The 259,782-nt window shown below is 48.5% G+C and overlaps 3 protein-coding genes and 1 pseudogene across 5 annotated transcripts; 2 read left to right on the top strand and 2 right to left on the bottom strand.

Moving 5' to 3' along the window:
- The first annotated feature begins 23,404 nt into the window (after window positions 1-23,404).
- Hrk (harakiri, BCL2 interacting protein) lies at window positions 23,405-43,978 on the top strand. Its single transcript, XM_076866928.1, has 2 exons — window positions 23,405-23,853; window positions 39,144-43,978. Exon 1 carries the CDS (start codon window positions 23,522-23,524, stop codon window positions 23,795-23,797), a length of 276 nt encoding a protein of 91 aa, XP_076723043.1. The 5' UTR covers window positions 23,405-23,521; the 3' UTR covers window positions 23,798-23,853; window positions 39,144-43,978.
- A 4,191-nt stretch (window positions 43,979-48,169) lies between these two features.
- On the bottom strand, window positions 48,170-108,407 carry Rnft2 (ring finger protein, transmembrane 2). The gene is made up of 10 exons (XM_076866929.1): window positions 108,384-108,407; window positions 107,830-107,888; window positions 100,956-101,425; window positions 98,284-98,360; window positions 94,858-94,958; window positions 87,108-87,261; window positions 57,974-58,123; window positions 56,723-56,788; window positions 56,466-56,567; window positions 48,170-48,304 (listed from the first exon to the last, which is right to left on the bottom strand). Exons 1-10 carry the CDS (start codon window positions 108,405-108,407, stop codon window positions 48,170-48,172), a joined length of 1,338 nt encoding a protein of 445 aa, XP_076723044.1.
- Window positions 108,408-110,421: 2,014 nt separating this feature from the next.
- Spring1 (SREBF pathway regulator in golgi 1) lies at window positions 110,422-135,093 on the top strand. 3 transcript variants are annotated; one of them, XM_076855266.1, is made up of 5 exons: window positions 110,422-110,634; window positions 121,931-122,087; window positions 125,494-125,645; window positions 125,966-126,079; window positions 134,029-135,093. In XM_076855266.1, the coding sequence occupies exons 1-5, from the start codon at window positions 110,521-110,523 to the stop codon at window positions 134,110-134,112; spliced, it is 621 nt and encodes a 206-aa protein (XP_076711381.1). In that variant the 5' UTR covers window positions 110,422-110,520; the 3' UTR covers window positions 134,113-135,093. The 3 variants fall into 3 exon arrangements, with proteins under 3 accessions (XP_076711381.1, XP_076711435.1, XP_076711398.1); XM_076855283.2 differs by having other exon boundaries at window positions 110,465-110,698; XM_076855320.1 differs by lacking the exon at window positions 121,931-122,087 and having other exon boundaries at window positions 110,422-110,698.
- Window positions 135,094-143,204: 8,111 nt separating this feature from the next.
- LOC143398895 (ribosome biogenesis protein BOP1 pseudogene) lies at window positions 143,205-249,498 on the bottom strand (annotated as a pseudogene).
- Window positions 249,499-259,782: the final 10,284 nt, after the last annotated feature.

The following is a 259,782-nucleotide window of genomic DNA, read 5'->3' as shown; positions in this document are numbered from 1 at the left end:
GGAATTTTCCTCCCCACCAGACAAGGCCTACACATCTTCCAGATTTACACGCACACCCCACTTGCTTTTGCAAACCTAGTAAAAATATAAAAATAAAAATAAAAACCTTCGGGCCCCTCCCTCGCATTCATTTTCATAGCATCCTGCATTTCTCATTATAAAACAAGTGCAATTTTATAATTTTATATTTGTGTGAGTATTAATAGGTCCTTTCCCTTCTAGATTGACAACTCCTAATTTGGAAGCTGGGATTAGTAGGCACTGAATAAACATGTAGGAATGACTAGCAGCCCTCCAAGATGAGAGCTATTGCTCTCAGTTTACAGGTGAGAAAACCGAAGTACAAAAGTTTGAGAAACTTGTCTGAAATCACATAGCTGGTAATTTGCAGACCCAGGATTTTAATCATTAAAAAAAAGAAGGAAAGAAGGAAGGAAGGAAGGAAGGAAGGAAGAAGGGGAGGGAGGGAGGGAGGGAGGAAGACTCTAGACCTAACTTGTTAATCATTAAATCACTCAGCCCACATCCCTAAGCCATCTAGGAACCAGGTACCAACCTCTGGTTACCATGACTTTTTTTACTGTAATGATATTAATAGCATGGATGTTAATAGCCTTGGCTCCAGGGCAGATAAACCAATCCCAGTCATTTACGTGGGTCCTATTCTTTCAGCATTTCCACTTTTAAGAATTTAAGAATTTGGCCCATCAGTGGCGCGTGTAGGCTGCTGGGGAGGCTGAGGCAGGAGGATTGTGAGTTCAAAGACAGCCTCAGCAATTTAGCCAGGCCCCAAGCAATTCAGTGAGACTTTCCTCTAAATAAAATACAAAAAGAAATGGGCTGGGGATGTGGCTCAGTGGTTAAGACCCTGGGTTCAATCTGGGTATCAAAAAAAAAAAAAAAAAAAAAAAAAAAGAATTTTTCCAGTCGGGCTCTGTGGATCACTCCTATAATACTAGCAGCTCAGGAGGCTGAGATAGGAGGATCACAAGTTCAAAGCCAGCCTCAGCAATGGCAAGGCACTTAGCAACTCAGTGAGACCCTGTGTCCTAATAAAATACAAAATATGAACAGAGATGTGACTCAGTGGTTGAGTGCCCCCCCCCCCAGTGGTTGAGTTCAGTCCCTGGTACAAAAAAAAAAAAAAAAAAATTGTATCCTAAAAGCAGAAAATTGAGAATAAGTGTAAAGAACACTTAAGTGAATGTTTATTGAATGTTTATAGTACTGAAAGCTAAATAGTCCACAATGGGATGTTGGGTAAATAATTATGCTCCATTAGAATGTAAGAAAGATCCTGACCATAAGGCCAGCTGCATAGGAGCAGAGGTCTGACCTAGTTTGTTCCTTTCTGTGTTTTTACTTTACAGATGAGGAAACCAAACTGCATTTGGGCTGTAGCCGCTGCTTACTATGTAATGAATAAGTACTGTAAATGAGATACTGTGAAGCTATGAAATCTCACACCGTTGAAGAAAATGTCATCCTCACAGGAAGATTTTCACAGTATAGCAAAAGTGCTAGTTGGTTTTCCATTGTTAATAACCTAATCCCCCAGACAGGGTAAGTTTTAAGAAAAAGAGGTTTATCTGGGCTCATGGTTCTGGAGGTACCCTGTCGGGGCTTCAACCCAGGGAACAGATTCGTGGTCCCAGCACACAGAAGAAGAGGAAGAGGCAGTTAGGAGAGTAGACATGCTTTATTCAGAAGTGGCCACAGGCTCAGGTTTCCAGCCAGTCCCATTTTGCCCCCATTGAGCCCCTGAGGCTTTTCCATGGCCCCTTTGCAGACCAAAAAGAAGGCACACTGCCAGCAGGCTACCTAAGGGGGCACGTGCTCACAAGTTAATGCTTACGACCTTGAGTCTGTACACTGAGTCACAGTTTGTCTGACCTTGACCAACCATATCAGAGCTGGTTCCCAGCCCTGGCTACACACTAAAAACCTAAGGTAGCCCACCAGAAGCCTCAGCCAGGCAGCCTAACCAGCCATTTTGGCCTGCCCCAACAGGAAGTCAAAGGTCTCAGGACCAACTCTGGTCTTACTCCTGACAGAAGGTAGCATCTCATAGCACCAGGCAGGGAACATGTAGTTCTATGAACGTCTCTTCTGATCTCTCTTTCTTTTTGTTTAGTTACCTAGATTCAGTTGTGGGGGCCTCCACCTTAATGACTGTAATCCTGATCACTTTTCAAAGGCCCCACCTCTGAACACCACAGTCGATTGGGTTTCTAGCTCTGAACACCTCACACTGCAGAATAAATATGAACCCTTAGGGACACAAACTATATCAAAGCCTCAGCAATACAGTATGATCCCCTTTGTGGGGTTTTTTTTTGTGTGTGTGTGTGTGCATTTTAAAAGGAAGAATATTCCTTTTCTAGAATTCCTAAATTCTAACAGAAGAGATCTCTAGAGAAAACAGGATGGTTCATGATTTTAGAGTTCTTTATCTACACCTTCTAATTTTCTACCATTCATGTTGTCCTAGCCAGAGTTCCCCCAGGAACCAAAAGTTGATCCCTGGGCTTGCAGGCAACTAGTTTATTTGGAAAAGTGATTCCAGGAAATGGAGTCAAAACCCAAGAAGAGAGAAAGAGGGACAGCTAATCCGAAGAACAGTCTTGTTCTATTTTTTTGGTACTGGGGATTGAACCCAGGGGTACCACTGAGCTATGCCCCCAGCCCTTTTTTATTTTTATTTTGAGATAGGGTCTCACTGAGTTGCCCAGGCTGTCCTCCAACCTGTCTATCCTCCTACCTCAACCTCCTGAGTCACTGGGATTACAGGTATGCTCCACCGCACCCAGCCCCCCAGAGTATTCTTGGGTTGATCCAGCTATGGGCTCCACCCCCACCCAGGATCTCCTAAGGAACTTTAAGAATACACTTTGGGAGTGTCCTCCCAAGAGACAAAGGGAACATTTATCCAATAATTCTCATACCTCGTTGGAGAAAAGTTGAAGCCAGGAGTATTTTTTAATATATTTTTTATTTGTTCTAATTAATTATACATGACAGTAGAATGCATTTTGACCCATCATACATAAATGGTTAAGGCAGGAGAAAAAAAAAATCTTTTTTTTTTTTTTTTTGGTACCAGGGATTCCAGGGATGCTTTCCATGAGCCACATACCCAGTCCCCCCATTTTTTAATTTTAAGACAGAGTTTCCCTAAATTACAGAGGGCCTTGCTAAATTGCTGAGGCTGGCTTTGAACTTGCAATCCTCCTGCCTCAGCCTCCCAAATTGCTGCGATTACAGGCATATGCCAATGAGTCCCCCTAAACCAGGAGTATTTTTTTTTTTAAAGAAAGAGAGAGAGAGAATTTTTTTAATATTTATTTTTTAGTTTTCGGCAGATACAATATCTTTATTTGCATGTGATGCTGAGGATCGAACCCAAGCCGCACCAAGCCCACTACTGCTTGAGCCACATCCCCAGCCCCCAGGAGTATTTTTAACAACTTCCACTTCCAAGCTGGATATAAGTAAATGAGTTCCCATTGATGTCCCTTACCAACACAATGGAAATGCTCTGAGGTAAAAAGCAATAGATACTCTGCAGATAACAGGAGGGGCTGTCAAGTTACTCATGCACCAAGTCAGTTGCTACAGATGTATAAAGTAAATAAATATGGATGATTTTCTTCCTCTGTAAAGGTTTTATCATGCACAGAAAGGGGAGGGGCTCAGACCTTGGCAGCTGCTTTCTTCCTGGGGTCAGACACGGTTCTCCTCTTTCTTCCTCTTGGTGTAGATGCATGTCCTCACCCTTTTCTTGATGAACTCGAAAACCCACTTGTCCTTGGAGAACTTGTGCAGCTCCAAGGCAAGCTGCTGGTGCAGCACAAAGGCACACACCTCTGGTCCCCATAAACTTTGTGTACGGTTGCTGCACCTGCGGCAGCAGCAATGCCTTATCTTGCTTACGTTCTTGGTCCCTTTGTGGCCCTTGTCAAGTCCCACAGCCATGACCCAGCACAGCACTATGGCTGCCAATCTGCAGTGTCTGCTGCCACTCACCTATCCTTTTTGTCATAAAAATAAAAACAATAAGCTATTTCTCCCCAAACATTCAGCTGACCTCCCGCCACATCCCACAGGCCCCAGGGTCCATAAAACATGCTTTATCTACTTGCGAGTCAAAAGCCAAATGTGGCTTTTCTGATATCCCTAGAATTTATAGTACACCTAACATTTAAAATACAAAGCAAACTAGGGAATTTCAAACACCAAATTACACACACACACACACACACACACACACACAAAATAGAAAGAAAAGGGAAAAAATTATACTGGTCAAGGTCAATGCTTCCTCTCACCCCTTTAAAAGGATTTTTATGGAGTCAGTGCAGGCAGGCTGAGAGAACCAATAGTCACTCAGCGAAAGTTAGTGGAAAACAGAGAAAGAAACATGCTCAGAGGAAGACAAATATTGTTCTTTTCTCCATGGTGCCTCCCAGGCCCTGATAATGTTTATGTAGATTTATTTTATGTCTTTCCAACAGTAAATCCCTGGACCTCCATTTCCTCAAATGAAAAGATCAAAGCATGTTCCCTTCAGAGTGCTGATAAAACGCCTGTAAAATTCCTAGCATCTTATAGGGACATAGTAGGTATTCCAGAAACAATGGCTCTGATTGGATGGGCACTAATGGAGTCTTGGCAGATGGACGTGTGTCAGACCTGTGCTCTGCAGGTCTGTTCCTCCACCAGCCCCACCTTTTTCCATATCAAAGGCATTCATTGCAAGCTCAGTCTGTTCAAGTTCTTTGATTGCAAGCAACAGACACCAAGATGTGCTGCTTAAGCAAAAAGGAATTGAATTTCAAGGGTGGCTCCCAAAGTTAAAGAGGCATGAGCAGACCTTTAGAATGCCAAGAACCAGGTCAGGTTCCTGGGTTTCCATCAGAGGAGCTCTGTAGGATCCACTCACTTGCCTTTCTACCTTCTGTGATTCACATTCCCAAAGCAGGAGATTCTCAGCAGATGGCACCTGGATGGGTGCTCATTTGTAGGGCAAAATCTCAGCTCCATTTACTAAGTCAAAACCTCTGTGGTGCAGCCCCAGCCAACTGTTTTAATAATCCCTCCGGGTGATTTGAATGTTCAAGCCAGTGTGGGAAATCACACCCTTCAAATGACCTGAGTCACATTCCCTGCTCTTGTTTGGAGGTTAGAGAGGGTCACAGCTACAGAAGAGCAAGAAACAGGGGACACAGAGTTCCCAAAGCTGAAGAAAGGGGGAAGGTTGAGAACCAAATTAAAACATCTGCAAGGCAGTCCCAGGAGGGGGACTGTGGGAATTCAGTCTTGGTATCTCCCATATTACCAGGTTCTTCTCTGCCAGTTATTGATAGGTGGTGTGTTCCCTTAGAAGTCCCACCCTCTGCTGGGATTGGGGCTCAGTGGTAGAGCACTTGTCTCCCATGTGTGAAGCCCTGGGGTTCAACCCTCAGCACCACATAAAAATAAACAAATAAAAATAAAGATATTGTGTCCATCTACAACTAAAAAAATCTTAAAAAAGAAAAAAAGAAGTTCCAGCTCAACTTCTGCTGGATCCCCAGAAAGATGGCTGATGCAACCTTTTCCCAAATTCCTCCTGTCCCGCCTGCATGTTCCTCAGAACAGCTACACCCTGAACTGCAAAGGTACAAAGCTTCTTTACTCCAGGGTCAGCTAGACTCCAAAAGGGATTGAGGATGGGAGACAAGATCGTAGATTGTTAATTTGTTTGTTTTCTTATAAGGTAAGAAGGTGTATTAGTCACCTGTTGCTGCTATAACAAATAAAGTAGCTTAAAGCAACCTGTAATTTTTCTCTTCCCAATTCTATGCATGGAAATTCCAAAAATCAGTTCTGCTGGACTGAAGTCACAGTGTTAAAAGGCCCATATTCCCTCCAGAGACTCTAGAAGGGAATCGCTTTCTTGTCTATTTCTATTTCTAGTGGGGTAGGGACTGCCACAGGGACAAAGGGCAAATGCATTTGTGGGCCTTGACTCATATCCTGACAGCTGGCCCCAGGAGGTTGGTGCACGCCACCCTCACCAGGGTCAGCTTTGCGACGTTGATGTCAGGGTGCGCTGCATGTGTTCTCTTGAACAGCTGCAGTATCATCTTTAGCAAAGGGCGAGATGCTTGAGTTGAGCACAACTAACACCCATTAACATTTCCACTCCTGCAAATAACCAAGAACATGAGCCCCCTTCTGTTCAGGGAGGCAGCCTGAGACCTTCCTATGGGAGCTGTGTTTCTCTTACTAAACGGAAGAGGCTTGCCTGCATGTTTGCTGGGATGGCTCAGTTTAATTGACACCATCATCAGGTCAGAAGATCCCAGTCACTAGTACCATGTTTCTCACCTTCTTGGGCTTCTGACCCCTTCCCCCCACCTTCAAAGCCAGCATCGAAGATTTTTTTTTTAAATTTTTTTTTTAGTTGTTGATGGGACTTTATTTTATTTACTTATATGCGGTACTGAGAATCGAACCCAGGCAAGTGCTCTGCTGCTGAGCCACCACCCCACCAGCCCCATCAAAATCTTCTTTTAGCTGTCACATTACCTTCTGTCTCTGTGTTCAAATCTTCCCCTCCCTCTTAGGAGACCAGTGATTGCACAGGGCCCACCTGATAATCCAGAATAATCTTCCCACCAGATCCTTCATTTAATCACTTCTGCAAGAACATGGGAATGTAACTCCCCAGCATGTGTGAGGCCCTGGAGTCCATCCCCAGCATAATCATAATAATAATATAATTAATAATTTTATAATCCATAATTATATTATTATGTGATCATATAATTATACGTGTAATTATATAATTAATAATCCTGTAATGATTTTTAACAATTGTATAATATGTAATAATTATTGTGATTATTATATGATTATTTAAATTTTATTATTATTATTATTATTAAAAAGTTCATCTAAGGTAGCATTTTCAGGTTCTAGGGATTAGGACCATGATGTCTTTGGGGGCCATAGTTTAGTCTAACACAGAAGGACAATGGTGACCACAAGTTAAAGTGCTTCTAGATGACTCCAGAACACAAAAGTGAAGCAAGATGGCCAAGTGTTGGGCCAGATGTTGGGCCACGCCAAGCTGCAGGAAGATGCCCGTCTAGAGTGGGAAACCGATAAATACTTTGCTCCACTCAACTGCTGAATTTTAGCCTGGACTTGCAAAAACAAAAACAAACAAACAAAAAAATCAATACCTTGACTTTAAGTGTTAACAACAAATCCCATTTTTTTAAAGGATAAAAATTTTTTATTAAGAAGCAGAAGTTGGATTAAAGAAGCCTTCAAAGCCCAACAGAAGTTTATTCTTGAACAATCCATGAATTGAATCCAAACTGCCGTTGTCTGACGTTGATTCCTTCTTGGCTGTTGTCAGAAAACTGGAGACGCACACCTCACTCTGGCATTGCTAACAGGTAAGGGACACCAGGAGATTAACTTGAGGACAAATTAGGAAATGTGATACACACTGTTTAGTCACCTGAGCAAAAGCATCAGGAGTGGTTACCCTTTTGATTGTCACCAAGACACTGGTGCTTATGCTAGGAGCAAAATATAAAATACTGTTGAAGAAAAAACTCAAAAAAAAATTACCTGTAGCAAGAAATGATATGCTTATTTTGGGGAATTTTCGCATCACTGGCTCCATTTAAAAAAATGCTACACAGATGAATTTCAGTGTGTCAGCTGCCACTTACAAGCTTAGTTACTTAAAAGAAGGTTGTTCCCTATAGACACGGCTCTTTCTTCCCCTCCCCGTTTCTCTCCAGCATCCTCTCTGGTGTTTGTACAGACGCCTCCTTGCTTTTAATCCTGCCAGGCTGGTTCAAAAGATCCCTCCTTCTGAAAGTGTTACCCTCCCCCATAACAGGAACAGTTTTGTCCTTGGGTCATTTTTGTTTGTCTTGAGATTCCAGCCTCTTCTCCAGGTTGCTTTGTTCAGCTACTGCTGGCACCAGAGGTGATGGCTTTGCTTGGAGGGAGGGTGCTTGTCCTCCTGCTCAGCCTGAGGACATCAAGAGCTGATTTCCTGGCCCGCCCTGCCTAGGAAGCAGCTCCAAAAGCTAGCATGAAGAGTCCTCCCAGTCTGGTCTCAGGTGGAAAAAAAGGTGTTTTTTTTTTTTTTTTTTTTTGATACTAGGGATTGAATTTAGGTACTCAACCACTGAGCCACATCCCCAGCCCTATTTTGTATTTTATTTAGAGACAGGGTCTCACTGAGTTGCTTAGCACTCACCATTGCTGAGGCTGGCTTTGAACTCTGGATCCTCCTGCCTTAGCCTCCTGAGCTTCTGGGATTACAAGCATGCACCACTGTGCCTAGTGGAAAAACAAGGTGTTCTTGTTAGCATGACTTTGACCCTGAATCCTATAAAACAGCAGCCCAAACATTGTTATTTTTTAATTCCAAATAATTTCTCCCAACATTTTTTTTTTTTAAAAATCCAAACCCTCTGTACTATCTTAGTTCTTTGCAGCCCCAACAAGGTCTTTCCATTTTGGCAAACGATGCCACCAGCCTGATGTTCTGGGCAGGACCCCAGCTCTTCCTCTCCCTCCCGTCTCACACGCCCAAGGCCTGACAATTCCACCTTTAAATATGTCTTGAATCTGTCCATTTCTTTCTTTCTCCTCCACTAACACCCTAGTCCAAATAGGATTGTCAGATAAAATGCAAGATAAATAATTTTAAAGATAGAAACATGTTCATGCACAATTTTTAAAAATTTTTTCTTAGTTGTAGATGGACACAATACTTTTATTTTTTTATTTATTTTTATGTGATGCTGAGGATTGAACCCAGGGCCTCACACATGCCAGGCAAGCGTTCTACCACTGAGCCACAACCCCAGCCCTCCATGCACAATTTCAATTTTGGATAAGCAAAGAATAAATCTTGTATAAGTATGTCTGGTGCAATTTTTAGGATCATACAGTCACCCCTTGGTATCTTCAGGACCTCCCTCCCGAGGATACCAAAATCCATGGATCCTCAAATCCCTTATATAAAATAGTGAATATTTGTATACAATCTATGCACATTCTCCTATATACTTTATCTCACCTCTGGAATATTCCTAATCTAGATTCCTAAAGTCTAATACAACGTAAATAGTTTCAATACTGTTAGGAGGACCAATGGAGGGGAAAGTCTGTTCAGAACAAATACAATTTTAAAAAAATAAAAATTTTCCATTCATGGTTGGTTGAATCCACAGATTATGGAACCGACCAATTCAAAGGGCTAACTCTACTAAAATGTTCTTTACTTATCTGAAATTCAAATTTAACTGAATGTCTCATGTTTTGATTCGCTAAATTTGGCAAGCCTACGTCCAAGGCACGGGTCGTCAAGCCGGGACCACGGCATAATTTCCTACTGGTCTCCCCGCCCTGGCTCTCACTCCTGCCGATGAATCCCACAGCTGCGGAGGAACTTTGGAAAAAGTGAATCTGTTCAGGACTCTGCCCTATCTAAAGCACCTTGAGATGCTTTTACTCTTCTGGAAATATTGCCATCTTTTTTTTTCTTTGTAGAGAGCAGCTTTATTGACATTAATACACATATTGTACAATTCAGCATTTTGAAGTACACAATCCATTGGTTTTTAGGATACAAATGGTCCCCCACTTGCGAAGGTTCTGCTTACAATTTTTTGACGTTATGAGGGCACAGAAGTAATGCAGGTTCAGCAGAAACTGTTCCCTGAATCCCCTCCATGTTGTAGCACATATCAGTTTTCCGTCCTTTTTATGGCTGAGTAATAATTCCATCATATAGACAGACCAAAATTTATTAATTCATCCATTGATGGACAGTTGTTTCCATCACTTGACTGTTCAGAATAATGCTTCCAAGAGAAGAGATCAGGGGCTGGGAAGGGGGATGAGAAGTGAATAGAGGTACCTGGATACAGGTACCAAAGTATAAGTAGGCAGAAGGAGCAAGTTCCAGTGTGCTACAGCACAGCAGGGTATCTGTCACTTATAATAACATATCTTTTGGTTAGTTGACTGAATTAATGAAAAAATGAATCAATGAATGATCGAGTGCAAAGAAGGCAGAAAGTGTTTCTGAGATCCACTTCCAAACACAGTAGGTGCTCAATAAATATTTGTGTTGCTGCTATGAGAACAGAGGAGTTTGTAAGCTTCGAATACAAAGGAATGACAGGTGGCTAAGGAGATGGAAATGTAACTACCACACAGGTCAGATCATTCACATTGTGTACCTGTACTGAATTATACCACAGCCCATAAGTATGTATTTTTCCTAGGTGTCCATTAGAAAAATTTTAAAGAATAATGCTTCTGTGAACGTTTATAGACAGGTTTTTGTGTAGATGTATGTTTTCATTTCTCTTAGGTATATATTTATGCATGGAATTGGTGGGTTAAATTTTTGGGGCGGTAGGGTACCAGGATTGAACCCAGGGGTCCTTAACCACTGAGCTACATCCCCAGCCCTTTTTAATTTTTCTTTTGAGACAGGGTCTGGCTAAGTTGCTTAGGGGTCTCACTAAGTGGCTGAGGCTGATCTTGAACTTGCAATCCTCCTGCCTCGGCCTCCCAAATTTCTGGGATTACAAGCATGTGCCACCAAGTCTGGCTGGCTTAGATCATTTTTGATTAAACAATTGAGAGATGGCCACATTGCTTTTTCTTTCTTTCTTTTTTTTTTTTTAAGAGAGAGAGAGAGAGAGAGAGAGAGAGAATTTTAATATTTATTTTTTAGTTTTCGGTGGACACCACATCTTTGTATGTGGTGCTGAGGATCAAACCCAGGCCGCACGCATGCCACGAGAGCGCGCTACCGCTTGAGCCACATCCCCAGCCCCACATTGCTTTTTCAAAGTGTGTGACCTGACATCCCCGAGAGCGTTGGACAAGGGTTCCGGCATGTACTTTGCATCTTCCTAAGCAAAACTGTCCATAGTCTGAAGAAGCGAGGCCTTTTCGGTCCTGCGAGCCTTTGTACATACTCCCCTTTCTAAACCACTCTTCCTGGGTCTCTCTTCTCAGTGAGGACCCATCCTTTACCCGCCAGCTCTCACCCCAAATGTCACCTGCTCAGGCCCTCCCTGACCACCCCATCTAAGGAATGCATCCACACACAACGGTATCCATCACTGAAATGGACTCTTAATGAGCAAATGGCTTTACTTGTATTTATTTATCTTTCTGTGCATCCCCAACTAGAATGTGCGCTTCCTGGGAAGGAGGAGGCCAGGCCTTCTCATTCATCTTGTATTCTCAGCCACTCACAGAGTCTGGTTCCTAGGATATGCTCAGTAAACCCCAGATGGTTGAATGAATTGATGAAAAGCATGAATCAATGAACAGTTCAGCACAGAGAGGGCAGAAGGTGTTTCTGAGAACCACTTCCAAACATAGTAGGTGCTCAATAAATAAATAAAAAAAGACACACACAACTACACACACACGCACACACACACACACACAGAGTAACAGAGAGAAAAATGAACTCACTCCTTCAAGAGAGAGGTGACAGGTGCCACAATAAGCCTCATAAATCCCGAAACAAATGCCCAGGCAAGAGACAGATGAGATGTTTGGCCTATTTCACTTGCAATCAGCTGAAGAGATGAGCCTTCTTTCTGGTTTAATAGAAAAATCGCTTTGAGCACTTTGGTGCACAGAGCACTTTGAAATTCTAATTACAGGTGACACACAAATGGAAAGAAAAATAGGAAATCAAACATGGGAGCCAATACCGTGGGATTTATATGGAAGCTCGATAGCAACAAATTACCTCTGACTGCTCAGAATTTTCTCAGAGCACTTTGCAGATGGAGTTCACCGGGGCTGGCATGAGGATGAGGTTGGGGACATCGGTAATGCATCCGAGTTCTCTGCAGACATGTCAATGTCCTGAATCTTTGGGACCATTTTTGCAAGATTTCCCCATGGCGGAAATCACAGAAGACCTGCCGTGGTCTGACACTAGCCACCGCCAGATGCTCCTCTCCCGACACATTCCCTCCTTCTCCAGCCTCCAATCATCTCAGCCTCCCAGCCTCCAATCATCTCAGCCTCAACTCAGAAAAATAAAATAAAATAAAATAAAAATAAATAAATAAGTAAAAAGCCTTGCTCTGAGAAGTCCAGGGATAGAGGTCAACTCAGGCTCCCAACAAGGCTTCCGATCTCTCTGGTTCCTTCTCTCTCCCTCTTTTATCTCCATCAGCCTCACTTTTTTTTTTTTTTTATTGCTGTTGGAAAAAAAAATTGCTCCAAGCTTATTATATCATTCCAGTTTAGCAATTCCAGAGAAAATACTTGCCACACCCAGCATCCATACCCAAATGGCTCAGGGAAGGGCTCTGATTGGCCTATCTTGGGTCACATGGTCACAATAGGATCCAAAGAGTGTGGCACTGCAATTGGCCAGGCCTGAGCTTCTGTGTGCCTGGTATGCATGTGTTCTATAATCACTAGCCCCAGCAGAACCCTCTGGATGAGAAATGGTCAGTTCTCTAAGAGGAACAGTAATGCTATTATCCAAAGAGGTGGAGGGAAATGTCAGGGTCCCAGCACTCAACAGTTAGTGTATATTAGGTGCTCAGTAAGGATCTATGGAACAAAGGCATGCCACCCGCTAAGGAAGAGTGTGGGTTCCACATTCTCTGCTCTTCTTCTTTGATTGGGTCTCTCTTCCTTCCTGCATCAAAGCCCATATTGTTAGTATAAGTTCATTGGGTGCATATATCATACTAGGCTGTGCAGAGATACGAAAATTCTTTTTTTTAATGTTTTTTTTTAGTTGTAGATGGACACAATACCTTTATTTTATTTATTTACTTTATGTGGTGCTGAGGATTGAACCCAGGGCGACACATAAGCTATGTGAGCACTCTACCACTGAGTCACAACCCCAGCCCACAAAAATTCTTTTTACTTAAGGAGTTCATGTCTAGATGGGAAGGTAGACATGAGTTCATGTCTAGATGCACTACAATAAAAATATCAGTTCAACCAGGCACGGTGGCGCACGCCCGTAATCCCAGTGGCTTGGGAGGCTGAGGCAGGAGGATCATCAGTTCAAACCAGCCTCAGCAACTTATGGAGGCACTTAGCAACTTAGCAAGTCCCTGTCTTAAAATACAAAGGACTGGGGATGTGACTCAGTCAGTGGTGAAACATCCTTGGGTTCAATCCCTCCAGTACCCCGCCCCCTCAAAAAAAAGAGCGGCTAAAGAAACAACCGCACTGTAAGGCCCTTGATTTTAATTTCCTTATCCACTACATGTCAGTCAGGGTTCAGCTGCACAGAAGGGGATCCCTTCTAAACAGAAAAGGAGGATCACACTAGGTTAAATCGCTTGCAGGCTTATTAAGAGATTTGAAGAAAGAGACCCCAGGCTGAGATTTCAGGAACAATTCCAAAGGCCACCTGTGAGAAGGGGACTCTCTTCTGCAGCAAGCAGGAAGCTGGCCACGTGTCCCTCTCCAAGCAGCCACTGAGGCCAGGCAAGGTGTGATGGCCCACAGTAGATCAGCTACCCACCTCAGTAGCCAAGGGAGCACAGAGGTCCCTCAGGACACTGGCCTCTGTCCAAATCACAAGTTCAGAGAAAGGGCAGCAATTCCCCAAAGGCAGGGCCTGGACTCTGGGCAGGCCCAGACAAGACGTGTGTGTTGTCCTCTGGACACTGTGACAACCATGAAACCGCAAGCTCTGTGGTCTCCTTACCTGAGGACTTTGCCTCCAAGTGAAGCAGGACAATGCAAAGATGATGCCCAAGGACCCAGCTGACCTTCACTGTCAAAAACCTCATCATCATGCATGGCTCGGTGGCACAGGCCCGTGATTCCAGCCACTGGGAAGGTTGAGACAGGAGGATTGCAAGTTCGAGGCCAGCCTCAGCAACTTAACAAAATCCTATCTCAAAATTAAAAAAAAAAAAAAAAAGAAAAAGAAAAGAAAAAGAAAGGGCTGGGGATGTGGCTCAGTGGTAGAGCAATGCTGAGTTCAATCCCCAATATCAAAATCAAAACCAACAAACAAAAAACCCTTGCCATCAAATTCCTGAAATTCAAATAGGTGGCAAAAGCACTTAATTCTTAATAAGTACATGGATGTCATTCCCAATTCCCCTTCATCAACTGTCCTGGTGTAGTTTCTACCCTCCAAATCTGAAGACAAATCCAAAACCACCTTTGTGAATTTCATGTGCATCTTCTAATCTTTATTAGAGGAATACGTGGGCGGGGGCGGGGCGGGGGAGTAGGGGAACTTGTAGTATTGCTTTCAATTTTACATAAAAAGTATCAAACAGTTACCTTACTCTACTAAACATGCTTTTCACATACATCTATGTATAAATCTAGCTTTTTTTCTTGCAATTCCTGACAGACAGTATGCCATATATGAATATACCTCGCTTTGTTTACTTTCTCTCTCCATGAATGCTATTATCCTTTCCAAATTTTATCTATTTCAAACAAGGCTTCAGGGAACATCTTTGAGGATCACTGGGAGAGTTTGTCTAGGGTAGCAGATCCCTCCGTTTCTTTTCTTCTTCCTTGCCAATAAAACCTGAATTTTGTTTGGACATTTTTGTATGCAGCCTCATACAAAAATAAATAATAAATTGCCGCAGTCTGGCTGGGCACAAATCACGAGCCACTGAAGCAGGAACAAACTTTATTTCTGAACTCCACCAGCACACTTCACACACGCTCCCCGGGAACTCTCTCCAACGCTACGCGGCTCCTCCAGGAACCACCAATTGGGAATCCCTCCTCCGGCACTTCCCCAACCAATGGGAACTCTCCGGGAATCCCAGAGAGAACTCAAAAGTAGCAGGCCGAGGTGGACAGCAGGGGTCTAATATACACAGCTTAACATAACCATTATCATCTCAATGGCCTGCTGGCGTCACCTCTCAACCACTCCATTCTGGCAAAAATGCCATTCGTCATTCAGACTCAGCTATGGCTCTCAGCAATAAATCATGACCTGTCCAAGATAGCAATTGGTGATATTTTTTTTTCTGTAAAAGGCAATATAATAAATCTTTTAGGTTTGCAGGCCAGACAGTCTCATTTTAAGTGCTCAATTCTGCTATTGTGGTGTGAAAGCAGACTGGGGTGATACATAAATGAATAGGGATGAATGTGTTGCAATAAAACTTTATTGAAAAAAATGGGATTCACCAAAAAGGATGCAGAGACAACAAATAAGCATAAGAAAAGATGGTCAGCATCATCTAAGACTAAAGCAAATGGCGATAAATAAAAAGTAGCCACAACACCAAATGCTGGAGAGGATGCAGAGAAACTGGATCCCGCTCACATTGCTATCGGAAATGTAAAGTGGTACAGCTAGTCAGAAAACAGTTTGGCACTTTTTCTTAGAGAGTGAAATATGCAACTACCATATGACCCAACAATTGCACTCCTAGGCATTTATCCCAGAAAAGTGAAAACTTATGTTCTCACAAAAACCTGTAAACAAATGTTCATAGTTTTATTTCTTGTAGCCTCAAATGGAAAATAACCCAGATATTCTTCAATGAGGGAATGGTTCAATAAGTGATGATACAGCCATGCCATGGAATCAATCTCTTTACTGCAGTAGTAGATCCATGAATCTACAAGCATGAACGCGCGCGCACACACACACACACACACACACACACACAAAGTATAGTTAAAACTGGGGAAATCTGAACAATATCAGTGGACTGTGTCCATCTCAATATCCTGGCTATGATATTATTGTACAGTTTTGCAAAATATTGCCCTTGGAGAAAATTGGGCAAAGTATAAAGGAATCTCCCTACATTATTTCTAATGCATGTAAGTTTACAATTTCTAAGTTAAAAAAAAAGATGGAAGGCTGAATTTAGCCTACAGAGTATATTTCTAAGGCAGTTGTGTTGAGATGGAGACCATGAGTTACCTGCTAATATCTATTCTTCCCTTCCCGGTTAGTACTCCCAGATGTATTAGATAGGCACATTGATGGGAAATGTAGAGACTACATTTCCCAGCCTTCCATGCAGTTAGGCATGGCCACATAATGAAGTTCTAGCCAATGGAATGTAGATGAACGTGATAAGTGGAATTCTGGGAATGTAGGAGCATGGAGGGAATTCAAGCAGCCATCTTGGACCATGAGGCAATGTGGAATGTTAGGGCTAGAGCAAGATCCAAGGAGCCCAAGACCCAGATTTCTGTGTAGCCAGACCCATATCACCTTCCTTGGGCTTCTCTATGAAAGGGGAATTCATATAGGAACTGGGGATTGAGCCCTTTACCACTGAGCTACATCCCCAGCCCTTTTTCATTTTTAAAATTTTGAAACAGGGTTTTTATAAGTTTCCAAGGCTGGCCTCAAACTTCTGATCCTTCTGCCTCAGCCTCCCCAGTACCTGGGATTACAGGTGTCCCCACTACACCCTGTGGGAAATAAAAATTTTCTCCTGTTAAGCCTCTTGTGTTTTGAAGTGTTTGGGGTTATTTATCACCTAACTACTCTTAATTTATAAAGCGGTATATTATTTTCCTAGGCTGTTGCTATAAATAACTATGGAATGCATGTCTGCAACAACAGAAATTTGTTTTTCCATGGTTCTGGAGGTAGAAGTCAGAACTTAGCATGTCACCAGGGCCGTACTTCTTCCAAAGCCTCTAAGGGAGAACCTTTCCTTGCATCTTGAGCGTCTGGGGATTGCTGGCGCTCCTTGGTGTCCCTGCACTCCCATCTCCATGGGGCCGTCCTGCCCTGTGTACCTGTGTCCCCATTTCCCTTCTCATTTACGGATATCAGTCTTTGGATTAGGACCTGCCCTCATCCAGCATGACCTCATCTGTAAAGATCATATATTTTTTAATATATATGTGCACACACACACGCACACACACACACACATATCTAGTTGTCAATGGACCTTTATTTTATTAATTTATATGTGGTGTTGAGGATCGAACCCAATGCTTCACACAAGCTAGGCAAGCACTCTACCTCTGAGCTACAACCCCAGCCTCATGTTTTCTTTTTTGCAGTTCTGGAGATTGAACTCAAGGGCCTTCTACACTGACCTACACCCTCAGCCTGTTTTACTTTTTTTTATTTTTTTATTTTGAGGAGGGTCTCATTAAATCATCCAGGCTGGCCTTGAACTTGTGATCCTCCTGCCTCTGCCTCCCAAGTAGCTGAGATTATAGGTGTGCACTGGCAGTAAAGACCCTATTTCCAAAGTTTCCAGATGGAAATCAACTTCTGAGGGACACTATTCAACTCAGTATAAAGGGCAGTTATATTATCTGTTGCCACCCATTGGTCTAACCAATAAGATAAAGGAAAGTCTGCTGGGAGACTTCTAAGAAAGGTTTTTCCTCTTACTGCTTTGGATACTTCATTGAAGGTGTAATAGCTGGACTGTGGCAGCCATCTTGAAGCTATGAGACAACAAGCACAAGGGCCAGAACTAATAATGCGAAGGCTGATGGAGTGCAAGCCTAGGTATAAAATGATTGTTGTTTAAATATTTATACCACAAACCCAACCAATCTTGGGCCTGTCTTTCTCTGGACCAGGACTTGGCACATCTTTTCTGTAAAGGATCAGATAGTAATTACTTTTATGAATCATATCATCTGACAAAAACCATTCAACTCTGCTGCTATAGCACAAAAGCATCCAGATATAAAATGCAAATGAATGACCATGACTGAATTGCCATAATGCTATTATAAAAGCAGGCTTTGGGCCAGACGGGCATACAGGTGTAGTTCGCCAACCCTTGCTCTAGACTTGTCAAGTAAATAATAAAAATCTGTATGATTCAAGTTGGATGGATTTTGTGTGACTTGCACTGTATGCATACTAATGGATAGATCTAAGGTGAGGTTTCTCACACTCAGCACCATTAACCTTTTGGGCTAGATAATCAATTCTTTGTCTGTGCCTTGTAGGATACTTAGTAGCATCTCATTCCACTCACCAGATGCAAATAACACCCTTCAGTTTTGACAACCGAAAATGTCTGTAGACATTGCCAAATGTCTCCTGGGGAGCAACACTGTGCCCGGTTGAGAATCACTGGTCTAGAGTAAATAGCTAGAAAGGGAATCACCAGGTCACAGGGCATATGCATCCTGTTTTTCCAGGTCTGCCAAATTGTTCTCCAGCATTTATCCTCATTTACATGCTCATCAGTATAATTTCAAGTCTAGTGATTTGCTTGTTTAAACCAAGCTCAGTTGCCTTCAATAAGGCGATCATTGCCTGAGCAAAGGACAATATGTCTGAATTTTCACAGCAGGGGTGCAAGTTTAATCAACCCTCTCTCTTGTGACTCCTAATCAAGGAATTAGGTTTTATTTAAGTGAGGTTTGCCCTTTATGCTTAAAGTATTGATGAGACTATAATTAGGGTCTGGTTATTTTTTTCCTTTCCTGCTGTGGACATTCATCTGCTCGTCTCTCTTTACTCACAACAACAAGATCCTTAGGGGGAGGTAGCAAATGAATCATTAAGAGGTCCCTGGAGAAGGGGCTACCCCTCTTTTCAGGTAAGAGAGGGTTAAATAGGATGAATGTGAGAGCCAAACGCTGTCTGGCTCCGGGTCTGTCGGATGGAGGGGACCTTCCTGGGAATTACTGCCATGTAATTGAATATTGGACTCAACTGAAACCTGAATCCTTTGGTTTTCCCGGTGGGTTTGGGTCCAGGTCCCGATTCTGCTTCTTAAGTGGATACTTAATAAGCCCCTGATAGCAACAAAGACCCTACCTAATATTTATTGAGTGCCAAGCACTTTACAAAACACTGGATATGCATTCTCTCTTTTGATCCTCACAACAACCCCAGGAAGTAGGCACTAGAATTATCATTCCCATTCTACAGATGGGAAAGCAGAGGCTTAGGAAGCCCCTTCACCAAAAAAAAAAAAAAAGTCTGCCCCAGGTACCAGTTATGGCATCCTGTGGCTGGGGTGCAAGCCCAGGTCTCGGCGGCTCATGGATGCAAACCACTCTGTTTTGACTGCGAGTTCAATTCAAGTACGCCGTGGTTCACCAAGCAGTCTCCTGGCACCGACCTGGCCTTGGCATTCATACATGGCTTCAGGAAGCACAGCTGTTTGGAGGAGGCACCAGCTGTTCATTCATTTACCACTTCACCAAGCCACATGAATTAAAACGCCACACGGTAAGGCTCACTTGGTCTCAAACACCAGGACAGGTAATTATTGTTTTAATTAAAGAAAAGAAATACCCAACCTCTTCCAGCTCAAAGCACGGAAGTATTTATTTCTGGAGGAGACAAGGGAATGATTCAGGGCAAGACATTTATATAGTTCTAATCAAATATATCTGTATATGCAAATCAATTACGTATGTATTAATTTATAGTTTTAATCAGTTATGTGTGCATAATTCTATGTATTATCATCTTCTACGTTTGAAAGAGAAAAAAGTCAAATTAGGATGGTTATTTTCTCTCTTTAAAAATTTTTAGTTGTAGATGGACACAATACCTTTTATCTATCTATCTATCCATCTATCTGCTTATTTTTATGTGGTGCTGAGGATCGAATCCAATACCTCACACGTGCCAAGCAAGCGCTCCACCACTGAGCTACAAATAACCAGCCCCGGATGGTTATTTTTCTCTTATTCATTCATTGAGTTCATATCTCAACAAATGAACGAAACTTCACGGAGTAGAAAAATCTGTCTGTATGTTTTTTCCCCCCTCTAAGCGAGAGTCTGTACTTCCTTGCAACTGGTAGGAAAATTTTCCCTGAATGAAATGATCAACTGGATTTCCACAAACTGTTTTCCAAAATAACCTCCTAAAACGCCTCCTTCCTTGAAGGTCTCCAACAAAAGATAGAATGGGAAGGAGGGGAATAGGCACACACCCCTTCTCAAAAACCCAGAACCAATGTCCCAGCGGCCACTGTTGGGGGACACGTCAGCTTCCAGCTGCCCACTTAGGGCAGTGCCCCCGCTCTGGATTGGTTTTCCAGGGTTGCCATAGCAACGCACCACAACCAGAGTGGCTTAAATAACAGGAACCGACTTTCTCACCGTTCTGGAGGCTGGAAGTTCAAGATCAAAGAGTCAGCAGGGTTGATTCCTTCTGAGGGTTGAGAGGGAAAGATCAACTCCACGCTTCTCCTGCTTGTAGACAGCTCTGTTCCCTCTGTGTCCCCACGTTGTCTTCCCTCTTTGTGTGTTGGTGTCCTTATTTCTTTTTTCTTTTTAAGTTGTAGATGAACACAATACCTTTATTTTATGTATTTATTTTATGTGGTGCTCAGGATTGAACTCAGTGCCTCACACATGCTAGGCAAGCTCTCTACCACTGAGCCACAACCCCAGGCCCCTTATTTCCTCTTTCTATAATCTGTCTTAATGGATTAGGGCCCACCCCAATGACCTCATTTGACCTGAATTACCTTTTAAAAGATTCTGTCATCAAATATAATATAGTCATCTTTTGAGATACCAGGGTCAGAATATCAATATATGAATTTGGGGGTACCGGGAGGGACACCTCGTAGCCCCAAACAGCCTCTGTCTCTCTTCTGGAGTCCCCAGTGGTGACAAATAATAAAGAGCACAACTTTGGGGCCAGAGAGCCGTGAAATCTTAGAAAACTTACTTAATAACTCAGTCTTGATTTGTTCAGTCTCCATGTTGGACTCCAGTTAGTCTCCATCTTACCAAGTTACAAGGAGGATGAAAGAGTTAATAAGTCCAAGGCATTCCTAATAATGCCTGGCACAGAATAAGCACTCTATAAGTGTTTATTAAATATTAAAATAAAATCTTTTTTTTTTTTTTTTTTTTTTGCAGTGCTGGGGATCAAACTCAGGGCCTTGTGCACACTAGCTAAAACTCATTTTGACTAAAGTTTTAGGATTGTTATCTAACTCTCCCAAAGAATTTCTTTCTGTGGGCAGTGTTTAACAGAGAGTCACCAATCCAGAACAGGGAAACCATGTAGATGTGAGGGTGCTGGTTCTCCAACATTCTTCAAAGTACGCCACTCACAGACTCCATGATCTACTTTAAGATGTGAACAGTAGCCAACATTTTATGAAATGTGAACAATATGCTAGGCATCATTCTCAGGAGTTAGCAGTATGATCTTATTTAACCCTGTTGAGTTAGGTATTCTTATTGTTCCCACTCTACAATTAAGGAAATGGAGTCTTCAAAAGGCCACATCTCCAGGCCAGGTTCCCCAGTGAGTAAGTGCTGGGGGAGGGCAGGGCAACTCTAGTGTGCTTTAGTGTGTCGGGGACACGGTCTTCCCTTGTCTTCCACTAATCCATAACTCCCTTCTCTTCTCCCTCTGGTGAATGATACATTCACATGTGTTCCCTCTGCTACAGAAAACATGCAAGCTGCTGGGACCGGACCCAGCGCCACCTTGTGAGCCCAGCATTTCAAGGGGCAGGCTTCCAAACAGGGTAATAATCGTCCCATTAAAATTAATGTCCATGAAGTGAGCCGTTAAAAGCGTGCAGATTAAAAAAAAGGGGGGGGGTGTTCAATTTAAATCCGAAGGGCTTTTTAAATAGACACTGTATCTTCATTCTTGGAACGCTACACTCGGGCAATGGATCAGGGCCCCTCTGCAAAGACAAGGGGAGGATTAAGGAGGTGAGTCCCAGGAGATGGAGAAGTGGTTCTGGCCAGAAGCAAAGGGAACCAAGGTTTATCCAGGGCCCACTGCATGCCAGGTGCTTGGCATAGATTTCTTTCATTTAGTCTCTGCCCCAGTCCTGGAGGGAGGTATTATTATTCCCAGATTACAGGGGGCAGTATAAAACCGCAGTTAAGAGCTTAGCGCCTGCAGCAGAGCGCCCTAGTGTTGATCCAGGCTTCACTTTTTACTAACTCTGCGAGCGTGAGTGAGAGGACATACCTACCTGTGCCTCAGTTTCTTCGTCTTTAAAATAGGAAAATATGAGTGCCCTTCCCCCAACAACACAGAGTCATTGGGAGACTCATGTAGACTCTTGCAGGCGAAGAGGCCAGGACCTGGATTCAACAAGGGTTGGCTGCTATTAGAGTCAGAGAATGGGACTCAGTGAAGGCCAAGGCCACGAAAATCAGATAGCCCAGGTGAATCTGAGTCCTGAATCTGTCATTGCACCATGCTGCAGGCCAAGGGGGAAATAATCTCTCCTGATGACAAACAGACCCAAAACTAAGTTCAGCATCTTAAAGAAGCTTTTCCAAGGCATCAAAGAATCCATCAGGCCGTGGCAGAACTGCCAGTGGGAAAGAGAGTACTGAAACTCCCCCCATCAGTTCCCAGATCCTGGCTGGGAACTACCTCTGGGCGTCTCTAGTTGTTTGACCCTCCAAGGATTTCACATTGTTTGACCCTGAAAGGATTTCACATTGCCCATCTGCACCTTCCCCATCAGGGACAACTCCAAACTTCCCAGAGACTGTCAGGACATTGAGCAGCCTCGGATTGGAAAGCAGGGGATGGGGAGGCTAAAGTTCCCCACGTCACAGCCCCCTCCCCCACCAGCGTCAATCAGCTTCACTGTTCATTAAACCTGGATGGCCATCATATGCTATAAACCCGGCAGGAGACTAATATTCACAAAGAAAGCAGGCAAAAAGAAGTTTCCATCTAGAAAGCGCTTTGTGAGGGTCTTTCGGGTGCCTACGCGTCGCACCCGGGCTCAGGACCGAACTTTCCACGCAGCCACCCAGCCACTTCGCCTCCATCAGGGGCTCTAGGCACGCGCCAGGGGCGCGTTAGGGTCAGGCTGCTAAGCTCAGCAGGGGGTGGGGACGTGTGTCGGGTGTCTTCAAGCCCTAACTGTACAGGTGACGAAGTCAGACCTGAAACGAAGCACACTGGGTAGAATATGGCCCTTTCACAAGATTTTTGCCTCCACCCACCTCCCCAAAACAAAACAACAGCTCCGGAATATTTTTTGAATAATGCAGACGAATTCGATGTCAGCTTCATCCCCAAACGGCAAACAAGCCCGCTTCCCTCGCCAAATCGGAACTGGAACTGAATTCAGGAAAAGGAAAAGGAGAAATTCTCCTCTCACGTGCCTCGCCGCGGCGGGGGTCCCCGAGACCCCCAAAGCCCCGGGCCCGCTCCTCAGGGCGCCTTCTCCTGTCCCAGCGCGCCGCGCTCCTCCTCGCGAATCGCGCGCCCTCTCGCTGCTGCCGGCGCGGCTAGGGTTAAAAGTTACCTCTCGGTTTCTTCTGCCTGCAGCCCCCCCCCCTGGGGGCCGGATGATGTAACCCCCTCCCCGCGCCCTCCCCGCCCCCCTCCACCATGTGACACTTTAATTAATAATAGCGCCGTCAGCACAACAAACGCACAACACAAGGAGAAACTTGGTGTCCAGGGGAGGCCCCCGGCTGCTGGAGCGCGGCGGCGGCGGCGGGCGCAGAGGCCGGAGGCAGAGGAGGCGAGGGGCGGCCCGAGCGCGGGGAGGGAGCCAGGCGAGCGGTCATGTGCCCGTGCCCCCTGCACCGCGGCCGCGGCCCCCCAGCCGTGTGCGCCTGCAGCGCGGGCCGCCTGGGTCTGCGCTCCTCCGCCGCGCAGCTCACCGCCGCCCGGCTCAAGGCGCTCGGCGACGAGCTGCACCAGCGCACCATGTGGCGGCGCCGCGCGCGGAGCCCGAGGGCGCCGGCGCCCGGCGCGCTCCCCACCTACTGGCCCTGGCTGTGCGCGGCCGCGCAGGTGGCGGCGCTGGCGGCCTGGCTGCTCGGCAGGCGGAACTTGTAGGAACGCGGGGCTTCTTGGTGGGGCCAGAGCCGAGACCCAGCCGGATCGAGCAACAGGTACGCTAGCGACCGAGCAAGCAGAGCCAGGGCGCGGCAACTGGGCACTGCATACGCGAGCCTGGCCCGGGAGCGGGAGAATGGCAAGTTGGGCTTTCTTCTCTTACCCTCTTTTTTCTTCCTCTGCTCTTTTCTCTCTCTTACAAGGATCTTCGTCACCCTCTCCTACCTAGTCCCCATCCGTCCATACAAGTAAGGTCCACCGTTTCTGTCCCTATCTCTTGGTCTTAAGTGCACCTTGCCACTCTTTCTAGCGCGGTGGCCTTAGGAGGACTTAAGCCTCCAGAATTCCCACCAGCCCCACAAGTATACACACGATGCAAGTATAAAGTGCACTTGCTGTAAGAACATGATTACAAGCCACGCCAAGTGTTATTATGTATTGGGGTTTCAAAACAGGTCTCCAGGCCCCTTCCAACATCTCTGCCCTCTTCGGAGCCCCCTGCCATTCCTAAGTCGCCCTGTCTCCATCACTTCTACTCTCAATCACCTTTCCAATGCCCGGAAAGTGTCACTTGTCCAGTGTCTGGATCTCTATTCACTCCAAGCTCATCTGGCCACTTCCTCCCCCTCCAGGTTTGGGGCTGGCTGGGTCTTTCTCTCCAAGGCCCGCGCACTTGGCAATTTTCCGTCACCCTGCTAATATGGTCGCTCCTTTTCTGGAGAGGTGTCCAATTTAAGGAGCTTGGCCACCTGTAACCAGACGGTTGTAGCTGCTATAAGGAGAGGCCCTGGAAGTCTGACGGAATATGAGGTTCTTAGGGAAACTCCAAGTAGCTTTAATAAGAAAGTATTTATTGAGCTTCTGGGTACTCTGCAGTTCAGGGTGGGGATGTTTTGAGAGCATCTAGGCTAGGCACTGGCCAGGGGTGGAAGTGGGTACTGAGTGTCCAGTGGGCTTGGTGTTAGAGAATTGTACCAGGCCCTTGGGGTGGGGGCAATTATTGAGCTCTAGCTGTGCGCCTGGCACTGTGCTAGGGCTTGGCGGGGTGGGGGGTGGGGGCAGAAGTGTTCAGGATCCATCTTTCCAGGCTCTGGAGTTGGGAGGAACGCTGCAGAGAATGGGGGTGGAGAGAATCAGACTGAGCCAGCCTAGTTGAGCCAAGGGGCAGAAGGTGAAGATTAAAGGTGAGATGGCCAGCAGCACCGGATGCCCGGCCCACGGATGCACAGCTCTGTGGTCTGGGCTGATCCCCATCGTGCACAGACACCTTAGGAAGCTGGCGGGGCGCCCGCAGGCGAGGCTCGGGCGTCTGCGCCCTCAGGGAGAGGCGGCAGCCGGAGCGTGGGGGGTGGCAACGCCCGGGGAGCTGCGGGGGTGCGCAGGGTGTGAGCCGGGAGCGCGGGCGACAGATGTCGCGTGGGCCCGCGCAGCCCGGGCGCTGGCGAAGAGAAGTGCGCGCTTTGGGGCGCTCTCCTCGCGGCTCCCGGGCGCCGAAGCTCCCATCCGCTCCCCCCCCCCCACCCCGCCTTCCTCCACTCAGGCCAGAAGGGCCAGACTGGGGCCGCGGAATCCCAGGGCTCAGACCAACATTTTGGATCCTATGCAGGGGGAACAGAAAAAGGGAACCGAGCGACAGATTTGAAGGCCAAATCGTGTAATTTTGCAAAAGAAAAAGCAACAGGCAAGGAGACCAGGAAAAGGAAGATTCGGAACCTGGAGAAAAGAAGACGTTGTCTGAAGAACAAGTCACAACTGGAAAAATGAGAAGGAAAGATGGGAGGGGAGGAGACTCTAACAGAAACGGGGAAGGGGCTTTGGTTCTTGGGTTACAGGTGGGATCGCAGAAGCGCTCACTTTCAGGGACCAGGTGGTGCTGGCAGTCGGGCGCCCCACCCAGGAGGCAGGGGACCCCGGCCAGGGCCTGACCGTGTGCCTACGCAGATGTTCATGAGTATTGGGGTGTGGATGTCACCCAAGAGAAGGCTGCGGGGCGAACCCCGTGCGCTCGCGTGCGCCCGGACGCGGTGGAGAAGTTGGAAAACTGTGGCCCACGCTGCAGGGGAGGGGTGACGAGGAGTTTCGCTAGTGAGTAGCGTTGTACGAGGGTCGGCAGGTAAGTGTAGCGGTGGAGTCTACTTGACCATCCTCACTCTGTTTCTGTGCCAGTTAGTTGCGTGCTGTTTCCTGACTCTGGGCCACGTCCTTCCCACACCCATCTCTGGATTGCCCTAGCACCTGCTGTGCCCAGCTGCAGCGTCTGCAGGAGCCACACCCTGCAGGGTTCTCCTGCCTATAGTGCGGTGACCCCACCCGGCTTTCCTCCAGCGCTGCCCTCTCCCGCTCTTCAGACACCAGTAGATTGTACAACATCCCCTGCCAGGGTGGAGTCCAGGAATCCACCATGTTTGGGTTCCAGGTCTCTCCCTTCCGCCTACATCCTGACCTCAGGCTGAGGGCAACTCTGGCCTTCCCGGTACTGAGGCTGAATTTTTTTCAGTCTTTCCCCAGGTCCAGTATATTAGGTAGAAGTGAAAAGAAATTCATGGAAGAAAGACCATTTGTTGACTTCTGTGCTCAATGTAGGGTGCTCTCTCCACTTTCCCCATACTGGTGGAGAAGTGGGGACGATCACACCTTACCTGGATGCCTCAGGGAGTCTTGTATCTGCCACAGAGGGCAGGAACCACTACTTCCAATTCTCTTGGGTTTAAGGTGAGTTTAGCTATTTGCAGAATCAGTAGGTCCCACATACCTGTTCTGGACTCTATTGTGAGCCGGAGACACTGTTCTCAGAAGTCATCATTAAAAACAACAACAAACAGAAACAAATCCCAGAGACTCAGTTTTCCCATTCATAAAATGGGGACAATAATAGCACCTGTACATTTTGCATTTCACATGTTCCTTTCCCAAAGTACGACATTTAACCACTGTCATTGCTGGGGATTCCACACCATTCCTCCTGTCCTGTATAGGTGCCAGACAGGTTAGGATGGTAAAATGGTTTAAAGCATGGGTTTAGGGACCAGAAGCAAATGGACTGAAGTGTCCAGCCAGGGCTGGGGGTGTCACTTAGTGGTAGAGCCCCTGCTGAGAGGCCCTGAGGTTGATCCCTAGTTTTGCTTTAAAAATAAATAAATAAAAATGAAAAAAAGGAATTGCCCAGTTGCTTGCCAGCAGTGTGGCCTTGGGAAAGAGCTATTGCTTCACTGAGTCTCTCTGTAAACTAGAGCTGTGCTCTTCCAGGTTTTTTTTTTTTTTTTTTTTTTTTTTGCCGATGCCAGAACATTCATTAAAAAGTGTCCACTACAGAGCCTGGTTCTTAGTTCACTGCTTGGCTTGAATTGAGGCTTGAAGTCTGACTGACTTTAAGCAGGAACCTGAGACAGAGAGTGTCCACCTGATTGAGAACTGGAATTGGGATTTCTGTCTTTGAGGACCGCAGGACCCCTTACCTGCCCCCTACCACAGGACTTGGGGGCTGCCAGGAAAGAGAAGATAGCTGGGAGTGGGGGGTGAATTCCTGCACTTGTGAGATTCCCTTTCTGAGAAGTGGGTGAATTCTGAGCATGGTGAATTCCTGCACTTGTGAGATTCCCTTTCTGAGGGTGCCGGGGAGTGTCCTCCCAGGCTGGGGAGGCCCAGGATGGGTATGATTTAACCAGTCACTGGTCAAAGATTGGGAGAAGAACAAAAGACGCTTTCTAGTGTGCTGGCCTGGGAGGGAGGCAGGGAGGGAGAAGCCCTGGAAGGGAGAGGGAATGGAGCCCAGGAATCTGCCTGGGAGAGGGGGCTGGAGTGGGCAGACCCTGCCTTGGGACCTGGGGAAAAGGAGAAAGGGGGACTCGGTGGCCCCAGAGGAGACGTGGTCAGTGGCAAGGAAGATAATGGCCCCGGCAGGAGTCTGCTTTAATGAATTAATGAAGGGCTGGCCCGCCAGCCAGACAAGCTAACCGGTGCTTGGCAGGTACTTTGGGGATTAAGTGGTTAAACCTGGAGGCGCGACCCGCAGGCTTCCCTCCCAGCCCGGCACCCCTGCCAGGATTACTTTTAGAGCTTGAAAGCTTGGGCTTCTGCTTGGCCAGGGGTGAGCGCCAGCCTGCAGGAGGACAGCTGTTGGGGAGGCACCCCCCGGGAAGGGGCCAGATGTGCAGGACCGTGGCAGCCTTTCTGCCACATGGCTGCTGTCTGGAATCATCCACTTGCCCACTGAGAGGCCTCAAGTGCACAAGTGACTGAGCTGTGGATGTAAAAACAGCCCCACTGAGGGACAATTAAATACGCCCTTAGATGTGGGCTGAGTGGATTTGGCCATGGCTCCTTCTAGGTTTTGAAACGTCAGCTTTTCAGATCTACTTTGGGAGGCGAGAAAGGGAACGACTTGTGCTTGTGTGATAGGGTTTCACGGGATCCTAGAGCTACCCCATAGTGTCCCTAGCCCCTGGTGACTTCCTTGTCACTGGTACACAACTATGTGCTGGAAAACAACAACAACAAAAAACACCAAATCACTCAGAAACTAGGCAAGACAGTTTTCTGTCCCTGCCCCCTGCATAGAATGGACACCCTCCAGCCCTGGGCCTTGTGCATGACAGACAAGCTCTACTACTGAGCCACATCCTTGGCCCTAAGATAATTCTTATTTTTCCCCCAATTCAGCTTCTTGCTCTTACTCAACTGTGAATAGTCAACTATTATTATTGCAGTGCTGGGGACCGAGCAATTCAGCATGCCACGCAAGGGCTCCATCACTGAGCTATACCCCAGCCCTCAACTATTAGTTAATGAATGCCTACTGTATGCAAGGCACTGTAGATACAGAAAGGACCAAGATATTGAAGCCCTGCTCTCATGACCCACTTAATTTAGTGGAAAGAGAAATAAATAGTACATAAAGCTTGTTCTGTTTACTATTATATAATGAATTACTCCAAAACTTAGGGGCTTCAAACAGTTATTTTATTATGCTCATACATGCTGTAGGCTGGGAATCTGGTCAGGACATATCATCAGGGGTTCCATAGTGTAACTCGTCCCGCTGCAAAATGACTGGGGGCTGCGCTTGAGACTGGGTAACAACTTTATTTTCATGTCTGGCTGTTGTTGCTGGGAGGCAGCTGGTGCTGTCAATCAGAGCCTCATAGAGTCTGGGCTTCCTCACAGAATGGTGGCCCTTAAGATTGGATTCTGAGATGGTGATTCAGAACTTCAAGAACAAGTGACCAGGGAGGGGAACCAGGTGAAAGCTGCTTTGCTTTCCTGAGACAGCTTTGGAAGTCACTTTAGTTAGAAGCAAGTCATAAGCCAGGCCAGATTCAAGGGGAAGGATTAGACTCTGGGCCTTGAAGAGTGGCAAGGTTCTAGAATAGTATGTGGTACAGGAAATACTGTTGTGGCCATCTTTGGATTATGCAATATAACACAGAGATAATTTCAAGAAATACTGAGGGTTGTAAAGGTGATCTGTGATGATAATGTAATAGAGTACCTGCTGAGGCGTGGGGGAGTGAGTACCGCCTTGGGGAGGAACCGGAGGAGTAGTGGTCTTGGGTGACAAGAAGGAGCTGGCCTTGACTAGAACTGGAAGAAAGATGTTCTAGAACAATAGCAAGTCCAGTAGCCTGGAGGTGAGCCTTCACATTGTGTATTTTTAAAAATATTTATTTATTTTTTCTGCCCTAAACTGGTGCCTCTGCTATTGAGTAGGGAGTAGGGGGAATCACTGTTTTGGCCTTTATCAGTAAAATGCCTCCTTAGATTACTACTGGATGACCAGAGAAGAAGGACACTCTTCAACCTTCCCGCGTGGAGAAAATGGGCTTCTCCAAGATGGCTGCCTCACAGCGCTCTGCTCCCATGATCCTTTGCTCCCTAAGTCAGAGACTTCCATTTCTCTGGAAAACTTCCTGTAATATTCTTTTTTAAAGGAACTTTTTTCTTGATGACCAAAAAAATTACAAGTTCATGGTCAACTATTTAGAAAATGTTGAAGAGAAGAAAACTGTGGTCTTGTCTCCAGAGAAAGGAGGTCTGGCTTTGAGCAGAGGGTCTGACAGCAAAAGATTCCCTGCCTTTGTGTAAAGACCAAAGAGCTTCTGAGCTTCCCATTGGACCCGACTTGACTCTTTCATGGTGCGATTTTCTGACTGCCACCTGATGGTGATACCAGGGACTGTCTACCCGGGACTCTTATTACCTTAAGCCTACACATGTTAAGCAAGTGCTCTACCCCCAGGCAATTTGGAATATGGTGCACCCTTTTCAGGCTGGGTGAGAACTGTGGGACCCTGGTTCCTCCACACACCTTCCTGGACGGCCATTGCTGAGAGAGGCTCCCTAAAAATCCCCATATCCCCGAAGCAGACGTTGGCAAGTTAACGAACCAAACGGGAAATCCGTTAGTCTGCAGCTTCACTGGGCTCGTTCTCTGAAGGTTGCAGTGTTAAGTGGGATAAATACTGTATTTTGTTTTATTTATTTGTTTATTTTGGTACTGGGCATTGAACCCAGGGGCACTCAACCACTGAGCCACATCCCCAGCCCTTCTTATTTTTTTATTTAGAGACAGAGTCTCTTTGAGTTGCTTAGGGCCTTGGTAAGTTGCTGAGGCTGGCTTTGAACTCACGATCCTCCTGCCTCAGCCTCCCGAGTTGCTGGGATTCCAGGTGTGTGCCAGGCACCCAGCTGTATTTTGCATTATTTAAATGGCATATGCTAGATAATTTGAAAATGTTTCATGAGAAAGCAGTTTCCTGGAAGCAGTTTGCCTCCGCTACCTTTTTATAATAACATTACCTTGGACTTGGGTGTAGCTCCATGGTACAAAAGGTGCTTACATGTACGAGTCCCTGAGTTCCATCCCCAGCACCAAAAACATACTTCTACTAATTAAAAAAAAAAAAAAAAAACACTTTCTTTTGAGAAACAATGTCTACTTTGAAATCATATCAATAAAAGATGTCTATGCACTTACGTCTCTTGTCTCTTTTTTTGTGGTGCTGGGACTGGAACCTGGGGCCATCCACATGTTAAGCAAGGGCTCTGCCCCCAGGCAATTTGGAATTCTTTTTTTTTTTTTTTTTTTTAAAAAGAGAGAGTGAGAGAGGGAGAGAGAGAGAGAATCTTAATATTTATTTTTTAGTTATCGGTGGACACAACATCTTTGTTGGTAGTGGTGCTGAGGATCGAACCCGGGCTGCACGCATGCTAGGCGAGCGCGCTACCGCTTGAGCCACATCCCCAGCCCCTGGAATTCTTTTAATAAAGATCTGCATTCAAATTGTAAAAGAAAATTGTAGCGATTGGTTTTATCTCACTCTCTACAGGTATATTTCTTTCTAATTTAAAACAATGGATAAGTACTTTAGCAAATAGATAAATATATTATCACATAAACTGACTTTACAGATTATAGGTGTGCACTGGACTTTTTCAGTACAGAGGGTCCCTCAGTATCCGCAGGGCATTGGATCTCCTTGGTGACCAGCATCTAGACGTGCTCAAGTCACTTATACAGAACGGTGTAGTCTTCATACATAACCTGTACATATCCTCCTGTGTCCTTTAAGTCATTCTAGATCACTCCTAATACCCAACACCATGTCCATGCTATGCAAATAGTTGTTAACTGTGCTGCTTAGGAATACTGATAAGAAAAACGTCTGTGTATGTTTAGCACAGATGCAGTTTTTTTTTTTCTGAATATTTTCAGAAATGTTTTATTTTCAGAAGGTTGGTTGGAGTCGCCAGAGCACGGGGTTCTGCCTGTTTTCTCTGGAAAACTTCCCGTAATATTCTTTTTTACAGGGACTTTTTTCTTGATTACAAAAAAAGTTAAAAGTTCATGGTCAACTATTTAGAAAAGGTTGAAGAGAAGAAAATTGTAGTCCTGTCTCCAGAGAAAGGAGGTCTGGCTTTGAGCAGAGGGTCTGACAGCAAATACTTTTTCTGGACACCCTTCTTAAGAGGTGACACTATTTGGGCCATTACAACATTTATGTCCACTGTTCTTGGGCATTTAGACTGGCGAAGGCCTTCCTTGTGGCTCACTGTACACGGCAAGAGTCATGTTGATGAGATATTCCCTGGATGATTTTTCTAAAAATGCTCACAAGTGCCACTTTGATAGAGAATGTTAATGTCCTTACATTACAAAGGTTGTCCAGAGAGTATAAGATAGTGGTAAAGATTCAGAAGCGCTTTCTAGACACACAGTGTCATTCATTCCGTCTCTTGTCCGTGGCTCGGGCCTGTTAGCTGGGCTCCTGAACTGGCTGTCACTCTCTCAACTGTGTCCGTGGGACGTTCTTTCAGGACTGCTCCTCAGCATGCGAGGTGGAGGACTCCTAGCACAGCTTTGGGGGAAGGCTCCAGGGTCACCATGGCTTGGAGAGATTCCCCGCCTTCTGCTCACCAGGGGAGCAAGAGTCATGTTTATGAGATATTCCCGAATCCAGCTCTTGGCACTTACTGAGTCCTGTAAGATGCCAACAGACGGATGATGGGGGCACTTGAGTGTCTTTGGGGGTGGATCACTGCGGTGGATTCAAGAGGAGGTTCTGTTTCCAAGGACCTCCTCCACTTAAAATACTATCCGTTGGCAGACCACAGAAAACTGAACCGCTGATAGCTGTTTATTTTGTTCACCCCAATTTTATGCTCCATCACATACAGCTGCCATCTGCCACTTACGAGTGGTGTGACCTTTAGCAAGTCCCTTTGCCTCCTGAGCCTCAGTTTCCTCCCCTGGGGACCGGGAATCCTGACAGTGCATTGGGAGGGTCTCGTCATAGAGGACCCAGAGCAGCTTCATGAGACCTGGCCCTTTCACTCCCATGACTGGGCGGTGAGCTCCCAGTGCACAGGAAGCGGGCTGCGGTGGAGTCAGTGCGGTGGGAGCTGTGTCACAGGGGTGTCTGAGGATGTCGAGGGTCAGCTCAGGATGTGTGTTGTCCCTTTGTGGTTTTAAGTGGCGCTCATGGGCCCGTGTTCATGGCATGGACAGGAGCTCCAGGGGCTTCTCTGAGCCTCTTGCTTCAAGCAGATGCTACTTCTGCCTCCCCCTGATTTGTGACCCTCCAGCAGCTGGGCGGATAGCTGCATGGTGTACCATGGCTTGAAGGGACCCAGTCTTCTTATTTGGTCATTACACCAGGTCAGGGGTCCCGTCCTGGGCAGCACAGGCCTGTAAGTCCTGTAAGGATGCAATCCATCATGTCTGTTTTGTCCCTCTCTGTGTCCCCGTGTCTGGGGGCATGGTGACTGGCCCAGAGCAGGCATTCCCTAACTACGGAACAAAGGAATGTGGGCAAGCCCATAAATGATATCAACAAAATTGACTGATGACATATTCCTCTTCTTCTGTCTATTAAAAACCATGGTTTGGGCTCAATTCTCAAAAGATCTGTGTCCCCAAAAGGTCACGGTTCTAGAAACATCGCTAGAGTTAGGTAAGACATTAGGGCCCATCTAACCCACCTCCCTCACCTTGCAGACAGGGAAACAGAGGCCCAGAGGTAGCTCCTGAGGCTTGTGCCAAGGAGGGCTTAAAAGCCAGCTGACCCTAAGGGCGTCCCAGTGTCGAAGGCTGAGGTTGAAACCAGTCCTTTCCCAGGTGACTGTGGTTTGAGTCGTATTCGACTTGCATGTTTTTCTTTTCTTTTCTTTTCGTTTCCTCCAATACTTAAAAATCAGACAGTCTCAAGTAGAAACCTGTATTTCCAGTTTTCCTCGAGTCTGCATTCCCCTGGCAGGCTGGTCATGAGTGGCCCCCTTAGATGAGACGAAGTCCTGGTCTCCTAGGTGCATTTTTCGGGGCTCAGTGCATTTCCTACATGACCCCTGACTTCAGGGGTCACCAGCAGACCTTCCTTGATACACACACCCACACGTGCATCCTATTTGAAGCACATGACTTCATCTGTTTCTCCTGCTGTTGCCTCCAGTAAAAGCAGGTTGTTGAGATGGTCCCATGTCAACACAGAAAGCTTTTCTTTATCCTTGTTCATGTTCATATATATATATATATATATATATATATTTGGTACTGAGGATTGAACCCAGGGGTGCTCAACCACTGAGCCACGTCCCCACCCCACCCCCCCTTTTAAAATATTTTACTTAGAGAAAGGGTCTTCCTGAGTTGCTAGGTGCCTTGCTAAGTTGCTGAGGCTGGCTTTGAACTCAAGATCCTCCTTCCTTAGCCTCCTGAGCCACTGGGATTATAGGTGTGCACCACGGAGCTTGGCCCATTTTCTAAATAGCATAAACCAGGTTGCAGGGAGCACTCTTGTTTGGATAACTTTGTGACCGAAAAGCGAGGTTTCTAGAGGCAGAACGCAGGACCCAGGCAGGCGCATGCTCAGGGGCTGCAGGTGGGCGGGAGAGCCTCTACAGACCTCTACAGAGCATCTGAAACCCAGTCCCCAGTCCATTCTGGGCTGAGCTACTTCTTCCCAACTCTGAAGGCTAATTCCTGTGAAAGTCAAGTTAGTCTGACACTCAAGGCCCATCTGCCATGATTTTGTAGTGAGTAGCAGCCAGGAGTCCTTGAGTCTCTCCCTGGACTTCAAGGAATCAATTCTGCTCACGGATAGCATTGAGAACTAGTTCCTGGTGGCAGGGGGCTGGGCAGGAGCAAATACTTCTTCCAGAGGCTGCTGAAGGGGCTCTTCCTTTCTCTACTGCCCAAAAGGTCATTTGCTTTTTTCAATCCCCTTACCACAGTCTCCTTGGCTTCCTAACTGGCCAGCATGAGTGTCCCTTACTAAAGTGACATCATGGACTAGCACAATTTGGACGGGCAGCTTGCCCCCCCAGTTCTTGGGCACTGGGATTGCTGGAACTGCCCCGTTGAGGTCAACCTGCTGGAACCAAAGATGGAAGAACTGGGGGCGGCCACCTGTGTTCCTTTGCGCACTCACTCACCGACACTCAGCAGATACTGAATTTAGCATCTACTGTGCCCTGGGCTCTGGGGACAGCAGGGTAGGAGACGGGAAAAGGACACCGTGTCTGTAAATGCACAGAAACACCTGCTGCCTCTGGGCGGGGTGGCGGGGTTTGGGAGGGTCTTTGGTATTCTTTTATGTTGCTTGAATGTGTAATTTACTACTTGGGCAAATAACAATAAGAGCAAAAAAGATATTTTTAAAAAATTTTAAGTGGGGTCACTCAGCAGGGAATCCAAGAGTCCCGAGTCTTCTTGGATGCAGGAGGGAGGGGTGCGCCTCCTGCCCGTCTGGGGCTGCCGGGGACCTCCCAGGTAACACAGCATCATTGCTGCAGCCCAGCGGGCAGGACTGGGGTGTGCACGGTGCTCCCTCCCCTACCACATGGTGGGTGAAGAGTGGAAACAGGAACATTTTCCCAAGACAATTCATGAATCTCTCCAGTGATGAGCTGTGCTTGTGAGTCAGCATCCGAGAAAGTTCTTTATGAGCCAAGATTGAGGGGACATATCCCAGGAGCAGAGCAGTGGCTCACAGGGATTGGCAGAGTCGATGTTTAACAGTTTCAGCCGAGATGCAGTGGTGCTCGCCTGTCATCCCAGCGGCTTGGGAGGCTGAGGCAAGAGGATCATGAGTCCAAAGCCAGCCTCAGCAATTTAGTGAGGCGCTAAGCAACTCAGTGAGACCCTGTCTCTAATAAGATACAGAATAGGGCTGGGGATGTGGGGATGTGGCTCAGTGGTCGAGGGCCCCTGAATTCAACCCCTGGCACACCCCACCACCAAAAAAAAAGAATGGGCCATCATCCTGTCTCAGCGCATTTGGGTGGGTCTGTGTCTTTCTGTGGCACTTGTTTAACTTGTGGATCTCGGCTGCTACTGATGACCTCATGGGCTGTTCCAAATTGCTGTGGTTGCAGATCAAGCTACAGGGATCCTCCTGTGCCCGTTCATGTGACTAGTATTGTGTGCTGGATCCCTGGCATAGGGTACGCAACTCGAGATCCCTCCAAAAGACCTTGGTGGGAATTTGTTATGTGGTGTCCACAGTGTGGGAACGCATGCTCCTACGCTGGGGTGTCTCCGAGGCTCACGTCTGACCTACAGTGAGTGGGTACTAGAGTCTGTCCATTTAGCAGCCCAGGACTGTTTTGGATAAATGTCCCCCATTGTGTTAAAGGCTTGATCCCCAGCCAGCAGTGCTGTTGGGATGTGTTGAAACCTCTAAGAAGTGAGGCCCAGTGAGAGGTTTTCTGGTCATCAGAGGTGTGCCCTTGAAAGGGACACTGGGACCCTAGCCCCTTCTTTATCTCTTCTGCTTCCTGACCACCATGAGGCAAGCAGGTTTGCTCTAAAACACATTACCCACCTTGCCACAGGCCCAAAGTGATGGGGCCAATCATCATGAACTAAACCTGTAAATCTGTAAGCCAAGATAAACCTTTCCTCTTTATGAGTTGGTTATCTCAGGTATTTTGTTATAGTAACAGAAAGGTGACTAACACACCCAGGAAGTACTTGGCCAGATTCACAGTAGGCTCAATGACAACCGCAGCAAATCAATTTCTGGTCTTATCTAGCTTTGTATGAAAACACCATTACTTTGGGGAATGTAGTAGATCATAGCCTTAAAAATAGTTTGTCTCCTCTGCTGAGGCCATTGTAATTTTCCTTTCATCATGTGTCTTCAATGAACATATCCAGCACAACTTCAGTTCCTCCAACTTTCTGATGCAGGTTCTTGCTCACCATGGCCCTCTGAGCCATGCTTCTCTCTGCCCACACCTTGCTTGGTCCCTTCCCCACCTGAACGACCCCTCCTTCTTCCAAATATGGAGAAAATACATATGTGTATCTTCAAATGTATGCAAATCCTGCATCCTCCCTGAACCTTCCCTGGTGAATGCAACCCCATCCTGACTTCTGGGCTGTCCATACACCTGCCAACTCTGGTCATTTATAGTACTGGCCTCTGGCTTGTCGTGTCTTCCCCGGTAAGACTGGAGGCAAACTGAGGGCAGACACCTGTCTTCTCCAGTGCAGAGAACAATGCTTAGCATCCAGCCACCATACTCAATGGCTCTTAGCAGTTGCTCAATAAACATTCCTTTGCTCCCTCCATCCCTCCTTTTTCTGTACCTGGGCTTCAGGCAGTATACTCCTCAGGGTTCCATTGACTTTCATTTTATAGATTTGTGGCTAGAAAACCAACTGAGAGTTTTAGGTGGCTGCAAAAGCTAGATTTTTAAAAATCATTTATTTATTTATTTTAGTTATAGTTGGACACAAATACCTTTATTTCACTTATTAATTTTTCTGTGGTGCTGAGGATCGAACCCAAAGTCTCACACATGCAAGGCGAGCTCTCTACTGCTGAGCCGCAACCCCCGCCCCCAAAGCTAGTTTTCATAAACTAAGTCAAAGGTGTCTCTCCATTGTGCTAATTGATGTCCCTGAGTGTTCGTTGAAAATAGAAGGTGGCTACCCAGGATGCAGGAGTCCTGTGGTGCTTATGTCCTCAAGGGGTTGAAGGGGAGTTGGAGAAGGGGCGGGTTGGGGGGACCTTTGCTTCCACCTGAGCAGGTCTGAGGTCTGAGGTCACCGGTCCTTGTGACTGTCAGCTAATGTCGGGGGTGGGAGCCACGTGTGTATGATTCGCCTCCTTCGTGCCGTCAGATGGACTAGTCAGTGTCCAAGTTAGAGGCAGGGGTGGCCCCGAATGGAGTCATCAGGGAGTCTAGCAAGGGGTCCAGGGGAAAGACGTACGCAGGACAATAGCAGAGATGACGCAGCACCCCGGGGTGGTGACAGAGGGGAGCTAGTACCTCTGCAGAACAGGACCTGGAGCTGGAAGGGGCTGTGGCCAATCTGTGACCCACCGAAGAGAGTCAGGGAACGAACAGCCAGGATCTCACCTCCCACTTGTGCCTCCTATTGGCCAAACCCAGTGGGAAGCCAGAGGCCAGAGGCACCTCTTGGGACAGAACTGTACAAGTCAACTAGGGGAATTTTTCTACCCTGGAAGTAATCAAGTGGCCGCTCTGTTTCTCTCCTGACCCACTCAGTCTGTGTTACTCACATGGAGCTTATTCCACCTGCTGCAGAGTAGTGTGGGGGACATTTTTAAATCTCCCCTGATAATTTGTAACCATAAAAATCTACTACTATATATATATTTTTTTGGCAGTGCTAGGGATTGAACCCAGGACTTCATGCATGTTAGGCGAATACTCTACCAATAAGCCACATCCCCAGCCCCCAAATCCACCGTTTTAAGGCATCCAAGTCAGTTTTTTGTGTATTCACAGAGTGGTGCCACCATCCCCACCATCAATTCCAGATATTTCCTATTCCATTAAAAGAAATCCCATACCCATCAGCATTCGCCCCAGCCCTAAGTAGCCACCATTCTAATGGCTGCCTGCAAAGATCTGTCTGTTGTGGACATTTCATACAAATAGAATCACACAATAATTATTCTCCTGTATCTGGCTTCTTTCACTCAGTAGGATGTTTTTAAGGTTCATATCCATCTTGGAGAAAGTATCAGTAATGCTTCATTCCTTTTTTTATGGCCAAGTAATATTCCTCTGCATGGATAGACCCCATTGCATTTTTCCATTCATTAGTTGATGGACTTTGGGGTTGTTTCCAGTTTTTTGGAGATGATGCTGCTATGAACACATGTGTGCAAGTTCTTGTGGACATGTATTTTCCCTGGTCTTGGATACGTGCTGGTTTTCCTGCCCTGCTGGGTGTGTTCATTTTCTTATCTGGATGAGTTCCCCGACACCCTTCAATTCTCAGCAGGGGCCTGCCTTTTTCTATGGGGGGATTTCTCTGACTCCCCTTCTCCCTCATGAGCTGCCTGCCCCCTGGTCTTTCATAGCTCATGTCTGCCCATATTGTCCCTGTCCTTTACACAAGATTGTATTATCAATTTCTCCCCCAGCTCCCCATCGGCCTCTGAGCCCCTCAAGACCTGGAATTAACGACATGGGGCAGGCATGATTTGGAAGGAATGAATGAGAGGGCAGAGACTGTCCCCAGCTCTGCTTTGAGAAGGAATCTATGTAGTGAAGAGATGAAGCAAGATATGGCATCGTGGCTCTTGATTTTTTTTTTTTTTTTAAATTTCAGAAGATGCCAATGTAAATACCCAGGTCTGTAAACAGAGCCGGATGTGGGCATGCAAACGTCTGTTTCCCTCAGGCTGCAACGTGGGCAGCGATTCTAGTGGGTGGAGTGGGGGGGGGGGACTTTCCTCCCAAATCCCAGCTTCCAAAGGAGCAGCTCCCCCTCTGACATCTGGGGCCCTTGGTGCAGAGGCCCACGGCGCTGACGTCACCCCCGGCAGCTGTCTGCACTGACGACATACGATTCTTCTGATTTCTGCAGGTTGGCGAAACCCTGCGTCCTTGGTGAGAGCTGCTTCCCGTTTTCCTGAGGGGGAGCCCAGAGCTTGACATGCCGCCGTCGGCGCTTGGAGAAGGAAGAGGAAGATAAAGAGTGCATCTGGAGCGCAGCGGGACACGGGACGGGACTGGGGACGCCCTTGGGAAGCCCAGCTGCAGAAACAGACACCCCAATGCTATTTATGATATAGCTCTATATATACAAAAAAAGAGAGAAAAAAATATGAATATTCCGTATCAGTGCATGCCTTGTCTAGGACGTGGTCCCCTCCCTTTCGACACCTCGGATGTGAACTCTGATACTTGGTCATGTTTGGGGCACCAGAAGACAGATGCCTGCTTCTGTGTATCTAGGAAATTTGCAAAGACTGGTGGGAATTGGCCTCTGCTTTCACCAGATATCCCGGGCGCAGATGCTGGTGGGGTTGGTTAGACAAAGCAAGGGAGGACCTGGGGCCAGTTTTGTAGGGACAGTCTGGGATACCTCCTTTTCTTGACACGTCCTAGCCTCTCTCTGTCCCTGTCTAGATAGGTCGCTAAGATCCCACTGTCACAACCAGAGAAATGGGATGTGTTTTCCCCCGGCTCCTTGCCAATCTGGTGTGTCTGGTGCTTTACTTCCATTTTGCCGGTGCTAAGTGTGTCCTTTCTGGTGTCCCCATGATCTTCTGTAGACAGACCTGGAAGGCCAGGGGATGAGAGAGATTTCTATTTTGCTGTTTGGATTCTTCTCCCCCCCCACCCCAAAGGCATGAGTTGTAAAAGTGCCATCTGAGAGTCTCTTTCTCCATGTGGGAGCCAATGCCCAGAGTTGCTTGAGGGCAAAGCCTGGGCTGCATTCATGACTGCCTGCTTGGGAGGACAGACAGCTGGCCTCAGGTGCCACTTGGTGGCTGTCTCTTCCACCCCCACCGAAGTCTCCTGGGAATTCAGTCCCTGGCCTCCCCCACTCTCTAGGGGGATTCCAGGGCTTAGATTTTATGGATTTAAGAGCCAAGAAATGGCGACACTTCTGGTTGGGGGTGATTTATAAGCGAGGGACATTGGGGGAGGGAGTGGGTCATTTAAATGACATGTACCAGCATCTCACTGACTGTCAGAGGCCTGATTTCCTTCCCCCCCCCCCGACTCCTGGATAAGCTAACTATTTTCAGAAGTTTCTAGAAGGGCTAAAAAAAGATGTGTGCTGGACTGAGACTTGGCTGCAAAGACTCTTTGGGGAGCCACAATTCCTTTTGGCTTTTATTTTTTAAAAAAACATCCAGCAAAAAAACAGGTATTATTCCTTGAGGCAGGCAGGGTCTCCCTGCCCCTCACCTGCCCTGTACTTGTCTTGGCTAATGATGAGGTGAAGGTTCCTGCCTGCAGACTCAGTCACTCTCCAAGGCTGGATTTGCAGGTCACCACCCAGTGCCTAGAGATGGGGCTCCCATGGGCTGACTGGCAGACACCCCTGCAGTTCTAAGAAGCCAGCTCTGGGATCCGTAGTCGTTAAGGTACATGGGACTGGAGTGACCCCCCCCCCCATATGCCTGGCTGAAGGTTATTACCGGGTCCTTTACACAGCAGGACCTGTCAGGGTTGCTGCAAGCAGAGAGCTGGGTTTTTTTCTTCTTCTGATTTTTTTTTAAAACCCATGCCTTATGCTTTTCTAAATAGCCCTTTAAAGAAAAATGTGGTTCAGAATGGCTGAAGGTGAGGGAAGCTCACACACACACACACACACACACACACACACACACTCAGCAATGCAAAGCAAGCAGGCTGGTTTCTGGAACCCTTGTTTCTCTCATCACTCCAGTCTCCCCCCAGCAGATGCTTGCAGGGGACCCTAGAGCAGGAAGGGCTGCAGAGGATAGAAGGGGACGTCCCCACCCAGCCGGGAACTTGGAGAGGGGCAGGTTCACTGGAATGGTAGGAAAGAGTTTCTGCTTGTATTTGCTGACTTTCCCAGCCAGAGACAAGAATCCCAGCACACCCATTTTTTTTTCTCTCCTTTTTTTCTGGGAATGGTTTCCATTCCTACAACTGTGTGCATCCGGTTCCCTGCTTCTTTGAGGCTGTACCTTCAAGGCTTCAGTAGGGGGACAGACTGACCCTGTAGATCCAGGAAAAGGGTGAAAGGTCAGAGGATCCTTTGTTTTTTTCTGACCCTGACTTGCCAGACTAGCCGACCACATTTCCCTTGGAGGACCCCAGACTCCAAACGCAGGGGCAGGCATTTGGGGCGATTTCCATTTCAATGAAGCCACATTGCTGAGAGAAGCGGGCACCCACCGCCCCTGTGGAGCTTTACAGCCAAGTCCCTTGTACATAGTCTCATGCATTATCAGAACCGGTGTCTTTATTGAATCCTGGCCTTTTCTTGCACATCATTAATTTGAGTGCACTTCTCGACTGCCCCGATTTTTGACAGGGGGTTGTTTTTAATGCTTGTTTTTATATGCGATTTGACTTCTTGATGGACCTTTGTATTAGGAAATTGAAGCATGATATATATATGTCTATAATGTCTCCACCGTCTCTCCTGTTGCATTACTTGGATTGCATGAGATAGTGGGATGGGATTTTGTTTTGTTTTGTTTTTTTTCCTACAAAAAAAAAAAAAAGAAAGAAATATTTCCACCGTGTGCGAAGGCTGGCACCAGCCTTCCCGTTCTCTCCCCCCCACCCCTTTCCTCCGGCTGCCAAGGAGCCATTGATTTTGATTAGCTTCACTGCAGAGGGTCTGTGAGGAGAGGGAAAGGGAGAGAGGGAGGGAGGCTTTGAAATAAATTTTAAAAAAGACCTCATATCGGGTTTCAGCAGACAGCAGTGTGTGAATGTGAGTGTGTGTGTGTGTGTGTGTGTCCGTGCAGAGCGGAGGGAGGCCTCTGAGATCATCGCTTAGGTAGCTCGCTGTATAATGAGCGGAGGGGCCGTACACCTCCTCCATCCTGGTCTCAGACGGCGGGGGTCCAGGGGCCATAAGGGCTGAAGCCCCATGGGACCTCAACCTTCCAGATTCTCTTGTCACCCCACCCTCTCCCAGGCTCGTTTCAAATCTGAGGTTCCATTTTCTGTTCCTTGAGCATTGGATTCTTTGGGAAGCCCCCCCCCCCATTGCTGACCCTGCTGGAAGCTGTCTGTGGTCCTAGGCTGGGGGCCCTCTCCTAAAGGCAAGGCCTGTCCCCACCTGGATCCCTTCATTAGCACATGGGGGACTTCTCCATTTCTCCCAGTGGTCTTGTTTTCTTTTCTATTTTGATGAAAGGGGGGGAAAAGGGTGGTTTAAACATTGCTGTCACAGAACAATGAAGCTGTGACTGGTTTTACAATTCATGTAGCTGATTTCATGTTCTTCTAACTCTATTGTCACATTTCTGACAGTGACAACATATCACTCTTCCTGCCCGTGAACTGGGGGGAGTCCCAGTGTACCCACCTCCCATGCAAATATCTTTTGGGGACACTGTAGCACCCCAGTGGACATTCTGAGTATCCACTTGGGAGTCAGAATCTGCAGGGACCAGCCCATAGGCTTTGTTCTTCTGTGGATAGCAATTTCCTTTCTGAAAGTTCCCTTAAGTGAACCTAAGGCAATGAGTCAGCACTCGGTCAGTAAGTTAAAGGTGACAGGCCAGACACTGTGGCCGAGTCCCACAGAAGTGATCAGAAGCTCCACAGAGGGAGCGAGTTGATGTCAGCGTGTCAATTTTAAAACTTAAGCCAAAAGTTTATTTTTAACATTTTAACTGAATCATTCAACGCATATTTATTGAGCATCTATAGTATGCTAGGTTGCAGAATTCCACCTCGGAAGACTGACTTACGGATCCTGCAAGGGCAGTCCTGCCTGGAACCAGGCCATGTGAAGCGCCCTTTCCAGTCTGGTTCACAATTTTTTTTTTAAACAGATTTGTCAGGTCACCGCTGTGACCCCAAGCTTTGCCGGCAGATTGTTCTATAGTATTTACTGTGCGCCATGTACCAGCTGAAGGTGGTCAAGTGAAGCGGGCGACCTTGACTCTTTTCCCAGCATGAAGACTGGTCCTGGCTGCTTTATATCCTAGTCAGAGCTCTCCTTTGCGAAGCTTTTGCCACTACCAGGCACTGTGTGAAGTGCTTCCTGCACCTTTCCTCTGCGATCCCTCGCACCCACCTCTAGCAGATTCTACACCCCAGGGAGCTGGAGCTCAGACAGGTGTGCAACTTAGCCTAAGGCCACCTGCATAGTGAATGGCTGAGTCCAGCTGGGACTCAAGTCTTGGCTTGGTCTGTGACCCCGAAGCCCATGAGCTACCTGCTCTGCTACTCTGGACCTCTTTGTGTGGTGCTGCAAGAATACATGTGGCCCTAGCTGGGAGCTGGGGATCTGACACAGGCCTGCTGTATAGTGTCCTGCCTGGGGACATCGGAGACTGGAGGGGTGAGTGTGGAATTTTGCTGACTCATTCCCCACCCTTTGTGTTCCTGTTTTCAGGGAGGCCCAGGGCCGGAGCATCTGACTCACAAATGGGGCCTGTCTGAGGTTGTGGGAAGCTTCTCTCACCTCCCTCCTGTCCTCTGCCCAGGTCCCCTGCTCCCCGCTGCCCCCACCCCATCTTTTGCACTATGAATGTCAAGGAGCCTGTGTGTGTGGCAGGGGTGGCTGTGAGGGTCTTTGGAACCCAGGTGGGGCTTCTGGCCCAGCTGGAGAGGCCATCAGCTTGGCGACATTCCGTTCTGGGTTCTGACGTTGTTGGTTTGTTGTGCTTTTTGTAAGAGGAATTTCATACCTTGGAGATGCTTTGTACATATTTGTAATGATTTTATTAAAAACTTGGTTGTGCACTTCTAGCCAAAGTCCTTTGTGTTTTCATTTCCTTTTGGAGGGTTCGGCTCTCAGTGTCCGTGGGACCATCTGGCTGCACTATTGATGGGGATCCCCTACCCCTGCACCCTGCACACTCTGACCTCCCCGCCCCATCCCCAGAGCAGAAAGCCACACACTTACCCACCTCTCGAATTCCTAAGTACCCCTCAGGGGAAGGAAGGGTTTGCTGAGATAGGACCCAGGCAACAGGTTTGAGAACTTGCCCAACAATTCACAGTCTCAGCTTTGGGCAAATAGGTTACACTGGGTTAAGAACTTTCACCTGCATTTGTGGGGTCTGAGACATACCAAGAGGCCAGGTTCTAGTATCTTCCTAAGAATGGTGAGTTGTGGCAGGATTTTTAGGGGGAGGTGTTTTTAGATAAGAGAGCTTCTCTTTTCCTTTGGAGTCTCACCCCTCCCCCACTCCCTTGTGACTTTCAGGGGCTGACTCCATCCTCCCATCCCCTCCACCATCACCTCCAGGGCTCCATACCTGACAGCACCCAGCTGGTACTCCACTTTCCACAGGCCAAAGTAATTGGTCTGAAGACAAATGGGATACTTTCTGGAACTCTGGGGAGGCAGAAGCTCTCTGTGCCGGGGGGTCGGGGTCGTTCAACTAGCGCAATATACGCATAGAGTTGAGGGGGAGGGTCATCTTACCACCAGTGGAACCCAACTGCCTGGGAGGAACACAGAACTGAGGAAGGAAAAGAGACATGGTCATTGCTCCAGCCCCTGAATCCAGCTGTACCTGAAGTCCATACTGTTACAGGAACCAAATAAAGTCCTTTTAAAATTCAAGCCATTTTTGCATTGGTTTTCTAACAGTGGCAACCAAAAAGTTCCTATGATGTTTTTCTGGCTGGTGTCATCATGCTATCCTGAGAGGCATAACCTGCCACCTAATGCCAGTGAGTTACATTTAGACACCCATTACTGGCTGACACCCGGGCAAGTCCTCTTGCATCAAACTGTCCGTTTGGGGTCCACACAACCGATAGCCCCCATGGTAGGCATTGCAGTTGCTTCGCGGTGGCCCCTCTGGTCCCTTTTACCAATTCTGTGTTCCCATCCTGCGCCTCAGTATGCTTTGCTGGGACCTGAGGTCTTCAGAGACTTCTCTTGACACAGGTACCTCCTCAGTGCAGAGCCTGAGGTGCCCCCATCAACCTAGAGCCAAGGACCCACTGGTATTTTTATGAACACAAAAACCACAAGGTAGGACCAGCTCTGAGATGCAACTTAGACTCAGGGCTCCATGTGGGATCGGGCTAAGGCTGCGACCTCCCCAGAAGTCGCCCCTAGCTTGGCTCCTCCCCCTGGCTCATTCTGTCCCACCCAGTCCCTTACCAGCTCCTCCTGGGAGCACATCCCCAATAGACCACATGCTCCTCCATAGGCTCTGCTTTGGGAGCAACCAGGAGAAGATAAGGACCCGCCCCATGAAGCCCTGCCTCTCATCTGACCTGAAATGGTTTCTCCTGTCTTCAAGAGGTGACAGGATCATAAGCCAGGAACCCAAGCTGCATCAACAAATGAGATTTATTGGCAGAAGGGTACTTAAGAAGACACAAAGACACCAAAGGCAGCAGTTTGTCCTACAACAAAAGGTGACTCTGGGACTAGATTCACAGTTCTTCCTTAGCAGCCAGGCTGTCCCCGGGGCTCGGTACCTGCTTCTCTTTTGAAGGCAAAGAACCTGTTATATCCGGGTCCAAAGTCTCTCCTTTTTCAGTCCTGTATATTTAGGACTCTAAGTTCCTTTTACATGAACAGGACCATTCCTGAGAACTTCATGGAACTTAAGTCAGTGAATCATCAAATATTAAGAGCAGGACCCTGGGAACTGGATTGACCCTGTATATAACAAATGAGCTGCACGTCAGCCCGGGAGCAGGAGAAGGGCTTGTTCTTTTCACGAGGACTCATGGCTGCATTTACATAGGTGTTGGAGAACTCAGGTAGCCTGGTATTTGGAAAATTCTGCCTTAACCAGGGTAGCCATCCAGAGCCGTGAAACGCTCCGACCCGAAAGAAAACCTCCAGATGGGATGTTCCCCCAGAGGGTAGGGAATGAGTAAATAAAATCCTAAATGAAACCATCCCACCTGCCCTGGAGGGTCCCCCACAAGGGACATTCTATAATGTCAGAGTCATGGCTCATTATTTGTAGAAGGTTAGAAAATTTGTGTGTGTGTGTGGGGAGCGGGCGGGGAGGTATAACTGGCAAAATACCATTAGTGTGAATACCTATGCAGTAATCTATAGTTAGTATCTGTGGTTCTGGAGGATAACACACTAGATTTTGTCACCCTTGCCATGGCTACGGGGGGTAAAGTGACTTCTCAAAGTCATGTCGAATCTACCGTCAGGGTTCCAGGTCTGACCCCCCCCCACAGGCTGTGCACTCCCTTGGCTCCATGCCGTGCTGACACTTTAATAAATCTTCCCTGGCTCCGAATTCTGGAGCTTCTGACAGCTTCTGCAGGCAGGGTGATCTTTCTGATGAAAACCACTTGCCGACGATCCCATGGCTTCCCTTGGGTTCTCCCTCCAGGCACAGAGAACAGAGCCGCGGCAGCCTCTCAGCCCGCTTCCCCTTCCCACTGGATTCTGCAGGCAAGTGGGATTGTTAGCAGCCTGGCCATTGCCATAGTAACAGGGCTTGAAAGATGCCACGCTGGCCTGCCAGGGATGTCTTGCTGGGAGCCCGAGATGTCAAGCAAAGGAGGACATCCTGGTGTGGTGGCACCCAGGGGCAAATGTCCTGAATCTAATGGGTGAGATGGCCGTGAGCCTCCCCATCCCCTCGGGCCTTGCACGGTCCTCTGCTCAATCACTACACAGTCCGCCTTCCTAATAATGCTGCCGGCGCCAGCCTGTTGTGCTGAGGTTGACAATGAGACAAGAAAACAGGGAGATGGGCAGGGCGGACAAAAATCCCAGTGGCTTCTACGTGGTCACCTGTGCCATCTCATCCCGGATTTCAAGGCAGGAGAGTTTCATAGATAGACAAGCAGCTCTCATTGGGATTCTGGAACGGGGATGGCTGCTGGGCTCCGTGCAGCTCATGGAAAAGTCCATACTGTGCATTGTTCCTTCTGCTCGGAGGGTTTCCAGGGGAGGGAACGATGTCCATAGGAGCCGTGGAGGCCTGAGACTTAAGGAAGGGAGAGGACAGACGAGGAGGAGGAGGAGAGAAACCATGACGGGAGACCCAGTGGTACCCACATCAGGGCCACAGTTGACTCTTTCTGAAGTGGGACTGGGCAGCCCACACAGAGTCCAGGAAAAGAGCAATTTTAAGGGCCATGTCTTGCCATGGACTCAGCCGTAGGATTTCCAGAGCTGGTGCTCACCATTTGCATGATCAGCAAGGTCTGAGGCTAACATCCTGTCCACCTGGCCGCTGATTCTTCACCAGGGAGGGGCATCAAAGTCACCTCTTGTGCTTTTAACACACCAGGTCTGGTGGCCCACACCTGCAGCGTCAGCATGCTGGCTGCGGGGCAGGCTCTGAAGCCACACGGGGCCTGTGTGGGACACTGGGTTCACCCGGTCAGCTGGACGACCCTGGGAAAGTTACCACACCAAGCTCTCTGCCTCGGTTTCCTCACCTGTCAAAGGCAGGGACCAAGAGCACCTCCATCCCGGGGCTGTGGAGAGGATGATAGGAAGTCACCCCAGCAGGATGTGTGACACTGGGGGAACACAGAGGTGCTTGGTGCATGAAGCTATCCAGGTAGATAGTGGGGCTCGGCATTTGCATTGTGAAAATACTTCACTGTGACCCATCTGCAGCCTGGGCCGGGGGAGCAGGGACCTCCAGGCTGCTCCCCGGCTGGCAGCATCTTGTACTAGCAACGAGGTACCAGGTGAGAGCTTCAGGTAGCACCGCCTCCTTGACTTGGAGGGGGCTGGATGACCTGCCTGGGTGGAGGCGGAGTCTGAGTCAGGAGGCGCTCCTTCCAGAGGGGAAGGCCACACATACCACCAGATACAAGATGGAGGTGGAGGAGAGGAGGCCAGGAGCCCGGCTCCGGGGCTGCAGGTGGTGGAAGGCAGAGGCAGGAGGTAAGTGCTGGAGGCTGTTTCTCAGGAAGCCCCCAGCGCTGGACCCAGGAGCGCTGACCCTCTGGCACCCGCCTGGACGCCCTCCGCGTTGGGCCCTAGTACACCTGGAAGTGCGCCGAGGTGGCCCCGTCCTTCCAGCAGCGCAGCGTATCCACGGTGACCGAGCGGCAGAGGGGACAGGTGCGCTCCCGATCCAGCCACAGGCAGAGGCACTCCTCACAGAACACGTGCTGTGGGGACAGCAATTGGCAGGACTGAGAAGCCAGGGGCAGCAGTGAGCAAAACAGCCCCTGATGCCCTGCCGGAGCTCGCTCCAGAGGGGGAGACCATGGCGCCTGAACGTCAGCCAATCAGTGGGGGTGGAAAGGGAGGGAAGGGGGCCAGGGGAAGCTTCACCAACACATTGGTATTTGGGTAAATCGGTTTTTTTAATTTAATTTTTGGTGCTTGGGATGGGACCCAGGACTTCATGCATGCTCAGCAAGTGCTCTACCACTGGGTTACATCTAGAAGGAAAATGAGGAGTGAACCCTGGTAACATACAGGGGAAGAACACTCCTGGCCAAGGAGATAGTGTGGGCAAAGGTCCTGAGGTCAGAATGTGCCTCCCGTGCTGGAGGAATTGCAAGGACAGTGTGGTGAAGCCAGAGGGGCCCGGGAATGGGAGAGGGAGATGAGGTCAAAGGGCTCATGGGGACTGCAGGCTCTGCAGGGCCCTGTGGACCATTCTAAGGACCCTGTATGATGGCACCCTCTCCTTTTCAGACTCATCAACCCTCGGTACCCAAGGTCAGTGACAGGCCATGTGGCCTTCAATACAAGGCTAATTCACAGCCTTTGCACAAGCAGCGGACCTGTTTATTCTGGAAGGTTCTGTCAATCACACTCCCCTGTTCCGTTGTGTCTCTCCAACCCCAACCCTCCACTCTTGCACCACATTCTGGAATGATCTGCAAATACACTTCTGAAATTATCTGCAAACACGTCTGTCTTGTCACTAGATTGGGGTTTTCTGGGGTCCAGAAGCAGTTTTACTCTGAGAGCAGACTGCTCGGATGCTCAGTAAACATCTATTAAATGAAGGGACACATGTGCTCCCCTGGAAAGAGGTACTGATGTGGGAGGCTGCTATACATCCCTGTTCATACGAGGTTCTCAGTTGGATTAGGGAACAGGGACTAGTCATCAGAGTGGGCAGTCCCTCTACCCATTCATTCAACACATGTTCAGTGAGGCTTGCAATTTTTTTTTTTTTTTTTTTTTTTGGTACTTGGTATTGAACACAGGAGCGCTTTACCACTGAGCCACATCCCCAGCCCTTTTTATTTTCTATTTTGAGACAGGGTCTTACTAAGTTGCTTAGGGCCTAAATTGCTGAGGCTGGCCTGGAACTTGCAAACCTCCTGCCTCAGCTTCCTGAGCCACTGGGATTACAGGTATACTCCACCCATGCTCAGCAATTTTTTTTTTAAACGGGGTCTTGTTGTGTTGTCTAGGCTGCCCTCAAACTCCTGGGCTCCAGGGATCCTCCAGCCTCAGAATCCTAGTAGCTGAGTCAAAAGGGGCATGTCCCAGCAACTGGCTTTACACACTTCTAATCTTTACATACTAAAATACTTGGATCATAAGGCCAAACATTCTGCATCTCACCACATGATTGTTGCAGATTTTATGCAATTTTTTTTTTTTTGCAAAAATGTGGTGTGCGACCAATATGTGAAGCTTTTTTAAAAAAATATTGTGTATTACTGAACAATCACTTATTACTAAACTGTCTTTGGTGCATGCTCAGGGTGCATGGAATACTCATAATGTGGTGGTAATGATTATGTGGTGAAATATGGTTATTAAAGATCACTGATGGTCTCAAGGAACTTTTGTCCATGTGAGCTAAATCTGTCTATATTTACTGTATTAAAAATAGAAAATGAGCTGAGCACGATGATGCACACCTCTAATCCCAGTGTCTTGGGAGGCTGAGGCAGCAAGATTGCAAGTTTGAGGCCAACAGCAGCTTATTGAGATCTTGTCTCAAAATAAACAAATAACAAGGACTGGGGATATAGCTCAGTGGTAAAGCATCCCCAGTAGCAAAAAAAAAAAAAAGAAAAGAAAAAAAGAAACCGAGACATATTTAAAACCTATGAATACAGACATAAGTACAGATTCTACCAGAGCAACGACATCATCACAGGTCATCACAACCTCTGGGAAACCCCACTGTATGCTCTAGAGAGATGAAAGTAAATGATATCTTAATATTATTATAAAACTAATTTTTACCTTGTAGACTCCCTGAAAGGGACTCTTGGAGGTACCCCTGTGACACTTTGAAAACACATTCTAATTGCTTTTCATCGGCATCTGCCCCACCCTCTCCAGGAGAGTGGCACAGCTGTAACTGTCTTCCTCCTGTCCACCCCCAAACCTGGGCAGAGCAGGGACTCCACTGATATTGCTGAGAACTGAATTCAGATCAGGAGACAGACCCACGGGACACTAGGCTGGAGAAGACCCAGTCCCTGCCCCCAGGGACTCAAGATCTCTACTCCTCAGAGCATCGGGCAGGGCAGAATCTGCTGCTGAGGAAGTTCCAATAGCCAGGACTGCCCAGGACCTGGGTGACCTTGAGTTCCTCCTGCATCCGAGAGAGATGAGCCCTACAGACGGAGGGAGGGGCTCCTTCCCAGTTGGGGTATGTGGAATGGAGGGGTCAGTGGGGAAGGCAGGCAGCGCTGGATGGTCATGTGTCCCCTGCCTGTGTCTCCCGGGTCAAGAGTAGCAGGAGGGGCCTGGGCTTGGACCAGCACCCCGTCCTCACCCACACTGTGTTTTGCCCAAAGACTCAGGGTAGGCAGGAAAAGGGGGCGGGGCTGAGGACAAGACCGCCCCCCCCCCCAACCACAGAAGCTAGGCCCTACGTGAGAAAAGAGATGTTGAGTCGGAACAGAGGGCCATCTCTTGACCTGGCACTTGACTGTGGGTGTGTGCTGAGAAAGAAAGAAGCAGCCAGGCCTGGGTGCAGGGGGATGGGTGCAGGTGAGGAGTACAGGTCATAATTGTGACACCGTGCAAAACACTGCTAGTGACCTCCTGTGCACTTCACAGCCCCGTCACGCAACCAACAGGTCACAAAGACCCAGGGAAGCCACGTTGTTCCCAAGGGCACAACTGTGGCACGGTGGGCACACATTCCAGCACAGTGGGCTGGAATGTGACTTCAGACAGGTGGCAGTCTGATTTCTATGGCATTCACTGCCTTAGGGGCAGCCCTCTTCCCTGAGTAAGGGCTGCGCCTCGTGACTCTCTTCTAAGTGGGAGAATACAGCAAAGTCCACGGGATGTCACTTGCGACACTAGCGCACTCTCTGCTGCATCTCTCATGCTTGCTCCGAGGCAGCTAGCTTAGCGAGGAACTTGGGGTGGCTTCCAGCCTCCACAGCCTGAGAGGAATGGAGACCTCCAGTCCCATGGCCCGCGAGGAGCGGAGTCCTGCCAATAACCGCAGGATGGAGCTGGAAGCAGCCGCTCCCCCCTGAGCCAGAAAATGACCATGGCCCTGGCTGAGACCGAGACCCATGGCAGCCCCTGAGAGACCCCGACAGAGAGGAGAGGAGGCAGTGAAGCCGTGCCTGGATTTGGATCCTGGGAAACTGTGTGATGATACATGTTTGCAGCTTTAAGCCACTAAGTTTTGGAGTCATCGGTTATGCAGAAATCAGTAAGTGACGAAAGAAATGTCCCACTCCCGATCAAAAATTCTTGCCTATACGTTCTATCCCGCAGAGTATGCATACAGGGAAGGGGAGGGAGAAAGGTTTAAAGAGCTTGATTATGAAAAACGGCATTACTGAATATGTGGCCACTCCCATAAGGGGACACACACACACACACACACACACACACACACACCTGTAACCACAGATCCCCTTTAAGCACACAAATCAGGCCTGCTGTGTTCAGACTCAGTCTTCAACACTAATACTGAATATTGGTACAACATGCTCTGCTTTTCAAAACCCGTATGTAATTACGTATTCCGTCGCGGATAACTAGAAACACCTACAAGTTACCTGGGGCAAGCATTTTTATTCTCCGGTGACAGATGACATGGACAGTTAGTGTCACCGTGAAATGTGTTGCTCAGGGCTATCCAATCATGCTTGGGATACTGTTGGCACTCAAAAGCCCCAGATGCAGAAGTGAATGGGTGGAGGAGTGGTTGCCAACCCCAGCTCAGCCATTCATTTTCTGAGGAGGCCACGTGCAGGTTGGCCTGGGCAGAGCTCAGCATTCTTGAGGATTTCCAGAAAAAGCACTCTGGTTCTTCAATGCAGCCCTCAGGACATCTCAAAGCCAGAGGCCCAGCCTCAAGGAAATGGTCTAGCTGGTGGCTTTAGGGGTTCTGGATTGGAATCTGGGTTCTGCCACAGAGAGCAATGAGATCTCAGGCAAGGGCAGCCCTTGGCCTTTCTGAGCCTGAGTTTCCCCCTCTGTCACACAGCAGAACTCTTTCCCTCCAGGGCATCCGTGAGGACTGAGACAGCTACGGCCTCTGGGTGTCATATGGGAGCACCTTTTAAGCCCAAAACTAATAGGATCCACCCTTCTCTTGTTGAATGTTTATAACATACAACACTCAAAAAAGTCAAAAGTGACCAAGAGTTGGAAAGCAGTTTCTTCTCAAACGCATGCTCAGCTCACTCTTCTCTTTGCCAAAGGAGTCCTTTAAACAAACCAAGTTTCTGACTTTGTGTTCAAAATGCCTAGCCCCTGCTCCCTGGTAGCCTGGTGAGAGGCTATATGCCATAAACACCGTAGAATCAAACTAAAACACGTCTGAGCAGAGGTCCAACCTCTGGATGAGTTGGTGTCTGCCTGACTAGTTCAGTGGGCAACCTATTTCCCGGGCCCTAGCTCAGGGGATGGGGTGGCGGCTGAGGAAGTGACACACTGAGTTTCACTAATGACTCTCTGAAGGACAGACAGGGTGCTACTGTAGCTAAGGGGGTTTTTCATCCACCCACTCATTTATTTGCCCCTCCATCCATCCACCCGTCCACCCATCTACACATCTGATCACTTATCCAATCACCCATCTGTCCATCTGTCTATCCATACAGGCAGTCACCCACCCTCTTATACCTCTATCCAGCTGCCTTTGACCCTCTCATCCACCCATTTACACATCGGATACTTATCTATTTACCCATCTGTTCATGTTTTTATCCATACATGGAGCTACCTACCCACTTATACCTCTACCCACTTACCTGTGCACTCATCCATCCACTTGTTCACCTGGTCACCGTCCTATACAGCTGTGTGTCCACCCATCCATCCAATTCCATCTGTCTGTCCAACCAATCCATCCATCTACCTGCCTATCCATCTCATCCCATAATCCGTCCGTCCATCCATCCATCCATCCATCCAATATTTACTGATCCATACTGTGGCTCTGTTGCTAAGCAAGACAGCCATGGTTTCCACTTGCAAGCTGCTTGAAGTTTGGCAACAGAGAGACAGACCTTACACAACCAGTCATCCACTGGATTATCTAGCTCGCCACTGGAAAAAAGTGCTATGAAGGAAATGTACCAGACATATAGCTGAGAATGTGACTCATCTGGGAAAGCAGAGTCAGGAACACTTTATGGATGAAGTGACACTCAAGCAGTGTCATTCATTCCTTTGTTTGTACATCCAGTGCATTTACAGGTCAGCAAATCCCTCTGACCCATGCACGTCATCTCTGCCCTTCCAGGCTCAGCTCCTAGTGACAGGGTGACACTGAGAGGTGTGTTCGGCCTGATGATGTTTGTGGTCTTCAACCACCACTAGGTATAGCTGTCACTCCTAGTCTGGGACAATGGGGTCTTGTCTGAACCCCTCCAAGAATTTTCTAATCCAGCTGTGGGAAGAGTGTGGTGGTACCAGGAGAGGAATGAGAAGGAGACAAACAGATTGATGCTTAGAGAGATTGCCAGAAAAGAAGAAAGACTTTCACCTTGACATCATGTTCAAATAAACCCGGCGACTGAGAAGAAAGTACAGATGGTGCCGAAGCATATGAAAAGATGCTCAACCACGCTCGTAATTAGGGAGATGCAAATTAAATCATCGCTGAGATAGAGTTTGTCACCTGTCAGATTGGCAAAGCTCACAAGAGGCTTGATAATGCTGTATTTTGAGGCGGGAGGGAACAAGAGGCCATGTCACACTTTGCACTGGAGGTGTAAGCGGATACTCTCTTTATGGAGGGCAATTGAGCAATACCTGTCAAAACTGTGTACCTGCGACCTGGGAATTCCACCGCGAGGAATTTATCCTACCAAGAGCTCATGCACTTGTAAAACGGAATGTGTGTCCCTAAGAACTGTATGCATTCAACCATGACCATGTGCCAGGCACGGTTTTAGATATTTCACTTGAATTAACTCATTGAGTCACCCTGATGCGGTGAGGTAGCTAGAACTGATCTCCCCATTTCAGAATCTTTGAGCTAGCCATATCTGCAATAATAGAAGATAAAAGCTACTAAATGCCTATCGATAAAATAATGGTTAAATAAATTTAGGTTTATTCATAAAATGGCATGTTATATAGTTATAACACGGAGTAAGGAGAGATCCTAAGACAGAATTGCAAGGTAAAAAGACAAGTGGGTAGAAAACACTTTAACATATTTTTTTTTTTTTAAAAGATACATTCATGTGTGTATCTGAGTTTGGGTATGCATATGTGTGTGTGTGTGTGTGTGTGTGTGTGTGAATATGTATATATCTAACACTTATACTGTGTTGGTAACAGTAACAGTAGTAGTAGAATTCGGTAACAGTAGTTGCTTGTGTAGGTTGACAGAGGATTAGAGAGATGGGGGGGCAGGGGAGGGGGCCTATTACCATCCTTTGTATATATTGCAAAAATTTTTTTTTAAATAAACTCTTAATTTTTGGATAAATTTAGGCTTACAAAAAAGTTGCAAAGACAGAATAGAAAATGTCTGTATCCCCCTCACCTAGTTTGTCCAAACATTATCTCTTGCATCGATGTGGTACATTCGTCAAAGCTAAGAAATCCACACTGGCACATTACTATCAACTAAATCCCCAGCTCGATTCAGATTTTATAAAGCTAGCTTTTCCAATGTCCTCTCTCTGATCTGGGATCCAAACCAGGTCCCAGATTGCATTTAGCTGTCACGTCTCTTTAGGTCTTCTTTTTTGAATTTCGATTCATGCGAACACATTATTGAGTTACACGGAAACAAAATCAAAAGTTAAATTAAAAACAAATTCCTTTACAATCCCCAAACAGCAAACAACAAAAACATTTTCGCTGGTGCTAAAAGAAGACCCCGTCTCCTGTCCCACCTTGAGGGAAAGATGGCGGGCCATCTGCTTTCCCAGTCCGTCTGGTCTCCAGGCTTCATGACTCCTCTGAAAAGCCCCCCAGCCTGGAACTCATCGCTCTGCCCGGGTCCCCTGGGACGCTGCATGAATCTCTCTTACACAGCACTTATCACCGCCTGCCTTGTTTCATAGTTATTTATGTATGTGTCTCTCTCCCCAGGGAGACCATGAGCTTCCAGAGAAGGGGACAGAATCTGCATGCCCTTCGCCTCTCCTTCTGATAGGACACTTTGACCCAATACACTTTGGCTGAATTGATACCTGGCTCCTGATGTCAGGGAAGGGAGGACGGACACATCTTGAGAGTTGAAAGGGGCTAACCAGATTTACCACCATGGTTTGGTGATGCTCAACTAATAGTGAAAACAAACGCTGATAATTACCAACAATCAGAAGTATAATGTTACCAACTTCTATGGTTAAAAGATCAAAACTTAGTCCTTTCCATAGATAATCTCATTGAATCATAAAAGCATGATGGAGTAGTCATTATTAGTAGTATAATATTATTTTTTTGAAGCTGGGAATTGAACCCAGGACCTTGCACATGCTAGATAAGCACTGTACCAGTGTACTAGATGCCAGCTCCCTGAAGGAGGTATTATAATTAACATTATGCTCATTTCATACATGGCTGGGGGAGAGGCAGATGGAGACGGGAATAGTGCTAGGATTCACACTCGGACTGTTCTTACATGACACCACACTGAATTTGGCATTTCTACATTTTACTAACGAGGCTCAGAGAGGTGAAGTCACCTGCCCAAGGCCAGTCAGCTAAACAGGAAAAGCTGAGATTCAAACCTGGATCTGACTGGCCTTGGGCAGTTAGGGTACAAGCCACAGGTCTTGACAAGGTTGCTCCCAAAGACCCAAGCCAGAGCCCTGAGATTTGGTCATGGGGCAGTTTTTCCAGGGACAGGACCTTGCTGTGCCCTAGCCCCAGTCCCCTAGGCCCAACCTGAACCCCTCTCACCTGGCACAGGAGGATCAGAGGTTCTCGGAACTCAGCCTGGCAGATGGCACATATGTCACCGGCTTCTGTGCACTGCTGCCCCGTGGCTCGGACCCCATAATTCTGTTTAGGAAAGAGAGAAAGAAAAACAGTTATGGTCCCTTGTGGGAGTGAGGCCCTCAGGAGCACTGTGAGAGCTGGGGGGTAAGAAGGGGCTGCTTTCGTTTTCAGCTCCTAGTTCCCATGACCTTAGTCAGGACCACCTGAGACCAACTCACCTGGGAGGTGCAGAGAAGCTTCAGGGCTTTCCTAACTCCACCCACGCGGCCGCAGATATCAAATGACTAAAAAGGAGAGAAGAATGACAGCTGAAAAGTGTCCAAGACTTGCTTGGCCTTTGTCTTGCTTCCTGAGACCCACTGTCTCCCCTGCTACCTAAGCCACCACAGAAAATAAATGGCACACATACAGCTTTCTTCCCCTCCCAAGTCCAGGGCAGACATCACTAATCAATCACAGCACACTTCTTTTGAACCCAGGCAAAGCCTGATGGATGATCTTTTCCCATCTGGCACTCCACTCAGCCACTACCAGTCAATCCACGAGCAAGCAAGCAGAATAGACCCCCTTGACTGACACTGCGCAGTTGGGTGGCTAGTCCCCTGGGAAGAAGGAAATAGAAGGCATGCATTCTCCCAGGATCTGCTAAAGCCGTAAAAAGAGAATGCTTCACAAGAACAAGAGAATGTATTTGTTTTTAGGGGAGGGGGAAAATCCTGATTTGTACTAATAATGAAAAGTACTGTGTTCTGATTTGAGGAGTTAGGGCATGCAAGATGAAAGGGATAATGTTTTTGAGATAAGGAGTTAAAGGAAATTCGGTGACAAGGAGGTGAAGTGCTCTGGGCTTCGGAAACAGCCTGCCTGGATTTGATGCTTGCTCTGAGTGACTGTGGGCAAGAAACTGCATCTCCCTAAAGCCTCAGTTTCCTCACCTATAATATGGGAGTCCAAAGAGTATGCAGGCTGGTGGTTGTGAAGATGACTGTGTGAAAAGGCAGCATATGGTGAGCTTCCCAGGCAAGAAATTAGGCTGGACTCAGCCATTATAGGGAGTGACATGTGCTCTCCTGTGGGTGTACCTCAGACGTGGTAAGCTTAGTGAGGGAAGCCAAACAGGAAAGGTGGTAGTGCATGGAAAGATTCCATGCATACGAAGCATCCAGAATAGAGAGATTCAGAGACACAGATCCGGGGGTGTGAGGGCCTGTGGGAGGGATGGCTGTTTAAAAGGTACAGGATATCTTTTTGGGGTGAAGAAAATATCTTAGAGAACTAGGTAGAACCATGGCTGGCTCGCCACCGTGAATCTGCTGGATGCCACAGTCGCACACTGGGATCCTCAGAGGGTAATTTGATGTTGTGAATTTTACCTTAATTTAAAAATGAAAGAAATGACTCTGTCATTCCAGGCTCACCAACAGGCCCCCCGGGTCTGGCTAGGGAATGCAGCCCTGGGGCCACCTCACCTTGCAGACACTGTAGAGAACGATCAGGACCCCTCCCAGGAAGTAGCTGTTGGAGGAGTCGTCCCCCATGATGTATTTGTACCACAGCTGGATGGGGACCAGCGATCGGAACAGCTGGCTCAGCTCCTCGATAACCAGATAGAACTTTCCCTGCAGCCACACAAAGAGCATCAATTATTATTAGCAATAAAGACCCAGAGGACCAAGCTGGGGGGGGGGGAACTGGCCCAGCAGTAATGACATTCCAGGTCACAGGCAGGCCATTAATCAGCTTTGGAAAGCACTCAGGCCAGCTCTAATGGGGCCCGATATGGCCAGGGAGACTTGGCCCCTGCCCGATGCCCTCGCCCAACACCCACCAGAAGATCAGAGCACCGAGGATCAGGTTTCAGGGAGGGAGAAACCCTAGGCTTTTCTGGTTGAGGGCTGGAGTGGGGTCACTCTTGGGTTCTTGCTGAGGCTTGGAGGGCTGAGCACTTGATGTGGGGAGATGGTCACTCCCTTACCGCCCCCTGCAGACCACCCTAGAGGGCTGGTGGAGGAGAGGCATTGCAGGTGACTGTCCCAAGGGAGCAGGTGAGTCCAGGAGGAGGCTGGGGACAAGGAGATGCATGTCCCTGTCACTGCCAGCTGAGGAGGCAGGATGGATGGCGTGGGGCCTCCACCAGGCTGGGTGTGACTCTCATCCTCCCGCACGCTCCTGAGCCTGCGTCCTCACCTACAGGACGGGAATCCCATGGCCCACCTTATGGAATTTCTCCAAGGATCGAAGCAGATGAATGGACAAGCACCTGGCACGGGGACTGGCCTCCAGTTCTAGCCCCTTTCTTCCCTTTGCTCACTGATAAGTCCCTGGGGCTTTCTGTGGCCTGTGCTAGAAAGTGGAGGTGAAAAGAACCCCGCCCTGTTGTGTCTAATGAAGGTGAATGTACACCTGTCCTGCTGGCCCTTCGATTCTACCCTGAGGTATCAGCTGCCCAAGGGGAATGGAAACTAAGCCCCAATGTACACAAATGTTCTCAGCAGCTCTGTCCGTAAAAATCCCCAAACTGGAAACAGCCCAAACGACCATCAGCAGAAGGACAGATAAACAAATTCTGGCGATGTTTATACAATAGGGTCCTGCTCGGCAGTAACAATCAACAAATGGCTGATATCTGCCACACTGTGGATGGATCTCATAGACGTTATGCTGAATTAAAGAAGACAGCTATTAATGACTATATTGTAATTCTGGTTTGTATAAAGTCCAAGAAGAGGTAACACTCACCTGGGGTGAGAGAAGTCAGACCTATGGCTTCCTGGAGGGAGGGTTGGGAGGATGCCCAGCAGGCACCAAGGAATTTTGGAAAGTAGAAATATCCTATGTGTTGATTGGAATGGTGGTGATGCCGGTGTGTGCATTTGCTACAACTCACAGAAACATATGCCTGAAATCTATGCATCTTGTTGTATATATTTAAGTTATACTTTAATACAGTTGATAACAACAACAACAACAACAAAAAAAAAAAAAAAACATAAAAATAAGCATGTAACCCTACCCCAGGCATCCACAGTCTTAAAAATGTAAGTAACTTTTTTGGGGGGGAGGTACTAGGGTTTGAACTCAGGGGCCCTCAACCACTGAGCCACATCCCCAGCTCTATTTTACATTTTATTTAGAGACAGGGTCTCACTGAGTTGCTTAGCACCTTGCTTTTTGCTGAACCTGGCTTTGAACTTGTGAATCCTCCTGTCTCAGCCTCTTGAGCCACTGGGATGACAGGTATGTGCCACTGTGCCTGGTATAAGTAACTTATAAAAACAACAACTTTTTTTGTACTTGTAGATGGATAGCATGCCTTTATTTTGTTTATTTTTATGTGGTGCTAAGGATCAAACCCAGAGCCACACACGTGCTAGCCAAATGCTCTGCCACTGAGCTACAGCCCCAGCCCCCAAAATGTGAGTCATTTTTTGCTCCAGCAATTATATGGATAAAATAATTAAGGAAACACGGAAAGACGTACCCTGGGGAATGGTTGCCACAGCATTCTTTGTAACAACGGCAAAAAAGTCACAAACAAAAATGCTTAAAAAGACGGTCGGTCTGATTATATTAGAGAGCTATAATGGAAAACCAGACAGTCATTAAAAAAATTATCCTGAAAAATAGCAGCTTTATAGTAAAGAAAGCAAACACATACCACTCTCACCGCACACCACATTAACCAAGGAGTCAAGGTTAATATCCCCGGTAACAGTCCTAGTGACGTCCTGAAGTCTCTGATAGGATGCGCAGGCAAGACAAGGTGCACTTCTGTGGGACTCACATCCAAAATATGTAACCTCCATCTAATCATCAGAGAACAAGGGACAAGTTCAAATGAGGCACAGTCCACAGAGGAACTGCACGACCGTCTCCACACTCATCTCTGATCAAAGACAAAGGAAAGACCAAAAAATGGTCAGATAGGAGACTAAGAAATGCACATGGGATCTTGGACTCAATCCTGGACTAGGAAAAAAGGCGTTCGCGAGGCAACTGACAGCATCTCGATAGGTTGTGTAGGTTGGTGAACAGTAACAGGACTGGTGCCAATTTTCTGGCTTGGTTAACTGTTCTATGGTCACGTCGGACGTTAACACTCGAGAAAGCTGGACGAAGGACACTTGGACTCAGCACAGCTTTTAGAACTTTTCTAAATCTAAAGTTATTTCAAATTACAAGTTAAAAAAAGAAACCATCCTGCTGGGTGTGGTGGTGGCACGCCCATCATCCCAGTGGCTCAGGAGGCTGAGGCAGGAGGATCTCAAGTTCAAAGCTGCCTCAGCAACTTAGTGAGGCCCTAAGCAACTCAGTGAGACCCTGTCTCTAAATAAAATGTCAAATAGGGCTGGGGATGGGGCTCAGTGGTTGAGTGTCCCTGAGTTCAATTCCCAGTACCAAAAAGAAAAGAAAAGAAGCCATCCTGATAACTGTTATCTATTGACCTGGGGAAATGCTTATTTTATAGTTCCAAGTGGAAAAATGGTGAACATAAAAAAATACTCATCTTTCTGTTTTTCTGCTTTTTTCCATTTGTTTAAATTAAAGGAGGAAAGATTATAAAAACATGTTGCTTTATATCTACCTCTTTAGATCCATCTTGATGGCTGGGCACAGGCCACTCAGGAGGGGACCCCTGGAAGAGGTATCACACATGCCAAGGACCAAGAAAGGGATCCACTCGTCTTTATCTTTACAACCGGTTGCTTCTCTGTTGGAAAGTCAGAGTTTCCCAAAGCGCCTTTCTTTCCCACCTCCTGACTCCCACCAGCCCCTTTCCCCTAGAAACATTCCTGAAGGGATGTTGTGGGAGGCGGAGATGGGAGAACAGGTGTGGGTGGCCGCCATGTTTGTTTTACACGGACAGTGGCACAGCAGCTCCAACGATGGCGATGTCGGCCTGACCCTTCCACAGCCTGAGAGTTGGTCCCAAGTTCTCACCTTGAACTTTGTTTTCCTGTTTTGATCTTTCTTTTCCTGAATTCCCAACTTCAGCTGCCCTAGGCATTCTCCATGTCTCCCAAATTGCTCTTTTCTAAGATCTCTCACCTCCTGATTGTTCCATCTGATCCTGGACCGGCAACCCAGTCTCATCTAACTTCCAACATTAACCTGTTGGCCACTCCACCCTGAATTCAGTGCACCTCTGGGGAATTCTTTCTTTTCTCTTCTTTTCCTCCCTCCTCTTTTTCATTGTATACTTGCATCCACCTAATCATCTGTCTGTTCATCCATTTATCCATCCATCCATCCATCCATCCATCCATTTATCTAACCATCCATCCATCCACTCATTTGTCCATCCACCTATCCATTCATCCAACCAACCACCCATCCATCCATCCATCCATTTACACGGACAGTGGCACAGCAGTTCCAACGTCCGTCCATCCATCCATCCATCCATCCATCCATTCATCCATCCACCCAACCACTCATCCTCCCAATAACCCATCTGTCCATACATTTATCCTTTTTTTCTTCCTTTCCTCCCCTCTCTCCTTCCCAACCAATGAAGCTCCCTTCCTCCCCTCTCCTCAGAACAGGAAAGGATTTTGGGCTCTGGATATATCCACAGCATCTATTCCCATAATAGGTGCTCATTTAATAACCAGGGTCCTCCAAAGCTAAAGATTCCACCCCCATTACTTATGCCAGCTTCCTATAGTTTGCCGACAGTGAAGGAAAGCTGAAACACTGGCAAAGGAGAGTTTGGAACATCAAAGAGAGAATGCCACTTTATAAGCAAGCACCAATGTCACAGAAAATAAAATTAAGGGAGTGAGTGCCTATGTGACACCATGTTAAAAGTAGCAATTAGCTGCTGGTGGGATGGGGTGGGCCACTTTGAGAGAGAGAGAGATCAAACCACCAGGGAAAACTGGGCATATCCCAGTGAAACCATCTCTCCATAATTAAGCAGTTTTATAATTCCAGGTTTCTTAAGCGTGTTATTTCTGACGACCATCAGACGGAACGTGTGGTTTCTCTGGGGTGTCAGAGAACAAGGGAAGCAATCCGAGCGTGAGCCGTCTGGCCTGCCTGTCACCCGTGTGTGCGGGAGGAACAGTGGGAATTGTTGCAAGCCTGGCTGGGGCGCAGAGGTTCTGGGCTCGGATTCCAACAGGGGGGCAGCAACAGTTGAGTGGGAAAGGCGGATTCTATTTTGACTTCCTCGCTGCCAGGCTGGGGGCGGGACAGAAGTGAAATGGGAAACTCGGAAACAACAGAGGCTGGCACAGAAGGCAGTGGTAATGAGGGAGAGTGGGATGCCGGGAGACAGAGACAGGAACAGAGGAGGGGGCTCTGAGAATAATGCACCTAGATGGGAAAAATGATGAGAAAAATTATGGGGGTGGAGAGGAAGAGAGAAGAGACCTAATCAGATCCTTGTTAGCTGCTTTCACAGGGAGGAATTCACGGAGAGTAATGAAAGCCTTGAGCCTTTTGTCCCTCTCTGTATCAGGTTCAGTAATGAATATTTATAAAGTTTTGCCTGTTGACGAATCTTTTTGGTACACAGGACTGCACAGTGGTTAGTGGCCCAGGATGTGGGATTCCAAGCTCAGATCTGCCACCTGCTAAACTGGTTGATTTGGGACAATAATTGAACTTCTCTGAACCTCAGTTTCTCCATCTATCCATGGGGTTAAATACATATATATACATGCACACACACATGTCTACCATGGTGTGCTGGCTACCCAGCTCTCTGGGGAGGGGGAAAGGCCCTGATCTGTGTGTTTGCTGATCTGTGGTGTGAATACTCCCACAAGGCCAATTTTAAGGTGCTAAGAGTTTAACAACTGCACGCAGATTTCCTGAAAATTTAACCATGAGCTCTCATGAGCCCTTGCAACCTGGATCCCACTCACCAGGGTGATCATAGGATTAAATAAGGGAGCAGATCTAAACGTGAGTTCACAGGGAGGGCACCATGCATGACACGGCTGGAGCTGAGCCTCGTGGTGATCCAGGCGCGTGAGTATTCTGTTGTCACCACCTTATTTTAGAGATGAGACAAAACAGGTCCAAAATAAATAAGGTGCAGGCTGTAGAGCACATTTCCCACATCTGTCAGACACCCCCCCACTCTGCATGCTGGTCTCATTTCCTATTGCATCCGTCCCTGAACAGTGTCTGTGTTTCACTGTTATATCCCAAAATGTGTGGGGGCTCAGTGTCCTTTGGCAGTGCCATTTCTGTCAGCAGAATCTGGAAGAGGGCTTGGCATCAAAAAGGGTGCTCACTGCACATATGCTGAATGCACTGGTGTGGCTCTGTGCCTACATCTGTAAGCTGGAGCTAATACCATGGAGGGCTGGTCCCCCAGCAGGTGTTAATACAAGCACTGTGTATCAACTCATTTAATCCTCACAAGGACTTATAAGATCGGAGTGATCACTCTGTTATCTCCATTTTACTGAAGGGCATAAGACACAGAGAAGTTAAGTCCCTTGTTAAGGACACAAACCTAGGTAAACAATACCTTGGGAAGGATGTGAAGTGTAGCAGGAAGGAAGGACTGTGGTATTGGGTGTGGGTGCGAGTCTCCACTCTGCCTTTCCAAGCAGGGAGAGGGGCGTGAACTTTGGAATCAGATGGCTTGGGTTTGAAGCTGGATTCTGCCTCTCACTGAGTTCCCTGGGGCGAGTTACTTCATCCGTGTATGCCTCCTTTTCCTCATTGGTTATATGGGGCTGATGGTGGCCCCGGCCCCTGGGGGTCATGGGAGGATAAATGAGCTCATGCCTGTGAAACGTTGAGTTCAGCACCTGGCACGTGGTAAGGGCTCAGTGAGCGCTGGCTGTAGCACCACTAGCAGTCTGGCAAGTATAAAATATCCTTCAGATGAACTGAATTAAGCCTGCTTAAAGGGAATGGCAGAGGCCCAAGAAGGCAGAATGGGAAAGAATTGATTTTTCTATGTTATTGCTGATAATGTAAAAACAGTGTTAAAAGTACCGTTTGGAGTCAGAGAGTGAGGGGTGCATTCTCAGCGGCTCTGTGACCCTGGGCAAATTGTTCTCTCCTCCCTGGGTCTCAGTGTTCTTCTGTTCTGGATGATGTGGTGTGGACTCAGCTCTGACACTGTGGGCTTCCATACACTCTTAACACAACTACTCGGGTCGATTTTGGTTGTGACAGAACGCTAACTTGAAGTTAGCTTCCTTCAAAGAAGGAAATGCATTAGGTCAAAAACTGGGGAGGCAGGGATGGATCTGGTTTCAGGTACCCAGGAGATGACACAATGTACACATGTCTGGTGATATGGATCCGTCACTCCTTCTCTTTCTCCCAGGACCCAGCTCTCTGTAGGTGATGACGATGAAGATGACTGAACTCTGATGTGTCGGGCACCAACGATGACTGGCGGGCAATCATGATCACTGGTGGGCACACATGATCAAGTAGGTGCTATTGATACTCCCAGTTTACAGATGAGAAGATGGAAGCCCAGAGTGGTTAGGTAACCTGCTCCAGCTGACACAGCTAAAAGGGCAGGATGCACCTGTATCTGTCATGAAAATGGCAGCCCCTTAGAAAGAGGGAATTTTCTGTGTTTTCCTTGGGCCCATTTGTCAAACTGAACGGCAAGCTTGGATGGCCCTTGGAGTCACGCCTCTGCTTTGGAACCCAACTCTGAGCCAAATTTGGTCATGAGGTTCTCTGATTGGCCGGTCCTGGTCACATACCCCATGCAGTGGGCGGGACCGGTGACTGACAGTCCCACCAGGCCTACCAGGAAGGATGGGGCGGGTCCCCGAGGTCAGGGGTGTCCGGCAAAGGAGGATGGACAGCTCCGCTGGACCCGGCTGGCGCGCGGCCGTGGCCGACCTGCCTTGAATGTGGGGAAAACAAGGCTTCCAGCCTCCCGGGCCAGAGGGGTCCCTCGGAAGTGTCCCTGGGTCTTTCCCTCGTTGCTGTCCTTCCCTTGGACGGCTCCTTTAGCTCCCGCTGGGGACCCGCCACGCTTCCTGCCCCGAAGTCGGCGGGCTGGGTTGGGCTGGGCTGGGCTGGGCTGGGCTGGGCTGGCGCGAGGGGCTCAAAACAAAGGCTTGCTTTCCGGGAATGCTTTCCTGGGAAGGCGGCCTGCGGGCCTGTTGGAATTGTGGGGCTGCGCTTGGGGGGCGCGGGGGCATCGCTGAAAGCGTCCCTCTGGACAAAACAGCCCCAGCGCGACCTCCGAGAGGCTGATCCCACCAGCAGGGGCCAGCGGGCACCGGCAGGTCTTCTCCATTCGGAGAAGGCTGGGGCGGGGACTGGGAACTCAGAACCACTTCTGAGCAGTGTGACCAAGAGTGGCACGGGGTGTGTGTGGGGGAAGGTGTTGATGGAAAGAACTGTTGATGAGAAAGGTTGCTAGGGAGGAGCGCAGGAAGGGAGCGAGAAACAGAAGGGGAAACGGGCTGTGGCAGAAGAAAAGCATAGAGAAATGACACGCGTCACAGGCCTCCACACAATGGCACCCAGGAATGCAGACCAGGAGAGAAGGAAGGGTGCAGGGTACAGGGTACAGGATGCAGGGTGCAGGGTGTAGGGGAATGGCAAGAAGGCAACTATTAAGCACATACCATGGGCCATTTGCAATCAGATGGCTCTTGTGGGAGTTAGGATCAATTTCCATTTCTCAGATGAGAAGCTCAAACACAGAGGCAGGGGAGGGAAGAATAGAGAGGCAGAGGCTAGACCAATGACAGCCCTCCAGGAAGAAGAGAGAAATGAACAGAACAAGAGGGCTTGGCTGGCTCACAGTCTGGCATTGAGAGTTTCTCTGTAGAACTTAATGGCTGCATCCTGGCCCCAAACTCAGAGCACCGGAAGAGATGGACGCTGTTATTATTGGCACCAGTTAACAGGCGAGCAAACAGGCTCAAAGAGGTGAGGTATGTGGTCTCAAGTTGCTAGACAGCAGTAGAGCCAGGATTTAAGTCCTGTCTGATTTCCCATCCGAGGCTTTAAGCCCTGTGAAAAACAGGGAAGTGAAGGCCCTAGTAGATCAGTAAGATGCAGGGAGCCAGAGAGAAAAGATACAAGGTTTGGAAAGAGAGAGATGGAGAACTGAAGAGGGTGGATAAGATCCAGAACCATGGGTGCCCTCGGTGAGGGGAAGCTGGAACAAAGAGCCTGGTGAGTGCTGGAAATGTTCTACATCTGCAGAGTCCAATACAGTGTCCACTCATCACATGCGGTCATTGAGCACTCGTAGTGTGGCTACTCGGAACTGAGATGTACTGATAATCTCCACTACCCAGGGAATTCCAACGTGTTAGAAAAGCAGCAACACAAAGGTAAAATACCTCGTTACATTTTTAAATAGATTACACGGTGAAGCTACTTTGAACCTATTAGGGTTAGTTAAAAAAAAAAAAATCAAAATGAATGTCACCTGTTACTTTTTTGCTTAATGTGTCTCCTGGAACGTTTCAAGTGACCTGTGTGGCTTGCCTTAAATTTCTATTTACTATTGGACAGCGGAGTGGACACCTTTATCTGGGAGGCTGCATACACATGTAATCAGAGCGCTTTACAGCACATACTTCACTGCAAAACGAGGGGGGAAAGAAGAAAGGAAAAAGAAAAACGAGTCTGGAGCCTGGCGGGGGGCGGGGCCAGCGAGGGGCGGGGCCGGCGGCGCGCGTTGCCCGGCAACGGGCGCTGTGGGTGACGTCACCGGGCAGCGGCGGCCATCAATCCCCCTCTGGGCGGCGCAGGCGGGCCGGGCCGCCTGCCTCCTCCCCCCGGGCCCGGATGAGATCACCCTGGCGGGCGGCCGGCTGTCCCCGCGCTCCTAGCAAATCGACTCCTCGGCGAGCGCCGGCATCTCATGATCTCATGGCCCCGCGGGACGGCGCCGGCCGATGAGGTCACAGCCCCGCGCCCGGGCCGCTGGGCTGTGCGCGCTGCCGACTGCGGCCCGGCTCCCGGCGCCGGGTCCCGAGCCGCGGCTCTTGGCCACGGCGGACAGCGCCCACCGCGAGGCTCAGGGGGCGAAGGGATCTGCTCCGTTACCCGGCCAGGGCCGCGTGGCACAGGGCTGGCGTTCTTCTCGCTCGCTGTGCCCCAGGCCCCTGCCCCTTTGCCCCCGTTCCTCCTGGCCCTGGTGGGAGCAGTGATGATGGCCGTGCTGGCCCAGGGCACTTTCTGTTCAAAGTGACTGTCGCGAGACACCGTATTATATGGAGAGAAGGCTCAGGGAGGGGACGGGATCACTTTCACTTGACCCTACAGAACCTTCCTACTCCACTATACCTACTCCACAATGGCCCTTTCCCAGTGACGGGGGACTAACATCCTCCCTTCCGCCCTCCTTCCCCCAGGCTCAGTCATCAAACCCAGTCACAGGAGGTCGGGTGACACGCTATTAGAGGGCCTCACGATTCGATTCACTTGCTGGCAGATCTCCCCTCATTTAACTGCTCACCCCAACACACTGCCAGGAGTGCCGGGGACATCAGGGAAGCGGGGAAAGAGCACTGAGTGGCTGTGCTGAGAACATTCCTGGCCTGACAAGAACAGCAAAGCTAGGACTATTACCAACCGCATTTTGCAGATGAGAAAAATACATTTATTTTCACCCAAGTCAGATGACGAGGGAGTCCTGGTTTCAGCTCAAATATTATTTCCACAGAGAAAGTCCTTCCAGTTGACCTAAATGCATTGTCTGTGAGTTATTTTATTTTATTCCTAGCACTTATTGTAATTTCATGATTTGTGCTTGTGTTTCATGGTGATCAGCCCAATCAAATGAGAGCAGAGACCTCTTTGGCTTCAGTTGGTCTGGTTCACTCACCATCTTTCCCCCACGTCTCTGCAGTGCCTGTCATCCAGTATATTTTTGGAGCAAAAGCAGAGAACTGTTGGCTCAGACTGATGGGCAGTGTGACATCCAAACCCTGTTTTGTTTGAGTGTAAAGTGTGGGCCTATTCCATACTTTCTAGGAAGTGCAAGCCCCGTGGCACAGGTACTTGACTCACAGTAAAGTCCCCCTGGTGCTTGCTCAGAGCCTATTAATTGTAAGTCTGCTACAGCACTTGACAAGCTTATGCTCTGGTTTCCCAACTAGCAGTGTGCCTGCTTGGTAGCAGAGAGGAGAGGCTGAGAGGAGGAACTTGAAGGGAACCAGGTGTAGAAGGGAGAAGGTTTTCCTTGCCTGTGCCTGCTACACTCACGACTGACAGCTCAGCAAGGAGGGAGATATAAAAACTACACAAAAGCAGACACAAGGGAAACAAGGGGACGGCAACCCCCAAACTCTTGTAGGGTAGAGGGAGGGAAGGAGATGGATGGAACCTAAGAGTCGTGCTCGGGATTGCCAAGGCCTTCGTATGTTGCGCTGGGGACATGGCTGTTTGTTATTGTTTTTTACAACTGTTATTTTTAAAAAGCCACAAGGTGAAAATTTGCTTGCTCACTTTAAAAATTGACTGTAATTGCCTGGTGAGGCAGGGGGAAAATTATGAACCCAATTTGTAAGTGAGGGAAACAGGCTCAGTTTCAGAGAAGTTTGTGGGACCCGAATCCATGTCTCTCTGATGTCAGTGTGGATCTTCTCATGTACAAGCACGTCAGCCTCAGCAGCAAAGCCTACAGCTGTGAAAAAATGTGGAAAAAAAAAAAAACTTTCCTACAAAAGTTCTTTCTCTGCTCTTCTGGCTCCCATGCCCACGATGAGGAGGCCAGAAAGCATCCCAGTGGCGGTGATGTCTCCTGGTGCTTGACCCTGGGGACCAGCTGACATCTGTCCCTGGGGCTGGAGTGAGGCTCCCCAGGAGTTGCCAGGCTGTGAGTAGAGTTCTGCTCAGCAGCAGCAGCAGCAGCAGGTGAGGCCCAGTTTCATTGGCCACAGTTCCCTTGATCTGAGTGCCTCTGCCCCATGAACAGAAGGGCCCAGGCCACGTGCCCCAGCAACTGTGTTCCAGGAGCCTCCTTGCCACAGGGCCCTGCTCCCAGGACCCTGGAGAGGCCCAATTATAAGATGTTGATGATTAAGCCCCAAGTGGCCTGGGACCCTGTTAGCTGTGGAAAGGCAGCCTCTTCCCTCTGTCCTAGTCCCAGGTGGATGGATGTGCTTACATGTCCCCATGTCAGCTACAGTCGTAGGCACAAATGCTCTGCGCTGCAACTGCCCAGCACTGGCAGGTCTTCTCCAGAGGAGAAGAGGCTGGCGGCCTCGTCAAGCACTAGGCAACAGGTGCAGGGAAGGACAGAGGGATACAGAGGGCAGGGAGTGCCTCTGTTCCTGGTGGTCTAGATCCCAGCACTGTGAACCACATAGACAAGGGCACTACTGTGGATGAATGTCACCAACCCAATGACCTTCCTTGACCACTATTGAAAAAGGAGCCTCAACCTCAGCATTTCCTGTTTTATTTTTTACCACCGGACATGGTGCTTATTTATTTCAGTATCTTGTATGTGTAAGTCCCTTGAGAGCAAATAATCTGCTCATTCACTACTAGATTCCAGGTCATAGTCCTGAGCCTGGCACAGAGTAGGGAGTCAAAAAAAAAAAAAAAAAAAAAAAACAACAAGAAAAAACACTGGTTGAATGAATCAGCAGCTAGATGGATGAATTAAAGAGCCCAGGACAGTGCCAGCATGGAGCAGGTGCAGAGTGACTGGCTTCTGTAATATAGCAGTAACAATTACTATCCTCTACTCCTAGGGAATGATGGGAAGGGTGGCAACTTCCTCCCAGTTCTCCTTCCTCTGCTTACCTTGTTATTTTCACTAAATAATGGACTCTGGCTGCTACTTACTGAGCTGCAGTGATCAAAAGGCTCTGACTGACATGATCTTGCCGAATCCTGACAATGGTGTAGTTAGTATCCCCATCACACAGATGAAAAAACTGAGGTTCACCCAAGGCCCATGGCTAATTCGCAGAGCAGCTGAGACGAAACCTGCTTGACTGAGCCTAGCAGCCCTTCCCAAACACCACCACACTGCCTGCCTCAGAAAACGTGCCTTCGCAAGGTTCTCATGACTCCCGGTGCTGTGGGCTATGCCAGGGATGAAATGAAACGCAAGAGACTGGATTCCTCTTGAGTGGGTGTGAAGTCTAGTGGGGGAGAGAAACCAGCCATCACAACACCCTGTGATGCATTCAGAACCGAAGCAGCCCAGGAGCTACGGGAGCACACTGGTGAGCCACCCAGCCCCACCTGGGGCCAGGGAAAGGTCGAGGCTTCCCAGTGGAAGTGGTGTCTAAACAGGGACCTGAGAGAGACCAGACGGGGTTGGGGTTGGGGAGATGGTGTTCTTGGTAAGGGGAGCAAAGCCTGGGGGCGACAGAACAAGAGCACAATCTCGGGTTGGAGAGGGGCTGAGAAAAACTCTAAATGAGTGTTGAGTGACCGATGGAGGTCAGGCTGGAAGGAGAGGCCAGGGCCAGGGCAGGTGGGCAGGTGCAGAAGACTGCAGGCTGTCACAGTCCTGAAACTCTCAGGATGTTGCCTTCTTCCTCTTACGTTAGGAACAGCCCTAGATCCAGGGCACCTACCCCTGCCTCAGCCAGAGCAGGACAACTCTTCTCTCCATGCTTGATAATTCCAAGCCCCAGGGGATTGCAGTGACCTGGTCAAGCCCATAAGAGAACAGACAGCACCTCCTCCTTTCCTTAGCATCCCTACCTCTGCATCTGTCCCCGTCATTCAGCATGTATTTTTTGAAGAAACCAAGAGTGAGGACACAGAAGGGAACAAGTCTCTGTCCTAGGGGTGAACTCCCTGGGTCCTAGATCTTTCATTCCCTCTCCCCACCTCTCTCTGCCCCTTGAAGTTAGAGCAAGGTCACACCCTAAGTGAAGATTCAGCAGGAACTGAAATCTCTAATATCAAATCACTGATAGATTGAGCATCCCTAATCTGAAAATCTGAAACCCAAAGTGCTCTAAAATCTGAAACTTTTTGAACTGTATAGATTTTGGAGAATTTAGGGTTTTGGATTTTTCTGATGAGGGATGTTCAACTGATTAAATCTCTGTGGATATTGCAAAATCTAAAAAACCCTGAAATTAGAAACACTTCTGGACCCAGGTATTTCCTCAACCTGCATCAATAACCACGTCTTCAGAGGAGGCAAGGGAGCTGGATGCCATGAACTGTGCACCCAAGGGTGTGCAATTATGGGGACAAGTCTGCCCGGGGCTGGGCACTTAGTAAGCAAAACATGTTTTTCTTTCTTTGACTCATTCAAAATTCCAAACATGGTACTTCTGGACCCTGAGAAGAATGAGAAGCTGGCCAGGCCTCAGCAGGTGGCTCATGGGGTGGGGCAGGAGCAAGGCCTGGCTTTGCCTGGGAGGGCCGTGCAGAAAGCACAGGAGGAAGAAACATACATGAGTGTCTACATGTGCCCAGAATGGCCGAGAGCTCCTCTACCTCTGCTGCCCGAACATATGTTTTAGTTCACCTCAAAATCTTCCCCCAAATCCTGAGGGGAGACAAGGATTAGTTAGTTCTCTTCTGACACAGGAGGTGAGACACAGAGTGATGGGGGTATCTGGCCAGAGGGAATCCTCATGGAAATGGCAGAACTCAAACAGAGCTACCTGACTCCAGACCTGGAGCCCTTTTCAATCCATAATGGATGGAATCTTTTTAGATAGGCTTCAAGGCTCCCTGGGACCAGTCTCAATGCTGACTCCCTTTCCTCCCCGACCTCTGCCCCCAAGGGGAGGAGGAACATTGGAAAACATGGCAGCAGGGCCGTCCCGCCCACCCAAGCAGCAGAAGCCAACAAGAGGCCACCACAGAGCGCCAGCCAGGCACGACTCCAAGGCTGCCCAGGACAGGGGGTGGAGTGGACATCCCTGGGGCTGCCCTGTGGAGCAGCACTTAAGCTGGGTAACAAATCCCTGCAGTGTCCAGGGTAGAGTGCTGGTGGCCACCACACACCCACAATGTGGCTGGAAATGTAGGACCTGGGAGCCAAAGACCTGTCCTGCCCAGGACACAGGTTCACATCAACTCCTGACATCCACTCACCCTGCGGTCACTGCACAGCGGCTGTGTCCCTGTGTGTAGCAGACACACGACAGACATCATTTTTGCCCGCATGGGGCTTGTCTCGAGGGAATGTGATGTTCTAGAGTTCTCTGGAGAAACGACACGCCAAGCTGCTGCCACCTCCATGCCACGGCTCTGGCTGACCCTCTCCCTGGTGTCCCTTTCTGGCCTTGCGTGGCCTGGATCACCTCTGTGATGCTTCAACATTCATTTTGGATGTCACCTTCACTAGAGAGGCCTAGCTGGGGTCTGGCATAGGGGTCCCTCTGTTTTCCCAAAAGGCCCTGGGTTACTGCTTCCCTATGTGCCCCCCAGTGAGTGCTTTGGGCTGAGTCCTGGGTCTGGGCAGTGCCCTCTGGCACAGTGCCTGGCACTCTGCTAGGATCCAGTAAACATCTCAAGTACAGAAGAGGATGTACCACGTGACCTGGAAGCAGTCACTGCAGGGCCTCGGCTTCCTCATTGCTGGAGCAGGTCTTTCTGGGTCTAAGAGGCTGCAAACATGAGGGTGGGGGTGTATCCTGGTCTTTGAGGAACGGGCCAGGTCTCCAGGGTGTCCAAGTTGGGTGTTCATCATCTTGGCTTGGCCCCCACCAAAGCCACAGGTGGGCCAAGGCCTGCAGCAGCCTTTCCCGGGGCCAGCTCCTCTTTCAAGTTCCCTTTACCCACAAGAACGGCACCAGACGACGCCCACCTACTTCAGCAAAAGGGGCCTTTGGAACATTCTGGATTATCTGAGGCCTCAAAGAAGCACCGCACCTCTCGGCCACAGGAAGAGAATTCCAGACTCCTCAGAGCAGAAGTGCAAAACCTTGCCTCTGCGCTCTGCTTCCCCAGCTTTCCTGAGCACCTGGTCCCCTGGGGATGGAGTTAAAATGTGGATTCTGGTGAAGCAAGACTCGGGCCCTGGCCTGTGCGCTTCCCGAGCAGAAGGAATGGAGGCGCTTGGTTCTCAGTGTACCCAGCTCTGTGCTCTCCCATTCCTGGGAGAGGGCACTGGATGGGTCCTGCCTGGGCTGGGTGCTTCTCCAGAAGGAGCCACAGCGCCCGTTCCCAGGTACTCAGGCACTCCCAGGGAAGGCGGGTCTCGGGCCACATGGGAAGGTTCCTGGAGGTGAGGGCAGCTGGGGTGGAGCCAGGCCCTTCTCTGGACAGTGACCATCCGAGCTGGTAAAAGTTATCATCTTTCAACCTGGAAATGGATTTCCAGAGGCCCCGCAATGGGGACAGGAGTGGGGTGGAGGTTGGGGGGCAGGAGGGGGAGTGCAATAGCAGCTGTGTTCCTAATTTCCCCAGGAGGAGGCCTGGCCGCCCCTCCTCCACGCTGAGTGTTTGCCATTAAAAACAAACAGTATCATTTGGTTCAATATAAAATGAATTAAAGGAAATTAAACTGCGGGGGCCATGTGGCGTGCCTTGTCTCCCATTGTCTGGGGCCGTTTTTCATCTTCCCCAGCGGGGAACAACAGCTTGGGGGGTGTGGAGCTGGGCAGGACGAGCTCAATAAATAAGGAACGCGGCCTCCCACACACCCGTGGAGGCTGGGGTTCAGGGAATCCCAGGTGCCCATGGGGTCCCTTGGTGGTAGAATGTGGCCTTTGAGAGTCTTCCAGGAAACGGAGTGAAGGAAAGAAAACAAAACAAGAACAACAAAAAAATGTGTTGTCCCCAGAGACAGAGAAGGGGGTGCTGGGTGGCTGAAGGAGGAGGCTGTGGGTCAGAGGGGCCAAGTCAGAGCGGGCGGTGCCTGGTTGGCAGGGCGTGGTTCTGATGTGTGGAGCAGTCGCTGCTGTCAATGCAGTTGTGGCAGCTGGGCAGCAGCATGCAGGTGGGGAGAGGCAGCAGCTAGGCAGTGGTTAAGGATGTCCATTCTGGCAGGGCACAGGGGCCCACGCCTGTAACCTTAGCAACCCTGGAGGCTGAGGCAGGAGGATTGCAAGTTTGAGGACAGCCTCAGCAACTCAGCAAGACCCTGTCTCAAAACTTAAAAAATAAAGAAAAAGGGTCTGGGGACATCACTCAGTGGTAGAGCACTCTCCTAGCATGCATGAAGCCCTGCCCCTGCCCCAGAAAGAATGTGGGTTCTGGAAATAGAAGCCAGAATTCAAGTCCCAGCCCTGCCACTTATTTACTAAATTTGGCAAGTCACCTACCTTCTCTGTGCCTCAGTTTCTTCATCTGGCAAACTGGTGGTAAATATGAGTTATCTACCTTGTAGGGCGCTACGAGGATGAACTAAGTCAATAGAGACAGGACAGGGCTAGGTGCATTAGCTACCTGTCATTACGTTCTGTCTTACACATAACGTTTATTATTCTATTTTTGCTGTAGGCTCCGGGGGGCATCTCCTGTGGCATCTGGAAGACCTGGCCTTTCAATTCATTGCTCCAACACAGACTTGCTGTGTGACCCTAGGTAAGGTAACATGCCTTGCTGAGCCTAGGTCTTTCATCTATAAATGAGGGATAAACAAACATCTGGGGACAGAGACCGCTGGTGCCTCTTAACATCCCTTCTTCCCTTCCTCTTTCAAAGTAAGAATTCTGACTTTTGCTTAGGTCCCTTGACACCAGCTGCAAGAGGTCAGTCTGGTCTGCTAGGCAGCTAGGGTGACTGAGCGGTAGCCAAGGAAATGAGTGGAAGCAACGAGAGCAATTCTGGGGACGTCACCTCCAGAGATGGAGGAACACGCATTCCGACGAACGCAAAAATCTTAATAGGATAGAAGCATGCAGAATCCAGAAGCCTGGTCAAAGGAAAATACAACCTGCTCCAGGGGAGTTCGTTCCAGGACACAAAGGCTAACGGGAAATCTGCTAATGCTGCTCCACACAGCAGTAGCTTTAGGAGGAGGAAGATCAAGTGGTTTTTGCTCTAACTCAACAACCACTTTAGATTTTTAAGATGTTGATAACTGGACTGGATATGTTCTCGACATTGTAAAACACTGGCCTTGACCTCAAAGATGGCACCTGGTTGGATGAGGGACTGAGAGGGTTAGGTTTCTGAGCCAATTCAGCTTGCCAGGCCCAACACTAATCTAAGTCTGGCCAGAAGGGTGTCTTGTGGGTGTGGTGAACATCTATAGTCAGGTACCTTAAGTAACAGAGTTTGTCCTCTATCATCTGGGTGGGCCTCTTCTAATCCACTGAAAAACCTTAAGAGCAAGACTGAGATTTTTTTCCTTGGAAGAGAAAATTCTGCTTCAGCAGCAGCACCCTGAGATCCCAGCCGGCCCTGTGATTTAGACTGGATAGTCCCTGCAATCACACAAGCCAACTCCTTGAAATAAACTTCTTAGGTACACGTGTTCTACTGGTTCCGCTTCTCTGGAGGAGCTGCCTGGTGCAGGGAGGTGAGAGGCATTCCCAGGGAGGTCGGCTGCCTCGGCCAGGCAAGCACACATCAAACAGCAAGGGACCTCCCCAGGGCTGAGGATTCTGGGTAAAGCTGAAAGCAGTCCATCCTAAAATCTAGCAGTTCCATTTCTAGATGGTTATTAGAGAAACTTCTGTGCATGTGCGCAGAGATGTTCATTATTGTACTGTTCATAATAAATAGTAAAACACTAAAGGAAGAGTCTAACAGCTCATAGTAGGGACTAGGGGACTGGATGGCTAGACCTTGGGAAATATGACACTTAAAAAAAGAATAAGTGGAGAATTAGAGCTACCCATGTGGGTAATGATCACTGGAATGCATCAGATCACCCAGAGTGTTTGTTAAAGCCCAGGGCCAGGCCTCAGCCCTTGACTCGCTGACTCAGGTCATCTGGGGCAGAGTCTGAGGATGTGCATTTCTAACAAGTTGCCCGATGATCTGATGCTGAGATCGCCAGTCCAGGGGGCACACTTGGAGTGGCACAGACGAACACAAACTTCAAAAATACAATGTAATGTTGCAAAATGATGTGCACACAGTATCACTGGTGTTAATCTGTTATGTCAGAAAACATACTGTATCTTGTTTATGGATATACATGTGTAGCAAATAAACTAAAGTGGTTACTAGGGTGGGAGAGAGAATGAGTACATTTCAGAGGATGTGGCAGAGATACTGCCACTAAGTTCCTCAGATCCCAAGGAGTTTCCCCAGGCCTCAGGAGGGCAAGAGTCTCCCAGATTCCCATGTTGTTAGGTGGGGCCTCCTGAGTCCTGGGCAACAGGGGATCAAGGGTGCAGTGGATCTGCCTTTCTTCCTGGTGCCTAAAACTTTCCAGGCACTCCTCCGAGATCCCCTTCCTTATTGCCCTCCTTGGTGCGAAGTTTCCTATGCCCCTTTTGACTCAAAGTGTGGCCCATGCACCAGTTGTATCAGCATCACCAGGGAGTTTGTTAGAAATCAGAATTGCAGAGGGAAGCCCAGGAATCAGTGTGAACAGCTCACCAGATGATTTTTATGTACATTTAAATTTGAAAAACAGGGTCCCAGGGGAGTCCTAGGGGATGGGGGTTTCACTCCCTGGGGGAAGCCTGGATCCCTAAATGACTGCATGGAGCAGACGGAGCATCTTAGCTGACCTGCACTAGACTGTGGTGACAAGGCAGTAAAGCACTGGCCTCTGCCATTGAGACTCTGATGTTCTTGGGCAACAGTATGTGGTTTACCCTAATTAATACCAAAGGGAAACAATTAATACAGGGGGTATTAACTGTATTAATTAACAATTAATACAGTGAGGCCAGCTGGGTGGGGTTTAAGCTCTTAAGAGGAAATGTGGGTAAGAAAACAAGAGTTATAGGTACAGAGATCTATTATATATCCTTTTCAGCACGTTTGTAAAATTTTATAACTTAAAAATATTACAAAGTAATCTAGAAATGAAAAATCTCAGATTTATACAGGTGACCGACCAGGGACAAATGGAACAAGGAGGGTGTTATGGTTTGCATGTGAGGTGTCCCCCAGAAGCTCACATGTAAGACCATGCAGGAAGGTTCAGGGGAGAAATAACTGGGTTGTAAGACTCTAGACCCAACCAGTGATTTAATCCCCTGATAGGAATTCAGTGAGTGTCACTGAAGAGATGGGTGTGGCTGGAGGAGGCGGAGGGATTGGGGCGTGGCTTTGGGGGTCTATATTTGTACCTGGCCAGTGGAGACCTCTCTCTGCTTCCTGATCACCATGGTGGGAGCCCCGTCCTCTGCCACAAGCTCCGCCATGATGTTCAGCTTCAGCTCTAGGCTGGAGAAATGGAGCCGGCCTTCTCTGGACTGAGACCTCTGAAACCGTGAGCCTCCAATAAGCTCTTCCTCCTCTGTAGTTGTTCTGGTGAGACCCTTTAGTCACAGCAGTGAAAAAGCCGACTAAAAGCCGGGGAATGAGGATAAAGCACTACCCAAGAGACAGGTGGTGACAGCGCACCCCAGGGTGTCACTGTCTACTGGGGCACATACGGCCAGATGACTCCTCTGCTGCTGTGGGTGTCGCTGGCAAGAGATGGACAAGTTCCTTCTCTGACACCTACAGTGGCATAATCACCTGTTATCAGTTTTTTGTGACTGCTGTTAACAAATCACCACAAACTATGTGACAACACAAGAGACATTCACTCTCTCTCAGCTGGGAGGCCAGAGTTCTGAGATCAGTTTCAAAATCAAGGTGTTGAGGGGCTGGGGTTGTGGCTCAGTGGTAGAATGCTCGCCTCGCACACGCAGGGTCCTGGATTCGATCCTCAGCACCACATAAAAATAAACGAAATAGAGGCATTATGTTCAACTACAACTAAAAAATAAATAAATATTAAAAAAAAAATCAAGGTGTTGACTGAGTCTCCCTCTGGAGACTCAGCCCCTTCCAGCTCCCTCCGGGCAGCCCCCAGCATCCTCTGGCTTGTGGCCACACCACATGATCTCCCTCTTCACACTAACTTCAAAGTCAGCAAACTATTCCTTAAAGGACCAGACGATAAATATTTTGGATTTCTTTCAATTTTTCAATCTCTGTCACCTCTCCTCAACTCTGCCATGGTAGCTCAACAGCAGCCACAGACAATACATTAGTGAATGGGCGCTGAGTGTGTCCCAACAAAACTTTATTTACAAAAACAAGTAGCGGGCCACTGAGTGTAGTTTGCAGATCCCTGAACTAGATTCTGGAGCACAGTGTGTCCTGTGCCACTCAGGAAAAGGGTTCCCTGGTTGGGAAGCTGGGAAAATGTCAGGGAGAACTAAGGGCATGATGGATTGCAGGACTTCTTGAAGCCTTCCCTATGGTAATGTGAGACGGGGGGATGAGGTACAGAGCGTCTCTCCGTTATGTGACCACAGAATACCTTCTTGTAAAATGGCTCGGAACATCTCCCGACAGCCCCAGAATTACAGGTCAGTGAATTATCTTTCACTCCACTCTGATTCTGGTTAGATTAGGACTTTCTTGCTTGATTTAATCTACACACAGATGACTAGTGCTTTCCGACTTCCCTAGAACAACCATAATTACCTAACCTCCAGCACTTGACCCGAAGTAGTTAATCCCCATGACGGTGTGCAGAGGTCAGTCCTGCTAGGCCCACTCTAAACGTGGGAACACTGAGGCTCAGTGAGGTTAACCAAGATCCCAGAGGCAGAACGGGGTGGATGAAGAATCTGAACCTAAGTTTAATTTCAGAATGTGTGTCCTTTCTGGGACTCCACCGCGCCACCAGAAGCAATCTCTTATCTCTCTCTCCTGCTTACACACTCTAGATTCTTGGCAACGACACAGAGGGAGGTAAGTTTTCTAAAAGCGTAACGCCCACCAAACATCAGGTAATGTCAGTATTGCTAACAATAGTGTCCCTGTCTCTGACTTTCTGTTCTGTTCAGCTGAAATCCAATCACAGGAAGATGAACACCTCCAATAACACTGCAGGCAGACATTGTACCCTCGGGCTCGGCCCCTGGCTGGCTGCTTACAGCCCGGTGCCTTTCCTCGGGATGCTCAGTTTCCTCATCTGTACAATGGGACCGATAGCAGTACCTACCTCAGAGTGCTGCTGTGAAGATCAGTCGCATATGCAACTGGCATATTTCAGATGGTAGGTAAATACACAAATAGGAAGAAAAGCCATGTGACATTAGCTGCTCTTTGGGGTTTGAATCCTACTTTGCCATCTGCAGGCCTGGGGACCCCTGACAATCTAGTTGGCCTCCCTGAGCCTCAGTGTTATCTGTCCCATGGACTGCAGTAAACTTGGCCAGCCTCCTGAGAGTCACGGTAAAGACTTTTTAAAGGGGTGGGCTATCTCAGTGAGTAAGACAGACCTGTGAATGCCCCTGGGACTCCTGGTCCAGTGGGGGAGAGCCTGACCACATAATTACAGAGCAGCGTGGTAAGTGCTGGGAGAGAGGAGGAGCTCATAGGAACTTACATGAATGGGACCCACATTATCTTAAAGGGATCCAGGGGGACGTGACATCCAAGCTGAGTCCTGGAGAGACACAGTCAATGGGTCAAAGAGGGCTATGAAATCCAAAATAATACAAGTGTCCACAAAGGAATCCCTGAAAATATCCTCGCTGAGTGTAGTGGCACCCACCTGTAAACCCAGCTACTCAGGAGCTGAGGCAGGAGGATCGCAAGTTCGAGGCCAGCCTGGGCAACTTAGCGAGACCTTGTCTCAAAGTGAAATGAAAAGGGCTGGGGATGCAACCCAGTGATAGAGCGCTTGCCTAGCACCTGAGGTCTCGGGTTCAATCCCTAGGACTGAAGAAAAAATCCACAATAAGGCCACACGGCTTCCAGGACATACAAAGCCAGCTGTTTTAAAAAGGGCTGTTCTGTAAACCAGGAGCACTGATGGCCACCTCACCATGCTGTCTGAGATCCTGTGACGGGCACCTCCTCAACCCCCCATCTTAATGCCCAGGACTGTGACCATAGGAAAAAGCCCACCTGGATGATGTCACAGGCCATATGACAAAAGGGACTTTACAGATGGCAATAAGGTTACTCGTCAGTTGAGTCTGAGCTCATGAAAAGGGAGGTCGTCTAGGTGGGTCTGACCCAATCACTCGAGCCCTTTAAAAGCACAGTTTTCTCTGGCTGGTGGCAGAAGGGCAAACCAGGGGGACCACAGGCAGGATTTGATGTGCTACTTCTGGCTTGAAGGTAGGACCGTCATGTGTCAAGATCAGAGAGGAGCTTCCAGAAGCTGCGGATGACCCCGGGAATCGCACCAAATTCTGCCAACAACCTGAACAGCCTGGGAATGGATTCGAGTCTAGAACCTCCGGATAGGAGCACTCCCTGGCCGAGGCTCTGACTTGGCTCTTCAGAGACTCAAGTTGTTAAGTTAGTGGTCACTGAAAAGTTGATACAGGGACGTGTGTGTGTGTGTGTGTGTGTGTGTGTGTGTGTGTGAGTGATTACTATTATCCCAAATTATAGGTGAGAAAATCAAAGCAAAAAGAGGAGAGATGATCTCACTTAGGTCACAGAGCTGGTGAATGGAAAAGGGATTCCCAGACAGGATCTGGACCCAAGCAGCCGGTTCCAGGGCCCAGGCTTTCCACCATGACACCAGGTTAGGGGAACACTCTCCAGGACAGGGGAAATGGGTCACTGGAACCAGCAAGCTGGGGCTGTGTGTGGACAGCTCCTATTGGAAGACTGTGTGGTGAGCAGGAAGCACACACAGGTGTGACACAGCTAGGAAAGATTCAGGGGTAGCGTTTCATCCTCTAGAAGGGGAAGTGGGCCTCTGGGGGCAGGAAAGAAGACTTCTGACTGTATAACATGTCCTTTTTTGATGTTCTGAACTTTGAACCCTAGGATTATGTTTCCTATTTACAAAATAAATAATGATGAAAAATTTGACAGTGATAAAAAGACTTCTGAACCGATACAGAATGCTTTCAAAACAGCAGAGAACTAACTATAGGTGAACTGGTCTGGGGTGTATTAGCCTGTTAGGTGTCCTAACGAGGTAACTAAGTGCCAGAGGCCGGAAGCCCAAGGTCAAGGTGTCCTTCCTTCTGAGGCCTCTCCCCCTGGCTGGAGGATGGCCGCCTTCTCACGGTGTCTTCATATCATCTTCATCAATGCAAGTCTGGGTCCAAATGTCCTCTTGGCATAAGAGGAATATTCAATGAGGGTCCACCCTAGTAACTGCCTTTTCACATAATTACCTGCTTAATGTCCCTATTTCTAAATATAGCCATAATTAGCCAGACAAAGTGGCCCAGACCTGTAATCCCTGTGAGTTGGGAGGCTAAGGCTAGAGGATCACTAGTTTGAGGCCAGCCTCAGCTACTTAGTGTTACCCTGCCTCAAAATTAATTAATTAATTAAAAAAAAAAGAGCTGGGGATGTAGCTCAGTGGTAAAGCATCTCTGGGTTCAAACCCCATTAACAACAACAGAAATGCAGGCACTTTGGGTCCAGACTATAACATAAATTTTGAGGGACACAATTCAGCTCCTATTAGGGGAGCTGTCCCAGAGTCCTCAGCAACCTTTGACCCAGTTTCTCCACTTCAACACCATGGAAATTTGGGGCCACATCATTCTCAATCATGCAACCGTCCTGTGCATGGTAGGACATGTAGTGATGTCCCTGACCTTTATCCAATAAATACCGGATGCACTTCCCCACCAACTGTGACACCAAAAACACATCTCCCGAAATTGCATTCACCTCCCAGCAGGGTGAGGGAGACAGGAAATAAATAAAGACAGAGCAATCGGAGACCCATCAGGGGCTGGCACACACAAGGAAGGACGAGAAGTGACAGTGAATAATGCAGGGTGGGAAAGCCACTTTCAACAGGAGGGGCTCTCAGAGGAGGTGACATTGGAGTCAGGCTCTGAGTGATGTGACAGGGACAGCCCAGCAAACAGCAAGAGGAAGACTGCCCAGGCAGAGGCCACGGAAGTGCCGAGGCCTGAGAAGGAAGATGCTGGGGGCAGGAGTAGGGGACGTCCCCAGGTCACCAGGGTTGCAGGTCCAGCATGAACAAGGTACAGGGGGAGGTGTGGGGCAGAAGGCAGACCCAACAAGCCCAAGATGTACGAGTTACAGAAAAGTCATTTCAATCTGAAATGACAAGTGGCAGCTCAAGACACCTGGCCAGCCAGGTGAGGGTTGAGACCGAGGATGAAGATCAGCGGCCGCCATCGCTAACCCATCTTGGCCTTCCAAAGAGCCTGGCTCTCCTAGGAGGCCCAGGTGGGAGGCTCCCACAGCCCCCTTCATGCTGGGAAGCATGTGGGAATTGGCGTCTTTGGCAGAGGGAGGATTAAGCAAAGGAGGAAAATGAAGAGATTCCCAGAGTCCCCAAGCAAGGTGGCTCGGCCAGCCTCACACGCCAGGGCCATCCAGCAGACCCCAATACCAAACCCTTCCACGGTCATAATTATAATATCAAAAACCAGCCCACCCTCTCAGCGGACAGCACAGAGGCCGGGAAGCGCAGCTGTGCTGTGAACTATTAGGGGGTCCCTGACAGATGTGCCTCCCCGCAGCCCCAGCCCAGCTGCAGATGAAGACCTGTCCCTTTCTTTCTCCTGGACAAGGATTGATGAGGACTCTCCAGAGCACTCAGACAGGCGAGGAAAGGCTGCGGACCTTCTCCCAGCCTGCAATTTATCTTGGGGGGTCTATTCACATCGTTTCTTCCAGGCTGGACCGTGCTCTGACCCAGCACATTAATCTCTCCGAATAAAGTAATAATAATCAAAATCATGGAGCTGGACGGTTGCCAGGGAGGCATTAATAACTGTCACCCACACCTCGGCGGTGCAGGGAAGGGGTGTTGGGGCCCATCCCCGCCCCCTCGGCCCCCTTGATGTAGCACTATTGGAAAGGGAAAAAAGTAGGGTGGCTCTGGCCTGGATTTGGGGGAGTTTTATACAGATGGTGTGTGGGGATGCATCTGAGGAGCTCCCCACACAAATCTGGGAAACACACATGGGAAGAAGTAGGGTCGAATGACAGAGCAGGTATTCTGGAATTGGACTGCCCGAGTTCAAACCCCAGCTTAGCCACTGACAAGCTGTGTGACCTTGGGTTACTTCCTTAACCTCTCACTGCTTGGTTCTCTCCCGGTGAGAAGGTAAAGCATTTCACCTTCTGTGGGCAACAGTTAAGTAGAACTACCACACGACCCGCGAAGTCCACCCTTAGGTGTCTTCCCAGAAAAACTGTGTTCCCCATAGATGCTTGGACGAGAAGCCCTCCTGGCCACACCGTTCACAGTAGCTCAAGAGTGGAAATAGCCCCAATGTCAATGAGGGGGAAATGGCTACATAAATGGTCTCTGCCGACAGGGAACACGATTCAACCACAGCAGGAAAGAAGTGCTGATCCCGCCCCAGCCTGGACGGGCCTGAGACGGGACTCAGTGAAGGTCTCACAGGTATCTCCACATCTAGGGACTATCTAGAGCGGGCAAGTCCATCAAGACCCAGGGGTGGCCTGGGGCTCGTGGGAGGGGCCGTGGCCTGCGAGTTTGAGGGCTCCTTTGGGGTGATGACAATAACCTGAAACCAGATAGGGGTGTTGGCTGCAAAACACTGTCACCACACTAAGTGCCACCAGCAGTGTTCTTTGAATGGAAAAACTCACACGGACATTGTGTGAGTTTTTCTTTAATTAAAACAAAAACAACAACGGCCCGTGCCTCACAAGCCTGATGCGAGAAGGAAGCAAGCCAGGAGGAGCTGGGCCCCCACGAGGCTGACCCCACGCTGGCCGCTCCCGTGGCTGCTGCACGGTCTCCCTGGGGTTGATGACCTTTGCCAAGTTACTAACTCGGTTTTCTCTCTGGAAAGAGATATCGTCAGCATCTACTCTCTGCAGATTGATCGGATTAAACGAGGCCACGGCTCAGGAGGTTCTAAATGAAGACGGGGATTTTGGCCACCTGGTTCCCTAGAGAACCATCCATGCCTTCATCCGAGCCCAGCCCATACCTGGGATCCGCAAATATTTCTAGAACAAATGGCATTGCCATCTGACTTCTGATGATTGCTTCGCAATAGTTAGCTGTGGTGATCACTCTTCGTTTGGCCACCAGATTTCTTTGAGAGGCCCTTCATGGCCTTTTCTAGAAGAGAGGGGTGTGTAGCGCTCTGCTGGTAGATTTCTGAGTTCATGACAGACTTGTTTGGAAACCTACCGCACATAAGAGGCTTGAGCTGAGCTGGGAATGGAATCCAAACTCTCACTGGGTAGCTGGCCAGCCTAGTCTCCATCCACCTACCCATCCATCCATCCATCCACCCACCCAACCACCCACCCAACCAACCATCTGTCCATCCATCTATCCATCCATCATCCATCCACCCACCCACCCAACCATCCATCCACCCATCCACCCCCTACCAAACTATCCATCCATCCATCCATCCATCCATCCACCCACCCAACAAACCATCTGTCCATCCTCTCCAGGTCAGAACCTGACCTGGGTTTCGCCAGGCTCCAGTCAGGGTGGCAGGTGGTGCCTGGGCTCTTTCCTTTCCCATGGGGCCAGGGTGGCAGGTGGGGTCCTTCTCGCATCTTCTCTGACCTCCCTTCCCTGGTCACCTCTCCCTCTCTGTCTCTGGCCTCCCTGCCTTCCCCTTACAAGGCTTTAAGCCACCAAATTTGTAAGAGTTTGTCACAGCAGTTCTTGTTGGGCCTACCACTGACTGAAGCCACCTGGAGGACGCTGGACACAGGAGCCCAGCGTTAAAATATACACAGGACACCTGTGGTCTCAGTGATTCAGGAGGCTGAGGCAGGAGGATTGCAAGCGTGAGGCCAGTCTCAGCAGTTTAGGGAGGCCCTAAGCAACTTGGTGAGACCCTGACTCAAAAGAAAAGGGGCTGAGGATGTGGGTCAGTAGTAAAGCGCCCTGGGTTCAATCCCCAGGACTTTGTCACACACACACAAAATACACACAGGTCTGGGCAGAGAGCAGGGTGAAGAAGACAGACAGGTTAACTGCAAGATACCAGCTGTAAAATGATTATCCCCATATTATAGATGAGGCGACTGAGGCACAGAGAGGTTAGGAAACTCATTCAAGGCCACATAGCTAGTCAATGCAGAGCTAGCAGTCACAAAGGGTCAATGATATCAGCAAAGGCCCAGCACCCCGACCCAATAATCTGAAATTTGAAAAAAGTTCCAAATGCAAAACATTTTGAGCTCAGGTACAATGACACAAGTAGAGAATCCCACCCGTGACCTTGTATGATGATCCTGGTCAAAACATAGGTTCACTAAAAATATCGTTCAAGTTACCTTCAGGCTCTGTGTGTCAGGAGTATAGGAAACAAAAATGCATCCCGTGTTCAGACGAGGGCATAATCCCCGAGTTGACTCATTATGTATATAAATATTCCCAAGTCTGGAGAGCCCTGGTCCCAGCACAAGCTGTCCTGTGAATCGAGCAATTTACTCCCCCCTGGATTTGAGGCAAAGCACTTGGTGTGTCCCATACCAATCGTTCTCATGAAATGAGTACCTTAAAGGAAGACGGACGAGGAGACTAGGACTCACACAGCCAGGGAGGAGTCTAGGTGGCCCAGAGTGCAGCTGGGTCTGAGGTCAGATTCCACCAGCGTGAACCTGGGCCGGGCTGCTTCCTACAGTCAAGGGCACGGGGCCAGCGGCCACTGGCAGGAGCTCAACAGGCAAATGGTAGTGGTCATGAGGGTCTTGGGGAAGCCAGGGGGCACCTCAGGGCTTCTTCAGGCCACTGTTTGTCTCCTGACTCTCCTTCCCATGGGTCTTTTAGTCTTTAAGTGTCTTAAGCTTCCCGTCACTGGCTTTGGCCTCCGAGCTGAGGCCTCTGAGCTTCATCTCAGAAAACCTCAGTGGCTTGGGGTTTGGCTCACCTAGATCGATACCCAGCGGGGAGCGGAGACACGGGCTCGAAGCTGACCCCGGCTAATGGGCTGGGTCCACTGTCACTCAGACGGATGGTCAAGTCTGACCTGCTCTCTGCCAAGCAATGTCTGGGACAAATTCTGAGCTTTCTGAACTTGAAAGATGGCTATTTTTTTTTTTTTTTTTTTTTTAATGGAAAGGGAAGCCGGGCACTGGAGAGATGTTTAGTCTGCCTGCCTCTGTCCAGGGTCCCTTTGGGTCATCTTAGAGTCACTGGGAATCACGATATCCCACGGTGGCATTTTGCCTAGGCCTTCTCAGTCCTCAGAACTTCAATGGCTTTGCCAAGACCTCTCTGCCCAGTGCCCGCCTGCAGCCCAGGCCCGTGGCAAAGCCTCATGGCTGCCTCCACCCCTCCTGGGTCCACGGCAGACATCACCAATCGAGCACAGAGCCCTTCCTTTTGAGCCTCAGCCCCCTTTACAAAATGAGCCCCTGGAAGACAGAGAGTCAAAGCCCACCAGGCCACCCTTCCCTGGGAGGAGCAGGACCCAGATCACAGCAACATCCCCCCACCCCAAGATGCATTTAGCATCAGAGAAGCTTCAACTAGAGTAACTAGGAAACGTCTTCACAGGGTGCGTGAGAAGGCGCTGGCCAAAGCCACGCTCAGCTTCCAGGATGGCCCCGGCCGGTGACAGAGCTGCCAGCTCAGGCTCTGTGCACTTGACAAGCTGACCTCGGCTCTGCTCTTGGCCGAGGCGGCGGGTGGCCGCAGCCAGGACCTACCTTGGACTTGACCGCCAGGATGATCTTGGGCAGGGCCACGACGAGGCACTTGAGGGCGATGGTGATGTACTTCAGCACAAAGTCTGCGATCCCCACGATCCACAGCAGGTCGAAGAAGTCCAGCGTCTCCAGGTTGGGCTTCAGGAAGATGAGGCTGGGGAGAATTCACAGAGCCAAGATGTTTACCAGGGCCTGGCCCGCAGTAGTTCTGCCTGCTCACCCGGGAGCCTTGTAAATATTACCCACAGAAACAGCACTGACCTCTGTGTCCCATTCCTGAGTCTGCTACAAACCTGCTGTGTGACCTCAGGTGGGTCTCTTAACTTCTCTGAGCCTCAGTTCCCTTGAAGGTTACAAGGAGAGATGGGCTTGGAGCCTCGTTAAGGTCCCCTCCATTTTTATGGGTCCACAAGAATCTTGACAAAAGTGGGCAAAGGAAGGAAGGAGGGGAGATGAAGTCATGCTAAGGGTGCAGAGGACGCAGGGGGACTGCAGGCTGGGTACTGGGCTACACCCTACACTCAGTGTATCTCATTAAATCTCCCTCTCCAGCAGGCACGGCTAACCTCCATAAAAAGGACTGAAGCTTGGAGACACAAGTCTCCCAAGGTCACATTATAATAACATAAGGACGTTAGTATCCGACAGACTTGAGTTTGAACTCTGGCTTCTCCATTTGCTGGATCCTGGGTAAGTAGTTTTCTCCGTAAGCCCGAGTGTCTGCATCAATCCAATGGGAATCACACCCTCCCTGATGGTGTTCCTGACAGGCCTTGGGGATCACAGACACACTGCAGACCCTGCCAGGCTGCGGTGGCAATGGTAACAGCAATTCCAGGAGGCAGGTACGTTTATCCAACCCCCTTTGCAGATGAGAAAACTGGGGCACAGAATGGCAAATCAGCACAAGGTGGTACAGGTACTAAGGGACGGAGGCAGATGAGGTGCAGGCTTCCTGGGTTAACGCTCTCCCAATCCTTAGTACGCACAGGGCAAACCCATTTTATCTATCTGCAGCCAGCCACGTCAGGCCTCATGCTCTACATCTGTTCTCAACTCTTGGAGACATACAACAAGCAGGGTTCAAGTGGGCAGCTGTCCACGGACCACACTCTGAGTAGCACCGCTCTCATCACCCCTGAGGATGAAGGTGCTATTCATGATCATGCGAACAGTAGTCGTAAAACACCTTGGCTTCTCACTTCATGCCGGCCCTGCTCTGCGGACTCTCTGTGTCTCAGCTCATTTCACCTTCCCAAGACTCTGTGAAGTGGGAACTGAGATGCTCCCACCCTGAGCGGAGGGCACTGGCATGAGTCACCTGCTCATGGGGGCTCAGCTAGAATGTGGCCCTAGGGTTGGAATCTGTACCTCTCCTTCCTTCCCACTGGATCAGAGGCTCTGAGCCAAGACCAGGATGGGTCCTGTCTGTCTCCCAAATGCTTCGGAAATACCTTGCTGGCCTGGCAGACAAGGGTGGGGAACGAAACCTCTTTTTTCAAGCATCCTAGGAACAGATCCACCTGGTTTTCCCCATTCTGTTTAAGCAGCTAGAGTAGGGAAAATCCAAGAGGACCCTCTATGGTGGCAACCGCTCCCCACACCTGCAGTGTTGTCCACATCCCAGTCTGTCTCCCTGGGACCCCTCGTCTCCAAGTTCAAGTGGACACCCACGTCGTAGCACAGGAAGAGGACTGGGGCCTGCCCTCCCCTCTCTGGCTCCACTTGGCTCCTTCCTGGGGATCCCAAACTGAGTGGCTGATTGCTGCACTCGGCAAATTTTTTATGTGAATCTGATTGTAATACAACAAGGTTAGGCCTCAAGCTTTCCATTTCATCTCAAAGACACCAGTTGGCGTCTGACTCACTCGCCTGGGTTTTACCCCATCATCTTGGTGCTTTTCCTGTTTTTTTTTCCTTTTGGTGGGGGTGGGGGAGGGGGAAGTGGCGCATTTTCCCAAGAGAGTTCACTTGTTTCTAAAATGCTCCATGAACTTTTAACAGGCTGACAGACTGATGGTCAGTTTTGCTCATTAGACGCCATCATCCATAATTATAGTAATTAACCCTAAAATAATATGGTATGACTATATGTCAACTACTTTATAGTTCACCCAGTTCCTTCATGTATTTTCTGACACCTGGCCTTGCTACGGAGCCTGCTCAGGTGGATCAGGAAGAAGTAACTCGATCCTGGTTTCTCAGGACTTGCCAAGGGGCAGAATGCAGGCAAGGGGTAGAATTAAGGTTCCCAGAGGTTGGTCATCAGAGTTCAAATCCTGGGAGGATTCAAGGTCACTGCTAAACACGGTCTCTGGGGCTGAGGCTCCTTAGGAAGGTGCTGTGATCTGAATGTGGTTTGTGCCCCAAAGGTTTATGGTGGAGGGCTTGGTGCTCAGCGGGTGATGAGACAGGTGGTGGGCCTTTAAAAGGCAGGAGCTAGGGGAAGCCAATATTGGTCCTTCTTCTTTTTAGCTTCTGGTCTCCAAGTTCATCTGGCCCCTCCAAGTTCAGAGGCATGCCAATATCAGTGCCTTGGCCTTGAACTTCTAGAACTGTGAGTTAGATAAACCTCATTTCCTCATAAAGCACCCAATCTTGGGTGTTTTCTTATAGTAACAGATAGCCTTTCTCATCCTTCTGGATCTAAAGCCTTAGTTTCCTCACTTGTGAAGGGAGGATATGGCGTTACCCTGCTGGGTCACTGGGAGGGCTAAATAAGATAATGGCTGTTGGCAGCATTTATGTGCACACTGTAGATAGGTGGCATCTGAAAGGACAAGGACTGAGCTCTGTTGCTTTTCTCTTAAGCCACTCTCTCTCTTGCTCCTTCTGGGCTGCCAGTTTGACTCAGCCCTGGTTTGATGGGGCCACCGAGGTCTGAGCCTGGGAATATGATCATGCCTAGAAAATGGCATGAGTGGGAAATTCCTCCAAGCTTCTGGGAAACTCCACCCCCTCTACCCTCCACCAGGACTGGAGATTCTGGACCACGTGACCAAGGCCGTGGGTGACATGTGTGTTGATGTCTTGGGATGAACTCCAAGGGTTGCTCTTGCGGGGCGGCCTCAGGAAGTGTCCAAACTACTGACTCCTCAAAGTCCATTTTCAGAACAGGGGGACGTGATCTGTGAGTTTGACTTGTTTCAACCTGTGCAGAGGCCCTTCCCCACCCTCTACGAGACAGCCTTCCCTCCGTCCTGGCAGCCCTCAGTTCCGCACAGAGCGGGAACATTCTGGTAACATACTCTTAACACTGTTTCAAACACTTTTTCTAAAATGAAGGGGAGTGTTCCATTGACAGGGTTGTTCCTTTCTTTGGGGGGTTGGGTACTGGTATTTGAACTCAGGGGCACTCAGCCACTGATCCACATCTCCAGCCTTAGTTTGTATTTGATTTAGAGACAGGGTCTCACTGAGTTGCTTGGCACCTCGCTTTTGCTGAGGCTGGCTTTGAACTCGCGATCCTCCTGCCTCAGCCTCCTGAGCTGCTGGGATGACAGGTATGCGCCACTGCGCCTGGCTCAGGGTTGTTCTTTATTCTTAATTAATTCTTTGTTGTTAAAATAACTCATCTTATGAAATGATGCAAGTGGTAGATGATCTTTTTTTCTCCTAACTGGTAAAACACACATCATAAAATTTGCCTCTTGACCATCGTTATGAATACAAGATGCTCACACGGTTGACAACTCACTCCCACCCAGTGCCAAGCTCCGCATCCTGCAGAACTTGAACCCACACCCATCAGACAACAGCTTCCACTCCCCATCCCTTGGAAACCACCCTGCGACTTTCTGCCAGTATGAATTTAACTATTATAAGTACCTTGCATCAGTAGAATCGTGCAGTGTGTTGATGTGTGTGTGTGTGTGTGTGTGTGTGTGAGAGAGAGAGAGAGAGTGTGTGTGTGTGTGTGTGTGTGTGTGTGTGTGTGTTTGTGACTGGCTTATTCCAATTTAGGAAATATCCCCAAGGTTCATCCATGCTGTCACCTGTGTCTGAATTTCCACCCTTTTTCTTTTTTCGAGGCTGGGTTCCTTCTACCTTTTGGTTCCTATAGGATGATCATTTTGAAATGTCTTTTTAATTGCAAAAAGCAAGCTGCTGTCTACATGGTGGACTTCTGAATTTTGGCTGAGGGATGCTTCACTGGTTTGGGAAATCTCCAGGTCTGAGATTTATAAAATCTTATGGGTGGTGTAGGTCTGTGGTTCGGCTCCCCCCTCAGATCCTCCCACAAACAGTTCTCAGATTCTGCAAAGTTGCATCTGTGGCATCTGAGCATGTGACCCTCCATTCTGAGATGCAGTCACCATTGCCATCCTCAAGGAAGCCATCTGGTCCTTGGTGACCTGGCCCTTCTGACCACAGGCGCTTGGGCAGGGCTGGACCCCTAGCCCATGAAAAGCCAGTCAGGCACTCTCCTCTTTCTTGAATTTTAAGGGAGCCAGTGAGAGGCTTAATCATGCCAAGAGCTGACATCAAAACCAATGTCCACAATTTCTGGCTGACGGGTTCCAGGAATTTCTCTGGCTCCTGCAGTCTAAGGCCTGGTTGTTCAGCTTTCCTAGGATTGAGCGAGCCCCTCGTTGGAGCAAAGCCTGACATGACAGCATCCCAAAGGGCTGGAGTTGATAACTTTTCTCAGTTCAGGCCGAGCATCCCTGATCTCCAAACTTGAAGTGGGTAATGCTCTAAAATCTGAAGCTGTTTGAGCATTGTGATTTTGGAGCATTTTGGACTTAGGATGATTTTCAGATTGGGAATGCTCTGTGGGTAAAGTCTACACAAGTGTTCCAAAATCTGAAAAACTCCCAAGTCTGAAACACTTCTGGTCCCAAGGTTTGTGGATAAGGGATCCTCTGCATAGTCCTGAGAACTGGCACTGGAAGTAACAATGAAGGCGACTTGTGGATTTAAAGTGAAAAGGTGGTAAATGAAAGAGAAAGTGTCACGAAGTGGCAAGCTCTGCATGTCACCTCCTCTAACAGGTACACACACACCTGCAGAGAAACATGTTAACCTGGTGGCAGTTTGGTGACAAGAGTAGAGGCAATTTTGGCCTTTTTAAAAATGTGTCTTCTTTCTAACATTTCACCATTTAAAATAAATTACCTTTAAAGTCAGAAAAATAAATTACTTTTAAAAGGCTGAGCTGGGTGTGGTGGTGCACATCTGTAATCCCAGGTATGTGGCAGGCTGGGGCAGGAGGACCACCAGTTTGAGGCCAGCCTGGGCAATTCAGTGAGACCCTGTCTTAATAGGGCTGGGGGTGTGGCTCAGTGGTTAAGTGCCCCTGGGTTCAATTCCTGGCACCAATAAATAAATAAATAAATAAATAAACGGACAGGGGTCGGGGTGCAGATCAGTGATAGAACACTTGTCTAGCATGTGCAAAGTCCTGGGTTCAATCCCTAGTCATGCAAAAAATAAAAATTAAAATAAATAAATAAAAATTTAAAAAAAGAGTTACTCATTTATTTATTTGAAAAAAATAATGAAACAACTATGGACATTGTACAGGTACCTGGGAAGGTGCCTCACTACCAGGAAACAGGAGGTGGCTGGCAGCCCCAAAACACTCAGGAGCAAGTTCTGACAGTGTGGCGGGCTCTGGGAGTGGGGTGCTGCCCGCCTGGACCTGTTGGAGGTCTGGCGAAGCTCACTGGCTTCAGAGCACTTCCAGGGGCTTGGTTGCCAAGGTGATGGGATATTTTAAGGCAGCTGATGACCAATCAGGGCCAAGCAGTCCATTCTGTGTCTGTGGCTCAGCCTCCCACCTGCCACTGGGTTGCCCAGGACTCTGAGTCAAAAAGTCACATGAGAACAGAGTTCCCAGGTCACGTGATGTGTGTCTAGGGTAGGGGACCCTTGTTCCTGCCCAGATGAAAAACAGAGAGGATAGTTATTTTATCTCTTAATAATTACAAAAGCACTGCTATCATTATGAAAAAGTCTGTCCCTGACAAAAACATTACAAAATACAGACAGTACAATAAAGCATTACCATTACCCACACATTTAACCCCTGGAGGGCCATGGCTAATATTTTAGGTCGGGCGCACAATCTTCCTATGAAAGAACCATGACCTGTCATCCCAGCTACTCAGGAGGCTGAGGCAAGAGGATCTCAAGTTCAAGGTCAGCTTGGGCAACTTAGAGAGACCCTGATTTAAAATAAAATATAAGGGAGTAGGGGCATAGCCTAGCATGTGCGAAGCCCTGGTTTCAATACCCAGTACTGGAAAAAAATATTTTAAATATTTTCAGCTTTGTCTGTTATATGGTCTTTGTTCGACTCTGTCAGCCAAAAGCTCTCATACCTCACAGTACATGCATGAATGGATGGGGTGCAGCTGGGTTCCAATTAAATGTCATTAATTAAAAATATATGGATGGCTGGAGTTTGCCAACTCCACTTTAGCATTTATCTCTAGATTTTTAAAAAATGTACAAATAGGGGCTGGGGTTGTGGCTCAGTGGTAGAGCGCTCACCTAGCATGTGCAAGACCCTGGGTTCGATCCGTGGCACCACATAAAAGTAAATAAAATAAAGATATTATATTCAACTATAACTAAAAAATAAAATATTTTAAAAAAATGTACATATAAGTACAATAAAATACCTTTAAAAAAGTTGCTACATTCACAGAGCAGAAAAAAAAATCAAATAATACAAACAGCTAAACAGTTCCAACCAAGTTTCTGATTTCTAGTGCCCACCCCAGAGGCCATGTTGCATCTAGTATCTCGTGTCTTTCTGGAAATATGCGGACCTGCACTGTCCACACACTGACCATTCTGAACACTAGAAATGTGGTCAGTTGGTAGGAACATGAGCTGTATGTGTAAGATGCCAAGTTACCAATAATGCGGAAAAAATGAATGTATAAGATCTCAAAGAGTCTTTATCTTGAGTGCACGTTGAAATGATAGCATTTCCAATACTGAGTTGTCCCTGAGTTGTCCCTGAGGAATTGATTCCAGGATCTTCTACGGACACCAAAATCCAAAACGCTCAGGTCTCACAGTGAAAATGGCACCGTGTTTGCATGTAACTTATCACATCCTCCTGTATGCTTGAAACCAACTCTAGATGACTTCTAATATCCAATAGTACAATGTCAATGCTGCGTGAACAGTGCTCCACTCTATTGGTAAGGGAATAATACAGGAAGCAAAGTCTGCGCATGGTTAGTGCCGATGCAATCATCATCATCATCATCATCATCATTATTGGTAACAGGGATTAAACTCTGGGGCACTAAACCATGGAGCCACATTTCCAGCCCAATTTTGAATTTTATTAGAGACAGGGTCTCACTGAGTTGTTGGTGCCTCGCTTTGAACTTGCCATCCTCCTGCCTCAGCCTCCTGAGCCGTTGGGATTATAGGCAGGTGCACCACCACACTCAGCATCAGATACAATTCTTTTTTTTTCTGACAATTTCCCACCTGAGGGTGGCTGAATCCTCAGATGTGGAGGCCTACTGTACTGGGTCAAATAAAATCTATTAGTAAAATTAATTGTCTTTTTTCTTTCTTCTTATTTTTCTTCATATAACAATAGGAAAATGTAAAGTTGTGTGTGGGGCTTTTCTGCTAGGGTACCTAGGTGGCAACAGACTGGAGTCCAAGAGCTGAGACGTGACACAGAGCTGGTGTGTCCTTCTCAAGTGCAGGGGTATGGGCCCCAAACCCAGCCAAGCCCCCCTACTCTTCCACTAGAAGGGTCCCCCCCGCTCACCTGTTGTACAGCTGCTGGGAGCTGAATGTGTACAGCACACACAGGGTGTTCCCCGCCAGGAAGGCCAAGATCCACAGGATGACCAGTACTGACCTCTTCTCCTGGAGACAAAGCAAGAGATCTGTGGGGATGTTGCAATGACAAAGGCACACCTAGTGGAACATTCTGGAATGTTCCCCCACGACTGGAAACCTCACCGTCTCACAGTTTTGGAGGAAGCAGGGCTGATGGGAAAGGGAAAGGGTACCAGCATCTTTCCATCTCACTGGGACCCAAGGAGTAGGCACAGAGAAGGTGACACAGTAGTGCCCACCCGACTGGAGAACCAGCTTGCGGCAGAGACCCTAGAGCTAGATGTTCGAATCTGGGGTGGGCTCCCTGGGAGCTGGCGGTCACGGTTTGGATATGAAGTGTCCCCCAAGACCTCACGCACTATAGCAGGAGAGACAGTGCAGGAATGTTCAGGGGTGAAATGATTCGCCTATGAGGGCCCAAACCTAATCAGTGGGTCACTTGGTCACGGCGGGATTCGAAATTGGGATGGATGACTGGGTGGTGGGGCGTGGCTGGAGGAAGAGGTCACTGGAACGGAGGCCCTTGGAGGTTACATTCTCTCCCTCTGCTTTCCTGGCGGCCACGCCCTGACAGCTTGCCCTGTCCACCTCTCAGCCGTGATGTTCTTATCTCGGGCCCAGAGCACGGCGCTGGCCGAGCATGGACTGAACCCGTGAAACCAGGGGTCCAAAATCAACGTCTCCTGGTCTTGTAATCTGGTCACAGCAAAGCAAAGCTGACTAACACGCCGTCGGACCCTGGGCCAGCTGCTGACCTCTGCACCTTCCTTTCCTCATCCATTCTGGGAGTGCTTGTTAGGAACTTGCGGAGTCACAGAGGCTTAGGGAACTGCTGCTCAAGGGCACCCGTGTCACCATTTGAAGAGGGTCTGCCATTAGGGATGAAGTCACACTTAACATGTAAACGGTCATCCTGGTTTGGACTTGTGTCTGGCTCGCTAAGGGGCAGGGCCTCTGACAGAAGCCCCACAACTCGGGAGTGGATTCAGAGCCAGGTGGTGGAGACTTGTGCTCCCACTTTTTCTCGCACAGACCTCTGGGCTCTCTCCTGGCCAGCGGTTCAAAGTGGGGCCAAACTCCTAGGACGAGGTTCACCCTCATAAACACGGCTGTCACAGCCTTTCACGGTCCCTGTGAAAAACTGAAAACCTTCTCAGTTTTCTGTTTCCTGGCAGCTTTAGGGCCCAAGGGCAAGACGCAATCCTGCGAGATGCCCCTCAGAGGAGGCACGGAGACCCGGGAGACGCCAGCAGGCCCCTCTGCTCGGATTCCCAAAAGCTGCTCTTCTTCCTGGCCGGGGCGGCTCCGTTGCTGGAACAGGATGAGGTCATAACTTTCCCAGTGTGACCGTCCCTGTGGTTTCGGTAAATGCTCAAGACACGCAGTCTGCAGCCGGCCCACACCCGCTCCCTGCAGCAGCACACGTTTCCAGAGAGTGGACCCAACAAATGCATCTCCATCCACCCATTATTCTGGGAGCGGTCAAGGTTAACGACCACAGAAACCACCTCCAACCGGCCGACTCCTGGCTGTGGGATGGATCCACTCAGCAGCCCCCGTTTTCCTCAATAAATAATAGATCCTGGTTTAATTCTCTGTAAATCTAAACCAGCGATGGAACAGAAGGAGGACTCGGCAAGGCCCTGGGAAAACAGTGCACAGGACAGGGATGGTCCCTAGTAATGAGCTGGGATTTGTAAATGTACTGAGTGTCGTGCACACCGGCAAAACATCACTTGTGTCTTCACGGGGCTCAGGGACCCTGGAGGTTTATCTATGAATCCAGACCTCCTCTCAGTCCCGAAAATTCAAGTCAAGGCACCACTAGGATGTTATGTGACAGGACCCAGTCCCCAGTCCTCCTTCTGTGGGGTTAAGTCAACCAGCTGTTCTAACAGCAGCAGAAAGGGGCTTACATGAAGATGAGACAGAAGGTCAAGAAGGACCTCTGGTTACCCCTAACTCTGGACTTCAACGTGTTCATGTACAAATGGAGACAGAGCTGCCCTCCAGGCTGCAAGGATCTCCAAGTGCTTTGGTGAAAGCAAAAGACGCTGTGGAAGGGTCAGAGAAGATGGCTTCGGTTACGGGACTGCCTGTGCCACAGAAAGCACACGTTTTACAAAAGAGCTCAATTGAAGGCTTCCTGTGTGTGGGTGCTGTGCTGAACTACTTCTCAGCAGTATCTCATTGAATCCTCTAAATGCACAATCTCATTTAGCCTTCTTGATGGATCTGTGAATTGGTGTGAATACAGGTAGGTGCTCCTTGACTTACGATGGTGCTCTGTCCCCGTAGACCCACTCTAAGTTGAAAACAGCATTAAGTCCAAAACGCCCTGACTACACCCAACTTGCCCAATACCACGCTCAGCAGCACAGCGTGGCACCTAGACAGCCGATGCTTCCCCTGGAGATTGCCAGCCGATTGGGAGCTGTGGCTTGTGGAGCTGCCCTTAATCACAGAAGGATCACACCAAGTATCACTCGCTCAGGAAAAGACCCAGAGTGAAAATCTGGAGTGGGTTTCTAATGAAAGCATATTGCTTTCTCACTTTTGTAAAGATGAAAAACAATGAAGTCAGACTATCATAAGTCGGGGACCATCTATAAGCCTTATCCAGAGGTGAAGGCTGAGGCTGAGATCGCTGGGAACATCTGGCTGAGGGGCTGCAGGTGGTGAAGGAGTTGGATTTGAACTCAGAATAAGCACAGGCTCTGGGCTGAACTGCCTGGGTTCAAATCCCAGTTCCCACTTGCCCTTGCTGTGTGACCTCGGGGTTAGTGTCTCTGAGCCACGTTTCCTCACTGGGAAAATGAGTAAGAATGATTTTTTTTCCCCTCTCCTTATCAGGTCACAGGGAAAAGGTTGGCAGGGCGAAGGCCGGCACAAGTGGGATCTGCCCGGTGGTGGCAGGCAGCATACCCTCCCGAGGAGGGCCACTGACCCCTGGCAGCTGTGAATAAGTTAGGGGACAGGTGGGGGAATTCAGGCTGCAGGTGGAGTTGAGGTTGTCAGCTGGGCCTCAGGTGGGAACAGTCACCTGGATTATCCAGGTGGGTCCCGTGTAACCACAAGGGACCTCACAAGTGGAGAGGATGACCCAGAGGGGGGCTGGAGGGAGGTGCCACACTGCTTGAAGGGCCACAGGTGACTGTGGAGCTGTAAAAGGTGAGGAGGTGCCCCAGGGACTGCAGACGGAGCGCGGCCTGGGGGCAGCGGGACTGTCACTGAGAGCCCATGGTGGACTTCGCGTGCAGAGGTGTAAGGCCATGCAACATCCTGCTCTAAGCCACTCAGGCTGTGGGCAGCGTGACGCGGCCACAGGAGGCTCCCCCGCCGGGTGACTCACCTTCAGAGAGACCTGTTCCCGCAGCGTGGAGTTGGCGTAGGCAAAGGTGCTGGCCATCCCGATGCACACGGCGATGCCTGCGGTAGAGGGTCCCGCACCCACTTAGTCTCACTGGGCCCAGCAATGTTAGAAAAAGACCTGCCCCCGAGCCAGCAGGTGAACCACAGAAAGGGGTGGGATGTGACTCACGGGGAGCCTCGAGCCACCGTGACAGAGACAGCGTTAGGCCACGGGAAGGGGAATATTTGGCACTAGATCAGGAGCATGGGCTGCGCCATCTAGCAAGACTAGAGACACAATCCTTGCTTTGCCATCTCTGCTGTGTGAGCCTGGGCAAGTCACTGCACCTCTCTGAGCCCCAGTTCCATCATCTGCAAACTGGACAGAATAATAACAGTGCTCACCTCCCAGAGGGATGGGCTTATGGAAGATCACCTCCAGCCCTTAGGAAGTAGCACCCATTATTCTTTCTACTGTCAAAACCAATCTGTGGATGTATGCTTTTATTTCAAGCACACATGAAATAAAAGCATACATCCACAGACAAAGCCCAGGAAATCACAGGAATTAAAAGAACACTAAAGGGGGGAAATTCTCAGCTAAGAGGCAACCATGACCCAGGTGGATGGGAGAACGGTTGAATTGGATTCCACAACTCACTGAGCTGCCGCTGTGCCCTGCCAGCACCTCAGGACGCCCCGTGCGTGATGACTTCGTCCTACCTACTGTAGGAGAACTGCCCTTCGCACTGGGCTTGGGGGCCACCTGCTTTGTCGATAGTGTGTGGACGCCAGGCCTTCTCCCACAGCCATTCTGGAAAAGGGGTTTATCGTTTTTCACTGAAAATATACAAGAACTAGTAACCCTATTGTTCTTTTTTCCAATTTCCTTTTTGATGAAAAACAAAGCACAAACAAAACCAAAATACACTTATTGAAAAATAAACATACTCAAGAAGAAAACTTAGCCGTGAGTCTGCCAGAATTCAGGGTGACTTGTTTTGTTTTTTGTTGTTGTTGTTTGTTTTTGTACCAGGGATTGAACCCAGGGTGCTTAACCACTCAGCCACATCCCCAGCCTAGAGACAGGGTCTGACGGAGTCACTTAGGGCCTCATGAGTGGCTGAGGCTGGCTCTGACTGGCGATCCTCCTGCCTCAGCCTCCCAAGCCTCTGGGATGACAGGCATGTGCCACTGCGCCCGGCTTCAGGGTAAGTTTTGGGGAACATGCTGGCTCCTGGGAACCGAAAGAGAAGGACTCACAGGGAGGTACTCTAGTGAGGAAGGAGAAGCCATGGGAGCAGGTCAGAACTCACCCAAGAGGGGAAAACAGGAAACTAAAGATGGCCTAGACAACTTATTTTCATGTGTGGGAAGAGAGCGATTCTTACCACCGTTTTTATGACAGGATTAAATAATAGTCCACAAATGCTGTAAGGCCGAGCCACACCACAATCTAATAGAAATAAGTACAAATAACAACCGTCCTGTGCCAGACACCACTTACTGACTGCTCAGGGCGTGTCAGCAGCAGGCTAAGCCCTTTGTGAATCGTCCTCTTACTTCCTAACACAACAGGAAGTGTTGATGGAGCACTTTCTATGTGCTAGGCTCTATGCTAAGTGTTTTCATGTGCGTTAATAAGGAATATGATTAAGATGGTGATGCCAGGCACAGTCCTAAGTACTTTCTACACATTGACTTGATTTAATCTCACTTTTCCTCTGAAGTTCAGTGGCCCCCATGTCATCTGGGATTGGTTCTAGGACTCTGTGGATACCAGAATCCACAGATGCTCAAGTCCCTCATATAAAATGCACAGTATTTGCATGTAACCTACACACACTTTCAGCATCTTTAAATCACCTCTAGATTCCTTAGAATACCTAAAACAGTGTAAATGTCATGGAAATAATTGTTAGAGTGTGTTTTTGAGAATGACATGGAAAAAGTCTTACGTTTAGTATATATGCAAATTTTTCTCTGAATAGGTTGCATCTGTGGTTGGTTGACTTCATGGATGCAGAGCCTGGAGCTATGGAGGGCTGACTGCACATGCTATCTTTTTTTTTTTTTTTTTGGTACTGGGGAGCCATATCCCCAGCCCTTTTTATTTTTTCTTTGGAGACAGGGTCTTCTAAGTTGCTGAGGCTGGCTTTGAACTCACATTCCTCCTGCCTCAGCCTCCTGACTACACCCAACTTGCCCAATACCACGCTTAGAACACAGCATGGCACCCAGATAGTCGGTGCTTCTCCTGGGGTTACAGCCACTGCAACAGGCTGTATATGCTGTCTTAACCCCTGGTTTACAGATGAGGAAACTGTGGCCCTGAGATTTAAACAATGCATGGTTAGGAAGGGGGCAGAGTGGGGTTCAGATCTCAGAAGTCTGAACTCCTAGTTACACCCTTTCCACCAACTGGCCAGCTGGGAAGTTTCTCCGACAACCCCCACCCGTGGCAACTAAGGGTCAGAGAAGCCAAGCGACCTGCCCACAGTCACACAGCTGGTCAGAGAACCTGAACCTGGGTGGAGGGCAATCCCATGCCCTCAGGCACTCTGCAGGTCACAGCCTCTCTGCCTTCCTCTGACACAGGCCGCAGAACCCCCACCCGTGAGCTGCAGGAGCCCTCTGGGAGGCCAGGCTGACACAGTGTCCCCAGGGACTCACCTAGCTTATGCTGGAAGCACACCTTGGCCAGGAGGATCAGGATGAAGGGCAGCCCTTTCTGCAGCCAGCAGATGACGGCCTTCAGCTCGGACAGGGCAGGGGCGGGTGTCCCGGGCTGCTCATCGCCACCTTCCTCTGGGTGCCCGCGGTGGTCGCCCCCCACGTGCTGCAGCAGGGAGCCTCCGCGGTGGCCTCCGTGGTGGAAGTGGTGGTGCGGCGGGCGGTGGTGGTAGGTGCCCGCCTCGCCGCCCCGGCTGCCGCCTTCCTCCCTGGGCGCGGGCATCTGGATGAAGACGTCGCCGCCGCCGGCCGCGGGCCCGAGCACCAGGCTGGCGGGGAAGGGGCTGGCGGGGAGGCCGCTGGCCAGGCCCGAGAAGAGCGCGGGCGGCGAGGCCGGCTCGGCCTTCAGGCTCTCGAACACGCCGCCCTCATCCACGCTGGCCTCGGGGCTGAGCGCCTGGCTGCGGCTTCTGCGCGACAAGGTGCTGCGGTCTGACCGTGGCCAGCAGGTCCCCCAGGTCCTGCTGGAGCCGGTCCCCTGGGGAGCTACTAAGAGGGTGGAGCTAGCCCCACCCCGGGGTGCAGAAGGGAGGCCCTGGGAGGCGAGCAGGGCCATGTGAAGTCAGCAGGGAGAAGTCCCTACGATGGGATCCTGCTGGCTTTATAAGAGGGGCCGGGACCACAGGACACATGCCAATAACGTTATGGACCCAACGGTGTCCTCCCCTGGAGTTAAAATGAGGTCATTAGGGTGGACCCTCATCCAGCAGGACTGGTGTCCTTTTAAGAAGAGGCACTTAGGACACAGTCACCCACAGGTGGGGACACAGCAAGAAGGCAGCCAAGGAAAGACTTGGGAAGAAATGAACCCTGAGCGCCCTTGACCTTGACCTTCCAGTCAGCGCTGTGAGAAACCTCCACCGTTGAAGCCACTGTGGTCCCTGCGCAAGCTTACCCAAATAAATACTAATAGTGACAACAACAGGGTCAGGACCTTTACTGCAAACTCTATGTGTTGGACAGGTTTTTTTTTAAAAAACAACAATACCTTTATTTTAATTATTTTATAAGTGGTGCCGAGGATTGAACCCAGGGCCTCCAATGTGCTAGGCGAGAGCTCTACCGCTGAGCTACAACCCCAGCCCTGGACAGTTTTTTTAATGTGTTACATTGATCAACTCATTAAATCTCCCTCTCCACCCTGAATTGGTGCTGATAACATCCCCATTTCACAGATAAGGAAACTGAGACACATGGATTATTTGTCCAGAGTCACATGGCTGGTAAGGGGTCGGTCTGACAGGGGGATTTGGACCCAGGCAGACTAACTCCAAAGCTGGTTTTCTTAACTTTTCTGCTTCACTGAAAAGCAAGCACAGAATTGCATAAACTCCAGGCCCTAGCTCTGGAGCTTCCCAAAGGGTCAGCCTTGGCCAGAGCTGGTATTTGGTGGGCAGCCGAGAGTCATGGGAAGACAACTCAATAGACAGACCCACATTGGAACCCAGACTCCATCTCTCCCAGGGGCATTATGATTCTGTACTCAGTTTCCGTGCTAGAAAAATGGGCACAAGTTCCATTCATGTCCAGCATTCCTGGGGGGGGGTATCAAGTTTAAAACATCCATTACAATGAACTTGGACTGCATTCAGTGCTCAGCGCAGGGAAACTGTTCTCTCTAGGCCTCTGGAGATCTCCAGGGCCAAATTTCGTTTTTTAGTTCCAAACACAGGCTTCTGGGGTTGGAATGAGGCAAAGGATTTGGGTCTTTTTCAGAGCCATTGCCGAGGAACAGAGAGCCCAGAGTGACCCCTCCAGGAACGGGGAGCCCAGAAGTGACAGCAGGTTCCCACGAACACTGTGCCCTGGAGTTTTGGAGGCCCCCATCCTTCTCTCAGGCTATGTGGACTCGAGTCACACCACAGACACGAGGGGAGGACAGGCTCAACGTGTATGTGCGGGGGAGGAAGGGGTGGGCACAGAGCCTCCCCGCTTCCCTCCCCTGTATGTCCCCGAAGTAGGTGTGGCAGGCTCCTCCTCAGAACCCCAAGGGTCTCCAGATACATCAGGAGCCGCTTAAGGGAAAAGCCGAATTGCATCCATCCTCTGGACCTCGTGACCCAGGGCATACAGTAGGTGCTTAACACACACACCCAGGTATCATCCAGTCATGCCACAGCCATACAACGGAGGCTATGGGGGAATTGAAAGCTGATCTCACTTTGACCTCTATGGAGTCTCCGCTCATTCCACATATATTTGATTATTTCACTATCCCATAAAAAACTACCTAAAGGCTTCTCAGTTTACACTTCAAATTCTCAGATAAATCCTAAAGGTAGTACTTACAGCATTCCCATTTTACAGATAAAGAAACTAAGGCTCAGAGAGATGAACTTGCCAATGCCCTGAACTACCTGGCTTAAGATTCCAAGGTCATGACACCCTTCTTCCTCGATACTCAGGGGCTTCCCGCCTATGCCGTCACCCCACCCCATCCCATACCGGCTGCCTACGCTCATCCATGAGATTCCAGCTGAAATCTCTCTTCCTTGGTGGGGTCTCCCTGCCTCCCCAAAAATGCCTGCACCTGCTTCTGGTTCTCAGGTACCCTAACCTCCCCTGCCCGGGACCCGTCAATCATCAATGTATTGGGTATCTTTCCTGGAGACCTGTGGCCCTCAATCCTGGCTGCCCCTTATAATCTCTTGGGAGAGCTTTTGATAAATAAAGGTGCCCCAGCCCCCCTGCAGACTAATTCAATCAAAATCTTGGGGGTAGGCCCCAGCACCTCAAGTTCTGGAGACCCCCAGTGAATTCTAGCATGCAATCAATACTTTAGACTGGGCATGCTCCATAGGGTCAAGGGCCATGACTGTTTCTCTACCACACATCACAAGTGCACTAGCACATAGAATATGCTCAATAAATGCTGCTTGAAAAAAAATGAATAGCTGCATGCTAAGGCGCATGCCTGTAATTCCAGCAACTCCAAAGGCTGAGGCAAGAGGATCGGAAGTTCAAGAGCAGCTTCAACAACTTAGCAAGACCCTGCTTTAAAATAAAAAAATATAAAAAGGGCTGGGGATATAGCTCAGTGGTAGAGTACCCCAGGTTCAATCTCTAACGAAAAATAAAGATAGAAAAAAAAAAAAGAAATGCATGATCCCACTAAGATCTCTGAAAAGGCCTGCAATTGAAAAAAGAATTGACTTTATTTAAGCCTGCTGGTTTCCACAGAATTCCTTCTGTGCTTTTGAGACAAGGTCTTGCTCAGTTTCTCAGGTTGGCCCTGAGCTCCCAATTCCCTTGCCTCAGCCTCCCAGTAACCAGTAAACAACTGTTTGTGCCCCACGCCCAGCTCACAGAATTCTTTTTATCCATGGAAAACCTATGAATGTCTTGCAGAAAGTTTGTTAAACACAGCAGGGGACATGCTGGTCTGGAGAAACTCAGGGTTGGTCTCTTTGGCTTTACAAACTGAACCTGAGGAGGTACATTCTCAGCAGCCTGGCATAACCTCCCCCTTCCCCCCCATGCTCCTTCTCCATCAACTCCCAAAGCCTGGGAAATGTGTGTCCTCCTCCCCGGGGCTCTGGGTAATAATCATGATAATATTAATAATGACAACAATAACAGACACCATGGCTATGAGTCTCGAGGGTCAAGAGCTTTTTCTGAACTCTAAGAAGCTGAGCTCAGAAAGCACAAGTCCTAAAAAAAGAAAGCACAAATCCTGGCAGCGGCCACACTGGCCCATGTGGATACCTGCACTGCCCCACGGGGCTCTAGAAAGCCCTCCTGCTCCTCCAAGCCCTGAGTCCATGGCGCTCTGGCACAACCAGCAAGACTCAATCCACCAAGAGCTTTTTATAGTTGGTCCCCCTTCCCTGAGCCTCTCCGGGATGGCCAGGTGGGATTTCATCCTAAATGGGAAAGACTATTCCTTGGGGAGACACAGAGGCTGCACTTCCAACTTAACCACTTAAGGTCTGGACCTGTGGCATCCCAGAACAAGTAGAGCTGCTCAGACAAGAAGCACCCAAAATGTGGTGTCTCAAAGCACAGAATTTGGAAGACAAATAGGCTGAGACCCAAATCTCAGCCCTGCCACTTCCTGGTCATTGACTTCAGGTGACTGACTTCCCCTCGATATACCTGTTTCCTCATCTGTAAAATGGAGACAGAAATAGCCCTGACCTCAATAGGCTAACAAGAGGGTAGTTGGGACAGTCACTACATGGTGGCCATTATTTTTCTGCTATGGTCTCTGCCCTAAAAGATCTCATGGTCCACTTGGGAGCAGAAGGCAAAGCTGTCTTCAGGGAGTGGAAGGCTCCAACGGACTTGCTTCTTACAAGCTAGAAATATCTGTGCATTTTCACACTCATCCCTTCATTTATAAGCAACTCTGAGTTTTATCATATGCCATCTACAGATGCAAAGTTTGAGACCTAGGGGTGAGGTCACTTGCCAGAGGCACCATGGGAGATGTCCTTGTCTGTTTTCTGTTGCTATAACAAAATGCCTGAGACTGGGTAATTTATAAAAAATAGAGGTTTACCTGGCATACAGTTCTGGAGGCTGGAAGTCCACAAGCACAGGGTTGCTTCTGGTAAGGGCCCTCATACTGCATCATCACAAGGGGGAGGGCATCCCATGGAAGCAAGTGCATGGGCCCAGCTCTCTCTTCCTCTTGTTATAAAGCCACCAATGCCACCATGAGAGCCCCACCCTGAGGACTTTAATCCTAATGACCTCCCAAAGCCCCCACCACCAAATGCTATCAACATCTGACTCTGGGATGATGTTTTCAACTCGTGGATTCTGGGGACACACAACCTGGAACCACAGCAGGTGGGAAGTGATTGAGCTGGGGTTTTGGCCAAGGGTTGATTGCCTGGTAGCCAGCGAGCGACCTTCCTGCAGAGCAGGCAGCTTCATCCCAACCTTGGTCCCGGAGCTAGGCCTGGACGGATGGTTACGACTTGTGATTCTGGAATCCACCTGAGTCACAGGGGACTGACAGTGGGATGTGAGGGCAGAAAAGCCTGGCTGTCTGCTCCACAGACAGGGAGGTCTGGGGCTGGGATGTCACTGCCCCCTGAAAACAGGTCCCCACGGGGCACACTCTCTTGGATTTAAACAGATAGCCGTTCTAGGTGACGAGCACTGTGTGCATGGGTCCCCTCTGTCGTGATCTACTTGGCATCTGTGAATCATAGCCACACGAGGGACCAGAGTTGTTCACATCTCGCCTGCAACCTGGGGCTACCCCGCCTCCGACTTCTTAACCCTCACGCGTACAAGCCAGTGTTTTCTCTGCCCTAAGTGACCCAGGGTCAGACAGCAAACAACTAGAGACCGCTTACAGCCCAGAGCCCACGGACACCACTCAAACCACCGACTGGCAAGCTGTTTCCCTGCCCTGCTGGATTTTCCTGCAGAAAGCAGAGTAAAGACAATGGCCAGTGCCCCCCTCTGCATGTGACCCACTCAGGGCTTCCCCCCATGGCCCTGCCTGGTGTGGGGTGCCCTCCTGTCAGGAAACCTAAGTGATGAAGAGCCTCCTTCACGGTTGTTGGCCTCTCCGTGTGGGTTCTCAGTGTGCCCACTGAATGTTTCTGTCTCCTCCAGACTCAAGGGTGGAAATCCCGACCCACTGAGTGATGGTACTAGGCTGTGGGGCCTGTGAAGATGAGTGTGCCATGATGATGGGGTCCTTGAGAATGGTATTCATGCTCCAGGACAAAGGCTACAGAGAGATCCCTGCTCCTCCCACTCTATGGACATCCCCCCACCACGCCCCCCAAAAAGCCCATCTCTCCAGCAGGAAGCAAGCTCTTGCCAGAATCTGCTGTCACCTTGATCTTGGATTCCCTGCTTCCAGAACTGTGAAACATAAATGCTTGCTGTGTAAGCTCCCCCGCCTGTGGTATTTTTGTTACAGCAGCCTGAATAGACTAAGACAATCTCTATGAATTAAAACTCCATGGGCTGGCACAGTGGTGCAGACCTGTAATTCCAGGGGCTCAGGAGCCTGAGGCAGGAGGATGGTGAGTTCAAAGCCAGCCTCAGCAGTTTAGCAAGGCCCTAAGTAACTCAGCGAAACCCTGTCTCTGAACAAAATACAATAACGGGCTGGGGACGTGGCTCCATGGTTAAGTGCTCCGGTTCAATCCCCAGGACCCCTCCCCAAAGAAAATAAACAAACACACTCCCTGGGTACAATCATTGCTAAAATGAGTCAAGTAGTTCATCTAACACACAGGGTTTGAAAATAACCATAAAAGCGAGAGCAAGCTATTATGTGATGGGTATTTAGCATAAAGCCATCACTGTGTGCTATGGTTTAGGTATAAAATGAGTGTTCCTCTAAAGTCCATTTGTAAAGACTTGGTCCCAGTGGTGGTGGTACTGGGAGGTGCTGTGGACCTTTAAGAGGTGGGGCCTGATCAGAGGTCCTGAGGTGCTTGGGGGTGTGCCATTGAAGGGGACCATGGGAACCCAATCCTTTTTTCTCAGGTGTTTTCAGACGAACTCACTTGTTCCCACACATGGAGCCGCCATTGCCAGCCATGCCATAAGGTGATGAGGCCAAGGGGTGGTGCTGAGCCTGGGCTGTGCCATTGAGATTCTCAGCCTCCAAATCTGTGACCTAAATGAACCTTTTCTCTTTGTAAAGTTAGCTGCCTCAAGTATTTTGTCATAGGAATGCAAAGGTGACACTCTTCAGACCAGGTTCCAACTGGGTTTCCTTTGTGACTCTAACAATTACCTCCAAGAGGCAGGTCTTTTCAATCCAGTTTTGGGCTGTCCTTCATTACTCAAAGCCGGGAGCCTTTGGGTGCAATAAAACCCGGGGGCCGCCTACCTCTCAGGTGGGATGGTGTCTGTGTTGCTGCTGTGCCGCCTCTGCATCTTCCTTAACACCTGGAAGCCAACACAGGAGTGAGCCAAGCCTCCCACATGCCTCTCACCTTTCAGGTCACCACGGCAACCCTCAGCCAGCCCCACCTGTATCCTGCATCCCTAGAGCCCTGTGACCTTTTTCACACTGTGTTTCTTTTTGTGGCCACTTGATCCTCAGTTCAACATTTATCTCTGCAGGAAGAATGATCACGTTTTGCAGATGAAGATGTCGGGACATAGAGGTGGAGGAGGTTCTCAGGGGAAGGAGACGGGAAGGAAGAGAGGTGCCGGATGTGGTGAAGGGAGCAGTGGAAAGGTAGTCAGGGGATGGGGATTCTGGACCCATGCTGTCCCTAAGTGGCTGTGTGACCTTAGGCAAATCAGTAACCTCTCTCTGGCTCCAGATTCCCCATCGGTTCCACGGGTGGAGTGGAGTGGCCGAACACCAAGCTTCCTGCCATCCCTCACATTTACTGAAGCAGTAATGAAGGTTGGATTCTAATGGAGACACGTCACCTGGTTCACCGTGAGGAACCACATGGACTTCAGACCTCCATGGTGACGATGGCTCAGGTGGATATTCAGGGCTCCTGGTGGGGATGCGACCACTGGATCCGAGAGAAAGCAGGCCTTCTCTTCCTTTTCCTCTCCAGAGAGACACACAGGTCAGGGAACTAATCAGACTCCAAACCCTGGAGGCACAGAACGCTTGGGTAAACAATTCACATATAGTCCAGTAGATGATAATTCTCGTGACATCAGGGCTAACTGTACCCATCTGCTTATTATCTCTGGGTGGCTCCTTATGGATCTCTCCTTGAGTCTCTCTAGGACAATTATGATCTGAATATATTTTGTCCTGTTGACAAAAGAGGAGCCCTTCTGATTGGAGAATTCAGAAAATATGGCTTCCCACTGAATCCAGAATAAAACCCAAAGCCCTGCTCACAGCCTACAGGTTCTGGCTGACATAGCATCACACACTTCTAACCTCATTTTCTTCCATGCTCCCTTCTATGATGCGCCTCCAGCCTCACTGGTCTAGCTATTCCTCCAACTGCTGGTCCCTGCCTCAGGGCCTTTGAACTGGCTGTTCCCTTTCCCTGGAATGCTTTTCCCTCTGTATGTTGAAAAGCTAGCTCCCTCAGGTCAAGGGTCACCTGGGGGCATCTCTGTTCACCCCTGATTCCTCCCACCATTGCACTGTTTTATTTTCTCCACAGCACTTACCAGCTATTTACATGTACATTAATTAATTTGTGATCTCTCCCCCATTAGAATGTAAATTCCACAAAAACAGGAATCCTGTGCACCTGGTTTATCCCTTTACCTCTGCATCTAGAGTGCTGCTGGTCACAGAGAGCACTCTGCAAATATTTATTCAATAGATAAAACACCCATGAGTCTCCCACTTACCTTTTTCTAGATCCCTTGCTCACTGTCTCACCTCTCACATAACAGAAGAAAACACTGTGGTACACGTTCCATGAATAGGTTTGGCCTTTTGGAATATTTTCCTGTCCAGGACCACAGATGGTCCCAACTCTTAGTTCAGGGCTCCATAACTGGCTGTTGAATGACTTCCTACTCCTGACCAGGCTTCCTAGGGCCATAGAATAGACAACCCTTTTCCTTTCCCTTTCAGAACACTAGTTAAGAAATGGGTCAGCAGCACCATCTTTATGTATAAAGGAAAGATCATTACATATTTATTTTCCTCAGAACTTGCAATCTTGCTTAATAACTTAGCCTCAACCTTCTATCTGCCATCACTTGCAAATAAATCCTTGGAGAAAATAAAATACAGCATCCCAAGGTTTCTAATCACAAATTTGGCACAACCTCCTAAAGTAGTGCCCAACACTACTTTCAGATGCTTGCTTTTGAAGGGTCTTCAGATTCTGTGTTGGATGCAGGCCATACATAATTATTTCAACATTGAATTCTGGAATAAATTTTTGCACCTAAATAATTGAATGAAACGCCTTTTAACCTTCTGCTCCATGCACAGGTCTAGCTCCCTATGAAGGACCACATCGAGACTTTTCCGGCCGTTACTAGGCTGCCCCGAAGTGCCCGCAAGGGAGCATCTCCTGCATCCCTTGCACTGGAAGAGGGCAGGTGCACTTTGGATACAATGTCGCCATCGCTTCTCATTCCAACAAACCCATGCACAGCGGAAAACACTCTTAAGGCTCCAAGGGCTTCACAGACCACGCGGGGGGCGGGGGGAAGCCGCGTACTCTTTTTTACCTGCCCAGACAATTCAGCAATCACAGCCGCATCATTCACATCCAGCCAAGCCAATCACTCGCCGGTCCTGTGCGTCACGTGACTTCCGAGTACTTCCGGCCTCTGGTTGGGTTCTGTCTCACGTTCCCAAAGCCGGACGCTAGGATCCCCGCACAGTTTCACAGTCGCACGCGATTGCCCGCCCCCTTCTCCTAGCTTCAGCCAATAGGAGGCCGTCTCTTCTCAGGAACCAATGATGAGGCGTCCTTGAGGGGCCGACCGGTGACGCAAGCGGAGCGGAGGCGGGGCGTGGGCCGGGGTCACGTGGTGTGACGCGCGCCGGCTGCCGGGAGCTGGCTGGGCCGCGGACCGCGGGGCCGGGGTTGCGGCTAGGGGTCTGGCCGCCCGGTGTGTAGGGGCCATGCCGCCCGGTCCCCGGGCCTGCTTTGCTCCGCTCCCCGGCCGCCGCGCCCCGCGTCCCCGCCGGGATGGTGAACCTGGCGGCCATGGTGTGGCGCCGGCTCCTGCGGAAGAGGTGGGTGCTGGCCCTGGTCTTCGGGCTCTCGCTGGTCTACTTCCTCAGCAGCACCCTCAAGCAGGTCAGTGCCCGCCCGCCCGCCCGCGCGTCCTCGCTCCCGGCCGCCGGGTTCCTGCGTCTCGGGGTCGCGAGAGGTGGGTGTCCCTGCCCCGGCTCTCCGGGCGGGCCAAGGGTCCTGCCGGTTCCGCTGGTGCGTGGGGCGGAAAGGCGGTGCTGGGCCGGGGCCGAGCGGGGACTCGCACCCACCGCGGTGGGCCCTCCGGGGCGCCTGTGCCCTTGATTGGCACCTGGATGCTCCTCACCTGGCCGTCCAGGCCTGCGGGGGGCGTGCCTTTCCTCACCGGATTCCCAGCGGTCCAGGGAGAGGTGGGCGTCCCCGCTTTACAGCCAGGGAAACCGAGACACGAAGGGTTGGTGGTGGCCGGGCCGGGCAGTGGTCAGGTGCGAGGCCAGCGCTGGCGTGCCTGTTCTCGATTTAATCATGCGGCTGGGGGTTGCGTGCTGAGGCCACCTGGGTGACTGGACGGAACTCCTTTCTGAGCACGACTTGGTTAGGTGGAGTTTTCTTTTCATTCCCCCTTTCGGTTTTTCTTCCACATGAGACTTTCTGGGGAGCAGTGGCAGCGAGCATTAGTGGGAAATGTTACTCGGAGTTTGTTTAGAAGTCCAACTTGAGCGCTTGAGTTTCAAGGAAGGGTGAGCATATCCCAGGATGTGCCAGGGACATTCTTTTGGTGATGCGGTTGTCCTGATGTAAAGAGCCTGTCTTTCCACTTTCAAAGGTCAAATTCATAAATTAGTACATAAATGCAAACTATGTTGCCCTAGTTTTAGTGGATGGGCAGGGAAGCCAGGAAAAGGGAAGATAGGGAATTGTATCCTGCCTCCCCCTTTAGAGAACAAAAATGTTGCAAGTCTCTTGTTGGCCGTGATGTGTGGTGACCGTGAACGGCTGGGCTTCTGTGACTTATGCTTTCTGGTAACTCTGGACACTTTCCAATCATGTGTTGCTTCTTCTCAGAACGGTTTGGACTTGTGAGTGTTGTGTGCCAGGACTTAGTCCTCTGGCTTCCCCTCTGTCTGACCCAGGTGATCTCTAGCACCATTGTTTACCAGCTGTATGCTGATTTCCCAATTGATAACTCCAGTCTAGACCTGCCCAGAAAATCCCAGATTCTTCTGTGTAATGGCCTACTTTATTTTTTTTTCCAAAAATTTTTGTGGTAATCATAAATTTCACTTTTTAAGCCACTATTAAGTGTACAGGTCAGAGATAATAAGTGTATTTGTCATGTGTAATCTTTGCCACCATCCATTCCCATAATTTTCTTCATCATGTGAAAAAACAAATGACACCTGTAACAATAACATCTCAGTCCCTCTTTTTTTCTAGCCCCTGGCAGCCGCCATTCTACTTGACAGCTCTTCCTGATGGTAGTGTAGGCTTCTCACACTTGGCCAAAACAGAACTCTGATTCTCTTCTGCCAGTGCTTGTTCCTCCCCAGTCTTCCCAGTCTCACAGAAAGGCATTACTATGCACCAGGTGGTCCAAGCTCAGACGATTCTTTTCTGACATTTCCTACATCCAGGATAGTGGCTCTGCCTCTGCCATGTGACCTGAACCTGTTCATTTCTCCTAGTTGTCACTCTAAGTCAAGCATCTGTCATCTTTTGCCTGGACTATTGCAGTGGTCCACCAGGTCTCGGCTTCCTTTCTTGTCTCAAGATCTGTTCTCTACTCAGCAGCAGGGTTGATAATCTTTTTTTTTTTTTTTTTTAAAGAGAGAGAGAGAATTTTAATATTTATTTTTTAGTTTTCAGCGGACACAACATTTTTGTTTGTATGTGGTGCTGAGGATGGAACCCGGGCTGCACGCATGCCAGGCAAGCGCACACATCCCCAGCCCTGGTGGTATCTTTAAGAAGATCAGATCATGTTACGCTCCCATGTGTAATTCTGTGTGCTCCTGTTAACAGGCAGATAAAACTCCAGATTCCATTCTGGGGTTGTGTCATTGAATCTTTTCTGTCGTTTCAAGTCAGGCTAACTCTTCATACTTGATTACTTTGGCCATAGGTGGTGACCCAGTAATCCCTGCCCATAAGCTTTATTTATTTATTTTTTTGGTAGGAATCACCAATGGAACATTTCTTGTTCATTTACTTGTTTATCTGTCTTGCCTCACTCACTGTTTTCAAATGTAATTTTCTTTGAGAATAAGGACCTCACGTGTCTTGTTCGGAGACCTTCCAGCCCCTGGAATACTGCCACGCACTTGGTGAGAACCCAAATACTGGTTGAGCAAACAAGTGTCTTTATACTTGGGATGGCGTTTGCTTTCTTCTCAGGCTTGCATACTCCTGATTTTTCATGTCCTGTCTCAGGTGCTGTTTCTTCCCTATAAACCTAAGTATCTCAGGGCACCATCTTCTTTATTATTATTTTTTATTACAGTGTCTTTGTTTCTTACTTGTGATCTGTGACCATAAGTGGGTTTTGGGGGGTGGGAACAAAGGCATGACTGAAGGCTTTGTAACTCTTGGTAGAATTTTTGCCTTGTAAATTTCTTTGGGTCTAATTTTTCAAAACATAAGAAGCCCTGATCTGTTGTCTGCCTCTGTTGAATCATTGCTGTGATCCGTCCTTTCTCCCGTTAGGTGGCTGAACTCTGTAAAGAGGGTATTGAACCAAAGGCAGGGCTCGTTACCACATGATGGGGGCTCAGAGGACTTGTGAGTCTTGCTTCAGGCTGTGGCAGCAGAGTACCATGGACAGGGTGGCTTGAACAACGCATCCTTGTCCTGGAGGCTGGGAAGTCCATGGCTTCCACCTGTGCTGATGTAGTCTGTGTCTGGTGGGGATCTCGTGTTGTGGAGAGCTCTGGCCCCTTCCTCTCCCAACAAGGCCATCAATCCCATCACAGCTGCTTCACCCTTGTGACCTCCCAGAGACCCTCCTCTAAATACGGATGTCACTTCCCCTGCTATTACATTGAGGACGAATACGTTAGCATAGGGCTTTGGGGGGAAGCATCCAGTTCCTAGTATGGGGTGACTGCATGGGTCAGCTGTTCATAAGCTGGCCCTGGTGACCTGTCAGATGCTGCTCCATCTTGCTTCCCCCTCAGTAACACAGGCCTTGGAAGGGAGTGCATATGGCCATCCTGTCCGGTTATATGGATATCGTAATGAGGTGGAGCGCACCTCCCCTGCAGTTTGATGCGTGAGAGATGGTGCTCACGTTTTCATTTTATGTTGATAGGAGCAACACGTTGTATACACTCAGGCCACGGGGACTGCCTTTCTAGGAGCAACTAGTTGATGTCTTTTATCTGCACCATTTTTCATGTTTAAATCTTTGTTTTGGAATTTATTTTTGGATAGAATGTTATTTTGCCTTAAGTTCCCCTTACTACTGGAAAAGTTAAACATCATACTGGTGATTCTACAGCTCCCCTCCCTATTGTGCCTTATATTCTTTGACCATTTTACTCGTGGGTGTCTTTCTTTCTACTTTGTAGGAATTCTGTGTGGCTGGGATTATTCCTTTGTGCAGGTGCAGGAATCTCATGCAGGGCTGCCTGGTTTTAAAGTTCACATTCTTAACTGATAACATTGTGACAGAACAGCTAACGTGCAGTATTTGCACAGTAGAGTTTAAAAATATATGAAATTTCAAATAAATCTCTTCTCTGGCTTCTTTTGAAAAATCAGGAGATTTGTTAGCACTAGATCTACTGGCAACAATCAGTCTGGAGAAATCAGAGCAGATCTGCACCCACAGATTGTGGGCTGTATCCTTTCCTCTAGGCCACTCACCGGCATGTCATTTCCTGGCCTCCTGTGGCAGACATCAGCATCAGACAGCTGCTTTACCCTTGTGACCTCCCAGAGGCCCTCCTCTAAATACGGATGTCACTTCCCCTGCTATCACATTGAGGATGAATACATTAGCATGGGGCTTTGGAGGGAAGCATCCAGTTCCTAATACGGGGTGACTGCATGGATCAGCTGTTCATAAGCTGGCCCTGGTGGCCTGTCAGATGCTGCTCCATCTTGCTTCCCCCTCAGTAACACAGGCCTTGGAAGGGAGTGCACTGTTCATCCTGTCTGGTTATGTGGATGTACGTAATGAGGTGGAGCGCACCTCCCCTGCATCAGGGGTGTTCACTAGCTGTAGCTCGGTCTTCACCTGGGCGCGGGTGGGATTGCCTTTCCTGCCCTCTTTGAAGGTAGCAGTGGCCACATGGCTGGCTTTTATTCCTCCAGTGTTAACTGTCCTTTCCAGGTGACGTTTGGTTACTGCTCCCCCCACCCCCCTGCTGCAGTAAGCCAGGAGTCTGCATGTTGAGGGGGCCCTGCTGCCTGAGAAACAGGATGAGTAGAGCCCCTAACTCACCTGTGTGAGAGTTGTACCATGAGCAAGAGGTGATCCTTCCTGTTGAGCCACTAAGGTTTAGACTTTAGAGAAACCTGGTCTAGCAGTTTCCAGAATGTGGTCTGTGAACGCTGGAGGGTTCCTGAGACGCTTTCAGGGGGCCTATAAGGTCAGAATCATTTTCAAAATAGCCCTAACATGCTTTTTTCACAGTGCTGACCCTTGAACTGATGGAGCAAAAGGAATGGTGGGTAAAACTGGTATCTGAGCCCGACCACAGCGGTGGCGCCATATTGTCCTAGTAGCCATGGCATTCCTCACTGTCACGCCTGTGGTTGAGAGCCTTATTTCCCCTAAGACTGCACAGTGAGCATGATGAGTTTTGCTGATCGTTGATCAGTCTTGCTCTTCAGTACCTGTCGTTCTGCCTGACAAGAAGGGAGATCCCTCACCCAGCTGTCCTCATGCGGCTAAAGTGTGGCTGTTTAAAGGAGGGTACTTGGCGACCGAGTTGTGAGCTGAACTAGTTATTGTTTTCAGGGAACACCATTTTCACCTGAAACAATGAGCGGTGCACCATAGTTATTCAGATTGGGGTATTTGATAGACAGTTTCTTGAAAACCAGTAAAGCGAGCCTGTTACTTCACAGAAAACATCTGACGTTATTTGTTGCCAAAGATAAAATTCAAACTTTAAAGTGAAAATTAAAATTTTGGGAAACATGTTTGTGCCATCCTGAGCTTGATGACTTTCTAACACTTAAGGAACTATTCCATTTGGTCACTGGTGATATTAACAAATGTGACCTTTTTGATATGTATACGAAAATGTTGTCAGCATTTGGAAGATCTGCATAAGATCTGTTCGAGTGCAAGAGAGACTCGTGGATTTTAACAGTGCATGAGAAGTTCACAGGCACGGTTTCAAAGTCCATATTATACAGAACTGTTTTTTGGCGACGGTCTTACTGAGATATAATTCACGTTTATATGATTATATAACCCATTTTTAAAGTGTACAGCTCAGTGTATTTAGTGAATTCACAGTTGGGAAGCTGCCATAGTCATATTTTAGAAACTTTCATCATTTTTCTGTCCTTCCCTCTCAGCTTTAAACAATCACTGACCTGCTTTCTACTTCTATAGATTTGCCTATTCTGGATTTTTCTTATAAATGGGATCTTAACATGGTCATTTGTGACTGGCTTCTTGCAGTTGACCTTCATCTGTGTTGTGGCATGGATCAGAACTTCATTTTTATGCCTGACTAGTCCATTGTAAGCATCTGTTGAATTTTATCCATTCATTGCTGGTGGCATTTTGGGCTGTTATGAACAGTGCTCCTATGAGCATCCATTGACAAGTTCTTGTGGGGCATGTTTTTGTTTCTGTAGGGTACACAGCTGGGAGTGGAACTGTTGGTCAGATGGTAACCCAGTGTTTAACTTTTTGGGGAACTGCATGGCTGTTCTCCAGCTAACCGGATAAAACTTCAGGTTTTGGTGCCAAGCATGGCATAGGATCATCCACAGTCATCTGTAAAAGCTGCCAGGCTCCCCGCCCTTCCAGCCACACCACAGGTAGTTTTTCTGCCTGCGCTTCAGCCCCGACTGCAGATTGCAGCACATTGACTGCAGAGGCAGAGGAGAGACTCCAGCATCTCGCTTACACCAGGCGTTAGTCACAGTGTGTAAAAACATTGCTCCCCTTGTCATTTGTGTTTCTTGAAAAACTTTTTTCCTCCCCAAATGTGTTAACGTGCTATGAGTTATTTTTATTTTTAAATGAATTAACAGTTGGCTTAATGTAAATATGTTAGAAAGTTTAATTTTTGGTATGATCAAACACCAGGAGCCACAACTCACAGAAGCCCACATATTGGGATCCTGGGTAATTATTCCAAGCATATTAAGGGCCAGGACCAGAACTTTGAGCAGTTCTGCCCTAGGCCACCTTGGCTGCTGCTCTCCTGCCTGCCTTGGCCTGTGCGCCCTGGTGCTGCGACCAACTTCAACTGGCGTCTGCCAGTCTGCGGGGATGTCCCTGGAAGCCAGTATGCTCCCCTCACCTGGCCGCCCTCTCCAGGTTCTCCATCTGCAAAATGGGGCTGGAGAGCTGGAGTTCGGGGCTGGGGAGGAAGGTGTTTGCCATTAATTGAGAAGAAGCCTAGAGACTGGGAGCTCTGCGGGATCCTCTGCTTTGCTTGGGGAGATGGGAGACGGCAGATGCAGCAGGGCGGTGCTTGGTCCAGAGGTAGTCATTAGCTTCTGCTTCTTGGATCCCTCTTTTCTTTGGTTTTCATGTTAATTAATGCTTTGGGGGATAATTTAAGTTTTTACAGATGGGAACACAGGAGAAACTAGTGAGGGTGGTGTGGATGCCATTGGGGCACAGGGTTGCGGGTGGCAAGTGGTGCCAGATAACTTGGCATGTTCTTTAACAAAGTTTTCTTGAGCATCTCTGTGCCCCTCTGGGCATGTGCTGCGGTGTGTTGGAGATGGCGCACATTGGAGAAGGTGCATGGGCAGACAGATGTCACGTGCTGGGAGGAGGAAAGACAGGAAGTCAAAGGGTGAGAGATGATGACTCCAGGGCTTTGGGCCTGAGGTCAGGGAATCCCAGTGCTGGCCAGACGTCCTTAGGTCCTCTCAGGCAGTGTTCTCTGCTCGCTCCATACCACAGCTCCTACAGTTCAAGGGGCCATTTGCCTAGCTCCTTGAAAACACATTAATGTCTTTGGCTTTAAAGCAGTTAGGTCTGTGAATTGGAGCCATCTTAGATGCTATCTGAAGTGAAGTGCAGTAAATCCTAAGATTGTGTTGGTTATCTGGCTTTTGTTTTGCATTTTCACTGATCACCAAGATACACATGTCTTCTAGAAAGTTTGTAAAGGCCCTCACAGGCCAGCAGAGGGAACAGTTACCCGTAATCTCACCAACCAGAGGGGTCCCCTGTTTATTTTCTTCCTGTCATTTTTCATACTTTCTCTGTGTGTAATTGAAGCCTACTGTTTCTTCACAGCATATAAGCATTTTCTTCATCTTGAAAAGCTCTTTTAAATTTTTTATAACTTTGATTTTTCATTATTGGCTGCAACTCCCAAATATTAGGCATTTGGGAAGTTCTTCGGCTTTCCTCCTTCCTAGTTTCCAGACACTCAGGCAGATCTCTTAATGGCAACAGTGCCTTGTGTTTAAGTGCTTTCTCACCCCCGTGGGACACTATTTTATTTGACCTTTATAACAACCCTGAAACATGCCCAGCACAGTTATTAATACACTTTTTGAAAATCCAAGGCAAAGTGACACTCATTAGCAATGAAGACATTTCTGCACTCCTTACAATTCTAAAAGAAAGTACTCATGTGTCTTTGTTCTTTTTTGTTCCTGCTCTTTCCTTGGTGCCCTGGTGTACCACGGGACATCTTCATCCTGTGTGCAGTGGTCTGTTGCTCTGATTTGGGTGCGGACCTCCTTGCCAGCAGCTTCAAGAAGGTTTTGGAGACTGGAGCACCTGGTCACCTTTGTCCCTGTAGCCTTTGTACTTTGTAGAAGTTCCATACCTCTGACTGAATCTTGAATGAAAAAAATACACATATTTGGTGAAGAGCTTCAAGCTGAGACCACCCATAGGGTTGGGGAACAGTTTGAGAAAAGTTTAAACTCCCATCTGAAGGAAGAAAGTCCTCAGTGCTCCTTCCCCCTGCCCTTTGCAAGACTGTGCCGTCAGAAAAGGAACTGGGGCCAGGTCATTACCTTATGCCATCTCTGCCCTCCCCCACAATTCTTTGGCACATTCTTGAATATTCATGTTTGAAAACAAGTTCAAGCGCTGGGAGAACTGCTTTCCTGTTTACCAGGAATATTGTTCTGTGGCAGAGAGCCTTCTGAGATCACTTGGCCATGAACTCTTGTTTCTTTCAAGACAAATAACAGGATAGCTTGGGAATAATGTTAAGGACACTTTTAACCTTGTCGTAACAGCCAGTTTACTGCACTCTGACTGGCCCCTTAATAGTCTTTATAGCTATTAATTTATCCAGGGTGGCATTTGCAGCTCAGGTTAATGTGCACACAGCTTGATGATGCAGTTAGCTCGTGTGTCCCAGTAGAGCAGCGGGGTGTGAATTCACAGGTAGTTAAGCAGGATGCACCTAAATGATTTGTCCCAGTTCCCAAGACTCCTGCACTTTGCTCCTCATCTCCCACTGACCAGCAAATACACCTGTTCTTGTACAACCTGCCATGTGCAGACTGGTGCCACTTTTTCCTTTTAAAACAAAAAAGCCACCTTGAAAGACCATTTACATAGTAAATTAAAGAACAAAACTGGTCCTGGTGGAGTTGTGGCCAAATCATAATTAGTGGCATATAAATGCTGGTGGTATTACACACGGTAGATAGAATTTTTGAGGAGTTATTCAGCATCACATGGCATTTACTACTAAAGATTATTCAACAGTTTTTTAAATCCTCACATTTTATTGAGAGCCATCTAGGATAGCAAAATCCCTGGGTGTTCTCATGTTAGTCTACGAGGATGTGTTTACTCAGTCAGGGCACATCAGCATGTGGCGTTATGTAGACTTGAAAATGAGATGATCAGAGATCCTGTAGGTGCTTGGAAATGTTTTACTATCCAATTAGTGTCAAGAAGAGCTGAATGCAAAGCACCCTAATTTGTGACATCAAGTGGGTTTAGAGGCCATGTACAAATACAGATGGGGTTTTATTTGTGTGATGGGATCGTGGGTAATTTCTGTCTTTAATGTTGATAATTATTTTTTAAAACACCTTTTAGGGCTGGGGATGTGGCTTAAGCAGTAGCGCGCTTGCCTGGGATGTGCGGGGCGCTGGGTTCCATCCTCAGCACCACGTACAAATAAAATAAAGATATTGTGTCCACCGAAAACTAAAAAATAAATATTAAAAAAATTCTCTCTCTCTCTCTCTCTCTTTCTCTCAAACAAAAACACCCACCTTTTAGCCTGAAATAATTGCAGCTGTACAGAAAAGTCACCAGGACAGTGTAGTTCCTGCAGGCCCTTCCCTTCATTTCTCCTATTATTCACAAGCACATCTTAAATTAAAAATAAGATTATTCCAAAAATGGTTAAAGAATCACAATCTCCTTCCATGGCAATATTGGGAGTAGACTTTCTAAGATTTTCTCAGTTCTTACCAACCTATATGTACATGTTGTAGTTGTTATCAGAATATAATGTCTGACACGGTGCACACTATTTTCAACTTGCTTTCTCGCTTAATATACTGTACACACTCAGTGCTTTGCACCCTGTTAAAATCATCTGGGACTTTTAAGAACACTGATACCCAGTTCTCATCCACAGAGGTGTTTTCCTCATCTATTGGTAGACTCAAGAGTCAGAATTCATCTTAAGCTATACAAAATTAAATGTGGGAGTCCAGGTGAAGACCTACTCTAGACAGCTGTCAGTCCATTGCAGCCTGTTGTAAGACCACATCTGTACTAATACTCAATTATTCTCTGTTGAGCTTCTAGGTTTTTCTACCTTTTAAACAATGCTGTAGTAAGTACCCCAGTACATCCTTACACATTGGCATTGTCTATAGGGTGGCCTTCAAAAAAGGGTTTGCTGAGCCAAGTTGTTAATATATATTTGTTTTAAATGTTAATGGCTCTTCCCAGATTAGTTTTTCTAAATAAATTTTAGTAATGACAAAGGTGTTTCTCATTTTTAAAAAACTATGTAAGTTTTGCCGTCAGATTTTTTAAAATATTTTTTTCAGATGTTGATGGACCTTTATTTTTTTACAGCTGTGCTGAGAATCAAACCCAGTGCCTCAGACATGCTAGGCTAGGCAAGTGCGCTACCGCTGAGCCCCAGCCCTTGCCATCAGATTTTCAAAGTTAATCCTTTTTGCTTAAAAAGTGACAAAAGACAGGTCTATTTTCTTTGGTGATGTGGAGATTGAACTGGGGCTTCTCACATGCTAGGTCAGCACTCTAACACTGACCACATCCCCAGCAGACCCCTTCCTTTTTAAAGAAAAGATCGAGAAGCTCCTCCTGTCTCCGCTTCTCACACAGCTGGGCTCACCAGCGGGCGCCCTGCCACAACAGATCAATCTCAGTGGTTCAAGCCACCGAACTCTGTTTGAACAGTGAATGTTTAAAGAACATAAAAACCTTCAGGAGAGAGTCTTTTGCAGTGGTTTGTCCCCTGGTTGGCAGGCTTTCTGGCACTTGAGCACCTTCCTCCTCAATCTCTTTAATGACACAGAAAAGGTGATTTAGAAAACTCCCTTAGGAGACAGGGTCAACTCTAGCTCAGGCAGCTCCTCCTCTGGTCTGCCATAGAGGTGCTGTGGGTTACATTCTCAGGATTCCCACACAGTCAACTCCTGAGATGACCGCTTCATCTTACCCTCTGTCGGCCCCAACTCAGTTTCCCATACTGTGTCTCTGAAATACCCTCCCTGCAAATGAAAGCGACCTGTGCTCCAGATGTGTCTGCTATGCCCGAGGTGACAGTCACAAAAATGTTTCCTTTTCTGTTTACACTGAAGTATTCAAATTTCGCATTCTATCCCACATGTTTTTTTTAATACGAAAAAATTCAAAATGACAGCCATCAGAAAGAAAAAGTTCAAAGCTTTTTCCCTGCAAATGAACACTTCTGCACATTTGTCATGTGCATGTCATTCTGGGACCTTGCAGGTAAACCTGCCAGGTACAGGCACAGTACTACCTTACGATTTTTTTCCTACGATTCTATTTTATGACCCTTCTCGGATGTTTTTTCTACCTGCAGAGTACAGGTTCCTGGGGGGCAAGCTTCTTATGATGTCCTCTTGCTGCAGTTTCTATGAAAAATTGGTGAGATCACAAGAAAAGATACTTTAACCTTTCCATTGATGGTCTCTTTGCAGGAGGAGAGGGCAGTGAGAGATCGGAATCTCCTCCAGGTTCAGGACCACGACCAACCCATTCCATGGAAGGTACAATTCAACTTGGGCAATAGCAGCCGGCCAAGCAATCAGTGCCGGAACTCCATTCAAGGGAAGCACCTCATCACGGACGACCTGGGTAAGGCCGGCTCCCCTCCCTCTCTTGGCAGCCAGGAGGCAACGTGCTGGTGGGGCCCTTGGTGGGGTTGATCTCAGCAGCCGTTCCTCTGCAGCGCATCTCCCTGCGTGCTCATTTCTTCTCTGTCATGCCTCCTCCCCATTTCTGTTCAGTGTCAGAGAAGCCTGCCTTGGTGGTTCTCCCTCCTCCTAACAGTTGCTGTGTCTGCAGCCTCCAGTGTCAGCACTTAATTGTCCATCAGTCCCTGGGCCACTTCTGCCAGTCTGTCTCCAGCTCACGTATTTTCAGCTCTTGACAACATTTTCTTTCCATCTTGATGGTGAACTCTGTAGGGTGAGAGTTCAGTTTAAAAAATCCTTGGTTGCCTGAGTGAATCCACCTACTGTTGACGCTCAGGAAATGTGGTTGTTGATAGACTGACTGGTCAGTTTCAAATGAATCATACTTAAAATGTGTTCCTCTTAGAAATTGAGGGATATTTTCTCACTTCTTTTTAAGCTATAAGAAAAGAGATTTCTTTGGGGCAAGGCAGCCAGACCAGACACCTGCTAGAGCTCATCCCCCTTGAAGCCTGCTTGCCCTTCCCAGAGGCCTGCTGTTGCTCAGCCTGCACTGACTGAGCTCCTCCAAGTGCTGGGCACTAGGCATCAAGTGTGGATGTCTTGCATTTTTTTGTTTTTGTTTTTGTAGCAGACCTGTGAAGGCAGGTATTGCCAGCCTCATTTTGTAGGTGAAGAGAGAGGCACCAGGGCTTAAGTGCTTGCCCAGGATTGCTAAGGACCTTCATAAACCATAAGTGCAGTGCTATTATCACATCAGAAAAAGTGCTAACTTATCCTAAATGTTAGGTATCCAGACAGTGCTCAAAGTTCTCTGATGCTTTGTAGGTTTTTTTTTTTTTTTCTTCTTCTTCTTAATTAGTGGTTTGTAAATAACATGGTTTCCTTGTTTGTTTGCAAACAAATTTTACCATTTAAAAGAGTCTCAGGATAGATGGTTTGTGAACGGGACAGTATTGGAATTGTGACAGATGAACCTTTAGTAGAGTCTTCATCTACACATGATGAGGCCAAAGTAAATGAAGACGTTATTGCTTTAAAAAACATTTAGAGACCCTGCAAAATAAAAATAAATAAATAAAACTTTCTCAAAAAGATCCCAAAGTCATGAAACCAGAGATGAGATTATTTGGAAATGAGGGGGGTCAGAGGAAAACTGCCTACCTAAAATAAGAGAGCTGAAAATTTTTGAACAAAAATATACTTGCAAATCAGCAGTGGTACCAGTGACAAGCTCTTCTTAAGGTCACATTGAAAAAGCAAATATTGCAAAAGTCTTTTTTTTTTTTTAATAGTAAAGTTGAGCAAAGGAAGTTAGTTAACTGACAGAGATAGTGCAGCTGGTTAGGACTGGGGTCAGATGCCTTGACATAGTGGAGTTCAGGGCTTACTTCAAATTTAGAAGACCTGACATCTTATGTGTTGACTTTCGAATTTAGCATTGAGTTATAAATACAATTGTCATTTTCTTTGATTGTAGCTAGCAAAAGAATACTTTTTTTTTTTTTCTGATTAATGTACGTGAGACAGAGACTCACAGACTCTTTAAAAAGTTCCAAGAATCAACTCATCAATCAGTTAAAATCCAAGAGTCATAGGTTTTATTTCACTTCTGTGAATGTGGGAGAAGTGATTTAAGAAATAAAGAAAGCTCACAGCACTCACGCCTTTCAGCAAGCAGATGGCACTACAAATATTGCCTGGGTAACATGTTATTAAATAAGACAACCAATTAGAATTGCAGACTTATCAAAGGTTGGAAGTTAATTTCCCAGGCAGTGCAACGCATTTCGAGGTTGTGATCTCACCAGTCTCCTTGTTGGAAATAACATTTGCATGAGTAGCCCATGGTACAGAGCAAGAGGTCTTGAGAACTTGATGAACTTTCCAGAAATGAGACCTGCAGATTCCAGGCTTAATGCTGGACAGTGGCACTGGAAACAAAAAGAAGGCCTGAAATACTGACCCAGTGTGGAAAAGGAAAGGGCAGAAAGCTAACTAGACAAATAGCATTTCGGTCACATAATATTTAGATCTTCCTGGCACAGAGTTGTTTATAGTTATCACTTGGGGCAGAATTTTAAGAAAAGTGCTGACTTACTTGGATTGTTTGTTTGAATTCCTTATAAAGAAAATAAGTAGGAATAGTTGGGGGAAACTCCCAGAAACATTTACTATGCCATTAGAATCATCCTCTCCTAACCTAGGAGATGGAATAACAGTTACACAACAGCAAAGGGTACCAGTTTCCCAGGTAACTAGGTCTGTTCTCCTGAGGCCTCAGTTTCCCAGGTGTTGAGCAAGGGCCCCCTTGGTCCCTTCTGTTGTCCTTATTCCACAGGTGCCTCCTGCTTCTGCCTAGGCTTTGTTTTCCAGTGTAGCTTCTGAAAACAACCTGCACTACAACGAGTCTCATTCTCTGAGGACCAAGGAGCTGGGGCATTTGAGTGGAGTGATGCTGGGAGCAGCTGCTCTGCACCTGTGGGCCTGAACATGCACCTGGGAGTATCTTAAGAGCCCAGTGGTGGCCCTCATGGAAGCCTTCTGACATTTTTCTGTCCCTCTCCTAGAAGGATGTGGAGAAATGTCTGTGTCAAAGCTCTGAACAAGAAATCAGTTTCTATGGGGAGGTGGCATTAGGCATGAGGCCACTGGGCTGGAGGAGATGGCTGCATATAGTTGAGTGGAGAGACTCAGGAGGAGGTTTTCTCTTCCTTGGGCATCAGGGGGCAGTGTCCCCTAACTCCAGGGTTAGCTGAGTCCCCAGTATTTCACGTGCAAAGAGCCTGAATCACTTTACAAAGGTGAAGTATGACTATTTCTACTTGGGAAATTCTCCAAATTACTAAATAAACAGCAAGCACTTAAAAGATGTTGTAGAGAGTGTTTTGTTGTTATTTAAGTCTAGAAAGAACTTTTGTGAGTGAATGCCTTGGGTTTTCCTATTTTCAGATTTTTATTTGTAAAAGAGTATTCCCTGCACTGCAATAGAGGGAAAAAGGAAGGAAGAAAAGGGGACATTTTTCTTGAGGCAGATGAAAGACAGGTTGGCTTGCAGAGGTTAGAACAGCAAGTCGTGGGCGGTCTCCTGGTGTTGACAAGGTGCCCAGATGAAACACCTGGCTGTGGGCTGACAGGTATCGAAGTGTGGAACCAGCCCTGGTGGAGGAGCCCTACTTCCTGTTCACTCCCCCTCTGAGGAAGATGGCCCTAGTCACACGCCCGCATCTGGCTCCCCCATGCTGAGGCTGCCCCTTCGCCAGCTTCTGTCCTTGTGTCCGTGTCCGTCCTCACACTGCACCGTGCTCACTGCTGGCTCCATGCTCAGACTCCTCTCTGACTTGCAGGGTATGTCTGTGAACGGAAGGATCTACTGACCAACGGCTGCTGCGATGTTAGCGTCCCCAGCACAAAGCAGTACTGCTGTGATGGCTGCCTGGCCAACGGCTGCTGCAGCGCCTACGAGCACTGTGTGTCCTGCTGCCTGCAGCCCAACAAGGTAGAGTAGCTGCGGCTCCAGGCCTCCCTGTCTGTCATCCTTTATTTCAGGGTGATCATGAGGCTCTTCTGAGGTTCTGCTGATTATAGAACGGAGCTTTGTGGGATCAGAAATCACTGCTGTGCAGTAGGCTTTGCCTGCAGAGAGAGGAGCTGGTTCCCAGGGACTGAAGGCTCCCCTGCAGAAAGGCCCACTGTGTTGCTAATCAGAGGCCTAGTGAGTAAGGGACTGGGCCCCCTCTGTCTCTGTGTCAGCGTCTCTTATTAACCTGTGCTTGCTCGATGTGGAATTATTACAGGTACTGACTTTTGTTTCTGTAGCAACTTCTCCTGGAGCGCTTCCTCAACCGGGCAGCGGTGGCATTCCAGAACCTCTTCATGGCAGTGGAAGATCACTTTGAACTGTGCTTGGCTAAGTGCAGGACCTCTTCCCAGGTCAGGAGCCACCATCTGTCCCTGGGGGTGGGGGGGGGGCGGGTGAGAGTCTGCAGCTGGAGAAAACTACAAATGTATATGGGGCGGAGTGATGGTGGAGAAGGTTCATAGGAAGCCTTCCACACCGCGCTCTGTCTGGTGTAATGACAGTGTTTACAGTGTCAGCACCAGATGGACCCAAGTTGGGAAAAGTGAAGCCTTTATATTAGCTCAAGGCCCAATCACCTTACACATCTCCTGTCTGCTGGGCATGTTTGCACTTTTTTTAAAAATATATCTTTTATTGATTTTATTTTATTTTTTAAATACACGACACAAGTGGAATGCATTACATTCCTTATTACACATATAGCACAATTTTTTGTGTCTTGGTATATAAAATATGTTCATGCCAATTTATGCCTTTTCACATGTGCTTTGTGTTTTTTTGCATTATAATTTTTAATACACATATATACCACAATTTTTCATATCTTTGTATATAAAGTATATTGACATCCAATTTAAGTCTTCATACATGTACTTTGGATAATGATGTCCATCACATTCCACCATTCTTGCTAATCTCCTGCCCCCCCACCCCGTTCCCTCCCACCCCTCTTCCCTATCTAGAATTCATCTAATCCTCCCATGCTCTCCCTCCCTACCCACTATGAGTCAACCTCCTTGTATCAGAGAAAACATTTGGCATTTGTTTTTTAGAATTGGCTGACTTCACTTAGCATTATCTTCTCAAACGCCATCCATTTATGTTTGCACTTTAAATGGAAGCATAAAATTGGTTTTTAAAGTCTGGGTGCAGTCTTCTTAGTCCAACTATTAAGAGAGATTTTTCTTCTTGTCTTTGAATGAAATTCAACTCCGGTTTTCCAGCAGTCCTTCCACATTAGAGTGAGCAGTGATTTGTACTGCGACAGAGTTGTGGTTTGTTTTAGGTTTCAAGGGGCCAGGGCAGGTAAGTGTTTGATACAGGAACACACCAGTCAGTTGTCAGGCTCTCAATGTGTATTGGTGTGCTTTGTTCTTTGGCTGTTAAATAGTGTGAGAAGCACACTCACCTGTCCAAGAGTCACAGGAACAGCAAAGAGCAAGGCTTTACTTTAATGATGGTGTTACAAGAGCCAGTGCCTGGTGCTCAGGGACCCCCAGGTTGAGTACAACGGGTGTTTTATCCCCTCTCCCAGCTCCTCATTGGCTGAGTACTCTGGGGTGCACAGTCTTCCCCAAGTCACCTAGGTTTTTCCCGCTCCTATTGGGTTATTTAAAGGATTGTGTCTGTTAGTTGTCCCACCTCTCTCTGTTCTCTTGTAGTGGGACATTCCCCTTGGCTGAGTGCCTTTTGGCAATTTCACAGTTTATCTCTGTTGGTCAGGGCCAGGTGGGCCCCTTCCTTCTCACCTCCTGTTTGTCAGGGGCTGTGAGTTTTGACACTTTGGTGTTAACTGCTTGTAACTTTCCATCCTGCTCCCCTGCCAGCTGCCTTTCCTGCATCCCAAGTCACTTTACATTTGAAGCTGAACATGTTCTGAAAATGGACAGCCAGACTTTCTATTTCTCACCAATCCCCCCTTTTTCTTTTTTCATCTTTTGGTCTCGTTTTCATTTTTGTTCCTGTACCCTTTGGTATTATCACCTATCTTAGTCATATTTACTTTTTGAGGTGGAAACCACCCATGGAAATAGGTTCACCCCTTTTAGTAGTTCGGACAGCTGTCTCAGGCATCAGGAGCACTGGTAAGTTCCTTTACAGATGGGTGGAAACTTGTCTTCTTTCTTGGTCGTGGCTAAAACCAAGTCATAAGGCTGGAAGTGGAAGTGATAACTTTTGAATCCTGGAGGAGGAGTCTGAGCAAGGAGTCCCTTTAACTTGAGTGATGATTAAGTATAGGCTATGGCCAGCATATATTTTCTTAGAAATTGGCCTTTAGTTTCCATGGTAGAGAATTCTGTAGCTTTTTCCCAAGTAGGGGAGCTCATTAAGCAGCTCATAATAAATATTAGGGCTAGATAATCATACTACCACCACCAACAAACACAGATTAAGTCACCTGTGTAGGAGGTTATAAAGACTTGTCCATCTTAAATTGACTCAGAACAGACTTATGACTCAGGTAGAGCTGTTTGTGATATTCATCAGGCACTGTTGTATAAAAACTCTTCCTTTATAACCTCTCAATTTTACTTAATTTTGGAAGGACTGACACAAATGTACATCTCTAGTTAACCATTGTCTTTTCTTTAAAATGTCCAAGCATGGCTGTGCTGGCAGGTATTTAAGACCAGTTGGTCAAAATTGACCTTGTTCTTATCTACTTTTAGAATCAGTTGAAATTCCAGAGGCCATTCTTGGGAACATATGAAAAACCTCTTGGCTTCTTTGGTTTTCCTCTCCCAGTTGTATTATCTTCCAGGATGGCTCAGGATCTTGCTGACCACAGTTGGCTTCCCTTGGTAACATCAGGGCATTTCCCTTTCGAGCGACCTTTCTCTTGGCAGAGTGTGCACTAAATGGCTTCCTGTTCTCCAGGGTCCTCTTGATCCCTCTGATCGGGAGAGCAGGTGATCTTAGAGGGTTCTCATCATTCCTGGGTCTTGCTCATCTTAGACAGCAAGGGCCAAAATATTGATTGCCTTTTTCTGGGTCCTTTTACTTTCTTGACTTTGGTGTCCATGTTTTTGGTTTTAAAAATTCATCAGGCTAGTTTCGCCAGTCTTCAAGTGGGAGTGGTGGGTTTTAACTTTACATGTCAGTATTAATACTGGAAGTTAGCCTTATAGCCTGTCTGTCCTGTAGGTAATGGTTTATTGTTTCAGATTAACTCAGGCTGTTCTAATAGAAGAAGTAACTGCAAATACCAACAGACAACAAGCACAAAAGGAAAATTTTTAAAAAAGCACAAAAACATTCGGTTAGCGTAATAGCTTTGAACCAATAAATATCATTTCTAAAATAACACTAATATCTTTTGTATCTGTTTGCCTCCAGAAAGATCCATAAATTTATCAAATCAATCATACATGAGATCCTTTACAATTTTACTTTAAAACTTTTAAGACATTGTATACCTTTTATAATTCACCCAAACCTTTACTTAGTTTTGAATTATGCCTCTTGTTTATTTTGAGATTATGGTAATCTTTACAACAAAAATATGTTTTTTGATCTCAACTATTTTTTAATTATTTTTATTGATTCTTTTTAGTTATATATGACAGAATCCATTTTGATGTAATTATACAAGCATGGAGCATATCTTGTTCTAATTCAGATCCCAGTACCTCTCCTTTCCCTTCCCTCTCCCCACCCCTGCTACCTTTCCTCTTATTGATTTCTGTCATTTACCCACATTTATTTTTAATTATTATTATTTTTTTTGTGGTGCTGGGGATTGAACCCAAGGTCTTGTGCATGTGAGGAAAGCACTCTGCCAACTAAGCTATGTCCCCATCCCATGGTTATGTTTTTTTTAATGAGTCTTTAAAGCTAGCCTTCTTGGAGTCATCCTAACATGAAGTAAGGTGAGATGCAGAACCTTCTCTCAGGTGAGGCAGGGTTCTTGACTAATCTTAGGTAAAGTGTTTTATTTATGAAATTGATCTTGCCTGTTCCTTAAATATAATTTTACAGAGTTCTCATATGTTGTTTCCTGAGTCTATATGAGCATCAGTCAGTGCACTATAATGTGACATCTAAAATATGGATCAAAGCAGAAGCTAAGAGAGCTTTTGACTTTCTTTTTGAGGAAAAAGTGGTAAACTGCATCCATATTCACATTGTCAGCCTTTAAACAAGTTTAGACTCCCCTAATTGTCTTCCAAAAGTACATTTAAATTTCTATCTTATTCTAAAAGGTAAGAGAAAATTCTGTATATAACTTATTGATAATGGGTTACCCATATCCAGTTCCAGAATACTAAATGACATAAATCTGAAGGAGACTATTGCTACAGACAATTTTAGTTTGGAGGACATAAGCTTGGTAAAGTGCTTCTCTAAGCTAGACTTAAATCTCTTTTACATTTAGGAAATACTGTTAATGATTAGAAATAGACTTCACCAAAGCAAACAGATATAAGTCAGGTTTTTAAATGGGAGTGTGACCCTTTTATATCAAATATAGTGTATAAAAGAGAACAGTTGTTTATTTAACCAGTTACGAAGTAATCATTTAAAAGACTTTAAAACAGGTACAAATTCTAATTCCTTTCAGACTTGCTTTCCTTTAGTAATAAAACCTAACAGACACAAATTCTCTTGATGGATAAGAACAACTCAATGTTTTAAACTTTGTTTCATATCTGTGCCTTTAAATCGACCTTAGAAAAGCCTTTAAATAATTTTTTCTGACTGGACTACTCATAGTCAACTTAATCACGTGCATAAACTTTTTGAGACTTACCTTCCACAAACCTTTTGCAACTTAGACATTCTACAGCTTGTTTGCATCCTTAGCTTTGTCCTTGCTTTCACATAGACTTCAGCACAAAAATACTACTTTATCATACAAAATGCTTCTTGTTCAAAAACATACATTTCCATACCGGTAACTTTTTATATCCCTTCTTCCAGTTGTTGACTCTTAAATTTACATTCTGAAATTAGACAGATTTTTGAGATTTCTGAATTCAGACAAATTAGTCCTTTTTTAATAAGATTAAATACTTTATTTACAATACTTTAATGAAAACATAGCTGAAACTTTTTGTATTCCCAACATATAGAATTACACCTATTAGAATCTTTACTCGTAGCAACCTTGCTAGGCCCAGAAGCAAAGCAACTTTAAGACTGTTTTTCCATTTCCCAACTTATAAAGACATTTAACAGACCCAAATACATGTCAACTTCTGGAATTCAAGAAGTCACCAACACTTAAATTTAAACTTAGCAGTCGATGTTTTTAACTTTGCAAATTAATCAGGCGTCTCCTCTAACAAACACATTCATAAATGTTGTCTCACTTAGATTGAATCTAATTTACCCATTTTTAACTTAGGTTACCCATAAAAAACAAGGTATCAGACAAGTCCAGTTAACACTTTAAATCAATTATTCCTGCCAAATAAAAATCCTTAAAGTAATGAACATTGCACTTTAAACATTTTATAGAAACTAATGTTTTCTTGATTGCCTGGCCAACTAGAAAAACGTTCAGGTTAGTAATTTCAAAGACCCTTCATTCTTACCAATGTGAATTGACCTTTAGAAATTAAAGTAGAGCCTGTCACAGATTTCTTAGTATGACCCCCGACATGGAAAGGGCATGTGCCATTGGGGACATGAGGAATGGACTCTGACAGCCATGGTGGACGCTGACGTGAGCGGTCCAGCTGGCCACTCGTCCTCTACAGGACAGATTCACTCCCACCATTGCCACTGTATATTTTCCTTGCCTAGGACTTTTTAAGAATATTATTTTAGTTGTCAACGGACCTTTATTTTATTTTTATGTGGTGCTAGAGATCAAACCCAGGGCCTCACACATGCTAGGCAAGCGCTCTACCACGGAGCCCCAGCCCCAGCCCCCATGCCTAGGACTTTTTAAGGAAGAAGATTTCTTTCCTTTTCTAGTGAACTTGAGAGTTAACTCTTGAATAAGTACCTGGCGTCCATATAAAAATAGCACAAAAGAAAGGCAGAGCTGGAAACTCTGTGAGACAGAACAAGACTGGTCAGAACAGAACAGTAAAGAATGCGGGGTCCATGAGTGCTTAAAGGTTCTTAAAGAAGATGGGTGCAGGTGGGATCTTTCCACTTGCCTTCCCTTTCCCTGGGCCTAGAGTTTTTATTCCCTATTCTTATTAGGTTCCTGTAACCGAGTTTCACCTCATGGACTCAACCTCCCAGTGCCCGTGTGCTCAGTCCCCCTCACTGGGGATTCCTTGCGCTCCCTGGGCCACACACGTGCTCAGCCCCCTCAATGGAGTTTCCTGCATGAACTGAGCTCAGTCTCCAGCCGTCCGGAACCACGAGTGGGGCTCTGCAAAGTGCCCAGGGTGTGTCTCAGTCACACATATTCAACCTCCGAAAATTCCCAACCACTGGAGCAGCACTCCTGGTCCAATTTCCTGCCTCAGCCAAGGAAACCAAGTGTTGCTCCCGCTGGTGGGGAACAGGACATCTGGGCAGAGCAGGCCACCCAAAGTTGGATAAGATGCATCTCCTCCAGGACAAGCTCCCGGGTTGTAAGACACATGCTCACCTGTATAAGAGACACAGGAACAGGAAAGAGTGAGGCTTTAATGATGGTCTTGCAAGATTCAGTGCCCACTCGGTGCTCAGGGACCCCCAGGTTGGGTAGGACCAGTGTTTTATCCCCTCTCCCAGCTCCTCATTGGCTGTGCTATCTTCCCCAAGTCACCTAGGTCTTACCCGCTCCTATTGGGTTATTTAAAGGAATGTGGTGAAGTCCCCTGAGCTGAGTGGCTTTTGGCAATTTCACAGTTTATCTCTGTTGCCCAGGGCCAGGTGGGCCCCTTCCTTCTCACCTCCTGTTTGTCAGGGGCTGTGAGTTTTGACACTCTGGTGTTGACTGCTTGTAACTTTCCACCCTGCTCCCCTGGCCTGCTGCCTTTCCTGCATCCCAAGTCACTTTACATTTGAAGCTGAGTACTGTTCTGAAAGTGGACCACCGGGATTGTCTGTTCCTCACACAGAGTGCACCTGTCACCGAGAGGTCTGAAGGCCCTTGGCTGTCCACCCTCTGCCCTCAGTTTTGAAATTGCCAGGTGTGTACATTACACGCACACCCCTGCCTTCCATCATGTGCCACCAAGATTTCACTGGCTTCCCCGAGGTAGCAGCTCATTCGCCATGATCTGGAACTTTTGTGCCCTTCGCCAGGCTTCTGTGGCCCACCTTTTGATTTTATGCCCCTTCTGATGTCTCTGGTCTGCTCTGAGAGCACGGCAGGTGTTCCAGGGTGGAAGGAGCATTTGAGAGCATTAAGAAGTTCCTGGTGGCCTTGTTTTGCCTGAGGAACTTTCCGCTTGAGTGGACTTTAAAGAGGAAGGCTGGATGCAGGACTTTGATTCACATCGCTCTCATTCTGAGAAATGCAAGAAGAGGCCAAGCATTTTCTTTCCATAACTGATAAAACCCAGAAGTATTTCCAATCTTAAGTGAAGCTGTTACTGAAAGCTCAGTCCTTGTCCCTGATGTCAATTTAATAAGGAGGACACAGTTTTAGAAAAAGGGAAAGGAAGGTTCATATGCTAGCAAAGAAGAAGCACAAGGGACCCCTCTCCTAGAGGCTGTGGTTCTGCACGTCAGGGGAGCAGAGGGTGTTTTAAAGAGTTTTCAAAGCCTACATTCCAGTGTGCCCAGTGTGTTGGGTCCTAGGCACCCTGATGATGTGGAGATTCACTCGTTAATTTGGGAGATAGTCACTTCCTGGATCTTCCTGTGGTGGGTGTGTGCTCAAGGACAGACAGCTAGGCCTAAGGTGCAGAAGAAAAGATAACCCTGTCTCCCCAATCCTGTTAGGGAGGGGAGAGGGAAAAGGGGGGGGGGAATGTCCCTTTTAAAATGAACTTCAGAGCAAGGAGGGCTGTATTCATAAGGTGAAGTGGACCACTGCTACAAAGCTACTCTGCTTTTTGAGTTTCATTTTATTATAAATGGAGATTTCCCAAATGCCTTTCAGTTCATTTTGATAACAACATCCCAACAAAGAGGAGGTTTGGCTATATGGCTGTCAAGTTGGATTGATACCTACTTAAATTGGATTAATACTTCAGTCGCTTCGGTCATGGGCTACTTAATGAACCTGCCTAAAACTCAAGTTGCTTGTATGAAAACAAAGTGCTGAAAACTCAGTGCTGAGTTCCTTCCTTGTTCAGAGGGTCCTGGGAGCCTCCAGTCAGTCACCCTGGAGATGGTCTGGGCCGGCCGCCTGCTCCTGCCCACTCTGCCTCTCACCGTGTGCCTGTCCCCCTTTTGCCCACAGAGTGTGCAGCACGAGAACACCTACCGGGACCCCGTGGCCAAGTACTGCTATGGAGAGAGCCCGCCCGAGCTCTTCCCTGCGTGATGGCCGCTGCAGCCTGGGCCCTGAGACACTGCTGGAGGACGCACCACCCAGGGCCAGACTTAAATGTCCCAGCCAGTCCAGGGCAAGGAGACAAGGTGGCATGGGGACACTTTGACTGTGACCACTTCCTGTGCTGTCCACGGGCGCTGCCCACCATCGGGCTGCACTTGGCAGAGCTCTTCTGTGAAGCGGACTGGAATCTTGGGCTGGGCCCAGGCAGGAAAGAGCCGCGGGCTGAGCTGGGGGTGGTGTCGGCCTCCCTGGAGACTCAGCTCGGCACCCACACAGGGGCCTGTGGCTTGTGTCCATCAGGCTCCGGGTGTTCACTTCCATTTTGATCTGGGCTCTTCTCTGTACAATTATTTATTAGATTCCTTTGGAATACTGGGAAAACCATAGTGTTTTATGGAGGAAAATGCCTTACCATTCTATTGAATATATTCAAAGAAATTATTTTTGTTGTTGTCCTCGGGTCCTAGAGTGTCACGAGTTAAATTGTCCCTTCACCCAGATAAGATGGCTTGTCCCTTGGAATGTGGATCTTCTCTCTAGGGAGTTATTTTTGGTTTTGACAATGTCTTCGAGAGTGGGTCTCAGATACAACGGAGGAACCATATCCTGGCTTTTAAAATCATCTGAACACTCCGAACTGCTGCGTTCTAACCTCATGCAGCGCTGTCAGCAGTGGCCCTGAGTACCCCTGGCCCTGTTCTGGGTTTCCATGTGCCATCTGCCTTAGTCCTGTTCCAGCCACGGTGGTGACGTGTCCAGAGGCGGTCCTTCTCCCTTCCTGCACCACTGTCGAAGGACTGGGATCTGCTCAGTGTGGCACAAAGGGGCCTCCTCCCCTCTCCTGTTACAGAAGCCCTGTGCTGAGGCCATTCCTGGGCACACAGCCTGTCTACTGCTTCAGCGTTTTTGTAGCAGGTATAAATGTTCAGTTTTCCTATGATTTTTGGAGAAGAAAACCCAACTTTCTGAGAGTGTTGTGAGAGTTTCTTTTTTTTTATTTGTTCTTTTTAGTTAAACATGACTGTAGAAAGCAGTTGAGAGTTTCTTACATTTCTCCTCAGTGAGAGATGCGTTTGGTTCTCACAGATGAGAGTGCCACACACGCAGGTGGCTGGTGTGTCCTGGAGCTGTGTGCTTAAAGTCAGTGTCTCTGACTCAAGGCCTGGAGTATTTGGTCTTATGGTAAAAGCATCACGCTCCTTGAACATCCTGCCTGAGAGTTCAGGAGGCCTGTTAGCACACACCTCTTCCCGGCTGCTTCACTCACCCCAGCTTGGTCAAGGTCTTTTTGCCTTTTTTTTTTTTTTTTTTTTTTTGGCTGTTTGGGTTCATCTGGGAGCAGGTGCTAATGACCTGCTTCCAACAGTTTTTTTCCCAGTGGAGTGTTTTTTTTGGGCCATCTCCTTCTAGATGTTTCTGCAGCATGTAGTGGTCATTTCTTTTAGCCCCCCATTGTATCTCTTACATTTACCTTCCTTAGGGTATCTTTGCTCCTCAGTGAGTTTTCCTGCAGGGTAAACTGCCAGCAGTTGTTTTCAGTGTTAGATCCTAACAAATGGGTTCTGTTTGCGTTGGACTTTTCCGATTCTCTGGGTTTCCCATGGTGCTGAAGCAAGCTCTGAGAGAACCGAGGCACACCTGAGCATCTCACCCTGCACCTTATGGCAGCTCCAAGTGGAGTCTGAGGGCTAGTCTTCCCTTGGTTGCCGCTGGTGGCCGCCTGTCCTTCGTGCTCAGCGTGCTGTGGAGCAGTGGACAGCTGCATCAGAGGCAGTGTCCACCTGCCGGTCCCCCCGACTTTGCACTAAACAGCACCTCTTCGTGTTACTGCTGTCACGCAGATGCTGCAGCCATCAGTAGGACTTGTGCTTCCGCCTCGTGGATGAGGAAATAAGGTGAAACGACCTGAGTCCCCACTGAGACTTCATGCTGACTCACACCGGAGCTCCTCTCTGGGTCTGGTCCTGTGTGCTTCCCAGCTCGCCTGCCAGCTCCAGGGCTGACCAAGCTCGCCATCTGCCCCCAGAGCCTATGGCTTTCAGTTGTCCAGGCCAGAGGAGGAAGTGGTGGCTCCCATGTCCACATTAGGTTGATAGCTCAAAGGTCATTTTCATTTAGATGAGGAGTATGATTTTTTGTGCTTAAAAATCAGTTGGGGGGTGTGCACTGTTTTGGAGATTGACAGCAGGGTGATCCGCAGCGGAGCACCTGGCGTGGCCCAGGCTCCTGGCCCAGCCCGCACTGCTCCTCTGCTTTGCTTATGGTTTCTTGGATCAAGGCTTCTCACACAGGGACCTTGTCTTAGCTGCATGTGTCCGGAGCCTACCAGAGCACATGATACGTGTTGGCAGTTTAGGAAAAGATCCCAGAAAGGAGAAAACACCTTTAGTTGAGAAAAAATATTATCGAATATTGAGATCTTTAGGCAAAGGTGATTGGGCAGTACCAGGTTTTTCCCTCAGTGCTAAGTCTTCTGTTTGCCATGCTTGTTGCTAGAGCTGTACAGATGTGTGAGAAGCTCTCGGTGGGGTAGAGAGGCTCTGAGACAGAAATGTCAGAGGAAGGCCTGGCCACCTCTGAGCTCCCGAGTTCTTGGGAAAGCAGAGGCTTTCGGAGCACTGATTGCGCCCCTCCGCATCTTTCAAAGGCTGACTCGGGAGCTTCCTCCTGGAAGTGCCTCGGTTGGTGTCTGTTCCCAGGGAACTGAGGGGAACAGTGGCTCAGTTTGTGAGATGTCTGAGCAGATTTTCCCAGGGTTTGCAGACTCTTTGTCAGCTGGAAAGATCGGTGCCTTGCAGTCAGTAACTACTGCTTATTAATGGTGCAGCCTTGGACAGTCTTCTGTCCTCTTCTGAGTCTCAGGCCGCCATCTGTTACATGGAATGATGTCTGCCTCTCCCAAGCCAGCGGTGAGGTGTCTGAGCAGGGACCCACTGCTTGGCAAGAAGTTCAGGCCTGCAGCACATGTGAAAGGCAGGACTAGGAACAGACAGGCTCCTGGGGTTGGGAGGGCAGTGAGTACAGAGTGCTCGTGATTTATTTATTTATTTTTATGAGTAGAAACTCCTGCTACAGACACAAAGCTTCAGATAATTCAGACAAACCAAAGGCAGAAAGAAGAACCTGAAGTCCTATAACCTAGAGATAAGCACCAGCCATTTTTCTCTTCCAGGACCTTTCTAGACAATATGGAGGGTGTTTTTGTGTTGCATACGTGCCTATGTGATTCTTATCTGCGGCCACATGCCTTTTTCATGGATCTAAAGTACTGTTCTTCATTCCCTACTAATGAGCACATTAGCTAACATGTCCCAGGTCTGTTGTCGCTTTTGCTACTACGGATAGTGCATTGGTGACGACCCTTGTTTAGACATGGGTATCAAACCCTTTCCACAATTTACTTTACCCAGAGTGCCAGGGGTACCCATTGCCATGCCTCTGACAACCCTGTATTACCATTTTTAAACTCTTTAATCTCAGTGTTCTCGTTTGTATTTTAAATTTTTTTAATCATGATATTTGTCCTTCTATATAAGGATCAAAACTCATATACTGAAAAATGAGTTGCAAAGATTTACTTTTTGCTTCTGTCTTTGTTGAGTTAAAAACACACAAGTGCTATTTATTTGTATTTAATTTCTAGTGAGGTAAACTCCATCCCATGTTTGATTGGTCATTTATCGTTCACATGTGGTGAATTGTATATTTCTGACAACTTTTCCCTCTTTTCTTCCTGATTACTACAGAGCATTGCGGGTGGAGGAGCTTCAACCCCTTATCTTTTTCAGTCCCTGACTCTCAGAAGCAAGTGGCTCACATATTCAAAACTCAGTTTTCCAGTAGATCTAGGGCAGATCAACCGGACAATTTTTCTCAACCCGGCAATTTTTCTCCCAGGGGACATTTGGCAACGTCCAGAGACATTTCTGACACAACTGAAGAGGGGCGGTGCCACTGGCCTCTAGGGGGCGCAAGCCAGGCATGCTGCTCGCATGCCATGCTGCCCAGGACTCCTGTAGCACAGGGCGCTCCGGCTGCCACTGCCACCGCAGTGCTGTGGGCGAGAAGCCAGCCCCCCGGGTCGTGTCTACCCCTCAGGCTGCATAGAGGAGCCCCGGGATGCACTGACTTCATTATTTCCCTGCCCTCGCCTTCTGCGGTGCAGAAGCGCTGCTGATTAAATTACCCTGCCATCCCCACGGGATGTGTTACTTTCTCACAGGTCTCTGGCAGCCCAGCGCTGCCGCAAGGCACCATGTTATTGCCCTGCCACGGTGTCCTTAACACGCTCGGAGAGCCACCGAGTGCAGATACCGTCCTGTCTGCAGAATGAGCTGTGGTCTAGAAACCCCTCTCTTCCCCTCCCCTCTGCGAAGGACTGGCTCCCCCAGCACAAAGGGAGTTCCAAATGGAGTGACTTTGTGGGTAGCGGGGGAAGAGGTGTGGACCTATCATTATGGATTTTATTTAGAATTCTAGCTTTTCTGCTAAAAAAGGTATAAAATACAATCAAATTTAAAAGGTAATTATATTCTGAGGGTTTTCTTTCTAACAAGATTTCCCTGCGTCTCTGACATGTCAGGCTGTCACCTTCTTGGCGGGTTCTTCCCAGCTCTGCATGTTTGCAGTTTATCACGATGTGGCTGCGGGTTTGCATCCCTGTACCTGTTTGCATTCCGTTGTGTGTCTGCAAATTTCCCATCCAGTCTGCTTTCACACATGAAGAGGAGCAAGTAGCCAATGGCGTCTGACCTGAGCCCAGGACCAGAGTGGCTGTGTTCAAGGGTCTCAGGAGAACCTCAATGATCATCCTGTGTACAGCTCGCAAGCTTCTGATGTTAGAATTGAACTTCACACTTCACATATATACAATGAAAGTACAGCTTCGAACACCGTAAAGGAACGAGTCCAGTTATGTCATTTGTTGGGCTTGCACTTTCTGAGGGATCAGATCATCACGCCTAGAAATGTGTTGTTTGTAAGTGGACAAACAGAAGGGCAAACAGTTCCTTCCATCTTGGAATTTTTTTTATTCATAAATTCTAATGCAGTGTTGAAGGTAAGTTTCTGGCCACCACACATCCGTGTTATTCCCAAATCAAAAGTAGTGGTGGCTGAGTGAGAAATCACTGTTGACAGTGATTCAAAATCCTAGACCATGTTGGTTAATGGCGGTACTGAGGATTGAGCCCAGGCATGCACTACCACTGAGCTACATCCCTAGATTTTTAATTTTTGAGTCAGGGTCTTACTAATTTGCCAGAGCTGGCCTTGAACTTGAACTTGCTATCTTTCTGCCTCAGTCTCTTGAGTCTCTGCGATTACAGATGTGGACCTCCATACCCAGTTTCATATCTCATATTACTAAGGTGGTGTGTTGTGTGTGATTTTTTGGGTTCTGTTCAGATGGGACATTTTCTTAAGCTGTATTAGGAGGTATCAAGACAGAAATGTTGAAGAAAATACTTCTTATTATAGACATTTGATTGGATGCTGATTTGGATGGTGAGTATGACATGCTTCTCTGGTACGACCCTCACACCCTGGCCGTGTGTGTATGCATACGTGCGAACACGTAGGTAAAAATAGCTGTATGAGGTATGTGAGTAGCATCCTGATTAAACTGACAAGAGCCCAGGCATCAATGACCTTGAGTACATTGACCTTGTTGGCTTTGGTTTCTTCATTTGTCAGTAATTGCTAAGAGATTTTGCAGATCCAAAATTCTGACTTTCTGTTTCTCCAAAGGTACCACCTCTGATTAAAAACCCAAGCCCCTGTCACCTAGTTGTGGGCTATGATTTTCACATGGTGAGTGAAATTGAGTTGTTTGGACCCCTTCATCTTAAACCAGGGTTTTCCTGCTTCTCTTTTGGAGATTTAAACTGGGGCCAACCACTTTCTCCTCTTCCCTGATTTCAAATAAACATCTTTCTCTGCTGGGACCAGCCCATTATGTGTTGCTACCCTGCACCTGTGAAGACAGCTGCAGCATGTTCGCTCATGAAAACATTTGTCTTTCGGCAGGAAGCACGGAGCTGCCGACCCTTAGGTCACCTGAACACACTGCTGAGTTATTTGAACACACTGCTTAACTCAGGTACCCAGAGCATCTTGGAGTTTGCAGCAGGGCTTCTGTAGGCAGACCCTCTTCCTGGATATGTAGTGCTCAACAAAAGGTGGCCGTTTTTCTTTTGCATCACATGGCACAAACCTTAAAGTGTACAAACCTACCAAAAATTAAATTAGGTCAAATCAGATTCCTAGCTCCCCAAAGATAAACACTGATGAAAGTTCTGATGATAAGTTTTGCCCATATTTTGCACATTAGTGTGTATTTTGTATTTGTATGTAAATAAAGATAGAATCCTGCTGTGTTATTTTAAAGGAATTGGTTCTTGGTAGATTGATTTAATCCAATTATAGCTAATTCATTACTGAGCAGGAAAGTGCACTTTCTACTTATATCATCCTGCCTTGAAAATTGAAGCCCAGTTAGAGGTTAAAACCCTTTATAATTGCACTTGAGTTTGGCTTTGCATTTTTGCATTCTTTTTCCTTGCCTGATTTAACACAGTGGGGAAAGAAGTCTTTTTGTTCTTCACAAGTAGAGGCATTTTCTGCAGCCAGAGCTGAGCTGCATGAAGCATGCTGAAGATCAAACCCACCAAGGCAGGCTCCTTGGGGTTCCACCTCTGTTCTCCTGAGAAAGCTAAAGAAAGGTAGCTCAGGAAAACTCCACTCCAAATCTCCTAGGTCCTCCATTAATCTAGTGAATCATCGTATGCAGAAGTCTGAAGAATGAAAAGTTCAGGGAAGGATCTGTCGACCCTCTCCCTGGACATGTAGTGCTGTAAAGGTGAGCTGAGCTCAAGCCCAGCTTTCCCCCAGCGCTGGGTCTCAACAGTGGTGCTTAGGGGTAGAGAACTTCCGTTTTTTAGGTGTTCCTGAGTACTTGGTGTTCCTACAGGCACTGTTTGGAGCTGGGATCTGCGTTCTCCTCCTGGCGCCCAGAGGCACGGGAGTCTCCCTCAAGTGTGGACTCAGTTTCCCCTGGGGGTGTGCATCGGAACAGGCTTTCAGCACGAGCCCCCTGGGCTCCCTTGGTGAACTCCATACCTGCCTGCAGCCTACTAAATGCCAACTCGGAAGCCCAAGATAAATACTCCTGCGGCAGCTTAGCAGTTGGTCGGGCTAATTTATTTGACACAAATAAGCTCGTTGACCTGATTTAGCACTGGGAAGGACTAGGAGCGAGACCGCCCCGATCTCAAAGCGCACGCTCTCACTGCAGCCTGTTCAGAGCTGAAGGACAACATCGCGAACGACACTTGTGGGTGCTATTTCAAGGAAGGGGGAGGGGGGAGACGTGGAGAGATGGAAAGGGGCCAGGAGGCACAGCGCCTCTGGTGGTGCACACACCAACAATTGCTCTCTGTGCCACTTGGTGGCACCAATTCCATAGGTTTTCCATCTTCTCCGTGATCCTGTGTGGAAGCTGGGGCCTTGTGCTGCATGGAGCTCCCTCTCCTGAAGACAATGAAGCTATTTCTATAGATGGAGAACCATCTGGTGCGGTGACAGATCAGGACCCTCTCCTGGGGCCTGGCAACGTGAGGACAGGGACTCAAGAAGGGAGCCCATGTAGAAAACAGGCCCGCTCTGGTGCTCCAGGAGTGCCCCCGGCCACCCCCGGCCACCCCCGGCCACCCCTTTCCTCTGCCGCCATCCACCAAGACACAAAGTAGGTGAGGCTTTGGGGCTGTCCTAACCCAGTAGAAGTAAAGTGGCCCTAGAGCCCCTCCCCGGCACTGCTATGCGCATGTACAGCACCGCTATGCCACCCCCTCCCAGGCACGTGCTTCTCTCTTCATGGGATGGAGGAGGACACCGATGCTCAGGTTCGCTTCTGCTTAAGGCTGCTCCATTGGTTGAAGGAGCAAATGGCCATCCCAGTGTGGCCGGCCCTGCAGGCAGGGACTGCTAAAAAGTCTGCTTGTTGAATAGCCCCAACAAGTGGGCTGAGTGCATGGCTCAGAGGTGGACACTTGCCTCAATCGCACAAAGCCCTGGGTTTCACCCCTAGCACACCCCAAAACACGACCTAATCAAACCCTTATGTGATAGGTAGATCTTACCCCCCCCCCCTTTAAAGAAACAAGCTCAGAGGCAGAGGCACACAGGGGGTCCTCCTGGCTGAAACCAGGGTAGTGATTTGAACACTCCTGACCCCTGCCAAATAGTTAGGGTGGGGTCCGTGGAGGACGATGGTTGTGGCATTTGCCATGAAATCTGCTGCTGGCCCTGGGATCAGGTCATCCTTGATTTAAGCCAAGTGTCGTGCCTGCTTGCTGTTGTCCCTGCAGGGAGGGCTTGGGAAGGATGTGTGCAGCAGGATTTGAGCACTTTAGGATGGCCCTGGTGAGAAAGCTGTATCTGAGTGTCCTTTTTTTTTTGCCTCTGAGCATAGTCCTTAGGAGCTGAATTGTGTCCCCCCAAAACTCTCATCTTGAAGTCTGAACCCCTAGTACTTCAGAATGTACATGTGTTTGGAAACTATGTCTCTAAAGAGGTGATTAAGTAAGAAGGAGGCCATTAGGGTGGGCCTCAATCCCATATAACTGGTGTCCCTGGAAGAAGACGAATTATCACCAGCAATGTGCACAGAGGGATGACCACGTGGACACAGCCAGAACGTGACCACCTGCAAGCCCAGGGGAGAGGCCTCGGGGTAAATCAACCCTGCCCACACCTTGGTCTTGGGCTCGAGCTGTACCAAAATAAGTGTCTGGTTGGAAGAACCCGTCTGTGGTGTCCTGGGCATCCCTGGCTCCCTGGCACAGCCCTCAATGGCGCTGAGTTCAGAGTCGCTGTACAAACCTGAGGGCAGCACTCTGGGAGGCACCAAGTTGTGCTGCTGGGTTTCTCCCGGCTTCTGTGCCTCTTCTGGGTCCACGTGCCCACCTGTGAAGGGCGTAAACAGGACCATGCACAGGGACCTAGGCCTAGGTGACCACATCCAGCACACCCAGGTCTCAGGCGGGCTCCTGCCCCTTCAGAGCCTGTGATGCCTCGACATTTTATATGGAAAGGTCCAGGCCAAACCTCACCAGCTTGCTGTCATAGCTGCCATAGATGTTGTTGTCACCTGCAGGGTGCACAGCCAGGCTGGACACACTCACAATTGGGCATCAGCTTTTTGGTGAGCTCCTGGTGCAGGAGGGGCTGGGTCGGGTGGAAGCAGCTGCTGCACCTGTCCCTGGCTCAGAAGTCGGACCCCCAAGATGGATTCACCAGCAGCACCACATCTTTTACCCTGCAGCCCCCAGGCTGGGGGAGGGTTCCAGGCCTCACTCCTCACCCCACCCCCACAACACAGTTTCATGCAGCAGGCATTGGCACCTTCCAGAGCCACCCTGATCCATCTGAGAAACCAGCCACCAGCCCCCTGGGAAGACACTGAGGCAGCAGACAAGGTTGCAGTGGCCCCTGTAGACCAGGGCCTGGTCCCTGGGGAAAGGCTGCAGGTCTCTCAGCTGAGACAGTTAGGGGACGAGGTCTTCAGGATCTCGTTCATCCTTATTCAGTGCTCAAAACGCTTCTGGATAAAGTGGCGGTGCCCAAGAGTGGCCCACCGGCTCTGGAACTTCCGGGGCAGGAAATTGAGGGTTCTCTCTCCGATTCCTGCTGGTCCAGGCCAAGCGCTCCCCCTTGCTGGGCAGGCATCGGGGAGGGGGACTGCATGACTCGGCATGGCCAGGCAGGGCCAGCTTGGGCGGGCGCACATGCATCTTGTGGCACCCCAGCACAGCATTGTAGCGTCGGGGTCCTCTGCCACCCACAAGTCCTAGAATCTGGGGGTGGGGTCTCCAGCCAGTGAGGCTGAATCCAACTCATCTGATGGCATGTGTGATGTGAGGCACCTTTCCTTCTCCACCAGCGACAGGACAGAAGCTGTTTGTCAGCAGGGCAATTGGTCACCCAGTGGATCATGATGTCCCCCTGAAGAAGTCCACAGTCGGCTTGTAAGAGTGGAAGCTCATGACCTGGCTGTAGCCACTGCACTGGGGTCACCTGCTTATCAGCAGCCTCACCGTGCCCATGTCCTGTCCTTCATTGTGCCCAGAAATCAAGATCGTCCAACTTATCCAGAAACTGGTCCGGCCCGTCCCTGGTCCACAGAGGCTTGTGGATGTGCCTGCCATGCAGGTCACAGCCCACGGGCGGAAGTCCTGGTACCACTCCAGAGGCACGATGCCCACTGATCCTCCGGATGTCCTCATCAGAGCTGCCTCCTCCTCCCTGTCTCCAGGCAAGGGGGTGAGCCTGTGCCCACTCCCCAGAGGTCTCCTGCGCGCTACCATTGCCTTGTCATAGCTGCTCTGACCCCTTCCTCCTCATTGTCCTCGCTACTGTCCCTGCCAAGATCTTCCAGATCTGAGAATAAGCTCGCCCCGCCTGAGAAAAGCCGGAATCGCTGCCATCACTGTGGTCGGGAGCGCGGTTGCGAAGGAAGGGAGGGCTCCAGCCCAGGAACCCTGCTTGGTGACTCTGCAGCTCCAGCTCCCCACTGACAGCCACTTACCATGCCCCCGCCGCCTTTTAGGGGGAACCGGGGATTGAACCCAGGGGCTATCGACCGGTAAGCCGCATCCCCAGATCTCGCTGAGTTGCTTAAGACCTCTAGAAGTTACTGAGGCTGACTTTAATCTTGCAACCTTCCTGCCTCAGCCTCCCAAGCCACAGAAGAATATATGTATAAGAATATATAGAGAAATAGATATAGGAATAGATATAGGAATTACATCCAGTGCTTCCGCTCAGAATGGGGAAAGGATCACCTTGCCCACAGCTAGAGGAGGTGAAGAGCTCCACCCGTCTTGTGAGAGGTGTGAGAGGTGTAGGTCCACGTGGGGGGAATAGACCCACCTGTCTTTCACCCCCTGAGGGCAGCAGAGCCTCATGCCCTCCACCTGTGAGGGGAGGAGAAAGAAGTATCCTTGACCTGATCAGAGGAGTGAATCCCTGGACCCTCCATCTGATGAGTTTCCATTCCAGAACATGCCAGTTCAACCCCAGAAACACCAAACCGGAGAAGTCAGAATCTATGGAGATGAATCTATAGATAAGTGATATACATATTCATATATACATGTATTCATATGTGTGTTAATATATGTATGTTCATAACATTAATATATTTACATATATTCACATATATATGCATATGTATTAATATATATAAATTAATATATAGGTGAATATATGTACACACATGCATATGTATAATATTAATTATATAATAATACACACATATAGTCATATACATATATTAATATATAAATTGGAATATATGCATATAAATGAATAAATATATAGGAATGAATATGTATGTTCATACAAATGAATATATATAGGAATACATAAAAATATATGCAAAAATGTATATGCACACATATGAATATTTATGGATATATGTATGTGTATATAATAAATACATATTCATACATATTCATGTTCATATTTATATAATACATGCCTATATAATTCTATACAGGTATATATAGGCATATATGAATCTATGGGAATCCTATATAGGCATATATAGTAGTATATATTTATATGTCTATATATTCCTATATATTCATATGTGTACATCTGTATATATTCACATAGATATTCATATAGGCATCATATATATTCTTGTTGATATATATGTATTCATATATATATTTATGTAATGGTCTTTAGTTTCTTATTTTGGGGGTTGAACTAGAATGTGCTGGAATCGTAACTCATTAGATCAAGGGCACAGGGACTGACTCTCCTCATCCAAAGGAGGACACACGGTTCTATTCCCCTCACCATGTGGAGGGCATGGGGATGGATTCCCCTGTTGGGAACCGACTCCCCTCATGGGGTGGAGGACATGCAGAGCTATGCCTCTCATCTAGTGGAGGGCAAGGTGGTCCCTTCCCACACTGAGAGAGGGTACTGGTATCTAATTTCACACACGTATCTATATGTGTGTTCATATATGTGTTCCCTTATGTGTTCATTCATGTATCCACTTGTATATTAATATATACATTCATATGTTTAGTATATGTACTTACACATATTCTTATATTCATACATATATCACATACACTCATTTCTATACTCATATTCATATATATGTTCATATAAACTCATATATTCAATCATATATTCTCATATATAAAGTTTTCTCCAGTTTTGTATTTTAGGGGTTGAACTGGAATGTTCTGGAATGGGATCTCATCAAATGGATGGTACAGAAATTATCTCACATGATCAGGTGGATGATACATGAGTCTACTCCCCTCATCAGTGGAAGGCAGGGGATGTAATCTCCTGAGAGCACAAAGAACTCAGGGACCTACTCCCATTGCAGGCTGGAGGGCATCGTGCTGTGCTGCCCGCATCCAGCAGCGCCTGGTGATACGTTTCTGATACTGGGGGGAAGGCACTGGAACTGTGTACTTACATATATATTCAAACTTAGATTCATACATATATTCACACATATGTTCACAAAAATATCCACATATATATCATATATCTGTCTTCTACACTTTCATACTTCAGGGGTTGGACTGAAATATTCTGGAGTGGGATCTCATCAGATGGAGGGTATAGGAATTAAGTCCCCCGTTCAGGTCAAGGATACATGATTCCAACCCACTCACCCGGTGGAGAGCATGGGGACCTATTCCCCTGAAGGTGGCCAAAGCCTTCAAGGTGTGGAGGGTGCAGAGATCTACTCACCTCATGTGGCAGAGGACACGGTGATCCATTCCCCATGTGAGCAGAGGGCATAGGATCTAATTCATATATGTGTGTGTGTGTGTATTTATACCTACCTCTTACATATTCACATACATATTCATATACATGTTCATCTGTAAGTTCATATAATAATCACATACATATAATATACATATTCATGTTCATGTACAAATTCACATATTCAAATTCATTAATATTCATACACACATTCATGTGTACATTCATTTCATAAGTACATTTTCATGTATGTTTGCCTAATCATTTCATATCCATGTGCATGTACTCATTCATAGTCATAGTCGGGAACGTGTACATATTTATATTCATGTACAAGTACATGTACATACCCATATTTATGCACATATTTGTATTGATATTCATGTTCATGGGTTCACATACATGTTTATATTTGTATCAGTATTTATGTACATGTTAATATACATATTCCTATTTGTATGTACTCACATTCATATTCATATTTACACTAATGTACATATTCTTGTGTATAAACATTCACATTCATCCACACATTCATATAGATTCATGCCTTCTCCAATTCATACTGTGAGGGCAGAACTGGAATAATCTGGAAGGGCAAATCACCATCAGGACTGTACCGAGATGGACTCCCGTGATCAGGTGATGACACGTGGTTCTACACCCCTCACCAGGTGGAGGGCATGGGGACCTTTGCCCCTCGGGTCATGGGAACTACCCCTGTCACTTGCTGGAGTGCGTGGAGGTCTACTTCCCCATCTAGGGGCGGGCACAGCCACCAATAACATCTCCAGTTTCCACTCTGGGGCTTGACCTGGCGTGTTCTGAAATAGGAACTGATCACATGGAGGGTACAGGCATCAACCCCCTGCTCAGGTGGAGGATGCTCGTTCTCCTCCCCTCACCAGGTGGAGGGCGTGAGGTGTGACACTCTCAGAGGGTGAGGGACGTGGACCTTCACCTCTCACGTGGCAGAGGTGGGGATGTGCTCCCCTCATCTAGGGGAGGGCAGTGATGGGAGTCGGTCCTTTACTCCGCGAGGGGCATAGATTCCCATGCCCTCTGCCTTATGAGGGGGTAGAATCCTGTATTCCCACCTGAGCAGGGGAGGTGACCCCTGGTCCCTCCATCAGATGGGTTCCCATTCCAGAACATTCTAGTTCAACCCCCAAAGTATGAAACTGAAGAAGAGCTATATATATCTTCATGTATGAATATATGTATGAATATATATATGAAGCCATATGAAATATACATATGAATATAAATGTGAACAGAGTGGTTTTGAATTGCATATCTTTGATGGCTAATTATTTTTAAGCTCTTTTCTCATGCTTGTTGGCCATTTGTATGTATTTTTTGGAAAGATCTATTTAAATCCTTGGCCTATTTTAAATTATTTATTTTTCTTTTCATTTTGGAGTTATTAGAGTTCTTTATGCGTCCTGGACCCTATTTGTAAACATTTTCTTTCTTTCTATGGGTCATCTTTTCACTTTTGGGGCAGGGTTCTGGGAAGCATGAAAGTTTAATTTTGATGAAGTTTAAGCTGCCTGATATTTCTCTTGTTGCTTGTTTTTTTGTGTGTGTCAGACCTAATACCCCTTGAATTTTCCCATTTTTGATTGGTGCATTATATAATGTTGGGATTCCTTGTACCTGTTTGTGTGTGCACATGATAGGACGACCTAATTTGGTCAGTGTTGGGACCCCTACTTCCCTTTCCCTCTCCTTCTCCTGGTCCCTTTCCTCCTCCCTGTTGGCCTCCCTCCAATTTTTATAGACATCCCCCCTCCCCACTTTCTTGTTTTCCTCTCTAGCTTCCACATATGAGAGAAAAATATGACTCTTAATTTTCTAAGTTTAACAAAACTGCTTGGTTTTCAATGAATGATAGTATTCCTTGGAAAGGAAGTGCCGTAAGTGGACCATTGCTCAATTAGGCACTTGTAGCCGGGTGGGGTGGCGCACGCCTGTAATCCCAGCGGCTCGGGAGGCTGAGGCAGGAGGATCGCGAGTTCAAAGCCAGCCTCAGCAATGGCGAGGCACTAAGCAACTCAGTGGGACCCCATCTCTAAATGAAACACTAACTAGGGCTAGGGATGTGGCTCAGTGGTCGGGTGCCCCTGTGTTCAATTCCCGCTACCTCACACCCCTAAAAATTAAGCTACTTGTGAAACAATCTGTTTTCTGTAAGGGGAGGACACTTAATGTACTTCTTGCTCCATGAACAACTCTCCATACTTGAAAAGTTTCATCACTGAGTCGGAAGCAGTACTTTGTCTCAGGGGACAGAGGACAGTGGGTACAGCTTATATATTGAATCATAACAGCATGTTATCATGATTCTATTTGATGCATGTCTGGTTTGGTAGAGTCCAGAATGCACGCCAGTGTCTTGTCCCCAAGGCTTTTCCCAACCTTCCCAGTGCACAGTCCCCACTTTCCTGATGAGGAGGATGAGGTCCTGAAGAGAGAGATGATTGACATTGGCGACAAGTTTATTTTTTAATGAATGACAGTCTATTCAGGTCTGAAATGACTAGTACCTAGTGTAGCATGTTACACTTTGGAGGTATTTTAACAAGGATTGAATGACCAAAAATGATCATTTTTATGTCCTGACCCAAAAGTCCTCACTTTTTGCCCACCACCCTCATCTGCTCCTCCTGTCTTCACCATTTCAATAAATATTTGTAATATTATTCAATGAGAAGCATGTGTGCATAGCTTTTCTTTTGGTCTTTAATAAAAGGGATGAAATATGATATTAAAAAGCGTATAGAATATGCTCATGGCAACACTAGTCACAGTAGCCAAAAAGTAGAAACTGCCCAAGTGCCCATCAACTGATGAATGAGCAAACAGAATGTGGTCTAACCACATAATGGAATATTGGTTGGCCGTAAAAAAGGAATGAAGTGCAGACACAGGCTGCAACATGGATGGATGATCCTTGAAAATATCCTGCTAGGTCATAGACAGGAAGCCAGGCTGTGTTTGGGCACATGTTGTATAATTCCAGTTCTAAAGCTGTCTGTGAGGTTGGTTGTGCACCTTGATATACTAAGAAGGTATATGAAGAATACATAAACCAGTCTGAATCTTATAGTATGTCGATTTCATCTCAATGAACCTGTTTAAGATCTGCACAGTGCAGCTTTGCGAGGGTTGGTCTATGTGTTGTGTGGAGAGAGCAAGGCTCAGCCAGGTTGGCCTGGGTGTGCTAAATTGCTCAGAAGCTTTGATTCTGTATTTGTAAACTAAGCGTGAGAATATCCTCCACACAGGCTTTTTGTGGATTAAGGAATCCTTGCCTGCTGGAGGCGTCTGCAGCTCCCCCATTTGGATGCCCTCTGTAAGATAGGAGTTCAACTTGGGACCCTCTGAGCAACACTGCCGGGTCCTGACTATGGATGGTGGTTTGTGTGAGCTGTGGGACCCAGGCATTCCTCCTGCCCATCCACAGAGTGTGCCCGGCCTCTGCAGGAAGGCTGCCTCCTCTGCCTCAGCCCCAGCCTGCCTTCTCCCAACTCCTGCTCTTCTGGGGGCTCTTTGGCAGAGTAGCCTGATTGCAAGGAGAGTGGCCTCTAGAAGTTTTTCTTGACCCCTGAAAGCAATTTGTCCTATATGAACAGGGACCCTGAACTATTCCACATAAGTGGTACATTAAAGGAAAATCAGGATGTCCTTAGGAAGCTGGAAGAAATGTAAATGGATATGTAGAAATGTCTCTGCTGTCCCCCAAGCAGACAAGTCCCATCAGTCTTGCCTTCAGACACCTCAGAACCAGATGAAATTGGTTCATCCCTGAACTCTGAACTACTCTGACCTCTTCTGCTTAAGTCTAGGCATCCAGGGGGTCATGAACTCACCCACCAAGAACCAAGGCTTGGCTTTCACTGAGAAGGGTGCCCCCAGTGGCTAGCGCTCAAAAGAGGGGACTCCATTCCCCAACATGGAGTCTGGGGATTGGGTGGATTGAGTGGGTGGGAGCCATGAGAGACAAATGTTTTGGATAAGCAGAAGGATAGGGTACAACATGTGATTCTAACAAAAATGAAATAAGTAGGGAGAACTATTTTATTGAGTTTTTTTTTTTTTTTGTATAGGGATTGAACCGAGGGGCATTCAACCACTGAGTCACATCCCAGCACTTTTTTGTACTTTATTTAGAGACAGGATATCGCTGAATTATTTAGGGCCTCGCTAAGTTGCTGAGGCTGGCTTTGAACTCACGATCCTCCTGCCTCAGCCTCTTGAGCTGCTGGGATGACAGGTGTGCACCACTGCACCTGGTTTCTGAGTTTTGACAAAGCCAAATTCTTGTGCTTTCACTGAGTGAGTAAATTCAGATTCCTTTTCCTCGGATAACTTCCTACTGATCAGAGACACTCATTGGGGGCCTTCATTTGGGGTCTAGTGCTAATAACAGTAATCAAACTGTGGGAGAAAGAGAGAGTTCAAGAACCAGGAGTGGAGTTTCCTTCTGATACAGGGATGCCAGGAAACAGGGTCAGTCTTCTTCTCTGGGGCGGGGAGACGGGGGGAGGCGGGGGGGGGAGGCGGAGGGGAGGCAGGGGGGCTTGAAGGACTCAGACCCAGCCCCTACCTTTTCTACTCTGCCTCATGGCCTCTCCTATGAGGTGTGGTAGCATTAGGCATGGCAGGACTTCAGAGAAGTCCTCTCTTACCTTCTGCCAACAGCATCAACAAGTCACAGTGCAACACCTCCCTGTCAGGCAGATGCAGAGACAGCTTAGTGCAGAGGTCAGCAAACTTGCCCTGCAAGGGGGCAAACAGTCAATTCCTTTCAGGTTTGCAACCAGGACAACATGTCAACAAATGGGCATGGCAGTGTGCCAATAAAACTTTATTCACACAGACAGGCTGGGGGCCAGATTCAGCACTCAGGCTGTGGGTTGCCAATCCCCAGCCTAGTGGGCTAGCCTTAATTGCTGGGGCTCTTTTCCCATGTTGTTCCTTATTTTAGATCTTAAGTGCTAAAAAGGTCAGTCTTTTTCCAAATGCTCCCAGGAAGGTTGCTAAAAACTACAAAGAGCAGGGGTTGACCAAGTAGAAGCAGCAAGAATTGGATTTTTCATCCTGTGCCAGATGCCCGGATATGACGATTCGGCTCTTTCCCCACTGTCCTCAAATGAAAGGCTGGGTGTTTTAATTAGTTAATGTTGGCAAATTGCTTTGTAGAAAATTGTAAAATGTTGCGTGTTACAAGTGCCAAGAGTCCTAATGAGCTCTCCTTAAAGATCCCACCTGGAAGTGTGATATTTCTTTGCTTAAGGTCCAAGTGTGCAAGAAAAATCTGCAGATGAAAAACCAGTTTTTCAGCCAATGTAACAGGAAAAAAAAAAAGAAAAAGGATCTCTGCATTGAATGTCACATTCTCTTCCTTCTGTCCCACCTGTGTGCCTAGCACCTGGAATGTCAAGCCCCACAAGCAGAGGTAGTGGTTGTCAGTGTGTGTGTGTGGGGGGGGGGCGCACACACGCCTGTGTACCTGGTAGCAATGAAACAAATGAAGCCACACATTCATTGTGGCTGACACTGGCGGCTGGATTCTCAGCCTGTGCACGGGAAGCCCTGCTCTGGTATGTCAAGGTCACAGGGAGAAGGGGGCTGGCAGCCACTCAATCATACCAGGGCTGCTCCCAGGTACCCGAGTCGGGGAGCGGTGTCGGCAAGCCTCGTGTCTCCTAACAGCTGGATAATGAATTTCCTCTCCAACACTCTTGTTTCACGGGGTGACAGTGGGGACAGCAGCAGCTGATCGGCGTCACTGTCAGAGCAAGTGAGATGTAGTTAATACAGACTAGAGCCACCAAGATGCATCCACTGGGAATCTCCAGCCTCGATGAAGTCCCTGCTAAATTGTCAGGGCTGGGCCTGTTGTGAGAGGGGGTGGCAGGGGTTAGGGATAGGACTGGGGCAGGAATCCCGAGCTGACATTTGGGGCTAGGTGGTTTGGCTGCTTCTCTGTGCACCCCAGCGTCTGGAGCAGCACCCTGACCCCCACCCACCAGATGCCAGGAGCAGCCCTTATGTCTAGTTGTGACAATCAGAAAAGTCCCCAGGCATTGCCAAGGGGGAAGGGGCACAATCACCCCTAGTTGAGAATCGCCAGGTTAGGGTTAGGGGGAGCCTTAGGATCAGTTTTGCTCAGGGACACACTTGGACCAGGGGTCCAGGAGAAAGTCAGCTCCCAGGGTCCCTCTTGACTCTTCTCTGTCTCCATCCATTCAAAACACCAAAGACCAGAGCCCGGGGGACAAGTTCTGAACGGAATCACTCCTTACCAGCCAGCCCCTGCTCTCCTTCCAGCCTCACCTCTGCCCCTACGGCCCCCCACCCTCCGCCCACAGACGTCCTCCACTCCTGGGTCTCTGCTCCCCGGAGCCCTTCCCCGCGCCTGCCTTGAAGAGCACAGTGCTGGCTTCTCCTGCCGTTGATGACATCTGGGGCCGGGTGATTCCTTGTGTGTGCGTGTTGGGGCGGGGGGAACCTGTCCTATGCATTGTGGGCTGTTGGAACAGCATTCCTGTCCCCTGCTCGGCAGATGTCAGCAGCACCCCCTCCCTCAGTGCAACACCAAATGTCCCCAGGGGCGTGGGATGGGACACGCTGCCCTCCTGCTGTGTCTCTCACTCTTCCCCTTTGTCTTTCCCACTGGAAGGCAGCTTGTGTAGAGGCAGGGACTCAGATTTGTCCCTTGCTGTATCTCCAGGCTTCATATCTCGTCGGCGCTCAGCCCATGTGCTGGGTGCGTGAGCTTGATTTTTCTGCACAAGGAGTGGGGCGATGGCAGCATGGATTCAGGGCAGGACTGGCCTGCAGAGCGCATTTTGCTGATTCTAGGCATCTGAGTCTTGTGGCGCACAGTGGCTTGGTGGCCCTGCCGTGCACAGCCATTTAATCCTACTTTTTGTTGGTTTTCTTGCTTGCTGTCTCTCTACGTGTTTACGGGGAGAGTGGAATGCTGTCAACGGTAGCGATTAGGAGAAACCCGACTTCCAACTGAGGTTCTTCCACTAGCTGTGCATCTTTGGGCCAGTTACTTAGGTTCTCTGACTCGGTTTGCCCCTCTGTGCAATGGAATGACTCCCAGCTCTTGGTTTTGCCATGAGGAGTAAGGTGCGTTAGCAGAGTCCCTGCCCGGGTCTGGCCACTCTGAGTGCCCTCTCTCGGGGAGCCCATGGACCCCTTCCTCTTGCTGGAGCTCAGCCCTGCCAGGGTTCACCTGCTTTTCCTGTTCCCCATTTCTGCTGCCTCCTCTGTGTCATCCAGCTCCAGGGCTAGCTGCACCCCCTCGGGGCTCTCCTCCCGCCCCCTCCCAGCATGCGGATCTCATCACTGTGATTACGCTGTATTAGCCACAGCGACTGTTCCATGCCTTGGCACCTCATTACTGAAATAAAGTCAACATTAATGGGAGTCCTGCCGCTATCCCTCTGCTCACCTCTCCTGAAGTGCATTCCGGTGATTAGCGGGAGAGACACATGCATATATTCATGTTAAAACCCTTCCCCTTCTCCCGCCCTCCCTTCCCCTCTAGAGGTGGAGGCCAGGGGGGCCTTTTAGCTGCCAAGGGGCAGAGGTCAAGGCACTGAGACCCGTCTGGACCTGGGCTGGGCTGGCGTTGGGGGGCAGAATACGTCCCCCCCAGAAACAGAAACCTGTTCCTCTGGGTGCAAGAAAAACAGACAACCAACAAAACACACAGGACTCGGAGTGGGACAAACCCTCTGGGTGTCCTGGGCCTGCCCTGACTGGACACTGGGACACATGGGTGGTGTTCACCTCCTGAGCCTCAGTTTCCCCTTCCTTTGAAGTGGGCTGCACAAGGAGGATCAGGTCAGGCCAGATGAGCACAGCCCACACCTCCAGCCCTGGGACAGTTTGTCTGGCTCCAGGCCCATGGATCCAGGGGTCCCAAGGGTCCATGGGGGCTCCCCGGGCCCCTCCCACTCCCAGTGCTCCACTCCAGGACCCAACCCACCCATCCCAGGCAGAACACAATGAGGACCAATGTGGGGGTGAGTTGTCATTTATAAGAACTGCCGCCCGCGCCCCTCCCCCCAGGGCACATTCTTAGGACCCAGGAGCCTGACTCCCAGGTCCACCCAGGTAACCGTGGACCTTTGGAGCATTTTCTCTGGGCGGATTAGCAGTGGGACTGTACTGAGATTGGCAGGCACCGCTCCTCCCCCTCCGCGTCCAGGAGGCGTTCTCAAAAAGGACTGAGAGGGCAGCCAGGCAGATCCCTCTGCCAAAACCCCAGGTGGAGGCCCCTGGAGTGCTGAAGCCGGCCTCTGTGAACAGAGCAGTCCGTGTGCACAGGAGAAGCCCGGCTCCCGCCCGGCGGGCAGCTGTTCCCACCAAGGGGGACAATGGCCTGGCCCCATCCCTCGCCCTGGCCGTCGAGGCCGCTGCCAGGGCTTTGATCAGTTCTCACTGGGGACCTGGAGGGCACGTTCCAAAGTGTTGGCCGTCTGCCAACAGGCACCTCAGCAGAACGTGACAAGGGCCCGAAGTGTCACTGTCGGAGGGCGGCCGTTCACGGGGTGCCTTTAAAAAAAATAATTGTATTAGAATTTTAAAAGCCATCTCCCTATATGTAAGTGGATTCATTGATATGGAAAACCAGGCTGGTCCCTCTCCCTTTTAATATTTGATGCCTCTGCAGCCTTCTTGCAGGGGACTCAGGGTCTGCGGGACTTTGCAGGCGCCCAGGGGGAGGAGGGCCTAGGCTGGGCGCGTTCTCTCTCTCCCCCAGTCCCCGTGGCCCATGCTTCTGTCCCTCAACCAGACCCTTCGTGGCTACAATGGTTGCAGAAGATTTGAAGGGACGGGGTGAGGAATGAGATGCCTGAAAATAATTTTTTGGTGGGGGTTCCTTATCAATAATAATAGCATTTATTTTTATTTTTTTACTGGGGCAAACTATACATCATATTCACCACTCCTACCATTTCTAGGTGTCCCGTGCAGGGATGTCCAGCACATGTGCACTGTGGGGCACCCGTCCCCCCCCATCTGTCTCCAGAACCTTCTCCCCTCCCTCCCTCCCTCCAATTCATTTGGCCACCACGCCACCTTCTGTCTCCATGTCTTTGGCTACAGCAGGGGCCTGGTGCAGGTGGAAGTGTTCTCTATTCTGCATCTGGCTTCTTTCACTTAACACAAGAGCTGCAAGGTTCATTCATGTCCACATGGTCCTTCCTTCTGACAGGATGCCCTTGTACTGTGGCACACTGCATCTCTGTTTATCCATGTCCGTCTGTGGACAGCTGGGTTGTCTGGCGTTGGCTAGAAAGTGGCTGACCCGCCCAGCTAGGTATTTTAGTTACTTGGGGACACCTCATTCAGTTCTCACCAAAGCCATTGTGCAGTTGAGAAATGAAGGCCTGTGGGTGGAGGATGAGCCTGCTGGGGTTGGGGAAGCTGATGTTTGGTTTTAGGGCTCTCCCACTCTGAGACTCTGGCTATCAAATGTTGGTACCTTCCCAGAGGCACATAGGAAAATCAGTTTAAAAGGAAGATTCTTGGGCCCTGTCTTGACCTATTCTGATTAGAAGGTTAGGAACAGGACTCAAATTGAGAAGCTCCGTGGCGCACACCTGTAATCCCAGCGGGTCAGGAGGCTGAGGCAGGAGGATTGGGAGTTCAAAGTCAGCCTCAGCAAATTACAAGGCCCTAGGCGACTCAGTGAGACTCTGCCTCTAAGTCTCTAAATAAGATACAAAAAAGGGTTGGGGGTGTGGCTTGGTGTCCAGTGTCTCTGAGTTCAATCCCAAGTACCAAAAAGAAAAAGAAAAAAAGAAATTGACAAGCTCCCTGTTCCAGTGTAGGTCGTCAGAGACCCAGAGTTTGCTAAATGTTCTCTCCACTCGGGTTGTGACCTTTGACTCCCATGACCTCGTCCCTAGTGGAGGCAGCTTCCTGGAAAACAATTAAGAGAAGACACACAAACACTTCCTAGGTCAAGGCAGGATTGGGAGAGACTTATTCACGGGATCCATAAACAGCTTATGTGTAGGAACCTGTGTGAAGGGCTGCAGTTTGGGCTGCACCTGGGACTGTGAGCTTCTTAGTGGCCCAAGCAAAGAGTGAAATAAGATCAATCCCAAGATCTACACCACTCCTGACGTGAGGAATACCTCACAAAATGGATGGCATTGGAGGGCATTATATTAACTGAAATCAACCAGGCATGGAAAGACAGATACCCACCGCATGTTCTTTCTCATGTAAAAGCTGAAGAAAAGATTTCAAAGTAGAGAAGAGGGAAGGGCAGGGGGCTGGATATTGATGTCCAAACACAGGAGGAAGAGGTTCCAGGGTTCTGTAGCACAATGGGGTGTCTATAGTTCACAATAACCTGTTTTAATAGTTCTACTTTAGTATTTAAAAATTTTTATTGTAGTTGTGGATGGACAGAATGCCTTTATTTTATTGGTTTATTTTTATGTGATGCTGAGGATCGAGCTCAGTGCCTCACACGTGCTAGGCACGCGCTCTACCACTGGGCCACAACCCAGCTCCTAATTCTATTTGATTTTAATAATTCTATTTGATGAAGAGCTACGAGACTCCAAGTCTCCAAATACAAAGAAACGTTAAGGAGATGGAAATGCTTGTTACCCTGATTGGATCACGACATGTTGTGTGCCCGTATTGAAATATCCCACGAATATGTACAATTACTATGTGTTAATTAAAAAAGAAAACGAGTAAACGGACTTCCCTGCATCCTGACCCGAGAGCTCCTCAGGGAGACTGATGCTCGAATGGAATGGTCACAAGGGCCCTAAGTCAACAGGTGAGGGATCTTCAGGGTGAGCCAAAGCACGGACCCACAGAACCCCGAGCTGAGCCATGGGACCAGCTTTCCCACAGGGACATGATGGAATTCTGTGCCTGGCCTGCCGCGGTCTCTCCTCTCGGGTTCCTGTCCCGCGTGGGCCCCCCTACCCCAGAGACGAGATCCCAGTGGGGGCCTCTGCCTTTGGGACAAGGGTGCTTGTCTGTAAAGTTTGCAAAGCCCTTGGTCTCCAACCGCTGGCCGCTTTGGCCCCTCTTCCGCCGGCATGCAAGAAAAGGCGCTGTCTGCTCGAGTGAGCTCTGCTATAAATCAAAGTGTCACCACTTAGCCAGTAGAAGTGATTTAATTAATCCGCTGTGCTGTCCCTTGAGCATCACTCCACCTGACTGCTAATCAACTTCCATCAGCGGGAGGAACACAGGCCCCCTTTTTCTGAACCGCATTGCCTGAGATGAAGGAGGAGAGGGAGGGAGGGGAAAGTTAATTGTGGCAGGAGAGCTCAAACTGTCACAGGAAAAAAGTCTCTTGTCTGGCATCTGTGGGCTGCCTCATTCTATGCTGGCGGCCCGTCTCGGGTGAGCGGCAGGAGGGGAGCACTTTGGGGTGATATTAATACAGACATTATCTATTGTCCATATCTATTTATCAGAAATAATATCTCGCCTGGAAACACATGGTAGCTGGCATATTCCAGAAAAGTGACTGTCCTTTGATCAAGCACCGCATATTTAGACCTTTAAACACACACACACACACACACACACACACACACACACACACACACCCTCCACTGCTAATCAAATAAGACTGAGGGTATGGATGACCACACCAAAATTGACAGATGACCACCCCAAATTTCTGTCGCATTCAGGCAAAATAAATGCGAGCCCTTTCCTTGGAATGTAATTAGGCAGGTCTAGTTAAGGCTATATAGTGCTTTGAAGGTGCAAAGAGCTACCACCATGAGAATTCCAAATCCAGGGTGCTTAGAAGCTTCCAGCGCCTTGAGTTTCCTTGAATCTCTTCACAGATGGTAAATTGCCTGGCTCCATTTTACAGATGGAAGAAACAGAGGCAGGCAAGGCGGAGGGAAACTTGCAGAGCCAGAATGGCCTTCTGAGAAGGGGATCCATTGCTTGTGAAGGAAGAGGTGTTACCTCTAATTCTCCTTGAAAGCACGGACTTATCTGGAAATTTTTTCCTTTTTTCCTGATCATCAAGAACTTGCAATGTAAAAAGCAACTTGTAGAAAATCTCTTTGGTCAAAGGAAGACCAGAAAATCTTTTATCTGATCCAAAATACAACATCTTGCATCAATTATAGGAAAAGTTTGGTTCTCCCCAGCCTGCCCCCACCTCCACCCCCATCCCAAGTAAACTTGGAGTTCCTGCCCTGCTGACGGTGGGAGGGCCTTACATCTGTCAAGGGCGGGGACAGTGTCAGCTGCCCTGGAACACTGTCTCAGCACAGATGTGCTTGGGCTCAGAGCCTCGGCTGTGCTTGCTGATGGATGTGCTTGCTAAAGGAGGGAGAGCCCTGGGATCCATTTCTACCGGCTTTGAGCATTCTGTGGCATGCCAAGGACCTTGCAGGCACATCCACACATGACCTGGTTCTGTGCATCTTGACTGCTAGGCCAGGGCCTCACACCTACTGTGGAGCTGCAGATCTGTGTGCAGCCTGTCCAACACTAGGGGGCAGTGCAGTGCCTCCCCTGCTTGACCCTGGGGCTTCTCTAGGAACAGGTTCTCCCCGCCTGGGCAGAGAAGAGAGGGTGCATCTCTTGGGCGACTGGGGGAAACTCTCCCCTTGCAGAGAGGAAATCCTGACCCTGTGCATTGCTGTTCCAGGGGCCTGGTATGGAAAGGGCTGAGACTGGAGCTTAGAGCAGGGTGGAATTCGGACTGTACCACTGACTGCCTGTGTGTGTACCTCCAATGTCCGTCTTCCAGAACAGTCCCCGCATTCACCCTATAATCTGTGCTCTCACACGCTTGATTGGACAGCAGGTACTCAGATCCCAAATGCCGCCACGCCTGCTTTCCTTGCAGGCCACTCATCTGCTGGCACCAAGGGTCCTGGACCCGCCCCCCCTGTCTCCCACCCACCCAACAGGCTGTCTCAGATACAGCTGTGTCCATGCGGGCCTCTCACTCAGAGGGTTGCCACTGGCCTGCAACTGATGCCAGGCCTGCAGAGACCAGCCAGGGAGCCTGTCTCTAAATAAAATACAAAATAGGGCTGGGGATGGGCTCAGGGGTCGACTCCACGTTTATTCCTTTGTTTATTTTTACCCACAGTTTAGAAACATCTGTTCTGACATTTTCTGGTTGCAGACAGGTGGAGAACAAGGCTGCTATTTCTCTGATGCCAGGGCCTTGGTGCTTCTGGGGTTGAAAAGCAAAACAGTTCTCCTGTCCGACACGTTTCATCTGAAGGAGGTGGTGGAGTCCCTGTGGCTGGGGTTATGTCAGAGGTGAGCAGGTACTCACAGCGTGCGAGTCAGAAATGGCTCAACGTGGTGGATACCCATGGGCAAAGGCTGTCTTTCAGACAAAAGATGGCCACTGGGCGTCTACCTTTTCTACGCTCTGGGATGGTGGGAAGCACGTTTGCTTTTTGTCAGTGAATCCCCTTCTTGCAACGAAGATGATACAATTCACTGAGGGCAGGTAAGCAAATGGGTCTGTTCAGAAAAAGTGTTTGCTGAGCACCTACTCTGCCTGCATCTGGGCGAGGTGATGCCTATGACATGGCTTTTGCCCTTGGGAATGTTACAGACCATGGGAAGCAGATTGACATGTGACCCAATTATCATCAAAGTGGTGGAAATCCCGGTGGGCAAATGAGTTCACCATATGGGACTGTAAAAGCGGTGGCCGGGGGAGGGCTTTTGCTTGCGAGGTTGAAAAGGGGGAGGGGGCCCTGAAGTAGAAGGAAGAGCATCTCTGAAGAGAGGAGGAATGAAAGAAAGCCAGAGACACCGATGGCATCCTTTCATTAATTATTATGTCACATTAAATACCAAGCAGTTGAATCCCGGAACCCACATCGTCTGCTGTATCCTCCACGAAGGAGCAGGTGGGCTTATCCCTGTTTTATGGATGGGGATGCTCAGGTGACATTGGGGGAGGTGGAAATGCTTGCCCAAGGTTGGGCCCCCCTAGTCTCCTGCTCCTAAGAGCCCTGGAGGGGAGTAGGGGACACACTGCCGAGGACTCTTCATGCTGTGCTGCAGAGTTCGGACTTCTTCCTGTAGACAGTTGGGGAGCCAGCAGAAGTTTTTAAGTGGACATTGATTCTGTTACCGATGGGATATGGATGGGAAAGGTACCCTGTGTCGAACTGAAGCCTGGAGCTTCGACCACGTTCAGATTCAAGGTGCTGTCTGCCCAGCTGCCCCCTATGGCCAGCTGTCCACTCCGATGATAGGACCAACCTCCTGCCCCTGAGCAAAGGAAGTCATTTTCTTCCTTCCTTCCTTTTTTTCTCTTCTTTATCTTTTGGCTCATGTAAGCTCTTTAACATTTTGCTATAAAAAAACCACAATTGGTGGTATGAGATTCCCTGATGCAGTACCATTAATAATAACTTCTTCTATAGCTTTCCTTTACTCACATGTGAGGATGTGTGAACATATAGGCTTCTTTGGACTTTTTCAATTGTGTTGACTTTTGACCAGTTAATACGTGCCATGCTTTGACATTCCAAAGGGTTTACAGTGAAAAATCTCACTCCTGTGGCTGTCCCCAGCCAGTCTCTTCCCCTTCAATGTCATCATTTTCTCACATTTTGGTAGATTATTCATGCATATGCAAACTCATATTTGCATGTGTTATTTCTCTTTTTCCTTTAAGTGCAAAAGTTACAGAGCATTCTCCATACACTCTTCTACTTCATGATCGTAATTTTTGAAATTCCAGTATTTAGATGGTACCTACTAGGTACCCTCAATGTATTAATTGGTCAGAAGTGGTGCAATTGAATGGTACTTACTTACTAGGTACCCTTTGCAAGTATTTCTTGCACATTATCCCATTTAATCCTTTGATGCGGGCACTGTTTTGTCCCCCCTTAAATGGATGAGGAAACTGAGGCACAGAAAAATTGAGCGACCTATCCAAGGTCATTCAGTTAGTAAGTTAGCCCTGACCCCATACCAGAGCTGAACAAAGGCAGGGGAGGGGACGCCCAAGTGTCTCAGGACTCTCGGAGGATGCCCAGATACTATTAATCACCACCATCATCATCATCATTACAGATCAGCTCATCTTGCTGAGCTCTCTGAATCAGCACAAAGGTTTCCTAGTTCTTTTTCCATGGCTGGATACCTATTGCCTCCTGATGGATATTCTGGTTTTTGCTTACAGTCCTCCTACCAATTCTGCTTCAGCTGAAATGTCTTCCACGAGTGTCTCAGAGCATCTAACACGGGTAGAATAAATCTCTAGTAGTGGACTATGAGCCCTGGGCTCTGTACACTTTGAATTCAGGTCCGTGTTGCTAAATCACACTTCTAACAGCTGCGCCAATACGTGCCTCTCTAAGAATGAATGCAAGCGTTGGCTCGGCACCCTCTCCCGCCCTGGGCATTACCAACCTGTTTCATCTTTGCCAATCTGACTGCTGAAAAATTAGCTCATTTTCATTCGCCTGCGTTAGGAGAGCATTTTTTTCCCACGCGTTTATTGGCCATTTATATTGCTTTTATGAACTTTTTTTCGTGTCCTTTGTACATTTTGTATTTGGGCTTTGTCTTTTTCATAGAGATCTATAAGAGCTCTCTGAATACTAAAGAAATGTGTTACAGATATTTTTTCCCGTTTATTGTTTGGACCTGTAATTTTTCCTCGCCCTATGCAGAGCTTTAATTTTCATGTAGTTAGATCTATTCATCTTCTCTTTATGGTTTCTGGGTCTTCTGCCTGCCTTTTCCACAATTATATATATTTTTAATGATCAATTTTTTTCTTCTCAGTCTTTTTATGGCTTTAATTTTTAAATTTAGCTCGAATCTATTTGGAACTTGCTTTGGGGTGAGAAGTGATATAGGGGTTCAGCTTTACCTAGGGGCTTGGGGGAACCTCCCTAGCTTCCCTGGTACTCTGGCTTTCCCTATTGGGTGGACACTGGAAGGAGGCTGCAGATTGGGGGCAGGGGAGGAAGAGTTCCAGCCTCTGGCTGGCCCCCAGAGGCTGCCGGCCCTTCTGGCTGATTCTATGGTGACATGGGGCAGCCCTGGGGTGCGTGTCTGGGCCAATCCTCCCTAAGCCAACCAACGAACCCGTATCTCCATATTCCTAGTGCTTCTTGCTGATCTGGGCACACGGTGGGTGCTTGGTAATTGTTGCCCTGTATGAAATGCACTAATTCTGACCCCAGCAGTGCCACTGACCTGATACAGGGGACTTGGGGACCTTCAGTAGGTCCCTTCATCTCTCTGAGCCATGCTTCCCTCAACACAATACCTACTTCCAGGAGTTATTTCAAGAAGTTCCAAGAATAAAGGGAATAATGGGGGGCGGCCCTGGGTGACACCCAATGAGCGCTGCCTCTTTGCTTCTCTTAAGATGTGTCTGCCCCTCACCATCTTGGTGGTTTTAAAACAGTATAGTCATCTTTTAGGAAAATTCTTCTCTTCAGTAAAGCAATCAATTTAAGTTGCAAGAATTACCCTTTATCTCCTTGTGGGACGTAGCAGCGCTTTTAATTTTTAATGAGAAAAGGCAACTTGTAAACATTTCTTTTCTTTTTCTGAATGGATTCTTGTTCAGTCATGTTGCTCCATACCATCTCCAAATCCCCTCTTCCTGACATTTGAGGAAGTGGATGGGCGTGGGGTGGGACGGGGGTTCAGGGAGAAGCAGGTGACCACGTGGGTGGAGCGGGGTACTCACCGACTATCTACTCCTAAGGAAGTTTTGGGCACTCCAGTGTCATCTGATTCAGGTGAGATTTGGGTCCCCTGTGTGCCTCAGTTTCTTCCACTCGGTGAACGAAGAGGCCCCCCCACTACAGGAAAATGGATCTAGAATCACCATCTAGACCAGGGGTTGAGAGAAGAGGTGCCAGGATCTCCCCCACCAAGTTCAAATCCAGTGCCACCTTTTCCTGTGTAGCCTTGGGCAACCCACTGACCTTGGTCCTACTTCCTGGGGACGGTGGGGCCCCCTTCATGGGGCTGGCGGGATGACATCCGTCTGGAGCCGCAGCAGAGCTGGGCATGCGGAAAGTGCTCAACAAATGTCCCTGTTACATCTGAAAAGGTTTTATTGGCATCAAAAAGTCTGTTTATGGAGCAAGGCAACTTTGGTGCACAATGTCACAGCAGGGCACTCTGGGAAGCCAGGGGTCGTGAATACTAGGTGAGGGACGGTCCTCCAGAGCATAGGCTCCCATGGAAGAGATGCTGCAAACACACGGGAAAAGCCAGAGGCTGAGGACTTGACACCTTCAGGGAACGCCAGGCACCAGACAGGACAGATGCATCTTCTCTCCTCTCTCTCTCTCTCTCTCTCTCTCTCTCTCTCTCTTGTTCTCTCTCCCTCTCTCTCTCCCTCTCTCTCTTTACCTACTGAATCACAGAGGTAGAGCCCTTTTCTCTGCCAAAAAATCTGCCTTCTTCCTTTACCTTGAGGCAAGCTTAACGAGGTGTTCTCATGCTTGGTGGAGGCCCCGCTATGGGTAAGTGGTTCTTACCTATAAGAAAAACAACAGGGCTGGATGCCATGGTGCAGGCCTGCCATCCCAGCAGCTTGGGAGGCTGAGGCAGGAGGATCAGGAGCTCAAGGCCAGCCTCAGCAAAAGCGAGGTGCTAAGCAACTCAGAGACACGCTGTCTCTAAATAAAATGCAAAATAGGTCTGGGATGTGGCTCAGTGGTTGAGTGCCCCTGGGTTCAATCCCTGGTACCCCCCACCAGGACCTCAGCACACTCGGCATGTAAGCCATCTTGAGTCTTCAGTGCCAATCAGCATGCTTTGCAACATGGTCACATGAAAGGCAACTGTATTTTTCCAAATCACTGAAGCGTTGTACTGTTACACATTCTCCTACTCCAGGTCATAGGCTGCATGATCCCTCCACACAAAGCTGCCTCTTAAGAAAAGATCAGATGGCAAGTGGAGTGTTTTCGTACAGTGTGAGTTTACAAGAAAGATCTGCAGGATTCACTGCAGCCCAGGATGGACTCTTAATGCCAATTGATTTTTCTTTTTTTTTTTGCAAAGCACTTTATTGAAGGAGGATCGACGTACAAAAGCTATACATATTTAATGTATATAACTTGATGAGTTTGGAGATAAGTATACCTGCATGGAGCCATGGCCACGGTCAGTAACTTAAATGTGTCTGTCGTCTCCAAAAATTTCTTCTTGCCCTCTTTATCATTATATTATTGTTAATTATTTTACAATAAGAACATTTAACATAGGATCTATGGATTTGTCAGCTTCCCATTACTGTGACAAATAGCTGAGGTAGGTCAACTTATAAAAAAAAAAGGTTTATTTGGGCTCAGAGTTTGGAGGTGTCAGCCCATGGTGCATTGGCCCTATTGCTTTTAGACCCGTGATAATAAGCACATCCTGGCAGAAGTGTGTCAGAGTAATGCTGCTCATCTCACAGCTGGGACATGGAGAGAGGAGAAGGAGGACAGGGGTCACACTGTCCCCTTCAAGGGCAGATCCTTGACGACCAGAACTCCCACAAGACCTTGCCTTCTTAAGTTTCCAGAACTTGTGGGGGACAGTTAAGATCCAAACTGTGGAGTCTACCCTTTTAGCAAAGTATAAGACACAATATTATTAACTACAGGCCGTACGCTGTATGGTCGTAGCTCTCTAGAACTCCCTCAGTTTGTCTGACTGCAGCTTTGCAATTCCCCCGCCCCCCAGTACTGGGGATAGCACCCAGGCCCGTGTGCATGCTTGGCAAGCACTCGACCACTAAGCTATACCCCCAGCTCTTTAAAAATATTTTTATTTTGAGAAAGGGCCTTGCTACATTTTTTGAGGCTGGCCTCAAACTTGTGATCCTTCTGCCTCAGCCTCCTGAGTTGCTGGGACTACAGGCATGCACTACTATGCCCGGCTTGAAGCTTTGTATATATATATATTTTTAATCAACATCTCCCCTTTCCCCCACCTCAACCCCTGGCATCTACTCATCTACTCTTTGCTTCTATGAGTTTGACTATTTAAAATTCCTGATGTAAAGGAATCCTGTAGCTTTTGTCCTTCTGTGTCTGGCTTGTTTTAATTAGCGTAAGGTCCTCCAGGTTCATCTCTGCTGTCTCAAGGGACAGGATGTCCTTCTTTTTCTTTTTAACATGCCATTGTACATACGGGCCACATTTTCTTCCTCATCCCCACGGATGTGCACCAGTGGCCTCTGTGTCCTGGCTACGGAGAAGAATGTGTCAACGCACCTGGGCGGGCAGGTGTCTCTTTGAGATCCTGATTTTCATTTCCTTTGAATATATACCTGGAAATGGGATATCACCTTACGCTAACAGGGACGGCTCTGTTATTTAAAAAACAAAAGATACCAAGTATTGATGAAGGTGTAGAGAAGAGGGTATGCTTTTTTGTTTCTGGTGAGATTGTAACAGTGTAGCAATCGTGGCAAATACTTTGGAGGCTCCTGAAAAAATTACTAATAGAACTAACATATGATATCAATTAATTTTTTTGACAGGGATTCCAATAGAATTCAATGGAGGGGAAATAGTTGGTTTTTTTTTTTTTTTTTAACAAATGGTACTAGGACAATTTGCTGGCTACTTGTAGAAGAATGAATTTGGACTCCTTCCTGCCTCACACCATTCACAGAATGGGTTGAAGATCTAAATGTAAGAGCTCAAATTACAAAAATTCCTGGAGAAGACAGAGGAGGCAGTCTTTGTGCCCTTGAGCAGGGAGATGGCTTCTTGGATATGACACCACAAACAAATGACAAAGATTTTTTTTTTACTAAATGGAAATAAAACTCTGTTGTTGCATATTATACCATCAAGAAAGTGAAAGGCAATTTTTAGAAAATATTTGTGAACATCATATCTGATTGTATATCCAGAATATATAAAGAATGCTTACAACTTAATAATTAAAAGACAACCCAATCAGAGTATTAGGGAAAGATTTAAGCAGACACTTCTCAGAAGAAGACAGACAAATGGCCAAATCACAGGAGAAGATGCTCAACATCCTTAGCTGCTAGGAAAATGGAAATGAAGTCCACGGGGGAACATTCTATGTCCAAAGGGAGAGATGTAATTTCAAAAACATAGAACATATTATAATAAAAAAGGCAGAATGTAACAAATGTTGGCAAGGATGTAGAGAAACTGGAACCCTGAAGATTGGAATATGAATAGTGCAGACACTTTGGATGGCATTCTGGTGATTTCTTAGAAAGTGAAAGCCGTGGATGGATAAACAAAAGGTGGTATATCCATACAATGGAATAATACTTGACCAGGAAGATGAATGAGGTATGTGGTCCTGCTAGCTGCTAGGACGTGGATGAATCTGGTGGTAACTGAAAGAAGCTGTCCCCAAAGACCATATATCATCTGATCCAATTTATATGAAATATATACAAGAAGCAAAGGCAGAGAGGCAGAAAGTTGTGTTGGGATGAGGAGGGAGTCTTGGCACAGAGTTTCTCTCAGGGAACACAAAAATGCTCTCCAGTTAGATTGTGGTGACGGTTTCACAGCCCTGTGAATACGCCAACAACCACTGGCTCGTGGGAATCGCATGCTGTGTGAATTGTCTCTGAAAAAGCTGTACAAATAAAGAGGTCACTTGGCACATGCATTGGTGATCTTTGCCACATAGACAGTATCAGTCAGTGTCATCCTTGAACGCAAAGGATGGTGACCTAATTGCTGGCAGTTACCACCCACTCATGCATTAACAATCAGCAGCCATTGGCAAATGAACCGGGTTCAGACTCCCAGGACGAATCTCAGTGTGTCTGCTCCATTCTTTGCTGACATGATTTTGCAGGTTCACGTAAACAGCACCGTACGCAGCTGTATCAATTTCAGGTCTGCAAGGACAGGGGAATTTGAAGACATGCCGGTGGCTCTTCCCATAATCTGCCCAGTTCCAACGAAGGGAAGTCCCAGCCCCATCCCACCAGGCCACAGTCAAATGGGAGCCCAGCAGATCTTGGAACGAGGCCACTCCCCATCCTGTTTGCTCCCATTCACAGTTTAGTGGGTGTGTCACGAAGCTTTCCTCCTGGTGTCACCCGGACTTCCCCTTTATAGCCTTTACCCTCTGACCCCACCCCTCCCAGGGCCCGGGAACCCCAGCCATGAGAGTGACTGGACAGTGACCTGGCCAAATGAATGAGGACCTCAGACTGGCCAGAAGCAGGTGGCCCGTCTGCCAGCGGCCTCCTGCCTCCTCCCCGTGACCTCCGTGAGCCCGTGTCTTCCTGGCTTGACCCACCTTCTGTCCATGGAGAGAGCAAGTGTCTGACGTGGACGGGGGCCTCTCTCCACGGCTATCCCCTGCTCCCCTCCCTGAGCAGAAAGGACAATGGTGTCCTTGCCTCTCCCCAGAGCACCTTGCCCAGGGCTTCCTCATGTCCACCCAAGTTCACCGTTTGATTTGTCCCCACCTCTTCTCTGAGCTCTGGGGTCAGCCCCCGGCCCCCTTCCTCTGGCCTTTGCTGGCTCTGTTTTTTCACGTTGGACGGTCACTTAGGAACTTCCTGCTCGGATGGGGAAAGCCCTCCTAATGAAAGCCCCCCCCCGCCCAGGCCTCGAGCTGCCATGGCCTCTGCCAACAGAGACCCTGGGACTTCCAAGCTCTGAAGCACTTGACCTGCCTGTAATCACAGTGTGACCTGCCAGACAAGGAAATGTTTGTTTATGTGAAATCTCTGCCACCCCTCCCCCGCCTGTCCCCAAGGGGGACCTTGGGGACCACCAGTCCTCCCACATCCATTGTGTGGCTTTCCTCTATGTTTCCGTCCTGTCCCCTCCCTCTGGTTCTGCAGGCCAGGCAGCAGTTAAAAGGGATGGAGGGTGTGTTCCCGTGGGACCTCAGGTGCAGGACGATTGTCTTCACTTGGTCAAGTTCAAGGCAAACATTAATTGAGCAAATACTCTGTGCCAGGCCCTGTGTTGGAAGGGACAGTGGACATAGGTCAGTCTGGTGGGGCCCCTGCTTTCATTAGGGGACAAATGTGAAATAACAACTGTGGGGAGGACTTAGGCAGAGGCAGAGGGTACAAAGGAAGCCCTTAGCAGGAAGCCTGCCCTGGTAGCCTACGGGGCCAGGCAGATGTCAGAAAAGTCCCCAGGGACTCTTGCCTTCGTGGGTCCCTCTCTCATTAAGAAAAAGGGTTTCCAGTTTACAACTTCATTGATATAAATCCAGGTTGTTTTCATCATTATATACTCATTACTATAGCCACTTTTTTTCCTTTAGATTTTAAAAGAAATTAAACACCCCCTGCCCACCACAGGCCCCTAAAGGCATCTATCAATCCTTGGCACCGTGCCTAATGGAGAAGTTGGCCCTAGAACAGGCTGCCCTGAGGAAAAGAGAACTGAATTGAAAACTGCAGAATAAACAGGAGTTAATTCAATGAACCAGGTGTGGGGTGAGATCTAGGCAAGAGAAAAGCAGGAGTAAAGGCCCTGTGGCAGAGGGAACTAAAGGTTTAAAAGAGTCTCAGTGAGATATGGTTCAGGGAGCAAGTGGAGCTGGATCAGGTGAGGCTCAAGAGTGGAACCATGAGCAGCAGAAATCATTGACTGGTCTCAAGGCAGGGGGTACAATGACATCAGAGGGTGTCCCCAGGCAAAGCTGACCAGAGGGACAGAACACCCCCAGACTTCCCTACTAAGTCTAATCAATGGGGCGGGATCCAGTCTGGAAATGGTCAGGCGTGAGTGATTAAGAGGTTAAGAGATTGAGGTGGTATTTTCCCCAGACTTTTTTCTGTCTCCATCCTAGGTCAGGTCCTGAGGCAGGGCCCAGCGTGCAGGGTCGCAGGTGAGCTGGTGTGACTTACGGTCCACATGACTTTACTGACGGACACTGAGATTTAAATTTCATATAATTTCCATGTTTCATCACGTCTTTTTTTTCCTTTTACTTTTGTCCTCCAACCATCCAAAAATGTCAGAACCACCCTTGGCTCGTGGGCAGCAGGGGTCCAGTTGGACTCTGCCCCCCTTGCCCCCCCCTTGCCCCCCCTCCGTCCAGAGGGACAAGAAGTTCCAGTGTTGACATCCCTGGTGTTGGAGTTGTCCCCTGTGGCCTGGTGACAGCTCCCTCCTACCTTGAGCCTGCTCACTAGGAAGATGGCAGAGAGTCTTTCTAGAACCCAGGTCCCTGACACGGGGTGTGCGGAGGAGTGGGAGGGGCGGCGTCTGTTCAGTGGCCACGGGTGACATTTCAGAATGTGACATGTCCCAGGTGCTTCTCACCACCTGCTCGTCTCTCAGGCCAGAGCCGTGCACGGGTCCAATGGTGGCAGTTGACATGGAACCAGGTGCCACCCTAGAAGGACAAGAGAAGGACATGGGGTCACGGTTGGGTCGGGATATTCGGGAATTTTCCTCAGTGTGAAAGTCACTTGAGACCAAGAGTAAAGCCAAGCTGTCCCTTTCCTGTCTTCCTTTATGGAGAGACCAGCGATGCACTCGTGCACCAGGCTCTCCTCGCCCTACTTCATTTGCGCGTGCTATGAAGTGACCCGTGCTGGTGGCTCCCTTGCTGTGTCCCCTGAGGGGACACCACAGCTGCCAGAAGGACCTTCTCTGCTCCAAAGGACAGGACTCCTCTCTCCAGCCTCCTCCGCCCCATCCCCACACCAGCGCTGGGGACGACCACAAGGCCCGGGACGTCCTTCAGCACCAGGGCTGGAGTCACGCCAGTTACCTCGGGAGAAACATGCCTGCTTCTTCAGCCCGTCACCCTGGTTGCCTGTGCCCAGGAAGGCCGCAGGTCTGGTGACTGGGGGACCCAAGAAGCCGCTGGACCTTCCTGTTCCCTCTTGCATTCTAGGCACCTGGTCTGAGTGTCACTTTGTCCCTTGATTCCTGGGGGGCGCTCCTCAGTGTTGCTCAGGTGGGCAGTGGGTGGGAGCCTGCTGGGACGCCTCCTGGGAGCTGGGCCACTCCTTCTTCCTGAGCCACCGGGGTCCTCACTGTCTGTCATCAGTTCTCATTTTCTTCTCTCTTCCCCTCTTGGACTTTCCAGATGTCTGAGCCCCTAACTTCTGCGCCAGTGACATGGGGCTCCTGACATTGCAGCAGGGAGCCCCGATCCTCTGACTTCCCTGAACTGTGAGCTCGAGGGAGCCCCTCATTCCTTACCCATCTTCGTATGGACAGGGTCATTCACAAGGCCGGGCCCTTAAAGGTCCCTCAACAGTGTGCAGACTCCTGGCTGGGTGCAGTCTGTTTAGCATTGTGTACATTTACTGTAAAGTCCTCTCTAAAGGAGGGTCTAGCAGAGTCCCAAGATCACTGAGTTTGTTAAGTGAAGTGTGTTCTTTCCGTATTTAGAGAGTAACCAGCACTTTGGCTTTTTTTTTTTTTTTTTTTTTCTTTTCCATTTTGGTACCAGGGACTGAACTCAGGGGCATTCGATCCCTGAGCCACATCCCAGCCCTATTTTGTATTTTATTTAGAGACAGGGTCTCACTGAGTTGCTTAGGGCCTCGCTTTTGTGGAGGCTGGCTTTGAACTCTCCCTCCTCCTGCCTCAGCCTCCCGAGCCCCTGGGGTGACAGTAGAATGCCACCTCAAGGGCCACTTTGGCATTTAAAGTATCCGAGTCAATCTGCATGTAGAGGCCTGGTTAGTTCCGTTTAATTCCAAATTTCCCAAACTCATGTGAAGATGGAAACTTTTGTTTCTCCCAGAACTAGTCTTCCAGGATTGGAGACTTAACACAGACACTTTGTGTCCTTATTTATAAAACACAGTAACCGCATGCCCAGGGCTTCCATAGAAAGCTCTTAACCCGAGCACTCGGACGTAGAGCTAAGTCATCGCCAAGAACACGCGGTCGGTCTGTAAAAACGTGCATTGGTAATGCTGATGTGCACAGATGTGGAAGTGTTTGAAGGACGCGGATGCTCATGTCAACGTGTTCCCCCAGGTCCCCCATGCAGCGCCCACGCGGAGGGGCTCACGTGATCATTTTTCCTTCCTCGAAGACTCGCGGTCCTGGGAACCTGGAACACAGCAGTGAGCAGAGCAGACGTGGTCCCCGAGCAAAGAACCTTCTCTGTGTGGATGTCAACCAATAAACTAATAGAATCTTGAACACCCCCACCCCCCCCACACACACACAGGGAGAAGCAGGTCAACCCCCAAGATGAGGAGGCTACTAGGATCCTTAAAGGTGACTTCCTGCTCACAAATGGATTGTTCATGAAATAAAATTATCCGGGCAGAGGCAGGGGGTCCTTTTATGGAGACATTTTATAGGGGGCGGAAAATGTGTCCTGGACAGAGTTTGTATAAATTTCAAAACTGTAAATAGAATCCTATTATCTGATAAATGCATATATCAACTTCTCGAGTGTTTGAACCACTTCTCATTAATCTTTCATTCACAGGGAACAGACACAGAGAGCCTTACAGCGCCCCTTCCCTGGGTTGGTAATTACTGATCCTAAAGTTAAAGCTGAGCCTCACCGTGGGGGTGGAGGTAGAGGAAGGAGCACCCCCTGGCAACTGATTCTTCCTCCCAAATCGGTTCTGTCTGCAGGTGGGGGATGTGAGAACTGTCCAGGTGAATGTTGGGAGAGCCCCCAGGTGACACGGAACACCTGCCCTCTTCTCCCTGAGGACCTGGGGCAGACAGCTGTCCACAAGAGCACCTTGCAAATAAGAGAGCTGTACCTCAGAATCCTTCTTAACCCAGCTCCCAGGAAACTGCCTCTGGTCAGTCAGGATTGGCCCTGAAGAGGAGGAGGGGCTTATGGGACATTGGCCTGGTTCTTTGTGCCCTCTGTGCCTCCAGAGGGGTCCTTCCCTGCTTAGAGCCTCGGTGACCCCAACTGGGAGAAGCAGAGCACCCACCTCATCCTAGACATGGAGTCTCCCTTCCTGTCGACTGAACGTTGAAGGGGCCACAGAGAAGCCCCAGAACCTGCGCGGCCAGGGTCTTTCCCAGCCTTGGTGCAGAGCCTGGGAAATGTGGGAGGACTGCTGACCCCGAATTGAAAGTGAAGGTGCAGGGTGGGGGAGGGGCAGCCCGACATCCCCAGGGACCCAGAGTGACTGGTGATGACCAAAGCCAGCCCCCTACAGGGCGCTCACCCAGCCAGTCCCATCTGAGCACTGAGTAGGAGTCAGCGATCGTGCCCAGCCACCAGCCCAGAGAGACCACTGTGGTCATCTGTAGCTTTACAGCCCCAAAGGGAGCCAGGCTCTCTTGTCTACACTGCTGCTACTACTACTGTCACAGGGCCAGGATTGGGCCCCAGGCAACCTGGACTCAAAGTCCACGCTCCAAACCGCTGCACTGCTGGACAAAACGAAGCCATTTTCCACCCACCAGACTAACAAGCCATAGGTTTGATGCTATCAGGTGCTGGTGAGGCATTGGAACCTAATTACCTGGGGAGCCCGCAGGGCTGGGATGGGGTGGAGGCTGCGGGCTCTTTCATCTTATCTGTGTTTGTTTTGTCCTGCCAAAAAAGAGTCTGGCCATCCTTGGGTGCATAACTCATACCGAGCAACTGCAGGAGGTCTGATTAAGAGAACCCAGGACAAGGGAAAGGGAGGCTGCCCGGAGGGAGTCCAGAACTCCTCTGAACACGGCCTCCTCTGGGTTGCAGAAGCTGCCAGCTTCAAGTCTGCTGTGCGGTTTTATTCAGTGTGTTTTCTGAGAACCCCTCTGTCCCAGACTCAGTGCCCGCTTCCTGGCTGTTTCCCAGTGAAACCAGGGTGTGTCCTCCCCGTCTACTCTCTGGGTGCCTTTGTGGCAATAAGGTCACAGCTGCAGGGAGAGGCCAGTGCTGCCCTCCGCCCTGATTGGCTGTGGGCTGTTCCCCCAGAGCAGCTGCAGCAACAACATTTACTTTGTACAGTGGCCAAGAGAGAAGGAGAGAGAGGGAGCGAGCGCACGCACCCGCGCACACACACACACACACACATACAGCCTACCCCATCCAAAATGTTTCCGACAAAAATCTGGCACTCCTGGTTCTAATCAAAATACTGAACTTTGGAACAAATTAACATTCCGCAGCCTGCAGGGAAGGGGGAACTCAGCCGAGACAACTTCGGCTCACAACCATAACAAAAATAGCTCCTCCTGGGGAAGACACATTCTGCTAACAAGGTCACTTTTGTTTGGCTTCTCCTGCCATCTGGCTGAGTGGCACCAGGGGCTGGCTCTGGGACCAGCTAAATTCTGCAGCGTGGATGGGAGCCGGGTGGCACCGCAGAAGGCTTCTCAGCCTCCTGGCAAGAAAAGTCGGTGCAAAGTTACCTTCAGACATCTCCAGAAAGTGCACAGGCAGATGGAGCCCTGGTTTCACCCAGCCCTGCTCTGCTCGGCTCTGCACTCAAGCTTGCGGGAGGTGTCACTCCAGAGACAGCAACAAGCAGGTGGGGACTGGAGAAGGAGGCGGCAGGATGGAAGAGCTATCTTTACCTCACAGAACATTCCAGAACCCAGTGCTGGCTCCCGGGGGCTGGGAGTCTGAGTTACAGGAGGAGGGGGACAAGCGGAGCTTTAGTTTTCTTCTCCTCCTCTCCTTCCTCCCACTCCTCCTCCTCCTGGGACCACGGGGACATTCAACAACCTGCCTCTCCCCCATGTCCTCATCCGTAGAATGGAAATCACTTGCCCAGACCCTGAGCAGCTATGGGGAAAGGGGACAAGGAGGGCGAATGTCATTGCTCAGAGCACCTGGCTGAGGTCCTCTGGAGAGAACGCTCTGGAATTCTGAGCTCTGTGTTCGTTCCAAGAGGGCTTTCATGCCCAGGAAGCTTCTGCAGCACTTGACGTGACCCAGATGGTCTGGCTGGAACTCTCTGTGTGTGAGGTGCAGGGCTGGGTCTTGAGCATTGGTACTTTTCCTTTTCCCCTCAAAGATGATGCTTCTTTGATGCCAGTAATTTTGTCTTTTACAGTAGCTCGAAAAACAATGAATGCAGACACAAAATATTGCTTGCAACTATAAGGAGTTTGTGACATACTGAAGCCATCTATCTCCTAGGAGGAATCCAAGAGGTCCCAGAATATCTCCTGGGGACCAAAGGAGGGGAACAAAAATCTTCAATCCCATAGAGGAAGGGACTTCAAATGGCCTACTCTCAAGGAAAATAGGTTTATTTATTACACATACTTTTCAGGATTTAATATTGAAAAAAAAAAAAAGACAAATGAAGGGACTTTGACTTCCAGGTGAGCTGAATCCAGTCTCCAGGGGGTTTGGAGCAAGGTGGTTTAGGGGCCTGGGGTTCTACAGCTGGGGTGGGGGATGACAAGGGAGTCGTAGGGTTTCCCCCAAAGCGGATTGGAAACTTTACCTCCTGTGTGACAGAGTTGGAAGGCGGGGCTTAATGGGAGGTATGTAGGTCATGAGGGCTCCAGGACCCTTGCAAACAGATCAATGCCCATTGTAAAAGGGCCTGGGCTACCTGTTCCATCTCTTGCTGGCTCTCTGTCACTTTATCTTGCCCTATTACCGTCTGCCACAGGAGCATGCAGCACCAAGTCCCCCAGCAGATGCAGGGCCCTCGCCCGGGACTTCCTGGCCTCCAGAACTGTAAGAACAAATTTTTATGCTTCTAATTATCCAGTCTGTGGTGTTCTGTGATAGCAATGCAAGGCAGAACACCTCTAAAGATTACCCACCACTTCAAGTACACGCAGCAAGTATATATGGAGCCTTAGTTATGCCAGGCAGTGTGCTCAGGTCTTGGTACACGGCAGAGCAGGAGAGAGCTTGAAGGCTCCTTCAGTGTGGATAGAAGAAGGGAGCTAGACATCTATCACATAGACACTCAGAGAATGGAGCGGGGTGGGCTGAGGGCAGAAATTGACATCCTAGGTAGGGAAACACAGGCCATTGTAATATCTCGACATAGAAAAGGATAGCAGTGGCCCCAGGATGTTCTTATTTAATGAATATAGGTTTTTGCCAGAGGATCAGAAATTCCTCCCCTGCCCACCCCCCTCACTTTCTCTCTCTCTCTCTCTCTCCCTCTCCCTCTGTCTTTCTGTGCAGAGGACTGAACCCAGCACCTTGCACCTGCTAAACAAGGATTGTATCCCTGAGCTACATTCACAACTCGGCTCCTGAGTCTCCTCTAGAAAAGGTAGATATTAGGCTGGAGTGTAGCTCAGTGGTAGAGCACTCGCCTAGCATGTGTGAGGCCCTGGGTTCGATCCTCAGCACCACATAAAAATAAATTAATAAAAAAATAGGTATTGTGTCCAACCACAACAAAAAAAAAATAAAATATTTTAAAAAAAGAAAAAGAAAAGATAGATATTGATAACTTGTCTTGCAGCTCAGGGTAAAGTAGCACTTTATAGGATGTTGAGGAAACGAGAATCGCCTACATCAGGGAATGAGGAGGGAGAGGAACTGAAGATCCAGATGGTGGCTGCAGCCTGTGCCAGGCCTCTGGACCCTGCAGTTGGGAAAGCCCTGGCTACACCTGGAAGAAAGGAGACCCCTGCGATAAGGGATCCTGGACAGAGGAGAGTTCAGGGCACCGGATGACAGGAGAGGCATCGGGGGCTGATGCGGAAGTCCTGGAGGACAGGATTTCCACAGCGGGAATCTGGGTCACCCCGGGGATTATTTTATGCATGGGAACTCATGGTTCGCAGTAGGCTCTGGACTTCATCCTACAGGCAAAGGGAGGCCATGGAAGGGTCTGGAAGGGAGGACATGGTGTGTTTTGCAGATGTTCTGCCTCTGGGGCTGGGGTTGAGTGGAGGGGGATGATGGGGAAGCCAGGGCGGAAGCCACGCTGGGCAGACCTGCTCCTTACTCCAGTCATATGAGCCCCCAGGGTCTGGCTGCACCCCAGAGAGACAGGCACATGGACCCTGGCTCTCAGGTCGTCCACATCTTGGGCCTCAGATTGCTGGTCGCCTTTTAATGTCCTTGTCACTCACGGTCAGCGTAGCGGTTGGAGGTCCAAGGATTCACCTCCTCCGCCGGCTGCGCAGGATGGTCCAGGAGGTGAGAGATCCTCTGTGCTTCTCCAGGTTGTCTGGCCCCATGAGTTTGTGATCTGAGCTCTGCTGGGGGTGGGAGTCTGATTCCCAGGCTGGGGTCAAGTGCACCCCCAAGGGCTCCTGCTGTGGGCCTGGGCGGAGGGGAGCCCAGCGACTCAGCTCTTCCCAGTCAGAGGCTGGGCTCAGCGACTCCCGTCTCAGGCTGGTGCTATCCCAACTGGCCTCCATCTTTCAGGTAAATGACACATTTTTTCAGTCTCTCTGTGTTTTGAACGAGAGGCCGACAGAGAGAGGAGGCTGTGAATTACAATCAGAGTTTCCTGCCGCAGAGCACACAGATGAGCATTGATCTCAGACTCTCTTACTGTCATCATTTGCTGAGTGCTGGAAAGACTTGCACATAATTCAGCAGAGGAAAACAGAATTCTGGTCGCCAGCCGCATGTCAACAAAACACCCGGATGATATGGGCGGCTGAAACAGAGAGAAGCAAGCCTCCACCCAGCCCAGCCTCCTCAGGCTCCACAAATACCAAGCTCTTTGCTGAGGCTTGCATTAGTCTCCAGATCAACATTATCAGGATGTGATTTACATGCAAAAAACTGCAAAAAAATTATGATTTGATGCTTTAACAAATGTGCATCTCCAAGTAACTATCACCTTGATGGAGGTATGGAATATTTCTGGCACCCGCGGAGAGTCCTGCCAGCCCCTAGAAGCCAGTCTCTCATTCACGAGTGACTTGCTAGCTGTCATTGTAGCTTTGCATTTTTATAATTTCATATCATGGAATCATATCGGTGATATCTCTGTGTCTAACTGCTATTACTGATATTTGAGATCCACCCACATTGTTCTGTTTACCCTTTTACTGTTAAGGTCTATGTCACAGTTTGTTTATCCACTAGCCTGTGGATGGACATTTGTTTCCAAGGTTTTGCATGTGATGACTTGAGCTGTTATACATATTAGCGTACAAGTCTTTGTGTGGAGTTATGTTTTCCTTTCTCTTGGGTAAATATCTAAGAGTAGCTGGGTTGTCTGGTAGGCATTTTTTTTTTTTTTTTTGGTTAGAAACTGCCAGATGTTTTTCTGGAGTGGATGCACTATGTTTTCATTCCCACCAATAACATGCAAGAGTTCCAGTTGCTCCACATCCAGGATGGTACGTGGGATCGTGAGTCTTTCTGATTTTAGCTATTCAAATGGGCTTGCGGTGGTACCTCGTATGGTTATTACTTGCATTTCCTTGATAACTGGTATAGTTTGGGTCTCGAACTGAAGGCCCATGTGCTGTGGCTTGGTCCCCATGCCCGGGTTCTATGGGAAGGCGGTAGAATCTTTAAGAGGTGGGTCCTAGTCAGAGATAGGTCATTGGAGGTCATTAGAGGTGTGCCTTCAAATGGAATCATGGGACCCTGGTCTCTTTCTGCCAACTGATCAGGGATTGGAACTTCTAAAACTATGAGAATAAACCTTTCCTCTTTTTTAAGTTGATTATTTCAACTATTTTGTTGCAGTAACAGGAAACTGGCTAACACAATGGCTATTTTTTTGGCATACTTTCATGTGCTTTTAAGAATTCATATGTTTTCTTTTAGGAGTGTCTTTTATATTTTTTAACCATTAAAATTAGGTTGTTTGACTTATGATTCAGGTGTAGAAGTTATTTAAGATTTTGCTATAAACACTTAGGCACATGTATTTTTTCCAAATCGTGTTTTTGTTTTATTTTTTTAACTATGTCATTCATGAAACCAAGTTTTATGTTATGATAAAGTCCTACTTATCAACTTTTTATTTTATGATCCATGACTTTTAAGTCTTATTCTAGAAATTTTTGCCTACCCAATATCAGAAATTTTCTCCTATGTTTTCTTCCAGAAGTGTTATAGTTTTAGCTTTCATGTGTAAGTCTATGATCCACTTCAGGGTAATTTTGTGCATGGTATATGGCAAGATTTAATGTTTACTTTTTTCCACATAGATACTCAGTTATACCACCACTCTTTGTTAAGAAATTTTATTTCCTCATTGAATTACCTCAATGCTTTTGACAAAAATAAATTGGCCATATGCCTGAGGGTATATTTCTGAACTCTTTTTCATATCCCATGGATCTTTCTTTGAACCAATTTTTGGGGTCTATTTAATTTTTTTCTATCTATCTTTTCAACCACTATCACACTGTCAGGTAAGTTCTCCAACTTTGTCCTTTTTTAAAAAAAATTGTCTTGTCAATCTAGGCATTGCCTTTTCACATAAATTTTAGAATCAGCTTTTCAATGTCTACAAAACACCCTGCTGGGATTTTGGTTGGGGTCCTGTGGAACATATTCTATGGATATATTTGGGGAGAATCAACATCTTAACTACTGTGTAAGTCAGCTTTTATTTACTGTGACCAAATACTTGACCAGAACAACTTACTACAGGAAAAGTTTATTTTGGCTCATGGTTTCAGGTAACTCCAGTTCTCTGGGAGCTCAGTGAGGCAGAACATCATGGAGGAAGGGAGTGGCAAAGGAAAGCATCTCACCTCAGGGTATCTGGAAAGCACAGTGAGAAAGTGGAAGGAACCAGAGACAAACCATGTAACCCTCAAGGCATGTCCCCAGTGACTCACTTCCTCCAGTCACACCCCACCTGCCTATAGTCCTCACCCAATGATCCATTCAAATGGATGAATCCAATGATTAAGTTACAGCTCTCATAATCCGATTATTCACCTCCAGCATTAACACAGAAGCTTTGGGGGGATACCTCATATTCAAGCCATAACAATTTAATTCCTCCCATCCATGAACATGGTATACCATATCATTCATTTTGTTTAGGTTGGCAATATCTTGGTTGAGTTTTTGTTTTGATGACTTGTCTATTGGTGGCAAGGGTGTATTGAAATCTCCCAGGATTATCGTGTTAGGGTTATGTTGAATTTAAGGTTGTGAAGTATTTTTTTCCATGTAATTGGGTGTGTTGACATTTGAGGCCTCAATGTTTACTATACATTCTTGTTGGATTTTTTTCCCCTGACTAGTATGTAATGTCCTTCTTTTTCTCTTCTAATTAATATTTGCTTGAAATCTACTTTGCCAGATATGAGAATAGCTAGTCCTATTTGTTTTCTTGGACCATATCCATGGAATATTTTTTGCAACCCTTTTATATTCAGCCTGCCCATAAGATGGGTAACTTGTAAACAGCATATAGTTGGGTTTAATTTTTTGATCCATTCTGCTAATCTGTGTCTTTTAATTGGGGACTTGAGACCATGAACATTCAGCATTAGCATGGATATGTGTTTGTGGTTTCCTGCCATTTTGTTTTTTTGCTGTATTTTACCCTGTCTTAGTTCTCATTTAGTGGCTTATTCTTTATTGAATGTCCTCTGTTTGTGAGCTTTGGGCATTGTTTTTTATTCCTCTGTGTAAAGTTTATCTTTGAGTATTCTTTGTTGTGCTGGTTTGTTGCTCATAATTCTTTTAGTTTCTTCTTGTTGTGGAATATTTTTGTCTCCCCTCAAATTTGAAGCTGAATTTTGCTGGATATAGTGACCTTGGCTGACAGTTGTCTTCTTTAAGGGTTTGGAATATCTCATTCCAAGTATCCCTTGATTTTAGGATATGAGCAGAGAACTTACATGTGAGCCTTGTTGTTTTGCCTCTAAATGTGACCTATTGCTTCTCTTTTGTGGCTTTTAATATTCTTTCCTTGTTTTCTGTATTAGGCATTTTGATTATGACAGATCTTGGCAAGCTTCTCCTTTGGCTGGGTCTATTTGGGTTTCTGTAAGACTCTTGTATGTGGATGTCTACCTCATTTCTGATATGTGAGAAGTTTTCTATAACTATTTCATTGAGAATATTTTTTATGCCTTTAGTTTGTATCTCCATGTTCTCTTCTATTCTGGTGATTCTCAGGTTTGATCTTTTAAAGTTGTCCCAGAGTTCTTGTAATGTTTTATACTTTCCCTTTACTTCCTTCTGTGTATTTAAGATCATATAACCTGTCTTCTGTGCCTAAAGTTCTGTCTTCAAGGGATGAGCTTCTATTTTCTACACCATCTAGTCTGTTATTGATGCCTTCAAGTGTAATTTGATTGATCTTGTCTTTCAAGATCAGTTGAAGTGGATTCCTCTACCCATTTTCCTTAGAGCATAGTTTTCAGTTGCTAAAATGTCCTAGATTGATCTTGATTGAGACCCCTTATAGGTGTGGTGTCCACAGCCTTTGTGTTATTTCTCTCTGTTTCTGCTCTACAAATGAATGTTCCTAGGTGGGACTTGAGGGTCCATCTCCAGCTGTTTCTTCTTGGAGCCTGGACATTAGTTTGGATTATTATGCCTTTATTCTTTGTATTAAGGTATAGCTGAAGATTGAATGTTATTGATTTGTGTGGGGGGCGAGGAGTGCTGTCTTTTGGCTGAGTTTAGTTCAGCAGCAGAGTTTCTACCCTGTGAATTTGTAGCATCCCTGTGGGTCTCCAGTATCTCACAGAGTAGGGGGAAACAAGCAATAGCAACAACCAATGCAAACAATATATAGCATTAAATAAACTAAATACATGGTTCCTTCTATGACATCCACACTGTCAGTTATCACAAAACTCCAGAAATGCTATAGTCAGCAATTGTCATCAGCACAAAAAATAAGGGACCATGAACCATGTCTGGTATTAAGTCAAACAACAGGTGTCAACCGTGGCATCCACAGCAGTAATAATCACAATAGCATTAATGATGGGGGCAGGCATTATATAAACCAATTAGTGCTAAAATATTGTGAGAAATATATAATTAATTAAGAGAAAAGAAAATGTGATAGGGATGGAGGAAAAAAGGGTACAGAGAATGCAGAAGAGATGTAGGATGTGATGGTTATAAGGAAGGAGGAGAAAAAATAGAAGTAAGGAAATAAAGGGAAAGTGAGAGAGAGAACAATGGAATTTGGTTGCTACGAGAATAGACAGAAAGAGAATCAAGAGACATAGAAAAATGAAAAAAAAAATTAAAAACCAAACCAAAGTATACTAATCAAAACCCTATCCCTCAAAAGGCAGGAAAAGTAGCTACATTTTTAAAAATGCTACAAATGAGAAAAAAAGAAACAAATATATATGTGTAGATGTTCATGAACCAATCAGCACACACACACAAAAAAGAAAAAAAGAAAAAAAGAAAAAAAAAGGGAAGAAAAATAACAAGAAAAAAGCCAGATTTTTAATTGAAAATTAAGCACTCATTCCCCCTGAGGTGGCCAAAATACTCAATGCGATGGTATTTTCACTGTCTGTGTGTCTTTCCTGCCATTTCTTCTTGAGCCCTGTCCTGAGCGTGAGAGTAAGGGCAGAGGGTTGTTGAACTCGTCCTCTTTCTGTGTGGCTCACCAAGTTTTCAATTGGAGTTTAAAACTTCTCGGCTTCCCTTCTCCCCAGCGCGAGGTAGGATGGCATGGGAAGTACTGTCGGCTGGAATTCTGTCCAGGCCTGTGCCCTCCAGGGGTGGGGCCCCTGCGGGGTTCTGTGAGGGGAGCTCCTGGAGGTGGGGCCTGGTCTAATCAGGCCTGGGGGGGGGAGCTGCTCTGGAGAAATTAGGTCAACACACCCCTAGGGGCTGGCAATCGCCGATCCTGGCCGAGAGTCTGGATCTCGGGAGTCTCCCTAGGATTCTGCTCAATAACACGAAGGCTGTGGACACCACACCTATAAGGGGTCTCAGCCCTGTCTGTTGCTCATGAACACAGGCTGTCCAGGATTCCTGGGCTCAGTCCCTGAGGGTATTCACTCCCACCTGCTCACATTCCCACCAGCTTCAGCTGGTCACGTGAGCCCCCAGACTCAAAGGGGGAAACCAGCAGGGCTCCCCATCCCGTCTCTGATTTGACTCCCCCTGGGTAGAATACTCTCTATGCCCACTGTGCTCTTGTTTTTCTAGGAACACCCAGGTCACGCTTGCCAGGACAGTGTAGCAGTATCTGCTCAGATCTCCCGGCTCTGCAGTAGCCGCTGCAGCATGGCCACCCCAAGATGGCTCCACCTCAGCTCTCCGTGGCCAGTTGGGAAACACGGAGTGCTTTTTATGCACCAGTGCACTCTGCAGCTCTGGATGCGCTAAGGTGGGCTGCTTTTCTGATCTCGGGATGTCTGCACTGTCCCTCTCTCTGTGCCCAACCCCTGCTGCTGCTGCTGCTGCTACCAGCTTGGCTCCAATGTTGTCTTTCTTCTTGGTTTAATGTACCCAAATGTCTGAGTCTCTAAGACACTCTGACTGTCCCATATTGAGTTTCAGTGAAATCCCTCTCTCACCCACTCCGCAGAGAAGCAGTATTCCCACTCCTTGAATCCTGGGTCAGGGAGCCACAGGGAACGTAGCCCCCCTCTAACCCACCATCTGGAATCTCCATCTTAGTTTTCCACTTTGGGAACTTTTTCCTTAGGAGCTCCTTTGAATGAATAAGCATTTGGGGTCATATTTAAATGTCTTCCTATGTGGAATTCTCTTTTTTGATTGACAGCACTATGGGTAACGTGTGAAATAAGAATAGTGTTTTAATGTCAATGCAGTATAACTCGGTTTCCTTTTTCTGTCTTTGAGGGGCTGCTGGGGTTGAAGTGCCTGGGCTTTCTACCCTTGGCACTGTTGACCCTCTAGGCTGGATTAGTCTTCATTGCGGTGGCCGGGGTTGGGGGTGGGTGGGGGGGTGGTGATCTGTGCATTGCAAGGTGTCAAAGAGCATCCCAACCTAATGGGCGCCAGTAGCACCCACCTGCCCCATTGTGACAACACAAAATGTTTCCATACATTGCCTCAAAGGGGTCAAGTCACCCCAGTTGAGAACAACTATAGAATAACCTAAATGGGTTGGAAATCTAAAATTGTAAAAATCACCTACATTTTCTCTTTATTTCACTAACCTCCCAATTCTTCCCATGTCTTATCAGGCTGCCCTGCACTGAGACCCCCGGCACTATGCGCCCATTACGCGACTTGGCTTTTCTCGGCTCCCTGTGCACCTGAGACCTGAGGGTGGTCTTGCTGATGAAGAGGGGAAATATTAAGGTCCCCGTTTGTTATAAAGACTTGCACATCTGAGGAACCAGACCAGTGCTTTGACGTGCACAGCCACGTGAACTTCACCCTCGGCCCCAGAAGTTGCTAAAGCCCTTGCTGATCTCCTTCCTTGCCCTGAAGGAATGTGTTGAGGTTTTGGAAGAAAGATCTAAAAACCTGGGCTGCGTGTCATCGAGGGGAAAGTTCAAATCAGCACCGCAGAAGGGCAGATGGGAAGGGACTCAGGCAGTCCCCAGAGTTGTTTAGAAGATGTGGTTTCTGCAGGGGTCTCCAGGCTGGGCCTGGGCAGAGGGAAGGGGCTGTCATTTACAGACAGGTCATGTCGTCGTTTCTGTTCTGTGGCTGGGACAGCGGGAGGCAGAGCCCGCTGTCCGGCAGTGGCCTTGGCTGTGCCTGCTTCCCACAACTCTTTGGTTTCAGCCTGAAAACTTCAGTGTTGGCTGGCATGGGAAGCTCCCCTCGGGCGGCTAGCCAAAGTCCCCGAGGGATTGGGAGACCTGGGTCTGAGTGGAGACCGACCTTGGGGCTTGGGATATTTACTGAACCAGGATGCTGTTCCTCTTGTGCTTTTTAAAATTTTGAGATCAAATTCACCTAACATAGAAGTATCCTTTTGAAAGTATAGTATTCAGTGGCATTTAATACATTCCCAATGTGGCACAACTGTCACCCCAACTAGTTCCAAAAAGTTTTTATACCCCAAACAGGGAGCCCATGCCCACAAGCATCAGTCCTGCTTCCCTCTCTGTGACTCCCTGGCCTCCACCCACCTGTGCTCTGTCTCTGTGAACTTTCCTATTCTGGACATTTCCTGCAGGTGGAGTCATATAATATGGGATTTTGTGACTGGCTTCTTTCATTCAGCACAGTCCCTTCCAGGTTCATCCACATCATGTCATGTCTCAGCATTGGTCCTTCTCATGGCAGGGTAATGTTCCAGTGTATGGACAGATTACATTTGGTTTATCAATTCATCCGTTGGTGAACATTTGGGTTGTTTCTGTCTTTTGGTTATTGAGAATATTGCCTTTTGGTGGGGGTGCGGTAATGGAGATTAAACTTAGAGGTGTTCTACTACTGAGCTACAACCCTAGCCCTTTTTATTTTTATTTATTTTTTTTTTTTTTTGAGACAGGGTCTTACTAAGTTACCCAGGCTGGGCTTGAACATGCAATCCTCCTGCCTCAGCCTCCTGAGTGAGTAGCTACGATTACTGTCATGCACCCCTATACCTGGCTTCCCGAAAGCTCTTGCAGTCTGTAGCCCTCAGCATAATATCCTAACTCCTTAGCATGTTGCTCATTGTGAGGCCCCTTCTGTGTCCTTCACCTGGCACATACACGTCTTAATGGCCTCACCACTCAGAACAACCCACAGTACCTGGAATTCAACTAAATGTGCTCCAGCTCGTGTCTTTGTGCAGGTGAGTCCTGGCTTGGAATGCTTTCTTTGTCCTTCCTTTACCTTGTGTCCTGGTCTGTTTTCTGCTGCTATAACACAACACCACAGACCAAGCAGTTTCAAAAGAAAAAAAAAAAGAAATAAAGAAAAAAGAAAAGAAAGAAAAAGAAATCTATTTCCCACAGTTCTGGAGGCCAGAAAGTCCAATACCGAGGGGCTAGTGCCTGGTAAAGACCTTCTTTCTGGTCACTCCATGGGAGCAGGGGAGCTTGTGTCAGCTCTGGTCTCTCCTAATTAACCCTTTCATGCCATCCTGGGGGCCCCATTCTTATGATCCCATCTGGTCTTAATTGCCACCCAACAGCCTCGTCTCCAAATACCATCGGGCACATAAATTTAGGGAGGAGTTTCCAGCACATGATCTTTGGGGGACAGGGTCCACCATAGCACCTGGCTACCTTTTACTTGTCCTTGAAGATGGGGATGGAGTATCAGACCTACCTGCGGGTCTGGAACACAAAACAGCTCACTTCTGATAAGAAAAAAAAGAACCCCAGTGAACAAAGAGGCTGGATTATATTTCTAGGGGGCATGAAATTGGTTATAATTATTATTTGCCTTGCTTATTCAATTACTAGAAGTTATTTATGTTAAATAACTGTAGGGCCTTTTGGGTTCCCAAGAATAGAAAATGCATGCAAGCAGGTATATTGCCTAAGGAAACCAGACCCATTCTTTTTTCTTGAGCCTATTAGACTGAGCCTTTAAAAAAAAGTTTATTGAGATATTATTCACATACCATATAATTAGCCATTAAAGTATCCAGTTCCGTGGTTTTTAGTATATCCGTGAAGGGGTGCGACTATGACCCAAAGAATCCCATATCTGTTGCCAGAAACTTCCTTTCCCATCCCTCCTCCCCACCCCTGCCTGTGTATCCAGTTCTCTGCTTTCCTGGACTGAATCTTGAGACACTGAGCCTGAGGCGCCCGCCCTCCCCACCCTCTCTCCTTGGACGTGGGCTTTGGACATCTGTGTCAATGAGGAGATTTTTCCAGGCAGAGTTTGAGAGTGTATTAGTCTGTTTTCTGTTGCTAATAACAATACCACAGGCTGAGTGAGTTATAATGAAAAGAGGTTTATTTTGGCTCATGATTCTGGTCTCAGACTGTGGGGCTGCATCTGGAGATGACCTTCCTGCTGGCCCAGTGCCCAGAGAGCACAGGGCGTCTTTTGGCACAAGGACGGATGTGTGTGTGCTTGTGGGCAGTCCTGTGTGTGTCTTTTGGTCTCTCTCTCTTCTTATAAAGCCATCAGCAACCCACCCAGTGGACCCATCCCATCCTAATCACCTCTAAACTCCACAGTGAATTTAATTTCTCACCTCCTTCCTTCCTTCCTTCCTTCCTTCCTTCCTTCCTTCCTTCCTTCCTTCCTTCCTTCCTTCCTCTCTCTCTCTCTCTCTCTCTCTTTCTCTCTCTCTCTCTCTCTCTCTTTCTACCAGGGATTGAGCTCAGAGGCACTCAACCACTGAGCCACATCCCCAGCCCTACTTTGTTTTTTATTAGAGACAGGGTCTCACTGAGTTGCTTAGCACCCCGCTTTTGCTGAGGCTGGCTTTGAACTTGTGATCCTCCTGCCTCAGCCTCCTGAGCTGCTGGGATCACAGGCATGTGCCACTGCGCCCTGCAAATTCCCACCCTCTTAATACCTCACAATGAGGATTAAACTCCCCCATAGGTTTTTTTTTGGGGGGGGCGGGGATATGTCCTATTTAAGCAAAGGGGTGAGGCAGAGGGGAGGCAGATACATATAGGAAACTGGGACTGCAAGGCTAAAATGTGCTTTAGAAGAAAAGAAAGAAGATGCAGACAGAGGGATGAACCTGCAAGGCAGCCCCTGGGCAAGTGTTCAGGGTTCATTTCCACCAACAGAAGCATTGATGTCATGAGCGCTTGCTGGATGGAGTTGGGAACATGATTGGAGTGCGTGTTCCATTGATTATATGAGCTGCTGACCAACGGAAGCAACATCGGAGCTGGGTGATCTCTCCCAGACCCCCCCACATCTGCGAGAAAGTGAAGAGCGTCACCCCGAGCCCCCTTATAACCCGCACCATTGCACGTATGGGGTCAGCGATCTTCCTGCTGGATGCCAAGTGTCCCCATTTAATAGGCTCCAAAACACTCAAAATATCTACCGGGTCTAAATGCCACATACAATGCAGGTGTCCATCTTTTTTTTTTTTTTTTCTTGCTTTGTTTAATTAAAAATAAACAAATCAAGCAGTCCACTTAGAGGACGTTTCTTCCCTCTGGTGGATGAGGCAGGGCCTTAAGGGTCTCTGGTAGGGAGATGATGACTTGGCAGAGATGTCCACGTCCTAATCCCTGGACTTCGGATTCAAGGCTCTGTGTAATCACATCAGCAAAAGGGACTTATCAGTTAAAGGTCTTGAGATGGGGAGGTGACCCTCCTAGGAGGAAGGGGGGAGGGTCAGAGAGGGAGAGGGATGATAAAGGGCAACTTCAGAGCAGGCAGGACCGCAGCCCAGGAGTAGAGCTGGCCTCTGGGTGCTGGAGAAGGGAAGGAAATGGAAATGGACCACCACCCCCACTCCAGAGTGTCCGGGGAGCACTCTACACTTGTGACCTGCAGAACAGTGAGGAAATACATGGCTTGCTATAGGCCCCTCCCTTTGTGATCGCTTGGTCCAGCAGCCCAAGGAAGCGCGTGGAGGTTTTGACGTAAAGTTTGAGTCTTCCTTGGAGACAGTGGCCCGTCCAATTGTAGCAACAGCTCACAATCACCGAGGGTCAGAACATGCTAGAAACTGCTCCCGATGCCCAGCTGATCCCATCTGAGAAAGAGGTCACTAGCATCGACCTTATTTTGTAGACCACAAACTAAAGCTTAGAGCAGTCTCTTTTAACCAGAGTCAGTTTTGACCTCCAGGGGACACTTGGCAATGTCTGGAGACTTTTTTGGTTGTTACAACAGGGGGTCACTTTGCTCCTGGCCTTGACAGGGGAGAGGCCAGCGATGGATTTCTAGGGAGCTCCTGGAGGGTAGCCTGCTCTCAGTTTTCTTCTGAGTACCGCATTTGGTGGGGTGCACCAAGTTATTGGTAAATGAATGTGCACTGTGTGTGAACTTGGGTGTGTTTGAGCTACGTGTGCACATGGGATGACAAGGGGCGCATGCAGGATGCATGTGTTATGTGCCCGTGTGTGTGTGTGTGTGTGTGTGCATGCCTGTGTGCTGGTCGGGGAGGTGGGAGGGAGAGAGTGCCCCTACCTCAGCCAGAAGCCAGGGTGACCAGCGTTCTCCAAATACATTCTGCATTTTCTCACAACTGTGCCCCCTATTTTGTGCCCCCATAACCGACTAGTACCTTCTTTCTGCTCTCCTGGCACCACCCTCTGTAACTGCCTCAAAGCTTTTGTCTCTGCCAGGATTGTGCCCTTTACACCTGGCTCAGGCACCAACACAGGTCTCACAAGAATCCAGGTAAAGCGTGTGACATCCACAGGTACGTCCATTTTCATCTCTTTTTCTTTAGGGAAAAATAAAATAAAATTCATGTTTAATTTCCTCATGAGTGACAAAATATTTTGGTGTTATTTATGAAGGATTTTAAAAGCACGGGTGTTTTTTATTATTATTATTATTTTCTATTGCTGGGTAACAGTCTGTTCCCCAATGAGCGACTGAAGCCAATCTATTATCATAGAATTTCTGGCTGTTCTGTGGGTTGACTGGGAGCTAGGGACCACTCTTGGAACCTCTGTGGCATTGCAGCCCGGGGGCAGCCGAGCTGGAGTCCCCTGAGGTTCCCTCCCTCCCTTGTCTGCGGCCTCGGTTCAGATGGCTGTCACAGCTGGAGGTGGCTGGCATCTCCCCCCATGGGGCCTCTTCTCTTGGCTTACGTGGGCTCCCTCCCAGCAAGGATGTCTCAGGGAAGTCGGACTCTGACATGGGGACAGAGTTCTCCCCCAGCCAGAATCCGAGAGCCAGGCTTCTCGGGAACTAGCTTGGAAGTCAGGCAGGATCACACCTGCCATATTCTGTTGGTTACCCTGCCCAGGCCAAATCCACAGACTAGAGCTTGGGCACCTCCCTTTCTGTTGTTCCCCAGGGCAGAGACTGGCTACTGCTTTGCAGAGTTGTATAAAAAAAAAGAAATAACATTCTCCATTAGATGCATCTAATTACAAGTGACAGAAAATGTCTTGTGTTGAGAGCAAGGTACTAAACACGTAAGATTTGTGGACTATACAATCTTTGCTGACTACTGAACTCTGCTTCCATAGTGTGAAAACAACCCCAGACAATATGTAAATGAATGGACATGGCTTTGTTCCAATAAACCTTTATTGACAAAATGGGTAGTGAGTGGGATTTGCCCTACAGGACAGAGTTTGCCAACCCTTTGGCCTATTAGATGATGTAGACCTTAACAGCAACAATTTATTAGGTACTTAGCCAATGGGTGCATTCATTTCCTATGGCTGCTGTAAGAAATCACCCCAAACCTGGTGGCTTAAAAAACAAAAACTTGCTCTGGAGGTCAGAAGTCTAAGGGCAGTTTCACTGGCCCCAAAGCAAAGTGCTTGCTGGGCCTCTCTCTCTCTCTCCCCGGGTTCTGGAGACTCTGTTCCTTGTGTTTCTGGAGACGAGTGAGGCATGGCACATTTGTTCCCGGCTTCTGAGGACATCTGGGGCTCCTGGTCTTGTGGTTGCATCATTCCTGTCTCTGTCTCCATCTCACACGCACTTCTCCCCCGTCTCCCTCTGTCTGTGCACACAGAATCTGCTTCTGATTCTCTCCCATAAAGATACAAGTTGCACTTGGGATGTGCCTGGATAATCCCACCTCAAGATCCTCAGGTTAATCATCTTTCTCATGCCATTGAAGGTAACACTCACAGGATCCTGCATTTAGGAAACAGATATATCTTTGAAGGGCTACTTTTCAGCCTACCACAAGGGAGCAAGTACTTTATACATCTTTACTTTTCCTACAGAGCCTAAGAGGTAGCCATTAGTTTTGCTATTTCACAGATTATTATTATTATTATTATTATTATTATTATTATTATTATTATTTCACACAGGAAATTGAGAGCCAGAGATACTTCCTAACTAACCTGCACTTCTCATGAAGCTGCTAAGTGGCTCAGACGCTCTCCATTTTCCCCCAAGGAATATTCCTGGGAGGGAGGCCGACCGCTACACCATCCTGTGCAACTTTTTAAGGAATTCACTTAGTTTCTCCAACCCTTCAGTATTTCCAGCTGTAAAATGAGAATCGTACCCTTCCTGACCTCAATCAGATGAAATTAGATGATTTTCATGACAATCCCTGGAAAACGATTATGCCTTCTATAGATGCAGGGGGTTATTTTTATCTAGAGTGGGTTCATCAGAAAGTCTTAGAGGAAAGAGACCTGAGCATTATGAATAAAATGCCAAAATATTTCTAGAAATTTTTGGCGGCTTCAAGTGCTGGGACTTCACTTAAAAGATAGTGAAATTCTGATGTAGATAGATTTAAAAAGTTTCCCTGTTTGAGGAATTACACCTGGAAGCCACTTCCTACAGAAAGACAGCAAGAAATGCTGAATTATTTCAAGATGGAAGGGGGAAGGAAGGTGAGGTGAGTTTTTTGTTTTTGTTTTTTTGTTTTTTTTTTTGGAGTTGTAGATGAACAGCTACCTTTGTTTTATTTATTTTTATGAGGTGCTGAGGATCGAACCCATGCATGTTAGGCAAGGGCTTTGCAACTGAGCCACAGCCCCAGCCCTCCAAAACATTCACACGAAACGAGTTCTCTTCTTTGTAAAGATCATCTCCTCCCCTTCCTGGCCCTTCATAACCAGCATGTTAGGTGGATAGCAGTCGTTCCAGGTGCTGTTTGGGTCTGTTGACTTTCTGCAGTGTGTCTGTCCCCTGGCACTGGAGAGAGAATGGGAGAACAGAGCACCTGGAGGTTGCATAGGTGAGCAGGAAAATGAAGAAAGGGGGGAAAAAGGGCAGGCACCGTGGAAAAACACTTAGGAGGAACCTAGACGTCTTTATCAAAATTGATTTTAACTGGACAGGCCTCTCCTCTGCATCCATGCCATATTTATAAATCTAGATGAGATTGCAGAAAACACAGGCACTTAGAACACCGCGCAGCCGGCAACACAGCAGACATCACCAATCAATCACAGCGACCCAGCACTCCAGGCAGTCACTACCAGTCAATGAATTCTATCCATCACCTCCGGCGCTACTTGATAAGCCTAGAACATAAATTTCACTGCATTAATTAACTGACTTAATTCAAAAGGCTTTTTCACCTGCTGTTTGTACCCAAGCCGAAGCTGCTCCTTTACTATTTTCGTAACTGCCTGGTGTATTTGCAACACAACAATATCAGCTATTGATGGCTTGCTGTGCACTGAATTCACTGCATCGAATTCTCACAAATGTTAGTTTTCTAGGTAACCAGAGCTCATCTGAATAAGATGCCAATCTAAGGGAAGGGTTCCCCTTACTATGTGTTTGAAGACTGCTGCTCCAGCCAGTCTCATTTCTGTAGAGGAGTGAACCATTCATTGCACGACCTTCTTCTCCAGTTCATTGCTGTGTTTATTATTAGATGATTTGGGGAATGCAAAAGAAGTTATTACCCTCCACAAAACAGTGGGGGCAAGACTGGAAAAAGACACCTTGTACTGTGTCTGCGCTTGTGTAGAGAGAAAGTGAGGACATCCAAGCAAACCAATAAAATGTAACAATTGTTGACTGTGGGTGGAGGGAGCCCAGGGATTCATTCTATCAACTTTGCTGTGTGTTTGAAACTTTTTACAATGATAAGCTGGGGGCAAGAGAGTGGATTGAAATGCAGAGAATAGATACAGTTAAAAAGCAAAAGTAACTTCAGCTAAAAAAACCCCTTCATCCATGGGCTCTCTGCCACTTCTGTTTTTATTTATTTTTTTCAATTTTTACTGAAATACAATTTGCATGGCATTAAATTCTCCCCTTTAAGGTAAACACATCAGTGCTCATTTTTGTTGGGCGACTCACACTTCTGTCTAATTCTGGAACATTCCCCATCACCCCTAGAGGAACCCCAGCCTGGTCTGCAATTTGTCTCAGTTTTCCCTCCCAGCAACCTCTGATCCACTCTCTGCCTGAGAATTTGCCTGTTCTAGATATTTCATTTAAATGTGTTCACACAACATGAGACCCTCTCTGACTGGCATATTTTGCCAGTGTGTTTTCAAAGTTCTTCTATGTTGGAACTTGTATGAGAACTTCATTCCTGCTGATGGTTGGATAGTCACAATATGTCACATTTGATTTACTCACTCATCCCTTGACGGATGTGTGGGTTGCCTCTCTGTTTTGGCGATGGCAAACACCCCTGCCGTGAATCTTGGTGTTTTCCTGGATGTGTCTCCAGTTGTCCTGGATCTAGACCTAGGAGTGCAATTACTAGGTCATTGAGAAACTATGTGCTTGAACTTCAAAGGTCCTGCCAGAGTGTTTTCCCACCTGGTGGCTACATTTTGCACACCCACCAGCAACATTTGATGGCTCTGATTTCCCCACACCCTCGCCGACAGTCCTTATTGTCCTTTTGCCTTAAAAAAAAATAGCCATCCAAGTGGGTGTGGAGTGATAACTCAGTGTGGTTTGACTTACTTTTCCCTCATTTCAGTTTTTATTTTAGTTCTGGTGGATTTAGGGGAAACTGTCTGCTGAGATACTGAACCTACAAACGCAACAGGGGACCTTAGGAGCACCTCCTCCTGAGCCTCCTGCAATTGATTCTCTTCTTTCTCCCCCCACTCCCACCTGCCCCCGTGCTGAAAGGCAAATGCTCCGCCCTGAGCTACACCCCCAGCCCCACTTCTACTGATCCTTAGGCTTCATCCTGCATTTCTCCATGTTGTGCCCCAATTGGTGTTTCCCTAATCTGAAAATCCGAGAGGCTCCAAACCCCAAAACTCTTAGAGTCCTGACATGATGTCACAAGAGGAAAAGTCTACACCTGACCTCACGGGATGGGTCGCAGTCAAAACCCAGATCCAATGAAGATATTATATTCGGGCTGGGTATATAAGGTATGCCCGAAACATAAATAAGTTTGGTGTTTAGGCTTGGGTCCCGTCCTTGATGTAGCTCATTATGTACGTGCAAATATTCCCAAATCCAAAATGCTTCTGATCCATGCATTTCACATAAGGAATGCTCAACCGCTACTCGTTTTCTTCTACTGTCTAACAAATGACCACAATCCTTGTGGCTTCAAACCTTTATTGGTTCACAGTGCTGTCGGTCCGAGGTCTAGCTGGGGTCTCAGCGTGTGGCATCAGGTGGAAACCAAGGTGGTGTCCAAGCTGAGCTCTCCTCTGGAGGCTCTGGGGGAAATTCCACGGAACTGAGATGCTCAGCTCCAGGAGACCACCCACATTCTTGGCCTCATGGTCCCCTCCAGTTGGCCATGGCGGGCGAAACCCTTCTTGTGCTTTGAAGCTGACTTTTTCTTATGAGTTTTAAAGTGCTCTTGTGACTAGGTCAATCCTGACCAGATCATCTCTGTAATTTAAAGTCAACTCACCTGAGACCTTGTGATTCAGATTCAAACTGCTGAATCCCATCACAGAAATACCTCGGTCAGTGAGTAAGTAACAGGAAAAGGTGTGTGTAAGTAGTGCCTGGGAATCTTGCTGTACAGTTGAGAGCTTTGTTTCTGGGGAGATCTTTGACATATACATTATTTTATAAGTCTTTTGCTAGCCACGGCTTCAAAAACAAACAACAAAAAAATTATTTAGTACTAGACATTTTAACCCAGGAGTGCTCTACCACTGAACTACACCCCCAGCCCTTTTTGTTTTTCATTTGCAGAAGGAGACACTTGTGATCCTCCTGCCCCAGCCTCCTGAGCTGCTGGGATTACAGGCATCTGTCACCGCTCCCAGTTAGACATTTTTAAGATTAATGATCGAGTTTGTTTCTCTTTTGGCGGTGCTGGGGGTCAAACCTAGGGCCTCATGCATGCTAGGCAAGCACTCTACCACTAAGCCCCAGCCCCAGCCCTTCAAAATGTCTTCACACGGGACTCTACAAGGACCTCCAGTCTGAAGGCTGATGTTGGGTAGCAACTGTTTAACGTATGACAAAGACCTGCCAATTCACTAGTATCATCTGTCCCCTGTCTGTTGTTGTTGATTGCTGAGCCATTGCTCCTGCTGGCTTTGGGGGCTCTTAGCGTGTTGATCAGGACCTTGCTGAACCTCGACAGAGTGATAAATTGCACACTTTTTTCCCTCTCCTGATTCTGTGGCTCCTTTGAAAAGACGATCCCTCTGATGTGCCCAAGAAAATTCTCTTTGATGTTGCAAGTCGGGACACTTGAGCTTTTAAGGAATTTTAAGTAGAGAAAATTAGTCTCTGCCCATTTTGAGGCAAGCACGGTCTTGCTCCTCACCGCGGACCTTGGCTTCAAGGGACGCTTTGTTCTCTGCCGTGTCATTTCCGACTCCTGTCAACGAGTCTAGCTCCCATATTCTGAAACAGGAATAAATTGTCCCTTGTTATGTTAAGTAGAAGAAACTAAAGGGTGAACATGTGTGAGAGGTAAAGTGATTTGGGAAGAGAAAGCCGATCAGAGAGTGTTCCCATTGCCAAGGTCAGGTCAGAAGTAGCTAGAGATTTCTTTCTTTGATGCTGTCAAAATATAGTAGGTTTTGACTGGTCCAAAAGCGGCACTTCCCAGTGTGTTTCCCTGGGACACCCATTTCATAAGATGAGTGACAGGTGGGAAAAATTCTATGGTCAAACAGGTTAGCCATTATGGCTCATTATGAATCTCCCCAGGGGAGATAGAGCTGCTGTGATTTCCAAGTTTACCCAGAGCTTGGATGCTAGTTTCCGGCTAAGGAAATACTTGTGATATCAGAGCCGAAAGGAGCACAGTTTGGGAAGGATTTGTGTTGAATTCATTCTTTGGCTTGAGATAATAGAAACATGTCAACCGGTTGGCATGTTTGTGATACCAGTCAAGGAAGAGACACATCTCTCCGTTTAGGACACAAGTACATATTTGGGTCATAGATACACATATAAGTATAGATAGTCACTTTTTTTTATATCTTCAACATTTCCCATTTATAGATGATTAATATTCTCCAGTTGAGGTCTTTGAAGCAACCTTGGAAGTCTCAGTAACAATTTTATTTCCAGTGAATGGAGAAGAGAAATAGTTCTTGGCCATCTCCAATGGCAGGGATGCTTGGGTACATCATTCTATTTAAACTTTGTGATGACTTGACTGATGGAAGTGTCAATACCTTCAGTTTGAAAATGAAGACAGGGAAAATCAGAGAGGTGAAGTTTGCCTGAGGCCACATAGTTTGCAAGAGCCAGGGGGGTGTCTGGATCCCGTGCAGTCTGACTTGACAGCCCGTTCCCTTTCCTTCAGAGCATCGGGTTCTCTGCCTTTCTCACTGGTCTACTTTAATTTGTGCCATAATTGAGTACGCTAATAATTGAATGTAGACGGAATGTTTTGAACTGAGTTGTATTTCCCCACAGATCAGCATTAGGATTTCAGAGAAAATCATCTTCAACGATGAACAGTGGGTTTGGGTAAGTGTGTTCTCAGTTACCCCATTCCTCCTCTGTTCTGAATGATCAGGGCGGGGGAGGATTACATAATGCACCAGGAAACTAACTCTGATTTCACTTATTTCCCGATTTTTCTCTTCGTAAAGGGAACACTAGCTTTTCATTTATTGGTGAAATAATACCGGCTCAAACGTCTTGAACCTGGGGAAGGCTACTTTATTTCTGTGCCTGTTTCCCCCTCTGTAAGATGGGAGCCGTGATGTTCCGGGAGCAGAGAGAGGATCCAGCAAGGTCGTGAAATGGGACAATGACTCTCAAGTCCTTCCGTAAGAGTGCTTGGTGACCGCTAACTTCTCGTCTGCCTTCTCATTGGGCCTGACTTAATTTGAGCAATCAAGAGAAAATCCAAGAAGTTAGAGGATCAGGGCCGCCCCGCAGGGCTGGAGACTAGTTACAGAGAAGCTAGACCTATCTTCTCCCTGCCCTTAATTGGCTTTGCAGTGACTTAAGGGATGGCCGGTCAGTCCCCGACTCAGAGCAGACTTGAAAACTCAAGTCAACATGAACATACATTAATATTAACCAGAGAACAAATATTTGTGAAACTCCCTAGCCCCTTCATGTTTACCTTCGCTCTGGGAGACTAGTTAGCAGAGGTAACATCAAACAAAAAGAGTATTCCCCTCTTCGGGGAAAGTTACACTCCTGGCTCTGGCCACGGGCCTTAGCCACTCCCTGTTCCTATGGGCAAGAGAGCTGGCATGTTACCCAAACACGTGTCATTTCACAATGCCCCCACGGTGTCTGCAGGGCGGACACAGTGCCCTGCCCTTGATTAGGCCGTCTTACTGAATTAACGAAAATTTACTGAAACACGCTCCATTCCAGTATTTTCTCACATTTAACTCCAAACAAGATGAACAGGTTTTGAGTCCGAAAATAGTTTAGCTCCTGGAAAATTATTTTCCCCAAGGAACCTACAGGGTGGAAGACGAAAGAGTTGGACTTTTTGCTCAGAATCAAGCGAGGCCAATATTTGGCAAGTATTTGTGATCAGATTCCCCAGCCCTGACCTTCGGCTGTTTGAGACAGACTCCGCAGGACCTCTTGCTTCTGCCTGAAATCTTAACACACACGCACACACGCACACATGCGCACCATGCACACACACGCACACATGCACACGCACACATGCACACGCACACACTCACACACGCACACACATGCACACATACACATGCACACACGCACACGCACACACACGCACACATGCACACGCACACACACACACATGCACACACACGCACACATGCACACGCACACACATGCACATGCACCTTCAGAATCGTCAGCAGCCCTGTTCATGCGTCCCTCCTTCCCTAGGGTGACTAAAAGTGCCACAGCGATCTGGAAAGCTCCACGCCTTTCCTCCCTGCTGATGGATCCTGTCCTCCTCGTGTTCCCACTTCATGACCCTGTGGGCTTCGCCCCTCAGGCGGCCTCAGCGCACCTCCTCATCTGTGGCCAGGGCCCGCTTGGCTGGGCGCACAGGGGGCGGAAGGTTTTCCCATCCTGCGGCCTCTTGCTCTTATGAGCCCTCTGGCCCTCGTCCTCCGCCCCCTGTAGATTAACCCCATTACAGTGAGTCCATGCGGAGCCCTGGTGAGGCCGGGCCCACCACTGAACTGCACGGCCTCGGAGGGAGCGCTTTGCACAAAGCCCGTTAAGGAGGTGACAGCTGAGCCTCCCTCTAGTAACTCACAGTGGCAAATCGGAACAAACTGTTCTTGTTTTTTTTTTGTATTTGGAGGACTTAATGGGTTGGGCTGGGCAGAGGGGGGAGGCTGCCTGTGGTGGAGGACGCAGCCTCCCCTTTTACTTAGAGGGGATTTAAAAATAGTGTCTCAAGAAAATCGTTGCAAACCAGAGATGGCAGAGACCAGTGTAGCTATCTGTTAGCTGCACGGTGGGGGGGGGGGGGGGCGGGGATGGGCCGGGCCAGCAGCAGGTTTTGTCTTCCAAGGCCGAAGTCCAGTGTTCCCCAAACCCAGCTCAGCGCAGCGCCCTTCGCAGGACAAGGGCGACAGACCCACGGTCCTCCTTCTGTGCTGGGCAGGACCAAGCAACAGGACAGAGATCCAGACAGCCTGTGACAGCCTTTCCTTGTGGGACACAGCTCCAGTCCTCCCTTTCTTTTGAATAATTTATTATTTTTTTTATGGAGGTAAAATATACATACATAAAAGCTACCTTTGAATTTTTGTTTTTGTTTTAGTTTCATACCAGGGGTTGAACCCAGGGGCGCTTAACCACAGAGCCACATCCCAGCCCCCCCCCCCTTTTTTTAGAGCCTTGCTAAGTTGCTGAGAAAGGCTGGCCTCCAACTTTCAATCCTCCTATCTCAGCCTCCTGAGCTGCCTGATTACAGTTGTGTGCCATCACTCCTGGGCCTTTGAATTGTTTTTAAGTGTGGCATTAAGGATATTCACGTCATTGTGCAACTATCACTACCATCAGGCCATGGAACTCTTCCTTTTGCAAAACTGAAGCCCTGTCCCCACGAAACACTAAGTCCCATTTCCTGCTCCCTCCAGTCTGCTCCTTCACCCTACTTTCTGTATCTGTGAATTAAGTTCATAGAGGGACTTGACCTCTGATGAATGGAATCTTGCAGTATTCGTCCTCTTGTGATGGACCCTTGTCACTTATAGTGTTTCAAACTTTATCCTTGTAGTAGCAGATGTCAGGATGCCCTTCCTTTTCACAGCTGAGTGATATTCCATTGTGTGGAGAGATCCATTTCGTTTATACATTTACCTATCAGTGGACACTGGATAACTGCATTTTTAAAAATTTTGTTTTGTTTTTTGATACCAGGGATTGAACTCAGGGGCACTTGACCACTGAGTCCCATCCCCAGCCCTATTTTGTATTTTATTTAGAGACAGGGTCTCACTACTTTGCTTAGGGCCTCCCCATTGCTGAGGCTGGCTTTGAACTTGAGATCCTCCTGCCTCAGCCTCCTGAGCTGCTGGGATGACAGGAGTGCTGCCTTTTTGCAGTTGCCAATCATGCAGCAACGAACACGGGTGAATTCCAGTTCTTTTATAAAAATTCTCGTCTTCTTCTATTTCCTCCCCCACCCTTGGTAAGTTATTTTTCAGAAAATAACTGGTGACCACAAAGCAGGGGTGCAAAGCTTGCAAGTGATATGGGGAAGTCCCTCCGTCAGACTTCAGACTCACAAACATCCCGTCTGCCTCTTCTCAGAAGAGGCTTGTGTCTGGTAGCCTCATGTCCCTGTTTGCCCAGGATGGTCTCGGGTCACACCTGTTGTCCCCGTGTAAATATTCATGGTTCAACTTTGCACTCTCAGGAGGATCCTGAAATTCTACGTCCCCACTGTTTGGGGCACTTTCAGGGTGAATTAGGGTCAAAGACAGTGGTTCTTCATGGGGGGGGGGTTGCCTCTTAGGGGACAGGTGGCAACGTGTAGAGTCATTTTCAATGTCAGCATGAGCAGGTAGAGACCAGGGGTGCTGCTGAGCACCCTACAGAGTACAGCCCCCCACCCCCCAAAGAAGTACCTGGCCCGAGGTCCACCGTGTAAGGAAGAAGGGAGAGAAGGAGAGGAAATGGACGTTCGCCAGATGACCGGAGGACAGAGAAAAAGAGACGAGCTGGCCGGCAAGAACCACAGGACTGCAGGCTCGGGATGAACTTGGCCTCCCTCCCGCCTCTGCTTGGAGCGTGGCCCCTTTTGAAATCCCTCAGTCCATCTCCATCTCCCCCTGGGTAGAGCCGCTAACGCAAGCCCCTGGTCTCACGGAGAGCAAGCTCCTGGCGTGCAGAACCCTGAGCTCTGAGGCCACCTGCCAGCATAGGTTGTCACCCCCACCCAGACCCCAGAGGTGGGAGGCGCAGGGTGGGGGAGAGCGCCGCCATGGTGAACCCACTCCACTGGCTCTAGAGTCACTGCCCGAACGCCTCCATTGATATTCCCAGAACACCCAAATGACGTGTGGCCGTTCCAGGTCCTGTGCGGTGCATTTAACAGCGTCTGGGTCACTGATGGAATGCAGAGGAGACTGTCCTCTTCTGTCCCATGCGGGCACGTTCCAGCACCAGATTACGTAATGGTCCTGATGGTGAGTGAGCACTCACCCGTCTGGTCTGAGCTCAATTTGTAAATGCCACCCCCCGCCCCCCACCACTGTGGGCTCCTGTAAATATTCATCGAAGATGAGGTCAGATGAAGCAGCGGACTTCAGCTAAGGATCATTATTAACACAAACCGCAGCCTTGTCCCCACCTGGGGGGGATGACAGTACGGTCAAGGGAGGGCCAAGAATCACATTTCAAGAGCTTAAGTGAAATCAGGCAGCGCTTAAGTGAAATCAGGCTGCAGGAAGGGGCACAAGATGTTAATGGCGGGGGGGGACCCTGTGCCCAGTGACTGATGGCGCTCTTCCTTAGGAACCTCACTGCCCCCACCGACTCCATCATGGTCATTTCCCTAAGTACAGTGGAGACAGTTGAGAAATCTTTATGTCAATAAACAATATTTGCCAACCACATTTTCTTCATCGTGTTAATTTGGTCAGCCCACCTAGAAGGCTGGCTTACCTACTGATGAACTGGAAAATCAAAATGACCACAGAACTCACCTCCCGTCAGGGGAAAAGGGACTGCGGAAATACCGAGCATTATTTTCATTAGTCCGTAGGTCACACATGAGCAGCTTCTACCGTCCGGGGTTTATGGGCCCTGGCGGGGATCTTGGGACTCTGGGGAGGGGGAGGGGGAGCCGCCTCAGTTACAGAGAAAATAGATGACTAGCCTGGTGCTAATTAACCTCCCTTTAATTGATAATTAATTTTAAAACCTATTTACTCTCCCTGGAACAGCTGAGACTTTAAAGAGACCACTGTGAAAACAAATGGTGGATAAAGTCTTCTCTCAGGAAATGAGTGGGACCTCCAGGGAGTGGGGAGATCCGGCCCCTTGGACCAGTCATCTTATTAAAGGATGCTGGATGCTCATGGAGGGGACAGACCAAAGTCACAGGGCAGTGACAGCCTTTCCAATTCACTCTCTTTGAGGACACTATCCTCACCTCACTCCCTAGTAGGGTGACCAACTTGTCCCCAAATGCCTGAGACCAAGGAGTTCCCAGGACATGGGGTTTTGGATGCTAGAGATGGGATATCTTCAGCCTCACTTCCAGAGCCCCAAATCCCTTGGGTGAATTCCTTCCAAGATTCGCCTCCCTGTCTCCAGGCATTTGCCTCAGTTTCACCTTGATGCTGTCTGGTGACATTCTCTGATTTAAACCTCCCAGTGGATTACCCTCCTCCCTGACCCTTGTTGCTTTGAATCTTTTTTTTTTTTTTTGATACCAGGGATTGAACCCAGAGGCTCTTCACCACTGAACCACATTTCCAGCCCCTTTTTATATTTTATTTAGAGACAGGGTCTCGCTGAGTTGCTTAGGGTCTCACTAAGTTGCTGAGGCTGGCTCTGAACTCGAGATCCTCCTGCCTCAGCCTCCCGAGCTGCTGAGATTACAGGTGTGTGCCACCGCACCCAGCTAATGCTTTGGATCTTAAGATGCCACCAAAGAGCAAGATTGCAATGCATTAGGTACTGAACCTTAATGGGTAGGTTTATTATAATTTTTTTTTCTGACTGCAGCATGGTTACTGATAAAGAATACAAACAAAAAAATATGGAGAGAATATAAACGTCAGTGAATCTAAACACAGAGAGCAGAGTGGCTCACGGAGTCTCAGCTCCTGTGGACGACGCTGTCAGCATGTTTGTGTAGACCCTTTATTCATCTTGAAGACATTGAAGTCACGTGTCTTTGGGTCGGTGTAGCACTTCCTCCCTTCCTTCCCTCACTCTTTACTGGACCGTGGTCCTCACCGTTCCCATCCTGATTACGCCAGCTGCTTGGCCGGCCCTCGGAAGTGGAGATTTTGCTATTCCTAACATGCTCTCGTGATGTTTTGATATTTCCTACTGTAGTTCATGAAAAATGCATGGGGGCTTGTCAGGAATCCAGCTCAGAAAGGGTTCGGGAGCTAAGAGAGTTATTAGCTGAACGCAGGAGACGTGGGATGCGTGGAGGGCTCTCCTCGGCTGTGGTCCGGACCCCTCCACCTGCCCGGGGGCTGCTGGGGAGTTCAGATTTGGAAGCTAGAACTTCCTCCCCCCGGGGACCCTCCTTTGCAGGAGGGTCTGTGGCTCAGCATGCAGTAAAATATCCACGGCTCTGAGTTTGGAACTCTGATGAAATGTGGATGCACAAATATTTGCCAGGGGGATGGGTAAAATACCCACGTGAGGACACAGGCCCATTGTGTGTGACAGCTCCAGACACCTTCAACCCAACCGAGTAAGAGGACCCAGGCTTTGAGGGAGTTTCAAGCTAAATTATCTGAGACATTGAAACTGCTACCCAGGGTCAGCCATGGCCAGGACTGAAGGGAACATTCTCCAGGCAGAGGCAGGAGCAGGGACCACTTGAGCTAGACCCAGGGGTCCTGCAGGGACCAGGGGAGGTGGGAGGAGGTCGGGGAGCCCCACTACAGGGCCTTCAGGGGGTTCAGGAGGCCAGAGATGACCTTGATTTCAGGTTTCGAAAGATCATTTTGACGCCGACCAGGGCTCAAATGCAAAAGGGGTCTGTTAGTCCACTCTCAGGGTCAAGGACAGATTGGAGTCCGGCTCACATAAGCAGAAGGGAGATTTTATTCATTCAAGGATAAGTCGCTCACGAAACCTTCAGGAGAAACGGACAGACCCAGACTTGAAATGAAGCTTCCAAGTTCAGCCCCCCCTCCCAAAAACGATGCCTGGGTCAAATGCCAGATGCCATCAGCTGGCTCCGCTGGGCACCAATGTCATACTTAGGCCTGGCCTGGACTTGGAGGAGACGGACAGAAGAACCAGGGGTGACCTCTCCGGTCTGGCCTCTAGGCTACAGGTGTCCCCACCATAGTTTTCTACCTAAGTGTCTAAAGCTGAAGATTCTTTGCCCGGTGACAAGATGGAATATTGAAATAAAACAAGCCTTGGGGAGCCGAGTCCCTGTGGGATCCACCGCCGGTTCCTTGGTGAGCTTCTCAGTCATTCAGAATATTCCTCTGCACCCGCTTTTCTAGCGCAGATTAATTATTCCCAGACATGTCAGCAAGGAACCCCTAGGGGAACCCCTGGTGACACCCTGATCCCTGCCTCCCTCCTCCTGATTCTCTTAACAGGCTCCCAGGTGGCAGATCCCTGGGTGCCTGCGGAGGAGGCCCCCAGGCTGTCCCAGCTCTCTGTACTGGTGACGTTCTTTGTATCAAGGAATCTTGACGGGGACTAGACGGATGGGACAGATGCAAAGTCAGCAGCTCCAGTGCTCCGGGGTCTGCCGCAGTCCAAAAAATGACTAAAGTCCTCGGGCCTGGCCCCAGGGGCTGCGTGGCGTGTAGGAGGGTGAAGTCGGAGAAGGATCGGGAAATGAGCTAGAAGTAGGTGACGGCCGGAGACCCCCAGACCCTGGTTGCACCTTGGTGACATCCCTTCCCAAGGGATCTGCATTCTTGAAAGCGGGGCAGTCACTGCCATCGCCCAGTCCTGGGGCTCCATGCTGGCTCTAGAAAACCCTTTCCTACCACGCTTAGCCCACCCCATGGGGAGCAGCGGCCTCCCCAGCTTCCACTGCCACCCTGCGATTGGCTTTGCTTTGAGGTCAGCATCTCCCTGCTCCCCGGTGCCCCCGGTGGCTCTTATCCTGCATCACTTTGGTTAGGCTCACCCACGTTTCCCAACATCCCTGCCCTGAATGTTTCCCGGTGAGGATTGGCCCAAGTGCCCTTGGTGGAGGTTTTGTAGGGTGGAGGAGAAGCAGCCGCCATTTTGTAGCCCCCCCGCCTTTACGTGAGGCCTATCTGCCGGCTCCCCTTGGCCTGAAGCAGGATCCAGGTCTGCAGACCCTCCATGTTCCCCTGGACTCCCTCCAGCTCCTCTGACTCCTGGGCCAGGTGTGTGTTCAGCTCCGCGCAGAGCCCCTTGAATTCCTCCAGACACCCACGCCACTCATTACCAGAGGCAGCAGCAACGGTGCCGTCACCAATGACCACAGACAAGGTGGCTTAAATAATAGAAATTCCCTTCTCACAGTTCCGGAGGCTGAGATCAGGGTGCTGGGATGGTAGGGCTCTGGTGAGGACCCTCTTCCAGCTTTGCAGATGGCTGAGTCCTCACCGGGTGGAGATCAGAGAGAGGAAACAAGCTCTTTTAAAAATAAAGTCACTAGCTGGGCACGATGGTGCACGACTTCAGTCCCAGTGACTCGGGAGGCTGAGGTGGGAGGATTGAGAGTTCAAATCCAGCCTCACCAAAAGAGAGGCACTAAGCCACTCAGTGAGACCCTGTCTCTAAATAAAATACAAAATAGGGCTGGGGATGGGGCTCAGGGGTCGAGTGCCCTGAGTTCAATCCCTGGTACCAAAATTTAAAGTGAATAAATAAATAAATAGAGTCACTAGTCCCATCACGAGGGCTCCACCCTATGACGTAATCCCCTCCCTGATGAGTCATCTTCTCCAGGCACCTTCCCACTGGGGTCTACGGTTTCAACCTGGAAGTCAAATATCCTTTATCCCGAAGGGTTTCCGATTTGAGATTTTTTTAAATTTTAATTTGGGGATGGGACCCAAGTTAAACCCCCAATTCACTAATGTTCTCTCTACACTTTGTACACAGGCTTGAAGACAACTTCATATATTTTAAAAAACTTTATGCACACAACAAAGGTTTATGGTGTGGAATTTCCCACTTGGCATCCTGTTGGTGCTAAAAAAAATAAATCTCTGATTTTGGAGCATTTTGGATTATGAATTTGGTGGGGGGCAGGGGACACCCACACTCAGTCTAGAGCAAATGGCCGCAGGTTCCCGTCCGTCCCTGGGTTCCAGCATGTCCTGGGGTCTGTCCTTCATTTCACATGGATTGAATGATAAAGAATTTCATTGGCCTTCCCTCGGGCACCTGGGGGGAGACCTTGGAGCTGCCCTGGTATCCGTGAGCCCCCCGTAGAAACGGAAGGTTATGCTAAGGAAGGCTCAGGACAGGACTGGTCACCAGAAGGGCTGGAGCCCTGAGCCAGCCTGGCCTCCAGGAGGGCGTGGGACTACAGACCAAGTTCAGTCCCATGACCAATAATACAATCAATGCCTAAGTGGGGGGACCCGATCAAAACCGCACCAAAGCTGGGGGTAGCTTCCTGGTTGGTGAATCCCAGGGGGTGACCTGCTCTGATTGCCACAGAAGCCCTAGGTCGGGGACCCCTGTGGACCTCCCCCTGTGAGTCTCTTTGTGCCTCTGGCCCTGGCCTACAGCTTGATGATAAAATCCCATCAGAGTGTGTTCCTGAGTCCACCACTTACTCTGGTGCATTATGAAACACACAGGGGCCAGGGGAACCTCCCCCTCAGGTGGGTGGCCAGCTGGTCAGACGTGCACAGGCCCTGAGGACTGCACTTGTGCCTGAAGACTGAAGCGGGGTCAGTCTTATTGGGAACCTGGCCCTTCCTTTGTGGACTCTGGTGCTCACTCCAAGCAGTTAGCGGCCAAATTGAATTGCACTCCGTGTCCGGGAAGCCTCCCCGTGTCTTTCCAAACGTCTGCCCTGTGGACTTTAAGGTCAGCATCAGAAGCAGAGACACAGCTTTGTGGAGACGGCTGACCAGCTCCCACAATTGCACGAGGTCTGGTCTCTGTAACGCGTGTACACACACATGTGTGCGCGGATGTCCGTGCCCAGCCACATCTAGAGGTCCTGCCTCAGGGTCTGAACGGGTCGGTGCACAGACCGCAGCCACAGCCCCTCGGCCTCCTCCACTTGGTGCCTTCTGCACTCCCTGGTCCTTTACCCCACACCAGCCATTCGAGCTACCTGGTGAAGAGGGAGCTGTGCCGTTCAGTTCCATCAACACCCGGCAGGTGTACGTTGCACTGCGTGGCAAAGGAAGGACACACCGCTGGAGATCTGGGCAGACTGCGAGGAAATCAGGCATTTACCTGGCATCAGAAGCCTGGGGGAGACCGCCGTGGGCTGGGAGTGGGGTGAGGACTTGGCAGGAACCTTTCCATTCTGAGAGTTTTTCTGACCCTGTCCAAACCACACAACCCCGGGATGGTATACGATTTTCCTCGCTGTTTGATTTTCCTTTTCCCACCCGACTGTCATAGCCGTGATAATTGCTGCCCTTGGTAAAGGGTCCCAACAGCAGCAGGCACCTGCTGTATATATCATCTTTAAAGCTTCCAGTGTGCACACTTGGGGGATCCATTTCACAGATAGGAAAACTAAGGCTTATGAAGTCACACACTGTGGGTGTCCATAGGGCCAAGTTAAGCCGGAGCTGGACTCGGAACCCAGGTCTTCTTGATCTGAAGTCCAGACCACGTTCTTCTTTCTGCCTAAGCTCCGTCAGCCCCAGGGAAACGCTTCTGGGCCCCTGACACCCAGGGACGCATCTGCCAAGAGCTGCTACACCTGGTGTCACCTGGATTCACCCCTCCCCCATCACCCCCACCCTGAGCTGGTTTGTCTCCTACAGGTGACGAGGAGACGGAGGGAAGAAAGGCTTCCCTGGCTTGCCCCTGATCCAGCGGCTCGCTGGGTATTTTTAGCAGCCTGGGAAGTCTCCCTGTGAAACGGGGTTTTCAACTTGCCTTGGGGCTCCCCCTCCCGAGCCCCTCTGCAAAAAAGGTTTATGGTGACTCTCGGCCGCTCTGCTGATGCAGCCAGTACTGTTTGTCACCACACTCAAGCCCTCCGAGAGCCCCGGCCCTGATTTCTTACCCATCTCTGTCCTGTAACAGGAGATTTTTCAGTGGCCGGAGTTGGCCTCCTGGACAACATTAGTTCTAAAATAGCTCCGGCCCGGCTCGGAGGATCTCGGGAGGCCTTGCCCGGGGATTTGTACTTGAAGTCGTGGAAATACATTTATTTTACCTTCCTCTTTCTCCTCCTTTGAGGGGTTTTAACACATCATGCAGGAATATTTCTCTCGTGGCAGGAAAAAAAAAAACTTGCTTTGCACAGAAGACAAAGAACAGAGTGTGGCTACGGCTGACAGAGAAGAGCACCTTTGGGGATCCCCCATGGGCGCCTCGGGGTGGGGGCAGATGAGGGAACTCCTCAGCGCTCCCCCCACCCCGGGTGTCCGCTGCAAACCAGCTGTCGGATGAGAACTTCCTGTGGTTTAAATGCTGAAGGAAGGCGCATCCGAGGAGCATTTCCTGGCTAGTTTGGGGTAGCAGGCATGAGGACGGGTGTCTTGGTCCGACTTGAGCCTGTTAGATGACAGGGACTCCCCACCTGGCCCTGTTTACCAACAGAACCACTAACCTTCAGGTGTCCACTCTCTGGGGCTGGGAGAGCCACGCCCACGTGGATTATGTCCAGAATGAAAGGGACAACTCCAAGCTGAGGCCAGCAATGACCTAACTTCAAAGGAATCACCTTCTCTCCTTGTCCCTTGTCCCACCCTCAGGGGACCCGCAGCCAGGGATCTACCACCTGTGAGCCAGCTCAGCTGGGCTGGAGATCTGGAAAATCTGTTTATTCCCCCCCTCTTCCCTTGCTCTTCCCCTTTGCCTCCCTTCCCTTCCTCCCTCCCTTCCATTGTGTGTGGAGATGCCCGGGTTTGCTCAGCATCCCCACTTGATGGACATTTAGGTTGCTTCCAGTCCCGTGCAGCTCAAGTCAGGCTTCAGTGAACCGACTCGCACACACTCACGTGGTCCCTCCCTGACGGAGCATGTCTACGGGAAGGAGTCCTAGGAGTCGAACCGCCAAGAAAGAAGGCAGACTCACTTTCCCTGGTGGCATAAGATGACCTGAATTTACTCCCTCACACTTTGCAGGGGGCGGGGTCAGAAGTCTGAAAGCAAGTCTAGTGGATTTGGTTCCTCTGTCTGCTCCTTTCCCCACTCCTAGTGGCCACTTCTATCCTTGGCCGGTGACCCCTTCATCTTCAAAGGGCCCAGCTCTAAATCTGCCTTGGCCTTCCATCCCCTCTCCTCCTGATCTCCTGCCTCCCTCCATCAGGACCCCTGGGACGACACCACGCCCACTCTCCATATGGAGACTCCTAACTGCATCACGTCTGCAAGTCCTTCCTGTCATGTAGGTAGCTTCCGTTCGTTCATTCATTCATTCATTTGTTCGTTCGTTTGTTCATTCGTTGGTTCATTCATTCATGCATTCATTCATTCGTTCATTCATTCATTCATTTATTCATTCATGCATTCATTCATTCGTTCATTCGTTCATTCATTCATTCATTCATTCGTTCGTTCGTTCATTTGTGCATTCATTCATTCATGCATTCATTCATTCATTCATTCATCCATTCATTCATTCATTTGTTAATTCATTCATTCATGCATTCATTCATTCATTTGTTCATTCATTCATTCATGCATTCATTCATTCCAGGGTTTAGGGTGTGGCACCATTTCTCAGCCTACTTGGCAGATCTTTCACACTTTGCTTGGGATGGGACCCAGGTTCCGTGTAGCCAGGCGAGGACTGGACCAGTGAGCCACACCCCCAGCCCCTGTGCTCTGCTGCCTTTAAGGGTGTCTAGGTCTATACTTTTGAAAATGGTAGATTGCCCTCCCTGGAAGTTGTAGCCTCTGCCTTGCCCACTGACAACAGGAAGGGTGGCAGACGGGCTCTGTCAAACCCATCTTTGCAAATTTGCTGACAAAATATTGTCGCAGTTTATGGTTTTAGTCAGCACTCCTCTCACCAGTGAGATGGAGGCCCTGTTTGGAGGCTGTGTTTGCGTGGGAGGCTGCGGGCTTCCGCTTGGGTGTTTGGTGTGTCCTCTTTTCAAGTCCCTGCCTTGGTTTTCTTTGAGTCCTTGGGCTTTTCCTTGGTGTGACATTCCTCAGAGCAAAATCAGCCCTGCAGGTTGAATTGCAAATGGTGCTGTTATTACCAACCCCTTTTTATAGATGAAGAAACGGAGGCTCAGGGACCTGAAATGACATGCTCCAGGCAGCGAGACCGTAATGACAGAGTCAGACTTGGAACTGTCCTCGATGTGAAACTTCACCCCTGCTGTGTTCCCATCAGCTGGTGGCTCCCGAGATTGTCTCTCTGTCAGACCAAGCATCAGAAATAGCATATAAATCTCCTCTGTCAGAAGACGCTTTTGCAATGTTCCAGGGCTTTTTTTGGTACCAGGGATTGTATTCCGAGGCACTTGACCCCTGAGCCACACCCCCAGCCCTATTTGGTATTTTATGTAGAGACAGGGGCTCACTGAGCTGCTTAGCACCTTGCCGTTGCTGAGGCTGGTTTTGAACTCTCCATCCTTTCGCCCCGCCCCCCCAGCTTTCATTAGCCCACCTGACACATGAGGAGACTGAGGCTCAGAGGGACTTGGTTGTCCGGGCGTGTGTAAACCTGAGGTCAGAACTTGCCACCAGCTCTGGGCCTTCCCCTGCTGATGTCCACCTTTTGTGATTTCAAGTAGGTCAGGTTCAACCTTATAAAAGAACTTACGACTGATTTATCTACTACAATTTTTCAATTGATCACATTCTATACGCTTTGCTTCTAATCAGTAACAGTGTTAAAAATCACAGGTGTGACGCGTTCCTTCTTTGGTCCCTAATTCCACATATCTAAGAATTTTCACACGCTACCTACCATCTTATTTCCCATAAGCACTACATGTTTTGGAAACAGGGTATTAAGATTGTAGGGCCTGATGGAAAACGATAGACCGTCACTCTGACTGCTCTTGATCAAGTAACTCCTAAATGCCAGCCAGCTTCATTTAATCCTTACAGAAACTCTAAAAGACAGTCATAGGTTTTTGCAGTTCATAGAGGAGGAACCAGAGGCTCAGAGAAGTCAAGCAACTCAACTGAGGTCACACAGCTGGAAAGCGGCAATGGTGGGATGTGAGCTCAGATATTTCTGACTCAGAGAGCCATGCATTTACCTGCACAGCCCTGTCACCCTCCCCCGGTCTGGACATTAGTTGATGTCCAGTTGGTGATTGCTGACCAGGGCAGTCATCATCCACATAAGGCATTTTGTTATCTATCTCGCTTCAGGTAACCTAGTGAGACCTGTCTCAAAAAAGAAAAGGGAGCGGGAAGGGGAATAGGAAAGACAATAAATGAAATCAGACATAACTGTCCTAAGCTCCTACATGAATGCACCACAGGTGTGACTCCACATCATGTTCAACCACAAGAACGGGATCAAAATTGTGAGGGGTCATACCCCGCGTAGGTATCCTATATCACAACACACCCTACTGTCAGGTATATCTGAAAACCACAAATGGAAATAAATAAACAAAAGGGGCTGGGGATGTGGCACAGTGGTAAAGGTAAAGTGCCCCCAGGTTAAATCCCCAGTACCGGAATAAAAAAAAAAAAAAAAAAAGGATGTCTGAGCCAGGCCCCCCAGTGACCGAAGGGCGTTTCCCAGTGGAACCCATTCTACCAGTGAGGACGGGGCAGAGGTCACATGTTTCCCTACAGTCACCCTGTCAGGGAGCAGCGTGGCCAAGAATCATAAATAATATTATTTCAGGAGACTCCAACTCCGTAACCTAAGGGCTCCCGGGGCCCTGGGTCTGGGTGACAGAAGGGGCTTCCCGGCCTGACCCTACGACAGCAGCGCTCCCCCCAGGCGGGGCCTGGGTTCTGTAGGCTGCCAACCGCCTGTCCCGTCCCCCCCCCCCCCCCCCCCCCCCCCCCCCCCGGTTGCTCTTTCCAGTCACAGCTGGGCATTTTCTTTTCTTTCCGGCAGGGGAGCAGCACTCCACAGTTTGCAGTGGTAAACAGGATCCAGACCTTTGCCTGATGGCCCACTTCCAGGTGACGGTGCAGATGAGTGGGTGAGCACTCGGGGAACACGTTGGGATCCCAGACGGGCCAGGCTGGGGGGCTGCCGGCTTCTTTTCTTTTTTTAGGATGTAAACTTTACATACATATATATTTATATATTTAATTTGTTCTAACTAATTGTACATGACAGCAGAACGCATTGCGAGTCATGGTACACCAGTGGAGAACGACTTTTCATTTCTCTGGTTGTACACAAGGTAGGGTCACCCCATTTGTGCAATCATCCACGTGCCTAGGGTACTGATGTCCACCTCATTCCACCATCTTTCCTGCCCCCACACTCCCTTCCCTCCCCACCCTCCCCTCTGCCCAAAGTTCCTCCATTCCTCCCATGCCCCCCTCCCCATTATGGGTCAGCTTCTGCTTATCAGAGAAAACATTCGGCCTTTGGGGATTGGCTCACCTCACTTAGCATGATATTCTCCAGCTCCATCCATTTACCTGCAGATGCCATGATCTTATTCTCTTTTAGTGCTGAGTAATATTCCACTGTGTATATAGACCACAGTTTCTTTATCCGTTCATCTACTGAAGGGCATCCAGGTTGGTTCCACTGTTCAGCTATTGTGAATTGTGCTGCTGTAAATATCGATGCAGCTGGTCACTGTAGTGTGCTGATTTTAAGTCCTTGGGGTACAGACTGCTCTCCTCCTTCATCCCAACACTATTAGTTGATTTTGGCAGGGGGCGGGGGTGGGTCCCTTGAGAAGCTTTGGAGTTGGCTCTGAACACCGGCTGAACGAAGGGTCACGTGTCCCACAGCTACGCAGCCAGTGATCCTCCCCGAGATCCACCTGGGCCATTTCTCTGGCTTCAGCTACCGGTTGTTGGGCCCCAGGGACCCACATGACTTCCGCACAGTAGGTCCACGGTCCACGGGAGGCTGGACGTCTGGAGGCTCTCCAGCATCTTAAACCTTGGGGGGCAAGCTCCCGGAGCCGCCCTTACAGAGAGGGAGACGGGGGTGTCAGCTGGGATTCGATTGGGGATTCCTGTCCCTTTCACGGTGTCCACCTGCCAAAAACAAAAGTCACAGTCACCCGTCCAGACCCACTCACTCACTCAGAAGGGACACTGCTGTCACTGGCAATGGCGGTCCCCGAGGATCCCCCTCCCCGGGAGCCCCCTTCAGCATTCACGTGGCTCTGACGGACATCTCCGAGTGGCAGCACCCCCGATGCCCGAGTGCCAGTCGGAGTCTGTGGGCGGCCGACGGGGCACAGGGGTGACCAGGCAGTGCCTCAGCAGAGGAAGGGGCAGCCAGGCTCACAGGAAGCAAAGCCCCGACCAGACGCGCTCCAGCACATCCCGCGGCCTTTCCTTTACTGGCCTCGCCAGGGACCTGGGGTGCACCTGCCTGAGCCCTGATTCTCTCCGTGCCCCCGTATGTAAGGATCGTGTCTCTAACTGACGATGTATTTGACCGTAGTCAAAGCCGCCCTTCCAGGAGGACATTGGCCTCCGTGTCTTCGGGTTAAATTTCAATGAATGAAGTTGGATGGAAACGGGCTGCGACTTGCTGTGGCCGTGGGGGGCTGCTCAGAGCCTGGAAGAGCTGGGCGGAGTCCTGGCTGCTGAGCCGCTTCCTCAGACCAGCCGCAGGTTCCTCGGATACCCCATCTTGTGTCCTGTCCAAAATAAATGATGGCAGCCGAGCCGGTTCCAGTAGCCTGGGGAGTCCGTCTGCTGGTGCCACCTGATTCCTCAGCGGGTGGCGGAGCTGCACAATCCCTGGATGCAGCAGCTACCAGGGCGGATTTATAGGCTGCAGGTGGTAGATGCCACCTTGCCCTTCACACAGGAAAACAACCTACAAAGTGGGAGCGCTTCGTGTCATCTCAGGTTCCTGCCACCTGAACCCTTGCCGGGAAGTCGCCTGGACCTTTGATCCTGCAGGATGCTGCCTGTAGGACAGACTGCCACCGACTTGCTGTGTGACCTTGGGCAAGGCGCTTTCCCTCTCTGAGCTCAGTTTTCCTTGGATGTAAACGGAGAGGGCATCATCCTAGTTAATGGGTGCATCCTGGATGTTCTCTTAGTACCTCCAGCACCCTTGTGGGGTGACCACCAATCTTATTTTGCAGACAAGGAACTGCCAGGCAGAGGAGTAAACACTTGTCCATGCCATAGAGCTTAGCCAGAGCAGTTCAGTCCTTCGATCCCAGGCTCCTTGGCTGGGTCCGCTGCAGAGTCCTTCCCAGGGTGCACCCTGGGGTGGCCACACCACGCATGTCTCGTGCAAGGCAGGAACAGAGACAGACGACACACAGCTCCTGAGCAGAGTCACAGAGTCACAGGACTTGAACCTGAGACTTCCTGAGCCCAAAGCCCCAGTGCACCAGCCCTTGTCACCCACCCCGACCCTCTGCCCTGGCACTTGGGCCCACTTTCTTCACATGCTCCTCATACTCTGTGGCCCGCTGTCTCCCCTGGGCTGGGTCCTCTGACCAGGTGGCCTCTCTCCTCATCCTGTGGTCAGCTAGCTGATGGGGCCAGCTCAGGGCTGACCTCCTCCAAAAAGGCTTTTAAAAGTCATGCTATCCCTCTGTGTCCTCCCAGCTCTGGTGACAATGAGATTGTTGGATGACAGTTGGGGTGGTCCTAGCACCAACTGTGAAATTGTGACCCTCATTGTGTAGTTAGGGCGAACCAGGCCAGAGCTCAACGTTCACGCAGGAGGGTCACAAGTTTGAGGCCAGCCTCGGCCAACTCAGCAGCAGGACCTTATCTCAAAATAAGAAGGACTTGGAGACGCACATGGGCGGAAACGCTTCCCAAGGACAGGGCTGCCGTCGTGTGTCTGGGCCTCACCCACGGCCTGGCAGGCAGAGGGACCCGGGCAGGTTGGACGTTATCGGGGTTCAGAACCATCAAGAGTTTGCAGGCCCCTCTCCTGAAATGTTGGTTTGTGGACCTCAGGCTTCTAGCGCCCAGCCCGGCCTTTCTGTCCCCCATGGCAGGTCAGTGGGAATGTCACCTCTACTCGTCCTCCTGCAATGAATGGCTCTTTCTGTCCAGATAAGGAACGATTGTGTCCGATTATTTGTGAATCTCTATGGAAACAGACATCCCTAAAAGTACATTGACTTAGATTTTCCACTGGCCGAGTCTTTGGGGCTTCTGTCTGTGGTTGACACTGAGAAAGGAGGCGCCTGCCCCGTCCAGTCCTCTGCCAGACAGATAGAGAGGGGAAGGCAGCCTCCGGGCCTCGGGAGGCTGAGCTCTGGCCCAGGCCTGCTCCTCGGCTTCCCCATGACATTGAACACGTCTCTTCCCCCCAAATCTGCCACTGTGACGTCTCTTCCTTGTGAACTGAGATGGTCAAACCAAATGATGGCTGAGTCTCCCCTCTGCTCCAAACTTCGGTATTCCCTAAGAGAGAACAGAGAGGTACTGCTGGTCCGACGACAGCTTCAATGTCCACCACTGTCCCTTTGAGCTCTGTATCCAAGGACTATAACCTAGACCTCGTTTTTTTGAAAGTAGAGTAACTATTATGACCACAAAGCCAATAGACACTTCCCATTTGAAGTTTCACTACTAGGCCCTTACACATATTATCTCATTTAATCCTCACCACCTCGTGGGTAGGTGATTTTTTTTTTTAAATCTCTGTTTTATATGAGTGGACTTAGGATCAGAGAAGTTAGGTAACTTCCCCAAGGCCACACAACAAATAAATGGCAGAGCTGGTGTTTAAACTAGACTTCTTTGTTTCCAGTGGTTTCTCTGAACCACTAGATGGTTTATCACCAAGAATGAGGCAAGGGCTTAGTGTGTGTGTGTGTGTGTGTGTGTGTGTGTGTGTGTGTGTGTGTTTATTAATGATTGAATACAGGGATTTGTGCAGGCTAGGCAAATGCTCTACCACGGAGCTACATCTCCAGCCCTTTTTAAAAATGATATTTTGAGTCAGGGTCTCACTAAGTCTCCCAGCTGACCTTGAACTTGTGGTCTTCCTGCCTCAGCCTCCCGGGTGGCAGGGACTACAGGTGTGCGCCAGCGTGTCTGGCCCCCGATAAGCATTGGAAGAATGTCTGAATGAATGGCCGGACAGACGGATCCGCACATCACTCCAAGAAGCAAAATAGTTCTCACATTTTCCTGTTGGTGTCTGAATATATGAGCCACCGACCCTGAGCCCTCTCCTGACCAAGAGTCACCCAGCCCCAAATGCCACTTGAGAAAAGCTGAGACCCTTGGCTGGAGAAGACAGAGCTGTGCTTGTCAAGGCACAGAGAAGGCCTCTGAGAGGTGGGAGCTAAAGGGGGGTGGTCTGAACCCAGGAGGGTAAGTCTCCCCCGGGGGGGGGGGGTCGGGGAGGGGAAGTTCCTCAGCGCTGTGGCTGTGAACAGGCAGGTCCCCGTGAGCGACACCCAGGTGAGGTGCTGTACCTGTGGCCCAGGACCTTACGGCCTGAGTGGACGGACGGCCCAGAGAATGCAGTCTGATCTCTGTTTTCTTATTGAGACACGTTTTAGCTCACTGTCACTATTACGGCGGTTCAAGATATATTGTTAAATGTCGCACAGGGCAAAAGCAGGTTCAGAGCAGGGCCCCTTTTTTGTAAAAGAAACGTCGTCCATGGCATATGAATGTAGAGTCCAGTTAGAAGGAACGTGCACAAGTAAGCATATATGAAAGAAAGTTCTAGAAGGAAATGGACCAAACTGCTGACAGGAGTTAGTTGCCTCAGCAGAGTGGGATGGGCATGGGGATAACAGATGGCAGAGTCGGTCATGGCCACTAAACATCCCTGGTGCTCCCTTCTTTCCCTCATCTCCGTGTATTTGGGTTGGAGCGTGGTGACTCGGCCTGGCCACTGAGCAGTAGGCATATCTGTATGTCCTCCTTCCTGGGCCAAAAGTGGGTGGGAGCTTCCCACCTCTCTTGCGTGCACACGCGCTTCTTTTGTCATCATGACTCTGGAAACCATGTGCCAAAATGGAAGGGGGTCCCTGTTGTCCTGCATCAGTCTTTGTATAAATGAGGAATGAACCTGGTAGGAGCAACTAAAATTTCAAGGCTTACTTGTTATTGCAGCTTAGCATATCCGAGCAGACTAAATCTGCAATATGTATGCACTTCTACACAGTATTTTTCTACATGAACCATAATTTTTTCAATAAAAATTTTATTAAGAATTAAACTTTTGCTGTGATGTAGAGCTTTTCCATGCCTCTAAGATTTCCTGAAAACACAGATTGTTAGACTCAAAAATGAATCAGTTATGAAAACTCTAGGTGTTCCATGTCAGGATGATCTACATACTTTAGGTCAAGGCCAATAGTCGGGGAGAGCTGTGAAGTTGAAAACAGGTTTCTTTCTGTGAGACCAGGGCCATGTAGGTTGCGGGCTACCTTTCCCCCTCTTATTCTCTTTATTCAGAATGAGATCAGTGGCCCAGACAATATTCATAAACAGCCCACGGTGACTTGAACCTCCTGGTTGAAACTGTCCAAAGGACAATCCTGTTGCTGGACGCCAGCTTCTCCTGACCGCTCGGCAACCTTGGCCACAGATGCAGATCCAGAAAGAGATGCAGTGGTCGCTGCTCAAGATTCCCCTGGACATTTCCAGCCCCGTCCCCGGCCGTGGTCTCAGGGTGAGTCTGTCCACCATCAGCTAGGCTGTGTGGGGAGAGAGCCGCTGGTCCTCAGCCTCCTTCCTCTGGAAGAAGCTGCTTTTCAGTGGTGAGACTTTTTAAAAACTCTGGTCCTTGGTAACCTAAACCTGCCCCTGATCTAGCACCAGAAGACCCTCTTGCATGCAGGATGCCAGGGTGCCACCGCTGTGGTCACTTCTATGAAGTCTCTGGGTATTGCGTCTGCTTCCTTCACCCCCAAGAGCTGGGCCTCTGAGGGCCATCCGTAGCGTGCCAATCTGCAAAGGTTGAGCACCTTGAGCCGCGCGCCCTGACCCATTAGCTCTACAGTCACAGACTGATCAGGGATATGGTCTGAGAAATGCATCTTTAGGCAGTTTTGCCATCGAGTGCTGTTATGGTTGACATGTGGTGTCCTCAAAAGCCCCTGTGTGAGACAATGCAAGGTTTGGAGGAGAAATGATTGGGCTCTAGCCTTAGCCTAATCAGTGAATCGATCCCTGATGGGATTAACTGAGTGGTGATAGGAGGCAGGTGGGTGTGGCTGGAGGAGGTGGGCACTGGGGCCGGGGCTTTGGGGTATACATTTTGTATCTGGAGAGCAGAGTCTCTCTCTGCTTCCTGATGGCCATGTGAGCTGCTGCCCTCTGCCTCACCCCGAGCCCTGAGGAATGGAGCCAGCCACTTAGGGACTGAGTCCTTGGAAACCCTAAGCCATTAAACAAACCTTTCCTCCTCTACAATCATTCTAACTAAAACAAGTGCTTTCACACACACCAGGATGTACAGGTCGACCACTGGACCCACCTTGAGGCCATCAAGAGATGTGGTTTCCAGGAGATGCATGACACTAAACTTTTTTTTTTCCCCCTTTGGTAATGGGGATTGAAGGCAGGAAGCACTCTACCACTGAGCCATATCCCAGCCCTTCTAATGTTTTAAGACAAGATCTCTCTAAGTTGCTGAGGCTGGCCTCAAACTTTCAATCCTCCTACCTCGGCCTCTCCAGTCGTTGCACCATACCCAGCCTGAACTTTTTTTTTCTTTCTCTTTTAACAAGTAAATACATAAGCCAGTGACGGAGTCGCTCATGACCATTATCAAGTTTCAAGCGCCGTATCTAACTGTGTTTTGTACAACTGGCAGTGCGGTAGATTTATACCAGCCTCTCATGGCGCTGTGACATTAGGACAGCTAAGATGTCACCAGGCAATGGGAGATTTCCAGCTCCCTCCATTATGATCTCATGGGATCACCTTGACGGGTGTCCATCATTGGCCAAGATGAGATCACGCACGATGCGTGGCTGCTTTTGGCTTCATGAGCCCCTCCCTCTCCCAGGGGGCTTTTCCCCTTTGGGTGGCTCTCCCTCTACCCTCGCTGTCCACCCCACCTGCTGGCTCCTCTTGGAGTCTTCCTCTTCCCTGCTCTGAGGTCTTTTTCACTCCTGTATATAGCAGGATGCTTTGCCGTGAACACAGGGTCACTCCCTTGAAGCCCTTCATGCGTGTTGAGCAGGACCCTGCGTCCTCCTTGCGCCGAGTCCTGAAGGTCATATAGTCTGTCCTCACTTGCAGGTACCTCCCGCCCCTGGCAAAAAAAACCCAAAAAAACAAACAAACAAAAAAACTCCCTGGGCAAGTGATTTATTGCCTCTGTCCCAGTTTTCGCGGGGTGTTAGGGGAATTCACTAAAGTCCTGCTCAGGGAGTGTGGAGCCCAGGGCCCACCAACGGGGGCTCAGCAAGTGCTGGGCAGGTCATTGCTGGTTCTCACCTCTATTGCTGCCCTTGAGCTGGTTTCTCTTGATCGCCTTGGTTAAAGGGGTTGCCAGTCTCCTAACTGGTGCTTCTTCCCACGTACACTCTGCCTATCTGATCAGCCTTCAGCTCTTCTTTATCCTGCATTTAAAATTTTTATCAGACCCATCTTTTGCTTACGGCTGTGAGACTTCGACGCTTAGCTTGCACGGACTGTTGAACGGCTTCCTAATCGACCTCTTGCGCCTGTCTCTTCTTACCTTTTCTTTCTTCTCCTCCCTCCCTTCCTCTCTTTTTTCCTTCCTCCCTTTCTTTTTCTGTCTTCCAAAATACAGAAACTTGATCTACCAGCTAAAGTTGAAGTCCAACTGGTCTAACAGGAATTTGCACAAATGCCCATTTGTCCTTCTGGATGGAAAGAGGGCAGGGAAGTCAAGCTGACCACGGGGCCTGCTCTCCTGCCAGGCCCCGGGCACACGTTTCTGCATTTAAGCATCACAAAGACCCTACAGGGCGGGTATCACTGTTTCCCATTTCACAGAGGGAAAAAAGAAAAAAGAAAAAAAAAAAAAAAACAGGCCCTGGAGAAATCACGTGACTTGGACAATTTTGAAGAGACAGAGCTGGGATTCGTATCCAAATCTCTTTGACTTGAAAGTTCCTGTTCAGAAAAGAAGACTTTAGTGGGAAAATGGGTCAAACCAAAATAGGATTTGTCACTGAGTTAAAGAGTCAGGAACTAGGGTTAGCTTCTGGTTTTCGTCCTTGTATAAGTTTCGTGGGCTGTAACTACGGCATGTTAAAGAAAGCTGGCGAAGGGTGAATGGGATCGCTGTCCTATTTGGATACGTTTCTGGTAGCTCTAAAATGATCTTGAAATAAAAACTTTCACCAGACGCCGTGGTGCGTGGCACGCACCTGTGATCCCAGTGGCTCGGGAGGCTGAGGCAGGAGGATCTCAAGTTCAAAGCCAGCCTCAGCAAAAGCTAGGCCCTAAGCAACTCAGTGAGACCCTGTCTCTAAATAAAATACAAAATAAGGCTGGGGATGTGGCTCAGTGGTCAAGCGCCCCTGAGTTCAATCCCTGGTTACCCCCTGCCAAAAAAAAGTTTCTATGGACTTTGGATGATAATGATGGGTCCCTGGAGGCTTACCCCTGGTTACAGGTGCCACTCTGGCAGGGGACCCTGCTCATGAAGGAGGCTGGGCATGTATGGGGACAGAGGGGAGTGGGGGTAAATCCCTGCACCTTCTGCTTTATTTTGATGTGAAACCCTAAAAAATGAAGCCTAAAACTACTGCAAGGAAGGAAGTCTTTCATTTTCTCAAATTGAATTCTTTTAATTCTTCCTACACATTGAGTGTCCAGATTAACGGGCTTCCCTGTGACCTTTCCATAGATACACATATGTCCACGCTCCCTTCGACCCTCTCCTGCTCTCTTAAAAAAAGAAAAGGTAAATAAATTTGATTGTCATATATAATTGTAAAGAACCAATTAAAAAGAAAAAGAAAAGAAAGTTACCTGTTGTCTCCATCATATGCTCTCCTGAGCCTTCCACCAAACATCCTGTCCTTTGATGGTCCAGAAAAACCCCTTGCCCCTCACACTGTCCCTCACCCCCATACACACATACAAGTGCATCCATGTGCACAAGTGCACACTCCCCTCCCGCTGTGACCACCCCGAGGCATCAGTGGGGACCCTGAGGAGAGGTAAGGGGGTGCAGGGGCTGCATGCTCCTCCCTGGGCGCCCCCAAATGCAACAGTGCGCCTTGCAACCTCCAAGGCGCCCCTCCCACCTCCCCCTCCCCCAGGCCGCCTCCTCCCCTCCCCCTTGAGTTGGCCTGTAACCTTCCTGAGGAAGCCAAATGAGTTATTTGAGATGGAAACGTTAATTTATTTGAGCAGATGGGTGTCAACGCTGCTCTGTAAAAAGGTGGCGGTGTGCCGCCTTGGCCCAGAGCGCTCGGCTGAGGTCCTGGCTGCGCGCTGCCTCCCCGGGTGTGAACGGAATCATATGTTACCGGCGCGAAGGGAAATGCCTATTGAAGCGGAGCCCTTCCAGAAAAATTGTTACCCTCCCTGATTTTTTTTTTTTTTTTTTTTTTTTTGGTTTTAAATGTGGATTTTTCACATCTCTGATTTGCTGAGAGCTGAAAAAACCTGAAACTCATTATTTCTCAAAGTGTGGTCCTGGGACTGGCTTGAGCAGAGCCACCCAAGGGCTTATTAAAAACGCAGATTCGTGCCCCACCATACCCTCCCTCTCAGGGGTGCAGGCCTGATTTTAACAAGCTCCCCGGGGACGGGCATGTGCACTAAAGTTGAACCCCCCCCAGCCCCTGCCCAGCCCCCTTGATGAAACGCAACTGTCACACTGCCCAGGAAAATCTTCAAAACAAAACAAAACAGAAAAGAAAAAAAATCTTGGGATTTGGGGTGATTTTTTTTTTTTTTTGATTGTTTGTTTGCTTGGCTTGCTGATTGTTGATGGTTGATGTTGTTGTTTGATGGTTGATTTTTTTTTCTTTCTTCCTCCCTTGACTTTTAAAGATTTGGTGCCAAAAAAAAAAAAAAAAAAAAAGTCTCATATTTGCCACTAGAAATAGATAAGAGAATAAAAAGATGCACAGAGAGATGATTTGGGCCATCGAAGTGAAAGACAGTTTGGAAATTTTTAGGAATTTCCAGGAAAAGGGGTCTTCCGTGCCTCTGCCCTTGGCAGTGAACTTGGTCCACCGGCTCCGCGGCCTCCTCCTCCCCTCCCTCCTCCCCCCTCCTCCCCTCCCTCCTCCCCTCCCTCCTCCCCTCCCCCTCCCCTCCCCCCTCCCCTCCCTCCTCCCCTCCCACCTCCCCTCCCTCCTCCCCTCCCCCTCCCCTCCCTCCTCCCCTCCCTCCTCCCCTCCCCCTCCCCTCCCCCTCCCCTCCCTCCTCCCCTCCCCCTCCCCTCCCTCCTCCTCCCTCTCTAAGTGTTCCATCCAATTTTCTGTGGAATTCATGTAGTGAGGAGGCCTCAATGACTTCTCAAGGGACCTTCCTTATGGGAAGAATCACTGCTGGAAGATTAGGAAACCTCTGTGAAATATGTGTGTAGGAACTCGCGACATTTTGATTGCTACCAAGGAGAAAAAAAGGGACAGTTTCTTATGAGTCAGTTTCCTGAACATTTTTTATGTGTTTTTTTTTTTTAATTAATTAATCCTTTCCCCCCTTTGTTAGGAATTCCTGGCACAGACACAGCCCCGGAGAAGGGAAACATCGCCCACGGGCTGTATGTCTAAACTGTCAGGTTTTCAACCCCAAATCTCTGGAGGCGAGGCCAGATTTCATGTGCTTCCTGTGAAGCAAGGAGACTCTTGTCATCGTTGGAGAGAAGGGAGGCATTATGACTCGCGGTGCCACCACTGCCACTGGCAAGCGCCATATGGTCCCACACAGCTGCTTCCCTGGGCCGTCTCCACCCTGGACTGGGAGGAGCGCAGGACGCACTGCCACCCAGCCACTCTAGGGCCTGCGTCAATTAGGCACCTGGTTTTCCAACCCCCCGCCCCTGGCCCTCAGGAGTTTGCAGCCAAAGACAATGAACCGGACAGTTTCCCCAGCTGTAGGAGGGGGATTGGGGTCCCACTGTCTGCCTTTGTCACTAACTCATCCTGAAGCTCCTTCTTGGTCTCTGTTTCTTCATCTGTAAAGTGAAAATCCAGCAAATCTGATGGGACTATGAGAGAGAATAGGTAGATACACCATAAGTTCTCAAACAGGGGTGGGTCTGTTCTTGTCCTTTCCTCCTATCCAGGGGACATGGTCATGTCACAGAGATTTTAGGGGCTTCCTCTGGTACCTAGTGTATAGAGGACAGTCTCCCACCACCACGTGTTATCCAGCCCAGACATACCTATGGTGCCGAGGCTGAGAATCCCTGATAGAAAATAGCTGGCAAACAGTTGGTGATTAAAGTGGAATATGGGAAAGGGAATTCAGTAAGGGTGTTCAATAATCCTTAGCTCTGATTTACTGATCCAAGATCATTCGCAGCTGTCTTGAAGGATCCGAAGGCTGCAAACAAGCTCAGCCAGACAGTGTCATGATTGATTAGTGATGTCTGCCATGGGCACGGCAGGGGGAAGCGGCAGCCTGAGTGTGGTGTATTTTCCGACCCTGGACCGTGTGCTGTCTAGCATCTGTTTCTCCTCTGACATTCTGTGATTCTATTGCTGAGATTCCATGAGTCTATCTCTGAAGTTCTGGAGTCAGCATTATTTACAGAATATTCAAGCAGCCCCGGCTTCTGCAGGATTGCTTTGGCAGGGCGGGCTGGTGAGCTGAGAGCCAGGAGGCCCTGTGCAAGGTAAAATAGATGGCTGTGGACTGGATGAGATGTGAGTGACGTGGCATGCTCCCCACCACCATCTTCCCCATCTCTCCTGGGCTAACAGTGTTAGTTACTCCGTTGGATGAAAGCATCATCTTCAGGAGATGGTGGTGCTTAAATGCACAACTATTACCTTGAAGGGGTCAGCAGTCGTCCATCTGATGCATTACTCTGCTAACCTAGCTCAGTAGGACAGAACTGGGAGGAAATAAGACAAGATGGGTTATTTTTTGAGAGTGGATGCAGAGGTGTGGGACCTGTGGATTAAAGGGCTCTAGTCAGAATCACTGCATTGCTGGATTCTAGGAGGTATCATTCACACTGGGACTTCGATGTGTTTTAAAAACTCAAGATCACATGTCTCAGGAAACTGCTGTGTCCCACGCAAGCCAGGACAGCTGGCTACCTCCAGTCTAGGTCACACGGCATGGGAGGAGCTTCGTGGTCCTTTCTGTAATTGATCCCTCCTGCTGCTGCCTGAATTTTCTTCCTGGTCATGCCCTTCCCTTGCTTATGAATTGTCTGTGGCTCCCTAGGACCCCTGGGACTAAGTCGGAATTGGCCTCCACCTTGCTTCCTGACATGGCCCAATCCCCCTCTCTTCTGCTGAAAGGCTCCCCAGCAACCTGAGATCAGCCGTCCACTCTCCTGTGTCCACTAAGTTAGTGGGGGAACCCACTGTCGAGAGTGTGTTCAATTTGTGTCAGCAGAAAAGGAGCTAATTGGCCTGATGCTGCTCAAGATGTCCTCCTTCCCTCCTTCCTCCCTTCTTCCCCCCCCCCCCCCCCGCTTTCCTCTTTCCTTCCCTCTTTAAGCTTTTCAAAGCAGTTTCACGTACCTGCTGGCCAGAGGCCCTCTGTATCTCTGACCACCAGGTAAGACAGATGCCATGCCTATTGAACAGGTGGGAAAACTGAGGATCCTTTCTTTTAATATTTTTTTTTAGTTGTAGTTGGACACAATACCTTTATTTTACTTATTTATCTTTATGGGGTGCTGAGGATTGAACCCAGGGCCTCGCACATGCTAGGCAAGCTCTCCACCACTGAGCCCCAGCCCTAGCCCAAGGATCCCTTACTCCATGAAGCATGGTCTCTGGATGGGGAAGAGCAGATCTGCTTCATGTCAGTACTTGCAGCAACATGTTGAGGTGCCGTTACTGTCACTGGCCCCACAGACAGGGGAGGACATTGAGGCTTCAGAGGGGACAAGCAACTTTCCTAGGGTCACCAGCTTGTCAGGTAGGTACTGGGCTGCCAGGCCTCCCGCCTGAGCCCCTGGCTTGCTTTGCAAAGCTGACTATTTGCTCTGGAGTGTTCATAGAAGGAGATAAAGATGCCATTTTTCTGAGGTTTGGACTTTGCCTCTAACACCCCGCTGAGCTGTCCCCCCCCCCCCAGCCACCCTTAGAGAGGAGAGGAGGTCACACGTGTTAATTGAGCATCTAGAGCGAGTGAACACAGACACACTTATTTTTATGCCACCAGAAAAGGACACCGTGGGTTCAGAGGGAATGGAAATCCACTGGATTGATGAGGCCACCAACCCTGGCACAGCTGGTTTGCAGACAGTGATGCTCTCTGATTTGCTTTTTCCAAACCTTTAGGGCACAGTTTTCCTTGAGTCTTCGGGTCCCGTAACTGCAGCGCGGTTCTCCAGCAGCTTGGTGCAGGATCTGCAGCACAGACTCTCAGAACCAGAGCCAGAAATTCACCCTCCCACCCATGCTGAGAACGGAGAGGTGGGCAGCAGACCCAGGGTCCCCGGATCCCAGTTGAGTCCCACTGCCCACAATGGGCAGTAGGTGGCGCCATGGCCCCGGTTTAACAAGGACGGCAGGAAGGTGGGAAGGAGGGGGAACCCAGAAAGAAAAACCAGTGGAAAACAAGGATTTAAAAGCAGAACAATTTGTTCCAAAACATTTGCCTTGTGACAGGGTCATCTATAAATTCTGGGATTTCCTGTTTGCCGTGGGGCAGGCCGAGGGCGGGCGGCCACCTTCCTCCCCGCAGTCTGGGAGAATCATTGGAAGCCCAGCTCCGGGGCTCTGGCCTCCCCGGGGTCGAGACTGGCTCCGAAATTTCCCGGCTTTTGTGCCCTAGGCAGGATCCTGGGACAGGCAGCTCTGGAGGAAAGCCATGCTCCAGTTTCCCTGGGCTGGAAGGAGGGGCCAGCGGAGCTCCTGGTCATTTTTAAAGGAGAGGCTGTCCTCTCCGTCTCTCTGTCCCTTCTCTGCCATCTGCCTTGATCCAAAGCCAGAAAATAAGTAAAAGCCATCAAAGGACAGAGTCAGGGGTGGCCCTGTTCCAGTTCGCACGGGCATCAACAGGGAGAAAAATCACCCCTTTGCCAGCCCAGTAGAACCTGGACGAAACCCAGCCTGGCCATGTGGTGAGAGAGGGGCCCAGCCTTCCCCTGCCCAGTGATTGCATCACAGACTCCCAGCAGCCAGACGTGGTGGACGGGCCGAGGGCCGTGGATTCACCATTCATTGGAAGGAGCATTTTACACCTTTGGAGGCCAGGGAGCTCCTGAGGCTCAGGGGTCACTGTGCTGGAAGCCCTGCACGTGTGAAAGCCCTTGTCCAGTGCAAGCATGTTTACTTTCTCTTGCCACTCATGTCCTCTTGGGATCCAGGTGACCCTCCTGCTGGGAAAACACAAACACAGGACGCGGAGCATCAAGACTCTGGAGGAAAGATCTTATGAACTCACAAGGATAGTTTTGTACGTCTAATACAGTCACGATGTGTTCACATCAGCAGCAAGCTGCGAATGTGACACGGTGCTGAAAAATCCCTATTGCCAAGGGACATCGTAGCCGTCATGATGTCATAGCAAAATGCCTTCTTAGCCTGTGCAGTGACGCTCGTGTGAGCAAACCTGCTGCACGGCCTGTCCTATGAAAGCATAGCCCATATAATTATGTACAGAAGCGAACACTCGGTCATGGTGATGAATGTCTGTTACTGGCTTATGTATTCACCCTACTGCACACTGTCTATCATGGCCTTAGAGTAGGCCCCTTCTGCTCTCATAAACCAAAAGTTCACTGTAAAATATTCTGCTGTGTTACACCAGCAACAGCCTCGTCCCTCTGAGTTTCCTGCATCTCTTGATGGTGTCCAGAGGACAAGTCGAGTGATTGACTGGTGTCATCTAGGCTTGTGAAAATGCACCGAGATCTTCAGGCAACTGGGAAACCACCGAAGGATGCATGTTCTGGAATGCGTCCTGGGTTCAGCGAGGTGTCAGAGCAGGCTTAGAGTTGCATTTTCTTCTCACCCAAGGAACCAGGGTCAGAAGCTGAGCTGGGACCCCGTAAGGGAAAAAGCAACTGTGAATCAGGCTCCTGGTCAGAGTGAGGAGCCTGGGTCCCGGCTGGGTCACTACTCAGCTGAGCCACATTGATGAGCCATAAATCTCCCTGGGTCTCAGTTTCCTCATCTGTTTAGGGTGGTGGGTTGGGCAGATGAGGAATTGCCATCTCAAATGTCTACCGAGGCCAGATGCCAGGCAAGGGAGTGACAAGAGAGACTGGCCGAGGGGGCAGCTGCTTCTTAGCCCCAGCTGCCCGTGGCCTAGAAGGTACTGGGTCAGCGTTGCTAGATTTTTAAGAAGCCGGGAGTCTGGAGTTTTGTGGAAATGGTTCCGAGTTGTAAGTCAATGGAGGTCAAACCAATCAGGTCTGGGGGGGTCCACCTGGTTCTCAGGCCTCAGGGATTCCAAGGTCCACAGGATTCTTCCAAGTTCAGGAAACCCTGGGGACCGTGTCCACTGTTCACATCCTCACTGTTCTGTGTTGACACCCAAGGCCTTGCCTTATTCTGACTTCCTTCAGAGTTGTCTCCACTGCTACTAACTCGGGGACCTATTCCTGTCCCCTTCCCCCCGAAGCCCCGGCAATAGCTCCTCCCTGTGCACTGGTCTTACAGGGCAGCAAGTCTCAGCTATAGGGAGCTGAGTCTGGAGATCAGAGTCTGCCATCTCTGAGGCTCTTAGTAAAATAAAAGAATGAATCAACACCCCAAGCCTTAATTGGTTTGTTTGTTTCTTTTCTTTTCTCCTCCTCCTCCTCCTCCTTTTTTTATAGAGATAGCTTTGTTCTTATATTATTTAGGTTCACTGCAAATTTTTTTTTTAATTCAGGAAAAAATCTCTGATAGCTTTGTTTCCTGGCATGCTCAGTGTAAAACAACTTTTATAAAAGACAGAAAAATAAAAGAAGAAAACAAAAATCACAGAAACTCTCATCGCCATAGCGAACATTTCAATGTATTTCCCCTTGAGACTGTGTGTATGTGTGTGTGTGTGTGTGTGTGTGTGTGTACATGTATACATTTTAAACATTAGGGTCATATTGTGTGTGCAATTTGATATTGCATGCTTACCATTATACTTTGAACATTCTTCTAAGCCATTTATTATTTTAAAAATTCATTTCATGAGCTGGATAATAATTTATTATATATGTATATCATTAATTATCCAATCACTGAATTGGGAATCACTCATTGGACTGAGCATATGGTAGGCACTCAATAACTATTTGCTAAACGAATAATTAAATGGCTGGATAGGTGGATGGATGAATGGATGGGTGGGTAGATGGGTAGGTGGATGAATAGATAGGTGAATGGATGGGTGGACGGATGGATGGGTGGATGGGTGGATGAATGGATGGGTAGATGGGTGGATGGATGGGTGGATGGATAGATGGATGGGTAGATGGGTGGGTGGATGAATAGATAAATGGACGGATGGGTAGATGGGTGGGTGGATGGATGGATGGATGGGTGGTTGATGGAGGCTGTCTTGTTCATAGTTGAACACAGAGGGGCCATTTCCCTTTTTTTTTAACTAATATGAATAGCACTGAAAGAAATTTCCACATGCCTAAGCGTTTGATTACATCCTTGATTATTTCTTTAGGGAAATTCCCTAGAAGAAGAATGAGTGAGTGAGCAGGGAAGGCTTGATTGAGACTCTTGGTACAAATTGCCAAGTTGCTACCTAGAAAGGTTATGCCAATTAATACTCCCTTAGCACCCCTGGGGGGCGTCCCTTTCTGAACGCTTGCCAACCTAACTTTTTAATTAAAAAAAAAATTGCCAATTTGATATCCGTTCATTTAAACGTGTATTTCTTTGATCACTAATGAGTCTGAGCCTTTTCCCCATAGGACTATCCGCGTTTCCTTGTGACTCTTGAAGGTCTGAATGCTTGATGACAGAAACTTTGGTACCTATGACCGTTGGGCAGGGAAATGGGTCGGACTGCGGAAGTTTGGGGCAGAAGGCTTTTTTTGTTGCGTCTTTGGGTCACAACAGCTTACCCTTGTCTGTGGTCACAGTCACCGACATGTCTCCTGAACAAGGTCCTATGCTTGGTGTATGGTCTTCCCCTAAAAACTGTAAATTAGGTTGATTTTAATTTAGGGGCTCAGATCTGTGTGACCCTAGAGGAGTCACCCCTAGGCTATACTGTCCCTGGGTTTTGAAGTCATCCTGAAGTGCAAAGGCTTATCATTAGTAAATCCAGCCTGTCTTCCTCCCTCCCTCCCTCCCTCCCTCCCTCTCGTTCAGGTGTGCACTCTTCATGCAGCACATACGCGTGGAAGACCCGCCACACACTTGTACCTTGTCTTGTTTCAGGGTGAGGTTGAGCCTAGACCCACTCTGGGGTCTCCATTCAGGGCGGTTCCCCTGGGGATGGGGGACAACAGTGGCCCAGGGTCAGCCTGCCACGCTGTCTGCAAACAGGACCAGACCGTGAGCTTGGGTTCCTGGAAGACCACAGTGGGGACCTTCAGCGAGGATTGCAACATATTTGGCCAGGGTGAAGGGTACAGTTTGTGGCTGAAAAATAGAGTCGTTTTTCTTTTCCCCCTGAGTCAGTCCAGCTAGCCTGTCTGGGATCGAATCCACAAGGGCTGGACAATCTGGTCACAGCAAATTAAAACAGCATGGGCACCAGCCCGCCATGTTGTTCAAAACAGTATTTTTGTTGTTTTAAGCAAGGACGCGCCCCCACCCACCAGTAGCGACCTCTGAATTGAAATGGGGAGAATTTATAAGAAGGTGAACTGCTCAGGTGTTCTGGAACCCGCACTGCCTTCTCCTCAGTCCCACAGTGGACCTGCCTCCTGGCCTCGTCTTGCCCGCTGTCTGGAGGCTCATGGTGTTCGTGAGCTGGGGCCACAGGGCGTCTTGAGTGTCAGGACAGATACGTTCCCCTCCATCTGTGGAATTTGGTCCCCTCTTCCTGGATGTCTGGGGCCTTGCTGACCTGTGTTCCTGCATGGAGGACAATGCGTCTTACTTGTGGAAATCTGTGGATGGAACAAAGTCTCCTTGTGACGGTCATTTCTGTGTTCGTGTGCCAAGCCCAATGGACACGAACCCCTGGGTACCCTCTAAACTTCCTGCAACTGAGGCAGGTTGCTGCATGGTTTGGGGGCCGTCTCCTTCCAGGAAATAGGGACAGTGACATCAGGGGCCCAAGTCCCTCTTTCCTCACCGTCCTCATTCATCCTTTTTTTGTAACGCATTATCATTTTAAATGACTCACTGCTAGAACAAAAGCTATTTCCTCCCCACAGTTAAACACCCAGAGCGTAGCACAGTGCCTGGCACATAGTAGGTGGATATTTAGTACCTGGCACATAGTAGGTGGTCATTCAGCAGCGAGGCCGGAATGAGCCTGGCACTTAGATGTGCCTGTTTATTGCTTTCCTTTCTCCCCCTCCTTTGGGATCCCCTTGCGTTACCTGATTTGGATTTGGACTACTTTACAGGTTGGAAACCATTCCGGGAGGTCTTGTCCCTTCTCCTGGCCTACACAGGGTTGCACTTGTGCCGAGGCTCCCGTCCAAGGCCCTCGGAGCGCGTCATGAACATTCACCATGTAAACAGCCCGCTTCGTGTGAGGCAGGTGGGGCGCAATGCACTCCAGCAAGAAGGTTCCCGGAGAAGCCAAACCTGTTCTGGAAGTGAATAGAAAGTTGAAGCACAGATCTCAGAGGCCATCAGTGACGTCCAGTGGGCGGCCCAGGACACAGAGGTTCCTGGAAGGTGCCATCCCCCCCATACGCAGCTCCTCCCTTCTTCATAGCCCTGTGCCCAGGAGCAGTATTGTTTGCTCTGTTGGTGGACTTCCTGAGCCAAGCTGAGAGTTCTCCAGGCTGCCAGAGGCTGCGTGCCTGGACCTATCAAGCCCCCTTAGCAGAGGCGTCGAGGCTGTGCATCGTAACTGACCCACACCCGCTCAGAAACACAGCCTGGAGCATCTGCCCTGGGGCAGGGAGCCTCACAAGGGACCAGCAGCCCTCAGAGAGGAAGTGATTAGCTCAGCCCAGACAGACAGTCTACGGGAGCCCAGAAAGGAGGACTGAGTCAGCACAGGCTTCTTGGAGGGATGATGCTTCTGTGGACACCCAGGATTCCTGAAGCAGCTTACAAACCGCTCCCCCCACAGCCTTGCTTTACAGAATGGGTAAATCAGAGAACAGGGTGGCTTCAGGCACCGTTGGACCCAGGGGTTTGAGTGCTAACTCCATCTCCCAGTTCTGTCTCTCTCTCTGTGCCTAGGCTTCAATTCTTCCAACCAGAGAGAGTATTGCAGTCCCTTGGTAGAAAAGATGGAAACCAGAGCCCGCCACGTTCTTCTCCTTCCATGTATATGTCCACTGAACCATTATTTACTGAGTGAGGGATATCACGGTGAATCCTCCAAACTCACACAGGTGCTAAAGAGCACACCCAGGGATGTCTGTTACCAGTACTTTGACTAACCAAAGCCCAGAAGCAACTTCAATATTCACCAACAGGGGACTGGTGACGCACATCATCAGCCATGCTGTCCCCACGCAAAGGAGGACTGGGCAACTCTTAAGAAGAATGTGACACCTCTATCAATGGTTCTCGCTGGGAGTGAGGGGAGAGAAGGACTCTGTCCCCCAGGGGACACTTGGCAATAGAGAGGCGATTTGGGTTGTCACAGCTGACTCTGTGTGTGCGTGAGTGCTAATTTTATCTAGGGGTAGAGACCCAGATGCTGCTGCGGCTTCCGGAGTGGACAGGACAGCCCTGCCACCGAGACTTATCCAGACCTGAAAGTCACTAGTGTGCAGGTTGAGGAACCCTAACCCGTACCTATGACGCCGAATTTAAAAGAAATTTTAAAAGAAATTTAAAATAATAAAAAAAAAAACCATGGAAAACGATAAGTGTAATAAACTGCTGTTTGTGCAAAGCAAGGAACACACCAGATATGTGCTTATATATGCATGGAATTATTTTCTCTATGCAGCTTTTAAACCATGTGCACGTATTGTGTTTATTTAGATACTAGGGATTGAACCCAGGGGCGCTAAATCACTGAGCCCAGACCTTTTTTCTATTTAGAGACAGGGTCTTGCTAAGTTGCTCAGGGCCTCCCTAAGTTGTTAAGGCCGGCTTGGAACTCACGATCCTCCTGCCACAGCCTCCCGAGCTGCTGGATTACACCCAGCCTGTATATGTATTCTTTAAGGGATTAAAATGTGAAAAGTGCAAAAGTTGTGCCAGATCTACCCTCACTCATGGCTTGTCCCCTCCTAGAACCCTTCAGATGAGTGGTTAAGAGTGTCCCCTGAAGTCACAGTTGGAAGGACCTTGGAGACCCCCAGATCTTAGCAGGCGTCAGGGAAGCCAGGGAAGCCCAGGATGAGATGCACTGAGCTGGGGCCTCGGGTGTAGGGCTTTCCAGGCAGGTCTTGGAGGGGTGCAGTGTTCAAGCCTCCAATGCTGGTGTGCTCCCCGACGGCGGCTCTTAGGAAGCCCCACCCTCTGGGCAGCTGCAGACCACAGCTCCATTGTCTCGCGGTCCTGAAGGCTTGCAGTCTGAGGTCCTGGCATGGCCGGGGCTGTGCTCTCTCTGCAGCCTGTGTGGGAATGCACCCTGGCTCCTTCCTGGCCTTCGGTCTGTTTATCTTTGCCTTTACATGGACATTCAAGGGACACATTTGATGAGGGCCCACTCTACTTTAGTGTGACCTTGACTGATTTCAATGACCTATTTCCCAAAAAAAAGGCCACGTTCAGAGGTAGTGGGAGTTGGGACATAACATTTTTTGCAGGACACAATTGGACCTAGAACTCCTAAGCACATGCACAAGTACACACACATGCACATAGGGTCTCCCCGCCACCCCAGAGTATGCGGAAGGACTAGTCTTCCACTGATTATGCTTCAAGAAATTTTATTTGACATAATTCCTTCACTTTACAATTGATGTGCCTGCAGCCCAGAGAGGGATAGTGTCTAGCAGGTCACACAGTAGGTTAGAAGCAAGGCTGAAATTAAAATCCAGGTCATTGCTCTCCAGGATGAATCAGGAAGCCCAGTTCACCCTTGCTAGGAGCTGCTCTGTACATATGAGGATTCAACAGACTGGTGATTAAGATGGCATCCATCCACTCATCCACCCTATTCACCCAGCCACCCGGCTAGTCACCCACGTGCACCTCCACCCATCTACCCACCCACCTACTACATCTCCTGCCTCGCAAGCCAAGCTGCTTGGCAAAGCAATTCCTACTGCTGTGCACAGGTCTCCTTTAGGAAGGTCCCAGTATGTTCCTGCCAACTCCAGGTTGTGTGTGTGACAGAAGCCGCTGTGGACAGGCCAGAGCCAAAGACGTGAGGACTCCACTGTGGCTTCCCGCGCAGCGGGATCCAGGGGCCCCACAAGCGCCATCCCCTCTGTCCTCCCCAGGCTCCCGCCAAGGTCCCTAGGAGGGCTTCCAGGGCCATGTTCCAGAGCCCACCCCTGTGGCCACGCGGGATGCTGCGTCTGCTCAGCCAGCCCCACTCGGCCGGGACAACTGAGAGTGGCAGGGCCCAGCAGAGGTCCCCCAAGTGCCTGCCTAAGGGAACCCACTGTCCAGGGCGGCGGGTCAGCTCTGCTCCCAGTTCCCTGACACCTCCCTGGACAGGTGCACACAGTGGCCACTGGGCAAGGACCAAAGAAAGGCTCTGGGCAGCCCCCATCCCCCTAGGAGGGTCATCAGAACTGCGGTCACTCCAGCCTCCTCCACATTCCTCCAGTGCTTCCCTCATTCTACCGGATGTTTCCCTTTTTTCTCTTTTTCCACATTTTTTTTTATTGGTGCATAATGTTGGGACCGTTGCTATATAATTATACCAATATCAGCCCCCAGCACTTCCCCGCTCCCTCCCCCGATCTGATCCCCTGGTGGTCGGCCTTTCTACCCCTACTCTCCACCAGGCTGTGGACTTCCCGGCCAATTCCCCTTTATGTCTTCGGCATCTAGCTGAGCTGCCCGAGTAGCCTCCTAAATGGTTGTTGAGTTGGGAGTCTCCCATGGGGCAAAGATATGGGATATAGTCCAAAACAGTTTGCTGAATGGATGAGTGGACAGTTGGATGAGTGGATGGGTGGACAAATGGATCCAATGCATGGATGGATGGGGGGTGGATGGATGTGTGGATGGGTGAATGGATGAATAGATGGGTGGATGGATGAGGGAATGGGGGGTTGGGGGATGGATGGGTGGGTGGATGGATGGATGAGGGATAAATGGGTGAATGGATGGGGGGATGGGGGGATGGAGGGATGGATGGGTGGATGGATGGGTGGGTGGATAGATGGGGGATGAATGGGTGGATGGATGGGGGGATGGAGGGATGGATGGGTGGATGAATGGGTGGATGGATGGGTGGGTGGATAGATGGGGGATGAATCGGTGGATGGATGGGTGGGTGGATAGATGGGGGATGAATCGGTGGATGGATGGGGGGATGGAGGGATGGATGGGGGGTGGATGGATGTGTGGATGGGTGAATGGATGAATAGATGGGTGGATGGATGAGGGAATGGGGGGTTGGGGGATGGATGGGTGGGTGGATGGATGGATGAGGGATAAATGGGTGAATGGATGGGGGGATGGGGGGATGGAGGGATGGATGGGTGGATGGATGGGTGGGTGGATAGATGGGGGATGAATGGGTGGATGGATGGATGGATGGATGGATGGATGGATGGATAGGTGGATGGATGGGTGGATGAATGGGTGGATGGGTGGGTGGGTGGATGGGTGGATGGATGGATGGGTTGGTTGGTGCATAGGTGGGTGGGTTGGTGGGTGAATGAATGAGTAGATTGATGCATGGGTAGATGCATTGATGTACGAATGCATGGATGGAGGGGTAAGTTGATGGATGCCATCTTGATCATTGCTCACTCACAACTTCACATGCAGAGTGGCTCCTACTGAGCAGTAGCTTGCTCACTGATGCTCCCTTTGTCTTGATTTTCTATTCCCTTTATTTTACAATGCAGATAGTTGACACTCATTTGCCTAGTGAATTTCCATTCTATGTCTGCTGGTTTTCACTGAAGATGGTGGTGAACCATGCCACAGGAGACAAGGGACCAAAGGGTCTGCTCAGTTAGGGAAGGAAATGGTAAAGAAGAAGAGGCCCCTTTTTCTTCCTGTAGACAGATTTTTTCCTACCCATCTACCCACCCATCCACCTGTGCACCCACACCTCCATCAACCCACCCATCCACCCACCCACCCATCCATCCACCCATCCACCCATCCATTCATCTGTTCACCCATCCACCCATCCATTCATTCATCTACCATCCACCCATTCATTCATCCATCCACCCATCTACCCATCCATCCACCTATCAATCCATCCACCCATCCATCCACTCATGTACCCACCCACCCATCCACCCATCCATCTACCTATCTACCCATCCATCCATCCATCCACCCACCCACCCATCCATCCACCCACCTATCCACCCATCCACAGATTTTTCCTTCACTAGTGGTGAAGATGGCTGGGCTCATTCTAAAGTCACATTCTTCCAGCTCTCTGGAGAAAGGCAGATGTCTTATTCTGTCTTGTTCAAACCTGGAGAAGAAACTGCACCCGGGGTTTGCTGTCCAGGACGTAGCCCCCCAGTTACTTGCCCTTGGAGACTCAGTTCTCAGCCTGACTCCCCTTCTGAGCTGAGTTGATCTCACCAGGGGGAGCATCCCGCTGCTTCCCTAAGGAGCCCTGGCTCCACCCCCCCACCGCCCTGCCTGCTGTCACCGTATGCTAACGCAACAGTCAGTCTCCGAGGGACACCTCTAGGGAAATGAGCGCAGAGGGAGCCACCTGCATTGGTGGCAGCAGGCTGCTTGGTGCTGGGGAGCCATCCAAGGACCATCTGGGTGGACAGCAAGTGCTCAGCACCCTGTGCTGCAGACCCGCCCTCTCCCTTAGGTGTCAGCTCTTGCGGGGTTAAATTCAGTAGTTTGCTGGATGCTGAGCAGAAACATGGTCGCCTACTGCTCCTGCCACGCACAGAAGAGCGGCAGTGAGCAGTCCCTCCTCTGGCCAGGCTGAGAGACCGCTATTACGATCCCCACTTTACAGAAGAGAAACGAGCCCTGGCAAGGTCACCAGACTCGCCCATTCTTGGGTAGCCAGTAAGTGGCAGCCCAGGCCCCCTGCCTGTCCAGAGCCGCCTCCATGGACCCAGGTGCCCAGGACTTCGCGATGCTCACGGTGGGTCATCCCAGAGGCTGACCAGTGGAAACCTGGCTTATGTTTTGCTTTTCCCTATCTGCCATTCATGAACCATCATAACCTGAGAGGGAGGAAATTAGCCCATGGAAACGAAGATTGGTGCAAAAATAACCTCCAGACACCAGTCCATGCTGGCACTTGTGGGCCATTCCTGTCTTGGCTGTCAGGATGCTGGGAACTGAGCAGAAGCTGAGCCCCCAGGAGACATGATTCAAGGATCCCTGGGAGCTCCACAGCTCCCAGGTTTCCCGAGATTGTACCCGGAGAGACTTGCATTTCTTTGGATCTGAAATCCTTACTGATTTTCAAGAGGCCTTAATTAAAATCACAGTACCTCTGAGAGTGGCTGTATGGCACTTGGAGCGACATGTGGCAGGCAGGAAGCCGCAGAGGAGACCTTGACAAGAGGACCTACTTGGCTTCCATCATCATTTCAACTAGGGCCATCTTGAAAGAGAGAATACCGTATCCGTTATTTATCAGCGTATTGCAAATTACTTGGATCTTTAGTGGCTTAAAGCAACACTAAACGTTTATTTGCTCCCAAAGTCTAGGTGGGTTGCAAATCAGGGAATGGCTTCCCCGGGTGGTTCTGACTCTGGATCCCTCACGAGGCTGCCGTGGAAATGTGGGACAGGAAGACCCTACCTGACACCCAGGGACCTGCTCCATGTGTCTCGCTCACATGGCCTTTACCTGGAGGATGCTGTCCGACAGAGCCTCCAGGAGTCCCATAGCAAGGTGACAGATGGGCTTCCCTCAACTACAGCGTCTTCTTGGCTTAGAAGTCACACTCCGTTTCTGTGATGTCTCATGGGTACCTTATTTGACGTGGGAAGGTGTGAATACCGGAGTGTGAGATGATGGGGGCCACGTTGGGTCCTGATGGATGGGTACCTCGTTTGTCATCTTCATTTTACAAGGGATAACACGGAGGCACGAAGAGGTGGTCTGAATGTCTCCTGGACTTTTCATGAGTCCAGGGAGCATCGTAACGGTGAGGTCTGATCCAGAGCGAGTGTGGGGTGCAGGCGGGGCTTATGGTCTCTGATTGTGCACACCTAGACCCTAGGAGCACCCAGAACTGGGCCCCCCTGCATTTTCGGGGTGTTCAATAAACCCTTGCAGCACAGCACATGTGAATGGGTCCAGGCTCCAGAAAATGAGGTCGCTCTGGAAACTCTGCCCATGATGTTCACTGCTCCTCCAGCTGTCTTTGGGGGGCAGGCACAGAGGGGACAGAACCACATGGCCAGATTTCTTATCTCGCTGACTTTCCCGAGCACATGTGCGCTATCACCGCTTATTGTTCCTGGAGCCTTCTGTTTCTTTAAGACCCGAATCGGCTGATGTGTTGCTGAAGGGAAGGGGTGTGTGCGAACTCCGCAGGGACAGACCCCTCTGTGCTGCATGATAAAAGGGTCACTTTAATTGAAATAGAGTTATAACTGGCTGCCAGATTTAAGCCTAGGACCTCTCATATGTCAAACCCTTAGAGCGGGGAGATTATATATACGGGCAGTACGTATATAAATGTATGTATAATTTATGCGATATTTCTCCTATTTGCGCTCTCCACTTAAGCTATCCATTAAAGCACATCACATTAATTTAATTGAAAAATTCTGGGGGAATTGTATTAGCTTTTTTCCCATTAAATTAACATTACAGCCTTTAAATAGATGTCCTGGATGTCCATTGTTGCTAACAAAATTATTATGCAAATTGAAATCTGGCCTTTCTGGATTTGGCCACCGCCCCCCCCGACCCTCCTCCTCCTTCCCTGACCCCTTTAATTTAATTGCCCTTACCCTGAGTGCCCAGGCCAGGAACCAGGAGGGGAAGCCCTGGGAGACGGAGGGGCCGTGTGGGCTCTGGGGCCTGGTTCTCATCCAATGGGCACAGGAGTGGGGCTCCGGTATTGAAGGCACTTGGGAAAATGCTCCAGAGTTATCTCGCAAGAAAAAGGAGGGGCCAGCTCCCCCACACTGCGCTGCTGCGTAGTAGTAAAGGGCCCAGGCTGTGAGTCACCCGTGCTGAGTTTGGAATACCTCTGGAAAAGCAGGAAGCCGCCCCTCCCTGTCAGAAAGGCTGTGTGAGCAGGGCCTGTACCAGCAGGCACTGGGGGGGCGGGGGATGCTAGCATAGATTCATGCCTTCATCCACCCACCCACCCTTCCCGGAAATAATCCCAGAGCCCCCATCTGTGCCAGTTACTGAGTTAGCCCAGGGGAGACCGTAAGGATGGGCGGACAAGGTCTCTGATCTGGGGCTTGTGCAATGGAGTAGTGAGTCCTGGGCCAAGGGACAACTCTTCAGACAGGCTGTGAGTACAGCTGAGGTCCCATAGATGATGTCACCCCGTGATGTCATAGCTGTCATCTGTGTTAGTGCCCTCGACAGAATTCACATAAACACAGAACTGGCTGACCGTGTGTTTCTCAGGACACGCCCCCATCAGTAAGTGGCCCTGGGCTCAGTAGGAAAGAGCTTTCTCCAGCCTGAGCGGAGTAGCAGCCCTTTAGAGTCAGGGCCTCACTGTAAAATCTGCTTTATCCTCTTTGGGTGCAGTAAGGCCCCCCCACCATTCATGCTTTGGATCTTATCTTTCTGAAGGATGCTCAGGAGCATCCCTGATAATCTCTGGATGAGCATCAAGACTTTACTGCCCTTTTGGCATCGCCATGAGGGACTTCCTATCTTTCTGACTTATCTCATCTTTCCCATCTCTAATCTCCAGGACTCTTTCGTCTCCCTGAAAGCGCTCATCCATTTGCACAGGAACTAAGAAGGTTAAAATGGGGCTTCAGAGACGTACGGTATCCGGGTCCAAACTGATACTAAGCTGGTGACTGGAGAGGCTGCTACAGTCATCTCTTGCTGTGTAACAAAAGAGCCCAAGACAGATGGCTTAAAAGAACAAGGGGTATTTGCCTTTTTAAAAATATTTACCATAGATTTGGGATCCAAAGCAGCTTAGCAGGTTCTAGCTCAGGGTATCTCAGATGGCCATTGTCAGGCACACCGAGAAAGCTCCTTAAAGTTCATGCCTAAGCATGAATCAGGAAGACGTAGGCTGCTGTGCCCTGGATCAGCTGGGCTCCTTGGGCATCTCTTTCTTTCTTTCTTTTTTTTTTTTTATTAAGAGAGAGTGAGAGAGGGAGAGAGAGAGAGAACTTTCATATTTATTTTTTAGTTATTGGCAGACACAACATCTTTGTCTGTATGTGGTGCTGAGGATCGAACCCGGGCCGCACGCATGCCAGGCGAGCGTGCTACCGCTTGAGCCACATCCCCAGCCCGGGCATCTCTTTCTTGATGTGGCCTCACCACATGTTCTGTCTCCAGCATGGGGCATCTAGGGGAACCAGATCCTTACACAGGGGTCACAGTACCCATAGCAAGGTAGAGAGAGGAGAGTGAAAGTCCTATCACCTTCTACGATCTGTCCCTGGAAGTCATGTCCCTTCTGTGTTTCACTGGTTGAGGTAGTCCCAAGGCCAGCCCAGGCTGAAGGGAAGGGGAAGCAGAGGCTATCTCTCGAGGGTCAGTGGCAAGATTCTGGAAGACCAGAGGGGACTGAAATATTGCAGAGGTAATGCTGGTCACTTGATGTTCCCAGGGACGATCATGAAGGCTGTAGAGTCCATGTGGGCGAGGTAAATCAATAAAGCCTCTAGGGTAGGACACAGGATGCTTTCTTTATATCCTTCGAATGGGAAAACACTTCTGGAACAGGTCAGGAAATCACCCTAGCCATAAAGAAAACAATGGATCAATTGGGATTCATTAAAATGAAAGACTTCTGGTCATCACACTATCCCATTCTGGGACTCGGGGTGTGGCTCACTGGTAGAGCCCTCCCTCAGTCCTGGGTTTGATTCCTAGTAACATACACACCCCAAATCCCACTCAGCTGGGTGCGTCAGTGCACACCTATAGACCCAGGCTGAGGCAGGAAGACTGCAAGTTCAAGTTCAAGTTCAAGTTCAAGGCTGACCTGAACAATGGAGCAAGACTCTGTCTCGAAACAAATATAAAAAGGGCTGGAAGTGTAGCTCAGGGGTAGAATCCTCAGGATTCCTTCCATCAAAAAAATGTGTGTGGGGGGAGGAGAGACAGGTGCTGGAGAAATAGCTCAGTTGGTAGAGTGCTTGCCTCACATGCATAAGACCCCGGACTCAAACCCCAGTACCAACACACGCGCACACACAAAATTCCACTAGTAGAACAAAATTGCAAGTCACAGAATAGGAGAAGATGGTTGGACAAAAGACATCAGAGAATTCACAGTCAGAATATTTAAAGAATTCCTGCAAATTAATAAGGAAACTGCAATAAAAAAAAAAAAAAGCTAGGCAAAACACATGAATAAGCTTTTCACAAAGGAGAAAGTCAAATGGCCAACGTACCTGTCAAAAGGGAGTCCACATCCTGAGTCAATTAAAATGTAATGAAAACTACAATGATGAATTTTACATAAGTAAATAAAACTTGGCAAGCCACCTAAGATTTTTTTGCACTCAGCAATGTGTAAATGTTTACAGGAAAGGCATGTTCAAGAATGTTCAGGGCGGCATTATTTGTTACAGCCCCGGACTAGAAACATCGCTAATAGCATCGCAGCAGAACAGGGACCGTGGGACATATTCCCACAGCACTACACCTGCAGCACGATTTGTGGGGTGCCAGGAAGCCAGGAAGTGGGACAGACTCACAGCCGTGTGGATGGATCTTGGTACCCTACCACCAAGTAAAAGAAAGCGCGTTATGATTTCAAGGACCTAGGGTTCAGACCCAGCAAAACCAATTATGAGAAGTGAAATTAGTGGTTATCTTTGGTGGTGATGATGGAGAATCCTTCAGGGACATGCAGAACCCTTTTGGGGTGTTGGCAATATTCTCTATCTTACGCTAGCTATGAAGACATGTTCTCTTTGTAAGAATTAACTGAATTTGTATACTTTCCTGATACACAGATTTAAAGACTTGAACATAAAAGTTTGTTTTTTGAGGATAATTAGGCCCATGTTCTATAGCAGAGGTCAGCAAACTACAGCCCCGGGGTCAAATCTGGACAGTCACCTGTTTTATAAATAAAGTTTTATTGGGACACAGCCATGCCCATTCACTCCTACATTGCCTAAGGTTAATTCTGCACTACACTGACAGAGTTGCCTGGATGTCACAGAGTAAGTATGGCCCATAAAACCTTTTGCAGAAAACATTTGCTGACCCCTGTTCTAGAGTATGATTTCTCACCAAGCCTTCAGCATGTATTAGAAAACAGGTCTGTTTTACAAGGGGGATATTGGTCCTATTGAGAGGTACCCCTCCACCCCCATACATAGTGGGCTGTCTTCTGCTAGGCCTACACCCCAGCTGGGTTCTAGAAGATTCCATGCCAGGAAACAAGACCTACCTGCCTTCAGGTGATTGCCAAAGTTATCTCATTTGCTTTCTGTTTTCTTCCTTAAATCCGCTTTTTCTGGTTATTTGAATTACAAACGTAATATTTTTTTTTAATAATAATTCAAACCACAAAGAAGAGCCTAAAATAAAATGAATAGTTTCCCCACCTCTCCCCGTCCCTGTTAACAGTTTGGTAGAAATGTTTCCTTACCGTTTTCTTTTTTTAAAAACATCTAGAAACCCATAGTGTTTGACTTTCTCCTCTCTGTTTTAATGAAAGTGGGATCACACTTGCTTTCTTTATGTTTAACAAGGTGTCGCGAGTGTGCACAGGTTTATTTTATAATTCTTAACGGCTGCACTATATTCCTTAATATAAATACATTATGATTTGTTCAGCTATTTTCCTGTTAGCACATATTCAGGTTGTTTCCGGTTATGTTTGAACTGTTACAAACAATGCTGCAGTCAACATCTTGGTGTATTCATGCCTTCGTGGATGGGCGTTTTCATTTCTAGTGGGTTTATTCCCAGAAGTGGGAGTGTTGAACCACAGTTGAAATTTTCGAAAATAGCCACAGTTGAATTTCCACCATGTTATAATAATTCATAGGCCTCCCCCAACGGTGTAGGACTGGATCCCTTACACCCTCTCAGCTCTAGATGTTTCGCATGTTTTCCATTTTTTTTTTTTTTTTTTTTGCCAGTCTGATGGGTAAAAAATAGTATCTGGTTGTGCTCATTTGCATTTCCCTGACGTGTGAGGCTGAGCATCTTTTCATATGTTTATTGGCCATTTGCATTTCGGTTTCTGGAAAAGCTGCTGTCTTGGCCCATCTTTCCTCTGGGTTTGGGGTCTTTTTCTTATGAATTTGCAGGATCGGTTTATAAGCTAGGGATATTAACTCGGTATTAATTATGTGGTTACTAATATTCTCTTTGTGGATGGTCTGTTTGGCCTCAGCTCTGCTGTTGATTAAAACCTATTCAATTTCGAGGGCCCAGGTTCTGGCTCAGAAGATGACTCACCCTGCCTTTGAACCCTTATCAGAACCTCAGTCATGAAAAATAATATGTATGGAGCTTCATGGAAAGCCATGGCTTGTAAACATTTTCTATTTATAAGTAACAGAAAAGTTTTTTAAAGAATTTCCAAACAAGTTCTGATGTAGGTAAAACAGAAACTGCCAAGGTTGAATTGGACTGGGGGGGGCCAGACCTCTGCCTGCCGAGGGATCCCAGAATGGATGGTGTTCCGTGGAACCCTAGTTTGAGAATCAGTGACCCAATGCCTGCCTTCCCTCATAGTTAATCCCAGTTGTCTACAGCATGTTCCGTGGGCGATTCAGTAGGACATTAGCAAGTGTTTTGTGAAGAAAAGATTCCCGGATCGGTGTAGGGCCTGCCAGAGTCAGGCATGCCTTGCCTTTTTGGATTAGCTACACTTTGATTCCTTGGAGATGAAAATGTTCCTGTACCAAGAGGCAGGAACTGGACAGAGAGCAACAGATGCTCTTTTTTTTTTCTTCATATTCGAAGCCAAAACAAAACAGGACAGTTCCTGCCCTGGCTGCTGCTCCCAGCTGCCTGCTGGAGGTGTGACTCCCTGTTCTGATTGGCCCCAGCCACCTGGGGCGCATGGTGATGGGCCTTGTGGATAACGGAGGGGTCTGGTCTGGACATCCGCAGAGATGATCGGCAAAGAATTCTGACCCCTTTTAATTATCTCAGGGACACAGATTGTGAGCTTGTGAGGACATTCCATCAGGCCTTGCTGATCTTGGAGGGAAGAGGTCAGACCTATTAAAAACGAAAATAACAGGCAGCAAGGACTTTAAACAAAGGTGCTTTAAAAGCAGTGAATTTTCAGTTATTACTTGGTTTGCTTCCTGGGTCCTTCCAGGAAAGGACAAAGGAAAGATCTGGGCCTACCTTGCTTAGGAACAGTGGAGCTCTGTAACTCCCACCGTGTCCCAGGCAAAAGAGAAACTCGTCCTGTGGAGGGTCCGGCGGACCCAGGCTCCGGTAGGAGACTGCCCCTAGGTCCTTGCACAACACTAGTCAGAGAAGCTGGGAAAGCGCTCGGCTTGTTCCCTGCAGGCAGACTTCTCAGCCCCTTAAAATGTTAGTGTTCCTTGTGCCCAGGGGGACTTCCCACTTTCCTACGCCCCAGAACTCTCTGTGGACAAATCTTCTCCACGACTGGTCCTCAGAGAATGCCCTTTAGATGGTCTTTGATGTTTCCTTAGATGAAACCAGACCCTCAAAGAATGGCAGCTTTGACTCCTAAAACAGCCACTCATAGATTTGCTTGCATTCAACCCGAGTTGAGGAACAGTACAGAGAACTCATTGTATAAACTTGTTTCATTTTTATCACAGAAAGTTTGCAATAAAATTGCATGCAATAAAAAAAATTTTTTTTTTGTTTGTCACTAATAAATGCTGTATTTTCCTAAGCAATCTGTTTGCTTATGTCTAACACCACAGATTTTGAATGTGGTGATTGATTGTAGTTCCCACTGCCAAGAGAACTTTGTGGTATATGATTCTGATGTCAATTTTTAAGAATTTTTTTGTGGTTGTAGATGGACAGCATGCCTTTATTTTATTTATCTATCTTTACGTGGTGCTGAGGATCGAACCCAGTACCTCACAAGTGCCAGGCAAGCTCTCTACCGCTGAGCCACTGCCCCAACCCTCTGATGTCAATCTTATCCTCTCTTTTAACATACCTCCGTTTTCATCTCATTCTCATTTTCCTGTTGTTGCTCTTTTAAAATTTTTAATTATTTTTAGTTATGCCTGACAGGAGAATGCGTTTTGACATATCATACATACATGGAGTATAACTTCCCATTCTTGAGGTTGTACATGATGTGGGGTTACACGGGTCATGTGTTCATATTGAGCATAGCAAAGTTCTGTCCGATTCATTCTACTGTCTTTCCATTTTCTTGTTTTAAATGTCTTATTGCATTGATATCTGTATACACTCTCCCTTCTAATCTCTTTTTGAAATGTAGTAGAGTGTAATAGTAAAACAGATACAGACCTCCACACACTCCAACAATAAACATATACTCAATGCTTTCTTGTATACAAAGTCCCTGCCAAGGCTTTAGAGGATTAGCACAAATAAGTTGTGGTCCTTGTCCCACTGTCCTTCAGGGACTTTTTTTCATTCTTTCTGGGACTTTTTTTTTCCTTTCTCTCTCTCTCTCTCTCTCTCTTTGGTACCAGGGATTAAACTCAGGGGTACTTAACCACTGACCCACACCCCCAGTCCATTTTAATATTTTGTTAGAGACAGAGTTGCTAAGTGACCCGCTGAGTTGTTGAGGCTGGCTTTGAACCTGCGATCCTCTTGCCTCAGCCTCCCCAGCCACTGGGATTACAGGCGTGTGCCACTGTGCCCAGCTTCCCTCGGGGATCTAACAATACTGGTGGCACAGATGTTGATAAATTGCCACCATCAAAGGTATTAATAATCACTATAGTTGGGTTTCAAGCAGTGAGATGGGGACATTTGAAGTGTCCTGGATATGCCAGAGAGAGGCTGAGACAGCTGTTTAGGCTTTTCTACATCAACATCTGGACAGGTGAGCACAGCCTCAGGTGATTCCAGCCAGGGCTTCCAGGCGGGCAGAGACTGCGCAGCCCCGAGCCCAGCCCAAATCATGGATTTACAAGCCCAATAAATACTGGTGCTAACAGAAAACAGGAAAAAGGGCTCTGAGGACCCGCGAAGGTGACAGCTGTGGGGAAGAGTGTCAGGAAGGCCGTAAGACAGGCCTGAAAGGCGCAGGGGTCACTGGGTTAGGGGTCCTCAAACGGAGTCAATTGCAAGCATCACAAATAATGACAAAATGGACAAGGTCCCCAAGCACTGCCCGCCCAGGCCAGGCCGGTGGAACTGGCTCGTTCCTTCATTCCACAGATCACTCTGCGAACGCCTCACGGGGTCAGGCAGGAGCTTGGCATCAGGTCCACAGCAGGAAACTCTGGTCCCTTTAGAGGCCTGGAAGTCTCTAGAGGTTTTCCTAATCCCAGAGTCTCCTTCCCCGCTGGCCTGTGGGGGGACTTCAAGGGCTCTCATTCCTCCTCGGAGAGTCTTGGGTTCCCTTTTCTTTTCTCCCTGAGGCCTCTTCTCCAATTTCATAAAAGCCGTCAACAACATACAAGTCACCATAAGCCTCCCCGGAGTTAATTTTATAACCTTATTTTAGTCTTTTCTCAGGCACCATGAAAGTATCACAATTTCTTTCTGGAGAAGGAAAAAGCCCTCAAGGAACGGAAAGACATCTTTCTAAGTTGAGCCAGAGACAAGTCGGGGAAGACGCTGGCTGCGGAGTGGGATGTGCTTGGACTTGACTGTCCTTCCCATCTGAAGCTTGGCGGGGTACAAACAGCGTCTCTCGACACCCTAAGTCTCAGAGAACCTGGTCACCTAAGAGGGAGCTCATTCGTTCCTTTCTTCCTGTTCCCTTCCCCAGCCTCTTCCCTTTGCTGGTCCTTTTTTTTTTTTTTTTTTTTTCTTACTTTCAAAATAGTCCTCAAAACATCCCAGGCCAGATTTATCCTGCAGTCTTGAATCCAACTCTTGGTTTTTATCCCTCGCATGGACGGGGCCTCGGATTTTCCATCTCTGAAATGGGCACAATCACCCAAAGGAACAATGTTTGAGGAAACGTGGAGACCTCAGGTGACTAGCTCTGTAGAGGTTTCTCTCTCTCTCTCTCTCTCTCTCTCTCTCTCTCTCTGTCTCTGTCTCTCACCATTATTAGCCTCAGGGCAGCGTGGGTGCTGTGGAATTCCTCAGAACAGTCTAAGCAGAGAACACCTCCCCCCTTCCCAGCTGGTGCCTTTACCCGAGTATCTGCTTGAATTCAGCGGCTTCACCAACTCGCCTGCAGCCACCTCCGCTCATTTTTGAAACACAAAGCAACACTCTCTCTCCCGTAAGGAGCTTCCAACTCTTGGTGGTTACGAGCAAGCCAAGGGGCAATGGACTGATTTTTGTTTCATGTTCTTTCCTGGGTCACAGGTTCCAGCTTGCCCTCCCCCTCAGGCCAGTTTGATTCTCTGGAACTTTTTCTTGAACAATTGGCAGACCCAGAGCATCTGTTCCCAACGAGCCCGGAACCGGTGTTTCTGGCCTGATGAAAAGTCAGTGTTGTCTTGGCATCACCCACAGGCGAGGCGGTGGCGGGGAAGGCCCGAACACGGGGAGGGGGAGCCTTTGCCGCCTAGTGGCTCAACGGCCAAAGGAACCCCAGGGCTCGGAGTTCAAAAGCCAACCCTCCTTAAAGGTGTAGTGTTCTAGAAGCCACTTCACAACACCTGCTCTGTTGGCCTCCAGGCACCCAATGTCATTTCTTCTTCAAAGAGCAGCCCAGGTCGAGGGTGGCGCTCTTGAGTCCAGCCACCCTAGGCATGTTCTTCCCCCATCTGAAGGACTCCAAAGGCTTGAAGCTAATTCATTTCGTCTTCTGCTCCCTGGAGAGACCCTCTCAGTCCCCATGGGTCTCCAGAGCTGCTTTGGCCTCTGTCCATTTTGAAGACTCTTCTTGGGCTAGTTCTTCTATTGCGAAATCTCCTTAGATCCTTCCAATATATTTTTATTCTCCTTCTCTTCCTCCTCCTCCTCTTCCTGCTCCTCCTCTTCCTTCCTTCTTTCTTCTTCTTTTTGCATAAGTAAGTCAGAGTCAACTTTTACCTCTGGCCCTGATGAAGTCACTTGAACCAGAATTGTTTTCCAGCTGAGCACAGTTAGAAAGCTAGAGAAAAAAAAAAAAAAAGATGTGAAACAATGTCAGGCATTGGGCAATGGTGGTGCAGAGCTGTGAGTCCTGAAGAAAGGAAGATCACTGAGCTGAAGAGACAGATTATCACAGGTGGAGGCTGGAGAGGCTAGAATTCATGAGACGGAGTCCCAGAGAAGAAGTATCACATGGATAAGCAGAAATCTGTACAGGGGGCCACTTGAGTCACTGACTGAATACCAAGTTGCTTGGGCATTGGGAGACATGCTACAAGGCTGGTGACAAACAGCTTCTGGAGTAGTATATGCTGAGTAGTTCCATGAGCACTCATGGAACTCGCGGGGGCCATTCAAGTTCAGCAAGCCAGAATGGGAATCATTTGCTGAGTATTCCCGGCATTCATTAGAGATCACATCTGAGCAATAAAACTGAGCTAGCCTTGCAAAAAGGACTTCTCTAGATCCAACATGGCAAAGCACGAAAAACAAACTCAAAAAAGGTCAAGCTGGTCAATAAGTAACTGCCTACCAAAATACACCTTAAAGGAAAATATCAAAACCAGCCATTTGACTATAGAATATATACAATGTCTAGCACCCAATAAAAATGTCTAGACATCTGAAGAAGCGGGACTATGGGACCATTATTGTGAGAAATATCAGTCAATATAAACAGACCCCCAAGTGACAAAGATGATGTTAACAGAGAAGAACTTTAACAAATTTGAGATTTGTTTCAAAATGTAAGAAAGGACATAAACATGGGGAGAAGCAGAAGATATTTAAAAAGAACTTCTGGAGATGAACAATTCAATATCTAAAAAGAAAATTCATTAGGTGGGTTTCATAGCATATTAAAGACTACAGAGGGGGGAAAAATAATAACTCTAAAGACATAATAATAGAAGTTATTCCAATATAAGTCATCCCAACATAAAGAAAAGAAACACCAAGGCACATCAGAACCAAATTTCCTAAAATTACCTAACAATAAAGAGAAAAATATTAAAAGAAACCAAAGAAAAATATTAAAAGCACATAACATACAAAGAACAATGATAAGAATTATCACTGATTTTTCCTTAGAAACGATGCAACCCAGGAGACAATGGAATGACATTTTGAATGCACTCAGTTAAAAAAAATCAAACTGGAAACTACGTCCAGTGGAAATGTGCTTGAAAAATGAAGAGGAGAAAAAGAGTTTCACAGACAAAGAAAAGATGGTGGAGTTTGTTCCCAGTAGACCTGCACAATACAAAATATTAAAAGAAGTTCTTTTTTAGGCTGAGGAAAGATGATACCAGATGGAAACTCAAATCTACGCAAGAAATGGTGAGTGCCAGAATTCATAAATACGTGAGTAAATATAAAAGACTTCAGTATTCTTGTTTTTTTTTTTTAAATGTCTTCAAATTATTCAGAGTCAGACTCCCCTGCATTTTAGAATCCAGAATCAAGATATAGAAACAAGGATCTATCTGGCATTTCAGATACCATTTTGTCTCTGAATCAAGGATGACAAAATGCTAACCCTCGTTAGTTATAAACAGCAGATACTTGGTTAATGGTGGCTTTTCTGCTTAGATATATATTTAAAAGGTCAAAAACATATCAACTTTTTTATGGTATAGATGAGCCACTCAGAGCCCCAAGATTTATGTAACTTCTTCAAGGCATGTGATAAACATACCACCATTCCATCTTCCTGGGGGCCAGACCACAGTCCTGGTTTTATTACTGGTTAAGCTTCCCTAATCTGAAAATCCAAAATCTAAAATGCTTTGAATTTTTCACTTTTGGAACATTTCAGACTTTGGATTTTTTTGTGGGGTTTTTTTTTTTTTTTTCTTTTTGTTTTTGTAGTGCTAAGAATCAAACTCTGAGTCTCACACTTGCTAGGCAAACACTTTACCTCTGAGCTACATCCCCAGTCCTTGATTTTGGATTTTCAGATTAGAGATGCTCAACTGGTTAAGTCTATGCAAATATTCCCACATCTGAAACTTTTTTAAATTTGAAACACTCCTGGTCCCAAGCATTTCAGATAAGGGACACTCAGTCCCTGGAGAGTGTATGCAAGAGGTTGAATCCCTCTATTTCACAAAATGGGAATAAGATACTATCTACCTCCTGGAGTCACTGAGATTATCACATGAGATATTGTATGAGTCAGGATGCCTTTGTTTACAAGTGACCAACTCAAACTGTCTTAAGTATAAAGAAGTTTATTGTCTCAGGGAACTGGAAAGTTGGGGGTAGGGATAGTTTCAGGTACTGCTGGATCAAGGGACTCAATCAATGTTGTTGGGAGTCCCTCCCCCATCCCTTATCTTCACTTTATTTGGACAGCATCCACAGGCAGGCTCTCCCCAGAGGCAAACCCCAGCAGTTCCAGCTCATAACCAACCCAAAGCAGGATCAAGAGAAAGCAAGTGTCCCCTCCCCAATGGTTTCAGGAATCATTCACTCTGATTGGCCCTTTCTGGATCCTACACCCATCCCTGAACTAAGAAGCCCTGATTCTAGATTAGCCAGGTCTGGATCATATATGTTCCCTGGGAACAAGGAAGTAGAAGATAGATGATCCCAAGCAAAAGATGGCATCAGACGTGGTGAACAGAGGAAGGCAAGGGTACTCCTATACAGCCCTGGACAATAACAGCCTCCAAGTATGGCCTGGGGCACATCCAAGTTGGCATGTAGGAGTCTCCTCAGCCACAGACTGTAGAAGGGAAGCGTTCCTATTTTTATCGTACAGATGAGGAAACTAAGGACCTCAGAGGTTAAATACTCCACCCCAGGCCACGTGGCTGGTGAGTGGCAGAGCCAAGATCCAAACTCAGAGCCTGCTTTGTGAGGCCCCTTGCGCACCTGCTTCCGTGGCTGGTGGCTGGTGAATAAGGTCACGCACCTGACCTGTGGCAGACACCGGTTTCCTTCCTTGTACTGGAAATCCTCAGGCACCATTCCGCTTGCTTGCAGGTGATCATGAAGTCAGAAGACAGGGAACCTCGGTGTCCCTGCAAACAAGATGCTGGGAATGTCGGCCATCAGGTCAGGGCAGGAAAGAGGTGGTCAGGGAGAGAAGAACCCTGCGCTTGGACACCAAGGGGTGTCCCTGTGAGCTTCCCACAGAGTGACAAGTCCTTGGCCATCCTCGCCTCGTAACTGCTCAACTCCAGTTTAGGGCCCACCCAGGTAATTCTGGACGATCATCAGATCTTTAATTTCTGCAAAGACCTTTTTTCCCAAATAAGGTCACATTTACAAGATCTAGGGTGTTAGCACACGGACTTTGTTTTTTGGGGGGCGAGGGGCAGGGGCTGCAGCGGGGGAGGTCCTGTGAAACCCCTTGGAGGGGAGAAGCCTCCTGAGCTGGCCTCATTCCGGAGCTGTTCGTGGCTGGGCCTGTGTGTCAGCCAGGGGAGCCACGGAGAGGGCACCGGCTTGGATGGGTTCCCGAGCTGCAGTGGGTTTTTGTTGAAGCCTCTTTTTTTTTTTTTTCCTTTCCCCTCTGGACAGTGTGTCTTTTATTGTTTTGCATTTTCCCCTTTTGTTTTGGGGCTTTCTGCCCTCTTTTCTGGAAGGTGCACCGATGCCCGGCTCTGTGGTTATTTTTTGCCTAACAGCTGTGTTTCCGGCGAGCAGCTGAGGGATTCTTCTGACTCAGCAGAACGGGCGCCGTATCTGTCAAGAAGCCATTCAGGCAGGGCTAGAAATAAAGGAGCCGTTCCTCCCCTCCCCTCCTCCTTCCCTTCCCTCCCCAGTGCTACCTTTGGAGTCTCAGAAAGCACTTTTGAAAACCCACTTCCACCCGCCTGCTGTCTGGCTGGATGGCTGAAAGTGGCCCTGGGCTGGACCCTGGGAAGGAAGGTGGCTCCCCGCCCCGCCCGCCCTCCTCCTCGGTGGCTTCTGTCTTACAAGTTTCCCACAGGTCTGCACAGTGAAAGCACAGCCACCCGGGCCTTCTGCGGTTTCCCAGGGTGTGGCCACAAGCAGCCCTCCCCAGGCCCGGGTATGTCTGCTGGGGCCTCCCGGGTGTTCGAAAGGTAACAATGTCACCCCAAGGTTTGGGTGCAGCCACCCATTTCTGCCCACTGGCCTGCATTTCTTCCTGCGGAGAGGCACCTTGCAGTCCCACCTCAGAAGCAGAAAGAGAGTGACATGCCAAGGCATCCTCAGGGCTCTGTGCATGCTGGTACCTGCAGGAGACGCAGGGCAGAGGCAAGACAGCTGCGTGCTGAGCCTCGGTGCTGCTGTTCCGAGAAAGAAAGGAACAAATAAATTTAGATCCGTCCTACGCATCCTTTGCAGCTGCTTATTGACCAAACAGAAAGAGGCCCCCTGTTTCAACCAGGGCTTCTCAGATTTTTGCCTAGCGAGGTCTGCTGCCGCCCTCCCCAAGGGACTTTTGAAGGAGGGGCCCAAGTTCAAGTTCAGGGTGTGTGTGTGCTGCTTCTTGCCATCCTGAAACAAGATGGTGTCCATGCATAGCTCCAAATGGGCTCTGGCTCCTGGAATTTCTAATGTGTTTCTTGGGAAGTCAGAACATGGGAAAGGCTAGGGAGATGCGGCCACTTTATAGTTCCCAAAGCCTATTAGTCTAATGGCACCATTTGTGGAAATAAAGATCTCGCTGACTGGGCTTGAAGTTAAAAGACTGGAACAAAATGCTGAGGAGGTCCCTGGGGGACGAGGGACAAGCTGTGGACTCGAAGTCATTCAGGCCTGAGTTCCAGTCCCAGCTCCACCACCTCTGGGTACCCAGCTGTTTGCTCCGGTGGGAGATACTTGTCCTGCCGTTGAACTCTGCACCCAGGGGCCTTACCTGCTGAGGCCAGCAGAAATGATACAGGGTTGTCATGAGGAATAAATGACAGGGGGCGCCAGCTCTTCATAGCCCACTCCTTGGGGTGCCCTGAGTGACCCCGGGCCACGGTCATATCATCCCACCCGTCCTCCACCCTTCTCTATAAGACCCACAGCTCACCTTGCTGTCAAACGCTGAGCGTGAGCAGGTGGTCCAGACCTCATCACAAAGAGTCCCACACACCCCTGGCCGCTGCGATTGCTCTCTGGCTGTCCTTGGGACTCCAGCTGGGGTGATCAGGGCCAGCACCAGGAATTCTTAGGAAGGAGGAAATCTTTCCTCTTGGTTTCCAAGTCAAAGTTTAAATCTGGTGCTACTGGCGTTTTGTTGTATATAACAGAAGGGAGCACTGACCCCACAATGAAGCCAACGCAGAGGAAACCAAAAATGGAGAGATAGGTCCTGATGGTTATTTGCGCCCTTTGATTTAGCCATACCTGAAGTCCTAGCCTCTTGAGCTTGCCAGTTATAGGAAAACATTCCCTTTTGGGTTTAAGTTAACCCGAGTTAGGTTTCTGGTTCTTATAAGAAGAGTCCTAATAACACACTACTTAATAAATGCCTTTTTGAGTCTGAGCTGACCTGTGGTCTCATCCAGAACTAAGAGGCAGGCAAATGGCTGCTCAGAGCCACCTCCGGGATGGCACACTTTCTAGTGTGCTGATTCCCCCTGCAGAGAGGGAGACAAGATAGTGAGAGGGGGAACAATAATCTGAAAGGAAGGAGTTTGGGAGTAAAACAAGTGGGGCTTCCATTTCTTCTCTGTAATTTGGTAGCTCTGAAACCTTGGGAAGAAAACCTTCTCCTGGTGGGGTCTACTTTCTCACCTGCGGGATGAAATCATAACACCACACACATTTTGAGCTGCAGCATATGTAGGTAGCCGATTCTAGAGTCAGGGCAGAGGCCAGAGTGTATGTGGAAACCACTCCCCTGTCCCCACCAGGAAAATCAGTGCCATGAGTCTCAGCAAGTTGTCACAGCTTGGCCACTGACACCTGTTGCCACCAACCCTATTCCTTCAGCTGAGCACCAGGGAGAGAGTCACCGGGGTCTCAGAACTCTATTATATAGAAGATATGCAGTTTGGGGGCTGGAGGTGCAGCGCGGTGGTAAAGTGTTTGCTTAGCATGTATAAAGCCTTGGACTGGATCCCCAGCATTGAAAGAAAAATGCATTTTACGTGGTGTGTGTGTATATGTGTGTGTGTGTGTGTTTCCAGGGATCAAACCCAGAGCCTCATGCGTGCCAGGCAAGTGCTCCACCACAAAGCCATATCCCTAGCTCAGAAAAATACATTTTAAGCTCTAGACCTGTGATTGTCAACCAGGGGGATTTGTCCCCTAGGGACATTAGGCAATACCTGGGGATATTTGGTTGCCACAGCCAGGGGTGAGGGTGGATGCTATTGGCAACTAGTGGGTAGAGGCCAGTCATGCCTCTAAAAATCGCACCATGCACAGAACAGCCCCACCACACAGAATCATAAAGAAGAAGCTGGCATCCAAGGACTACACCAAAAGTGAGTGGAATATAGAACGAACCCTAATTCTTTGTGGAATTGGGGTTTAATATGCACTGCGGTTCAGTGCTCATTTCTGCCACCTGGAACCTATGGGCATCTGAGTGGGAGGCACCAAACCTACTGCAACCCTTTTGTCCCCTCTCCTTCTTTAGAGGTGGCTTGGGGACTATGTCCTTGTCCCCAGGCTGATGCACCCAACAGGCTGGGCTTCTCTTCTGGTTAGTGCACCCACTGCTCCAGGTCTCAGCTTCAATGCGGTTCACTTGGTTACCTCTTTCTGATGCTCCAGGGCGATGGAGCATCCCCATTGCGTATGTGAGCAGGACGCGGACACCTCGGAGCCCTCAGAGCAACCGTCACTAATTGATGCTTTGCAGGACTCCATCCTCTTTGCAAAGCTTGGACCCGGGGCACATGCGCCATGGAGTCCCACTTCTCAGCTGATGCCACGTGTTCACCATTAGTCGGTCCCTGGTCCTCTTGTGCCATCGTGAATTATTTTTCGCCTTTGTCACCTGGTCCCACTTCCCACCGCCTCCCACAAGCAGAGACTCCAGTGTTTTCAGAATAAATCTTTCCAGCCCACTTTCCAATGCTTATGAAACATAAAGTCTTGTTCTGTGACTGTGTATTTTAAATCGGTGTCAATAGGATCATGTCCTAAGTCGTGTCCTACTTTTCTCTTTTCCCACTGTTTTCAAGATCTGCCCACGAGGGTACAGGCCAAGCCAGTGTGTTTGGCATGAGCACCATCTGCCATGCATCACTCCATCATCTGCATGTATCATAGCCAGTCCCTGTCCTCATTGGCAAGTAGGTCACTTTGGGCCCCTTGCTGTGACAAACTTGGCTGCCACCAACATCCTTGCATGTTCCCTTATGAGCCCATGCAGAAGTATCTCTAGGGTACCTGGGAGATACTTACAGGTACAGTGACAGATCGTCATGGGTTAAATTGTGCCCCCCCAAAAGATATTGAAGTCCTACCCACTGTCACCTCAGTAGGTGTCCTGGTTTGGAAACTGGGTCATTGCAAGATGTAATTAATTAAGATGAGGTCAGAATGGAGTACAGTGGCCAATACGGCTGGTGTCCTATAAAAGAGAAAAGAACACAGGATAGAAACACACTGGAGACGGCCACGTGTGGATGGAGGCAGAGATCAGAGCTGCAAGCCAAGCAATGCCAAGGCTTGATGGCCATGGTCAGAAGCTAGGAAGAGGCAAAGAAGGATCCTACCCAGAGACTCAGAGAAGGCACAACCCTGCTGACATGAATGTCTCTGAACATTTGGAATTTAGAATTTTCTCCAATGATGAATACTAGTCGTTTGGTTCATGCTCTTATAGGTAAATATCCATCCATCCACCCAACCCTCCATCTACCATCCATCCATTCTATTTATTCACCGATCATTCAACCATCTACCCATTATTCATTCACCTATCCATCCCATCCATTCATCCATCCACCATCCATCCATTCAATTAATTCAATTTATCCATATATCCATCTATTGTCAATCCATCCATCATCTGTACATCATCAACTATCCATCCATCATCTATCCATCCACCCATCTACTTATTCATCCATCTATTCTATCCATTCACCTTTCCATCATCCATCCTTCTATCCATTGTCCACTCATTTCATCCACCCATCCATCTACGCATGCATTCTTTTTTCATCTACCACTCATCCATATCTATCCATCATTCATTCACCTACCCATTCCATCCATCCACCATAAACCCATCCAGTTAATTATTCAGTTCATCCATATATCTATCCATCACCAATTCATCCACCAATTATCTATCCATCCTCTATCTATTTACCCATCTATTTATCCATCTATTCATCTATCCATCATCTACCCTTCTATCCATCATCCATTCATCCATTCATTTCATCCATCCATCCATCCATTCTCTTTATTCATCTACCATTCATCCATCTATCCATCATTCATTCCCCTATCCCTTCCATCCATCCATCCATCATCCATTCATCCACTCATTTCATCCATCCATCCATCCATTCTCTTTATTCATCTACCATTCATCCATCTATCCATCATTCATTCCCCTATCCCTTCCATCCATCCATCCATCATCCATTCATCCACTCATTTCATCCATCCATCCATCCATTCTCTTTATTCATCTACCATTCATCCATCTATCCATCATTCATTCCCCTATCCCTTCCATCCATCCATCCATCATCCATTCATCCACTCATTTCATCCATCCATTCTCTTTATTCATCTACCATTCATCCATCTATCCATCATTCATTCCCCTATCCCTTCCATCCATCCATCCATCATCCATTCATCCACTCATTTCATCCATGCATTCTCTTTATTCATCTACCATTCATCCATCTATCCATCATTCATTCCCCTATCCCTTCCATCCATCCATCCACCCATCGCATCCATCCACTCATCATTCATCTACTCATCCTCTCATTCCACAGATCTTTGCCTTGGTGCTGGGATCACTGTAACAGAAAAGGACAAACAGGTCTTCTCCTTTGGAATTCATCGTTGGTGGGGAAGACAGACATTAAACTCATAGTTATGTAGTGCCCGGTGTGATAAGCTCTGTGAGTGGCACACGCAGTGCCCAGGACATCACAGGACGGAGAGGAGGACGCACTGCTGGGTTCTGGGTGTCATGGAAGACTTCACAGCAAAGGTGACACCGACCCTGGGGCTGGGGGCTGGGTAGGAATCAGTGGGAGGAAGCACGTGCAGGAGGACACCCCCCTGCCCAGGGCAGGACGGTGCACATGGTCTGAGGCGGAAAGCACGAGAAGGTCAGCCAGGCTAGATTGGCAGGAGGATGCGAGAATGAACCCAGAGACAGCTTCATAATCGTGTCAGACCCTGAGTGTCCCTCAGGAGTCTGGGCCTTATGGGGGGCCCACACCAGATTAGGAGTATGACTTAGTTCCACCGTCATGGTCCACTTTGAGCCAGCCTCCACTGTCTGCTGACTTCGGAGGGAAATCACCATTATTCCGAAATCCCACAAGTCAGTAACTAATGCCTGCAGCAAAGAGAGGAGATGATACATTTACCTGGTTCCAGTCTTTCTGGGGGACAAAGAATCACAAGGGGCTTATCTCGGTTGTCCTAGAGCAGGATTCTGTAATTATAAAGGTGGATTGCTACAGAGGGGGCAGCAAAGAATCAAGCAGTTAAGTCACCTATCAAGGTCAACAGTGACAGAGTGAGAGAAGCTGGGGTGGACTGTGGGCTTCCTACCTCTGGGTCCACTGCCAAACGCAGGCTACCCAGACCGGGGACAGATGGCTCTTCTCCATAACTGAGAACCCCATGGAGAGCTAATTTCTCCCAAGTAGAGCCACAGAGTCGAGAAGAGCACTTGAACTCAAGCCTCGTTGTGGGGGGAGCTGGGGTCCTGTCATGGAGACCGAGAAAACAATCAGCTGGCCATCATATTTCCACGTCTCTTGGGCTGCTCCTGGGGTCGGCTGGAGAGCCCCAATCAAGGCTGAGAGCGCCGGCCTGTAACATATCCAGGAGGACTGTCAATAATTGGGTTTTCCGGACACCCAGATTCACAGGCTATATCTTAGCGCCTCTCCATCGATTTAACTATTATTTCAGGTCCACAGCTCACAGCAAGGAGCCAGCCGACATACGCTTTCCTTCTGGTTTAGGACACCACGTTCCATTAGGAAAACCAAACTACTTAGAGGAGAGGTTGATGGATGAGCCTGACGTTATAATCTCGCTCAACAATTACAGGGCTGTCCTATTAGAGGGAGACACCAGTACACACAGAAGCCTGGGTAGATGAGCTCAGCCAAGTGTGAGCAGGAACCGGCAAAAAGAAAGCACAGACAGCAAGCCCTGGCTCCCAGCCCTCTGGGGAGCACCCACCTGCCTCCTCAGAAGCCCCGAGAGGACTGGGTTTCCTGTTCCTGACCTCATTTCAGAATCCAAACCCTGAAAATTAATTCCTGAGTGAGATGGTGGGGAAAATATAGGGCTTTAAGCTATGATCCCTGTCCTCGAAGAACTTTTAATCTACTTACGAAGATAAATTGGTAGATACAGATGATAGATAGATCACAGATAGGGAATACCTACATAGATCAATAGATCAATAGATGGATAATCAGTGGGCAGGAGGGAGCTGGGCCAGGTGAAGAAGATATCTCCCCTAGAGCCTTTGCAGGGAACACTGGCCCTGCCCACACCTCGATTCCAGATCCCTAGCTTCCAGAACTGCAAGAGAATATTTTTTTGTCGCTTCAAGCCACAGGGTTTCAGGTGTTTTGTTATCACTTGCACCATCCTTGGCAGCCCGATGTGTTCTCAGCATCCTCCTTTTAACCCAGCGCTCCAGGTAGTCCCTGCCAATCTGATCCGAGTTGGCACTTGGGAGGAAACCTACTTGCTATCCTGGTCGGGGAGTCTGGCCGAGGGAAGACCGGGGCAAGGTGGGACGCTCGGCTTTGCAGGCAGGTAGAATAGACATGAAGAGTACCTGGCGAGGTGATATGTTGAGATGGACCAATCAGTTGTTATTCATTTCCATCTCCCATCCAGGGACACTTAGCTGATGAAGAAGCACCAACCTGTGGACATTGGTGAGGTCACCCGAGGGCAGGTCCGTGGACATCTGCTTTATGGACGCACAACGCCGAACACCCAGGGGGCGCATGTGAGCACGCGCGCACACACAGCCCGTCTATTCTAGGCATGCTCGTTAGCAGCTAACTTTAATCATCCCTAACGCTTGCATCTCAAATACCAAGCACTTGGGTGTATGCTGTCTATGAACACACACCAAAAATAGTTCTGGGTAGACAAACGCACGCGCCCAGAGCCTGGCTGATTGCAATTTGAGTCCAGTGAAGTCACTGGCTCCTGGATCCCTTGGGTGCTGCTGTGCGGGGATGTTAGGACAAGACCAGCAGCTAACTCACCTGAACCGCCCCCAGCCGGCCACGTGCAGCTGACCCCTCCCAATGGAAAAGCCCCAATGCTCTGATGCACCCGCCTGGGGCTTGGCTCCTGTGGCTTCATGCGAGCACCCTCGCCCACCCAGGAGGCGGAAGTTCTCGCAGTTCTTGCATCTGCGGCTGCGGATTGTGGCATTTCACCAGGGAAGGAGCATCCACGGGAGAGAGAGGCTGATGGGCCTTTCGCCTCTGGCCTCTCCGGCTTCGCATCCCCAAGCCCAAAGCCGGCTGCTGATTCGATTTATTCCTGTAGACAAGGATAAAAGGAAAAATTATGAATGTGAAGCCTTCTTGCCCCCCACCACCTACAAGAAGGAAACCCCAGAGTCATTTAATAGCAGGTTGAAATGGTGCCCCCCCCCCACACACACACACAAAGATATGTCCACATCCCCGACACTCGGGAAACTCTGAATGTGATCTTATTTGGGAAGAGGGTCTTTTCGGATATAGTTAAGGGTCTCCAAATGAGATCATCCCGAGTGATTTGCCTGGGGGCTAAACCCAATGATGAGAATCCCTATGAGAGATACAGAGGGTTGGGGGGGGTCATTCAGTGGCAGAGTGCTTACCTAGCATGAGTGAGGCCCTGGGTTTGATTCCAGCATGACCAGGGGTGAGGGGGGTACAGGGCAGAAGGCCATGCGAAGACAGAGCCAGGGATCAGAGTGGCCACGAGCCCAGGAATGTCCATAACCCTCGGTTGCTGAACGAGGTGTGGACCCGAATCTCGTCTTGAGCCTCTGCAGTTAGCAGGGCATTGAAGTCGCCTCAATTTTGAACTTTAGAACAGTGGGAGGATGAATTCCTGTTATTTTAAACTCCCGAATTTTCAGCTCTGGGAAAGTTATACACATTTTTTACTGCACTGATGGAAAAAAATGGGCCAAGTAAAAAAAAATGTATTAGAGGAAAGGACATGGATGATAATAACAGTAACAACCATAACTCTCATTAATTGAGCACTTACTATGGGCCAGATACCTGCCCAAGTTAGAGTGGGACAGAACTCAGTGTGAACCCAGCTGTCAGAGTTCACAGGCTCAGCCAGCCCCTGCACTCCCAGGAGAGCAGAATTTATATTTGCAAGGGGAGCAGGGAGGCTAGATCTGAAGGAGACCCAGGAGGAATGTGAGAGAGATGTGGAGGCCAACGACCTTGGAGGTGAGATACAAAATTTCAGTTTTGTTGTTGTTGTTCTTGATTTTTCTTGAGATGGGAGCTTGCTAATTGCCCAAGCTGTCCTTGACCCAGTGCCATTCTTCCTGCTTCATCATTCCAAGAATCTGGGATCACAACTGAGTGCCACTGCACCCAGCCCAAAGGTTTTGCTTTACTTTATAAATAGAACCATTTTTGATGTTCCTTAAGAAGTTGGCAATGATTTAAACCCTGGTGAAGAGATTTTGTTTGGTTTTGTGTTTTCTTGTGGTGACACTGCAGAGACTGGAACACTCGGTACCCGAGTTAGGGGTTGGTAGGGGTTGGTAGGGGTTGGTAGGGGTTGGTACGGCTGCCTTCTCACTCGCTTGGTGATCACCCGCGGAAGCCCCTGCTCAAGCTTGATGACACACAGGAGTGAGCACCGGGCCTGCCTTGTGGGGCTCAGTTCCTGGGGTGCACCGCGCCCTGCAGAGGGCAGGCCTTGCGTTTGAGCATGGTTATGTGGGCCGTGGAGGGCCAGGTTGAGAAAGAGCCAGAACAGGCTCTGCGTCCCCAGGCTTCTGACCCTATCCAAGTGCCTGTTCCCTCTGACATTTAGCAGTTCATTGTCTGAGCGGATGAACCGATTCTTGATAAACTGCTGAGTACTCACGAATCACGCTGCTCAAGAAACACAGATTTA

The sequence above is a fragment of the Callospermophilus lateralis genome, chromosome 1, assembly GCF_048772815.1.
Source record: "Callospermophilus lateralis isolate mCalLat2 chromosome 1, mCalLat2.hap1, whole genome shotgun sequence".
Lineage (NCBI taxonomy): Eukaryota > Metazoa > Chordata > Mammalia > Rodentia > Sciuridae > Callospermophilus > Callospermophilus lateralis.
This window is presented reverse-complemented; position numbering and strand designations above follow the sequence as displayed.

What these genes read in the sequence shown, in the direction of transcription:
- Hrk (XM_076866928.1), top strand. Translation starts at nt 23,522, where the DNA reads ATGTGCCCGTGCCCCCTGCACCGCGGCCGCGGCCCCCCAGCCGTGTGC.
- Rnft2 (XM_076866929.1), bottom strand. Translation starts at nt 108,407, where the DNA reads ATGTGGTTCCTCACGGTGAACCAG. An exon ending in GGGAACAGGTCTCTCTGAAG is followed by an intron (nt 94,959 to 98,283) that starts GTGAGTCACCCG and finishes CTTTGTCTCCAG; the next exon opens with GAGAAGAGGTCAGTACTGGT. An exon ending in TTCTCTACAGTGTCTGCAAG is followed by an intron (nt 56,789 to 57,973) that starts GTGAGGTGGCCC and finishes TCTCCTTTTTAG; the next exon opens with TCATTTGATATCTGCGGCCG.
- Spring1 (XM_076855266.1), top strand. Translation starts at nt 110,521, where the DNA reads ATGCCGCCCGGTCCCCGGGCCTGCTTTGCTCCGCTCCCCGGCCGCCGC. An exon ending in CGCCGGCTCCTGCGGAAGAG is followed by an intron (nt 110,635 to 121,930) that starts GTGGGTGCTGGC and finishes GTCTCTTTGCAG; the next exon opens with GAGGAGAGGGCAGTGAGAGA. An exon ending in GCTGCCTGCAGCCCAACAAG is followed by an intron (nt 125,646 to 125,965) that starts GTAGAGTAGCTG and finishes TTGTTTCTGTAG; the next exon opens with CAACTTCTCCTGGAGCGCTT.